This window comes from Chelon labrosus (genome assembly GCF_963514085.1).
Source record: "Chelon labrosus genome assembly, chromosome: 11".
In the NCBI taxonomy this organism is placed as follows: Eukaryota; Metazoa; Chordata; class Actinopteri; order Mugiliformes; family Mugilidae; genus Chelon; species Chelon labrosus.
Window position 1 is genome coordinate 3,955,419 of NC_140344.1, and position 244,341 is coordinate 4,199,759.

The 244,341-nt window shown below is 40.5% G+C and overlaps 6 protein-coding genes across 8 annotated transcripts; 4 read left to right on the forward strand and 2 right to left on the reverse strand.

Moving 5' to 3' along the window:
• Positions 1 to 7,098: 7,098 nt before the first annotated feature.
• On the reverse strand, positions 7,099 to 153,809 carry LOC311496164 (chemokine-like protein TAFA-5; the record flags this gene model as incomplete). The annotated part of the gene is made up of 5 exons (XM_084555928.1): positions 153,544 to 153,809; positions 138,145 to 138,294; positions 128,155 to 128,282; positions 9,023 to 9,096; positions 7,099 to 7,144 (listed from the first exon to the last, which is right to left on the reverse strand). Exons 1-5 carry the CDS (start codon positions 153,632 to 153,634, stop codon positions 7,099 to 7,101), a joined length of 489 nt encoding a protein of 162 aa, XP_084412054.1. The 5' UTR covers positions 153,635 to 153,809.
• Positions 9,509 to 15,573, reverse strand: faap24 (FA core complex associated protein 24). Its single transcript, XM_084555828.1, has 4 exons — positions 14,789 to 15,573; positions 13,255 to 13,397; positions 13,003 to 13,158; positions 9,509 to 12,652 (listed from the first exon to the last, which is right to left on the reverse strand). Exons 1-4 carry the CDS (start codon positions 14,889 to 14,891, stop codon positions 12,401 to 12,403), a joined length of 654 nt encoding a protein of 217 aa, XP_084411954.1. The 5' UTR covers positions 14,892 to 15,573; the 3' UTR covers positions 9,509 to 12,400.
• Positions 17,858 to 24,465, forward strand: ftsj1 (FtsJ RNA 2'-O-methyltransferase 1). Of its 2 annotated transcripts, XM_084554618.1 has the most exons (11): positions 17,858 to 17,955; positions 18,499 to 18,627; positions 19,233 to 19,302; positions 19,403 to 19,523; positions 20,313 to 20,391; positions 20,479 to 20,531; positions 20,604 to 20,657; positions 21,277 to 21,379; positions 21,713 to 21,796; positions 22,253 to 22,356; positions 23,713 to 24,465. In XM_084554618.1, exons 2-11 carry the CDS (start codon positions 18,507 to 18,509, stop codon positions 23,884 to 23,886), a joined length of 963 nt encoding a protein of 320 aa, XP_084410744.1. In that variant the 5' UTR covers positions 17,858 to 17,955; positions 18,499 to 18,506; the 3' UTR covers positions 23,887 to 24,465. The 2 variants fall into 2 exon arrangements, with proteins under 2 accessions (XP_084410744.1, XP_084410745.1); XM_084554619.1 differs by lacking the exon at positions 17,858 to 17,955 and having other exon boundaries at positions 18,235 to 18,627.
• LOC311495905 (bromodomain-containing protein 1-like) lies at positions 24,690 to 35,641 on the forward strand. The gene is made up of 11 exons (XM_084555554.1): positions 24,690 to 25,198; positions 26,618 to 28,005; positions 28,161 to 28,317; positions 28,411 to 28,539; positions 29,551 to 29,679; positions 30,097 to 30,409; positions 30,676 to 31,440; positions 31,605 to 31,734; positions 32,678 to 32,808; positions 34,936 to 35,090; positions 35,498 to 35,641. The coding sequence occupies exons 2-11, from the start codon at positions 26,636 to 26,638 to the stop codon at positions 35,510 to 35,512; spliced, it is 3,294 nt and encodes a 1,097-aa protein (XP_084411680.1). The 5' UTR covers positions 24,690 to 25,198; positions 26,618 to 26,635; the 3' UTR covers positions 35,513 to 35,641.
• Positions 153,810 to 207,611: 53,802 nt separating the features above from the next.
• On the forward strand, positions 207,612 to 211,008 carry LOC311495906 (zona pellucida sperm-binding protein 3-like; the record flags this gene model as incomplete). The annotated part of the gene is made up of 9 exons (XM_084555555.1): positions 207,612 to 207,867; positions 208,267 to 208,574; positions 209,060 to 209,178; positions 209,420 to 209,523; positions 209,610 to 209,787; positions 210,113 to 210,230; positions 210,323 to 210,405; positions 210,646 to 210,734; positions 210,891 to 211,008. The coding sequence occupies 9 exons, from the start codon at positions 207,612 to 207,614 to the stop codon at positions 210,953 to 210,955; spliced, it is 1,320 nt and encodes a 439-aa protein (XP_084411681.1). The 3' UTR covers positions 210,956 to 211,008.
• Positions 211,009 to 218,602: 7,594 nt separating this feature from the next.
• LOC311495573 (ceramide kinase-like) lies at positions 218,603 to 234,979 on the forward strand. Of its 2 annotated transcripts, XM_084555068.1 has the most exons (13): positions 218,603 to 218,898; positions 223,888 to 224,025; positions 225,277 to 225,399; positions 225,490 to 225,615; positions 225,702 to 225,768; positions 226,024 to 226,169; positions 227,071 to 227,145; positions 227,802 to 227,954; positions 228,057 to 228,162; positions 228,309 to 228,388; positions 228,893 to 229,098; positions 229,225 to 229,445; positions 229,548 to 234,979. In XM_084555068.1, exons 1-13 carry the CDS (start codon positions 218,763 to 218,765, stop codon positions 229,633 to 229,635), a joined length of 1,665 nt encoding a protein of 554 aa, XP_084411194.1. In that variant the 5' UTR covers positions 218,603 to 218,762; the 3' UTR covers positions 229,636 to 234,979. The 2 variants fall into 2 exon arrangements, with proteins under 2 accessions (XP_084411194.1, XP_084411193.1); XM_084555067.1 differs by having other exon boundaries at positions 225,277 to 225,615.
• Positions 234,980 to 244,341: the final 9,362 nt, after the last annotated feature.

The following is a 244,341-nucleotide window of genomic DNA, read 5'->3' on the forward strand; positions in this document are numbered from 1 at the left end:
AGAAAAATCGTGACACATCAAGGCAATGTCCATCAAGAACCACTTATTATACTTTAGAGTTTTGTTTCTCTTTTACTGATAAAAAAAATTGTTGACCATATAACGTGTTACAACAGGTCTGTTTGGCACTGCAAAGGTCACTGGGGTAAAAGCTCTGGTGAGAGGTATGGTAGTCACGGTGCCTGGGACCTGCACAGCTCTAATGACAGGCCTGTTGGGTATGGCGCTAGAGATCACAGTATGGGACCCTGCATTGGCGAAAGGTTGAGACACGTAGGTAGTGGAGTTGGGCCTATACATCATTGTGGGGGACATGATACCATTGACGGGAATAGGAGATGTGGGGCTCGACACTGGCATGGGAGAAGGCATGGGGGGGGCATGTGGGTTCGACATTGGCATGGGAAAAGGCATGGGGGGAGCTGTGGGGCACGACATTGGCATGGGAAAAGGCATGGGGGGGGCATGTGGGTTCGACATTGGCATGGGAAAAGGCATGGGGGGAGCTGTGGGGCTCGACATTGGCATGGGAGAAGGCATGAAGGTTGTGGGGCTCGACATTGGCATCTGAGAAGGCATGGAGGTTGTGGGGCTCGACATTTGCATCTGAGAAGGCATGGAGGTTGTGGGGCTCGACATTTGCACCTGAGAAGGCATGTAGGTTGTGGGGCTCGACACAGGTGCTGGAAGTGGCATTGGCATGCGAGAAGGCATAGGAGTTGTGGGGCTCCACACTGGCATGGGACGAGGCATAGGTGCTATCGGACTCGACAGTGGCACTGGATAGGGGGGCAGACCACTGCAAACCCCTACATCCACTGGCCTTCCTGAAACAATTTCGTACACTTTGTCCAATACGTTTCTATGCTCGACCTGCAGAGCCGCAGACAGGATCTGGTAGTTATAAGTAAGTTTTTCATTCATCTCCGCAAACATTCCTTCATAGGCCGAGCACTTCATGAAGCTCTTAACACTATTTGCTCTGGAATATTTCATAATCTGGCTGTTGATATAGTTCATGGTGATGAAAAGTTCCCTAAGAGCATTTTCCAGAGGGGCAGAGATTTGGCCTGGCCCCCTTTGTTTAATGGGTATGACCAGGTCCTGCAGGGCTTTGATTCTCTTGGTGACCTGTTGACATCGTTCCTTGTTGGCTTTCATATTATCAATCGTTTGGCAGATCGAGAAGAACATGCTCAAGACAGGCTCTACCATATCCATGATTACCTGTGGAGACAGGGAAGCAGACAACTTTGAGTGTTATAAATAAGACGACTGAACAAAACTGAGCTGAACTAGACTGGAATAAGCAAAACCACCAAGTTACACAAATATAACTTATCTGATGCAAAGTGACTTTGTCGTGAATGATAAATAAACCTAATCTGAACATGAAGAAAAGTTACCCATAAAAGAATTTTACTAGAGACAGCCAGTTAGCCAATATTTCTGAGACAAGTTTTCATGTGCAGAATATGGAACAGCTTAAACTTGACTGATTTTCAAACTCATCTCTAGCCACCACTCAAAGTCAGTCGTTTACTACTCAACTACTAGCAGCAAAGGAATCTTTCAGAATGAGTGCAGAGGATGTTATGGATGAAGATACTCTGGTGACTAAATAAAGAAAAAGAAAGAAAGAAAAGTCTGAATCTGAGTTCTTATTTTTGCAGTGAAAATAGCATGAAGTAATCCAAGGCTGAGCAGCTCAAGGCTGTAGCTACATTAGCCCTGCAAGGGGACGCGGCTGATGGTCCCAAAACTGAGCTTAGACTTAGATTTAGACTCTTAAGAACCACAAGTAAAAATAAAGACAAGATTAAAAAAAAAATAAGATCAAAATAAAATAAAAATAAAAATAAAATCAAGTAATATCTAGTACAATAAAATAAAAATAGTATAAGCAAAAAAACAATTACAGAATTAACATATGAACAAATGTACAAAATATAGAGACGGAAGATTTTATATATATATATATATATATATAGATAGATAGATAGATAGATAGATAGATAGATAGATAGATAGATAGATAGATAGATAGATAGATATATAGATAGATAGATAGATAGATACTTTATTAATCCCAAGGGAAATTCAAGCATCCAGTAGCAGTAACATACATTGAACATAAAATACAAAAGCTATATAAAAAATAGAAAGTGACTAGAAATAAAATGTTTATACAGCTATAAACTATGTTAAAAATATAAAGTGACCTGTTAGAAATATAAATATAAAGTGACCTGTTAGAAATATAAAGTGACCAGTAGAAGTAGAAGGTTTTTTTTTTTTTTTTTATAAATATGAGAGCTACAAATGGGAAAAAATGAATGAAAATCACAGTCACCAGATGTAGCAGAGGTAGACAGACATGGTAATGACAGAGTGTCCAGTAAGTAGGTGCAAAAAGGTATGTCCATTGTCTATTGTGCCTCCTGCCATCACTGAGAGCTGTTGTACAGCCTGATGGCCAGGGGGACGAAAGAGTTCTTCAGTCTGTTGGTGGAGCAGGATTGAGACAGCAGCCTGCCACTGAACACACTCCTCTGCCTGATGAAGGTGTTGTGCAGAGGGTGGTGGGCGTTGTCCAGTATGGAAAGCAGTTTGTCCAGGGTCCTTCTCTCTGCCACTGTCACCAGAGAGTCCAGCTCTGTGCCCACCACTGAGCCAGCCCTCCTCACCAGTCTGTACAGTCGAGCAGCGTCCCTCTTCTTGCTGCTTCCTCCCCAGCAAACCACAGCATAGAAGAGGACGCTGGCCACCACAGACTGGTAGAACATCCGCAGCAGTTTTTTGCAGACGTTGAAGGACCCCAGCCTTCTCAGGAAGTACAGACGGCTCTGTCCTTTCCTGTGGAGTGTGTCCATGTTTGTAGTCCAGTCCAGCCTGTCGTCCAGCTGCAGCCCCAGATATTTGTAAGTCCAGACCACCTCCACATCGACCCCGTTGATGGAACAGGTTGGAGATGTGATTTCTTCCTTCTGAAGTCCACCACCATCTCCTTGGTCTTGGAGGTGTTCAGCTGCAGATGGTTGGACCTGCACCACCTCATGAAGTCCGCGACCAGGCTCCTGTACTCCTCCTCCCGTCCATCCTTGATACAGCCAACTATCGCAGTGTCATCTGAGTATTTCTGCATGTGGCAGAGCTCAGAGTTGTACTGGAAGTCAGATGTGTACAAGGTGAAGAGGACGGGAGAGAGCACAGTCCCCTGTGGTGCTCCGGTGCTGCTGACCACAGTGTCCGACGTGCAGTCCTTCAGTCTGACGTACTGTGGTCTCTCTGTGAGGTAGTCTGTAATCCATCTCACCAGGTGTGAGTCCACCCTCATCTCTGTCAGCTTGTCTCTCAGCAGGAAGGGCCGGATGGTGTTGAAGGCGCTGGAAAAATCAAAAAACATGATTCTCACAGCATCGCTCTCCTTATCCAGATGAGAGTAAGCCCTGAGTAACAGATAGAGGATGGCATCCTCCACGCCCACCTTCTCCTGGTATCCAAACTGCAGTGGATCCTGTGCGTGGTGGACCTGGGGTCTGAGGAGATGGAGCAGCAGCCGTTCAAAAGTCTTCATGATATGGGATGTTAATGCAACTGGTCTGAAGTCACCCGGCTCCCTGGGGTGTTTTGTTATGGGAACCGGGATGAGACATGAAGTCTTCCAGAGCACGGGCACCCTCCCCAGCTGCAGGCTCAGGTTGAAGAAATGCTGAAGCGGCTCCCCCAATTCAGCAGAGCAGGCCTTGAGCATCCTTGGACACACTTTGTCTGGGCCCGCTGCTTTCCTTGGGCGCAGCCTCCTCAGCTCTCTGCTCACCTGATCCTTGGTGATGGTGAAGGGGAGGGGGGTTGAACTGTCCGTGGTGGTGGTGGGGAGGGGGAGGTGGGTTGAACTGTCTGTGGTGGTGGGGAGGGGGAGGTGGGTTGAACTGTCTGTGGGGGTGGTAGGTGGGAGAGTTCTGCAGTCCGAGGTGATGATGGACGTGATGGGGGTGTGGAGTGGGCAGTCACTGTCTGTGGGAGCTGGAGTATCAAACCTGTTAAAAAACAGGTTTAGCTGGTTTGCTCTCCCAGCATCCCCCTCTTCTGTGCTGCTGCCCTTCTTCTTGCAGCCTGTGATGGTTTTCATGCCATCCCAGACCTCCCTCATGTTGTTGTGCTGCAGCTTCTGTTCCACCTTCCTTCTGTACTCCTCCTTTGCCTCTCTCATCTGGACCTTGAGTTCCCCCTGTACGCGCTTCAGCTCGTCTCGGTCACCATCCTTGAATGCCCTCTTCTTCCTGTTAAGGATGTCCTTGACATCACTGGTGATCCAGGGCTTGTTGTTCGGGAAGCAGCGTACAGTCCTAATGGGGACCACAACATCCATACAGAAGTTCAGGTAGTCAGTAGTGCAGTGGGTGACCCCCTCGATGTCCTCACCATGTGCGTCCTGCAGGACGTTCCAGTCAGTAGATTCAAAGCAGTCCCTCAGAGCCTCCACTGCCTCAGGAGACCACTTCCTGAAGGAGCGTGTGGTTGTGGACTGTCTCTGGATCTTTGCCTTTTAGTGTGGTGTGAGCAGGACCAGGTTATGGTCAGACTTTCGCAGTGGGGGCAGAGGAGTGGCAGTGTAAGCTTCCTTCACGTTGGCGTACAGGAGGTCTAACGTCCTGTTCTTCCTGGTGGGGCAGCTTACAAACTGGTGAAAGTCTGGTAGTGTGGAGTCCAGTGTGACATGATTAAAATCCCCAGAGATGGCGATGAAGGCGTCTGGGTGTTGCGTTTGCAGTCCCGCTACGGTGGAGTGGATGACGTCACACGCGGTCTCGGCGTGTGCACGCGAAGGGACGTAAACACAAACAACAATGGCGTGGGAGAACTCTCTGGGCATGTAATACGGTCTGAGACCTACTGCCAGCAACTCGATGTCTCTGTTGCACACAATCTCCTTCACCGTAACATGCCCCGGGTTGCACCACCTGATGTTAATAAACAGTGCAAGTCCTCCACCTTTGCGTTTGCCGCTGCGCCTGCAGTCCCTGTCCGCTCTCACCGTCGTGAATCCAGGTACATCCACATTAGCGTCCGGTGCGTTCTGGGTGAGCCAAGTTTCAGAGAGACACAGTAAACTGCTCTCCCTGAATGTCCTGTCGGTCCTCACAAGGGCCGCCAGCTCGTCCGTCTTGTTGGTGAGACAGTTAACATTCCCCATAATGATCGAAGGAACCGAGGGCTTGTACTTCCACCGCTTAGCCTCGAGCCTAGCCTTCACCTTCGCCCCGGCTCTGCGGCCTCGTCGCCTCCTCCTCGGCTCCTCAGGTATGGGGTGAACAATGCCGGCTCGTCCCGTTGTTTGGAGTAAAAGCAGCTTCTCCCTTGAATAAACAAGTTGTCCACTGCTGTGTTGCCGGTAAAAAGACATTGTATCCATGGGATATATAAAGTTAAACAGCAAGTGTAGTTAAAAAAAGAAAAAAAAAAGTTTTAAAAAAACACACTTTAAGCACTAAAAACGACACGACACGTATATATATATATATATATATATATATATATATATATATATATATATATAGGATCTCCTGAAACAGTGTTACTCCATTTTTGTGTTTTCGAGTCTCATGGATGGTTTATGCTTCTGCGTCAATTTGACGCTGTAGCTTCAGGGGTCGGCAACCTTAACCACTCAAAGAACCATTTGGACCTGTTTCCCACAGAAAGGAAAGCTGCGGGAGCCACAAAACCCTTTGAAATTTAAAATAAAGATAACACTGTATATAACGTTTTTTTACCTTTATGCTATGTATAAACAAACTATAGTGTGTTGCATTTATGAAATCAATGAACTGCTATAGAGAAAACAAAATTACATTTCTCTGTGCAACAAAATTTTTTTGGTTGAAGCTTACTTTCAAATAAAATACTCAATGGCCTGATTGCAAAAGAAAGTGTTTCCATTACATTCACTCGAGACATAATAAAGCATAGTAAACACCTGAGTATGGATTATTACAGCTACCTGTTATTGCCATTTATCAGTGTCATCATGTAAACATGGCCACTGAAAAGCATATCAAGTAGCATACATAAGCCTAAACCTAAAGGTCAAAATTAGGCTGTGCAAAGAAATGAATAAGGACCTGCTCTCGGTTAAGCAGTTATCCACAAGCAGTGGTTATGAGTCTGTAAAGTTTGTTTCTCTGCGTATTGTGCATGAGTGAGTGGCTGAGTGCCTTACTTCGTGCTGCTTGCTAGTGGTCAAGTACAGTTTGTTTCTCTGCCGAGTGAGATGTAAGATGTTTGATTGGTGCCGTTAATTGATTATATATCAATCAAACGTAGTAGGACACAACTGAGCCGGTTACATAGACGTCTGATTCTTGATTCTTGAGTCGTCTTTGATGGCCGGTTAACTGAGCCGGATCGCAAATCTTTTTTTCCACCGCTACTCAGCGCATGGCGCCTGCACATCGGCACTGTGTAACGTCACCTTCAACGAACTAAAAAAAACATTTTAATTAAGTACTAATTATTGATTTTCAAAAGGGAGCCACAGCAGAGGGATGAAAGAGCCGCGGGTTGCTGACCCTGGGCCCAGACCGTACGCAGACCCTAGCGTGGTAGTCGTGTGTTTCCGCTTAATATTTATGTCTGCTTCTCCAACTCTGCAGTTTTCAAATTGATTGTTTTGGATCAATAAAGATGGAACACATCGAGGACGGGTTAACTGAGCAGGTTCAGAGATACAAGCCATTGTATGACAAAATTTCGACAAAAGTTTCAGTCATCATTGTTGAAAGTGAGTGTGGGAAGTAGAAAGTGAAGCAGGAAGTAGAAAGTGAAGCAGGAAGTAGAAAGTGAAGCAGGAAGCAGGAAGTAGAAAGTGAAGCAGGAAGTGAAACAGGAAGTAGAAACAAAAGTTAACCCGACTGGCAAAAAAGACACAGCGCCGACTAGCGCTTGGGTAGCGTTTTTACAGAGCGAGCCAGACTGACGAGCGCACCAATATAAATGTCTCGCACTGGCGTAGGCTACGTGCATAGGCTACATGTATCTAGTCCCGCAGAGGTATAAACTGCACTTAACAATGAGGTAATGTCATTTCAGACGCCTTTACTTTTCAAACTGGTAGCCTGCCATGGCCTGGATAACTGAGAACCTTCATAGACAACAAATGATTTCCACATTAAATTTAAAATAATTTAGCATCCAATCTGAGCTAAAACTGCACTTAACTATAGGAAAATTGGTAATTTTTAAAAAAGCACTTTGAGCCAGCACTGGTCAGGTGACCAAAATAGCTTCGTTCGCGGTCTGTTTTAGTTCTAAAAACCTACGCAATTTTGGCCTCAGGGTTTCAGCAGAGAAGGTGTTCATCTACAGTACTCAAGTTTTGAACCTAAGTTCTGAAATGTATTGATATTTGTCATCCGTGGCACAGGCAGGTTTTTTAACTCCAGTAGTCATCTGAATCCGTTATCAGTGTTTCCACCAAGCCTGTCTAGCATACCCTTAAAGCTAGAATATTGCAAAACAATGGCATGACGTCATAAGAATCATATCTGCAATTTCCCTACAGTAAACCAACATTAAAGTCATGAATGTTTTACGCATGCTTAAGTTTATGAGAAGCTGGTGGAATTCAACAGTTTTATACTTTGAGTCTGCATAGTCTTATAGACCTGCCTGTAACACTTATCTGAAAACTGTGTGTCTGAATGTCTGAAAGTGTCAACATTTTAGCCTTGGCGCAGAAATATAAATAAGTGTTTAATTATCTCTAAATTTGTACTTAAGTTTCAGACATTTCATTTCTTACATTCAGATCATTTTAATCAATCCCTGCCCATTTTAAATAAACATTTTAATATAAAAATCAAAACATAAGAATAGAACAAAACAAAAGAATCAGATTGGAAAAGCAGTTTTTTATGCCCACTAGTATTTTTTACTAATCAATAATAATATTAATTTTCTAGGTATCTGCATGTCCCATTCAGAGTTGAATTAATTAATTAATTAAAAACTGACAGATCTAATGGAATAAAGTCTGTTTGAGGGCAAATGTTCTACTCCTCTATAATTCTTACTACTGAAGCCACATAGCAGCTTAAGATAAAGTTTTAAATGTGCAGTGTTTGGAACAGAGTGAGGATGGTGGATCATGCTCCACAATACAAGGGAAACTCTTAATATCAAGTATGAATAGGAAAAGTATACACAGCAAGAAGGAACTTCGTTCTAATCTGCTGCACCTGTTCAGGAAATATTTCTACATGGTCAGTTTTTCTTGTAGCGTAGTTTTAACAGAACATTTATCTCAATATGTTATCTATATATATTATATAGATTTCAACAGTTCTTTAAAAAGAGCTTGATGATTTACCTGTCACTGGAAGTAGATGTAATGTTTGTCTGTCTCTCTGTGTTAGCCCTGCGATAGACTGGAGACGTGTCCAGGGTGTACCCTGCCTCTCGCCCGATGACAGCTGGGACAGGCCCCCCCCCCCCCCCGCCACCCTTAACAGGAACAAGTGGTTACAGAAGATGAATGGAAGTAGATGTGAAGTGTCGTGTCCAAGAGTTCCAACTGAACAAAATGAAAATGATGATGTCCTTTTCTGATGGTTGTATCTGAATCAACTGTGGCATTTGTTGCTGCGTGCCACAGACACAGACAGAAAACTATCAACAAATCTGTTTAACCTGCTTATCCAGTTTTTTTAAATTTTTTTACTGATAAAGAAATACTTACAGGACAAAGACAAAACAGGGCAGAACACTGAACATGATAGACTGTGCTAGTTGTGCTTGTTGTGTTGTGTGGGTGAGTGGAAAAGAAAAAATAAATAAATGAATAAAAAATTGCAATACCAGTAAACAAAGAGGGGAGAGGATGACAAGAAATCATTGCTACCTATTACATTATATTTTGCTTAATTACAATAACATAAATAATTTGGGCGGCACAGTGGCGAGGTGGTTAGCGCTGATGCCTCACAGCGAGAAGGTCCTGGGTTCAAATCCATGGGCAGACTGGGCCTTTCTGTGTGGAGTTTGCATGTTCTCCCTGTGTCTGCGTGGGTTCTCTCCAGGTACTCCAGCTTCCTCCCACTGTCCAAAGACATGCTCATTAGGTTAATTGGTGATTCTAAATTGGCCGTAGGTGTGAATGTGAATGTGAATGGTTGTCTGTCTCTCTGTGTTAGCCCTGTGATAGACTGGAGACCTGTCCAGGGTGTACCCCGCCTCTCGCCCGATGACAGCTGGGATAGGCTCCAGCAGACCCCGCGACCCTTCACAGGAATAAGCGGGTACAGAAGATGAATGGATGCATAAATAATATTTTCAATGATGAGAAGTTTTTTTTCCCCTTAAAGAAATAAAACATAACTGACAGAACCTTTATCTATTGTTTTTGTTTGAAGAGGGAAGAGAATATGAAAATAAATAAATAATTAAAAAAAAAAAAAAAATGTTTTTTAATGCTATTTGTTTTTCTGTTGAGATGTGGTTGGATAATAGGAGGAGCCACTGAGATATTGTGATTTTTGGTCTGTCTTTCCAGTTTAGGAGGCTGGTCTTTTTAGCGACTGTTAGAGTGATCAATATTGGTTGTTCATATTTCAGTGGTGGCTCAACCACCGAAAGGTCTCCTAGCAGACATATAGGCTGGAATACTATGACCTATAGCTAGCGAAAGTGTATCAATAAAGTTTGTCCAAAGTTTCTGAGTCGGTGGGCAGAGCCAGATGGCGTGAAAGTAATCATCTATAGTGTTTGTTGGACAGTGTGGACAGATGTTATTTTCTACCGTTACCATTTTGTATAACATGTTTTGGGTGAAGTGTACTCTGTGCAAAATTTTGTATTGAACAAGTTGTACTTTGGAGTTTTGTGACATCGAGAAGGTGTTATAATGTTGTTTTAGTATGTCATGGGGTATGAGTGTGTTGTGATCAAATATACGTTCCAAATGTGTTATTCCTGCTGTTATCCATGACTGAAAACACAAGGGCTTATTTGTAATTTGGAAATCTGGATTGTGCCACAGTGGAGTGAGTTTATTGGGGGATATGGGATGTCCTAAAATTTGGTTGGATTTCCACCAAGCTGTCAGAGTCACTGCTATATCCAGTTCTAGCTCTGAGTGACTGGCAATCCGTGTTTAATGTGGGCAGCCACAAAACTGCTTCACTGAATACAAACAAAACATAACATGAACCACACTAAGTAAAGCATACAGCAACAGCCACAAACCAAATGGATTACTTAGACAAAGTTGATGCATGAACCAAAAATAATGCCACCAAAAGTGAACTGCTGTCCTGATAGCCAAATGGTCACTCACAAATTATGAAACTGACAAATTCAGTGGAATCAATACATAAATGTTAAGTTGACGACAATTAATCATCTGGCCCATAGCCGTGAGTGACATATGTGTTTATTATACAGAAAATACCCCAATAAGCATTCAGTGAACTTTAGGCATTTTTCTAAACACATCTCAAGAATTTCTTATGAGTTATTATTTATCAAAACTTAGTGTTGGAGACAATTTATAAAACAAAAATATTAAACATTAAAAATACTGTTCGGATTCCATCTGATACTTTAGTTACTAAAAATCTTTGGTTTTGGCAGTGATATAATTTGCCTAGCACCTTCTGTTTTTCAAAAATTGTCAGGAAAAATCCGTCACTGCTAATAAAACAAGATTTACTGAGACACATTTTGCTGAGTGCTCGTAAGCCCAATTCAACACTGGACCTGTTCAAAACAGAAAATGCGAACAGTCAGATTCTACCAGCTGTTTTCTTCTGCCTCCAAAACATAGACTGTATATAAATATGGACAAAGCTCCCACTTCCTTGCATTGGCCAAACTGACTTTCCTGTACTGTACTGTACTTTCCTGGGGCATCATCTCGCGAGTCTAGAGCCGGAGTCTGCGCAGTATGGTCCAAGAGTGGTGGAGCCACACAGAGCCGCGTTTTTGATGACTCACCCACACTTCTTCCGGAGTCACTTGCACAACAACTCAAAGTATCAAAACAGGACTGACAAATTGTCGGAGTTGGCTTTCTCGAAGGATTTATTGGGAAAGTTATAAAACGTGGGCCTTTTTCTATAGATTGTCATGATATAAAGAAAATGACTACGCTACTGAGAACAGATTGAATAAAGAAAAAATTACTTTTGCTTGAAATTAGCAAACTTCATGAGTTCCTTTGGTTTAAGTCCTTTTAAACAGGAAGCTGTTTGTATGAAATAGGATGTTTTGAGAATTCATTGTTGTACAGCTAAGTACAATGGTGGTAGTAGGCCTTTTATTGTCCATAAATTGAGTGTATAGCATAATCATCTTACTCATCTTACTCAGGGAGCGCAGGAGAAACGACACATAGCATATTTAAGTTTGTTGTTGCTTGCTACCAGATGATCGAGGCCCACCTCGACAGCTACACTTTTACAGAGAAGGGCCTCTTTGAATTGTGATGATTGGGAAGCAACCCCAAAATATTGTGAGATCTGTGTGTGGAAAAGAAGAGAAAAACAGCAAAGGCCAGATTTTAGCAAATTACAATCACAATTAAACCTAGAGACAGTGTGTCAGAGTAGTTCATGCACAATACATCATGCCAAAGAACAGCACAACCAAGTGAAATGCCTAGTCATTACATGCATTGGACAATTACTCAGTGGCAAATGTAACTGCTGGCTCAATTACATGCACAGGCACTGTTTTTTTGAATTAAGCTTTTATGAACTGAACCAGAATTTACACATGTAAAAAAAACATTCAACTCTCACAGCACAGACCCTAAGGTTACAGAAAGATTGTAGTTTGGGTTAAATAAAAATAAAAATATAATGTCTCAAGTCACTGTGAACTGTTAAACCAGTCCACACTCTTTCTCTAATCTTAACCAAGAGCTCTAAGTGCCTTGAGATAAGACTTTTAATATGGCATGTGAATATATTTCTTTGTGAACACCTAACCGATATACATAAATTAACATTTTATCCCGGTCCCTTGCCAAACACCATCTGGGTAGCATTTTCAACACGGTGCCAAATCTTAAACAATGCCTCCAATATCTTGTGACAGTGATGAGAGTGATAACGGTTATATCCCTGGTTTGTTTCAGCAAATTCGTAGATTCATTATTCTCCTCCCTCTTCTAGTTTTTAAGTCAGGCATGTTTTCTTAACTTTACAAACTGACGTCATGTGAACTGCCCAAGGAGTTAACAATAAACAATAACAATCTCTTATAGTTTGCACGTTGTAAATAACACTACAAACTTGGGTTTGTAGCATTGCAAATTTCAAATAAAGCGAGTCCACGTGATCCACAGTGTTCAGCTGATGGTGCTGAACAGGAGTCTTTGAAAACTAAATTGTGACCTTCAGCTTCCAGCCGCTGTTTGTTTGTGGAAGAAGCTGTGGATCTGCTGGGCGCCAGCTGGGCCCACAATAGGCTCCAGCTCAGAAGGGACGGCGTTGCAGAGCTCCTGGATGCTGGAGAATTTCTGGAGCAGAGCCAGAGCCTTGACCTTGCCCACCCCAGGAACCCGTTGGACAAAAGCCAGGACTAGTGGGTCCAACAGCCTACATGAAGTCCTCCTTCTAAAGGGGTTCCCTTTACCATCCCCATGAACCTGGACATGATGAGAGCAAGTTGGAAAATCAGCATCAAACACAAAATGTATTGGTATGAACAAAAAACATTTCAGTCAAAGAATCTGTGTCAGTTTCTGTTATAGCAGTGGGTTTTCTTGAAGACATTTAACCAGCCGATTATTTATTAACAGGAACATCTGCCCATCTGAAACGCATGTACCAAGGATCTGTTAACAACCATAACAGCCTGTGATACAAGGAATTTGTATTCATCCATTTATACTAATGAATGACTCAAGATGTGACGTGGGCAAAACTTGTTTCCTGAATTTATAACACTGTCTCAACAGGTTAATGTTACAAGTGCTGATTACTATTAAACACTTACGAATTGAGTGATGAGCTGTGAGGCCTCAGTCTGCCCACTGACTGGCAGCAGAGACAGACCCAGGTCAAACACCACAAACTTCTGTACAGCAGGGAAGTACTGCTCACTAAGTCTGGTCTTCTCCACCAACACCAGTTGCTGGAAACTGCTGCTGGCCTTAAAAAGGAACAAGGAACACAGCTGTCAGACAGAATGGAACAGAGAAATGTTTAGCAAACCTGTTTCACTGGACCTCTCACTCATTAAACGTACATTTCTGTAACGAACCAGCTTCCTCTTGTAGCTGCTTCCTGCTATAATGTCGCACTCCGATACATACAGAATGCTGCTTTTGTTGGGCAGGTGGAAATCTGCCACACCAAGCTCATTCTCAAAGAGGATTTTAACACCACCACCTGCAGCACAATGAGGACTTGTTAATGAATACATTCAAGAAGAACTGACACAGTAAAAAGATGAATCTTTTGGTAAAGTTCTACACAAGAATATGTAACTTTTCAGTTTGTTGTGACCATAGACTGTATATAAATATGGACAACGTGTCCCCAATTCCTTGCATTGGCCAAACTGACGCTAATTAGATATTATGGCACATCCTGTTTCTATAGCTTCAAATAACCAACTAAAACAAAACTTATCTGAAAAATGTACACTTGACGATTATGTGACGTGTATTCTAGTGTTTTAGTTTGCCCCAAGTCCCATCCACTAACATGGAGGGGGTGGAGCTCTACTTGCTTTGGCTTCACTACCTGTTCTACCTTCTATCGTTATACACACTATGGTTGTGACGTGCTCTATTTTGCAAGTGACAGACTTTGTGAGCAAGATAACGGATGTCCTTTTAAGGTCATATATTATATTTCTAAATATATCTGAACTTTTTGTCATTTATTATTTTTCTTATCAAAACTTAGTGTTGGAGACAATTTATAAAACAATATACAGTATACCAGGGGTGCCACTTTTTTGGCTTCCAGGCTACTTTTACAATGACCAAGTCAAGGTGATCTACCTGTATACAATATAACACACACATATAATTGTTATATATAATTGTTGCTAAAAGTGTTAAAAGCTCTATCCATCTTTGTTTTTATTATTCCAAGAAGGAAAATGGTTGCACAGCACCTTTAGAAAAATAGTGCTGTCCCTTTAAGAAAGATGGTAGTCTTGAGCTGAGGGCATGTTGCAGTAAAAAGTAAAATAAATCAATAAAAAGAAAAGAAAAAAGATGAAAGTTAGTCTTGCTGTTCGTTCTGGATGTGCAACAGATCGACTCGGAACCCTCCAGTAAAAATTACAGTAACTTTATTTTGTCTCGAGCCATTAGTGGCTTGCTTAGTTCTGTGAATTCACACAGAAGGCACAGAACAGAACAGAACATCTACCAATCAAAGATAAAAATACAAAAATGTAGAGGTACTCTTTGGTTTCTGTCTGACACTTTGGTAAGTAAATACCTTCAGTTTTTGGAGATATAATTCGCCTAACTACTAAGAAAAATTCCCCAGTTGTAATTACAGTACATTACTGAGACACATTTTGACCACGTTAGCCGAATTCAACACTGAACCTGTTCAAAACACAAAATGCAAACAGACTCTACGAGTTTGTCTGGTTCTAAAAACTATGACAAGTTCAAACACTGATATTTTTCCAGGAACGTTTGTGGCCATGGTGAGTCCAGCTTTGATCAGTCTGTTGTCAGCTCGCTAAAAGAACACCAGAGTTTGGAGCTGGCTTTCCATGCTGTACGACTGGTACTGACGTATTTGTAATTTACCTTTTAAACTTTGAATAAGTGTCGAATTTCTCCATTTCTCGCCGCAAATAACATGTCCGTAGGGAGGAACCGCATTCATTAAAACAGGCCCTTTGTCCTCCATGATGCTGAAACTCAACGCATCTCAACAGGTAACGTAATCACGCATAATGTATCTCACTGTTAAGTATTCTACTGTGTCCAAAATACTGGCGTCTCCTAGCGCTTGTTTTCTTCATCTTCTCCCTCCAAAACGTCAAAGTCTCTTGTTCTTGTCCTGCGTTGGTCAGGAGGATAGCCACACTCCTCCACGTCGCCCCCTGGAGGACAGGAGGAAAATACGTTCCACACACCAAGTTTTTTCTTGATTGGAAACGACACAGGTGTCTCCCAGAAGATAATAAGACAATGTACAAGAGGCAACATTGTGGAAAAAATTATTTCTCAGCCTTTATTTACATTTGAACAAAAAGTGGCATGTCCAAAATGATTCATACCCTTTGCCAACTGTCACAGTCCATGGGAAAATCCAGAGTTCTATACCATTCCAAATAGTCCAAGCTGTTCTAAAGCATCCTAATTACCATGATTCATTGGGAACAGCTGTTTTAATCAACTCAACAGGTGAAAAACAGCAGCTCTCTGCAGTTGGTTGGTGGACAGTCATCGCTAAGACAAACTCTGCTTTAAACTGGAACTTTCCATTGAGGGAAACCTACACTCTTCATTCCACATGTCTTAATGGTTGACACTCTGTTTACCATAATGGATGATCTTGTATGTAATATTAGGCAAATACCACTGAGTAGGAGTATCAGGTATCTTTATTTTTTATTTTTTTGCTTTAATCTAATGTAATTATCATCAAACAGAGGATAATTAGAATTTTAGTTCTAAACTTTAGTTTACTGCATTGGAATAATAATAATAGTAACAATAATAATAATAATTAACAAATGACACTCAGAAAAGGTAGTGAAACCACACTACACACAAAGAAAAGGCAACCACCACAGTCAGCCCCAACGACACACCCAGGATTCCCAGGATTCCCAGGATTCTCTTCTAAGAAAAATCAGAACACTCTGTTTTTTCTGTGTATTCAATTCAGCATCTACAGATGGGCTCACAGGACAGACAAGCACTGAGAGTGGCAAACGAGCACATTGGTGTACATTGGTTTTAAACTTCTTATCTACTGGAGGTCACATTGTTCACTCCTTTCAACTATCTGTCTGGCTCTCGGACTCTATAGAGCTACAATACTACAGAACATATGACATATACCTCAAAACTTAGATGTTAAAGCAGCTCCTAAGTGTATTGATTATGTGAGACATTTCCATTACAACAGTGAAGCAAATTACAGAAGAGGGGGCTAGAACAAGTTTCATGGCTGCGGGTTTTAATACTTTTCTTCATTAGTTGATTCATTCATCTTCTGTAACCGCTTGTTCCTGTGAAGGGTTGACTGATTCATGTTTTAATATATTCCATAACGTGATAATAATACTATTGTTGATAAAACTGCCTGCCTTTTGGTGCTTAGGTACTGTAAAAAAATAAAAATAAAAATACTTCGCTTATCTATTTGACTTTCAGGTAGTCATAAAGGGATTTCCAAAACGACTGAACTTTGTCACAATTACAAAAAAGTAAATAAAAAAGTATATAAAAAATGTTCTGTATCTTCGAAACCGGTGTTAGGACTATTTTTTTTAATAACGAATAGGCATCTTTTTACCTACGGTGGCCCTGAAGTGCAAATCACAACGGCAAAAGCGAAAACACAACGGCAAAAGCGAAAACACAACGGCAAATCAGAAAACACAACGGCAAATCAGAAAACACAACGGCAAAAGCGAAAACACAACGGCAAAAGCGAAAACACAACGGCAAATCAGAAAACACAACGGCAAAAGCGAAAACACAACGGCAAATCAGAAAACACAACGGCAAATCAGAAAACACAACGGCAAATCAGAAAACACAACGGCAAATCAGAAAACACAACGGCAAATCAGAAAACACAACGGCAAAAGCGAAAACACAACGGCAAATCAGAAAACACAACGGCAAAAGCGAAAACACAACGGCAAAAGCGAAAACACAACGGCAAATCAGAAAACACAACGGCAAAAGAGAAAACACAACGACATTAACCAAAACGGAAAGGGTAGTGAGGTATATTGACTTCTAAAAGAAAAACATTCTTGTAGGATTCTGGCGGATGGCCAGATGGTTAAGTGTTTATATTAGTGTCAGGACCAGCAGACTTGAAGTTGGGAGTGATAGTTTGGGAGGCCTAAGAAAATATGCTATGTAGGAGAAGATGGTATGGTGTATAGTATGTGTGATATGAGCTCATGTTCAGCTGGTATGCATTAAGTTGTAGACGAAAACAACCTGACTATATAAGTTGGGTTTAGGACGGAAATCGGGAGAGCGACTTCGATTGGCACTGAATCCTCTCCAAGCAATCCTGGGTGCTTGTACTTAGATGCTGAATTTCTTTGTAATAAACCTTTTTATATACAAGAAAGACGGCGTCAGCGGAGATTCTTTTCTTCACCATCTTCACATCATCATTGTGTTTTCTGATTTGCCGTTGTGTTTTCGCTTTTGCCGTTGTGTTTTCGCTTTTGCCGTTGTGTTTTCGCTTTTGCCGTTGTGTTTTCTGATTTGCCGTTGTGTTTTCGCTTTTGCCGTTGTGTTTTCGCTTTTCGCTTTTGCCGTTGTGTTTTCGCTTTTGCCGTTGTGTTTTCGCTTTTGCCGTTGTGTTTTCTGATTTGCCGTTGTGTTTTCGCTTTTGCCGTTGTGTTTTCGCTTTTGCCGTTGTGTTTTCGCTTTTGCCGTTGTGTTTTCGCTTTTGCCGTTGTGATTTGCACTTCAGGGCCACCGTATTTTCCAGTTGAAAACAGTCTGAATGTATCTGTGCCACCCTCGTGTGGCCGCTGCTGAGAAACCCGAAAACAGTGCAATGCATTTAAGGAAAGATATATTCTGTCACTTTTATTCTATTACAAAATACAACACGTTAAAAAAAATACATGTATTAATTCGTTAAAAAGAAGAAGAAGAAGATATGGTCTTCTGCATTCTATGATCTAAAGTGCTGTCATTTTGAACAGGCGCCGTCGAGAGCTAGGGGGGTCCTTCATCGTCAACACCGGAACCGCACGTGAAGAGTGAGTACAATTTTCTGCATAATAAACTCTGATTAAATGATGTTATTTGTAATTGTTATACTTGTTCTGTCGAGCGTAAACATGTATATTTTCAGATACTAAGCTTATATCAAACAACTAGCTCAGACATCTAGGAAATAGGTAGTCTAATTTGCACTAGATGCCAAGCTGCGCATAAAAAGTGAATTAGACAAGATTGGTCAGATAACAGTGTTATTTGAAGATAAATCATACACCAGTCATTTTTGTAATATATAGTGTAAATGGAACGTGGTATCAGCGACTTGATATGATATTGGGGCAATTGATGCAGTTTTTAATTTTGGAATAGGAATTTGTTTTTGTTTTTTGTTGTTTTTCCTGCCTTTTAGGGACTTTTCATTGTTCTACATCAAATGGGTTAATTGTCATACAAGAGGTTCAAATGACAAATACTAAGCTGTGATAATGCTAAAGTAATCTAGACTGACAGCTGCTATTATCTCATGGAACTGAGATGAGTATAAATATCTTTCTGGTTGTGTTGTACGTGTGTCTTGTCAGAGGTCAGGATGGGTCGCTCCTCCAAAGACAAGCGAGACATATACTACCGCCTGGCCAAAGAGGAGGGCTGGAGAGCGAGGAGCGCCTTCAAGCTGCTGCAGCTTGACCACGAGTTCAACCTGTTCACAGGTGACACCCACTACAGGACACCTGAAAGACAATTATATTGACTAATCATTTGTTATATAAAATGTCAAAAGCACAGTGAAATTGTGCTCATCACAGCACAGAACCTGGTGGCTACTACAACTGATCATCTCAAGAGACCCACAAGTGGCTATGAGAAAAAAACCAGAGCCTGATCACCCTGTTGTCCATTAAACTGGACGTCTTCTCATAGGGTTAATTTGTGTATTGTGTCAGCTGTGCTCTCGAAGCAACAACTAACCACTTTGGTTACGAGACAGTCTGGGGTTTGAACAACTGAAAATAAATCTCAAATAACCTCTAGTGGTTAACTTTCTACCCAAAATCAGATAACTCTCTGTCAAACGGAGTGCTGATCTACAGAGGTTAATACCTAGTCTGACTAACCAATCTCTACTATTATACATGACAAAAATGAGCAGGACGTTTTGTATTTGAGAAGCTAGAACCTGAACATTTTACAAATAGTTACTAGTCAAAATAGTTGTCCATTCATTTTCTGCTGACATTCTGCGACAAACATACTGGCTGTTTTCTTCTACTGTGTGGTAATAAATGTATTTTTTTCTGGTTCTTTTCCTTCTCAGGTGTGAACAGAGCAGTGGATCTGTGTGCCGCCCCCGGCAGCTGGAGTCAGGTCCTTAGTCGCAAACTCAGGTCACCTCTGGTTTCATTTATTATTACTTTAATAATTGGTATAGGTAATAGGTAATAGGTAATAGTCTTATTATTATTATGTTTTTTTTCCCCCACTCAGAGGGCAGGAGAAGAAAGGTGAGAAGGGTGATGAGGGTGAGGAGGTGAAGATTGTGGCGGTGGACCTGCAGGCCATGGCTCCTCTTCCAGGGGTCACTCAGATCCAGGGAGACATTACCAAGGTGAGTACATGTTATACACATGTAACTGATCCACTGCAGGACCTTAATATAGCATAATACATAAGATTTGACCATTACCACTTCATTTTTTTTTTTCAACTGTTCCCAGAACGGGACCTGCACCTGATACTATGTTCAAGCTCAGATGCTGTCACTTTAGTTGTAGATCTTGTCAGTTCCAGAATAGATTGTAGTGTCCCTTGAATAGGTTGATTGAGCCACTAAGACAGTAATTACAGTACCATAAAGGTTCAGTGTCCAACTCTGTTTTAAGCTCTTTGCATTGTCCTTAAAGGATAATTATGGTTTATTTCAAACTGGCGCATCTCAAACTACTATGTACTGTGGGTGAATTGGTAATACTAATGTTGCACTCTCCAGAGAGAATCTAGAGATTCAGAATAACATGGGAAAAACTTGCAACTTGTTTTTTTAATATGTATTTTAAACATTTGAAAAAACATTTTCTACCTCTACTAGGGATCTCAAGCATCCCATCCATGTTTATTAAAAAATATCAAAAATAATCACTATGCTGAAGTGGACCCTGAAAAAAAAACTACCAACAAAGATTGTTTTGGCCCAAGCAGGAGCCGAGATTTACAGTCAACAAGAAATAGAAGTCAGTTCCTTGATTAGCCTGGCAGATCATTGCCGTAGCACAGTCACTTCCCAACGGAGCGATCCCAGACTAAATTTCCACCGCACAAATGTTGTATTGTTATTAATCTCATCTGTGCCTTAGTGTGGTTGTGTGTCACATGGCCTGCCTTGTCCTCTTCCTCTCAGGTGTCAACAGCCCAGGAGATAATCCGTCACTTTGAGGGTCAGCCAGCCGACCTGGTGGTGTGTGACGGTGCTCCAGACGGTGAGACACTCGCTGACCTCGTTTCTTGAGTCTCCACTGTTCTTCCCTGCCCTCGCCCCTATTCTCTTTTCTGATTTGTTTCCATAGTTACTGGTCTCCATGACGTGGATGAGTACATCCAGGCGCAGCTCCTGTTGGCTGTGAGTAAAGAGGTGCACTTGTGTTCAGCTGTGCGTCACATAATGTCACACTGACGGCTGTTTGTCTCTCAGGCTCTGAACATCACCACTCACGTCCTGAAACCAGGAGGAACGTTTGTGGCCAAGGTGAGTCCAGCTTTGATCAGATTTATGGATAATTAAAATCCACTCTGACATCACTAGGTCTTAAAAAGCAAGTTTAGTTTAGACAGTCTGTCTCTAACCTTTACTATAATTTGCACATGGTCTCAAGTAGTCATTCATAAAATTGCTGTTTGGCACTTCAGCATTTTCTTCATGCCCTTCAGGCCCTGCAATTTCTGCTTGACTTCTAAGAGTATCTGACCATGCTGTGACCCTGCATTAGCCTGAGTGCAGAGATGCAGCCTGAGTCGATTCATTGGAGTTTAGGTGGCAGCCACAATAAATGTAGTTTTTTGTTCAAATCAGTTGTTTTCCTTTTGTATCTTTGACAGATGTTTCAGTTGTTTGTTGTATGCTTTTTGTTTGAAATATTTTTAATTTACTCCAAATTCAAAGCAAGGGTGTCCGAAATAACTATGTATAAACAGATAAATGGAGACATCTAACAGTAAGACTCTTAGATTTAAGCCACAGTTTATTCAAACCCTAAATTACTACTTTATACTGTATACTGTATAATAACTTGCAGAGGGTTTCATTGTCTCCTGTCACAGCAGCCTATATTAACTCTGTCTTTTCTTGTCCATCCTGCATGTCTCAGATTTTCCGAGGTAAAGACGTGACACTGCTGTACTCTCAACTGAAGATCTTCTTCAGTGGTGTGACCTGCGCCAAGCCTCGCAGCAGCAGGAACTCAAGTATCGGTGAGTCACTACAGTGTTTACAGGTTACTGAAAAAAAAGTGTATGTATAATAAATGGATGCCATTTGGGCAAATGTTATTTGATATTTTGTTTAAATCTTTAAGAAAACAAAAATGTATTATTAGTATTCATGTCCAGACACAAAATGCTATCTCCAGTTTGAATGGTGAATGATAGCCAGGCTTCATAAATGTTGGATAAAAGAGATGGATCCTCTCAGAGTGAATCCAGATAGTTGTTGATTTTTTTCCACATTTATTCACTAAACAACTATTTGCATTGACTATGTTGACAAACTACATAAATGATCTGTTGTTTTTCTTCTGTTTGCAGAGGCTTTTGTAGTCTGTCAGAATTACTCTCCTCCTGAAGGTTACGTCCCCAACATGTCCAACCCTCTGTTGGATCACTCCTATGGTAACTGAGAACACATCTGCAACTAGTGGAGGATTGAAGTAGCATCGTTTAGCTCTGGTCCTGTTCTTCTTTCTAAACTTTAGAAACGTCTAAATAAGTGTTAGACTGTTCAACCTGGAATGCATCTTAATTCTTGCTTTAAAGTTTACAGAAAATGACATGGGAAAGCAAAAGACGAGCATAGCTCTGTAATGTCAGTTAGCATTAGCTAACACAAGACCCAGAGAGACTGTTACAGCAGAGCTCTTGATTGTACTGCACTAAACAATGGTGTATATCAGTGGCGCATACTCTATATTTAATTTATGATCTCATTTGTAAGACCAGGAATATGTAATTTCTTCTTTCAAAAGTTGCATAGCCTTCATTTAATTGTATCTATTTGAGCAGCATAAATCTTCATTCTTTATCTTAATCAAATTGTTCTCTGTCTGGCTTCTGGTCTGTGTCCTTTAGATGTGGATTTTAACCAGTTAGAGGGTCCCAACCGCGTCATTGTTCCTTTCCTGGCATGTGGTGACCTCAGCGCCTTCGACTCAGACAGAACCTACCCTCTGCAGGTGATTTTTTTTCTCTTTAAACTTTCATGAATTTATATGAAAGTTTTCAGTTTAAGTTGTTGGTTATGCTTTAAAAACATCCTTCTTTGTGGATAATCTGTTAAACAAACCCCTTCATGTAATATAGTCCATGAATGTTTATGACATCAGCCTTTTGAGATGCAAACTAATGAGTTCCTGTAATCTAGTGGAGTATGGTGAATTTTTGTAGAGTGTTTTCTTCACAAGCTTAAAAAGGGAAAATCTATTTAAACATTCTTAATATATTCCAGTCCATTATTACTTACTGTGTACAAATCAACATAAATGTGTTAAAAACATGACTTGAGATAAAGACTCTTGGTCCTTTTCGTGAATCTGATAACAGTTTAGCGGGTGTAGTCTGATTAAGGATCAGTGTTGCTTGTACATAACTCACAACGGCAGACAGAACTGGTAACTTTTCTGGATCAGTTGCAGTGCATCAGATAACATATTTACTGCAGCAGAAGAGGGAGGGAGAGAAATGCACAAGTTGTACCACCTTCAGTATCAGTGTAAGGGCTGTGATCCACCAAGTTGATGGTCGGTCATTTGTTGGCGTCGGGCTGTTGATAAGCACCTGCCACGAGTTACTTTTAGTCAGACGTCTGGTAGTGTTTTTTTAGCCAATTCAGCATGTTAAATCGGCCACAGATTGTGAAATATCACTTTAATTTCCTGTTCTACTTTGTGAAACAATGCGCAAGAGGACAAATGTAACTGGCGAAAGCAAGTAAACGAAAGTCATGAGGGCGCACATTTCATCTTCATCTAATCTGAACATTCAAATGCCCAAGGACATAATCACCTAGAATGAATTACTGTAGACTATTTTGTCAGCTTGTTTCACAAGAGGCCTATGGAACAAGCCAGGTCTATGGAACAGTTTGTTGCTCTTTGTAGCTAACCAGCTTTCTACCTCTTCTGGTTTCCCCTTTTAATGAGGAATACAGACTGCTTTCACCTCCTGGTTTGAAGAGTTACTTGTAGCGTGTTCAAGTGCAACTTTCTAGTCCAGACACAGTCAACTTGAGGTGATGTCACAGTCTGCCTTTTTTTTCCTTGAATTCTTTGATGTCGATTTGGTGTGTTTGGGCTTAAAGAAATGCATTTTCTCAATCAGCACAAAATCGGTTTAGCCAACTAGTAAACACTGTTAAATGGCTCATTTAAGTGAATAAATGGCAGATTACAGCTCGATTCTTCTTAAAAGTCACAGAAACCAGCCAGCTTGCTTCAGGGATTACTTGCTATAGTACCCAAAAGCTTGATTTAGATTATCAGAAGAATGTGTTTGTGTTTTCTCATGGGTCTATTTTTCTTGCCTTTCCTCAGCTTGATGCAGGTAAACAGTACCAGTACACCCCACCCACCCAGCCTCCAATATGCCCCCCCTACCAGCAGGCCTGCCACCTACGCAAAAACAATCTGCTGTCCAGAGAAGATGCTCCATCCGTCAGTCCCAACCAGAGCCAAGATGCACCAGAGCCACTGGCCAGCTCTTCCTGATTGTAACCAACTCCTGGGGAGTGGGGAAAAACCTGTCAATACAGATGATCATTAAAGGAACTGTAGATTCCTGTCGGAAAAGAAGATGGGTATCAAGTGCATTTCTGTGCATTCAGTACAGCCATAGATCCAGGGCAAGTTTAGCATAGCTCAGCAGGTTCCAGTCTTTCTCTGCTCAGCTAAGCTCAACCATAGACTTTATAGAGTCTATTCTATGGACTCAACATGCCCTAGACCTAAAGGATGAGTATGTTTTTTTTATTGGTTTGTCTGACTTCATGCTCTTTATGAAGGAATTTTTCATACATAAGGTTTCTTTTAAAGATGTTGTATTTTAAAAATTAAAGTCATTTCTTTGAGGCAAACTATTCATTATAGTTATGTTTTTATTTTAAGACTTAACTGTTTTTATTTTAAGTCAGTCTGCAAACAAAATCAAGTTGTAGGGAAGCTGACGTTTAATCATTTTAGCTACAATTGGTCTTTCCAACTAAAATTTATCTACCAGGATTAACCATTGTGAGAAAAATAATTGTTAAAACTGCATTCAAACATGCATGTGAATGGAGAATTCTGTATTCTTAGCTGCTCCTCATTTATACTTCTTTTTTCACCTGTTGCCCCAGATACCTGCAAGCTCACTGAATGTGGATTAATCCGCCGCTGGAAATAGCCCCCAGAAAGATGTACTTTTTCTTGCTGTTTGAATGTTTTTGTTTTTTTTTCTTAAAAATAGCAGTGGCAAGTTGTTCTAACCTGAATTTTTTAATATTTTTTTTTTTTAGAGATCATTGTCCAGACAGGTGTGTGCCCACATTAGGATTACGATTGCCATATACCATGTTTATGAAATGTCAGCGGATGGAGTGTCGGGATCACCCATGTCCTGTGTATCTAGCAGAGACTATGGATCACCCCATTCACATTCTATGATCACCCCTCAGGAAAAAAAAAAAACAAACCGACCAACTTCCTGGTATGTGCGCATACGTGCTGACGTCACGACGCACCGTCTCACAACCGCATTGTTGTGGGGGTAGAGAAGCTCGGGCAGCCGCTGAGCTCTGCCACTTCTAACTGCTTTCCCTCAGTCCCAACGGTCAGTATTTTTCCTGATATCTGAGTATAACACTCAAAACCGGCTCCGTCGCCCTGGATACCTGTCGGTTACTTTCAGGTTTCACTCGGTTCAGCGCGAGCTGCGGCCGCTGTTGGGTGAGCGGACTGAATGTGGATTTAACTGCCGCTCCGCTCCGCAGGCCGCACCGCCATTGCTGCTGTTTTTATAAGCTGAATTCGTGAAAATACCGAGGTAAGTTCTCCCTCACTCCTTCATTGCGTTTACAATATATATCACCTGCCGTCTGGACAGGTTAAAACTCAAAAACAATCTATATCGCTGTGAGAAGAAGCCAACTTTTTCAGTTGAGGTAGTTTCTTGTTGTATTGGTCGCCATATTTCCTCCCCCTTCAGTTAGTGTAGTGCTAGCAGGCTAACGCTAGCCTGGTTTGTGGACGGAGTGTCCTAATGCATACAACTAGCGACCGGAGAGACCGCTGCCTGTGTAGGGGGCACCACCGGGCTGTCTTTTCTTGCAACAGACCCCCGTTGGCCTGTGTTTAGTTGGCAACTTAGAAGCAGGTTTGGGAAATCACCCAGATGAAAGTTGTAATTCGTACATCAGGAGCTAAGGTTATCCGTGGCTAGCAAAAACTGTTCACCGCACAGACGGGGAGAGAATGAGCTGAAGCTGCTGCTGTTGTTAGCCGATCTTATTCATCAACAAGCAGCTCTCAACAGCTTGCCGAGGCTCCCTGCAGTCGGCGTGGAAGCACACTGCTCTCAGTGCATTTCTTTCATTTATCCAACCAGTGAGCGTTATGTTTCCGCCCCCTGTACTATTTAGCAGCCAACTGAAAACGCGTTGAGCTCACAAATTAAAGGCGTACAATCACACACCTCTGGAGCCACGAATTTAAATGTTGCTTTCAGTACAGCACATGTTTAATGATACAGATACGTACAGCCAGGGCTGAAATGTTGAGACAAAAAATCTCGGGAGGAGGCATTTGCTGGTTTCCTTTCTATGACTATCTCTTTTTTTAAATGCAGTTGTTATTATTGCAATTATTGTTCATAAAATAAAAATAAAATCATGATCATTAGTTTACATGAAATTTAAACTTTGAAATTCCACACGATACTTAACTGCGTCTCGTAATTGATAGAGACTGTATTAGTAACTGCTTTGTTTCACAATGAAAGGTGCTTAAATCCTGAAGCATACTCAGTTGCCCAGCGCTCTTGGTGGTTACCTTTTGGTAGAGGTGTGTGATATCATGTATTTTACCCTTTAGAAGTCATTTATGTGTTTAATTGTTAAAAGTAGTTTATACAAATCATCAGAACTTTTGTAAACATGGAATACGGAAGAAAAGATGCATTTCTGCAAAAGATGCATTTATTTCTGAGACTGGAATAGGTGGTGATACTCTTGTGTAAACACATCAACTGCCCAACATGGTTCATTCAAGGCAGGATTGGGGGTTAAGGCTGTTAATCATTGGTTCAGTTAATGTTATGTTTCATCCACCACTCTTCTCTGTTTGCTAGTTGTTGCTTCTTAGGGAAAGATAATGACAAGAAAACTTGCACTTGTCCAGCAATTGTTGCCACAACATCACATCAGTGAGTCAGTGACACTGTTTATTTCATTTGTTTGGGTTTCAGGGCCTTCACAGCTTCAGCATGAAGAAGAAAAGCCGAAATCACCGCACAACAGTGCTAAAGAGGGACTCTTCTCCCATCAAGCCATCACCCAACCGTGAGACACTGACGTACGCACAGGCTCAGCGAATGGTCGAGCTGGAGGTGGATGGCCGAGTGCACCGGCTCAGCATCTATGACAAGCTGGACATCATTTCTGATGATGACCCCACGGCTCAGGAGATTATGGAGTGTAACAGCAACAAGGAAAACAACGAAAAGCCCCAGCAGGTCTTGGTACGCTCTGTGCGCCTCAAAAACAACCAGAAGAAGAACGCAGCTCTCACTGCCTCGCAGAGCAGCAGTGCCTCTCACAGCAGCTCCAGTGGCCTGTTGGAGCCAAAGGTTAGGACGGTTGAATATAATCTGCCCGTGGTACCGAGGAGGCCGGCTGCTTATTACAAATACACTGAGAGGACAGCGGAGGAGCTAGATGAGGAGGTGGAATACGACATGGACGAGGAAGACTATGCATGGCTGGAGCTCATTAATGAAAAAAGAAAGAGTGAAGGCATCAGTCAGGTTTCTCACAACTTGTTTGAGTTCCTCATGGACCGTTTTGAGAAGGAATCATACTTAGCCACGCAGGGTCAGAGTGACCTGCAGTCACTGGTAGACGAAGATGCTGTCTGCTGCATCTGCATGGACGGAGATGGAGCGGACAGTAATGTCATCTTGTTCTGTGACTCCTGCAATATCGCAGTGCATCAGGAGTGCTACGGCGTGCCATACATTCCTGAGGGCCAGTGGTTGTGCCGTCACTGCCTACAGTGTCCATCGCGGCCAGCTGAGTGTGTTTTCTGCCCAAACCGAGGTGGAGCCCTGAAGAAGACAGACGACGACCGTTGGGGCCATGTAGCGTGCGCTCTGTGGGTGCCTGAAGTTGGCTTCTCAGACACAGTTTTCATCGAGCCAATCGATGGTGTGCGCAACATCCCTCCTGCTCGCTGGAAGCTGACCTGCTACTTGTGTAAGGAGAAGGGTGCTGGAGCCTGTATCCAGTGCGACAAGATCAACTGTTACACTGCTTTCCATGTCAGCTGTGCCCAGAAGGCTGGCCTCTACATGAAAATGGAGCCTGTCAAAGAGGTGACTTCATCCGGCACTGCCACTTTCTCTGTGAAAAAGACGGCTTACTGCTGCAGCCACACCCCTGAAGGCTGCGATCGTCGGCCACTCAACATCTACGAGGAGCTGCACCCCAAAAATGGAGCCTGTCACAAGAGGTCGGACAAGAGGGGGAAGGCCCGGGCCAAGGGCTGGCAGAAGAAAAAGAGTAAGAGAGGAGAGCCTGAAACAGAACGAGAACCCGAGATCCCTACCACCTCTGGTCCTAGTATCACCTCTTCAAGGTGAGCTCAGTTTTCTTTATCTAGAGAGCCATTCCTGTGTCGCTTTGTTAGTAGCCTTTTCTTCATGTCTGTCAGCATGCAGAAAACAGGCATGTTGGACAGAATGTTTTGTGTTCAGTGGTTAATATCACCTTTTTTTCTTCTTCATGGGTCAGTTTTGATACCATCCTGAACCAGGTGGCAGTTCAGAGAAAGCGGCCCTTCATTGAGCGAGTGCTGAGCTACTGGGTGCTTAAAAGACAGTCGAGGAATAATGTACCGCTGATCCGCCGACTACAGGCCAACCCCCAGCCGCCTAAAACCAAGCACACGGTCAGTCCTGCTGACACATTCCAGCTTTAGAGGCCGAAGCATTATTGTTTGATGCAGTTTTTGTTACTGAGCACAAGCTTGTGTTTACTACAGGACCGCATGGAGACGAACCAGGCGCTGAAAGAGCAGCTAAAAGAGTGGCACCGTCTCCGCCACGACCTTGAACGAGCCCGTCTGCTGCTGGAACTCATCAGGAAGAGAGAGAAAATGAAGAGGGAGGAGGTAGGAGTCCATTTTCTGTTTCTGTAGCCTAAAGCTTCATTTGATTCCTGTGCATACTGACTGCAGGTTTTTTGTCGGGACATGTGGTTTATTTCCAGGCACCTACCAAACGGACACACAAAAGTTCCATGACTATACTGGCTATGATTTTACTTAATTTACTCTCACAAACTTACTGTGTTGCTATGAAATGTCAGTTCTTGCTAAATGCTGAAGAGTTACTTTCAGAAAAAAAAAATGTTGTTATTCATAAATTGTTGTGTTCCTCAAGAAAATCATTCGTTCCCAAAGTTGCGAAATTAGTTGACTCACCTTGTATTATGGGCACAGATTGAACCACTTTACTATTTGTTTACTTTTTTATTCATGCTTTATGTTTTAGGGTTGTCAGTATGGCCATCCTATTTTTGTGAGCACAGTGTCTTAGGAATGCCATCAGAACATTTCTTTGAAATTTAGCACAAACTCAGGAATTACGTAGAGTTTAGTGTGCCATAGTCACTGTGACCTAACATAGCTTGTTTTTGGCCAAAACTAATTATTTAGAGACATATTTCTAAAAAAATTCATCCATTTCACCTCCCCCCGAATTACAACTAGGACAGGCTGTACTTCTTGATGAAAATAGTTTGTTTCTTTCTGGAAATTATTCACTTGAATCACACATATCAATTTAGTTATAACTTTCACTTGCCAAAATACAATAAATTCCCTTTATTCAGGGTCCATAATTAACATTTTGACTCACTGGCCAGGGGAACTGCTTATTTTTTAATAGCTAAAATAACAGATTGCGTTTTGTGTTGCATATACATTAATTTCAATACATTTTATTGATATAATAATGTATTGTGTACAGTCTTGAAGAAAGGGCCAGAGCATTCACACTTGCCAAACAAAGGGTGAAGCTCAGGAAAACCACACAAGATTATAAGGACTGATGTGTTACTTTTGATGGTGTCTGGTGCTGTTTATGTGTATTAAATTTATTGGGTTGTCTTCTACCATCAGATGAAACTACAGCAGTCAGTGCTGGAGGTCCAGCTGACCCCCTTCAACATACTCCTGAGAGCTGTGCTTGGTCAACTACAAGAGAAGGACCAATACAGTATCTTCGCTCAGCCTGTCAACATCAAGGAGGTCTGCAACCATTTATCTGTCTGTTCATAGACAAGTTAAAACAATTAGATACAGAGCAGAAGCCCTTTTTCCAATTCATGCAACTATCAAATTTCCACAATAAAACAACCATTAGGAACTCCTCCTATTCCTGACACAGGACTGTTATCACAGTTGTTTATTTATTATTAGTCTGTGTGTTACAACTTGTGAGATCTTGTGACAGATACAAATTTGTAGAAGTGAAGCCTTTATTGAACACACCCCGAACCACAAAACAGAAACTGCTGATAACCCTGTGTGTTTTAAATGTTTGGAACTAGAATCTGTAATCTACTGTTTACTGGCTTTCTAAAGATGTTTTTCAGTGAAAACGAAACAGGCTGTCATCCATTCTTCATGATATGCAGCCTCTGATGTGTCTCCTATCCCCTTCAGGTCCCTGACTACCTAGACCATATCAAGGACCCCATGGACTTCTCCACCATGAGGAAACGCATCGATGCTCACAACTACAGGAGCCTAGAGGAGTTTGAGGCTGACTTCAACCTCATAATTGCAAACTGTATGAAATACAATGCCAAGGACACGTTTTTCTACAAGGCAGCTCAGCGGATGCAGGACCATGGAGGAGCCATCCTCCGCAGGGCCCGCAGAGAAGCCGACAGAATCGGCTTTGACTTCCCCAGCGGGTTACTTCTACCTGAACCCCCAAAGCAGGAGGCACTTCCCCCCTTCTCCTGGGAGGACGGTAAGTGATCTTATAGAAGCAGTGAATCAATGCAAGAAATTGCAGATTAGTCATTTCTCTTCTCTGAAGCAGTTGGAAGAATAACTCCTGTAAACATGATTTGCACCTATTTCTTTATTGTATTGACCAAAAACTAATGGATCCACCAGGAGTGACTTGAAATGTTAAATGTGGTGTTTGCGCAGCAGTTTAAATCAGTTAATATGTCATGTGCTGGGGAGATGAAACGCAGATGAACTGATGTCATATGACTGTGTCTTTATCAGTGGATCGCTTGCTTAGCCCTGCCTATCGTCAGCGTACCCCTCTGGAAGATCAGCTGAAGGAACTCCTGGAGAAGCTGGATCTAAGCACGGCCATGAAGCACAGCCCGTCCCGCAGCAAGAGGCTCAAACTCCTCAAAAAGGTCATCACAGAAGTCCGCAGCGAAATAAGCCTGAAGAAGTCCCTACCACCACCACCACCACCACACTCCGCCCCAGATCCTGGTAGGACACCAACAGAGTCAGAAGAGAAACCACTACCTGAACCTCCAGCAAGCCCTGGCACACCCAGGGAGGACAAGTCTTTACCCCCACCAACATTAGAGCTGTTAACCTCACCATCCCAGCTCGACACCTCGCCCAGCAACTCGGAGCCGCCCTCTCTGAAGGCTATGGCACCCTTCTTGGACCAGACTCCCATGGAGCTTGATGATGGCATAAACAGATCTACCTCAGTGCCCCTGGAGACCCCCAACGGGCACATCCCAGACCCGCAGCTCCCCAACGGTGACCTCCACATGGAAGCATCTGGCACCTGCAACCGACGGACCAACATACTCTTCCGCAAGTCCAAGAGTGCCAGCCCACAGAAGCCACCCAAGAGTCAAGAGGCATCCGGTGTATTGTCACCGCCCCTGGGCGCCAAAACCTTCCTGTCAGTGGTGATCCCACGACTGGAGACGCTCCTCCTGCCCAAGAAAAGAACCCGTAGCACCAGCGCTGATGGTGAGGATGATGAGGAGTCACCGATCAAACGTCTCGGCACAGGTACCCTTTCAGATTTGTTATCATGCTTCAGTTCCAACAAAACTGCCATAAAAACACAATACACTTTCAAAACCATTTTTACAATCAAGTCAGTGTACAGTTGCTCCTTTTATTGTACTGTGAACTATTTCTTATGTGTGAGGTTTATTTTTTTTTATCCTCAGGAATAGCAAATGGTTTTGTGGTGGAGGAGGAGGAGGTAGTCTCAGCATCTCCCCGTCTGCTGGAGCCTCGTCGCCGCTGTGCCTCAGAGTCGAGCATCTCCTCCAGTGGAAGCATCCTCTGTGACACAACGTGAGTAAAGGAGGAAGTATGTTGCTCACAGATAACGGAAGTTTGCAGTTTGTAATGAGACTCTTTCACTTTGAGATCAAAACTCAGATTAAGTGAAAAGAAACCTCACAGTGTAGAAACTGTTCATGTGGCTTTAGTTGACGGAGGCATGCAGAGGCTGCTCCAAAGCGTCACGTTTTGCCTCATTCATTTTGCGCTACAATTTCACATATTTTACAGACATGAAGTGGCACAATATGCTTACATTCGACATCCGCACGTGCTAGGGCGAGGTATCGCTACTCATTTCCTGAATCGATTCTATTCTGATTCACAAGGTCCCGATTTGGTTTGTTTTGATTCAATATCGGTGAGAGATTTTCATAAAACTAACAGTGTTATTGGTTCTGGAGATTTGTTGTATTTCCACAATATTTTACCACAAGCTGGCTCATTTTGCATGTCCTCCTGATTACCAGTAGTTCAAATTAGTCCTCTGTGGAGGACATTTGTAAACCTGAATATCTCCCACCCACTGCATTCGACTGAATTAGATCATTTTGCTAGCTACAGAGGACATTTAGGGCTTTTCAATGAAAACAAATGTGAATGGGTGGGGCTAGTATTCTAATTATCTTACAAAGATTGTGGAATTTAAAAAAAAAAATGTGACTGAACAATAATGTTCTTCCTGATAGTCAGGAGGATATTTCTATGCTTTGATGAAGCTCTTCTGTCGTCGTACCTCCAGTCTGCTTTCAGGTCTGACGGAGCTCTTAGGGTTGTAGCTTCAGTCCCTCACATGTGGACTAGTCTTGTTGCGCGATCATGCGAGATCTGTCAAAAACCATATCAGAGGATTTTATTAATCATCATCTTTCATCTGGTTGATCTGAGCGCTGATTGATCCACCAGATTACGTTTCAATATTTTTCTTATCCAGCTTCGTTTTTGTCTCTTTCAGCCCCGTCATTGTGTCTAAAAGCAGTAAAGGGCGTCCAGTGGCGGCTCGGCGAAACACTGTGGACGACAAAAGCACTCTGATGACCTGTATTGAGAACGGAGAGTTCCCCAAAGGTGCTAAGGTCTCTTCAGGTGAACATAACTGCATCTGTCCACTTATTCAGCAACCAGTGTCATCTGATGGGTTTGCATGAAACAGCATGGCAGGCTTTGCTTTACAACTCTAACCCCTGTCTTCTGAAGACATTTACTGAACTTATTAAAAAGTCCCCGTCTCTCAGTACTAATACTGTTGCATGTATTGTTGTTTTATTATTCGTTGCTTACGTTACATCCTTTCTTTTCTACTACTCTACATCTGCAAAACGGAGAGCGTCAACGTTGAATGAGTTATTTTTTAATGTCCTGATGTTGAAGTCCTTCAGAAAGCCTAGAATGGGAATTTACGACTTGACACAGTTGTGGTGTTTAACAAACGGGCTCTCAGAGCGTGGTTCAGGGGCCCTGAAGTCCTTGGATGAAATCAGCCCAGGCTCAAACTTCCAACTGCAGGTTTAAGCTGCAAAGGAAGTGGTAAATGAGAGAAGAAAACAGAAACAGGAAGCCTGTGTTGGACGAGGCCAAAGGGAAATGGCAGCCGTTAGGATCTGTGAGTTCAGACTAAATTATAGACTCAAACCAAGGCCACAAACGATATCCAATCAGCTACTTTGTATTTTAGTGATCTGGTGATTCTCATTATTTTAACTTGTAAAACTACATTGTTCATTGTTATTACACAAGTGACTAGTCAAGTCAGTTAGCATGACACCAGCGTACATAAAGATATTACGTCAGGAAGGATTAAAAAAAAATGTCAGATAACACCCCACACGTGTTTGCTCAGCTCCTATGTGTATGGCTCAGTATTTAGACTGGTTGGGTTTGTTTATTTAGATCAGAGGTCTTCAACAGGGGGTCCGCGACCCCTAGGGGGTCCGCGGAGGTACTGCAGGGGGGTCGCGAAAATGTTTTGATTGATTAGACATTTTTTTATATTCACCTCCACAATTTTTTTTAAACACACATGAAGTTCTTTTTAAATGTTATACAGCTTGGGGATTATGGGGAAAAGAATCAAGGCTCTAACTATTATATAACATATATTTATGGGCGATTTCCTGATAGTAGTGATCATAAACGGCAACAGAGTCAACCATCTTGATGTAAATAAACGATCTATGCTGCTGTGCCATACTATAGGACCGGTTTAATATAAAACACAATTTTATACAATATATATATATAAGTAGGGGGTCCCCGCTCCATCTCTCCATCAGATTGGGGGTCCTTGGCCTGGAAAACGTTGAAGACCCCTGATTTAGATTCATTAGGTGTTGTTAGTGGAAAAGCTGTTCTGTATAAGTATAAGTTAACACTTACTGTACATAGCAAACCAATGCAGTCAGATGTCAAATTCCGTCCTTCCTACAAATACTGATCCTGGTCCTTTAATATTTGATATCTGCTGATACAGATTCTATTTGTGATTTTGATGTATATTAATTATAAAATGTGTACAACACAATGAAATAACAGTGTAGTCTACTAAGTTGGTACACCTTCTTTTTCAGAAGCTAATCAAGCCAAATACTGAAGATCCTAATTTAAAAATACTATATTTATGAGCTGAAGTTTGGTGTGTGTGTGTCTCATCTGGCGTGCTTGGCTCTGTGGTCAGACTGGTTGGTTGTGTGTGTGTGTGTGTGTGTGTTTACCTCCTTTCCAGTGAGTATGGCTGTGTGTTCAGACTGGTTGTGTTCTCTGTTGCAGTGAACCCTTCATAACTTGCTTGTCGTTGTTCCTGTAGAGGTGTGGAAGCCCACTGCTGCTTCTCCATTTGTTCTGGAGCCTCTTAAACTAGTTTGGGCTAAATGTAGTGGATATCCCTCCTTCCCCGCCCTGGTGAGTGAGTGTTAGTCCCCTCTGTATCTCATTACCCATCTGTCCCTCTGCCATTGTTCGTGCTGTAGCTTGTGATTTGTGCTCGTAGCCATGTAGGAGCTTCCAGCTGGCCGATCGTGGACTGGTTGGTGTGTGTGTGTGTGTGCAGTGGGGCCACTTCGCTCAGGTCGTTTTGGGCTTGACTCTGACTTGCATGCTCATGTCTCTAAATGCAGGTTTCTTCTCTGTGGCCAAAGCCACTAGGATGTACTCCAGACCTGTTACTGTGAGAAGGCTTCCTGACTTCGTGTCCACCCCTCTTTTTGGTCTTCATAGATCATGGACCCCAGAGTTCGGAAGACGGAGTGTCGGCACAACGGAGTGGGGCTTCCCCTGCCGCCGCCGGACGTTCTCAGAGCCGGAGAGCGGATGCAGTTCAGGTCCGCAGAGAAACTCTTCCTCGTCCACTTCTTCGACAGCAGGCGCAGCTGGTGAGGCACTCAGCACCTCCCTTCAATACTAGAAAGGCTGCAATTAGAGAAAAATAGAGATGATATAATCTACTTTAAAAGAATGCAAACTAATGCTGTCAGCCATAAATAATTTGATCCTCACTAATACACCTGCCACTGTAGTCTCTGCAGATTCTACCAGTGACTGTTTTAGTTACGTTTATTACAGTTCACAGTCATATGATTGTTTCCCTGAATCGCAAGCAGTTTTACTACCTAAAAATTACAAATTATTTATTTATATATCTCCTAAACAGTCACTAAGATTCCCTGAAAACTGTCTGTCTTAGCTCTGGGCTCTTAAGGGTCAACTCCCTAAACTCCACCTTGTTCTTATTGGTAAATGATGCTGGAGCATTTTCAGAAACCATACTTTCTTTCACCAGGCAATGGCTTCCTAGATCCAAGATGGCTCCCTTTGGAATCAACAAGACGCTCGACAGAATTAAGCTGATGGAGGGTCACTCCTCTTCCCTCCGCAAAACTGTGCAGCTCGCCTTTGACCGAGCCATGAACCACCTGAGCCGTGTTAGCAGTGAGCTTGTGCCGAGCGCCAGCGTCACGGACTGAAGCCCCTGCGTCCCATCTTCCCAAACCCTCCACCTCATAAATCCTCCCATCATTCATCTCTCCTCTTTCTCCTTTCATCTTTTGGTTTTCAGTCACGGCAGACACTGTCTGTTTCTGCCTCGTACGCACAACACACATAGACTCACTTGTCATGTTTACCATTTCCTGCGAACTGGAACCAGATCGTGTCCACGTCTCCTAACACATCAACCCCACCCGTGTGAAATACTGTAGCTTGTGATGGTCACCCTGTTTTGTCAAAGAGCTATGCAACGAAAAACGACTCGGTTAGCGGGTGCAATGAGTTGAACGAAAAAAAAATAATCCTAGGCTGTGAGGACTGATAAATCGCAGGTCTAAAGCTGTTGAATGTGTCAGAGTTTGACCTCTGACCTCCTTAAATGTGCTGCAAGACTGCTGCAACAATCCCACTGCCATGAAATTGTCCATCAGTGTGTGTGTGACAGCAGCAGCTCCTGTAAATATCCTGTACAAGGCCTGACACTAATTTATTCACTCCCTCAGTCTGTTTTGGTAAACGGCGTTCTGATATTTATACACAGATAATGATCCACGTCGTTCTGCTGGTGCTATCTCTACAGAGAAAAAACAAACATGCATACTGTATTGAACTTTTTTTTCAGCTTCTTTTGTACGGTTTTTGTAAGTTATTGAGTTCTCAAACTTCAAGTTCTCTCGTCTTTGGCATTACGTTTTTTTTGTGTGTGCATTTTTTACCTGAATGATTTTACTGGACTACTTTTTTGTTGTTGTACATATTTATATAAAATCTATATAGAATCACTCAAAGTTTAAAATGCCTAAAGTGCATCATTCACACCAAAACCAAAAAATCTGCTGCCCACAGGTTTCCCACTAATGTGTTTTGGGTTTTTCTTTTTCTCCAAGTTTTTAGCCTTTCTGTTTGTGTGCTGTGATGAGTTTGAGTCTTCTGTAAAATGTCACGGAATCCTCTTCTCCGCCTGAACTTAACTACAGTCAGCTGTAGGAGAGAAGAGAATGTGCCTGTACTAATTTATTGTAAAGCAGAAAATGTATATGCATTACTTTATAGAGAGAGTATCATAAGAAAAAAAAACTACGGGCACACTAGGAGCCACGTGTAGAGGCCCCTCCTCTTCTGTTTTGTGAGTCGTCTTTTTTTATTTTTTGGATTGATAGCATTAAATCTGAGAGGTGATAGCGTTTGTTGTTTAATTTCAACAGGGTAGCAATGGGTAGACTTCCTGTTTTCTTGGCCCCTCTGGATGTGGATGTTGTGTGTAAATAGATTTGGTACTTTAGCTGATTCTCTGGGAAAAACCACAGTTATAGCCAACGGGAGCGGAAACCAGCCGATAGAAGGCTGGTGGGATTTTTATACTAAAACACTGAAAAATTAAAATATGTTATTGAATCACTGACCGTGTGTGTCTTTACTGTTTGTCTTCTGCTCTGCCAGCTGCAGCCAGAGCCAGCCTCATGTTTTCAGGTTCCATTCTCAGGAATGTGATATCTCTTCAGATTTGGGCTCAAGTAAGAACTAATGAGTATTTAGTTTTCAAAGGTCACTGGGACCTCACAAAACCTTTTTCGGGTAGAATATCTGAAATGACAACATTTTATACCTTAAAGGCTGAATTTATTGTGCCATGATATTTTAGCTATTAAGCGGGAAGAGGTTAGTGGAGGCATACAACCATGTGGTAGGAATTCTGGTTATATCTATAATTACTCAATAACACTTTTAAAATTCTAGGTCTTTGTTTCAATTAAATTTTTATTGCTCCATTTTTCATTATTTAAATTATCTATTTAAAAAAAAAAAAAAATGGCTTGCTGTCGGGGCAAATTTTTATCAACTTATTTAATATAGTGTGAATTATTTCTTTAAATGTATTATTAACTGTATATGTGATTCTTGGTTTGGTGTGAAGGAGAATCTGGCTGATCAATTGTAAATCCAGTGAACAAAATAGAAAGGTGAACATTTTCAAAATAACTAACATAACTAATTACAAATAAATAAATAAAAATTGTTAAAACACTAAAAATAGGAAATTGATGTAGAAATTCAGCAACTTGCTTCCATGTCATTAATTGACCAGATAGCGGCGCTGTTGCTCTGTTTCTGTAACAGCTGCTGATCCAGACATGAGGAGGAATCGGCAGTTAAAACTCAGGAGCAAGACAGAACTGAAATATATGTTCTTAAATGGTATTTTTCAAGTATTGTTAAGAAATAACAGTTTCATTTTAACAAGAGATGAGGCATTATGCTTCAACAAAAATCCTCAATGGATTCCAGCTATTATTGTGTGTGAAGGTTCTCAGTCATCCAGGTCATGTATGTCCAAAAAAAGAAAAATGCGTTTAAAAAAAGCGAATGCACTTGTAGAGTTTTTTGAGAAGACGTTTCACCACTCATCTGAGTAACTTCTTCAGTTCTAAAGGACTGGTGGGAAGCCAGAGAAGACGGATGGTTTGAAAGGGGAGTAAAGGAAGCCATCTATGTCGGATTGGAAAAACCTTCTCTAAACAGAGGAGGTGGACTGAGATTTAATCTGCCATCTATTTATAATACAGTTTTAACTTCTGTCCCCAATAAGTTTAAAGGAATACTCCGGAATTTCGGACATAGGGCCTCATTTACAACTGAGCCGGTGTGATATAGGTCGGTGGAGACCGTTTTCAGCACATTTGATCCATTCCTTATATTTGCACAAATCACTGTTGCTAAACTGGTGTTGAGCTAGCGTGCGTCAACGGTAACATCCAGCCTGTCACTAAAAACAGCTATAACTGCTCCGCAGAACACCCGAGACAAATGTATTATAACGTCGGACTATCGATGTACATGTCAGTGTTGGTAGAATCATTTTAGAAATTAAACCAACCTTGCATTTTCAATGATAAAACATTTTGAGGGACTAGTTTCTCAGCAGCAGCGGAATTTTACTTTGCGTGTTAGTAGTAGTGCGTCAAAACGAAAACCAACTCTGGCTCAAACTGGTACGGCTGATTTGATAAAACAACCTCATCTTCATCGTCCTCAAACTCCGAAATCTCAGCATAGCTAGCAGTGGCCATAGTCTCCTGTTATCCCGATTCCTTCCCACTAGCCTAGGAGGACTGACAGCAGCTAAATAATCTCGCGTGATTGTCAGCGAAACCGGAACTGTCTTCCTCTGTAGCCTCACTAGCCCGGAGATAATATCAGTCCGCCGCTGCCGTAGCCTAGCCCCCCGCGACCCTTCACAGGACAAGAGGTTACAGAAGATGAATGAATGAATGATATGATGTTCCTTTTGCAAGTTGAATTTGATTGCGAGGGATAAATATAAAAATTCCCTTTTTTACTTTTTGGTTTTATCTATAGCATCCTGTCTGTGCATGGACCTGTCACAGCTTAGAGGATAGACCCGAATGCACAACTACAAAAAGACAAGTAAAAGTTTATTTGTATTTTACTTGAACGAGTTCACTTCCAAGGCAGGCAGACAAGGCCAGACATAAATCAAGTTCCAGGTTAGCAAGCAAAGGTCGAAAACAAAAATACAACAGGACTATAAATGGCTGGAAGGTTCAGGCAATGTGCACAAAGACAGTGTGGCAAGGAATGAATGGTGGAGCTGTGTTACGGTGAGAGCCCTACTGATTCCATCAGGTGATGGATCGGTGGCTAAGATCAGTGGGAGTGGTTGGTCTTAGACAGAAGCATAGAGATAAGCAACAAAAACAGGATAACTACTACGATAGAAAATGTACAGTGCCTGTGCTTTGGACTCTGAATATGTGTATATAGCTATAAAGAATTTGAAATTGGTGGAGTGAGGAAAAAAAACTGAAGCCAGCTCAGCTATCAAATGTAGCATGTCTGACGCCCATCTGACGCTATATATCGCCAGTTTCCTTTGACTATGATCAAACAACTCTGCCTTTGGGTGTCTGTCTCGAGCTTATTATTCCAATAGACCTGATATTTGTCTATATGTTCACAGTTTTTATCTAATGCTCATTTTGAACAGCAAAGTTTTTTGGGTTTTTTTGTTGGAATGGCTTGCATGCTGGTCAAAATTACAGTTACATTAACTTTGTGATTGTGGACACATACACTTGGATATCGATCCAGTGATGAACATTTTTGGTTCTTGGATACTTATTTTTGCATCAGAGGGTCTTCTCATTACATCAGTCCTGGACAAATTGGCGTTTGAAGCTGTCATGATATTGTGTTTTGGTGCCTTCTATTACCCAGTTCTGTTTCCTTTTATTTTTATTTTTTTGTAATTGGTTTTCTCTTTGCATTTAAGTATTTACTTCCCGTTTTTATCTTTTCCCACCCCTGTGATTTCACTTACCTGTCTTACCTTGTTTCTTTTATCTGCGCGCTCTATGGCGGGTGGATGGTGCCACAGCGAGGATTACCAGAGGAAGGAGAAGGTGCAGCCTATCCTGGAGTCACCGTCAGACCGTGTGAAATTTTGAATGGGACTGATTGGGTTTACAAACGAAAAAGTGGCAAAGTGGAATGTCTACCGGCGGCAGTGTATGTTCGAAACTTCTACAAAATTTGTGTGCGCCAAGTACCTCTGAACTATGCATGTCGCCTCAAAGCAGTGTGATACACGTCTTCTAAAAATATGTTGCCAGAACTTAGTGACCGCAATGATTTTTAGGAAAGCAGGTAGTACAGTATAGTGGAGTTGGTACAATATAGTAGTAAAAAGGTCACACGAAAGATAATGGGATTTTATTTTATATATATCTATATATAAGAATTGCTAGGTCTTCAAACGTGGTAAATATGTAGTACAGATTGTTTTCTATAATTTATTAATAAAATAAGAATTTATAAAGGAACCAAATATATATATATAAGGGACACTGAAAAATCTTTCATAATATTTACTATGTGCATATATTACATTATTTTACAAGTCTGCAAGTTGTGTAGCTGACTCATTTAAGTAGATTAGAAATGAAAATGTATCTAATTAACTAACAAATGAAAATAACTCACCCTATTTCTCCAGCACTATGGTGGCGATGTACTTCCCTGCGACGCTGCAGTCGAGCCGTTGCGGTAATGACGACGTACTTCTCCATGATGTGGAGAGTCAAGCTGCCCTTTAAACACGTACATTTCAGAGCCCATCTCCTTTAGTATGTAATCTGTGGCACAATTCACTTGCCATACGTGCTCCTTGCCTCATTGGTTTCACTCCTGTCTTCTTAACCCAGCAACCTGTCTTTCCCCTCGTCAAGTCATCTGTTAAGTTACCCGCTTGCTCACATACCCTCGTGTTTCCTAGTGTTTCTGTTCAGCTCCTTTGGTTCCTGGTTTCCTTAGTTTTGTCTTGCTTTCGTTTCTTTTTCTGGATTACCCTGATTACACTGCAGTGCTTTCTATTTCCTCAATTGTACGTCTTCATTAAGCTAAAAAGGACCACAGACTTTAACAGCAAAGAGAACACCAGACCCAAGAAGTTAGATTTTTAAATAAGACCTGTAAGGTTCTTTCAGTACCTAAGGAGGTTCTAATCACTGTCACCTAATGTAGAACCCCTGATTTAGACTTTAAACATTAGAAAGTGGGATAAACCTTGTGGTGTACTTACTTCATCTATGTTAGTTGTATGTGCTGTTTATTTATGTGCATACCACCTTTATCAGTAGGCATGGTTTCAGATCTGTTGAGGAACTCAACCAATCCTTTTCACACGTCTGACATTGAGAATCAGAGTTTCCATCTACATAGACAGAGGACCAACTGTTAGTCAGAGATAAGGTGTGTCATCATGAAACCAAAAGACATACAGTTCTCATCAATACATTCTCAGTGGTACTTTGGCACATCTAAGAGTATTTCCTCCAAAAGTCTGACAATTCCTTTAAAAGACTTTGGAGTGCTGACTGTAAATCCCTGACATCTTGTATCTGCTGTGACTACACCCAAAAAATAAACAGAAGCACTTTGTTGAATTAAATATGAAGTGATATAAAAATATGCCATTATAGATGTTTTTTTTTTTTTTTAAAGGAGTGTCCTTCATAGAGTGTGTGAGCTGTGCGTGCTAGACATTAAAGTGGGCCAGGCCTCTTTTTGATGTGCACAGTGTAAATATAACTCTCCGCCCTCTCCCTCTAATTGTAGCCGTGTTGTTTTCATATTGTTGAGTCCCAGAGATGTATAATTCATCACACAAATAATCTGGAACAAAACAAACTCTCCTCTGAGCTCCCGAGAGGCCCAGCGTCTAATGAGTTCACTCCATAAAATATTCATACCTCTGCAAAATATACTGTCACTTTCCCTGCAACACACACACGCGCGCAGACGATAGTCCAGCATCCCATTAGATGTAATGGCAGGTTGTACAACCTCAACAGCCCGTTGATCACTGTCACCCTAAAACACTGCAGAATCCTGCTGCGTGTCGGTGTGTGTGTGACTTGGTGTAATAAGAAGACTAGTTACCCGTGATGCTCTAGATGTCGTTCATATTCTTGTCAGGTGTTCCAGGCACAAATTTCTCCAGAGTTTTGGTAACAGTTCTGGTAAAAACAGTCACATATTCAGATATTTGCTCCTGGTGTGATAATAAAAATGACTACAGTATCAATTCTCATTCCCAACACAAATACTGCTTTTCTAGATACAATTCATGGCATCTTCCACAGCATATGGAGCCGCCGAGTTAAAATGGAACTGTGGACGTTAAAATTTCCATGTCTTGTATTCTTTACGTTTCACATTTTTGTGGTTATGTGGGTCACGCTAGCTTCGCAATTCAGGGAACCAAGGAGAGAGAGAATACAGCATGCAAACAGTGTATATCAGGGGGAGCAGTGCAAGCTTATTTTGCTTTATTTGTTTGGCTGAAAGTACATTAGCCACCTGGACCAGCATTTTGCTACATTAGGGATCTCCATTTGGGGATACTTACCTTCTGATCTAACTCAATGTACAAACAGATTACCCCGTGGTCCATTATGAGGACGTCCATCGGTTTGGTGGCTGGCTGGATTTATTGGAAGCGGAACCCACATCAAATAGAGGATGGGAGGTGAATGTCATTTCATGTGCTTGTTTGCTACAAACTCTGCAGCACCAGCACACACTCATACATATAAACAGACCAGTGTAAGGAGATGAATATACCTGCTGACCTAATGCTGGGAGATTATAACAGACAGCACCTCCAGATGGATAACCTTAACACAGTTAGCAAAACTGCCGTTCCAGGCAACTAGTTTCTGTGTGTACTTCCCGTCAGTGTGGAAATGTTTAAAAGGATGATACTGTTATGTATGGCTCCTCGTTACGACCAAATCTCTGTAACAGAAGTTGCAAGCGCAAAGTTAGCACAGCCCATAGAGCCACAATAATTGCCACTTGAACAAGGTTCAAATAAACTGGAATTATCACTTAAGAACTAGGTAATGAAACGAGTTTGTCATCTGCAGTTTCCAAGGTGTGGGGTGTACCGTGAACCTCTAACAGTTCAGGTGGTAGTTTCTTATTTTTAATACGGGCAAATTGCATGGAAAAACAATGCCGACCAAGGTTGGTGTGTGTCCTTCCTACCTAACAGTCCAGACCTTTGCAAAGCTAACTGACTTTCACCTGAGTAGTTCTGTCTCTAGGCAACAGAAGACAGGTGCATCTCGATCCAATCACATCTGATAATGATCTGGGGATCAAGCAATGAGAAGGGAAGTCCAGAAAAAAATAAAAAAATAAATAAAAAATCACAGCTTTTTAATTATGTCTGCCATCATCCACCGAGCACCTCCTCTTTTTTTCCCCCCAGAGGAGAGAATTAAGTCCAAAGGCCTCTTCAGAAAATCATCTCTCCTCTTTAATATTCTCAGACGCCACGAAGCTTCTGAGCAAACCGAGGTGACAAAAGGTTGAAGATTAGCTCGCTGATCCACGGCCATATCGCGGCGGCATTGGGAGGACGACTGATTTTCATTAAGATGGACTCCAGAGCACTTGTCTTATTAGCGGGTCATTAGGCTCTCTGTGGCCGACAGATTGGCTGAACAGGAAGCGAGGGAGCAGGCAGACGGTAATTGCACTCGGAGTGACCACACAGGTGTCGGCTGGCTCGCTGTTCCTTGATTGGTTAATTAGTGCATTGTCAATCAGCCCCCTCCAGCAGCTCCCTCTCACTGTAGTTAAAAGGTGAGAGAGTGGTTCTAATGAAGCCTGAAATTTCTTCTCTTCCAGCCTGTTACAGCTCCAATTAAAGTAACGCCTCGATTGAATAGACTGAGGAGCAACACATATAATACAACTTGCTGCGATTCTTTTTTTAAATCACTATTTTCCATAAAATACGGGAGTTCAGATAAGAGGAACCTGTGAAGCCCTAGCTCATCAGAGACTAGAATGGCTGCTTAATGTGCAGCAGCAACATTCGTTCATTTTCTGTAACCGCTTGTCCTCTGGAGGGTTGGGGGGGGGCTGGAGCCTATCCCAGCTGTCGAGTGGCGGGGTACACCCTGGACAGGTCGCCAGTCTATCACTGAGAAACAGACAACCATTCACACTCACTTGCACACCTACAGCCAATTTAGAATCAATTAACCCAGGACAGTAAGGGGAAGCTGGAATACCCGGAGAGGACCCACGCAGACACAGGGAGAACATGCAAAGTTGTAAAGTTGGCCTAAGAGGAGCTTACTAAGCTTTGTCAGCTGTATAACCTCTAATATTCCCAGCTTGTCTGTCTCACAGATGGTCGCAAAATTGATCTTCACGTAGTGTCAGAAGGTACTTCACCTTGTCTTGGTAACAGGCCACAGATGTTCCAGGTGTCCAGCTTTTACTTATGCTCTTCTATCTCGGGTCAGCTGCCCTTGTGTTGAGCTTGGAAAGGCTCATTATTGGGTGGTTGATACCCAATCTGGGATGGTGGGAATGATGATATCTCACTCAGCTCTTTGTTCTTATCTCTCTTGTCCTTTAATGTCTTGTTCCAGTGGCCCACTGCTCATCACGGTTGCCCTGGTTCCCCAGCACCTGGCATGGACCTGAGAGAGCTCGGCTCCCTGAAACTCAAGACAGCACATGCAAATAGTCACAACACCAGCAAATTCAGAAATACTCTGCATGTAGCAAAAACGACAATGGAGATGTTTCCAGGGAGCCAAAAGAAGTGGAGAACCTGGCTGGGTTGTGCTTGACTTTTGAAGTTGTTTGTTACGTTTGCTACTTGTCAGCGGTGTTGGAAATATTTTTTTGTTTTTTGTATTTTATTGTAACATCCTGATCACATCAGCCCATAAGCCTTTGCAGCGCACGTGTTGTTATATCAATGAGGATGTGTTCTTAATTGGACAGTGTTTTCTTATGTTGCAGAACATTGAGCTCTCGGCCGTCGTTTGGTGGTGTTTTTTTTTTTTATTAAATTCAATTCAATTCACTTATTTGTTTTTGATTGTTTGGTTCATTTTGAATAAGTAATATTAAAATAACCTATATGTGGAATATGGTTCAATTTCTTTATGCCCCAAAAATCCCTTTTAAAAGGAAGATTTTTCTTTCCACTCTTACCAGGTGCTGCTCAAGGGGGACTCACCGGGTTTTCTATCTGTAAAGATGTAAGAAATCACCTTTGTGAAGTCAAGTGCCTCGATATGACTCATGTTAGGATTTAGTAAATGAACAGGAAATAATTTTAATTGATTAACCCTGCTTTTTGCCTGCCTGTGGCAAAACTGAGGCTGTTCAAACTCCCTTAGATCTCTAAACAGACATCAAAACCTCCTGTTATTTTACTGTACGTACAGAGTGAGTGAGAAAAATAGAAATAGAATAAATTGTCATTGTTCCTTGCTGCGTTTTGTTAATGTCCTGTCTTTTCTACCCGGGTTAAAGAACACTCCGTCCTCCCTAAACAATACAAATACTGAACGTTCTACCTCCGCCGCAGATCCACAAGGCAGCTGACGACAGTCCTGCTACTCTGACTTGAACCTTTTTGTGTACACCAAACGATTAACAGCCATTGAATGCAGCCTGGGAACACTGGTTTTCTTTTCCGTACAAAGCCCTGATTGCTGTGTAATTACGTGCCCATTGTGGTGCTTTCAGCAGAGGGAGCAATAATGTTAATAGCAATAAAACTTCAAAGGTGACAAGGCAGGCATTAATATTCACAAGGATGGAGAGGGCACTGAAATGAGACGCAGCAACAACTAGGGCTGCAGCTATCGATTCTTTTTGTAATCGATTAATCTAGCACTTTATCGATCGATTAATCGATTAATCGGATATTTTTTTTACGTTTTTAAACAACCAAAACAAATGATGCATAACGAAAATTATGTGGCTGTAAAATGATCAAGCATTTGCCTTTTATTCCTCAAAAAAACAGAGAACTCCAACTCCAACATTTGGCTCCAAAACTAAGCCCATGTATTGCAATTTACCCATTAAAAGTGCCAGTGCCAACAATTACATAACAATACAGTTAAGCGAACTTACTGTAAAACAAAAAGCAATTTAATTTATTAATATGCACAACAAGTTTCATGCTGTAATCTAGCCCAGACATCAAAGTAAATATCCGTTTTATGTAGATTTCTACACCTGCAACATTTACCATTAGGCTACTAACAAATAATACATCATTTCTGGGGTGAGCCTATTTGCTATGGTAACCTAGCAACCTGTGTGTTTGTTTGTGAACGCGTGCTGTGCGTGAGGAAGAGTGAGAGAGATGAGGGTGCAGAGAATTTAGTAACGTCAATGATTCTGATAAGCTCAGGCCGGTCGCGTTCGCCTCGCGGCCGCTCAATTTGTGATCCGCTGCGTAAATCCTTCGGCCGGCCCGGTCGTCCCGATTGCCACTCCGCCCCTGAAGCTAAACATCATATCTAGTCAAACCGCATCATGACATCGCTACATACAGTATGCGATTAAAATCAGCGAACATTAATGTATAGGTTTAGGTTACGTTACCTTGTTTCAGCGACGCTTGGTGAAACAGCATGTGGATGTTTTCTGTTTAGATGCTGGATCATTTGAGCTTGTACTGCTGTGATACGCCAGGTCTACTTTGCAGTATTTACACTGCACTTTGTTCTCTTCCTTTTTTAGAATGATCCCAAACTTTAGACATTTTTTTGCCGTTTATGGGCATCTTTACTCTCCGCCATCGCGCCAACTAAATTCAAAATGTATCACGCGCTAGTGGTGTGCTTGCAAAACAACGGTCCGTGTGGAACAATCAGATCCCTGCGCGTATAGTGCGCGTCATAGGAATTTAACGAGGCTTCGAGGCAGAGTTTTTGCCTCGAGCAATTTTTGTAATCGAGTTAATCGAGTAACTCGACGAATCGTTTCAGCCCTAGCAACAACCCTGCGTTTTGTTTCAATGTGTGGCAGATATGTGTTTCTTAGAACCACGGATTTTGTCACATAATTTAATCATGTATGTAAAATACATGACACACACTCACTGTCATACTCGCCTCTTCTTATCTCACCTGAATGAATTTTCTGGACCTGGACCCATGTCAGAGTTTCTGGTACATTAGCTGATTCTCATCACATCACGAGTCCTTTGCATTTGGAAATGAAACTGTGAAAACCAGAGAAAGTGAAGATGAGAAACATTTTGAGGCGTCTTAAAGGGCCGCTGTGTAGAATTTACTGCCATCTAATGGTAAGGTTGCAGATTACAACCAAGTGAGTACCCCTTCCTCTACAAACAGGAAGAGGAATCTTTGGTGGCTGATGCTAACACTCAAAAAACCAAGATAATTTTTTACATAATTCAGAATCCTGGGTGATATACACCAGGAATAGTGTCAGCCAAGACTTACGGAGAAATATATATATGTGCGTGTGTATGTTTTATTTTATATTATTTTGTGTGTGTGCCTACAAAATAATAAAGTCCCCAAATCTTCTCCTTCAACACTGGAGCAGTCTCTAAGTCACTCTGAGCCAGGCTGATTCTGCTGACGCTTCCTGCTTGCAGAGACACACTTCCCTCTCCTTCGGCTACAGTGGTGGTGTGTGAGTATGTGCAAAGGAAATGCGTTTATTTATGAGATGGACACTGTTAATTACCCATCTGCATGGATAATTATCACCATCTTCAAAGACATCTTAAACTCCAGAGACCCAGAACCTGTGTGAACGGCCGAGCCGGACGACAAGCTCCCAACCCCCTAAAATAGCTGCTGCTGCTAATTAGAGAGGAATGATGAGTCATCAGCAAAATATTCACAAATATTCACAAGAGATAGGACTGTCAAAATTGAACCAGAGGGGAAACTGAGACTAAAACAGCAACCAGAATCAAAGTCAAGAAGGAAATGTCTCTGAGAGGTGGAAATAGTCTTTCTGAATGGGTAACAAAAGAGTGCACCAGAAACCTTGCCATCCAGCCATCCATGTACTGCTGCTTATCTGGGCTTTGACTTCCCATTGGATCATGTAAAGGCCAAGTGCATGGTTCCTGGTCCAGCCTCCAGGTTCCTCGAACATGGATTTTCTTGCAGTTACATTATCGTGGCCTGTCAGTTAATCCAGCACAGGCCTTTTCGAACTGTGAAACATGAGCCAGTCACAATTTAAAATTCTGATTTGAATGGAAATTCTGTGAAATGTGTCAAACATTAAACCAAAGTCTCCATTTAAAACTCCATGTCAATCTGGCCCGTGGGATGAATTAGAGAAGTACTAAATAGACTGTTCTTCAATATGAACATAGCGAGGTGTGACTTCACTCTCCTTCGCCGCAGTTAACCCTTTATAGAGCACTCAATGAAACACTTGGAAATTCAGAATTTCAGCCCTAGATGTCAACACATTATCACATTAAATACCATTAGGCCACTTCTAATAATAATAATTCCGAATTGCTCAGCATTCATGCAGAGGTGGACCACATTTGATCAAGAATGTTGTCTTGATCTTTGCTGATAGGCTGGGGGAAAACCACATGCTTCTTGACCTCTCTGAGAGGAGAGGTTGTTGTTGTTGTTGTTGTTGAGGTTGTTGTTGTTGTTATCATTGTTTGTGTAAACAACCATAACGGGTGCAGCTAATTTCCATTATTTCCATCAGATACTTACCTGTCGTTGAGGGGAGCTGTTTTGGTCCATGTCCTCTTCCCTATGAATGGTGTCCGTCACAGGCTCCAGTCTCCAGGTGTGAATGGGGCTTAAAGGAATACTCCGGAATTTTGGACATAGGGCCTCATTTACAACTGAGCCGGTGTGATATAGGTCGGTGGAGACCGTTTTCAGCACATTTGATCCATTCCTTATATTTGCACAAATCACTGTTGCTAAACTGGTGTTGAGCTAGCGTGCGTCAACGGTAACATCCAGCCTGTCACTAAAAACAGCTATAACTGCTCCGCAGAACACCCGAGACAAATGTATTATAACGTCGGACTATCGATGTACATGTCAGTGTTGGTAGAATCATTTTAGAAATTAAACCAACCTTGCATGGCATTGGAATGGGAATGGCTAGGCGCTACGTCATCATGCCCAAAAAAGCCACTTCCGTGTCCATTCGCTAATATTCTAACGGTTACGGTGCTCTGTCAAACTGGACTACAACGGCATTAAAATGGTGCAGATCTCTTATTACCGACTTCCCCTCGACGAAAAAGAGAAGAAGAGATGGCTGAAGTTACGGTAAACTGGATCTCAAATGATGAACATTAATAATAATAATAACAAACATAATAATAATAACCGGCTAGCGATTACTAGCGAGCTAACGTTACTAGCTTACTGTTATTTTGATTAGACTATACCCAATTATTTCACATTTAAACACAATATCTAAATAAATAATAATACATTTAAATACCACCAGCCATCTCATCTGCAGCAGAATTTACATGCACAAAACTATCCTGTTTTATTCTTATCTAATGTATGTTGGGAAAGTTACTAGCGAGCTAACGTTACTAGTACAGTAGTACCTAGCTAGTAACGTTAGCTCGCTAGTAATCGCTAGCCGGTTATTATTATTATTTTTGTTATTAATGTTCATAATTTGAGATCCAACTTACCGTATCAACTTCTTCTCTTTTTCGTCGAGGGGAAATCGGTAATAAGAGATCGTTTTGTTCACGTCGTTTCTGTTATTGCAACACGGGACACAGCACTGCACCATTTTAATGCCGTTTATTTTAACTATTTCGTGTATTGAATTGTGTTTTATTTTAAACAATTTGTACGGTGACCTTGAGTGTCGTGAAAGGCGCCTATAAATAAAATGTATTATTATTATTATTATTTTTATTATTATTTAGTCCAGTTTGACAGTTTGACAGAGCACCTTAACCGTTAGAATATTAGCGAATGGACACGGAAGTGGCTTTTTTGGACATGATGACGTCACACTAGCCATTCCCATAGCTTACACTTTGTTCCCTGTTGTTGCTTATGCTTGATTTATGCTCGTGCGAAAAATCGTCTGCGTCGGTACGCAGAGAGTCTGCGTCGCCGCGAACCCCCTTCGCAGAGAGTCTGCGTCACTTGACGCGCACCTCCAAAAAATCCTGACTACGCGTCGAAACGACGCCGACAGCAGGGACATGCGACGCAGACCTCAAGGGCTGTGATTGGTCCGCTTTACGTCATTTCCGGTTCTCAGCTTTTCCGGTTCGTTCTGTATACAAGGGCGCCACACGTCTTCTCTTTCGTTTAGTTTTAAGCATTTCCACGAGAAGCATTTGTTCTTCAATATCGATCAGCTCCAGCTCCAAAAGTGTCCTCTCTCGCTCAGTCGCCATTGTTCACTGTGCTGTTCACTCTGCCGCAACCATAGAAAAAAGCCGGAACCGGAAATGAAACACTCCACGCACGAATTCAGGAGATTTCGCGACTCAGCGCCCCCTAGCGTTGTGGCTGTAAATTACCACGCACTGCAAAGAAACCGACGCACAAGCATAAATGCCAAGTGACGGCGATCATGTTCGCCGAAGCTTCGCAGACAAATCGGCGCAGAACCCTAAATCAAGCTTAAGAAACATCATATGAACTTCAATACACACTGTTGGCAGCAATGAAGAATCTAAGAATCTATACTTTTTCCTAGCCTTTTCGTATTTAGACTGGACTATCCCTTTATCAGTGTGATGGTGGCGGTAGGCTCTCGTAACTGTGGGGTCGTCTCCAATCTCCTCCGGCTCTATTAGAGAACTGACAGGGCTGTGAATGGGCTGGAGGCCCCGTGGCCTCGGAGCAATCACCGCGGCCATTTCACACCCTGCTGATCCGCTCATCTGCTGCAGAGATGAGAGAGGGGCTCCGAGGCCCCCGGAGGCCCCTGATGAAGTCCTGACCTCACTCTCAAGAACCCGCGGGATTAAAAAAATACTCCCCCTGTTCAAAGTTAAGACGGCTGCTCGCATTAGTGGACAGAGAAATTGGAAAGTTTTACACAAAGATGAGAAACGTGACTACCAGACTTCACAAACTCTGTAGAAGCTTACCATGAGAGGACATTTAAATACATTTGGTGGTATTGAACCACGTAATAATGAAACGCAGTCATAAAGTCTGAGGAAGGTGACATCTTGGACTCTTTTTCCCTCGCTCTCTTTTTAAATGAGGCTCCAATGTCACTCTATTAATACACAGCCAAACTGCCAAACTCTGATTCTCTGCAGTTTATAGTTAATAAAGAGCTATAGTCAAGCCACTCCGTGCTAATGAAAAATGACCTGTTGTAAGTGATTCCTGGACAGTGGTGCACCTGAACTAGCAGCACTGCAGAGGCAGTCTCCCAGTGTAATGAATGAGTCTGCTGTCTGGGATGAACTTGGCTCTCTCGCTGGATGTCTTTCTGACGGGACAAACGATGTCTTTACCAGAATGAGAAGGTGATATAGACCGATCAGCCACAACATTATGACCGGAGACAGGAGAAGTAAATAACATTGACCATCTTGTAACAATCCAATGTTCTGCTGGGAAATTTTTTGGACCTGGTATTCATGTGGATGTTACTTAGACATGTAGCACCCACCTAGACCAGACCAGACACCCCCACCCCATAGCAATGACACTCCTTGATGGCAGCAGCCATCCCCAGCAGGATGCAGCCCGACACAGTCACACACACAAAAACAGTTTAGGAACAACTAAAAAAAAAACATGAAGAACAGCACAAGGTGTTGACCTGGCCTCCAAATTCACTAGATCCCAAACTGATCAAGTATCTGTGGGATGATCCACAGAGGCCCCTCCCCTCAACCCATAGGACCCAAAGGCCCCCACTAACAACATTCTGTTGTCAGACACCACAGGACACCCTCAGAAGGCCCATGTTCATTCTCTGATGAGTCACCACTGTCACAACACAAAGGAGACAGACACAATATTAAGGTCATAATGTAATGCCTGATCAGTATATATCTGGATTATGAGTATTACAGATGAATTTCCAAAACAACAGGGTAAAGATCTGTGTACATCACATTAAATGCTACAGATAAAATGTTAAAAATTATAAAATTATGTGGATTTGTCATTTCTGGAAACTATCAGAACAACCTCTGTGTTTTTTTTCTTGAACCTTAAACTGCATAAAGGTGTATCCAGCAGAGGAGAGTGGTGGAGGCATGTCCATGTTCTAAAGGTTCCGCTAACAGAAGCTTGTTCATGTGGATGAAGACTATAATGAAACTCTATCTGCGACGTGGACCTGTGATTACCAGCAGATCTGCTCTCTGTGTGCAGAAACAGGGAAACAGCTGCAGGAAAAACACATAATCAGGGCTGTAAATGACAATCTGCTGCTCGCCACCAGAAATAAGCTGACGGAAAAAGAAAAAAAAAAAAAAAAGAAATGCCACATCCAGTGGCCGACGCCGCCTCACTCATGTAATGATCTCGAATCAGAGGCCAATAAATGGACAATTTTCCTCCCCAGGCTTTAATATGTGATACTCATCAGCCTCGTTGCCTCAAATAGAAACTGATGTGCCCGGTTTCTGCCTGTTTCTGGGGAATGTGAGAATTTCAATTACCTCGCCTCAGTGCCGGCCAATCTTAATAACTTCTTTCTTAATTCGTGTTCACGTCAGCGTCGAGGTGTTGCATTCAGCCGCTTTCCCCCTCACAACGGGCTGGCGAATACGAGACTGGCACCACTTAGCTTGGCGCCCCCCTCCGCCCGCCACATCCAGCTAACTGCCCAGCTCTTGTGGAATAAAGGTCAAGTAATCAGGCATCTGGAAGGACAGCTCATTTGTCATCCCTTGATAAATGCGTCAGTGGCTAATCTGTGGAGCAGGACCCTGCTGCGACGCCCCGAACAGAAAGGTTAACCGATTCAAAACAGGGAAGGAGGGAGGATGATGGCACAAGGAGCAGCAGCAAGGAGGGGGAGAAAAGGAATAAAACTCCATTTTGATTCATTTGTTCGGTGGCTATTTCTGGAGCTGCAGATTATAGGAAGGCACCAACAATAACCTCCACCCTGCCGCTAAATGACAGCAGTCCGCAGTGAACATTAACTGTGACAAGACATTACCAGCAATGAGGTGATACATTTCACAGACGTCCCCACATCCCCACTCTCTTAAAAAAAAAAAAAAAAAGTAGGTTTGTTATCTTGTCAAGACGAGGAATCCGAATCCTGCAGAGGATTCGCTTATTCCAAGGAAATCAGTACATTTGCTTCTTCGTAACGAGCGCTCTGATATCTCTTAGTTTCTTCTTTAGCTGAGGAGATGAGGCAAAACATGGCGACGGTAGATTTGGTGATATCACCACGTGGGCACACTCTGAATCTGGAGCCGCAGTTGGCTTCCCAAAGTTTCTGAAGTGCTTCCAGAGGAGTGAAGAGTCAGCGAAGGTATTTTTATCTCCAAACCGAATTATCTCAAAAGCCCTTACCGCGATGATTTATGAGGCGAGATTTGCATCGTCCGTGGGACCTATTTCCCGGAGAAACCACCAGCCGTATTTATCCCCATTACAATCACCTTTCAGCTCATTTAGGATGACAAAACACTGCAACGTAATTGCATTAGTGTTTATTAAATTTTGAGTATATTATTTTCTCTGAAGTTCGGCTACACAGTGTGACATATAGTCTCCACCCAAAGGTCCACTTACTAGATTTGTTGGAGGTTGTTCACTCCTTTCAACTATGTGTCTAGCCCCCAGGCCCTGAAAATGACAACAGTACTACAGAACATATGGCATATACCTCAGTAGACTTATAGTTTAAAGCAGCATCTCAACAGTGTGTAGTGATTGTCTGAAAAATTTCTATTACATGACTTTATTGGATTATTGCAGAAAACATAGGTGTAGGAACGGGGAATGACGTACAGCCAGGGGCCAGCCAAGCTGAATCCACTTTGATGCTCACAAGTAAAACTAACCTAAGCCAAAATGAAAACATAATTGAATCCAACGACTAACATACCTCACAGCAAGAAGGTTCTGGGTTCTCTCTGGGTACTCCAGCTTCCTCCCACTGTTCAAAGACATGCTCATTAGGTTCATTGCTGATTCTAAACTGGCCGTAGGTGTGAGTGTGAATGGTTGTCTGTCTCTCTGTGTTAGCCCTGTGATAGACTGGAGACCTGTCCAGGGTGTACCCCACCTCTCGCTTCTCGGGGGGTTCTCTGGGATAGGCCTCCAGCCCCCCCCCCCCCACGACCCTTCACAGGACAAGCGGTTAACGAAAATATATGAACAAATGAGGACTAACACATATAAATTGTACTAGCCACATTAAGGTTTTAATAGACAGTGATCCCTTAACTTTTCACTGATCACATTTAAAATGCGAAATTAATCCTCTTATTCTGGGACAAACCAGCTCAGACTCTCCGGTCTCATTTATTCTAAAGTGCATATGACTCAAACTTTTCCATCTTTTTCTGGCCAGCTGATGGGGTCGATCGGTGCTGATACCGCCAAATCACCGAGCCGGCATCCCAGTGGGTCTTAATAAGCACTTGCGGTGATGGAAAGAGCTGCTTAGATGTCAATAGATGGATAAGACAATGGATCGTGAGAGCTGGAAGGTACGAAGGTCACTAGAGTAGTAGTTTGAAAATGTATAGATTCTGAATTCAAAGCACTGGGTACACGATAATAATGATAATAATAATTTTTACAGTCAGTCTACTCTGTCCAGCCTAGCACAGTCATTACCAGATGGAAGCGATGCTGAAGGACCTAAAGAAACTAATCAAGAACCACTGAACCCAGCAGCCATTCTGTCTGCTCAGTGAGAGAGGGCTGGAGCCATCTAACCAAATAGTTCTAAATGTTGTTGCGGGTTGGTGGGATGACAGACTGCAACCTCCTTATAAGCAGTCCTGGTTCTTATTAGATACAGCATATGTCTAGTTAAGTTCTGCTAACATAATGTATGGTCCTGTGTGTGACAAAGAGAACACGCCACTTGTCCACATTTCAACCAACGCTGCTGTATTACATGCCAGTATAACACGTTTGTTTTAACCATAGTTCCATCATTGACTTGTATCTTGCAGATGCATAATATCCCAGGTCTGTTTGTGTTTTACACTTTATCTGGTTACATTTCATACAGCATCATCATTTATGGTTAAAGTCATACATTGCAAAGTACTGACTTTCATTATTGCGTCTTGGTTTTATGCAGTGCCTCTTAAATTGATAATTTCCTTCGTTACTTTCATACTCACAGAGACAAAATGATGGAAATGCCCAATCATATCCTGTATTTAGATAGTGGGAAACATCAGTAGTTACATCACAGGAAAAAACACATGGGAGGGGGAATGGATGTTAGAGTGTAACTATGTTGTTTTGTAGCATGGCAGCACATTTTTTTTTTTTGTAAACAAATCACTTTGTACTAACTGAACAAAATTTCAAGAGCCTGCCTCCTACACAACACTGACCAGGCTCCCTACAACGTGCCATCAGGTGTATCCACTTACATCCCTATACACTTCGGAATTCATCCGGCTTGTGTATTCTGTCACACCATCAATTAACACTAGTGGCCCAGTGCCAATGGAAGCCCTGCATGCCCATGCCACCACACTGCCTCCACCATGTTTGACAGAAGATGTGGTCTGCTTTGAATCATGAGCCATTCCAAGCCTTCTCCATACTTTCCTCTTCCCATCATTCTGGTACAGGTTGATCTTAAATTCATCTGTCCAGAGCTTTTCCAGAACTGGACTAGCCCTCGACTTCGTCTGATGTTTTTTTTGTCAAAATCTAATCTAGCCTTTCTTCACTTTGGTGGATGTTGTGAAGGGGTTTTTCTTTTCCATGGAAAGGATTCTACATATTAAAGAGCTGTAATTCCGTAACCCTTCCTTCAGTTTGGATAAATACCCTCAAATTACAGCTGAAATGTATAATTTTATTACTATCTGGTGACTGTGGTCTCTGCGCTTTGTAAAATTCTCGCTATCACTTAAAGAAAAAACACCAATGAGTCTGAAACAACAAGATCCAATCAGGAGGAAGTCCAGGGATTTGAACATCAGGTGGTGGGCGAGGCTACCTGCTATGCTGTAGGTAGGTCAGTTTGTTTTGTTGTAAAGGCCAAAGTCTTTTAACAGAGCTGTCAGTCACACGCACATGCATCCCCAAGTCAAATGACTTATCGATCAGCCGATTCATAAACACACCAGGAAAATATTCAGCTGCGCTGCATTTGCATGATGGAATGGAGATTGAATATCTGTCAGCCGCCGCGCAGACTTATTAGCATACTTCACACCCTTAATTAGCTCTGACATGATTGGCTACTGAGCATGCAAAAACTAAATCTTTGTACAAGGTTACCGGCTGTGTGTGTGTGTGTGTTTCCAAACTGCAGTCGAAGCAGGTAACATGCAAACTGCTGATTCAAAGAGAAAATGGGTCAAACTGGGCAGAGGTTTCATGGCCTGAGTGTCTGAAAATCATTTCAAACTTTGTATGAGGGAACAGGAGTAGAGGGTGAGGGCTGCACTCACTGGGTTATAGTCTACTAAACTGGCCATTATTTTTACAAAAAAAAAAAAAGATAAATCTGGTCTTTACTACTATCACAGTAACATCCAGTCTCATCCATTACTTACGTGACAGACGCCTGTGTTGTGATTTGAGAACTGGAGCAGAGAAAATCATTCCAGCAGCAGCAAATGGAGCTGTCGACGGAGCCAAGACAGCCTGACAGTTGGGACCCTGACACCAGCCCCCTCCCACGGTCCAATAATATGACTTATGACATATGACTGCAAGGCGGACTGCTGAAAGCATCTGATAGCATCTCCACCGCTGCAACCACGCAGACGGAACTCTGAGGTGATGAAGGAAGGTGTTGGGTGTTGCCGGGGAGCCCGATAATGGCGCCGCTTTTTGCTGGCAGGTGATACTCTGACCCAACATAAACCGAGTCGTGAACATGTTGATTAGATCAGCCGACAGCCTGATGATTCCGAGTTCAAGTAAATCGTGTAAGAACTATATTTATTTACCAAGCGGTGGTAGGATCATGCTGTTTGTCCTGATATATGTTGTCTCATGTGAGTCCTCGTTTCCCTGCGGATCTGCACAAAAGCTCAGATTTGAAATAAACCCCGAAAACGTACTATTGAAGAAAAATCGCAGGTAATAAATGTAAATAAAGACACAGGTGATTATTGAGGAAACATATTTAACTCCATGCAGCTCTTTATACATCACCATGATCATATAAATAATTAACATACAGACATGCTGATATGGTATTTACACAGTGTACTCATATTAAAACCTTTCATTTGTTCACTCCGTTTAGATTTATTTATTATTCAGTTAGTTAACAGCTACAAGGGAAGACATTACTAATGAGCAAACATCACTTATGGTGATTTTTCCTTTTCAGGAAAATAGTGGTTGTGTGTTAAGTAAACTTACTTAAGAGCACAGTTGTTGAGTAGGTGGTCTTGGGTATGTTCACACTGGCACTTTATGCCACTTGCAATTGGATTACCCAGGAGGACAGGTGTTAATCCAAGCTCTGAACAGGGCCTAAGTGTTCTTATTTTCTGCTGCAGCGATTCAGCCGCTCAGAAGGTATGTGGCTGTGCATACATCAGGGAAAACTGCAGAAATGTGTGATGCATTTTTGGCAGTTACATCCCATCATGAAATCATCATTTGAATTTAGTTTGTTATACCAACAGTGGTACATGAATAGCCCAGCAATGGACCAGTGGTGATGGAGAAAGGATGAAGCACAACGACAGTCTGAGCCGAACGGATGTGAAGTGGAGCTAGACGTCTGATGAGCTCAGTGGAAGGACCCGTAGATGCTGGTTCTGATGCAAGTAGGATGGAAGAGAACTGCGCTGATCTGATACCAAAAATGAAGGTTGACAGTTGTGGAGAAAGGTTTTAAAAACTGGTTTAAACTGTCTGGTTTAGTCAGGAAAAAAAAAAGTTTAATGTCATAAATAAATAGTTTCAGAACAAATATTTTTGACTGAACTCTATTTAGTTTCATTAAACTGAGTAATAGCTGTCAGAAAGAAACCCTCACAGTGAATGTCTTCAAATGGATCCCGCTATAACACTTTTCTTCCCGTCGTTTGTCAGCTTGCTGAAGTCGTGGTGGCACACTGTTGTTGAGGAGCAGCATCATCAATCTGATTCTGAAACCACCCAGACAGAGTGCAGTGAACACACTCAACTCACAGCAGGTAATGAGTTGTCAAAATAATCTCTGCTTGCAGAGATGCAGCATTCAGTTAGCCTGGAAACCAGACCAAATTCCTCACCTAAAGATTTTTTTTTGTGGCTCTAAGTTCATCTGGTACCACTCTGTTGGGAACTGATTATACTCCAACAAAGATCTGCCAGGCCAATCAAATGTGTTGACGGACAGAAGAGTAACAGTGACAAAATAATGCACGAGTGCTGTGGAGTCGAGTTAACAATAACAATAACAATGGCTGCCATTGGAGCTTTTTATTTTATGCTTTTGCGACAGTGAAACACCTTTAAAGGATGAACAGCTAACGTTAGATTAATGCATTTGTCAGGAACTTATTTGCTCTGATTGGTCATAGGACTATCCAACTGCATGCAGAGGAATATGTTTCCTCTGTATCACACCCTATAATGAAATCCAAATGTGTGTTACCAGACTCATATTCTAATAAGAACTGAGCCTTGGCCAGAGATACTGCAATGTTGTCTATTGATGCTAGCCAAGCATTCGATAGAATAGAATGGAAATACCTTTTTGATCTGCTGCCTAGATATGGTCTAGGAGAAATGTTTATCAGATGGGTCAAATTATTGTACACAAACCCTACTGCAGAAATACTAACCAATAATACAATTTCTAAACCTTTCAGTCTACAACGCTCAACTAGGCAAGGCTGCCCTCTGTCCCCGCTGCTCTTTACTTTAGCAATAGAACCTCTCGCGATTGCAGTAAAGACAACTAGAAACATATCCGGCATCAAGATTTGGGACATAGAACATCATATAGCATTATATGCGGATGATATAATTTTTTTCCTAACAAATCTGAAAGACAGTATTTCCAACCTGACTATGCTACTCGAAAACTTTGGCGAGTTTTCTGGTTACAGAATAAATAAATCTAAGTCAGTATTGCTATTTTTAAATGAAGAAGAAAGACGCAATCCCAAAATAAATACACCATTTATGGCTACACAAGATGGATTTAAATATCTGGGTATTAAAATTACCCCAAAAATTGGCAAAATTGTCCCTGTAAACTATAACCCTCTAATAGACGAAGTAACAGAAAAACTGGACCGGTGGTCTAAATTACCGATATCAATGATTGGTCGTATAAATCTTATTAAAATGTCTATTATTCCCAAATTTATATATCTTTTTCAAGCACTTCCACTTCCATTACCAAGTGACTTCTATAAAAAAACTGATAGTATATTTAGCCAGTTCATTTGGAACAATAGGAAAGGTAGACTCCGACTAAAGTTACTATGTTTACCCTATGAAAGGGGAGGACTTAAGGTCCCAAACCTGAAATGGTATTATTGGGCATCCCAATTAAGCTCTGCAAGATATTATTTTTCTTCATCCATCCCACCCGTTTGGGTAAATATTGAACAAAAATCTGTGTCTGATCTGCCCATAAAGCAATATCTATATTCCTCGGATATCAAAACACTGAAAAAACAGACAAGGAACCCATTTGTTAAAAATACAATATCAGTGTGGTACGCTGTACATAACTTTGTTGATGAAAAAATATCTTTGTTGCAAATGTCCACACCTCCGCTATCGATTATTGAGGAAACGATAATTAATAATTTGAACAATAAAAAACACATATCCAGATTCTATACCCTACTTGCGGAACACCCAACAAAATTAACATCAGATAAATTAAATGCTTGGAGAACAGACACACAAACAGATATAAGTGAAGAAGATTGGGGAAAGGCGTGTTTAAAAGCACAAAAGAATTCGATTAACACAAGGTTAAAACTAATTCAGTATAAATGGCTAATGAGGACTTATATAACCCCAGCAAAACTTCACCACATTTCCCCTAATATCCCTGATGTTTGTGTCAAATGTCTGACTGAAAAAGGAACTCTAATTCATTGCTTATGGGAATGCCCTAAAATATTAGCATTTTGGGGAAATGTCGTTACATGTTTATCACGAATTGTTAAGTGTAACATTCCTCTGATGCCAACAATCTGTATACTTGGAATATACCCCAAGGATTTCACCAGAACAAAGAAGCAATCGAAAATGATTGACTTTGGACTTTTACATGCAAGGAGAATGATTGCATTATGCTGGAAAAATGTCAAGCCACCATTATTGGCAATATGGAAGAAGGAGTTGATAACCTGCCTTGGACTGGAGAGATTGACGTATATTGTTAAAGGTAAACAGGAGGAGTTTGCTTGTATTTGGGAATCATTCATGTCATTCATGACAAATGGAACAGATAACACTGTCTGAACAACAGGCAATGAGGTGATCCTGCCTTTTATTTTTATCTTAATCTAACCTGATTTAAATGTATTTTATTTATTTTTGTCCTATTTCATTCTTAGTTATTTATTTTGCATCGTCAGTTTGATGTCGTCTTTTTTTTTTTTTTTTGTCTGTTCGAGGGGATATGGGTGAAAATGTTTGTACATTCTATATTGAATTTGAAATACATTTGTAATTTCAATAAAACATATTGTTGAAAAAAAAGAACTGAGCCTTGGACAAATTGATCCGAAAGGCTGGTCATGTGATTGGCAGTAAGTTGGAGACGTTTGTCTCAGTGAGGGACAGGAGGACACTGGACAAACTGCTCTCCATCATGGACAATCCGTCACATCCACTACACCAGACAATAGAGGGGCAGCAGAGCTCATTCTCCAACAGACTGATCCAGCGCCGCTCCCACACTGAACGCTACAGGATGTCATTCATACCATTCTCTGTCTAGTTGTACAACAACTCACCTTTCTGTGACAGATAACTCAATGTTATTAATGTTAATGGACACTACTGCACCTTACACCTTACCCTGTGTATATAATTTATATTCTTATATATTCTATTTCTTGTACATTTGTTCAAATGCCAATATGATCATTTGTACATTTTTGCTTATACTATTCTATTTTATCTTAGTAGATTTTATTGTACTTTTTTATTTTTTTATTTCTGTTTTATTTAATTTAATTTTTTCTTTTTTCTTTTTATCTGAGGTTCTTAAGAGTGTGTTTTTTATGTACAACTAAGCTACTGTGACCAAGCAATTTCCCTTGTGGATCAATAAAGTTTATCTAAGTCTAAGTCTAAGCCTGGTCAGGCTAACATTCAGTTCTTCAGCTCAACGGTTTTTACACATCTGTTGTATACATAGATGTAAAAATGCAGGCAAAAACATGGCTAAAGCATGTTATTGTTGTCCAGTGGTCTATTTTCTAAGGGAAATACCAAAAATGATTCTGTTTTGGATCACTCTGCTTTGGATTGCAGCCATCGTTTTTTGATTTTTGACTGCTGAAGCGATAATACTTGTCTTTTTTTTCTCTCCATCTGCTTTGTAACAGATACAATTAAATATATATACAGTATATTTTATTCATACATAGATGATCCAATATCTATAAACTTATACTTTTTTGTCAGTGTAAAAGTGCTTCTTAAGTATTTGCTTCAAATATCTATACATATATATATTTTTTAATTTGAGGTTTGTTCCACTGGTTGCTCCTCAATCAACATTTCCTATTTAACTTTACTTCTTCTACTTCTAATAACCTGCAGTAATCCAAAGAGGACATTGCCCTTCACTGAATCGAGCAGCGACTGCTGTCATCTTTTCCATATTCAATCGTTGGCCTGCTCTCTTTATCGGCTTTCATTTTTTTCCCCCTCCATAATGAAATGAAGAGCCAACAGGCTCGCCGTCCTCCTTGCATCACAAAGGGCACTGACGAGAGGATAATCAAATTGTTCATTTTCAATTTTTCATTTCTTTCATCATTTAAAAAGGCGCTGTCAGCTGCTCGGCCTCAGACTGACCTTCGCTGATTATTATTTGTGCAACACTCTCACTGTCAATTCTCCATCTCTCACCTCTTCCCTCCTCCTCCAGCGCTCCGTTCATCATCTCCTCTCGGCTGCATGTCAGGCGCTCATTTGAGCTCCTTCAACTGAAGAGTAAATAATCAGCACACCATAAATCTATTCATTACTTTATATATCATATTGCAATATAAGCCGAGTTCTCAAGTCTAACTATGATTGATACTTTGCCATTGTTTAAAAGTTAGACTGTTAATCTTATTTCCTCCATCAGCTAATTTGACAGTCAGGGACACATTTTTTGGTCACATCTTTTGTTGTTGCTGCAGCTGTTGACCAAAACATTTTCAAGATAAAGTTCTATAATTAGTATGGTCTTAAAGTCCAGACTCGTCCAGAATTTGAGTGTCCTCACATTCAAATGAGAGGAAATGTGAAGGAATTACAAGCACTCTCCTTTAATTTTTAAAAACTCATTTTAATTTCTGAACTGATTTTGACTTTGCCATTATGTGTTAGCGCAAGGGGATGGTAAGAATGTTATTTTATAGTGTAGATTGTAGCGAACCTCAGTGAAGGGTTGTGAACGCAACCCAGTTAGTCTTCTCCCTTAGCTCCTCCTCCTGCCAGGTGCACTATAAAAAGCTTCAGGTAGCTCAGTCCAGCCTCTTGCTGGTCCCTGGTGGTAGTCTGAGGGGGGCTTGCCTGCTGTTCTCTCTTTTCTTCTGTGCTGCTCTTTCTGTCCCTTCCTGTGCTGTTTTTGTTTGCTTTTTGGACCAGCCTTTCTGTTTGTTTTGGCCTTATTGATCATGTTTTATTAAGTTGGTTCAGTTAAAGTGCCCTTTTGTTTGGTTCCTGATTTTGAGATATTATCAGTTGGGTTGTGGGCTTTGGTTGTGGCTTTTTGTTGTTTGACTTTTTTTTTGTTCTTTGTGTTTCAGGGAGTTTTGTTCGTTTCTTTAATTTTCAGTGCGGCCTGGGTGTCCTCAGGTGGGAGGCTAGGCACCGTGGTGAGGACCTCACTCCTGTTGCATGCTAGTAGGCGTTAGGGCACTTTTAGTGCATGTTTTGTAGTGCTTGTTTTAGTGTTGTACCCCAGGCCACTGGGAAGAGGCACGTAACCAGTAGACTGCCTCCCACTGATTTTTGCTATAGGTTATAGTTATAAGATTTTTAGCTGTCCATCTTTTTTATTTTTATCAAGAAAAACTGGTGCACTACACCTTTAGAAAAATAGCGCTGTCTCTTTAAGAGACTGTAGTCTTGAGTTGTTGTTGTTGTTGAAGTTGTGCGTGGCTATGCATGTGTGCCGCTGAACTGAGGGCATGTTGCAAATATAAAGTAAAAATAAAGATGAACGTTTGTCTTGCTGTTTGTTTTGGAGGTGCAACAGATAAATGTTTAGACTAACATCTAAAAAAATTTTTTCAATGGCACGCGATCTACCCGCAGTACCTTCGCGATCGACGTAATGGGCACCCCTGGTCTAGGTATATTGCACACCCTTGACTAATAAAGTGTGAGCAATTTTGCACAAAATAAAGAAAAGAGGCATGTTTAATATCACAAAAGGAGGAAGATCTAATAGAGAACGTCAAGTCCAACTGTTTTTACCTTAATGTATTATTTGCAGGGCTGACTTCTGAGATCAAGCATAAAGACTTGTTACATGTAAGAAATCTTTTTCTGTGATGAACTGATGTGTCATGCTTCGTTCATATTCACTTATTCTGTCTAAATTCATATGAGTTGTGGGCCTGGTAATAGTGTTTCAGGATCCTTCAGCTCTTTATATTTACTGCATGTTAAAGCAGCATTACAGGCGGTTCCTCTCTCTCCGTCTGTCTCTACAGCCCCGAACGCTGGCTGACAGATAAATGCTTTTATAACCTACACGCACCCGTCCTCTCTGCTCAAGGCTGGTCGTGATTGAGCAGGCCGGCTGCAGAGGTCAGAGGTCAGGCGATGAAGGGATACAGACTATCAGCTCCAACAGTCTGAGAAGAGAGGATGAAGCTAGAGATCAGAGTCAAACTCCCAACGGATACAATTCTATTAACAGGACAGAGATGGACTGAAGGAGGCAGTAATACTTCAGCTCTCACTAAACTCTGTGTCTGTGTGCTTTGAAAGAGTGGCAGGTGTCAAGAAGTCTATGCTAAGATGACTGTGAACACAAAATATGGAAAAAAGAAAGTGAAACTTAAAGGCAAAATGTTACCGTAAATGAATGCTTAAAATGTACACCAAACAACAAATACATGGAATAGACATGTTTGGTTTTGAAAATAATCTGTCTGTATTTGTACTGTTTGAATATACACATTTAAAAACACATCACACTTTGGCTTACTGCTATAACACTTAATATTTTCAGTCCATTGGACCTCCACCCAGTCAAGTTGACTCTTGGCATGGATAGTGGCCCTGGCCTTTCTATTAACCTCTGACCCCCTTTTTGTTGCCAGAATCTGTATGTTAGTCAAGGTCAGTGCTGTTAGTCATTTACTTTGCAAGTGGTCGGTCTAGTTTCTCAAAGCCTTTGATTGTACAATATATTAAAGCAGCAATGTTGCCAGGGGAAATAGAACCATATGTTTATTATTTAAACATTTGTCTGTGTAAGAACAGCAAATTTGTGTTTTTGCTGCGTTTAAAACTCTCCTGACCTACACTAAGAGTCTATTTGAATATGAAATACTGAAAAAGCAGCATCTGACTGTTTGTGCCTGGCATGACATATATGACAAGAAGAACACCAACAGTCAGTCAGTTGACTGTTGTCATCCTGTTGTTGGTGTGTTTTGCTACAAGAACCTGTAAACTCAGATGGAATGAACCATGGATTCTTTGAAACATCAGGAGCCTCATGTACGAAGGCTGCGTGCGCACAAAAACGTTCCGTACGTTCTTGTTCACGGAAAAGTTCAGATGTTTCAAGAGTGAAATGACCCCGAACTTGTACGTGCCTCACGGCAACGTCATGGCTGGCGCACGCTGACTTCTACAGCTGTTGATCCTTTGGCGACACTTAGGGGCCTGGTACAACATTTGCGCTCAATTCCACGTTGACTGGGATGTACAAAGGAAATGTGCTTCTGGATCGAAATTTAAACAATAAAGTATATGTCAAGTATTTTTTTTCAAGGGTGGTTTCTATTATTTTAGCTAGTTAATATAATGCTGATGCATGTTCAGGTGTCCATTTTTCTGAGAAGTTTCATTTTAGGTAGTTATTTGAAGCTATATAAACAGGATGTTCCATGCCAACCAGTCCACGAAGCGGTCTCGTAGGACCGTGAGAGTTAAAAATAAATAAGTACAGTGTATAATCCAACATTTCTTTGTAACTGGTGGAGGCAGAGCAACGCACAGTATTAATCAAAAGAAAATGCGAGTGAATCTGGCGGAAGACTGTGTGGGTCATCGATAATGCAGCTCCACGTGGCTCCACTCTTGGACCGCACTGCGCAGACTCTGGTTGCAAAGTCTGCCCATATGAGTCGGTTTAGCCAATGCAAGGAAGTAAGGATGTCTTGTCCATATTTATATACAGTCTATGGTTCAGGCAGGCCTTTGGGTAATGTTTATGCACCAAGTATGCTTTTTGTTTAATTATTGTATATTTTAAATTTCTGCTTTTGTATTGGTCCAGCATTTTTTGTTGTGCTGTTTTGAAAAATTTTGCATACACTTTTTGATTTTACTGCATTTTCCAAACGGCATGGTCCGTAGTAAAGATCCACCACAAAACTACGAAGTGTAATGGAAAGCCATGAAGGAGAGTTAATGGAGCACAATATTGGCTCTTTGAAGTGCTGCAGTAGGAAAGTCCAACTCTTCACTGAATGCTGACAGATTGTGAAGGTGGTGCATGCCTACGTGCAGCGGGCCCTTCATCCAAAAAGGTGTTACGACATAAACTGGATTTGACACAGGTACACTGAATTATTGAACTACTGTGTAAAGTTAGTGAAGGAGTGAAGGGAAAAATAACTTGTGGTGGCATCTCCCTTTTAAACTCATGTATAACACAATAATGTGTGCAAGAGATTGTGCTTTTGCAGAGAAACCTGTCCAGCACATCCTGTAGCAGACACTGAACGCTGCCTTATAATTATTATATTTCATGCTATTTATATGCTTTTGCATTTTGCATAAAATGTCTAAATGTCCACAACAGTGCAAAAGAATGAGTGAAATCTAAGGTAGAGAGTCGGACCATTAAAAATGTCAGATTAAGTGGAGTATAACCCGAACAGTGAGGCAGACCAGTTGAGCTGGCTTCATGACACAGCTCCGTGGTCTCCTCATGTCCTCCTTAGTCATTTCTCCAGTTTTAAATTCTCCTCCATGTTTCCTCCTCTTGTTCTCTGCTGCTGTAATAACTCTCTGCTGTTATAAATATATGAATCAAAGCTTATAAATTAACATCCAGCAGGCTTGCCCGAAACAGTTTGTGGAGCAATTCATCTTCTGAGCTCATGATGGGCCCATGTAAGTAAATATGGGAGCAATCCATCGTCGGCGACCTTGTTAGTCGCCCCCGAGGTTACTGCTAATTGGTGGGAACGAGCAAGTAAGCGAGTGGCAGCAGGCGATGGGCCGACAGCAGGCGTCAATAAAAAAGATTTCCTGCTCCCACACACTTCAGCGTTCGGCACAACCAAAGCAACGAAAAAGCAGGCTTCATACGAGTCAGAGGTCAAAAATTAAGAAAAACTAGATTAGATTATAGCCCGGGGGTCATCAACAAGGTGAAAGCGTGCAACAGATTTGTCCAGCATTCTTCAGTGAGGGGCCAGCATAGTTTTACAAACATGGTGGAGATGTAGGCATCTTAACTATGCAGGTTTATGCATATATTCCATTAATGACCTACAGCAGGTCAGTTAATACTCAGCTGTCAACAATAATGAAACCAAAGTGACAGTGGCTGGCCTCACTCAGAGTGGACCGAAAGCTCTGATGTTGTAGCTGACTGTATTAGATTTCCACACATTTGTGTTCAAGATGGAAATGATGTACTTAATAGGCATTATTAGACATTATAGGCTCATATTTTCTGGGATTCACATAAGCCTTGTATTTTCATTATTAGGCATGGAAAACTATAATAGGAAACCTTCACCTTACAGCTACTTCCCTGTCACTATTATTGACTAACGATATGATCCCACGGATCACATTATCATACACAGTGCTCTGTGTACAGTGTACAGTTTGTGTTTGCCAAAAAGTACTCGTGTGTTGATTGCCATCCCAAATTCATTATTTGGAGGTCCTCTTCATTACTTTAACTTATGAAAAAATATAATGTTAATATTTCTTTTTGCCAATTGTTGAACATAACATGTAAGAAATAACTTCACCAAAAAGAAATTAAATATGTTTTATTGCATTTTCTTGACATTTTCCAGCTGATACATATGAAGGCCTATTCTATAAAGAAAGACACACTGGCTGAGAAGGTTTGGAAACAACATTAAGAATGTTGTAATTTTTTAATAGTGCAATCTCTAGTAACCTTATAGCTTAAATATTGTAAAGATACAGGTTTGTGTAGAGTGGAAACTTATGTCGCAGAATGATGCCTTTCTTATCTTTGCTTCAGCTCCCTTCTCAGCGCATAAATACTATACGCACAGTAGCATCAAAACTGCCAAGAAGAAGAACTCTCCAGGGATTGTTTTCTTGTACACCTATCAGCCATAACATTAAAACCACTGACAGAAGAAGTAAATACCGACCATCTTGTGACAATTCAGCGTTGTGCTGGGAAACTTTTAGACCTGGCATTCATGTGGATGTTACTTAGACATGTACCACCCACCTAGACCAGACCAGGCACCCCCACCCCATAGCAATGACACTCCTTGATGGCAGAAGCCATCCCCAGCAGGATGCAGCCTGACACTGGCTTTTCAAAGGTTTAGGAACAACTCAAAAAACATCACTAGATCCCAAACTGATCAAGTATCTCTGGGATGATCCACCGAGGCCCCTCCCTTCAACCCATAGGACCCAAAGGCCCCCACTAACAACATTGTGTTACCAGACACCACAGGACACCCTCAGAAGGCCCATGTCCATTCTCTGATGAGTCACAACTGTATTGGAGGCACAAGAGAGACCTACACAATATTAGGAAGGTGGTCATAATGTTATGCCTGATGATATGTCTCGTGACCTTTTTGTGATGGATCATCATTGGTGAATTACACCGAACCTCAAGTCTCCTGCTTAATACAGCCACTACTGGGCCATTCTAACCAGGATCCATGGAGGACAATCAGTGGAAAAATAAAATAAAATGTCCTCTGTCACTTTTGGAGGAAGCTTACGGTAGAATGGAGCCACCATTGCTCAGCCAGCTACGTAGTTACTGGCAGATACATTACCACAGCAGCCCATGCAGGGTGTATGTATTATATCTTGTTTATTTGTCTGATCAGGGACAAAATGCTGCTGGCAGAAGAAGCTGGGAAATTATTTGTAGACCTTGCTTTATTTCTATAGCACAATTAATATATAACTGTAAGACTCCAAGTGGTTTACTTAACTGTAAAGAATATCTGCATTTGCAATAAAACATGGGTCAATAAAAGAGAATAAGGTGACATAAAAATAAACACAATTAAAAACTTTTTTTTAAAAATAATATGTTTGGTGTTTTGCACTTTAATGTACAAGCTTGAGATTAATAAGCTTAAATACTGAAAGGTAGAGGCTGGCAGTATCTTTTTATAGGCACGGTGATAAGTATTTGTAACTCCCAGAGTCTAACAAATAGCCTAAAGTTCAACTGACTGAGGGATGGAGCTGAATTTAAAGTACGAGGACAATGAACAGTATGTCTTTTACTTTCAAATTCAGGGAATTAAGCTTAACATATTCACACTGGTGACAGCTTATTTTCTTTGCTCATGTGACAAGATGTTCCATTCAAAGATACACTTTATATTCATAAGTCCGCCACCATCCAGTCCCCCCACCCTAACTACCTCTACAGGAGGGGAGCTAATGGTTTATTCAATCACTCTCACAGACCGTCTGCCGTGTTATGACAACCTATTAAACACTAAATGAAATGCGCTGTTTGCCCCAGAGGACGCCAGTCGCTTTGCTGAATGCATTTCCATTCTGAAAAAAAGCTGTTTGTTCACCTTCGTTTCCTGCCGTCAGAGCGCCGAAGGGGCCGCCGCCACCGTCACTGCTGCCGCCATTTCAAACAGAGATAAATGGGCCGTCAGCGTGACTGTAGACAGTATGACTTGGACAGGCCTGTTTGCTGCAGTGTGGACATGCGAAGGGCAGGTTGACTGGCTGGTAAATGCCTCTGAATGGAACTGACTGGAGTGTTGGATGGTGATGACGTCACTGAATAAATATTACTATCTATACAGCACTGTGCTGAAGTCTTAGACACTTCACTTTTTTTAAATCAACTGTGAGGTGTCTGATCTTTATCCTCAGTCGTGATACCACGTTGAAGAACAACAGGACTGAACCTGCATTATGGGATTTATCACTTTATCAGTGTGACAGTTCTTTGTACTGTTGATGGTAAGTGGTATCGCCTGGTTCCATAGGCTTTAGGTTTCCAGTTAAAAACCTCCAGACAAGACAAGGACAAAGCTGATGAGCATGGTGATACCATAGACTGTAGAAAAATGGATGCCATGACTACAGCTCCTCAAAACTGAAGCCAAAGCATGGTCACCTCCTCCACGTTAGGGGATGGGGCTTGGGCCAAACAAAAACACTAAAGTACACATTAAATACATATCATTTGTTGTTTTCTGTCATTTTAGGTAGTTAATATAATGCTGATGTAAGTTCAAGTGTTCATTTTTCTAATAAGTTTCATTTTAGCTAATTACGTTAGGCACTAAAAACAGGATGTGACATCATGATAATTGACAGTTGCCATTGACAACCGCTCCGAGTAGCGAGTAGAGAGAGTAGGAAAACAAGAGCAGAGCACGGTATTAAGCAAACACAAACAGCAGTGAGTTTAGCGGGAGTATAAGCAGGCTCCGAACTAGCAAAATGGCAACGTCCGTATCCCTGGGATTTTTTCAATAGTCTATGGGTGATACAGTTACAGGCTGTTAAGTGAGGACTCTTTTGGTATGTGAAAACAATTAAGAAAGGAGAACGAGTCTAGGCATGTCCTTGGAAGTATAGTGATCAGTTTCTGAGAGATGGGCACTCTGAAAAGTTTGTATTGTTTGGGGGAGGGGTGGATCAGGTGGGGGTGGGGTGATAAAAGACTGTCTACGAGTGTCCTCAGAAGTACGGTGTACAGTTTGTGTTTGTCAGTTCGGTGTGTCCTCAGCAGGCACCCGTTACTCTTTCTTATTAATCACTGATTACTGACCTTTTCCTCTGATAAGCCGCGCGCCCTCTGGACCGTCCCAGGAGAAAGGAGGATGTGTTGTCAGCGCACATGGACAGAGCACCAGCCAGTGTCCACCGTGACCCGCACCTCCCCTCTTCACTCCCGGGCTGATGCTTGCCGTGACACTAACATCCATCACCTCTGGATGCAGGTCGACATCCATCAGCAACGCAGCGTGAGGACATGGCAGCCCCCGCCCCCTAGGGTATCGGGTGTCTGTGTGCCATATTGACCTGTCATCTGAATATCTAATGATGACAGTGAAAGCCTGTTTAACATTACAGATTCAGGCGCAATGTAACACATAAACCAGACGAGGAAATTACAATGAAGGAAGGACATTTTGGAATGTGAAAACCTTTTTTGGGGGATATGGAACAGCACAGAGAGCAACAGATGAAAACCTGCACTAAGGCCCAACAATCAATTTTTGAGAAATTGAGGACATGAGGTGTCCTTTATCGTTTATTACAGATCACTCAGTAGATTAGAAATGGACTTTTATACGTTACAATAACTCAGGTTTATTTGGGTTAGGGTTAGAGAGAGAGAAAGCATCTTGTTAACTTTGTCTGTTAGCTCCACTTATGCATTGTCTGCTGGTCTGTGCAGAGCCTCACTACTAACAACAAAGTCAGATCAGTATGAGTAAACTGGTTACCACTTCACTAAAACACAACAGTAAGACGATAAAAGATGTGTCCCAGCTTATTTACACAGCAGTGTTGGCTATAATACCGGCCAGATTTTGAGTAATATGTCATTTTGAACAAAAAGCTGTCATCCATTAAGAAGCTAAAGGGGTGAAGGAAGAGTTTTATGACCAAATGAAAGCGCCGTCGTTAGCAGAAAGTGATTTCTGGTCATAATTCAGAGTTTTAAGATTAGAACAAATTGTGGCACTTTTATTTTAAGGGTACTCACAGAAGTCCTTGGCTGACATTGCTTCACTGGACCTCCATATTTTAGAAACCTCAGACAGTCGCCCCTCCCTGTGCTCCAGAACAAGTTTCCTATGTTAAATCAAAGTGGAGAATTAATAACAGGCGACAGCGTACCTGAGCTCCCTGTCTGCTACCTGCTGCATGTTTTTTTTTTTTTTTTTTTTCTCAAAGAGAAGCTTCATTTAGGTCAGAGCGTCCCCTCTGGTAACAGAGGATCTTCTGGCTGCTGTTTCTGGAACAGATTGTGTGGGGATTTCAACGGGTTGCCTCCAATGCAATAGAGATTAGGCAATTAACCTCAATGTCACTGTAATTATTAAGACACTTTAGCAAAAAATGAATTAATTTCCCAAAAGGTGCCAGAAGAAAAGGATGTACTGATGCTCGGCCACAGTGAAACAGAGAGCAGTACCATGCCAATGGGTAATTAGAAGAAAATGAAGAGTGACAGACAGGGCAGAGGATTCATCTTTTTAACACACACTGTTGTGTAAAGTGGCTTCCCTCAGAGGCTGAATGTGTTTTTGAGCCGTTACAGTGTCACTTTAATGTTGACGAAGGTTGAAGTGGAGATTTAAAGGTGAGGAAGAGTCCCCCCAATGTCTCCATGTAGCCTTTAAACACAACAATCCTTCACAGTCCTGTTGATCAGCACCACAGTGAAACAAGTCAGTGCAAGAGTGGGTACATTCTGAGCTGTACAACTTCTGCATTCAGGATCAGGATTTTCACTTATCTTCTTGAATACTCTTATTGACACAATCTACACCACCACAACACGATGAAATCTTTTTCTTATGTCTAGCTAGGGATAGGACTGGGACAGCACAAATTCATACTGGGATTATTGTGGAGAATTATGTGATTACAAAACCAAGTAAACATACAAATATATAGGGTTAGGGTTAGTATATATACTCAGCCTGCCAGCCACGCCCCCCTCGTCAGTCTACTCTACTCACCTGTGCACACAGCTGTCTCTCATCTCATGCAATCAGCCCAGCATATAGACACCAGACTCCACACTCACTCCTTCGCCAGGTTGTTATTTGCCATGCAAGACTTTCCAGCATTCTCCTACCTGCCTCTCCTCCCGCTACCGACCTCGCCCGTCCCTGATTCTTCTGCTTTGTCTGCCTCCTGGTAATCGTCTCAGCCTTCTGTCTCTGACCACAGTTCAGCCTCCGCTCTCCTGATTCCTGTTTGCCTGTTTCTGACTCATTGCCTGGTTACATTGTTCCTGCTGCCTGCTCCTCATTGGATTGTCTGCCTGTGATATCGTCTCTCTGGTAGTGAACCCCTGTCTGCTTTGACCTAGCCGCCTGCTACTGTGTTTGTTGAACTGTTTGCCAGAGCTTCAGTAAACCTTTTGTGCCGCGATTGGGTTCATACACCACCCGTTACAGACTGCAAACTTTATTAAAGAAATCACAGCAGAAGATATTGAATGCTTTCATTCAGTTTTCATGTAAACTATGACATAAAGAGAAAGTTGGAAACAAATGTGAAGTAAATGAATATCTCTGGTTGTCTGTCTGTCTCAGTGAGTATATTAACTCCTTTAGAGTTAATGGTCATGTTTTCAAATGTTTGGTTGTATTTACAAGTTTCTCATCTAACTGTTGCCTGTGTTGTCAGATTTAAAAAAAAAAAAAAAAAAAAAACATAATTTCCTTGTTGCTGTTCATTTTTATTGAGCTTCCAGAGTCACAGACATATTTGCTCTCTTTCTTCTAGTGCTCTGCCTCAGATGGGTAAGGATTTTCCAGGTGTGATACACAAGACCCAAGAAGGAGATAAAGGGCTGCTGCCTTATTCACGTTCCAGTATCCTCATTGCCAGGTTACCACTTGTAAATATTCATCTCTAAAGCGAAGATGTAATTGCAACGGCAAAGTCATGACACAAGAAGAATCAACAATCTGCCATTTGACTGGACAATTTTTCTGGATTTCTGGCATGTCCATAATTTGTGTAAGCTGTTTCTCTGTCTGATTTCCTATGAGACAGCTGATGGTGTGTTTTTAGTGTAGCACCATTTAAATGGACATTTCTACTGTATCATCCAACCATATAATTATTTATTATTCTTAGTTTCTATTTTTAGCAGGCTTGTATAAAGTACTTCTGCCATTCTGCACTTGTCACCAAATCAAACAGGAACCATAAATGTGCAAAACACACTACACTGTATGTTTTGAGATGCAATGTGAACTGATGTGAATCCCAACCTGTCAGCTTCCACTACCATATTCACTATTTTCTCTGCATGTCTGATGGATTATACTCTCATCTCTGCCTGGAAACAGTGGAGATAAAACTCATGTTGACATTTTTACACACCACTGATCACTCCAGGAAAGGGTAAGTTTCTTACAAAAACTCAAATAAGCTCACTTTCTCCTCTTCTGACATCATGAAGCGGACAGTGGCCACTCTGAAATGCTTTACTCATGATTAATTCACATCATAAAATAAGCTCAGGGTCTGTGTTGATGTTAATATTAAACATCCTTCTACTGCTCTGCTTTTGACAGACAGGTCTGATCATGTGGGCAGACGGAGGAGCTGCCGCCCACCTCGTCGACACTTCACTGATTGATATTCACCTCCAGCCACTCCGCTGGCTCCTTGATTACATCTAAGGGCACCAAGGATTAATGAAATCAGTGTCATCATCGCAGCGCCGAGGGGTTAAAGGTCAAAAGAAGACCAGAGGGAGATGTGTTAGCGAGTGGGAGGATGTGAGCGCAGTGGGATTTGATGGTATTTTAATTAGTATGCAAATGTGCGTCAGTGTAAATGTTTCCAGTTCATTCGGTTCCCATTAATTCTGCTCCGTTATTATGACGATAATGGTGATGATGACAGAGTCCGAGGTGAATGTGGACTTGTTTTCCATTTGAGTCCAAACAAAAGCAGAACGCCTTTTTAAAAATGTTGCGTGAGAAAGTCTTAAGCTCTTTGCACAATTAGAACAGAATGATCTGTTGTATAATAAAGCTGAATACTGTATATGTGTCGTGATATTGACTCGGATTTGTTCTTGCCCCACCTGCTTTATCGAGGATGCACCCGGAGGTAACTTGTGTGGACTTGGTGCAGCCAGGTATCCCAGAATGCATTTTGGGGGCGTAATCTTCACTTCCAGAAAGACTGTCCCCTGTCCTCCAGAGTCCATACGTCAGAAACAACATCTCCAGGGTAAGTACAAAGGGTAAATTTTGTAAACGAAGATGACAGCTAAGACAAGACGTTGATGAGCTAAAATGAATACTACAAAATTTTTGCCTTTTTCTATTAATGAGACAAGACAGGACAAGAATGTTATTTGAATATCAGACATTTAAAATACATATCTTTCAAAATGCATGTTGGATACTGATCTCAGTTGGCGGTAGCCTACCAGAACTAGCTAACCCGGCTACCAGTGACTGTATATCAAGATTAGGTGGAAAGAATACAGCCTTTTCGGATCACCCTGCTATTTATGCAGCCTCTATCATCAAATAAGTCTCATCTTAGTTCTTTAGAAGTTGCTGTCTTGCACTACCTAAAGTTATTTCCCTCTGCTGACTTTTTCCTGACACAGTGTACAGTAGAGTGTATAATGGATCAGCATTTAGCAAACTAAAATTGTTCATAAATGTAGTTCCTGGAATGAATCCTTCTTGTGTATAAGTCCAAATACAAATTAATGCAGTATACCATTCAAGTTACAATCCTGCAACTTATTGTTTAAGACACACGGATTGAAATACACATTTGCAGATAGTTTTGCTACAATAATGGCTCCGTACTTAATGGTTTTACATCATTATGTTTGTACTTGAATTACCATAACAATAGTTGTGAGTACCGTCCTCGCAAATGCATTGGCATCCAAGTTATCTCAGGAATATGTGTTCAGCCATTCTACTACTTCTAAACATTAGTGTTTATTGCACATGAATTTGAAATTTCAGGAAAGAAATGCGACCAAAGAAAAAGGTTTTGTATTTTTACTTGAGCTCTGCTACCTCTTTTACCTTCTACCTCGCTAGATATCGATCACTCTACCTAAACGCTACCCAACTGTTTGACTAGGCAGTAGTGTAATTTACTGAAGGCAGTGAATGTAGCATGAAAAGTTAATATGAAAGGTATTTTTTACACATGGGATGTGTTAAAACCTACCTGCTGGTTTTATTTTCACATCCTATGTTTGTTCAGTTTTCATTCTTATCAGTCAGTCATGAGGCAACATGAAGCTCCTCAGATGACTAGATGGTTAGCAGGAGAACAACAGAAGGTGATGCCAGTGTGTGTGACGGCAGTTTGCACATGAATCACCTTTGTCTCCATTAAGAGAGGCTAAAACTAACAGAGAGGAACAATACTGCAGTCCCTATCACTGAAGTTGTGTCAGATCTGAAAATATTGACCTTTTTTTTCCTCCACACCATTATTTTTTTTCATAATGTTCATGAAACATGCAGATGGTTGCTCTGAGCACAATAAATATCAGATGAAGTGAGTCCTACTGTTTTTTTTTTTTAACAACTTTTAACTTTAATATTTCATATGTCCAACTTTTGCAACGATTACAGCAGCACATCTCTCTGGCAGAGTGTCAGTATATTTCCTGAGAACTTCAACACTAATGTTATCCCATGCCTTCTGTTACTCAAGCTAAAGGCTTTCCTCCGAAAGTGATCTGTCCAGATTTTTTTCCAACTCCCCCCGAATTTGCTTGATGGGGTTGAGGTTTGGACTTTGAAAGGGGCCGACCAGTAAGATGACTCCCAGGTGGAACTCTGTGCTTCACCAGAATGTTGTGTGCTTTCTTATCCATGATGCTGTCAATTTTCACTAAGTCACCTGTTCCTGAGGCTGAAATGTCACCCCACACCATAATACTACCCACTCCGTGTTCAACTGTTGGCATGACACACTCATTTGTATATATCTTTACACTCTCATATATGCTTATTGCTAAACGGTTCAAACTTTATGCCAATCTTCCTTTGTCCATTTCTTGTGTTCTTTTGCAAATTCCAGGCATTTCACTCTATTTTCGCTTTCAGTAATGGTTTCTTTGCTGCTTTTCTGCCAACAAGTCCTTCTTCTCCCAGTTTCTTCTACTGTGAAGAAGCATGATTGTGTGACATTGACAGTGAAATAGGCATAGCTTGTTTTTAGTAACAAAAAGGACCTAAATCTCCCTATGATGACTCTATTCTATGGTTTATTGAGCATAATGATGATTTTGTAGACATTTCATTCATTTTATGGGTGTTTTAATAATCGACAAAAACCTGAGACCTCTTAATTATGGCTGGTGTTCTAATAATTTTGGCCACCACTCTAAGTAACTGAATTTTAATGCTGTGTGTAGGTGTATCTGATGGAACTTATTTGACTCAAGATGTGAAGATCAGTTCTTCATCCTTGTCTTTGTGTTTGTTCATTTCTGTGTTCTTGCTTGTGGAGTTTGCATGTTCTCCCTGTGTCTGCGTGGGTTCTCTCCGGGTACTTCGGCTTCCTCCCACCGTCCAAAGACATGCTGGTTAGCTTCATTGGTGATTCTAAATTGGCAGTAGGTGTGCATGTGTTTGTGAATGGTTGTCTGTCTCTCTGTTTTAGTCCTGCGATAGACTGGAGACCTGTCCAGGGTGTACCCCACCTCTCGCCCGATGACAGCTGGGATAGGCTCCAGCAGACCCTGCGACCCCTCACAGGACAAGCGGTTACAGGAAATGAATGGATGTTCTTGCTTAAGCTACTCTTTTAAATATGCCACATAAATAAACTGACATTGAGACATTTTTTGTCCTATAAAGACATATCGGAAAAAGAAAATTATTTTCTCTGCGATAAATTCAGTCTTCCTAAAAAAATCTTTATCATTTGGTGTTTGCTTTCACTATTTTTGTCATTTACGAGGCTGCGTTAGATAACATGAAGGAAGAGGAAAGAACAGAGGAGATAACAATAGTGAATTTACACTATATGTATTGTGATTTTTCATTCATTCATCTTCTGTAACCGCTTATTCCTGTTAAGGGTTGCGGGGTCTGCTGGAGCCTATCCCAGCTGTCATCGGGCGAGAGGCGGGGGTACACCCTGGACAGGTCTCCAGTCTATCGCAGGGCTATGGTGGGAGGAAGCTGGAGTACCTGGAGAGAACTCACGCAGACACAGGGAGAACATGCAAACTCCACACAGAAGGGCCCATGGATTCGAACCCGGGACCTTCTCATTGTGAGGCATCAGTGCTAACCACCTCGCCACTGTGCCGCCCTATTGTGATTTTATTGAGATTTTTATTCCAAGCCCATATTCTCGCGCTCGTGTATGTGTCAGGCTGTAAATCATCACGATCCGAATACATGAGACAAGTTTTCACTGAGCAGGTACGGTACTAATTTTTCCTTCTCTCATTTGTTTATCATGGTGATTAGGGTTCTGTGATGGTGCTGGTCATTAAATGTTGCCACAATAATGAGGACACATAATGCATTCGTCTTAACAAGCGCTAACGAAAGCCTCTTGTTAAGCTTAGTTGAGGCTCTCAGTGACATTAAAATTCACAAAGTCCTTTTGAAGCTCAGACCCTCGCCTTCATTCAACTCACATGTCACAAGAAGCATGTCCTTGCAAACCAGATGTTTTTAAAAAATCCTTGAACACCAGCTGTCCTCACAATGTTCATGCGTACTAATGTTTTTCTCAAGTCCTTATGAGAAATGTTATACTCACAGTGTCCTCAACCCAGCATGTGGCATGATTTCCTCTCAACCAAAATACTAGCGCAACGAACAATGTCCACTCAACCAACTTGTTCTCACAACCAACATAACACGCATGTACTTGCAGCTGAAGTGTTATCCGAAGCATAGTCACAAGTGAAATGCCTTCAGAAGCATATATAGAAGCGGTATATCCTCATTATGACAGTGGGCTAGTTCTTCCAATCAAAATCTAAATATTCACCAAAAAGTTGTTACATGTGACATTGCTTCAAATACAACATTGATATGCCCTTGGAAACAACAAGTTTTCAGGAATGGAAACAGTGATTGGCTGTGAAGTGTAGACACCGTAGAGTCGATAGAATCGACAGAAGACAGACTGCAGTTGACATTAACTGTGAGTCTTAGAAAAGAAAGTGCTACTTGAGAGTGTTCGAGAAGGTAGAAGTTTCAGCCATAGTTAGATGTCCTCCAGTAATCAGATACTTTGACTTAAGTCCCATCTGGATCATTTCCTTCCAGATGGGACCTAAGTCAAAGACACTGTAACACAGATAAACATGAGTGTTGAGTCCCTTTTCCTCTGCCTGCTGTCATACGAGAAACAAACATTTTAATTAATTTGTCTTTAAGAGCAGTCTGCCTCCTAGGTAGATCTGTAAACAGGAGCCTGACCATGGCCTTTGATGCTTTAAGTGGTCTGGATTGGGACAACTGCTAGAAATGAATCTCTGGCAGTGAAAAACAGCCTCAATTAGTCTCATCATTACTTAACACAGAGAATCCATTTAATTAGTCTGATAACTGACAGAGCAGTACAGCTGTGTGTGTGTGTGTGTGTGTGTGTGTGTGTGTGTGTGTGTGTGTGTGTGTGTGTGTGTGTGTGTGCGCACTTGTACAGCCATCTTTCTGAGGACCAGTTTGAGGTTTACAACACTGGAATGAGGACATTGGTGCAAAGTGAGGACATTTTGGCCAGTCCTCACTTCTTTACAAGGATGTTTGAGGTTTAAGACTTAGTTAAGGTTACAATCAGGTTATGATTAGGGTTGGGCACTTAGTTGAGATGGTTCGGGTTAGGGTAAGGGGTTAGGGAATGTGTTATGTCAATAAATGTCCTCACTAATAGGCTGTTTAGGCTTCTGCGTTGATCTGACGCTGTAGCTATGGTGACAGTCCAGACCCTATGCAGGCCCTAACGCCGTAGCCTGATATGCACCGCAAGAGATGTGACTGGTCTGCGTCATAGTAGCGTGTTTCTGCTTCAGTATTTCTAGTTGCTTCTCCATCTACGCAATTTTCAAATTGATTGTTTTGGATCGATAACACATCGAGGAAAGGTTAACTGAGGAGGGTCGGAGATACAAACATTTGAATGGCTCGTCTTTGGCGAAATTTCAGCGAAACTTTCAGTCGCCATTGTTGAAAGTGAAGCAGGAAGTAGAAACAAAAATTAAACTGGCAAAAAAGACACAGCACTGACTAGCATTTGGGTGGTGTTTTTACAGAGTGAGCCAGACTGACGAGCGCACAAGTATTAATGGCTTGTACGGCGTAGGCTAAGTGCGTAGCAATAGTCCCACAGAGGCATAAACCACACTTAAGATAGCTGTACAAATGTGTGTGTGTGAAAAAGGGATAAGGGGATAAGACACACATATGTATGCTTCTGTGATCCTTACCAAAAGTCCACGTGTTTACATGCACACAGCTCGTACATCATGTTCTGTATGACAGCTCAACCTCACAGATGCATGTACCTCCTGTAAATCACATTCATATGCTCATCCTGTGACTGAGGCGCATTAAAATGCAACGTTTAATGTAGATAACAGGTTAGAGGCTGAGTACTATGAGTGCTGTCATCCACTCGTCAATGTGTCTGTTCCTGAGAGAACTGGAAGACATCCTGTCACAATCTTTCTGTTTTATTGCTTTTTATTTTGAACCTGGACTAAGGGTATGCACACATGGAAATGCTGCTGTAAGAATTGAGCAGTTGAGCAATTACTCAGAGTGAAGCCTAGAAGAGGCAGTAGGGGGTTACTTTAGGTTGTATATTGAATGCATGCAGTTCTAAAGAATAAATATAATCCATACACGTGGAATGTTTTATCTAGAGCCTCCATTCTGAGAGAAGTCACGATATTTGTGACAAAACAGGAACAAGAAAATGTATTTTTCAAACAGTTAATACACTCGGAGTGTCACTGCTATCCTGAGAGTTTTTTAGTAGCACAAGTCCAGACTTCATTGTTTCTGGGCAACCAGTTATTATTTTTCCATTCTACAGTTTGATGTTACTGAAATATCAAGTTTCATGTGTCTTTATGTATCTTTAAATGAGCACATTCAGTGTACTTCAAGTAGAAATGAACTGTGTCCTCGCCCCAACACTGCCAGACAGCTTCCTACAGAAGCACTTACCTCTTATTTATGAAGTTATTTTATTATACGTTGTCATTACATGTAGGCTGATTGTGAACAGATTAATATTTACCCGTCAGGAAAATGTTTTACTTCATTTATTCCCGTTAGGAGACTCGCAGTTTTGCTTCCAGCCACTCATTTATACATTCGTTTTTCTTTTTTCAGTGAGTTATTGTCAGAGATGGGTATTTCTTTTTTTTAATAACAGGTGGAGCTCATGCTTCCTGGAAACCATGTCTAGGAGAGTACCTAGTTCCTGTTGATGAATGTTAGCTAATCGCAGGTGTCAGACACAGTGTTCTCTACCATTTATCACATGTTTAAAGGACGTCCCTGTGGGAACATTAACCACACTGCTGCCACCACTCCAGCCTTTAAGAAAGTCTTTAGTTACATTAGAGCAGCCCAGTCATGGTGTCCTATCAGGTGATGGAGAGAGAAGACTGCAGGTTAGAGGTGGTTTAAAGCAGCACATTTACAGACAACATTTGATCTTTTTGTTTGCTTTAGACACTGGTTTAACCGACAGTACTATCTCTGAGACTAACTGACCTATGAGATGAGACATAGATGTGCATTAGTAGTCTTCTGTCAACTCCTTAAAAATATCAGCGATGAGAGGTTTTTTGATTAAATAGAAACAATCATTTCTATTATCACACTCAGAAATAATAATATTATGGCCAATTCCTAACAACTGAGGGAGAAGTGGTTAGATAAGCAGCTTTGGGACAGAAGGGTTATTGGTTCACATCCCTCTGTTTCCGTGCCTGAGGTACCTTGAGTAGGCATCCAAAATGCTCCCTGGGCATTGCACGGGTGATCGCCCACTGCTCCAAGCATACAGAGTACAAATGGATATTTTCTCCATATGGGATAAATACAAAACAACAGCTACATAAGATTTTCCGTTTATTGGTTGAAACACACTTCATAATGACATCCAAATGGTGTGTTATCAGGCACATATTCTGATAAGGATTGAGTCTGCCTTCGCCAGGCTAGAGCTGCTGCAATTAACAGACCAGAAAAACAATCAAGGTGGACCTGTGGCAAACAGGACAGCCACCTGGGAAAAAACAGCATGTCGTGTTTCCTTTGTGCTGTGCTTTGTCCTATTAAGTGGAGAGATTCTGTTGAGTAACTTTACAATTCCTCTTCATTTGATTTGCATCTCTCTTTCTATTTCTCTTCCTCACTCACTGTTTCTGTCCCTTCTGTACTCCCAGATGTTAAATCTCGAGCACAGTTTCATTCACTGCAGTGGCCATTCAGAGGTGGTAAATGAAGCACAGCTGTTGTTTGTATTAGTTTCCATTCCATCTACTCAGATGAAAGTAAACATGCCATTTTGACAATGGGGTTAAGAAAGTATAGTTTTATAGTAGTGGAGTGGGGAGTGCTTTCACACCTCCAAACACCTGGTCACTGACTGTTTGAAATGATTGACAGTTTTGTCATCTGAAACCATACACCCTTCTCCAGTAACTAGAGCTATGTGTAAAACCAGCAAAAGTAGCACTGTGAACAAGGTGGTTGTTGTTTGCATATAAAAGAAGAAAAATAACACATGGATTGTGGATCTGTTCAATTAAAAAATACGTATTTTAAATAAAGCACTCCTGGTGGGCAATGCATACAAAGACATTCAAAATCATAAGTAATATTTCAACAAACCGTATGCATTTTGCTTTGTTGTTGAGTAAAAAAGGTCTGCCGAAACTGGAAATTAGGTCTTGTAAAGAGTCTCGCATTATGTGTTGTTTCTAACCTTAATGTTGCTAGGTGAGCAAATTCTTTTCTTTATATAGTGTGCCTCATATAGCCATGTGTTGCTGCACAGAGTAAATAAATTCATGATGACTTTGTTATTACAGAATGTCGCTGAATGTCCTTATGACAAAATGGCAACAGAAAAGGGTGGTGCTGTGACACGAGAGAATTATTTCTCACTGTTTGCGCTCATTTGAAAGATAGCACATACTTCAGTGTTGCAGTTTATCAGCTTTCCACATTGTGCAAGATTTTTTCTTTTTACCGAACACTGGACCTAGAAGGAGACTGAGAAATTGAGAAAATTGGGAAAGAAGACAAAGTGAAATGAATATACTTGGAAATGATTCAGACACGCTGGACCAGCAGCACCAGCAGCAGCTTCATCAATCTCTGATCTCTGAGGAGAAACAATTCAGTTTTTTGGCTTACACTCAGAATCTCTCTGTTCTCCAGCTGTCCTCAGGACTCACTAACTCCCAGAAGTTTCCAACCTCGTTGCATCACCAGCGCTATCGTCACTATTGTTCTGCCGACATCTGCACGGCATTGGATTCACGCTGAGTTTGGCACTAAAGTTTTATTGCGAGTTCAGTTTTAAGGGTTTGAAGGTAAATGTTGCAGTAATGATACAAGAGACATGGAAATTTTCTCTTCATTTGTCACAAAGTACCTTTTTTTTTCCTGAACCATAAAAAGTCACCTAATAAGAAGATGGCGAATTGGATGAACTTCCTTAATTAAACCACTATTAGCAAGCTGGTGATGGCATTTAAAAGGCACATTTCTGAACAAACTTCTTTTTCAAGCAGACAGAACAGAGGATTCTCTCCTCTCTAAACCCGTGAGCTCCCTGTCCCGGCCCGACTCCTCGTCAGCTCATGATTTGTGGGTCTCACAGGAGAGGAATAGAAAGAACTCCTCTAGGTTAAAATCTGCAAACAATGAGTCTTCTGTGGGTGTGATGGATGGCGCACATCCTGGCCCATTTGTCTGTGCTTTACGCTCGCCCTTATCAATTGTTAAAGAAACTTTGTTTAACATGCAGTCCTGAGTGTTGGCCGGTCACTGCAGAGCAGAGAGGAAGAAGAGACCGAGAAAGAATGGAGACAAGATGGATGTCTCTAAACTTGAGTAGAACTATTTCTACTCAAGTACAGTGAAAGGCCCATTCTTTTCAGACGGTAGGTTTATTTAGTTCAAAATATTTTTAGAAATTATTTTACTAAAGGTGATAATCATTCAGCATCAGGTCTCACCATAAAGTCAGGAAAATAAAAATGTGGCTTATAAGAGTTCACAATAAAGCTAGAATTTCTCCTGATTATTCACACTCTCACTTGTAGGCAAAGACATCTGTCTAGTTATATTAAACTGAGTTTTTTAGCTGAAAAGCCTCCAGTTATGTCGTTTATTTACAGACATAATTCTTATTGGAATATGGGTCTGGTACCAATCCATTTTTATTCGTTATGGAACTTGCAATGAATGCAGTTTCATAGTCCTACAACCAATCAGAGACATTTTTGCTGTCAAACATTTCAACACTGCGGCGCTCAGATGTGCTTGACTGCATTGCTGTTACTCTTTTGTCCATCAGCACATAAAGGCTTGGCAGACAATGTATATGTGCACCTATAATTGATATTTTAATAATCATGTTGTTTTTTCTTCAAAACACTGTATTTTACCTGCTCAGCTCCAAACAGAAGATACACACAGTTTCATACTAGTTGTTAAACACAGTGGAACATTTATTCAAGAGTTGGTGGAGACCAAAAGCTAAACTGAAAGAGAATATTGGACGGCTATGACATGCACATCCAAATGAATGATAATGTTGCTCCCTAATAGCAAGACGTGTCAATAAGATGTTTGTACAGGTCTGCTATCTCAGCTTAAAAGGTCCTTTTTGTTGGGTTCGCAAATAACAACTGGTTATCCTCTAGTGAAAAAGTACAAATGCCACTTCTTGGATTTACAGTACCTACAGATGAAGGTAATACTGAAACAAAATGTATATAAAATGTACATTGTGTTATTTCCTTAAATTCTGCATTAATCATATGCATAAAATCTGGGTTCCAGGTGAGATGCCAATCATGTGAATCTGCTTGTTACTGTAGGTGGAACCTGTCTTTTTAAACCACTGACATTTAGAGTGTCTTTGGTATTGAAGTTTGTGGTGTCACTGAGTCAAGATCTGAGGAGATCTCTAAGGTCTTCAGAAAAAATAAAAGTAATCCTCATGGATGCTTCTTGGAGTCTTACAAGAGATATAAAAACATAGACAAATTATGTCCCACCACATTCAGACAAAGACAACTGATGAGTTGTTCGGCCACTGAACCATTAGAAATGTTTGGTGTAGACCAAAGACAGCCTTTCAGGACGAAAACAACTAATACCAACTGTGAACCATTGTAATAGAAATGTTATTGTTTGGGGTTGCTCTGCTTCTTCTAGGACTGAGCTGGGTGCTGTCATGAATTCAACCATAAGTTCTGGAGAAGAAAACACAAGGCCATTTGTCTGAAAGTTGATGTGTTGATGACCAAATTTGAAACTTTTAACAGGATAATGATCCTAACCATCCAAGTAAAACAATCAAAGAATCCTTCTAAAAGAAGAACTGGAGGGTCGTGAATGGAATAGTCAAAGCCCAGCATTGGAGTCCATGTCACTGGGGGCTTTGAAACAGGCAGCAAGTACAAGAAAACCATCAAACACCTTGCTGCTGAGTAGATTTTGCAAAAAAAAGTGGATTTTCTTTGCCTTCATAAACCATAATATACAGTGGCAGCACTGGTGGTTAGCACTGATGCCTCACAGCGAGTTGGGTACTCCTCCCACCGTCCAAAGACATGCTTGTTAGTTCTCCAAAAAGGTTCAAAAAAGGCAACTGGACTTGTAGAGTTTTTTGAGAAGACGTTTCACCCCTCACTCATCACCAGGTGTGTATCTGTATCACAGGTCTCTGTGTTAGCCCTGCGATAGACTGGCGACCTGTCCAGGGTGTACCCCGCCTCTCGCCTGATGACAGCTGGGATAGGGTCCAGCAGACTCTGCGACCCTTAACAGGAATAAGCGGTTACAGAAGATGAATGAATGAATGAAGGATTACTATCACAATATTATCTTAAGAGAAACAACTGTCCTCTAAGACATCAGGCAGTCCAGAGTAACTCAAGAACGTGAATATTTCTTTAAGGGCATCTGCAATAACGACCCATCACTGTGAAAAGTCTCTTGTGGGGACAACTCTGTGAGTTCTCTCTGATGGAGAAAAGAAATTCATTGGGGCTACCATCCTTAGAAGTCAACAATTAATGTCATCTCAAATTAGAACCCATACCTATGCACACCAGGGACACAACTCTACGTCAACTGGTTGAAGAAGATTTTGTGAACCAGACCTTCGTGTTGTAGTGCTGCCAAGAAAGTGCTATTAGGAAGACCAATAAAATTGAAAGTACCTTGACCCTTAAAGACAAGGAATGGACATAAAACCAGAGGAAATCTGGACTGAAGACTGTGTCTGTCATTTGTTTTGTTTTACCCCATTTTGACACGCTACACCGCAATAATTGCTACCATCTCCAATCAGTCATTTTAGCTACATCCCTTTACTCTGTTTTTTCTTTTTTAGTGAAACTTGGCTAACAAGAACAACTAAAGGTTTGCCTCGTACATTACACAACCATAGCTATATTCAGAATGTTCTGGGATCAACACAAGTTAACTGCTTGGCCGTCTGTCTGAAACGACAGAACGCCGTTCAGTCATTTGCTAAAGCAAGAGATGCTGTGTTGTCTGTAACATGTTGTTCCAGTTTTTTATCCCTCAAAAGAGTCGTCACATCCATGTGCCACCGTGGTAACAATTAAAAGTTTATCGAGAAAAAGTGCAAACTTTCACTTAAACTGTCCATGATAAATCGCTGTATTTTTAGCATCTTTTGAACCCAGCGCACAGACATCCAATCCATCGGCTCCTTGCTGGTTAAGCGATTTGCTTCATGTCGAGCCATCGTCAGGCTAATTGGACCTCTAGAGGAATAATTAGGTGACTTGATGAAAGCGACAGGGCATTTTGGCTTCACCAACAAATGTCACATTTTCCTTTTTGTCCTGCAGATCATGGCGTGTTGCCGGCGCCGCAGGAGATGCCGTCTGTACAAGAAAGTCTGGCAAAACTTTATCCACTCTTTGGTAATACCAAAAAGCTCTTGTTGTTATTTTAAGGCTGACCGTACTGTTCTTCAGGAGTCCAAAGTACTGTTGTCCTTCTAGATTTACTTTATGCTTCATACTTTCCACTCCCTTCCATCAAACAACTGCTACACTTTGCCAAAAGAATTCGAAGAACGTGGATTTGTTTCTCGTCCATGCATCAAGTATAGAATCTGTTCAACTTAACCTGGATGCATACAAAAATAGATATTCGCACACTGGTGATAACCAAAGAGACATCAACTGTGTATTTGATGCAGTTTTAATGTGCAACAACAAGCCAAGTCTCTTAACCAAATTAAAACTTGCTAAACTGTTCACATTACACCAAGAAAAGCAGTTATAGCCTTTAGTTGTCGGTAAATATATAGCGGTTACCCAATGAGTCTACTACAAAGTGGACAAAGAGGCTACTCGTCATCATAACCCCCCCCCCCCCCACTAATGTTAAAGCAGCAACTCCAGTATCACATTTACTCTGAGAAAGCACTACTGCATCCAAGTCTGCACAGCAATGTCAGTACAATGTCAGTATATTTCACTATTAGCTAAGCCAAGACAGTAAATCAACCATAGCTTGAGATTAGGTTAAACTGCCTATTTGTTTTAAAGTTTAAGGACCAAACGTCAGGAGGAATTCACGAGTCAAGTTCAATGAGCCATGACCGACTTTAAGCACAGAACATTATTCCATTTTCCAGATTTTGGATATTTATTATATTTTCTACATGTAGTGTGTAAAATTTCTTGGTGCAAAATAACTATGGTAATTTTAAAAAATTATACCCACAATAGCTAATGGTTAAGCATGAAAAATTAAAAAAACATTATGTGACTGCCCAAAGCTGCAGTTTCCCAAATGGCCACAAGAGGCAGGCAACAAAAGCGAGGTAATCCCCATAGGCCTTTATGTTAAAATGCACAACTTTTCAACAGTAATAAACACATTTACATTCTGGTAAAAATAAAAAATAAATAATCTTTGCATATACCTGCACTACCTGATAAGAGTTCAGTGAGAGTTTGTCCAAAAATGCTCCCTCCAAAAAGGGGTGGACATGTATCCAGTGATACACCATCTGTAACCTCACAACTAAATGTTGTTAGTAGAGATTTGCCAACAGGTTGATACTGTAGGCATGCTAACATTAGCAGCTTGAAGTAGACAAACCTTCAACACAAGAGCCCATGCACAGCTCACATACACCCTTACTATTTTTTTCTTTTGAGGTGCACTTTGATAACATCTTTAAAAGCAGACTTAAACCATAATGTAGCGAGGACTGCCTGCGGTGATGATACAGTATATCTGTGTGTGTGTGTCAGCCTGCTGATGATCTACTAATGACAAATGGACAGAGTCAGCCTGAGGAGCCCTCGATGGGAAGCCAGCCGTGTGAAGTCAAGTGCAAAATTGATATTTGAGGACAGCTGATGCATTGTGGGAGTCAGGTCTTCTCAGTGTCATTGCTCCAGTGTCACCGTGATGCTACACTGACTCTGTTTCTATCACAGCTTCATCCAGAGAGATTTTTTCCCCTTTTTAAACGAGCATGGAAGGTGAGGGAGTAGTCATTAGAAAATACTCCCACAGCCACAGGGAGAATGTTCACAGCAAATTTAACTTCTGTTAAATTACTCTCAATTACTGAAGCGACTCAAATTAATGTTAGCCTGTGCATGACCTGGGCAGTTCTGGTACTGGTGTACAGAAGAAATTCAGAGTTCACATTTGCTCATATCAATAGATAAAAGTTTTACTACAAGAAGAATAAAGACACACTTTTGTGTTTTTATTATTTAAGGCAGCTCCAGGCTATCCATCTGTAACAAGGAATGGAGGACACAACTATAGAAACAAGAGGAGCCGGGAACAGGAAACAAAAGAACGCTAATAGAACTTAATTTCTGTGTAACAAAAGGCACTGCCATAATAAGACAGGGTCACACAAACAGTCTAACTGAAAAGGTAATCCAACAGAAGTGCCAGACAAATACAAAAATATAAAATTCCACAGAAAGGAAAAAGGAGGAAGCATAGGTGAGGGCAATGACACGGGAGGGGAAAGTAAAAGACAGGGAGTAAAACTAACTACAAGGATCAGATATTAAATCTCAAAGTCTGTTGACTTTGTGTCTTTGGAAACTTTGACTTCTGTAATTTTACAAATAATTCTAATGATTTCATATTCCCTATTCCCTGTTGAGTCCAGAGTTACCTGTTATCATCAACCAGGGTCTGTACATTGACCTACTAACCTCTGACCTGGATGATGTCATCTCTGAGCGCCACGAGCGGCTCGTTTACCTGTAATTTACTACTGCTAGTTTTTTGCAACATGACTGAATATTTTTCTGATTCTGAGGTTGTGGACGATGACTTTGTTCATGATGGATGTCCTTACCGTTTTGAGCCAGAGTATACGGATGAGGAGCTCGTTGAAAAGAGGATGCGGAGGCAGCGAGAGGAACAGCTGGCCAAAGAACAACAAACCGCTGCACGTCCGCGAATGGATGACAGGTAACTCTAGACTCAACGGGGAATAGAACTAGCGTATGATGACAAAATTTTGGTGAAATGAACGAGTTTCGCAGCAGATAATGCGTTATTTAGAGGCTGTGTTTCGGTGCCTCAGTCACTCCCACTATATGGATATAGACAGATATTATATTGTCCGAACGACTCCTAATGACACCAAAGTTGTATGGCTGAGTAAACGATCGTATTTTATGCCAGAAATAAGGTCCAGGTTGTAAAAAAACGGTAATCCCCTTTAATTTCAATTTATTAATTAAATATCGGTGTGCTTTATATTATTCTGAATAGTAACCTGCTAAATATACCTCAAAAGTAGAGCAGGGTGTTTAATTTAACCCCAGAAAAACACAAAACTAGGACATTATTCATAATTAGCCCGATAAATGACTTATTGTGAATAAATAAATTAATGGATTGTAAATGTTATTTACTTTAACCAAGCAACAAAATACTGATAACTATAAATTGAACTATAAAGCAGTAACTTTAAAAATCATCAGCATTGTTAAATATTGAAGGGGAACCAATCAGCTACCTTGAATTCATTTTTGTGAAGTTAAAATCTCTGTAAACCACACATATGATGATAAGGGATGTTCAAATCTTTAGTTGTTTTGTAAAAGTTCTGCCCATGTCCCTAGAGGGAAATGTGTTTTCTTATTCAAATACACATGTATAAATAAAAATAAATACGAACAAAGTAAAAGTGAACAGTTCCTCGCCTGAAATGATCGATGACGCTAAATTAAACCTGGTTTTGGTGTTTTTCCAGTTGATAGAATAAGAACAAGTTCACCGCTGGATGCTGTGCGTTCCTGCGACACTGAATGATGAAACTTGCTCCGCTGATTTATTTCACACAAAACGTTTATTTATCGCAAGGAGCTCACGTCCTTCTGCTCTGTGTGGATTTAAAACCGAACCCTGCAGAGCTGCATACTTTCCTCACGGGACCGGGCGGCCCGCCGCCTCTCCTTGGCGGCCATGATGGATGGTGTGGGAAAGGAACGGGACATGTTTCCCAGGAGGACGAGCATCTCACTGCAGGTTAAACAGCACTCAATACAGAGCTGCTTCACACCCACATCTGACAGTTAAGAGAAAAATCTGAGCCCCAAACCGTGTGCACAGTATCAATAACAACAACAACTTTTAAAACTTATTCCATACATGTGAAGTGAATGTATAAAGTATTTCTATAGTGTGAGTCATGCATAAAATGTGCCTCACAGGAAAGAAAAATGATGACAGCCAGACATGGATTGCACTTCAATGACCTCATATTGTTGTGGGTGGATGTAAGAAGTGCCTGAAAAGGTCACATTGAGGAATTTAATCTCAACTCTTTCTGCATTACCTTACAATAACATTTGCATTTCCTCTGACCCACAGAGGAAGTTTGAGCTATATTATGATTCTCTTTGCATTAAACATTTCATAGTAGAGCTTTCCCGGCTGTGACACACTACAACAAGTCAGTGCAATCCTCCTCTGTGGCTGACAAGTCTGCATCACTGCAGTTAGAAAGACAACTCCAGTAGTTGGTTCACAAGCTCTCTTAGTGATCGTTCCCTATGCTGACTGTAGCTCTGATTATGACTGCGGCCCTGGAATGACGCAGCTGTCACTGTGGCTGCAGCCACGGCTGTGCTTCGGTTGTAATTATTCATTTTTAATGGCTGTAGCGCTGACTACATGTCAGCAGCTGATGTTCGCGCTGGCTCTGCGTTGCATCGAGGCCACTGCATTCATGAACACCTGTGGTGTGTTGGTAACACGCCTGTGACAGAGGCCGCACATGTTTAAAAAGCCGGACACATTCATAGGACGGTAGACTGAACAACATCAAGAGGCACAGACTGAACAACAGAGAGATGCAAACACAGCTTCAGCCTTCACATCCAGACAGAACACAGATATGATAGCCTTTATCGTTGTACAGTCACCTATACTGTGTGATGCAGCAGCTACAACTGAAGTTGCATTGCACTAATAAACAAGAATAACAGTTAAAAAGTTAAAAAACTGATTTAAAAAACAGTTATATATATTGCTCATGCTGGATACTGCAGGTGAAACTGCACATATCTTTTAAACTGAATATATTGTTTAGAGGCTGAGGGAAGTTCTTGGCTCATACTGCAGTTAAGTGTCTCGACAGCCCATAGATAAAAGCTGTGTTTTAGTCAGTTTGATCTGGTTTTGAAGCTTCTGTATCTCCTTTCTGAGGGCATCAGGCTGATGGAGGTGGTCATCTCTGATTTCCTGGTCCCGGAGAGGCAATTAGAGGTGGCGATGTCATCCAGGGAGGGTAGAGGGCAGCCAGTGGAAACACACACAGCAGACTGCTCAGACCTGCTCAAAGGGAGCAGCAGGCCTTTTAAAGCAAATAATGAGCACTAAATGTATCAAGGTTGGCAACCCATGCAATCAGTATTTCCCTTATTTGGCAGCGTGTTATAATTTGACTGGACCGTAACATCAGCTGTACATGGAGCAGAAAGAATGTCAATCTTATGAGTTTGTAACGCAAAAGTAATCCAGAGAGAAAACTCCTACCTATTACCTGGAGGGGCTCCTCTAACCATCTTGTCAAAGCCACTGAGATTAACTAACAAGGGGTTTACTGCAGTTCATTGCCACATTGCCAAATCCACAGCTTAACAAATGTGTCTTCTAATGAACACATTTATATGTGCAAAACCAAGATTTACCAAGATTTTCACTTTATGTAGATTTAAAGAGAAACACTAAATCACAAAATAAAAGGCTCTGAATAGATACATGTTTAACTATGTTCTTTGGATAACAGTACATGAAAATTTAAACTTAAACTTTGGCTTTACTATCATACTTGCTCTATTAAAACTGGGCTTTCCACAGACAGCATTATTTTTCCCTCCTTCCTCTCTTTAGTTTGTCCATTTTTCTTCCTTCTTTGCAGTCTTTACAGTCCTTTCTCTGTCCTCTCATTGTCCATCCCCGTTCTTTTCTTCCTCTATTTCTTCATTTCACTTCATTTTCAAGTCCCTCGTTCTTTTCATTATGTTCCTCTGCCTTTCCTCTCCTCTCTTTAATGTTTGTCCCCTTTCTGCTGTTGCCATATTTCCTTTAATAAATACATTTCTTTCTTCTTTTCTTTCTTTATTCATTTTATTTTCTTGATTCTTGAAATGTACTATGGATTTTTTTTCTTTTATTCATTTTGCTGCTTCCTACTCTCCTTTTGTGTGGCTCTTCTGTCTTCCCTTCTCTTCTGCATTAAATTCCTTAAATATCTTCCTCCCATCTATTATTTTTTTAATTAATTTTCTTCCTTCTCTCCTCTCTCTCTAGCTCTCTCTTCAATACCTCTTGAATTTTCAGTTCTCTGCATTTAATTTTCTACCTTCAAACCTTACTTGCCTACACTCTGTCCTCATGTTTCCCTTTCCTTCCTTTTTTTCCACTTTATTTCATTTCTTCTTTGCATTCATTTTTGATTTTCCATTCTTTGTATACCTTTAATCTTACTTTTCTTCATATAGTTTTCTTTCTTTTCCCCTTTATGTTTATTTGTTTAGTTTACTTTTTTAAATTTTCTTATATTTTCTTTAGGTCCTCAACCATATTTGGAAGCTTTCATTTGCAGATATACCACCTCTAAGTTTATACCCAGGTCAGAAATGAATACTGGTCCCAGAGCAGCTCCGATGGAAAAACAACTCTGGTTGATGGTTTGGTTTATTTATCTTGATTGGGTGACCGGCAGCTCCTGGACCCTCACACACACGTACTTTATTTATTGATGCGAATTATCTCCATATGTGCTGTGACATGACATGACATCAGCTCACATTAACATATGGTCCAATGAAAGAAACATATTTTCCCTTTTAAAGTGGTTAGTTCCAGCTCCATCTGTACATTAGCACGGAGAGAAGAAGAAGAGAGGAGGGAGGAAAAACTGTTACTGAAGACTGGAAACATTAAAGACCTGCTCATATACTGTTTCTTTTTGTCGCAAAACACTGTATGACCTTTCAATGCATTTGTGTGTCATAAACTCTAAACATTAGCTTAAAAATGAAAAATCTCTTGAATAGAAAGCAGAGTCTCTTCACAAATGTCTTGAGGCAACTGACTCTACTTGTAGCTTTCTAAATGAAGCAAAACTGCTAAGCTAACCTGCTAGGAAATGAGAAGCTGGAGGCCTGTCGTCTAGGTGGTCATCCTGAGGCTAACTCTCTTCTTTTCCCCAATTTCTGATGGAGGCATGTGTCTGCATGTACAGATACCATACTCTGGTTCTTCAGCTGCAAGCAGAGTACAAGAAGCTGATGAACAAACTGTACAATAAGGACCTGAGACCGCTCCTCCTCTACCCAGCAAGACTGATAGGCGGTTTATGGTTCTGCGGCAGTTTGACGCTACTCTAGACCCTATCACTGTAACCTGATGTGCACCTCCCCAGAAATGTAGCCACGCATTGCGGTGACGCAGTCCGCAAGAGCTGTGTTTAGTCCGCGTGTGTTTCCCCTTTAGTATTTCTAGCTGCTTCTCCATTTGTCACATGCACAGTTATACATAGTACAATGCACAGTGAAATGTATTCTTGTACCTGCAGCCAGTAGTAAAAAAAAATAAGTACTACAGTAAAACAGTAGTAATTGCAAATTCCTTAACACACAAGGTAAACAATATAAGTGTAAATGTACACCGAGAAGAATAGAATAAAATATAGACAGAAATGTTTATATGTTTGGTTTGTTGCGGGATCTTCACTAAAATTAGGTTGGGACAACCAACATGAGTTTTTTTTATTCAGACACCAGAGTTTTCAGATTTTTATTTCAGATTTTCAGTCTATGTTTTACCATGCAAAGAGTGCTACGGTATCAGTACAATGTTTGTCTCATTTACTGTACTTCATATGTGAAGTTGCTAGGCCCCTGTTTCTCATACTCCTTCAGGACAAAAATCTACAATGATGACTTGAGCTCATCCAGCAGCATTAAAATGAATCTCAGCCTGTTTATCTCTCAGTTGTCAGACAGTTTCCAGCTGTTTGATGATGTTAAGTTTTTATATTTCAGTAATGGTTATGACTGCACATCCTCACATCGTAAATCACCCTTTTTTAAAATGCACTGATGCCAAAGAGGGTTCCATTTAAAAAATTAGACATTTTAAAATTCACTGCTGAATTCTAGATGATGAATGTCTAAGGGGTGTAACTGAGCATGTAAAGTAGAGGGAAAAGGGAGGTAGAAGAGGCTCAGGGGAGTCGAGTAAAGCTCCATCTGAGGCCTGCTGGGAGAGGGGCGAACAAATCGCAGCTCGGTCCCCTGTCCACAGATGTCATGGTGGCGAGCTGGGACCGCTGACTCAGTCCTCACCTGCCTCAGTCCTCATCTAACCTTCAACAAACCGCTCTGACCTGGACATTAATCATCTGTAGGCAACACGGTCTCTCTGCTCTCCCCGATATGCCTCAGAGGGAGCCACTGCAGCCGTCGCACCATCCTCAGAGACTTAGACCAGCAGTGTTGTACCTGTCGTACCCGCCCTCCTCCTCTTCCTCTTTCCAGAAGAGTGGCTTATTTGCCTATTAACTCCAGCTCCTCCCCCAGCATCCTTGTCCTTGAGCACTCCCTGATGTCTCTCTGTCCTAGTGACCCAACCTGTCCTGTCTCTTAAATGTTGTCAACAGTTTGTACCAACCTCACGCATATTCAGGTTCTGTGTTTGGAAATGTGTGTATGAGGAACAAGAAAATGCTGCTGTTGTTTATTTATGGATGCCTTTCATGCACAGTTGATAGTATTTCAGGCCTACTACACAGCTGGAGCAGTTTAAATCACTGATGCTGATGGGGATGATCTTAATTGGCCTCTGAAAACTAGGACTGTAGTTGGTTGGTCACCATTCACATGCTCACAGATGGCCATATGTGCATTGTATGAGACGCACAATCACTCTTGTTGAAAATGCGGATAAATACTAAGCGGCATGTATTTTAGATGTGTTTATTAGCAGTGATGCAATGAGCACAGAACCATATTTGAGCATATTTTTAAGCATGCATGGCAAGCATGTGTGCTGGGACTCGAAGAGGACGCATGGTTACCAGAGTTTGGGCCATTTTTTAGATGCTGAGAAAGATTTGGGAGGGTTGATGTAATTTGATTACAGTTTTTAAACTATATTTAAAAAAAAAGATAAGTTGGTCTATATTTTGGCAAGGAATAACCAGATCAGTTCAGGTGCATACTGGAGTCATTGTTTAGTCAAATCTGAATCTGAAGACATATTTCTAGACTGTGTGACTAAAACATTTTAAGCCTAGCATTGTCTCTGATAAACATTTTTTAAATGATCTAAATAATTGAATTTATATTTAAACACTGTCTCAAACCAAATAAGGAATAAAATAGCAGCATAAAAATAAAAAACAAAACACAAACATTTGTGCCTCCTCAACCCAAGTACACATGGAGACACATGAACAAAAATCTTCTCAGACAGATATAGAAAAAGAGAGAAAGGAAAAAAATTATTTGTTATCGTTTACTTAACCCAATGCGTGATACTTGGTCTGTTCGTCTTCTTAACAATGCAATCGATCTTTTAACGTGCACGAGACATACATCATTATTCATTCACATCTGGCATACTTGTGGTGTTCTGGGTACAACCCTAAAATAAAAAACCCAGGATCTAATGGAATATCTTTTGCGAGAATCTTTTCCATCACTTTTTTAACCTCCTCAGTGTATTTTGTGCATAAATCTGGAATATTACTATTATATTTGTTTAGCTTAACAGGAGTAATATATGTTCTCATCAGCCACCAGTATTGTAACACTCTTAATCGAGTATTGATTGTTTGAGAATGGACTTTCATACATACTAATTGCCAGTCCTCTTGTTACACTATATTGCCAAAAGTATTCACTCACCCATCCAAATAATTGAATTCAGGTGTTCCAATCACTTCCATGGCCACAGGTGTATAAAATCAAGCACCTAGGCATGCAGACTGTTTCTACAAACATTTGTGAAAGCATGGGTCGCTCTCATTAGCTCAGTGAATTCCAGCGTGGTACTGTGATAGGATGCCACCTGTGCAACAAGTCCAGTCGTGAAATTTCCTCGCTACTAAATGTTCCACTGTCACCTGTCAGTGTTATTATAACAAAGTGGAAGTGATTGGGAACAACAGCAACTCAGCCACGTAAAATGACAGAGTGGGGTCAGCACCAACTTTCTGCAGAGTCACTACTGTGCCACTACAATCGCTACAGACCTCCAAACTTAATGTGGCCTTCAGATTAGCTCAAGAACAGTGCGTAGAGAGCTTCAGGGCTGCATCCAAGCCATACATCACCACGTGCAATGCAAAGCGTCGGGTGCAGTGGTGTAAGGCACACTTCTCTATCTGGCAATCTGATGGATGAATCTGGGTTTGGCGGTCGTCAGGAGAACGGTACTTGTCTGACTGCATTGTGCCAAGTGTGAAGTTTGGTGGTGGTGGTGGTGGGGAGGTTATGGTTTGGGGAAGACCCCTTCCTGTTCTCCTGTTCCTGTCCTCTTCCTGCACAGAGTCCTAACCACAACCTGAATTAGAGCGAAGACTGCGAGCCAGGCCTTCTCGGCCAACATCAGTGTCTGACCTCACAGATGCGCTTCTGGAAGAATGGTCAAAAATTCCTATAAACACACTCCTAAACCTTGTAGAAAGGCTTTCCAGAAGAGCTGAAGCTCTTATAGCTGCAAATGGGCAGGCGTCATATTAAACCCTATGGATTAAGAATGGGATGCCACTTAAGTTCATATGTGTGTAAAGGCAGATGAGTGAATACTACTGGCAATATAGTGCATCTCTTTCAAGGTCTTCTATCCATGCATTCTGTTTATAATTAGAATTCCCAGTTGAATTGGACAGTAATAAATTATATATCTCTGAAATTATAATTTTTTCCAAGTCAGATTTCGAAATACTGATTTCCCCATATAGGGCTGTACTGTGATAGTGAGCCAGGTTCTTTAATAAATTTTCTCCCTTTAAACCACACCTTAAGCACGTTTTTAACAATTGGGTTAGTGGTTTGTCTAATCAAGTTTCGCAAGTTTCCGAATATAAGTATGAGTGTAGCCTTAAACCTTTTGATCCCACTTCTTTCCACTGAGGAATATCTCTGGTTACAAAAAAAACAAAAACTTCATAGGGCTAAGTTGTGCCACCCAGTAATACCAACGTATGTTTGGACATTTCAGACCTCTTTTGCTATATGATAAGTGCAATAAGGACATTTGAATCGTAGCACGGTTATTGTTCCATATAAATTTAAGAAATAACGTAAGTTTCGCACTGGACACTTTTACGTCAAAATCACGACAGCTTGTGTCTTATCAAGGCACGTGCCTGAGTCAAGCCAGATTAACATAAATACATTATGCAGCAGCTCAAGCTGGAACGTTCACAGTGAGATAAAAGACACGTCTTTTTTTGTCTGATTAAGGACCTTGTAATCTGTGTACCTGTGTCCAATCTTTCCATGCTGCACTTATTTGAACAATATTCTCAAATTAAATGAGGTCTCAGTAAGCCAACAGAACATCCTGCTCTGTTGTCAGAGGGAGATGAAGCTGGAGTCATAACCTCCTCCTCTGCGTTGACACTGTGTCGACAGGCGGTCACTGTTGGTCAGCACAGGCGCCTCCCTTCCCGTCCGATAACACAAGCCGAGGTTTCTCTGTGACCTTCCATCCTGCGTGTTGGATGGTAAGCCTCCCCTCAGGGTGATGGAGGGACGATGCGGCGGAGGTACAGTAACAGGATTACAGCAGCAGGAAGGACGCAGCAAGCAGTGGTCTTTTGTTGGGAACCCTCAGGACGTTCCGAAGTGAAGGAGACCAAAGCTGATTGATTCTCGGTCGAGGGAAGACTCCTGAATGTCACCTTCGTCTCTGCTGCACTCAAAGTCAGAGAGACATTTACAGTTACACTCTTCATGTAAATAGCAGCAACATGTATGTGCCCCAAGCTCATCCTGTTGTGAATCTTAAATGATATCTTTTACCGTATCTGACCCTTCTGGTTATGTCTTCATGCTTCTCTTTGAATATATATAGAACAGTAAGGTGACAGAAACATATTATTTTGAAGTTTGGAAGTTTGAAGTTCTGTTGGTCCAGTCAATCAATCAGTGTTATAAATAATTTGAAGATTTGTCATGCTTGTGCCTCCACTTCCTCCCAGCCTACAGCCACTCTTCCTTTATTGTCTTGTGTGTGCATAATTACAAAAGTGTGGCATGGAGCCCCACCAGCTCTACAGCATTGTAATCTTCTGGACAACTTCAACTAGTCTTCTCTGACATGGACTCTGTGCAAGCATTTCTACATTTTTACTGTTACACAGTATTCCAAACATTTAATTCCCTTGGGTGCCTCTGCACTACATCCGCAGACCATCATCAGATTCCTTAAACAGCCCAGCTGCAAGCTTCCTGGAACCTACTCTGCCTGGATCTCCTCAGCATATTCCCTCTGTGACCACAAGCTCAGACTTCTGCATTAGATTCCCAGCTACCAGCATCAACCTTAGCCTTGGACACTCAGCTAACACTCCCTGCCTCAACCCCAAAGATCCTCTGTAAAGTAAATCAACTTTTTTTATCCAGCTCTCTCCCTGCAGCCTGTTATCTGCGCTTGGGTTCCTCAGTCCTTAAACCATGACAAGATCAATCCATAATGAAAATGATCGTGGGTCGCAGCCTTATGCAAAATAGCAAAACAACGCATGCACATAAGATGTGTGCTGCATTCACTTACGTGACATCATTCAGGTCAATGGGAAATGGTCTGCATATGTTTGATAAAGAGTACATGCATGTTTTCTCATCATACTAATGTTACATGTAGGATGAGTTTTAAAATAGGCTGCTGCATTTTTCATGCCTCTTGCACCCATTACAGCTCTCCCCTCTGGGGCCCATACACTGGCTTTATATGATCAGTGGCAGTGAGCTGAGAGCTGAGATGTGACCAGCGAATGCAGCTTTGAGTGCAGAACTATTAAACAAAAACAAGAGTTAGTGTCCTGTATCAGTTCAGACACTTTTATTCAGGGACATTTGTTACTATACCAGGAGTTTCAAACTTCCATATGATGCTCCCAGCTTGCCAGCTATATTTTCAAAACCATTTACTTTTTGGCGTATTGAAGCAATTTCTTCTTTCAGCTACTTTATTAAGCTACTATATATGCAGCACATGGTCTGCTTAGGTTAATTATGCTGTATATCTGCATCAAAATCACAGTTAAAATAGTGTTCCCAAACTCTTTTAATTTTACAACAATTTCCCAGCCTTTCATACCAAAACCATTTCAAGACAGCTGCCTTAAATAGGGGTTGAATAAATTTAACACAGCTGTAACTCAACTGGTACTGAAAAAAATATTGTGCAAATACTTACAAAGCATGCTTGAATAATACTGATGCAATGAAAATCAGGAATAGGCACTTAAAATATTAAAAGCACTGTGTTATATATATAATTAGATCGCAATTGCTAATACCTTCACGTATTAGTGACATTTAAAGGGGAACTACCGTGTTTTACAACCTGGACCTTATTTCTGGCATAAAATACGATTGTTTACTCACCAATATAACTTTAGTGTTATGCTTCGGGAAGATATTTAGCTCCAGTAGAGCGCCGTGTATATCCATATAGTGGGAGTGACTGGGGCACCGAAACGCAGCCTCTAAATAACGCATTATCTGCCATGAAACTTGTTCATTTCACCAATATTTTGTTATGATACACTAGTGCTATTCCCCGTTGAGTCCAGAGTTACCTGTTATCATCAACCAGGGTCTGTAGATTGACCTACTAACTTCTGACCTGGATGATGTCATCTCGGAGCGCCCCACGCACCCACGACGGTTGGCTTGATTACCTGTAATTTGCTACTGCTAGTTTGTGCAACATGGCTGAATATTTTTCCGATTCTGAGGTTGTGGATGACGACTTTGTTTATGATGGACGTCCTTACCACTTTGAGCCAGAGTATACGGATGAGGAGCTCGTTGAAAGGAAGATGAAGAGGCAGAGAGAGGAACAGCTGGCCAAAGAACAACAAACCACTGCACGTCTGCGAATGGATAACAGGTAACTCCGGACTTAACGGGGAATAGCACTAGCGTATCTTAACAAAATACTGGTGAAATTAACGAGTTTCGCGGCAGATAGTGCATTATTTAGAGGCTGCGTTTCAGTGCCCTAGTCACTTCCACTATATGGATATATTTTCCGAAGGACTCCAAACACCAAAGTTATGTAGGTGAGTAAAGGATCGTATTTTATGTCAGAAATAAGGTCCAGGTTGTAAAAAACAGTAGTTCCCCTATAACTGTTGGTTTAGGTGGAGCTAGTTTGTCAGTCACTTCAACATTTTCTTTCTTTTTTTTTTGTCAAAGTTTCACACTGACTGAGGTTCAGCTTCTGTCCTAAAACAACTTTCTGCAACTCTCTGCGATTTCTGTGTGATGGTGGAAGATTTCCAAGGATGCACAGTTATTATTATACTACATGTAATCGTCAGTGTTCATGCAGATGGTATGTCCTTGTACATGAATATGTATATATCCTCTCATTTACATTTGAGAAGCTGAACCTTTCAAGGTAAAATTCATCAGGACAGAGTTGTACGTCACCCGCTGATCAACAATAAAGAGATGTTCCTGAACACTCTGCCGAGCTCAGAGAAAGACAACGTAAACACTGTCTTCATTTGCTTCCTCGCACTGAAGAGAAGTTTGAAAGTCACACTGACCTTCAGGATCTGTCAGGCAGCAGATTCTTTCTGTTGGTCCTGTTTCCCTATTTCCTTCAGTGATAGGAAACTGTTCAGGTGTAGGATTATTTTCTGGCAGATGCTGCAATAATTCTTTTTTTTCTTTTGATGCAGGTATTGATAAAAAGGGACATAATGTTTACAGGTGCAAACACAAAGAAACAGGATACTTAAAAAAACAGAGGTACCCAAGCCCATGTAAACACGCTCTATGAGAAGCTGGCTGTGTACTTGATAAGATATAAAATAGATGTGAAACGTAAATATGTGGAAAAGCACATTTTTAGATTTTTATTTACAACAAAAACTCTATCGTTGAAAACATGGCTAATAATAGATAGATAGATAGATAGATAGATAAATAGATAAATAGATAGATACTTTATTAATCCCGAAGGAAATTCAAGCATCCAGTAGCAGTAACATACACTGAACATACATTAGAGTTAACTTATAACACAGTAACCATACGCTGAAACTGACCTGAGATAAAAGTGAATTTAAATGTGTACAGAGAAATCAAAGAAATTAAACATATGTAGTAAAATTAAACATTTGCATAGAATTTAAATATGTACAGAGAAATTAAATATGTGGAGGAGTTAAAACTCTGAAAGTTAAAAAATGTGCAGAGGAATTAAACATTTGCATAGAAAATAAATATATAACTGTGTTAAGCTAACCCGTGCTAATCGTCTATACAAAAACTTTATAAAAAATAGAAAGTAACTAGAAATAAAAATGTTTTATACAACTGTAAACTATATTAAAAATATAAAGTGACCGTAGAGGTAGAAGTGTTTTTTACAAAAATGAGAAAAAAAGAAACTACAAATGGGGAGGACTGTGTGCAATTACATTAGGCTGTAAACAGATGAATGAAATGAATAAATGAATGAAAGTCACAGTCACCACATGAAGCAGAGGTAGACAGACATGGTAATGACAGAGTGTCCAGGAAGTAGTGCAAAAAGATTTGTCCATTGTCTGTTGTGCCTCCTGCCATCACTGAGAGCTGTTGTACAGTCTGATGGCCAGGGGGACGAAAGAGTTCTTCAGTCTGTTGGTGGAGCAGGATTGAGACAGCAGCCTGCCACTGAACACCCTCCTCTGCCTGATGAAGGTGTTGTGCAGAGGGTGGTGGGCGTTGTCCAGTATGGACAGCAGTTTGTCCAGGGTCCTTCTCTCTGCCACTGTCACCAGAGAGTCCAGCTCTGTGCCCACCACTGAGCCAGCCCTCCTCACCAGTCTGTCCAGTCGAGCAGCGTCCCTCTTCTTTTGCTGCTTCCTCCCCAGCAAACCACAGCATAGAAGAGGACGCTGGCCACCACAGACTGGTAAAACATCTGCAGCAGTTTTTTGCAGATGTTGAAGGACCCCGGCCTTCTCAGGAAGTACAGACGGCTCTGTCCTTTCCTGTGGAGTGTGTCCATGTTTGTTGTCCAGTCCAGCCTGTCGTCCAGCTGCAGCCCCAGATATTTGTAAGATAATATACTTTAATATACTTTAAAAATACAATGATTTTAAACTATACCTACTGTTCTATGTGGTGTAATACCTGATGAGAATACTATCACATATTAGTTGCATCTTCGTTAATCTGCTGTTACAGATAGCAGGGACAGCAGGATCCCCCGGCAACCCTAGTGCTAAAACTTCTAGGTGGGTTAAAAAGTGGGAAACAGTGGTAAATGTTGCCACTTGCTTCGGCATGAAGAAAGTGCCCAATGAATGAGTTTTTGATCCATTCAATAATAGCCAGTTAGCTCGTACTGTGGTAAGACAGTTGGCACAAGAGAAAAGGAATAGATCTTTTGCTTGTATCAAGAAGAGGTTTTTATATGACTGGTAGCAAGGTGTCCAGCCCATTTATTGTGCGATGGTCTTCATTCTCTATGACACTGACGTGGCAGAATGTGCGGAGCTTGAGGAGTGAGGAGCTTCTGGTAAGGTCACACTGTAGGTGTCCCCGATCTACTCTGAGAGCCAGAGTTAAGGAAGTAACCTAAAGTTACTGGAACTAGTTAGTATTTTATGCATTGTATTTTATGAGTTTCCAAATGTTGTCAAGTATCTGCAAAAAACGAAACTATGACACTGATTCCAGGCAAGACCAAAACACTGCCGGATTACAGTATTTACTGAAATAAAAACGATAACACAATTAGAAGGAGAACATTCCATTTCTTTCATCCACTCTATCACCATCATGGACGGTACAGAAACACTGTGACATTTTTCTTCTCGTGAGGTCAGAGTCAGTGGGCGGGGCCAAGTGGTCTGGCTTTACCATTCTGTTTTAATGAGAGCTGACAGGATGAAAATAGGCTTTTAAAGGAGCTGGCAGAGGAGGTGATTCTTCTCATTTAGGTGTCAGATGAGCAGCCAGAGGCTGCAGCTGTTTGGCTTCATGAAGAGGTTGAGGAGGAAAACGCATCACAGTGATGTCATACTGCACCAGTGGCGAAACGATAAGACTCCAGCTCAGCCTTTCTCTGAAACACTTTAACTTTATTCATTCATTCATTCATTCATCTTCTGTAACCACTTGTACTGTGAAGGGTCGTGGGAGGGCTGGAGCCTGTCCCAGCTGTCATTTGGCGAGAGGTGGGGTACACCAAGTCTCCAGTCTATCGATCGCAGGGCTAACACTGAGAGACAGACAACCATTCACACTCACATGCACACCTATGGTGAATTTAGAATCACCAATGAATCTAACCAGCATGTCTTTGGACAGTGGGAGGAAGCCGGAGTGCCCTGTGAGATTTTCACAATAAGAGTCTTGATTTTTTTTAATTTTTTTTTGTTTTTAGCTGGGCACCTTAGACCTGTTCCAGATTGCCACACTGGTCTTTATTTTAGACACCGGTGGAATATCAATTTCGAGGTCCTGGATGAGAGAATTCCCTCACACACACAAACACACACAGGTCACATTTTAATGGCATCATGTCAGAGTGGCTGGCAGGGTTTAATAGAGCTCTGTGGAGCTTTGCCAAGTCTGTTTTAACATTCACAGACTGACAGGGAGAGTTTACATCAGGACTACGGGGCTTCAGATGAAAACACCTGTGATGTGTTTGTGGTTAGAATATTTTAAAAAGCTGTTCAGGTTTATTTTAACTTTTCCTATCCTATCCTGTCATTTTGTGTAACCATCCTCAAAAAGATGCTTCTGTTCCACTGACGTTAGAAGGAACACAGAGCCAAAAGCAGTTTATTATCTGTCACCAACCAGGATCACACAACCTCTTGTGTGAACCTGTGTGAATCTTGTGTGAATATATTTTTGCTCATGCTCTCTGACCCTGCATGCACACAGGAAGCTGAACCACTATCCACTTTCTTTTGGCTATTATGCGTATTATTCAAACAGGGTGCGATGCCCCACGGCCTGCTCACATTCTGTAGTGATAGTTAAGTCGTCTGGTCTTTTTTCTCTGGTTGCCAAGGGTGAATCTGGCAAGAAAACACACTGACAGAAATGATTCTAATGTGAATAATCATTTTGATTCTGGTTTTTGTCTTTTATAGACATGACAAACATTTTGTATGCAAGATTCTTTGTCCCATTTTTTGTCATGTTCTCTGCATGGATTGGACCTGCCTGCTCCTGTCCTCTTCACCTGTCCACAACCATGTCCCAGCTCAGTGTTGGTTTTGGGTCATTTAATGTCATTGTTACACATTTTCAGAGTCTAATATGTAACATAACAAATGTTAGATACCTTCTAGACTTGTGTGATGCTGTGGCTGTTGACTGTTTTGGACAAATCTATAGGCTATAAAGTATATAACTAATCTCCCGTTTTAAGACCAATGGCATGCACCTGTCCCCCTGTCAACCCCTCTGAGAGACCCTTATGTTTGGAGGGTTTTGAAGCCAAACAACCTCAGTATTAGGAATATTATGCTCTGTCCAACATAAACAGCTCCATGGTCACCATGTTGCTTACATATTAAGGGCACATTAAAAAAAGCTGTAAGGTACTGGTAGGTATATGGTACTGAGCCCTATGTTCCGTATTTTCCCATTCAGACCTGCATTAACATTTGACCTGGGCAGTCCTATTGCAAGTGGCCAGCTTTAAGTATCTGTGACCACACTGGCCTTTAAGATCTGTTCACATGCATCCCCAGCCAGGACTTCAGATCTGATCTCCATTTTGTATTCTGAATGCAAATAATATATTATAATATATTATAACAATACACACACGCTATGTCATGGCTTGGTGGTTAGGTTTTCTTGGGGTTCTGTTTCTTGTTTTTTTTTTTTGTTTTACTGTCCTGGTTCTGTGTTAAGTTTTCCTGTATTCAGTATCCTGTTTTATTTTGTTAAGTTCTTGGTTTCCTGTCTTATGCTACTCCCTGTGTTTTCCCTTTTGATTGATTCATTGGTTTCTCCTTGTGTGCTCCACCCTGATTGGTTTCACCTGTGTCTCGTCACCCCTCTGTCCCCTGTGTGTATAACCCTGCCTTCCCCTTTGTTCTGTCACGTCGTACTTGTCACTTGTCCGTATCCTTGTCTCCTCAACATGTTCATGTCTCCTAGAATTTTTTGTCTTGTCACATTTGGAATACCTGCTATCTCTGCAGCGCTTTCTTTTTTTTTTTTTCTGTTATTAAATCCTTTTTGTGCCAACTCCTGCCTCTGCCCTTCCTGTCCTGCATTTGGGTCCTACCCCCATTATCCCGCAAACCTTCTTGACACACTATCATGTACCCATCGACAGACATATTGATACTCCCACTCAAACCACATTTTGTGGTTTGGTTTTTGACTTTATTTAAATAAATTTGTTAGCCTTCATGTTTAGCCTGTGTCTCTTTGTCTCATTTTTTGTCATGGCTTACGAGCCAGGTCATGACAACTTCCATATGTTCTTTATCTCCTGAATGATGTCAGTCATTTTAGAACAAAGCTTAGATTATACCTGAACCTGACTACGTAACTTCACCACTGTGCTGTCTGAAGCAGTGAGAGAAAAATATCCAGTAATAAAGGCCAATAAAGATACTGGTCAGTACTGAAGAAATAGCCTTAATAATTTAACTCCATGCTGCCCCTTATATATCAACATGATCTCATCAATAATTAACCACTGGCCGATACATTATTTAACGATGGAATCACACACAGTGTACTCATATTATCATTTAATTGGATTAAAGCTACAAAGACAGAATATTTTCAAAGGCTCTCATTACTAGTGAACAAACATCCCTTATGGGATTTTTTCCTTTTCAGGTGATCATTTATAATAGTGGTTGTGTGTGTTTTTTTAATGAATGAGACAAAACTCTGCTCATGCAAGAGCAATAGTAGGTGGTCTTTAATTTGATCCACTGTGTGTTCACATCACCAAATGAATGTGGTCAAATGCGACCCAGACCACCTCCAAATGTGTCGTCAATGTGTCCTGGGTGTGTTCACAACTGTACTTTAAGGTGTTCACGTGAGATCGGATTGCACAGGAGGGATGTTAATACAATGTCCGAACAGAGCCTGAATAACCTGTGACATACACTGCCTGGCCAAAACAAAAAGTCGCTACCTGGATTTAAGTAAGCAAATAGGTGTGAGCCTCCTATTGGATAATTACTGCATGGGTGATTATCTTTCAGCTGGCAATAAGTTATTTAACCCCAACTGATGCAATGAGTAGCTTCTCATTTCTTAAACAACCATGTCTAAAGACACATCCTGTGGTCATGGAAAAAATGTTAGTGTGTTTGAGAAGGGTCAAATCATTGGCATGCATCAAGCAGAGAAAACATCTAAGGAGATTGTAGAAACTAATAAAACTGGGTTAAGAACTGTCCAACGCATTAATAAAAACTGGAAGGATAGTGGGGAACAATCGTCTTCCAGGAAGAAATGTGGTCAGAAAAAAATCCTGATTGGTCGTGATCAGCGATCACTTAAACATTTAGTGAAATCAAAATGAAGAAAAACAACAGTAGAACTCGGGGCTATGTTTAATGGTGAAAGTAAGAGCGTTTCTACACTTACAATGTGGAGGGAACTCAAGGGATTGGGACTGAACAGCTGTGTAGCCTTAAGAAAACCACTAATAACTGAGGGTAACCAGGGGCAGTGCTATGATCTGGGGTTGCTGCAGTTGCTCAGGTCTAGGTTCAGCAACATTATGTGCCCAAAGAATGAGGTCAGCTGACTACCTGAATATACTGAATGACCAGGTTATTCCATCAATGGATTTTTTCTTCCCTGATGGTACGGGCATATTCCAAGATGACAATGCCAGGATTCATGGGGCTCAAATTGTGAAAGAGTGGTTCAGGGAGCATGAGACATCATTTTCACACATGGATTGGCCACCACAGAGTCCAGACCTTTACTCCATTGAGAATCTTTGGGATGTGCTGGAGAAGGCTTTGTGCAGTGGTCAGACTCTCCCATCATCAATGCAAGATCTCGGTGGAAAATGAATGCAACAGTGGATGGAAATGAATCTGGTAACACTGCAGAAGCTTATCGAAACAATGCCAGAGAGAATGTGTGTCGTAATCAAAGCCTGTCCAATGAAATATTAGAGTGTGTGACGTTTTTTTTTTTTTTTTTTGGTGGTGACTATTTGTTTTTGGCCTGGCAGTGTATTAGACTTATTTTCAAGATGACCAGTCTTAATTTCAAACCCCATATCATCGTAATCACCCATTTAAAATGTCCCAATCACGTAGCATAAATGATGTTATTAGTGAGGTGAAGTCTGCACCTGAAGCACAGGTGTGGATTTGAATTAGAGATTAGGACAGCCATCAACTACAGCAGCGCAAACACTGGAGTTCTGTTTTAGCCACAGGCATCTAAGAGGCATTCACCGGGTCTTTGCAACTGACATTGATGTTAGCCTATCCAAGGCAATAATACTATATATACAATAATGTTGACTGCATCTATGAAGTCACAGAACTTCATCTCATCCAGGAGACTGACTTCAAGTCTCATGTGGGGAGCTTTAGTTATAATTTTAGTTTGTTGGTTAGTTGTTAGTTTTTCGACACCAAAATTAAGAAATGGTCACTGTTTTAAGGTCAAATGTATGGGGTTAAACAGATAGATGGTAGATAGTAAACTACTCATTGCCACAGAAGGAGTAACAGTGATGACAGCAGCACAGACATTTAGCTACAGTCTCATGGTGTATGATATCCCCCCTGTGGGTGAGTTAACACTGAAGTCAACTGCAAACCCTAGGAATAAGAGTGGGCTCTGCAATGAGAGACTTCCCAGAATGTGCCTGTGAATTGGCAGGGGCAGACTTGTGAACCGGACATTAGCATTCAGCTCATGTGTGACATAAAAGACTAAAATGTGACAGTATCTTTCATCTGCGGCTCCAAATAAAACCAACGAGCAGCGACATCCTGACGGCTCTCACTGATCTTGATGTTAATAAACAGGTAATGCATGGAAGCAGGTTTCTGATCATTTCCTGTGTATAAAAGTGGGCTAATACTGTTGAGGAGGAGAAGTAGGCCAGAATATAAAGTTAATAAATAAAATAGGATAATGTAAGAGCAGAGAAGCCTCAGAGAGCTCAGCCTACATTCTGCTCAGTATTTTTAGTTCATCTGAAGCTGATAATATATGCATTTACTCACCTGTCAATCAGAGGTCTGGAGAAGTGTGCTAAGGCTTTAAATCAAACATACATACATGTTTCCATCTACAGCGTAACTCCTGTACATCGCCTATTTGTGCTTTCTGTGTTATCTGAAGGTCAGGGCTTCATTACATGGCTTAGATACCAAATCATTAGGTTGTGATTAATCATCTCATTATCTAAAGACATCAAACTAACGCTTGGATCACAACTTCATTACACATTATCTCAAAACATCATCTAAGGATTAAATCTTAATTATCTTATTTGTAGACACCTCTGTTTACCTTGTCTTAGATTAGCTTTTCAGTGGTCATACAGTAGTTGTTTTAGTTTTTTTCATACCCTTTTCAGAGCTTATAAACAGAGTGTGAAAGTAATGTCAAACACTTTTCAGAACTTCACGTAGTCCGTGGTCACAACATTGACATCAATCTCTTTCACAGATACACAACTATAGTAGGATGAAGTGCTAAAAAGTACAAATTTTCCATTTATTATGACTGTTTCAGATATGAATTCATTTGTGTGAATCAGTTTGTATCAACGGTTTTCAAAGGCACTATCCAAATAAACTTGTCAATAGATTAGAATATTTAATCGCGATTAATCGCATGATTACCATGGTTAATAAATAAAAATTAGTTTTAAATCTAATCACAAGGGATGTTGAGTTTTTATTACTCTTATCAACATGCCATGCGGCTCAGAAAGCTCTAGGCACTCAGTTTTGTGCTTGATCAAGTGGTCACTCTGTTCACATGACGGTAAATGCAGCAGTGACAGATGGTTCTCTTTTGTCGAGAGGACCATCTGTCAGGACTATGAAGCTGAACTTGCCGTCTTCATTAATTTCCGCTTGTTTATTTGTGGTTGCTTTCCTCCTCTTCTTCGTTTAGGATTTGTTGCAGTTTTGGCGCTACAGGGCGTATTACTGCCCTCTGCAGGGTAAAACTGTTTTCTTCACTTCAAGATCTGCTTGCTTTTCACAGTGTCATTGCTGCTTTGCTCACTTCATGGTTTCTCAAATGATGGTTTAGGCCGAGAAGATTGTGGCGTTTAAAGGAAATTCAATTCAATTCAATTTTATTTATATAGCGTCAATAACAATACAAATTGTCTCAAGACGCTTTACAAAACCCGGAATCAGATATGTAATGACAACCCTAAAATAATTACCTTTCAATGCCAACTCATTTTCTTTGAAAACACACAATTTTAGTTACTTGGTAGTAAACTATAGCTGAAATCTAAGACCCCTTAATACCACTTCAATTTCTACACTTAGCTGTCAGTGTTTCCAGCCAACACTTCAACTCCTCCTGCAAATTGTACACTTCAACTGACATCTGACAGTGTCACTTAAAGCCATGTTGTGGTCTCTCAGAACTAGTTCTCAAGAGGTGCTGCCAGTCTACGTTGGAAATCAAATGTGTTTATAGTTGTTCCAAACAGGCATGGTAAAAAAAAAAATTTAAAAAAAACTTGCTGCCAAAGAGAGTGATATAATTTAAAGACGAGAATAACAAGGATTTTTCAGGCAATCTCTCAGCCAAGACAATGGTTGGGTTGCATTGGGTTGTATGTATGAAAAAACATAGAAAACCCCTTTATTGAATGGCAGAAAGGACTGGGTAGAAGGGGGTTACTGATGTTATCCAGCATCCAGTTTGTACAGACCCTAAAGCATGCTTTAATTTATTTCCAGCTCCTGGTGTCACTTAGACTTTAACTGACTCTTAAACTCCTTTCAGTACCTACACTTAATCTAAGACATTTTGACTTCTCCAACCACATGAATTTTGTCACTTGAACAATATGTGCAACAACTGTTATTTATATTAATATTTGTATTTTCACTTTGAGAAGTCAAGTGTGCAGTGTTGACAACTCTTCTTTTATCCTGGTATATTTCCCATTAATGTGCTTTTACTGGTCATGGTCATCTTTGTAAGGACTCAAACAAGACAGCGTGTGAATAGTGTCTGTGCAAAAGGCAGTTTGCCTTTGAGTCTGACTAAAGGTAAACACAGATACCACCTGCCTGGACAGGTCGGTTTGGTAAGATCTCCATCCTTGGATGCTCAACTGCCGACGCAATCAACTAATCGCATGTCCGATCAGAAAATGGACATTGCCATATTTCATTTTCTAAAACAGTGAGTGACAATGTGAAATTGTAACCTTAGAGCTATCAAATTAAAATGTTGGTACTATAAATTTCTGTGTTGTTCTCACCCTATGCCATGATGTCAAGGCAAAAGATATTGCTGCCTTATAATTTGCAGATGTTTTCCCTTGTATAAAACCACTTAATCTCTCATCAGATGAAAAAGTTTGAAATGAAAGACAGTTAGAAACTCAGGTTTTTTTGTTTAATGAAAAAACATGGTTCCATAATGGTGGAGCATCAAAACCGAACTGGTGAGTTAATCTTCCCCAGCAGACGGAGAATGAGACGGGATGAAAATGCAGTGCATTCTGGGATTTGGTGTACATTGATCTACCGTAAATGAAGGAAAACTCACTGCCACTTCCTCATAAAAAGAGGTTTTTAAGTTGTAATGGAAACGTCCTCATTCTTGTCAATAAACCATTTGCCAATACTAAATAGGTCAGTTATCAGCCATTAATAAGGACAACTTTCAGCTTGACAGATTGTGAAAAATCTCTTTGAACAGCTTCTGCCCTCCAACATGACACTTTTGTCTTTACAGTGCTATCATTCTTGACAACTTGACATTTTCAGCTTTCAGATTTGATGACTTAATGTGCGAAAACATTACAAATGGCTAATATTAATAACTGCTGACATAACCAGTCAAACTGATTTTTCACTACCTAGCAAAAAGGTATTAACCACTGATAACTGATGTAGATGAGCTTTTAATTATTGCTTTTAAGACTGGTTACTATTTAGAAATGTTTTAGAGAGGACTTATCAGAAAGTGGTATCAAAAACTCCTCCTCCTCCTCCTTGTCTGTTATGAAACTGTCAGAAACCAACAACAGCAGTGTTCAAAGCCGATGAGCAACATGGGTTAAATCGGGATTTCTACAAAGATACAACATATAAAATTATTATATATAGAACTTTAGACTTGAAAATACATGTCATGTATTTCCTCTCCTCCCAAACAGAAACTGCAAGTTGGCGTCTGTTGTGAAATTTTTGTAGCATTAAAATTTGCCATGCTGACTGCATGTTGTCTAAACCACAAACTATCAAATCAGATGTAGTGCATAATGAAGTCTGGTGAAGAATACATTCATTAAGAAAAGAAATCATTGAGAATTCTGCACTTTTTTTATGATAAAATAATGGAAACTGTGCGCACTGATGCGAAACGTTGTGAAGAATCTTTTAATGTTGGATGCGGTATGATAGGAAGCATTGCCTGCCCTCTGGGAGGCGCTGTACTGCGGCATCTTGTTGTTATTTGTATAGATTCATCAGAGGAGACAGATATGGCTTTGTGACATCTGATGTCTTCACCAAATCTGATTCCTATTTCAGCTGTTTCATAAATATCAGTGTCTCCTAGTCACATGCATAACTATATAAATAAAACTCAATTTCCACGTTTAAAATAACATAAACAATGGGCCCAAAGATGTTTAAATTGAGCTTTATGATACACTGTATGTTGTCTGAGGTTCCTTTTGGTGCATGTGTAACTGTATAAACAGTTTAGTTTCATAGTTTTCTATAAAGGTTCATTCAGCTCTTACCGCATTTTAAGTTATTCCAGCCCTCGTTAAAATATATCATCAATTGACTACTAAAAGTGCACAAAGTTTTGTGTTTTATCATAAAAATGCATGATTTCATTTTTCCACCAGGGTGATGTTCAGCACACAGCCAGCAGGACTGTCCCAACAGAAAGCCTCTCTCCTATTTCAGATACACGTTTTATCATTGTCTCAGATGCAAATTCACTTTGCTCAGCAAATTCTCTCGCTGTATAATATCACAATGTGTTTGTTTCTTTACAAGGATATGGTGATGTGTGGGGGAGGGCGTCTTCACCCCTCGAAAAACGTCTCATCGTTGGCTCTGTTCATCTTTGGTCTGTAAAAACGAAACAGAGTTGTTTTTTTCCAAACAAAATAAATCCATCCAGCGATGCACCACGATCTGCTTTCAATTTCTGCCCAGGATGAGGAACTTTGGGCTGCAATTTCCACAGTACAACCAGGGAGCGCCTTGCCCCGCGGCTCTGATGGCAGCTGATGATTGGTCTTCAGCAGCTGCAGCGGCACCATATGGTCTGCTTGGCGATGATGGCCGATGGACGATGGGAACCAGGCTTTTTACCTGGGGAGCGTCTGTCCTGGCGCTGCCGCTGTCAGGAGACCTAGAGGACACATATAAGGCACATTAAGAGAAGAAGTAGTCTCACAGCTAATCGGAGCATCTGCAGTCTGGGCACAGTGGGGCCGCTATTGGGAAGACATTTAGCTTTAGTTGCTCCAGAAAGTAAGAAAAGACTCCTTTAATTTTAAATGAATAAAATTGGCATTTCCCCATTGATATATTTACTCTTAATAATCCATACAGACCAAGTGAAAACATGTTTAGACAAGGGCTGTGAATTAATCAAAAACCTAATCCAATGAATGATTATTAATCACGTGAATGTCCACAGTTAATGTGCAATTCACCGCAAATTGTGGTGGCAGTGTTTGGGACTTGGCATGGCTCGGTTCACGTGAACAATAAATGCAGGTGGCTTTATGCTTGACGGGGGAGCCATGTGTGGGGGCTTTGGGGCTGAGCTTACCATTAGGAGGAATTGCCCCTTTGACTGTTTCTGCTCGGTAAAGTTTGTTTCTGCTTGACTTCCATAACAATGCTTCTGCATTTCTGCCTGAATTCCAAACTACAGGGCGGACCGAGGGTCAAATCACAGAACACGCATGCCTTAATCGTATATCAAAAGGCGTTAAAAGGAATATTTCAGATATTTGCCTTGATTATCAGTGAGATGAGAATTTGACTGGAATCTACCTCTGGTGAAATGAACTGACTGGACGTAGTAGATGCCACACTTCACACTCTACGTATAAAAGAGCAAGCCTACTCTCTGTGATAACATTGTGGCGAGGCATAGATCAGCATCATAAAGTCATCTCTAAAGGCTTGAGGGTTCCCAGGAGCACAGCGGTCATAATTGTTGTGAAATGGAAGAGGTTGGAAAACACCGGCAGTGCAGTTTGTAGCCGCCTTTGTGCCTCCGATTAGTACGAGATGGCTGCAGAGAAGGAGCACACCGACCAGCTCCTTCTAAGCTCAATTGTGCAGGTAGATACTGAGGTATGCATCCAGGAGATAACGGTCCTGGATGATGGACAGAGGCAGGAGGTGAGTCAGCTTCAAGAAGGCCAAAAACACCAGCTCCTCAAAGGGGTCGTAAGTAAACAAAGGGCTCATATTAAAACCCACGTGGAGACCCTCAGAAACACCTGGCTTGGACAGTTTCAAAATATAAAACAAACTTTCTAAATTTTGTTCGCACTGAAAACAAAGAAGCAGGAGCAGATGGAGAGGGAAAAGGAAAAATGAGAGACCAAGAAAGGAAGAAAATTAACAGATGGAACACAAAGGGAGAGAAAGGGGAAAGAAAGTTCCGTTTCTTCACAAAGTGGAGAGAAAGTAATGGCTGGGATGAAAGGCAGAACACACGAGGAGAACAAAGACTCCAGCAGAGCAACCTTCCTCGTGAAGCCCCTGCCCATTTCCTCCTTTCCTCTCTTACCAACTCCCTTTTCCCCTTTCCTGCTTTACCCCTCTTCCCCCAACCACATATGATTCGGTTCTGATGAAGTGAATTACATCTGCCTGCTTTTTTTTTATTTATTTATTTTCAAATTAAGACACCAAATGGAATTAAATGGTGCTGGCACTGCTTGTATAAAGCATCGCAATATCGCGCTGGAGCAATTAGAGCAATTTTGTCATAATAATCTCAACTACAGGACCCGAACTAAAAGGATGTTTACACAAATTATTAAAAAATGTTAAAATAGTACAGTATTAAATGATTCTTTTTTTTATTAATGAAGTGAAATCCTCATACAACAATGTACTCTGTAAGAGAGTACAGTTTGTTATCCTTAAATGGATCCAATAAGAAATACAGTGAATGTAGTTTTTCGATACAAGATCCGGTCTTTGGCATGTAATATAAATAAATAAAAATACAAAATAAAGTAAAAACATCTATCCACGGTTATTTACCTTATTTGGACCTATCTGTACATTAAATCTATTCACAGAAACCCTCGTCTGAAGTATTTGCAACGTAGAACGCAGAGGAGAATTATCTGCGATTTACCACAGATAACAGTAAAGTGGTCAGAGATTCTGATCTCAAAAAATTAACAAAGCTGCAGGGTTTTGTCCACACACTGCACATGACAGCTACAGCTGAGAAAACTACTCACTGTAATATCTCACAAATCACACCACAATTCAAGAAAAAAAAAGAAAAAAAGATGATTTGAGTAACTCTGCAGATAGTTACAACAATAAATAGAACAGCGCACTCTTCCATACGACAAACTGCATCAGAGCCACACCCAGACTGGCTACTATAAATAAAGTAAAACACATAAAGAGATTCTGAGTCAGCTGAGTTAGGGATCGTCCGTAGCCTCTCGGTTTGACTTTGACTCCTTAGCTTCGTGTTTGTCTTCCAGCTGGTATCGGCGAGCAAACCTCGATTCGAACGGCTCCGCTGGGCTTTATTAGAGAACACAAGCCTCACACAGATCGGAGAATTAGGACCCACTCTGTCCTCCTTCCAATTAAAACTGAACACTGAAACGATGTCACAGACTGCATGGGAAATTTCTACAACATGTGTTGGAGACACAGAAGGATGAGGTAACAAGGAGCTGAAAGATTAACTCTGAAACTGCAGTAACGTTCAAGGACAAATGATCGTAAAGTCTAAAAGGTACTCCTCAGTCACTTTTAACACAAGATTTCCTAAATAATGCCTGTACTATTCTTTATTAAACCCTGTCTAGTTCGTTCCTGTCGAGGGACGTGACGACTTAGTGGCCGTAGCAACTTTGAACGTGGTGCTAAAAACACACAAGTAGCACAAGTAGTTGTATGCAGTTCAAATATCCAAGTTGGGAATCCAAAAGATCTCAGATTAAAAGCATAGACAAAATTAAAAGATATCCACATCTGTCCGTCTTTGTTACAATGACCACAAGCACATGCCTGCGTTTAGTGCTTACTGTGCTGACTAATGGATTACAAGATAAGACAGAATATTCATGAATAAAATCAGCCTACACTGTGAATTATTCATTCACAAAAAACACATTTCAAGACAACCCATCCATTTAAGGGGTAAAAATGGCTCAGTAATTTCCCCTAAAAGCTGAGCTCTGAAGGTTTTATGGAATGTTAATCAAACTAGACAAAAACACGGTCTTTGTTGTGGTCTATTTTCAGTGGTGTATTAATCCACAGTTGTAACTCTAGAGTCGTATTAGTGGCTGCAGGGCGACGTATGTGGGTTTGACTGGAATCAATTAGGAAACGTATATTCATGGGAGTGAATGTGTCACTGTGTTTGGACAAGCATGGGACACTGGTTCATTGTCAGTTCTGGTCCTTACATGGGATTTGTCAACAGACTTATAGAGTGAGTTACAGTACAGTTATGAGTTGCTTGTGTTAACTTGACACCTTAGCTGCATTACACATCAACAGAAAATGTGGACAGGTGGATGTGTCTGAGGTCTCTGGGATTAAAAACACAAAACCCAGTGGGGACAAAAGAAGCTTTCCTGTAATTGTTTCCAGGTGAAGACAAGAAAAAGACGAAGAAGCAGCAGTGCCTATGAGCTGCTCGCCCCTGAATTATTCATGTCCATCCTATTTGACTGCAGCTGGAATCTAAAAGGGCTGAAGGAGTCTGACAAGGACGAGTTGGATTACACTGAGAACCATACATCACTGTGAAAAAGCATCAACATTCAGACGGTCCCTAAACGCCCCGCACACAGATGATTAAGCATGGAGGTGAAAGTGTGTTTGAAACATTTCGGACCTGCTACATTTTAAGCAGAAGGAGGATCAAACTGTGGTCCCTTTCAGTTTCAGACTGGTTGGAGGACCAAACCTGTACAAACCCATGCAATCAGGTGATACTGCAACTGGATAATCTTCTACAAATTGCAAAATACATCACACACATACACACTGTTACCATTACAACTCTTTCCAGTAAAAGCCCATGGCTGTAGAACTTTAAAAGAGTTTTGCATTATTTTGCATTTTTTTTGAAAGAATAAATTAAAAATTTACTATTAAATTGTAAATATTGAGAACACTGAGGATACTAATAACCCAACTTATCTTATTAAAAAATAATAATATTCAATGGTATGAACATATATTTACGTAGTCTATTTTTCAGAATATAAATACAGTCCTAAACCCAGAGTAATGTCCTAATGTGACCGCTTCTTCACTTCTTTCCTTCAAACTACCTCTGGAAGTTTACAGGAGGTTTCTGTGGAAACTGACCCCTGAGAGTTTGTACTTGCAGAAGAGAAGGTGAAAACAAGCAGCTGCATTCTTTCATGTCCTAAAAAAAACACAACAACATTTACAGGTTATTTATTTTTTGCATTTGCACATTGAAATTTAACAACTGCCCTTCTCACCAAGGAGAATTGAATTGCGGTCTGATTGAGCAGACTGTGATTTGCTCCCCTGTGTTTTTCTTCCCTGTGTGACGAAAAATAGGTGCAAAGTACGTCTGAATGTTTCAACCACGACAAGAGACTTCAACACAATAACCAGACAGGTAATGTCTGACTCCGCTGATGTAGCAGACAGCAAATGACTTCTGCTTTCTGCTGCGACGCCCGATCACACCTTTGCTATGGAAAACAACAGTCCTCTGCATGCTGTAATCATCGTGTATGAATGGTAGAAAAGAACTACTGAACACTTTCAGCTCCAGCTGTTCTTTTTTTAAGACGTGATCAGCATCTTTAATCTCCTAAACCCCACCCCGAAACACATCTGACACACGTGATCTTTATGGACTTGACCCTAACCCACTTTACACCTTATTGTACATCAAAATTCCCCAAAGTGTGTCTTAAAGATCCACAAAATTAACCTAAAAGAAATCATTAATAATAATCACTTTACAAAGCTGACTGAAAAACTCTTTTGTGAATGCAAATTTGAAGGATGACGTGACTTTACTCTCAAGCCTGATTATCTCTTTAAAATCCTCCCAGATCAGATAATAAAAACAACAGGACCACGTAAGGTCATTTCAGCTTCAGCAGGACCACACTCTGTGATCTGAGCTTTGATCAGAGCGGCTGTGGTGAGCCTGGTCATATTCAAATACTTGCTGTCTCCCATACAGTTTAAACTCTGACAAGTTCCTGCTGAAACGGGATCAATTACAGGAAGAGAATCAGAATCCAGCACCTGTCATGCTTCGCTTTCTCCTTTCCCCCGGAGGAAGAGAGGTTTTAATTCACAGCCAGGTGTTTAGACAGATAACAGAGCTGAGAAGGACCACTGAAAAAACAAACTAAACACACAGTGTACTGGGCAGTGGAAAAAATGGAAGCACAAAATGAGATGGAATACATGGGCAGCGGTATACACATACAGTACTTTAGTAAGTTGGCTGACCAGGCTCCTTAGATTCACATAAAGGCAAACTTTATGTAATAGCATACAATCATATTTTAGACAATAATGTTCCTATTGTTCCTGTTTCACCATGACAGCGCTATCATGGATATTGCATTCCTCTAAATAAGACCCCATATGCCAGTATGATCATAGAAGAGTTGGTTATTCTTTTTCAACAGTTAAATCTATTCAGTATCTTGGGGGTGAACTAAAATTGAAAAGACTGTCTTATTCATAATAAATCAAACAGGAAACTATAGGTCAGCTACCATCTGTAGAAATAAATAAATAAATACCTCCATTTCACCTCTTCATTAAGTATATTAAATTCAGGTGACAACAAAATAGCACAATAATGTCATCATGCACTTAAATAAATAAAATATTAAAACACCTGTATAAAATAAATACAATGGGAATAAGATATAGGAACAGAAGAAAAATAAAGGTCAGTATTGCTTTGGACTAAACATATTTATTTATTTATTTTTTTAACTTTTTTTAAATTCTGTATTTAATGGAATAAAGCACAGGCAGAAAAAAAAAAAGCCAGACAACAATGTCGAGGACAGATTAACCCTGGGAAATGTTTCCTTCACTGCCCCCCTTAAGGTACCAGCAGACATCTGAAACAATACTCTTGTCTTACTTTGTGCTAATGTCATTAAACACAGAGTATTTAGTAATACTCTCCTTGTAAGAAGAAAATAAACTAAAACAATACATGTTTTACTTGCGTCTCCGCGACACGGGGTTAGATAATTAACTATTACTGCAGGCCAGGGCTCCCTTAAGCTGATATTCTGCTTCAGTGGGGCAAATAACTTAGTAAATGATCTAACTGCCAAAACCAGTGGAGATGAATATACTGCGGATGTTCGGGGGCCCTTGAGCCATTGGCCTCAGGTCTTAAGTTAAAGAAAAGCCGCTGCAAAAAATCAAGCCACATTGACCTGAATCCATTCATTCATTTTTTAAATTAATATTTTTCTGCTCATTCAGTAGAGAGATGTTTAGATGGTCTAAAGTTAGCACTCTGACACTTCAAAGATGACTTAATGATTTAAAGATGTGGAACACTAGTCAAACTTTATCCTGTAGTTACAGTTATCAGCTACTGAAAACATGTGGATGTGTCCTGTTGGGGGCATATCTGGCATACTAATGTATTTATTTCCATTGATCCACACTACATACATGAGCCCTGAGCCTCTTGTTTTGCTTCAACTTCCCAGTCCCCTGGTTCCCACACCCTCCTCATCTGTTTCCAGCCGTCCAGTAGGCCTAAACATTTTTAGAATTTCAATCGTGCCATTCTGCGTTGAATGTCTCACATTGGTCTTTGGCTGAAATTGCTGAGAGAATCCTGACAATTCAAGGAGCACTTGGCATAGAGTTGTGTTGTGTATGCCAAATGTCTTTTTCATTTCCCATTTACACAAATATGGCAGAGAATTCTTGATTGAGAGATAGCAAATGAAAATCAATGCTTTATTAATAAGGTAATGCCAAGCATGCAAATATGTCAAATATCAAAAGTAACCAGGTTTCTTCAGCACATGTAAACATATTGAGTATGTATCTATCCTGCTGAATCCTCTATTTATATATATATACTGTATATATATATATATATATATATATATATATATATTTTTTTTTTTTGTATATTTCCTTATTGTTAGATTTTCCAGATTTATGTCCGCTTTCGTCTCTCTCTTTTCTCTCTCTACCCGACTGGCCTCAAGCCGATGGTTCCCCCTATATGAGCTGGTTTCTACTCAAGGTACCTTCCTGTTAAAAGCTTTCAGGCTTGCTCTGGGGGTTTCAGGCCAGGTTTGTAAAGTGTCTTGATACGATTTGTACTGTTATTGACGCTATATAAATAAAACTGAATTGAATTTAATGTGTGTGTATTGTACTAGCCACCACAACAAATTCCTCATATGCGTGAGTATATGCGGCAATAAAGAGAAATCTGATTCTTCTTCTGAACAGTAACAAGAAAAAACAGACAAAGAGAGTCACACTAAGTAATACTGAAGCTGCTTGGTAATGATGATACAACCACTCATGGAAATTGTAAGTTCTTACTAAAGTTACAAGATGCAGTGGGGGGAAAAATAACAACAGATAACCAGCCAGTGTTCCATCTGCAGCTTATTAACACAAACATGACTGACTTCAAATCCACAAAGAAACAGCAGGACAATGACATAAGAACCAGATGTCATCAGAGACTCTGATGAGAAGAGACGATATCTTAGAGAACCAGTTGATGAGAAAAAAAAAAATATTAAAAAGAAGTTAAATCAGGGACAGACACAACACAAATGAGCTTCGCCGTGCTGTTAGTTACACATCTGTTTAAATGATGTTATTGCTCTACAATGGCAAATACATCCTTCAGTTATCAGTGTAGCAGTGCAAGTGTGTGTGATCGTGTGTGATTGTGTGTGTGTGTGCATGCGTGTGTGCTATCTCCTATTTCCATGATAAACACCACAGCTGGGAGTAAACTGGAAAGCAGGCGGCCTTGTTTCCGACATAATTGCTTTATGATGAATTGCGCTCGGTGATGAGAAACAATGAGCTCTGTTTCTATTTATTTCACTTCCAAAGCAAAAACAAGCCAGAAATTGTCTCATTAATATTGCAAAGCTGCAGCTTCTTAAAATATTAAAGAGGGCTATAAACCCATTTTTAATATTATCAGAGCCTATAGACGGTTAAAACTCCCCTGAGAATTGAGTGTCCGGCTAGGAAATATACAGGTGAGTGTGTAGGTTAAGAAACTTAGGATGCTCTTAATTTGATAGGAAACTGCAATTTGTTACCTCCAGATGCTCCTCTTGGTCTTGAGGTGGGTTAAAATCTGGGGACTTTACCTCCGTAGGTCACAGGGGTCTGTTTGTCTTCTTAGGAAACCCTCCTGCATTTGGCAGGAATTTGTTCCTTCTATTCTTTCCTTACCCTTTAGTCGTCCATTTAATTTAAACTTATATTGTTGATTTAAATTACCCTTGGAAGAATATATTTCTAGTATGTTATGAAAACTGTATGAAAACTGTTATATAAATAGATGTTATCATTTTTCAATGAAGATAATAATAGGCAGCCCACTGCCATGCTAGCAGCTCTGTTAGGCTGTGCTCAGCGACAAGTGGCATGCCTGCTCACAATGAGTACTACCATACTGCAGGTGGACTGTTCCACATGCTCACCCATAGACTGTATAAACATGGACAGCTCCTCAAAAGTGAAGCCAAAGCAAGGAGAGCCCCCCCTGGTGACTGGCTGCAGTATAGGTCATAAGCTCCACCTCCCTCCATGTTAGTGGATGGGACTTGGGCCAAATTAAAATATGATGGTTTATGTCATTTTAGGTAGTTTATATTCAAGTGTCCATTTTTTTGAGAAGTTTCATTTTGGTTAGTTATTTCATGCTATAGAAATAGGATGTGACATCATGATTATTACAAGTTGCTATGCCAACCACTCCATAAAGCGGTCCCGTAGGACCGTGAGAGTAGGAAAAAATAAATAAATAAGCACAGTGTGTAATCCAACATTTATTTGTAACTGGTGGAGGTAGTGCAGAGCACAGAGTTCAAAAACACGAGTGAGTCTGGTGGATAATGCAGCTCCAAATGGCTCCACTCTCGGACTATACTGCGCAGACTCTGTCTCCAAAGTTGCAAGATGGTGCCACTCGTCTTGCGAGTGGCACCAATGCAAGGAAGTGGGGACGCATTGTCCATATTTATATACAGGCTATGTGTTCACCACATCAGCGTGCCAGCATGCACACGTTTTCTCTTTCATACTAAACACAAAGCACAGCTGCAGAGTAGATGGAACTAGTAGTTTTAAAAGCATTTGGTCATAAACTAAAATACTGAAAATACATTTGTTCAAATCAATGTACAACAAATATGTTGACCTTAATATGGTGCAAATTTTAAAATCCTTCATTAATCCTTAAGGTTTCATGAATATTGTAACATTGTTCTTGTTTTGGTGGCATTTACATATTGTAACAAAAAAAAAAACAAAAAAAAAAACATCAAAAGCCTGATATAGTACCACCTCATGTGACTGTGCGTTGAGGTCTGGTCAGATTAATCTAAAAAATAAAAATAAGCTGGATCTCTCACACCTTACTTTGGGGCATGTATATGTGTAAGTTACTAACACTAATTTGTCATGGCTCCACTGATCTGTTTTCAATTTTGTCACGAAAACACTGGGAAATTGTATTCATGAGGTGCTTTAAAGCTTAGAGCAAAAGATTACAGCACATCTCGTTTACGGTGTTCATGTTGTTTCCACATGCTGACCTAAAATCACCACATTAAAACATAAAATTTGGGAATCGACTTCCCAACTTGGCTTAGACCATCCAAGGAGCATGCTAATTCACTACATCGGTGCTCCGCATTTGTTATTAACAGTTGTCTCATAGAAATTTGATTTATATATTGCTTTATTGTATTGTGCTGACAAAAGTAATCACTGGCCAAGTACAAAGGTAATGCTGATCTGACTGAATAAAATAGGAGGATGGTCAAGGTAAAAAAACAAAAAACAAAAAAAAAACGCAAGACCAGATGTTAGATTTAGGCAACAGGAGCACTTTGGTAAAGGTTACAGGAAAGTCACAGTTGACTTAATATTAGTGTTAAAAAACATAATTCATGTCACATCAGATCGCTTTCTACACCCCCGGTCTGGTGTTGTCTGCCTAACAAACGCATGTTTTTCAGTTTGAATAACTGCTTGTTTGCAGTTTTGATTTAACATGTCAATGACACTCTAAGGTTGTAACAAAAATAGCAATGCAAAAGCCTCGAATTACCAAAAGGGTTAGCTGATTAGCATACTAACTTATAGAAATATCTCTGCAAAAAGATACATAGACATCTCAATTTCAGCTGTACTTTTAAATTTTTTTTTTTTAAAGCCTCTTCATCAGTCTATAGAGACATCAGACTATATGAAGGAGCACTGTGATTCTTTTGTCAAGTCCCCATCTAGAACCCTTATATAACACCATTTAAATCCTCTACACATTCTGTATGTCCCTATAAGCCTATCAACCTCCTCTGGGCTAATTACACGGCATTTGTTCCTCTGATCCTGCTTTTTGAGTTTTAATGAACGCTGACTCTTCCCTTTGTGTAAACACAGAAGAGTTTGGCGGTGGCCCGCCCACTCAGAGCTGCGTCTGTAATTTAATTTGCCTTCCAGCGAGGCAATCAGATCTGCCGTCCTTCATTAGCGGATGAGCTTGTTTGTGTGAAACTCTTTTAAAAAATTCGATTTTTTTTCCCCCTCTGTGTATTCAGAGCTGAGCCAGAGGCGGCAGACACAAAGACATGCTGCCGCCTTTAAACCAAGTGAAGACAAGAGGAGAGATTTTTGTTGTTTTGTGCCGGAGCTCGAGGAGATGTTCATCAGTTGGGGATGAGCGTCTCGAAAACATCTTCAGCTTCCTGTTAGATCATGGTCCAGGTTGTAAAGAATTCCAAAATAGTAATTAATTAATGATATTATGTTGTCAAACAGGTTTTAGGGCTATTTATGCTTTAAATGTTCTGAATATCTTCATTAAATCAAGATTAATAATTCATTTAAAAATAAGGGTTACATAACAGATATCTGCATAGTTTACAGAGATATTAAAACGTGCACTCTAAAGTTATTTTTTATGACCTAGGACTGATTAAGTTGAGCTCTGGATCAATATCTGCCCCCCAAACTTTTTATCATCATAAGCCTTCCTCAAAATACAAAAGATAATGAAGGGGGAGTCCCATGAGATGGATAATTTACTAATGTAGATGAGAAAATATTTAGAGCAACTACTTGTGATAATCTTCACAGGTCCACTCAATGCTGAGAAACCTGACATGATACCAGGGACCCATCAGGTGCAGACTGTTAAATCAATCCACACCATATCTCATTTTAAGGTTTCATTTTACTGCCACGGGCCTCAAGTGAGTTTGTCAATATGTCTAATACTACAATGAATCTTCTTTCACTTGCTGTATCACAATTATAGAGGAAAAATATACACTTTGAAGTGTAAGGAAAAATAAGTCCTCTCTAACAACATGAACAGATACAAAAAGTATGAAAAAGGAAAAATATGTTGTTTTTTCCTCTTTCAGATCAAATATAATGTAATGTAATGTCAAATGTAAACAGAGTGGAGTGAAAGACATACTGTATGGATAGTAATGGATTTATAACTGATGCAGGAGAAAGTAGGGGTGGGTCGCATTTTGGATCAGGTCACGTGCTCATCTGGCATGGGCAAGTTGGGTGTGACTTTGCTTGGGTAAAATTAATGCATCCACACTGGACTTTTCTTGTGGTTGGTTTCAGCAGTGGTGGTCCGTCAGGGCTAGTAAAGCCTTCTCTGCTGGCCTAAACTTGATAAAAATCACAGATTTGCATTTTAATATTTTCCCATTAATCATATTAAATTATTCCCCATAGCCTATGCCATTCATTTTACGGCTTGTCTGTCTCTCAGCTGTGGTGCTTCTGGCAGTGTAACTTTGCATTAAAGCTTTCATTTCGTATCCTCTGATTGGAGGGGCAGGGAGCCGCTCCGTTTAAGCCAAGCTAGCGGTTCATGTTCATCTGTTGCGAGCTGCACAAGCTAATTGTCACCGTTAATGTTTTGATAGCTATTTTTTGGACCCACGGTGGCGGAAGGAAGGTTACAGCCTCCCTTCTCCCTGAGAAAGATATTTTCATGGTAGACTTTGAAGGAAAAGCTGGATATTGTGAGGAAAGGCCGCCCAATCCCAGAGCTAGCTAGCTTGACCCAGCCAGGGAAAGGGTGTAACTATGAGCACTGTGGGGATAACGCTAAATTGTTTCTTAAGTTCTGGTGAGTAAAATAAATTATATTTACATCTCATATGTATATTTTTGCCATTTTATTTGGTCAACATAAATATAGCGCCTATGCTGGATTTGATATATGTGGTGCAGGTGGCTGCAGTGAGTGAGAGGAGACTTTTCAAATTGTTCTAAGTAAGTTTCTTGCTTTAGTAATGACATTCATCTCGATATATGAGATATATATCTATGATGCAACGTCCTGTTTTATTGCATGTGCGTATGATGTTCTGTAGGTTTCTATAGCAGTGGCATCATAACGAACTGATTAAGAGGTGTTTCGAATAAGGTTGGAGGTCACTGAAGGCCTAGGTGGAAAATGCACGGCCCACCACTGGGTTTCAGATTGGGTCCAAACCTTTGGACCTGTGAAAACCTCTTGCTAATACAACCCAGCACAGAAATTTGTACTGACTTAGGTAAACACCATGTGGCTTACTGCTTTTCACGGAAAAGGGAAGCCCACACCTAATGGCCTCGTCTCCAAGGACAACACAGCAGTGCCAAATAAGTTTGAGAGATACAGTATGTTGAGATTTTGTCAGTACGTTGAGTATGTCAGATTGTTGTCAGACCAATATGACAGCAATCCGACAGAACTGCATGACGTAGGGCATGACTGGCTGCACTGCTGTCTATTTTTAAAATGACAAGTTCCCCATAGAGGAAAAGCACTTAAACCGGACATGTCAAATTCAGTTTGACTCAGACAGCAGAGTGATTCATCTCAAAATAGAACCAGAACACAGGGAAGAATAAAGAAGCAGGGTTTGATGATGTTTATCATAGGGACATTGATTTCTTGGCTATCTGTTTACATAATGGGATGTCTAACCACTTTTTTTTATATGTAAGCTAATCATGTACATGACACAGAGAATGAGAAGACTGTAACCTTCATAAACATGAAAGCGTCATCACATCATGTTTCATTTGAAGTTTGACATGCATTTTTTTTGTGTGTGTGTTGAACTCTGGAATTAGTCACCAAGTAGCCAGCCATCTAGTATGTACATACAGTCAGTAACAGTTGTGGAGTGAAAAGCATATTAATATGAATTTTCATTTAATGATTTATTTTTTGTTTGGCGAAAATTTACACCACATTTAAAACCTTCCTAGTATACGTATTTATCTTACAGCAAATTATAACACTGGATAATGTTTTTTTTTTTTTTTTCCAAATCACATTTACGTCATTTCTAATCATCACATTCAGAGGCAGTTTTGCTTGCTGTTGAACTACTCTCAAGTTGGTGTGAACAGACTCTTCAGAACCTTCTTGCTGTGAGGCTGAATACATTACAGATACATTTAAACAGTTTTCTGCAAAATACATTTGCTGTTGTGGTACCACAATACGTTCTGTTGCTTTAGATGTACAATACCAGAACATAAGGAGGAGGAGTATTTGCTACATAAATGACTTTTAATGCAATATTTTTTAAAAGGTCCCCTGATATGACCAAACCTCTCTTAATAGGTAATATAAGAAAAAATAAATAAAGCCAATGAGTGGAGTTCTGTTTAAAATACTTCACTGTTAAGGATACGAATGACAAATTCAAGGGAAGCAAAGGCAGCGTGTCTGGATGCACTTAAAGAGGTTTAAGTCAAAGTACAACTAGATCTGAAACAGACACAAAGTAGAATCAATAAAAAGTTTAAATAAATTGGATGAAAAGACCTAAAAGTGCAGGCAAAAGTGTTTGATCAAGAAAAGGCTAAAAATTTGGTGTGCTGATATAAGTTGTGTGAAACTGTTAAAAGCTTAAACAAAACGCTTGTTTTAAAAATAATTCTGACTAGAAAAAGTAACAAACTCAAAAAGATTTGGTGAGTCAGACATATAGACGCATGTATACAACCAGAAACTGGAATTGGTTAGCACCTGGAGCTGCCTCAGTATCTTCAGGCAGACATGCAAGAAACTGGGCAGAAAGATAATCAGCATGATAGAAAAATTAAATCGAGATGAAGGCATGTGTGTAAAAATCTTCAGCGTACTTTGGTGGATGATGTCTGCTAAATGCTGTTGATCAGGTGCCATGAAGAGTGACAGACAGAGGACAGATGGGTAGCAATTATTCAACGCGCACACACACAAACACACACACGCGCACACTGTTATTTTAATAAAGATCAGCAGCAGCAGCTTCGCTTGAAGATATTATTATGTTAATATTACAATGATGTCAAGCCGGCAAAGGAAAGAACGAAGTGTCCGAACTGTTGAGAACATTTTCATTAATATTATTTCTGACTGTTCCTACCTGCAGAACCATTCTTGTCATTCTTAAATGATTATTTTTTTCCAAAACGGCACAGAAAACAGAGACACGCTTCTTTAGTTTGATTTTTTTTAGTCTAGTTTTAGTTTGTAGTATGAGTGTACTATATACAGTATACTACAAATGTATACTGTATATAGACATGGGGCAGTGACGGCCAGACTTGGAAATGTGGCTCCTGCAGGTTCCTGGTACTACATCTGAGATTTCTGTCCAGAAGAGTGCAGACCTAGGAACAGCTAAGCTAAAAAAATGTCACCAGTTTCTTTAATTCCTATACTGTAGTCTGAACGAAGAATATGCAGTGTGCAGTGACTTAATGCATTTATAATCTGTCTTAAAACAACAGATGCCCATGTAAACACCATGAAAATCGTTTTAGTGTAACCATTCTCCTGAGAGACAGGTGGAGCGTGTGTCCTGCTACGCATATTTAAGCAGCAAAAATTAAATTTTTTCAAATGTCTGTCTGTGGGTTCTGTTCTCACCGTGGTGGTCTTGACTCGGCCTCCTGGTTGCGTGCAGGTCCAGCCCGACTGATTGACCAGGAGATCACAGCCTTCATCGTCCAGACACGGAGTCATCTCACACCACTGTCGACTCCTGACGATACGAACTGGGGGGGGGGCAGGAGAAGATGTGTGAGTATATGTTTTTCATCTTTATTTTTATATTCGTGCTTGACGTCAGGTGTCTCTTGGCCTGCTGAGAGACCCAGTTACCCAGAGCATCCTCAAAGTTTATCAGTTTGGTTGTCTTTAATGTGTCTGTTTTTAGATTGTAAACAAGATAGAAATAGTCCACGTAATCTCACTGCAGATGAATGACTTTAATTAAACCTACGCTCTACGTCCTGTGATGGGATTCTGTGTTCCACACACACTCCTCCACTCCCACATCTTTTTACTAATTACCACCATGCAACATTTTGATTAATAAGATTACAAATGAATAAAAATATCCCTAACCCTTACACACTATACTGTATATTCAGACAATAATCAGACACTCCTATGATACTATGAGAACTAACAGCAGCTTTGAACAAATAAAGCTTATCAAAGACTACAGATACAGAAAGCTTTTTTCTCCAGCTGTACAACGGCTCACCTTTCTGTAACAGACAACTCCACGTTATTCATGTTAATGCTCCTCCATCCACATTGTTGCAACTTATCTATCCTTCCTGTGTCTATAAGATATATTTACTTCAGTCTGGTTATTGTACATTGTACATGTGCAAAGCTTGTACATGTTGTTAACTAATTTATTTTATTTTATTTTTCATATTTTACATATATTTTTCTTTCTACTTGTTATTCTCAAGAGTGTTAGGGTTAGGGATCATATTTTAGTGTGATCATCTTTAAACATCCTCCTAATATTCTTATTGTAAGACCAGATGGTATACTGTGTTGAAAAATGTTGCTGGCTTAGAATGCATAGATTTTTCAAAACACAATAAAATACTGCATTTAGGACATATGATATATTGTCTTTGTACTATTTTCAATTACGTGTACTGTATGGTAATTTGGAAATAATTGCATTTTGCTTTTATTTACATTTCATACACGTATTTTAACACAAACTTTTTTGGATAATATATATTATAACTTTATTACAAAGCTATTCTATCTTTAATTTCTAAAATCTTAAAGAAAATGGAAATGAACAAAAGCAAATGAAATGCAGTCCGACACCAGAGAACTGATTCAATTTACTCCACAGACCTCATCCTCATCACACGCCCAGCTATTTTTAAACAAATAGGACATTCTCAAAAAACACATTAGCATATTGCGGCTCACCAATTGGCCAACAGGGACAAAGCAGGGGGTGATGATGGGGAGGAACCTGTTGCAGTTTAATTTAGCAGGAAGCAACGTACGAGTGGAGTCCCAGGATAGTATCACAACTGTTCAAGCTCCAAAAGCGGAGACTCCTACATTTGCCTTAGTGTAGCTGGAGAGTGCTGTTCGTGTGCACACTTCCAACTTTTATATACCACACTACTGTCTGTAAAGCACACACAGAGACATGCAAGTCAGTTTATATGTATATCTCTCTCTCTCGCTCTCTCTCTCTCTCTATATATATATATATATATATATATATATATGTGTGTGTGTGTGTATATACACACAAACATTTTCTAGTCACATGTAAGAATTTGCACAAAATGTTTCATGGCATCAGTTGGACAACACCTGGGTTATTTTTTCCTTCAGAGGCACCAAAACCCTTATTACAACCGTCTGAGTAGGAATACACTTCATGTAAATATTGGCTGGCTATAATAATAAATAGTAAAAGAATAGGGTAACAAGGATGTCAGCTGTTCACGTTATCAACCCAGCAAACAGCTCGATGTTACTGTGGATCATCATGTAACTACACAATACAGTGCACTGTTAATGTGAGCAGAAGAACAAGGAGCAAACATCTGCCTCTAATTAACACTGTTGTATGTGCATCTCATTAAAAATGTCTGCCAGTCCCAGAGGGAAATCACAGAGACAATAGAAAGTCATGTTCCTCATTCCAGACAGGGAAGATATGAGGAAGAAGTATCAAACTAATTTTCTCATGGCATGTGATGAGTTTGGGTTTTGCGATGCTGGTCGGCAGAATTGTTTTGTTCATCTTATCAGATTAGATCAGAAAGACTATGAAAACACATCAGGACACACAATACATTATTCGTATTAATACTTAAATGCAGTATATACCGTCACTCACATAACTGTACATGACAAATAAAATTATGCAGAGCCATGTTATGCAACCGTGTGCAATGCAGCACAAAATTAATTAATTAAACATATAACGTAACTAGAATGTAGCATGATAGTATGACAAGGATGACACATTGTAACCTGAAATGGCCTGAGATAATATCAGTGAACATGATGACTAACATAATGGTGTATTATCCATGTCCACAAAGTAGTAGTCCACTGTGGGAATTACACTGACAGACAGTTGAACCCACACAGCGAGAGCCTGTCTATCAGCTGATCATCTCATTTGAAAATGAATTCTTTCTGCCTCAGAGGAATTTCCTGCTGTTTGGGGCTATACCTTACTGACCCAATCATTCCCAATCTTTCCAGCTTTGCTCTTATCCCAGGGACTAAATTACACTCTGTGAGCCCAGCCCCAGGAAAGACGAAGAAAATGAAAGTCTGTACAGACCTGTAATACATAACCTGGTAATCAGTTCTCCCTTTGGAGCGGCAGCCCAGTGGTGTGATTGTGATAGCCTGTTAGCCCCCAATTATCAAACCAATTTCCTATTGAGCAACAGCAGCTCCGCTCACCCATGATACTTAATTAAATTCTCACATCGCCTCACACCTCTATCAAGAGGGAGAGAGAGACACTCCAGAGTGAGGAAATACTTCAGCTTCCCCTTGTTTTATTAAAAATGTTATTTTTAGAATTTGGGCTAATACTATACTATAAAATGACCATTTTCTGTAAGTTGTATTTAAATGAATATCCTGACATTTATACTCTGTACATCCTCTTGATGATTCAATAAATATCAGCTTCAGCACTGTGAGTGACAGGTACAGGATGGTGATCTACAATAAAATGTTGGCAGTGAGAATATTAACATGCTCACATTAGTCTTTAGCTCAAAGCTACATTAGGCCTAAGTGCTGCTTAAAGTGTAATGTGGTTTTTTTTAACATTTGGTATAAATGATAAATGACAATATTAAGACAGACACTGATGTGCTTTATTACAGGCCAACCACATCCTTCAGTTTACAGTTCAGACAACTCGTTGAAGTGTGCAGCACCTAAATGAGGCGCTCACGCAGCATAGTATGATGTGATGCAAGGCAGTGCAGCATGCCACGATATAATTAAGCCAAACACAACATAAAGTAATACAAGCTAAAGCAATGCAACTAAATTTTACATTAAACAGTATTACATATCAAATGAATGCACTGTAATGTCATGTTAACACTACACAGGATATTGTAGTGGAATGCAACGCACGGTGTCTGACCTGTAACTGATCATTTTTGGACCTTGCTGTAAGTGTTATTATGTATGCATATGTGAAAAAACAAACATGTTTTTACTAGTGCTGTTAATAGAATAAGTAATTCATGTAGATTAATAGAATAATTACAGTGGTCAATGCACAATTGAGTGGGCAAATATTCTTGTTTCAAGCAAATGTATGTAATTATTATCGCAACAAGCCAAAACAATAACAAATGCTCTCTTGAATAGTGTTATTCAGGTGTCTCTGTTGCAATTTATCCATCTGCTTGATTTGACGGTAGCTCAGATCACATCGACAGTGAATGCAGATAACTTTGCCATTGTCTAGAGAAGCACCTGGCTGTGTTTTTGAGCTGAACTTGACATTGAAGTTCATTTCTATTCATTGGTTTGTTATTCCTTTCTTCTTCTGCTGTGTCAGTTTAGACTCTAACATGCGTATTACTGCCCTGTAAAATTATTTAGCATGACTGCACTTTAGGTTCTGCCTGCTTTCCACAGCAGCTTTGGTCACTTAATCCAATCAATATTTGTGTTAATTGCAGGTTGATTAATGATGTTTAAATAATTTGCAGTAATGGGTTATTAACATGTTCATTTTCACAGCCCTAATTTTTGACAAACAGTACCAGTCAAAACTCAGGACACAGCTACTCAGGATTTTTTTTGGTAATAGTGACATGGTAACTATAAGTTAATGATAATAACTAATTATTTTTCACAGTGTAATGATTAGTTAATGATTACAAAACACGTGAGGAACAAATCATCAACAACTTTATTAGTAATTAAGTGTTTATAAGTGCTTCCCTAATGGGGGGGACGATATAGTGGAGAAAGATGTTCTCAATAAAGTCCCACAGATTCTTCTATGCTGTTTTCAGAAAGGAAGCACAAAAGTTTAACTGTATTTATCTTAATGTTTCCATCATCCGTATAGGATATGGCAGTGAAACTTTGACCTGCATTGACCTGAAGGTCTCTTACCCTCTGACCAATAAAAAGACAGAATGGATGAAAGCACAAACACAAAAGTAGAAAACACACTTTTGAACAAATGGTGTATAATGGAGACGCAGTGGATTAATTTCAGGTATCAGTAAACACCTGAACACCTGCGAGGGCTGCATCGCTGCGTTGATAAATTAACAGCCGCAATGCAGATCCATCCACCAGCGCTCAGCATAGTTCATTTATCCAGAAAGAGTGGAGGCCATTTTGTAATGGCTTCATTCATCAAAGACGGCGTCCAGAAGGAGGGTCGCTGCTTTGTCCCCAGAGGACGGGACGATCGGATGGGAATGAGCGAGGAAGGGGAAAAAAAAGTAGAAAACAAACTAACGAAAAACAAAGCAGGGGGAAAAAAAAGTGCTAAAGTCTTAACATGAAGTGGACACAAAACCATTTATTCCACAATGCTTTTGACAGTCTGCCTCGGAAATTAAATTAGCTTCTTTTCTTATTTTTGTCAACTTTCTCTTTATTGGTTTCTTCATTTTTACCTCACTCTCCTTTTGACAAAGTCAGATTTATTCACAAAGCACATTTAAAACCAACCATATCTCACCAACGTGCTATACTATAGTCTTTTAATCAACTTTTCTTAATATGTACTTCCATGATTATAAATGGCACATAAACTGAAAGAAAATGTCCATAATTTGCTTTTGCAATTTTTCTTCTAATTTTCCTTCCTTAAATCCTTTCCTTTTGATTGATTCCATTTGACTCTTTCCTCCTCATATGTCTTAAGTTGTAAGGTCAGTGCAGAACTTGATACACTATATTACCAAAAGTATTCGCTCACCTGCCTTTACTCATTCTATGAACTGAAGTGCCATCCCATTCCTAACTCATAGAATTCAATATGATGTCGGTCCACCTTTTGCAGCTATTACAGCTTCAACTCTTCTGGGAAGACTGTCCACAAGGTTGAGGAGAGTGTTTATAGGAATTTTTGACCATTCTTCCAAAAGCGCATTGGTGAGGTCACACACTGATGTTGGTCGAGAAGGCCTGGCTCTCAGTCTCCGCTCTAATTCATCCCAAAGGTGTTCTATCGGGTTCAGGTCAGGACTCTGTGCAGGCCAGTCAAGTTCATCCACACCAGACTCTGTCATCCACGTCTTTATGGACCTTGCTTTGTGCACTGGTGCACAGTCATGTTGGAAGAGGAAGGGGCCCGCTCCAAACTGTTCCCACAAGGTTGGGAGCATGGAATTGTCCAAAATGTTTTGGTATCCTGAAGCATTCAATGTTCCTTTCACTGGAACTAAGGGGCCAAGCCCAGCTCCTGAAAAACAACCCCATACCATAATTCCTCCTCCACCAAATTTCACAGTTGGCACAATGCAATCTGAAATGTACCGTTCTCCTGGCAACCTCCAAACCCAGACTCGTCCATCAGATTGCCAGATGGAAAAGCGTGATTCATCACTCCAGAGAACGCGTCTCCACTGCTCTAGAGGCCAGTGGCGGCGTGCTTTACACCATTGCATCCGACGCCTTGCATTGCACTTGGTGATGTGTGGCTTGGCTGCAGCTGCTCGGCCATGGAAACCCATTCCATGAAGCTCTCTGCGTACTGTACTTGGGCTAATCTGAAGGTCACATGAAGTTTGTAGCTCTGTAGCAATTGACTGTGCAGGAAGTCGGCGACCTCTTTGCACTATGCGCTTCAGCATCCGCTGACCCCTCTCCGTCACTTTACGTGGCCTACCACTTCGTGGCTGAGTTGCTGTTTTTCCCAAACGCTTCCATTTTGTTATAATAGAGCTGACAGTTGACTGTGGAATATTTAGGAGCGAGGAAATTTCACGACTGGATTTGTTGCACAAGTGGCATCCTATGACAGTTCCACGCTGGAATTCACTGAGCTCCTGAGAGCGGCCCATTCTTTCACAAATGTCTTGTTTCACAGTCTGCATGCCTGAGTGCTTGAATTTATACACCTGGGGCCAGGCCAAGTGATTAGAACACCTGATTCTGATCATTTGAATGGGTGAGCGAATACTTTTGGTAATATAGTGTATCTCCCTGTGTCCCTGAACATGCTGCTTCCCTGCCCTTTTCAGCTTGTCTCCCTTTGGCGAGACCCAAAAAGTTCAGTTCTTGCCTCTCATCTGATCATCTGTTGTTGCTGCTCAGTCTCAGAGCCCTGTGGCCATGATTAATTGCCGTCCGTCTGATTTCGTTACAACAAGACAGCAGCAGCAGGCGGTATTCTGTAACTTTAGCATGTCTTTATTTTAGTGTTGAGGTCATTTTAGTGTTGACACCTACCAAAAAAATGAACGGCAGAGGAGGCAGAAAAACAAACTGTCGGATTACAATTTTATAATTTGGTTTGATGTAATCTGAAGAGGAGCGGCATTAATACGACATTTCCGTGCTACTCTAGTTTCTGTATCAGTAAATATGTTAGCTGAACACCGCTTTATGACTGAACCAGAGCAGGACGCGCTGCACGGTACCCAAGAGGCTGATGTTAGGTATTCAAGCCTGAGCTCTGAAATGTGAGAGGACAGATAAGAACTGACTGCAGTCTGATTCCTCCCCTGAGCTTGGTGCTAGTGGATTTCAGAAGGAACAACAAAAGAAAAAAATGAGTGGCTGCCTCAGATACGAACTGACACATAATTGAAGATGCAGCCGCAGAGTAAAGGTCACTGAGATTCATAAAGGGACCCTATTTACATTTAAATATTTCTGAACAAGCTTTAAAAAATATATAAAAAATGAGATAAGATAAAGAATAACACATTTGTAGTATCGACAGTATTATCCTTCCTTCAGTTCTGACCAGTCCTCCTGTCCCTGCTGCTGAGAACTTGTGTATCATGATACTGCCACCACCATGCTTCACTCAACTCTAATCTTTAATGTCAGTTTGTGAAGCAGACACAAAATTGAATCCATTGTTCATTTGTGTCCATGAACAATGTTCCATATTATTAATGACTCAAAGCAAGGCAATATTTTTTTTTGTCTCTCTGTGGAGTAGGCTATATTTCAGCATATTCTTTCTCCCTTCTGCTTACATAATGTTTTTAAAAATATATTTTGTTTACCTAAAATAAGGACTAACCCAGTTTTTCTCGCTGAAGCACTGCAAGCGCTGGTTTTTACCTTAGATTGTAACTGAAAACACAGACATAAATACCAACATACAGCTCTGTAAAGGTCATAGAGAGACTCAGAGGAAGGCTGTGTAATTTGAACTGAGAAGATATTTTTTCGCAGCGTATTTACAATTAATTGTCACTCACGTCAAACATTGTGGGTATTTGCTCTCTCTAGTAAATTAACTATTCTTTATTTCCAAGAGTGTGTCAACTCTCCTTATGTGGGTAGACTTGCGAGTAGAATGCTTGGGTGCCTACGCACTTCTGCCGTAAAGAAAGAAGCTTTATTTTACTCCAGTGAGTTAAACAGCTCCAGTTTTTGTCTGACACGTCTCTAATGACAAGCAGCTTCTCCGGTGTATTACCGAGCATTGAAGAAGGCTTGGTTGAAGTTTTTTCTGGGAGTCAAAAACAGGAAGCTGATGAGTTTCTGAGCTCAGAAAACAGGTCACAGTGATCAGCGGCGTTCTCATCGAGTCTGCTGCTGAAAATATCCTCCCAGAGCAGCAGAGCACATTCACACCGGCTCTGATCAGTCGACAGCACGCGTTTTAACCTGTTCAGCTCCCGCAACACAAACTAAAAGCGGTTCAGCTCCTCAAGTCACATACGTTTGTTGCTAGAGTGTCAAAAGCCCCCCCAAAAAAGTGAGAAAACGTCCCCAAATTTTGGTGTGACTGCCGAGGATGTTACATGACATAATGTTGCTGGCATCAGATAGCAAGCTAAACTGTTTGTGAGCTACACATGTGAGCAGGAAAATAAATCAACCTACACTGCTACAACCTTGTAATTGGTAAATATAATTGTTTTGTGATATGCCACAGATTTATTGAGTGCATCTTAAACAAATCCTGGAATTCCTGGAAGAGGGAAACTCTATGACAAGAAAAGCGGCGATGAAGAGCATCTCACAGCTGTTTAGTAAACAAGGTAAAGGCTCAAGTTTGCTTACATCTTGTAGGATATGATGTTTTTGAATAGTTTGTCCTAACTGTCCTTACTGTAGGACAGCAGTGCAAAAGTCAGCAAAACCTAATCTGAAGCCCCATTGAAATGAGAAAACATTTGAAGCTCTATTCAGCTCAAGACTCTGCACAAGTTCTTTAACTCTACAAAACAACTGTTGTGAAAATCACCAGGAGAGCTTGTGGATCCCTGCAGAGCAGACCTACTCCCTCCAGCTGTTGTCATCGTTTCCAGATGGTACAAACAGAAAGAGAATGAGGAGACAGCCGGTGATGAAATGCAATGCAACTCTGGTGAGTTCCCATCTGGGCTGTGACTTTCTGGACTTCACAGCGCAGATGAACAGACACGGAGGCTGTAGAGGAGAGCTGCAGGTTATCTGTTTGTTTCCTTCGTTTGCCACAAGTGTCGGGCCGTGACAATTCTGCGTACTCCGTGATACTACTGATAAACAATTAAACAACCCTCCTATGACACCCTTAATCTGTTGTTAATATACCTTTAAAGCACAGAAAGAAGAAACCCAAGGAAGATGTTATGGGAGAGAAGAGCTGCAGAGATGAGTGCTATCATAATCTGAATGGTGGAAGCAGTGACGCAATCTGTAAATCTGTACTCAGTAGTTTTCTCACCTACCGTCATACTTTCATATTGTAAAATGCCAAATGTTTCTAAATTATAAAAAAGACAAATCTAACATCATCTTATGGTCAAAGTCTGATACTGTTCTGCCATACAAAGACAAAATGCAGAAACCACACTGGCTCAAAATTGACCTGCATCCGAATTTCAGACATTTGTTTAGGTGTATATTTATGATAAGATAAGAAAGCCATCGGCTGTGATACCTGCCGCTAGCCTTTACTAAAACAGAATCTCAACGGTTATTGATTTTTCATCAGTAGATTAACATTTACTGTGGTTATTTAGGTTGTTAGGTCATTTAATCAAATAATACATGATGGAGAAAATGAAGATAAAAAGGCTAAACTTAGCAGATCTCATTTTTGACTCTCTTTTGAATGTCATGAACACACAGATACTTGAATTCCTTCATTTTGATTATGTAATGCAGTGAGTTCAGTGCTTTTGTCAAAAAACGCAAACACCTGATTCCTACATGCCATAGACTGTGACTAATCATCTAACTATATCAAGATCATTTTCTCAAACAAAGGGGTTAAAATCAGAGAACATATTTGTCGTTAGATGCTGCAGTAAAACATTCAGCCTAAAAATATTTAAGACAGAGAGCACAACGTCTGTTCTACAGTTTGCAATCTACACTGTAAACATCCTCCTCCTCTACCTGTGTACGAGTGTCTCTCCACCAATCACCCCCGGATCGCTTTCTTACCGTCAACACAGGCCGGTCTTGCTCGTGTCGTCCCAGCGATCTGCCCCTTCCTGCAAGCACAGCGGGCCGTCTGTCGGGCGATGGTCCTCTTCGGCTGGCTGCTGTCCCGGTCCAGAGTCACAATCTCACAGGTCCCTGCCACCAGCTGACCTGAGAGAGGCAAACATGGAAATCTGTTAGGGGTACGGAAATGCATTTTGACGTTTCCTAACTCATTCAAATCCCTTCTGCATATGTACAACTCTTTATATATCTATATATTCATGGACAGGAAAACTATGAGAAGTAACACTTTAAGTATAATTTCCTCATAGTAAATGAAATTGTTCCAAGCTCTCACGTAACATATTTTATTTAGTTTTTTTACCATTTCCTTATTCAAATGGGCCTTCCTTTGGAAAAAACAAGGAGACCGCAGAGTCAGTCATCCTGCTGTCATCTCGTTGGTGTTCTTGTTAATGTTTCTGAAACTTCATTGATTAATGGAAGAAATAATAATTCCATTAATTCACTGGGTGCAGCTGAGGCAGAGACTGATGGAGAGATGACAGTTGGGTGAATCACATCAGGGCCAGATTAAAAAGCCTTGGGAGCTTGTGGGGGGGTAGGTGGCTGTGTTCGGTTGCTGCGGTGATGGCAGAAGCCCCCCCTGCATGCTGATGAACTGTCATCAATAGGGCCATGGAGTGTCCACTCTCCAGAGAGGACCCAGCTCACAACAGCCGGGATCTCGGAGAAGAAAAAAGTATCAGTTCAGAGAGATGGAGGCCAGCGCGGTCAGAGTGGGAAAAAACAACAACAATGACGACACCAGCAGCAGGAGCTCATTAGTGACAAGGCTCTCTATGAAGCACGCATTTCTCTGAAGATTCAGCCGCTCCCTGGCCGGGCAGCTGGTCATTTCTGGCAACAGACGCGTCTGAAAAATCCTTTTGTGGGCAGAAACATTTCCCAGCAGGACAAACAAGTAGAGGGAGGAGAAACTGTCTTGTCTTACAAGATCTTAACAAATGTGGAGACAGATATCCATAAAGCAGTGAAGTGGACAGAAAGGGCTTTGGGACCACCTGCAAGATAATGACTGAACCATGTGTAATGTGTATGCCTCTCATGAATTACCTTACATTAAAGCTTGTTTTAGGGTTATTTCCTAACAGTTGATTTGCTCACTATTATTATCACATTCACGTCACATGCCAAAACATCCCATTCACTTATTTCATCGGGTGCTTTTCAGCTGTGAATTACGAGTCAAACACTGGAACCCCTTCATTCTGTATTCATATTTGCTGCTGTTGCCATCTTCGCCACTCAAGATCTGGATTTAAAATCTTATTGTATATCTGTAAATATTTCACAGTAAAAACACTGAGTTTCAGTCCATTGAAAGGCAGGATGGCCTTGATTTTGAAACAGTTACAGGAAGTGTCATGAGGTAAATAAAATCTATACATAGGTCCTTGTTGCTATTTGAGGAAATACAGTATTTCATTAAACCCCTTGTTTCTGTATGATACACATATTTTTAAAATCAGTGTGGCTTTCACACCTATATTTCATTCTGGCTCAGGGTGTAATTGATAACTGATTGTGTTGTTACAGTATAGCATTTAACCTTGGTCACTGGCATTTAATGATGATAAGGATTCTGGAGGCACATGACAACATATTATACATCAGATTAACTGTTTGGTTTTAAAATTATAAGTTTATAAATAGTAGTCGTAACGGTCCGTGGATAACATGTGTTTATACCCTGACTGTGCGTCCCCACTTACTTTCATTGGACAAACTGACGCTTCCCGGTGATGGTTTGGAGCCAGAGTCTGGGCAGTACGGTCCGAGAGTGGGGCCACATGGAGCCACGTTATTGATGACCTGCCCACACTTCTGTCACACTCATGTTTGCGTTTGATTAATACTGAGCTCTGCTCTACCTCCACTAGTTACAAAGAAATGTTGGATTATACAGTGTACTTATTTCTTTTTTTGTCAAACTTTTATGGTCCTACAGGACCACTTCACTGAGCAGTTGGCATGGCAACTGGTAGTGGTCAAGATGTCACATCCTGTTTCTATAGCGTCAAATAACAATACAAAATACAAAACTTATCTGAAGATCTGACACTTGAGTATGTGTCAGCATTATATGAACTACCTAAAATGACTGAAATCATCCTTGAATAAAATGTATTTGACGTGTACTTTAGTGTTTTAGTTTGGCCCAAGTCCCATCCACTAACATGGAGGAGATGGAGCTTATGACCTATACTGCAGCCAGTCACCAGGGGGAGCTCTACTTACTTTGGCTTCACTTTTGAGAAGCAGTTCGGTCGCCCATCTTTATGCAGTCTATGTTTCAAACTGCAAACCAGTCACTTCATTTTGTGGCCCCATTTATGTCATTTACAGACAGCTGTCTGTACATCCATGAGTATATGCACACACACACACCACCAGCAGTGAGAGAAAGAAAAAGAATAAAATAAAATAATAAGCTTCCCCCACACACAGAAACTGTTCTTACAAAAAGACAAAGAAAAGCATTTCTCTATACACACCGAGTATAAATAGTTATTGTACAGTTGTACAGCTATGCCTGTTTTTAGTTCATTCAATCACTACTGTAGACGTGGCTGTTTGAAAGTGTTGGGGTGAAACGCCTCAGATGTGGTCAGCAGTAGTCAGGAGCTGAGAGATTCTGAAGATGTGAGCAGCGTTCACTTTCAGCAGAGTCTTCGTGAAACATGAATGAAGATTATATCGGCTCAGAAAACAAATGCTAGAATGATGAGCAATATCTTCCTCTTGAAATCACATACACTCTTCTACTCCTACGACAAAATGAAACAATAAAGTTAAATATTTGAAATATAAAAAATGGATTTTAAAAAAAAGAAAAGAAAAAACTTGACAAAAACAGAACAAACATAAAGAATAGATACATAAATATACCGTACATAAAATAACCACAAGTCAAGATAGTTCACCTAAAAGCGAAAGACACAGTATTGAGACAATGCAATTTTAACGGAGCTCATAATTACACCTGACAGCCAGCGTTAACACCACTGCTGATCTCTGTCTGAGGTTCCTTCCCCCTCCTGATAACCTCAGGGCTACATGGAAGCTAATAAATGATCTAATCTCCGCCTGAGAGCTGCTGTGATGAAGGTTATCAACTCCTCCTCCTCCTCTTCTCTATGAATGCAGATAGCCAGACATCTGTTAGCATTGTGAAGTATGCAGTTTACTTTTATGTTTAAAGTCATACAGGGTAGAGGACACATTAACCAGCATCTCTTTGAGGGCAGTCATATCTGATAAAAAGGTCAAAGGTCACCAGTCTGCTGTACGGGATTTAGTGAAAAAGAGACAGCCGATATGGCCAAAACTAAAATCTCGATTTTTTATCTTTTACACCGTTCATTTATTTCTGTCTACATGAACTCAAGACATAATTCAAAAGTGTTTTTCTTTATTACAACTACGTTTTAATCTATATATTCAAATGTAATATTCGATATCAACAAACAAGAACAAAAGGGCAGCACTAAAATAAAGTGCCACCACCAGGCAATGAGTGGAGACACATTAATGAAAACATCTCAGCAAACAGGCCGACTTCTGAGTTTTTCTTCAACATTAAGGCCAGGTTAGGGTCGAGTAAAACAACACGTTCAGCTGCACCACAGTCTTCTCTAATGTTTCGTTACAGTACAAACCGGGTAGCATTACCTCGGCGGTTCATAACGGACACAGATTGTTTTCAACATCTTTACGAACACAGGCTTCTTTGATCGCGTTAATGAGTACCATGTACCTCCTGTTGCAAAACGTCAGCCCTTCTGAAATTTCCCTCCATCAGAACCCTGTCTTGTCGTACGAGGAGAATGTGGCAGCTATAGTTTGGCAAGTTATTGAATTAACTATTAACTATTTATCACCATCTCCCAAACACAAAAGCACAAATTGTGGCTGATGTTGTTTTTACCTGTTCCTCTTCCTCCAGACAATCTTGATCAGAGCCAAAAAAGAACTTGTTTCCCTACAGTTCTTTTGTGAGGGCTCTATTCCCTAAAAGATAACGGGGTGGTCTGCTTCATCTGAGGGGAGTCGGATGATTGAACAGAAATTTCTGATATCTACTAATCAGATTTTTATTTTTAAATTTTAACTAACAACTGAACCCACATCACCCAGTAATTAGCCAGGTATTTGGAAGTGTGAAAGTGAGCAGGATTTAATGAACGTCTTTGGTGGAATGCACCCTGTAACTTCCAGGCGCCATGCTAAAAAGCAACTATTTCCCGCTAATGTGTTCCTTGAACACCGTGTGTCAGCTGTTTTATTTCAATAACCCTGTGCCCTCTGAGAGGCTGGGAGCAGACCTACTGCAGCAGCTACAGGAGAAGCCGAGTAATTGGGATTCACTGCATGCACGGTAGCTGATGTAAGAGAAGTTGCTCGCTAACAAGTATCCCACGGTAACCTCAGAGAGTGGCGGAGCAGCGGCATGTCTCTGTTTGCTCGTTATCTGAAGCTCATTGCTGGCCTTCTTTAATTCACCATCTGCTGCAGCACACCAGGATGAAAACGTTAGTGCTCCTCATCTCCGTCGGTCTGAGCAGAGGAAGCTAGGAGAAGATGACTGAAACCAAAAAGAAAAGAAAAAATGTCTAGGGAGATCCACAGATGACTAACTCTGCTTGTTCTAAAGCTCGATATTTAAAACTGCTGGATGTCTTTTAAATGAGCTGTGAGCAAAAACTGCAACATGAACAGCTTCCCATATCTGGTTACAAAGTAAAAGGTGCAACATGTGTTACACTTATTAACTAAGCATCAGTACAGCTCCCCAGACTGCCGTGCTGCTGTTGAACACTGTATCTAACAATTATCTGCACTGCAGCACATACTTATATTGTGGAAAAACATGGCAGCTTTTAGACAGCGTTGCCAGATACAGCTAATGGTTTCCAATTCAAAAGCGGTTCAAAAGCCACCAACACACAGACAACACCCACCAAAATATTAGATAGATATTTTCTTCCACTGCCACTGCTAGGTCTACAGAGCACGACATTTCTTCTCATTTATTTTTTTCATTATTTAATGTGATGTTGTGAATTGTTATGTCTGATTTGTTTGTAAATTATGTTCTTAATAAAGTTACAAAAAAGGAGCGTTTCTCTAGGTGACACTTAATGCTCCCTGATTAATGAAGTTGAAGTGCCATAAAGATCCGACAGGAGAGGGTGTGGACTGCTTGTGAGTTCAGATTAAAACTGAAAAGTAGTGGTACTGGGTACCAGAGAGTACTGGCCCACTTAAAGCACTGATAATAGGCTCTTTCCACAAACAGAGCACATTCAGTGCCCTCACACACATACACTAATCAGCCACAACATTAAAACCACTGACAGGAGAAGTATATAACATTGACCATCTTGTGACAATCCAGTGTTCTGCTGGGAAACTTTTGGACCTGGCATTCATGTGGATGTTACTTAGACATGTAGCACCCACCTAGACCAGACCAGGCACCCCCACCCCATAGCAATGACACTCCTTGATGGCAGCAGCCTTCCCCAGCAGGATGCAGCCTGACACAGACACACACAAAAATGCTTTAGGAACAACTAAAAAAAAACAACATGAAGAACAGCACAAGGTGTTGACCTTGCCTCCATATTCACTAGATCTCAAACTGATCAAGTATCTGTGGGATGATCCACAGAGGCCCCTCCCCTCAACCCATAGGACCCAAAGGCCCCCACTAACAATGCTCTGTTACCAGACACCACAGGACACCCTCAGAAGGCCCATGTCCATTCTCTGATGAGTTACGACTGTTTTGGAGGCACAAGGGAGACCTACACAATGTTAGGAAGGTGGTCACAATGTTATGACTGATCAGTGTACATTTGTTAGGAGTAAATGCACTTTGGTTTCAAATCAGCATTAAAGTGTAATCATGAAAAATGCCAAAACTAAGCCGAAACCGGGCCAACTCTATTTTTGATAAATAATTTAATTTTTAGAATAATAATTTCAAACCACTAACTTGTGAAACCTCCTGGTACTACAATCATACAGCACCTCAAACAGACGCATTAAAATGTGTTTGTACGATAAGATGGCCCCCGTGTCAAATATATGGTATTTATATTGCAGTTAACGGGTGGTTTCCTTCACTTCTATGCAATAACACAGAGTAATGTAGGAAGGAAAAAAAAATGCAAGCAAAGCACATTTTATTTTTAACGGTTTCCCTCAGTAGTGGCCACTTTGCAGGTGTTCAATCATAAAGAGCTTAGTGACACAGTCCAGTTGAACTACTAGAAGTGAGCACTCATAAGATAAGATAAGATAAGATAAGATAAGATAAGATAGACATCTCTGGAGGTCCTCATGAGAACCAGTTTCATCAGAACATTTCAGACTGCAAATTTTGCAAACTTAATGGGCCTAATGATAATGATGGGCTTTGTTTCTTTTCAATTCAGTGAAATAATTATTATTAATATATTATTTATTTATTATTTATTTTTGCTCACTATATCTTTCCATATGTGTTATTTGATGTCCTCAGTTTTGCTCTATATGGTAGAAAATAGTAAAAATAAAGAGAAACCTTTAAATTAGTGAATGTGTCCAAATCTTACTTAGTACTTTTGATTCCAAACCAATCAGAGCTGGTTGTTGATCACCACCCAACCTCTACAACGATACAGTACAGTAACAGTGTTGTTAGAAGCAGTGGAAAAGCCTTCAATGAAACGAAAATAAAAATAAAAATATACATCATCGTAGGCACATCTGTGGGTCACAGCTTGGCTTGTCTGGGACCTTAGAAGAGCTCTCCATGCTCTTATTAGTCAGCACAATGAAAGCCGTTGTACGAGAAAAGTGAGGCATCCAAGATGTGGTCCACTATGATAACGGAAAACGCAATCAGCTGTTACGCCTGACACCATATGTCTTTCTTGTCAAGCTATTATAAGTACTGTACTCTGTAGTCTGATTCAGGGATAAGAGCTTCAATGAAGGCTCTTAGGTGTTTCCCTAAGCAGCACTTCAGAGCAAGTGTACATGCATTCTTTGAAGAACATCTTCACTTAAGCTCTCTGTGGAGCTGAAGACGCTGCTGAACATACAACCATACCGAGGTGTATTTAAGTGCCTGTAAACTGAACTATATGAAAAATGCATAAAAACCCAAAGCATAAATGTTGTAGATGACAGAAACCAACTTCATATGTTATATTTAGAATCTTTCCATTTGAAAAGAAGTATAAATTTTAGCGGTAGTCGCTCTCAGAAACTTTAGCTCAAATCTGGATTGTTAAAGGTGTTAAAGATCTTTTTAAACATGCTATCACTGAACATATTGTCCAACATCTAAACCACAAGCCTATTTATTAGGGAATGAACATATTTTATTTTATATCAGAAGACAGAGTTGGATAGTTGGACATAAGAAACAACCCTCATCACACAGGACCCAGCCTTCATATCTTATTCCTGCTCACTCTAAAAGTCTTGTGTTGTAAAATGCGTTTTTTCTACTGACAGGAAAAGCTTTATTTCCTTCATCAAGAAATGTTATACACATATAATTTGTCATTTGAGGATTTATGTCCTGTATAATTAATTTGTTTTTACAGCAGTAAGCTTTCTGTGCTGACTGTCTGCCTATGGGACTTGATGTCCTTCCTCTGATCTCTGTGGTTTGTCTCCACAGTGAAACTCTTGCATGTTTTTTAGTTTGTCCAAAGGACTCACATAAACTCCATGTCGTGACTGCAGCAGCACAGAGCCTCGGCTCACTGAGATTACAAGAGAATAATAACAATTACAGCGTATTGTTTTCTGTGCTTGTATTGCTGTTTGCTGTCCAATCAGTACTGACATATAATCTACTCATGAATGAGAGGAAGAAAGATGAACTGACATTTGGTTGATATGAGCTTTTATTATTGACAACCTTTTTTTTTTCTCTGTAAATTGAAAATCACAGTGTTTACACTGGGGGTGAGGACAGAGGAATAATAATGAGGCTGAAATTGGTTCTGACGTGATGCAGAGGCTGTTTTTCTGCTGATTGTCAGATGACTGTTAATGAGTCTTTTATTGCGGAGCATGAGACAAATTCAGAAACCACCATCAGGTCAGCCGTTTGTTATCAGACAGAAAACAACTAGCAACTAGCAAGGATCATATTGGACTGTTTGACAGCTTTCAGCAACTGGCTGGATTCCTGTAGAGGCAACATTTAGTTTCAGTAAATGGACCAACTGAGCATTAGAGTGAGCAGGAGGAGGCTGGGGTGGATGGTGGGCCAACAAATACATGAATTTAAGGCTTCACATCTATCATCCATGGTTCATCCATCTGTTATTAAGTTGAGGCTACAAAAATACACTGTTAGGTCAGGAAAAAATAAAATGACCTGTGCGTTCGATAATGGTCTCTACGAATAAGACACAATTGAGAGCATTTTGAAAAATGAAATTTCCTTGTCACCATCACCAGGCCAGAGAAAAACTCTAACCCCAACTGTAAAACTTGTTAGATACTTCGTGAGAAGCGAGAAATTTGTTCTCACTCCTAGGGCTGCAAGAACAAATTTGTTCTGGCCAGGTAATTTATACTTCACGAGAAACTCAAGTGCTGAACACTGGGGAAATCCTCATAGGGCCCTCTCATCGCAGCAAAAGTCACACGTGCTAAGCATTGTTGGAGATGTGGGATATAGACAACGAGAGGCACTTTTCTTACTATTTTGGGATGTCGGCCAGTCGTTTTGACAACCGTGTTCATCGGATCATGCTGTTCGTTCAGCATGCACCTATACACAGTTTGCCGATCTCTACCCAGGAGAGATTAGCGGTAACACTGTGAATATTAGCATCGGGGAGCTCACAGAGTAGCATTCCCGCATTACCGAATCAACTACACCCACTCCAATTTCTGACCAATCACAGAATAGTCGCCAGACACGACATGAGAAAAAAGTTCAGCCTGGTTGATGTGTCGAGAACAAGCTGCGAGAACAAACATCTGGCTTCTGGCGGCGTATGTAACAGTCCTAGCAAAACTAAGAAAAAAGCATAACAACAAATCAATGAATGTGCCATGCTCTGCAATATTTTAAAAGTGACGACGGCTTGTGTTTTACTGCACATATTAAAAGAAACATGTTTTGTATATATGAACATTAGGGTCTTCAGTAGATTCATTGAGATTTATTTTATTTTATTTTTATTTTTATTTTCTTTCACTTATTTAAGTTCGTGTGGTTATGTACAAGAGAGTAAAGTTACCGGAGTCAAATTCCTTGTATGTGCAGTACTTGGTCATTAAAGCTGATTCTGATTCAGATTCTGGAATATTTAATCGCGATTAATTGCAGGATAAAGTGTTGACACAAATTATTTGCACATTTTTAAAATCTGTTAAAATCTGTAAGAGGAGATATTTCTGAAGCTTTACCCTCATCATGATCTCAGCTCCTTGCTCAGTTCATTAGTCCGTTCACATCAGCGGTAAACACAAATAACTATGTTCTTGTTGAGAGAACCATCTGGCAGGGCTTTGAAGATGGACTTATTATTTTAAAAATGATTTACTACAACTTCTAATTCTGCTCGCTTTACACGACGTTACTGCAGCTTTGATCTGTTCCAGATTCCCCAATGCTACGAGGTGGACCAAGTTCAAGATAACAGATGGGTGTTAAAAAAAAATGACGGAGTTAAAAGAAATTGAAGCTTACTTGTTATTATTATACACTTTTGTCCATAAAGTTGGAATAAAATATTGTTTACCTCTGCTCATGAAATGATTGTGAAAATGTGATTTATTCTATAAAGATAGATGAAGTGTATCCGGCGCTGAGCACGGTATGAAACTACCTACAGGCCTACTTTTTTTACATGACAGCCGTATATATTTCCGTGGACCATTAAGTCGGTGGATAGTGGTAATCATCGGCTAGACAAACTGAGACAGACTTTGATAGGACATGCAGCAGCAACACATCAATTGCCGGCAGCAGACAAGAGACATACTGTAAGCTGCGGGGGGAGCAATAAATGACAAAATAAAGTGTGGAATGACAGAGTGATTCATGTGCAAAATGGAGGTCGAACAGCTGCAACACGAGGCTAGTCACAGCGGCACACCACAAAGGCTAGACGTATGACACTAGAAGAACGGACTACTGGCATGTCGGACATGGGTATTTGCTGGTGAAATTGTCACAGTCACTCCCCAAACTGTCCGTCTTTAAGGTGAGATAAAAATAGATGAATAAAAATGAAATCAATCATGTTTGGTGCTTTTTTGCGGCCAAAACACCACATTTCTCTACAGATTTTATTCATTCATTATACCAATGTTAAGTCCCACAGTTTGATTGCTTCATGTTTTCCCCTGACAAGTTTTGTTTAGAACTTTTCGGAATGAAATATCACCGTGTTTGCCGCTGCAGGGACTCTTATCCCAAAGATTAAAGCGTGTCAGCGTGTGTGTGCGCACGGCGACAGATCTCGTCTCTGTTGCTGTCTCAAACTCACCACTGACGATGTTCCTCCTCCAGATGCATTTATTCAAATCCAATTACACCCTCTGCGGCTTTTTGCTCCCTTAATTTCTGTTTGTGTGTCTTTGTTCTCAGCTGATGATTTTCTCTTTCATTCAGAGGCGGTGCGTTCATAATTCCCATGAATATACGCTCGCCTTAATGGAGCATTGAGAATTAATTTGGACTATGAAGGCTCCTTAGGTAAGCTTTCTACACCGCAGGCACAACAGTGTGTCTGCTGCATAATAGGCTTGTTTCCAGGATCAAAATGAGCTTCATGAGCAGACAGGGGAAAGAAAAGAGAAACTCCTTAAACAGAGAGCGTGAGGGAATTAAAGTTGGCCTGCAGTTTGTCTTCATTAAAGCTTTTCACACTGAGATGATCAATGAAGAGGCTAACCACAGAAACAACCTGTAAAAAAGCTGATTCTTTGTGTTCTCCTATTGCGAAAAAAGCTGACCTCTTTAGTCTGATGTTTTGATGTAACATAAACAGACAGCCCTCATCTCTTTCCAAAATAAGAGCCTCTGCAACATCATTGGAAACCGGCACCTGCTCAGCTGAGTCTCTTTGAGCTCTGACCGATGAATTTCAATGAGCAGCTGCTGGAGTTTATGATTTTCCTCTTTCTGCAGCCGCACCGATTATCTGAAACATCTGCATACGACGAGGAGGGGTGTCAGAAGCATCTGCCAAACAAAAGCCACAGAAGGCAATTTTGTGTTTGTGTTGTATATCAGAAACTGGGGGGAGCTTTAAACGTGTCTTTGTTATGTGTCGTCCGGCACACAAGCACCACATTCTACACAGTCTTGTAACGTCTTGTAATGTGTACTGAAGTGTGATATCGCTCATTTAATTTCCAGTCCAATAGCAAGTAAAACCTTCAGTACTGCTTAATGCAGTACATGCAATGTGGTATTGGTATAGTGTCAAATTGAATTGGCATAAAAAAATAAGAGTTCCCCCTTTATCTGGATAATCTAACAAACAGCTCCACGATAAACATCACCACCTACTTCTTTTGGGAATAAAAACAACAACCACCGAAAGGTCAAACTGAAATATAACCAGGAAAAATGATAATGTTCGATGTTTGACTCTTTGCTTTCGCATGCGTAGGTCTTTTTAGATGAGTATTGCTCCAAACCGTCCTATTAGCTTTAAATGTCATATTTTGGAGCTTATTAATGCAGCTACTCTCCTGCAGGGCATCCCACTGAGGTATAAATTCAACATTGCAGAAACCTCTGACAACAAGCTGTGCATAAACTGGGCCTGACACCATCTCACAGGATAATTAGTGCTGCTGAGGAGAACAGTATGCATGGTTTGATTTGACTTTATCGCTGGCCTCTTTTAGCTAAAAGCTGTGTGGATCTTCAGCTTGGAACACAGTTTCATGTTGATTTTGTTGATGCAGCTCAAAGCTCAAATTAGTCTTCTGAGCTTTAGGAGAAAACTCTGTTATAAAGTGGCAGGTAAATATACATTTAGATACATATCGTAAATGTACAAGCTGCCATCTGCCGAAAAAATTCTCCACTCTTCCGTTATTATTTTCCAGTCAAACGTTTGGACACAAATGCTAATTCACAGATTTTATTTTATTTTTATTTTTTTTGTTATTCTTACTATTTTCTACATCGAGTCTTTGAAATAACGCATGGCATTATGTAGAGGCATAAAAAGAAATATTACACATTTTAGATTCTTCAAAGTAACCACTTCACTTGATAAGAGCTTTGCACACTATTGGAAATATCTCAACCAGTTTCATGAGGTTGTTCTCTGAAATGGTTTTAAGTTAACAGGTGAACCTTATTGTGTCGATATTCAATGTGAATATGCAGCAAATTACATGTTTCATCTACTATGGGAAGACACACTCAACTAAGTAAAGAGAAAATAACAGACATTAATCAGAGACATGAAGCTCAGTAAATCTGGAAAATCTCACGATTTATGTTCATAATATTGTGTCTACCGCAACGTTATGATTGGTTTAGGGTTAACAGGATAGTTGTTTCAAAGTGAGAATGAGATTCACTGGACAATGAGCCAAAACACACATCTGTAGGGCACAGTTTGACCAGGAAACAAAGTGACAGAGAGCCAGAAATCTAAATCAATCAACCTAAACCCAACTGAGATGGTTTGGGATGAATAAGACTGCTATGTCAAGGCAATAGGTGCTCCTGATATGTGGGAAACCTTCAAGACTGTTAGAAAAGCTCAACCTTGTGAAAGTGGTTGAGAGACTGACGAGTTATTAGGCTATTATAGTAAAACATGGCTACGTTGAAGGATGTATGAAACATATGCTCATTTTTGCAAACAACACAGCTCCGCATTTAGTTGTTTCCATTTTTTTTATATCTTCTACCACTTGGAGAACAGGAAAAATAACTAAAAAGAGCAAAGAATCTTTTTAGACTGTGGATGCAAAGCTAGCTTACCAATCTATGGGAACCAATCTAGTACGTTATTCCATCATAGAGGTAAACTACTGAAGATAGCAACCAACTCATCAGTTACTTTGTTTAATAATCAATGTTCAATGTTTAAAATGTCAGATAGAGGGTAAACTGTCATCATTACAGAATCTGAGCCGACCTACAACCAATTAAAACCCTGACTGTGACGAAAAAGACACAGCTGAGGCAGAATGCCAAGCCACGGTGGCTGAGCAGATCTGGGTATATCATGAGAGAGTCAGGCTGAGGTTGGCCTCCTTTGTCTTAGTGAAGGAGATAACTAGGCAGCTTTCAGCAGCACATGAAAAGGAGCAGCAGCAGAAACCTGACAAGGTGAAGGAACGTCAGCGGCTGCTAGAGTCACTGCAGTCGGAGAGAACTCGACAAGGAGAGGGAGTGTTCCCTCGCCTGCTGCGGGGTGCTGTGAGAAAGTGAGCGACCTGAAGCTGCTGATCCAGAGCAGCAGCGTCTACTGCTGACTTTATTGACTCCACATTAGAGAGTCTCTGTCATTTCTGTACTGAGGTGCAGATGCGTTCATTATCAGACTTTAATTTATGGTTATTGTGAACATATATGTTCATCTATTATTTGAATTCATACCCATGTCACTAAACGTTACTGACACGGAAGAGTTATAGCCCGTCACATCCAGTTCCCAGTTCTCCCTCCATGAAGTGGGAGAACCTGCTATTAAATGGCAAAAAATGCAATGCTGAAAAAGGAATGGAAACACAGTGTAAAGGAATATATGGCCTATAATTTATTTTTGTCCTTGTGTAATACAACATACCAGTAGTACCACTAGTTTGGGATTTTTTTTTTCTCCTGTGTGAATCTAATCTACTCTGATTTTGGACACATTTGTTTGGAGGTTTACACATGTCTACATCCTGTCTACCAGTGGGACCATATTTGAATATATTTTATTGGGTTAAAGTGCTAAAAAAACAAATCAAACAAAAAAAGCGTGCTTTATCATTTGTGCAATGTGATATAAACAAAAATCCAAATCCAAGACAAAACCTCAGTACAGAAACCATGCAAGGACAAAATATTTTTTTCTTTTCATATTCAGAATATGATTCAAATCTGGAGAGAACGGAGGGCGTTGTGCACAAAAACTGTGATAAAGGCCCTTTTTGAATAACACGATAGGGCTTTTTTTTTTAATGCTAAATGGAATGCACTTTCTGAATATAGGGTTTTTTGCATACTCACACTCTGAAAAGCAGCAGCCATGCTTGGTGCTTTTATGAGCACGACGAGTGACTTGGCATTTAAAATCTTGCCTAAAGACGAGCCTGAACTCTTAACCCAGCCGGAAAAATCGTCACCAGTTGGTCACTGGTGAATGTGTCACCAGGGGCATCAAAAAAAGCTGCACAAGACAGACTTCAAGATGACACAGTTGTTGTGTGCCACAAACTTTGTATGTGCGCAGGCCAGTACACCTGTGACTTTTAATCATAGGAGATGTGCAGTGTGTTTAGTATGGGTCATTTACATTTTACTACGGTTTTATGCTATATTTGCTCCCGATTATTTCATGTCCATTCACTTTGAGAGGCAATGCAAATGAAGTTTACTCTTAAGGTTCCTCTTGAAGCCACTAGCATTTTGGTTTTATTTTTACTGTATTTCATTTATTTGCTGTATGCGCTGAATATAAACTATGTGTGTCTGACATTTTACAGGATAAATGAACAGTTCAGCTGTTGCATAAATAATCTAGAAATGAATCAATAATGAAAATGGAAAATTTCAGTGTTTGATACCTCTGCAGTACAGTTAATATGTGTGTGTGCATGTATCTGTGTAGCACAGAGAGAGAGAGAGAGCGAGAGAAAGAGAGATGGAGAGAGGGTCAGACAGAGAGAGTTTCCCCTCTATCATCGTGTCTCAAAAGATGTGTTGTGCTTCTACTGCTACCCAGGGCACTAAAAGTTACTGACACAGAAGAGTTAGAGCCAGTCACAATAGAAACGCAGCACCGTAGGCAGACTGGAGACCTAATTCCTCCACTAAAAAGCATGGGTCTGCGTTTATACTGCTTTTGCTTCATCTGTTCTCCATCTCCCGCCTTTTATCATCGTACCGTCCACTGCTACACACGCTCGGGGCGACAGGTGCGCACGACAACGTGCCCGATTGCGCGCACAGATTGCATCCCTAATCATGGATCGGCCTACTAAAAATGACGCAAATAAAATGATTACCATTACTCTGTGACCTGTTCAGACTTTTGGACATTTAGTTGAAGAATACTGACACACACACACACACACACACACACTCCCGCAAGCTGTGAGCAGACGACAGAGTCATACCTTCTCTTAAGACCTCGTTGTGGATGAACAGGAGCAGCAGGAAGCAGACCGCAGCGGCAGTCAGAGCCCAGGCCAGCCGTAGGAGCTGCATGGGGGAGAGACGCGAGCCGCGCGGTGATCCACAAAGTCCAAACTGATTATCCGCAGGACGGTGCCCCCCTTCACGACGCCACTTCCATGCCTATCCGACCCAGAGGAGGACGGAGGCGGGAGACAGGTGTCATCTCCTGGATATGTAACCACACGCGAGCCAGAAGTGACAACTCCAGACTGGAGGAGATTTTTACTCAGCAAAGAGGTATTTATTATTATTATTATTTTTTTTATTTCTCTCTCTTTACACTCTGAACCTCTCGGGGTGCTCACAGGGCTCCCCGGCGCAGCGGCCAGCAGCAGGTGCAGATGCAGGTGCAGGTGGTCCCCTCCACTGAACTACGTTCATCAAAACACTAGACCAGGTCCAAACTAGCCTAGAAGTTTCCCATCTGTACGCCTCCAACTTAATGTTCACTGCGTTCCTGATGCATCAGAAGTGTCGCACGTGGAAATCCCTCCAGGGACGGAAGAACCAGCACTGGAGCCGGCTGGAGCTACAGCTGGCATATTGAACGTCTCCCCGCTGGATCGGATCGGGCGTCCTGAGCGGAGCCCGGTTGGCTGGTGGAGAGAAGAGTGAAAGAGGATGTGCAGCTGTGCAGTTGTGAAGTCCCCCCCGCCCCCGTCTCCCTCTCTCTCTCTCTCTCTCTCTCTGTCGTCATAGAGTGACGTCACGCCGGTTACACTAACGTGTCTCGGTGCGGAACCATCCACAGGCTTAGGATACCGGGGCTGAACCTGATGCTGTACAGCAGGGGCGGAAACCAGGATCTGAGGACGCTGACAGGGGCACCCATGTGTTGCCAGGTTGTGGAAATAACTTCAGTGGGTTTAAACAATGCCTCATCTCACTGCGTCATTAACATGTATAATTATTGCATGTTTTTTTATTTATTTATTTATTTTCAAGCTCTTTTTTTTCACTTGCAGTTTTTTTCAATCACTGTATCAACCACCACTTTAAGGATGCACGCCCCTACACACTCAGACCCCTAACCCAGGACTTAATAGGTTTTAAAAGGAACATGGTGGCACTTTTCAGGTGGGGAGCAACGTGCACTGAAGTGTCTAGACTGTCAATACAGTGTTTACCACGAGATTTCATGAGACCCTGTGAATTATATAATAAAAAAGTTTTAAAAAACGAATTATGATGCTATCAAAGACTTTATGCAGTATATGAAATGACTGCACGTAGAATAAGATCATGTGTTTTGTATCAGTCTGTTTAAATTACCGCAATAACACAGATATTGGGGTTTAGCGACAAATTGCAGCAGCCTATGCAGTTTACCAGTTCATGTACAGGAATACTGAACATAAACTGCTGAGACGTGACATTCTATGGAATAATGTATGTAATATTAAATAAAGTATCAGCGAATAAATCAAACAGTTGACCGGCGGAGTAAGGTTGCTGTGTGACATCGGCACCAGGACTGGTGCCACTTCACCTCATTCAACTTACTCTCACAGCCATTCCTTGCAGGTGGCTTTGAAGAGGGACGATCTCCTCTTACATGAGGGAAAATCACAAAAACTGTGATAAATGAACCTACCACAGTTGTTCCTCTTCACACTCAACTCAGAGTCCGCTGTGGTTAGCCCCTGAGTTGGACCTTGGCCGTCCACTCTGTTAAGGAAGAAACAGAGCAAAGATGAAAAGATCCAGAAACAGTAAAATCCAGGTAAAATCCACACTCCCATCTCCTGGCACAGCACCCTTCCACTCTTTAAATCCAGGTGTTTGGGTGGTGGTAAAGGAGTTTAGTATGTCTAGATGGTGGTAAGAACCCTTCCAAGTTCTTCTAACCACCAGCGTTAGAAGAAGTTGCCCTTTCTGCCACCTTGACCACTGGTGGTCACACCAGACACTGTAAGTACGGTGTGAGTAGAGTTGAGTACTCTACGGGGCGGCTGTGGCTCAGTAGGTAGAGCTCAGTAGGTAGAGCGGGTTGTCCAAGAACCAAAGGGTTAGCGGTTCGATCCCCGGAACGTGCCACATGCCGAAGTGTCCTTGAGCAAGACACTGAACCCCCAGTTGCTCCCAGTGCGTGGCACTGGTGTGTGAATGTGTGTATGCTTGTGTGAACGAATGGGTAGATGTGTCTGAGACTGTAAAGCGCTTTGAGTGCCAATAGGTAGAAAAGCGCTATATAAAAGCAAGGCCATTTACCATTTACTCTACTCCCACTAACACTCAGTGAAGGAAGTAGAATCACTTATAAAGACTCCACTTCTGCACTGAGGGATGAGGGCTGATTGAGCATACTCCCCCTCCGATCTCCAACCGCTGTCCATCTCTATGGTGGTGACCTGTGTTTTGATCTTCCTAGCTGATGTACAACAGCATGGAAGATTCACTGACTAGGAGGAGACCATGATGCTTTCCTATGTCTGGACAATGGATTGTGATTTTGTCTTTTTTAACTTTAGACAGTATAAAGTTGGATGGCCGAACTGCTCCCCTAAAGTGAAACCACAGCAAGTAAAGCTCCCCCTGGTGTCTGACTGCAGTATAGGTCATAAACTCCACGTCCTCCATGTTAGTGGATGGGACTAAAACATTAAAATACACGTCAATTTTATTTTTTTTCTCAGTGATAGTTTCTGTCATATTAGGTACCAGTTGCCATGCCAACCACTCCGCAAAGCATTCCCATGAGACCGTGAGAGTTGTAAAATAAATTTTTAAAAACAAGTACAGTATATAATTCAACATTTCCTTGTAACTGGTGGAGGTGGAGAAGAGCGTAGTATTAATTAAACAAAAACGCGAGTGAGACTGGCAGAAGCGGGGGCAGGTCATCGATAATGTGACTCCACGTGGCTCCACTCTTGGACCTTACTGCTCCAAAGTCGCAAGATGCCGCTGGACGTATCCCTGGGAAAATAGCATACCATACCATACCATATTTATACAGTCTATGGTTTTAACAGGCCTCATTTTTTTAAACCATGGAATGAGATGGAGACAGTCATCAACAAGTGGAGAATACATGGCACAACAAAAGCAGAACCTCCCTCTAAAGGTGATGACAAGACATCGAGAAAACCGGTCAGGGTTGGTCAACGGGTAGGCCTGTCAAGAGGCATGCAGCAACATTAATGGAGGCAGCTATGTTAAGTAATCATAGACATCTACGCTCTATATGCATATGATACATAATGTATTTTTCATTATTGGTCTGATACATTGTAAATTAGTTTTGACTTGGATGAGACTGGTAGCTTTTCAGTCGGAAAATTGAATTAGTTGCTCGTTTTCATTACTCCGCTGATTGTTTCCTGCTTTGGGAGACAACGCGTTCAGACTCAGCCCTCTCTGTGTGTTCTTTAGAGATTTCGCTCTCTTCTCTCTGTCATGGAGTGTTTACTTGCACTCTGACTTGTGACAACGCTGCTATCTCTCACACAAACAAAGGTCAGGCTTCAAGGAAACACCTGCCCGCCTCATATTACCTGTCAGTCAGCCTACCTCTGTGTGTGTGTGTGTAAATATATTTCTTTCTTTCTGTGGACCAGTGTGTGTTCAGAAAGTGAGGACATTTGTTTTAATTTCTTTAAGGGGTAGTCTTTTGGTTACATTCTGGGTCGTGCTTACACACTGAACACACCGGAGTCCATATAATATTTGTCAGACTGTTCTCCAACGCAATACAACCACCTAGTTTATTTGTACAATAACCTTATGACCATCGGCTAGTCACCAGATACAGTATATATAAAGGATTGATCTTTTAACAAAAAATCTGTAGAAATACCAGAATAATTTAGTTCCCCTGTTGGTGTAAAACCTGTTACTGGATCCAAACGTTAACAACTTTCTGTGGTGACTGACTCTCTTGTATGGTGGCCAAGAGAGCTCAGCGCACTGCAACTTGAGAAAACACATGCAAAACGGACTCACAACACAACTGAAAACAAAAATGCATTTCTACATTTGCAGCGTGTTTTTGTGTTCACTGGTGTTGCGGGTTTTTGCAGCAAGTTTCTGTGTTTGCAGATGTGAGTTTTTGCAGCGTGTTTGTGTGTTTGCTGGTGTTGTGACTTTTGCAGCACGTTTCTGGTTTACATTATATTGTGAGTCTTAACTACAAATTTGTCAAAGCAAAAAAAAAACTAAAAACTTTATTGACAAAAATTGAAGACATTTAAAATAATACATTACTATTTAAATTCTTTCATATATTGTGTGTCTGTTGGGCTCCGAAGACGTATGATCTGTATGAACATAAGAATCACCTGGTGACAGTAATTTATCAAATCATTTTTCATTTGTTGAGCAATCTTTATTATTGTTTTTCAAACTCAACAGAAAATTCTTCAGACAGCAACATTTGTCCTCCATGTTCAGTGTTTATAAATGAATGATGGCAGACAGCAACTGTTGGCTGGTGTTGGAGACGTTTGATGATAGCAGCAACAGCAGCAGCAGCAGCAACAACATGGTATCAGCTCTGCAGCCTCTCTGAATGAATCCATCCAGCTGATTGATCGTTCAGCTTCAGAGGCTCCAGGTTATGTTCACAGACTCTTATCAAAGCTCTCGGTAGCCTGTCAGACAGACTCCATCAATGCTGCCCTCCTGCTCTGACGGGGATCTGTCTCCATCAGGTCATGCTCTCTGAGCCTCTGCCGACGGTGATTATTGCTGATGTTTTCCTGCCATCGATTAGCTTTCCACGGAGCCGTCAGTCAGCGGCCGGGGGAACCGTACGGGACGAGTTTGGAGAGAGAGATCAACACGAGCACTGTCAGGAATCATCTGGTGTCTGTAACAGCACAGGAAATGAAACCTGTCCATTTGACAGGAAAGGAGAGTAAGGAGGAGATGAAGACAGTTCAGCCAAAACAAAGATTGTGTGAAATCAACACCTGACAAACAGCAGCGAGTCTGTTAACAGATTAAAGATTCTGGACAATCTCTTTATTTGTGCAAAGTTGATCCTGTTGGTTCAGCATTAGGGACCAGTTTTAGAGTGCTTAGACTTACAAAGGATGGTTTCAGGCAGGGTATTGGTGACCTGTGCTTTGGCAGCAGTCAGAAGACATGCAGAATCACTTTTAAAGTGTAAATTAAATGAAATAGACTTGAAAAAAGTAAGAATCGGTTCAGATTACAGCATCTGTGTAGACAGCTTGATTGACACCCAAATATATACTTTTATTAAATAATTTATACACTACTATATGGCACCATGTGTAACTTATTCACTTTGGGACTTCTCAACAATGGTGTCAGAATATGAAAAAGATAGACAGTGATAAAAAATTGTAGTTTCTGAGTCCAACACTCACCAAGAAAGGTGATGAGGTCCTTGTAAGTAAACTCTAATCCACAAGTCAACAATTGCGTGTCTCGCTGAGAATTCTCTCTCCACCACAGAGAACGTGTGTTGACTTTCCTCCGTGAAGAATTAAATGAAAGCACGATGAAAAAGCCTCCAGGTGTCTATCCGCTGCGTGTGTCTTTCTCCATTAAAACTTCTCCAGACTGTGTTACAAGGATTTTCAGCAAGTGTGACGGAGCTAGCAGAGGTAGTAATTTAACCAGCATGAAACAAATTCAAATACACTCACGCAAAACCGCACACAGTCATCAGGAGCAACGCCGCTGGCTTCAAAATGAGGAGAGATTCTCACAATTCCTTTGATGGAGAATCATCTCCACCTCAGAGCTGAGGATCAGTGTCTCTGTTTGTTCCTTCAGATTTGGGGTTTTGTTTTCATCTTTCATCAGCAGGGACGTATTCACTTTTTGTTTGGTGATGAGTAGAAACTGTGGGAAACTGGTAGAGACTGTATCTGCAAGTATTTTGTGAGACAGCCCTCTGTACAATGTCTGACTCAGAAGCCTGAGACTACTGTTCACATTCCACCGCATACCAGCTGTCTACGTTTGCTTCTTTTAAACATCATTTCTCTTTAAAATAAGTAGTATTATCAAATGTTTTTGTGGATTCATGTAGTCTTAATTATGGCCATGGCAAAGTCAAGCCCTCCAAAAATGTTTTTGTTGGCAGCAAGAATTCATAGGCTGGATTAGAATCTGCAGAAATGTCAAAGACAAATACAGAGGTAGAGACAAGACTATATACAGTATACTTAAATACTGTATAACTAATCATGACCAGTGCACTGTAATCATGCTGCAAAGGTATATACAGTAAGATATAAGAACAAAAGTAAAGTACTAAAGTCCTGTGTACAAATCCATTTTCTCATAAGTTGTTTATGCAGAAACAAGCTGTCTTAACTTTCTCCATCCTAGCAGTAACTATACCATCAGGTTCACATATTAGTAATAACAGTACAGCCTTCTGTGTTCTCATGTCAACAGATAACAGGCCGAATAGTTACCTGTCCAACTCAGCAATCAAAAGTGATGAATTCCTGGTATATTTGTTTTTCTTTATTATTCAAAAAAAGGATCCACTTATTTCAGGTGAAGTATCTAACTTAATTATCACACATGGGTTTTTTTTGTTTGTTTGTTTTGTTTTATTTTTACTAGCACAGTTAAACTGCCACCTGAACGTGGTGGGACTTATTTTCTCTCGCTAATAGGTTGTCTGATTTGATATGAACCAAGTCTCCAGGGCCCATTTCTCCTAATTACATATCATTTTTAGATTAAAATAAAGAAAACAAAAATACTGGTTGAGCCGTCTGTTCATTTTCACTTTTCATTCTCATGATTAGAAGTATTGTATTGGAGTGGTGTGACTGTATTTGTGCGCAGCTCTGAAATATGTTTCTCTGACCGCAGCAGCCTGATGACACACAGCAGCAGTGAAACCTTAAGTGTCAGTGATTAAACATGATGGCAGAGTGGTACACTTCATCACGGTGTGTGTTGGTGAATCATAGCAGACTGAAACGTGCACGCTGATCAGCAGAGCACGGAGAGGAGATGATATGTACATCACATATTTAAACTTTCACTGGATTCAGCTGCTAAGAAACACATGTGCGAGCTCAACCAGAAGTTGATGAAATGAAGAGCCATTTGGGGGCCGAGCCCAAAGACACGTCCACTCATTCTTTAGATAAGAGGAACCCTAACAATGAGATGACTACATGAAACAAACAAAAAGCCTGGAGTTCTAGCAGCATCTCTGTATTATTTTGTTTAATGAAATCCAACTGGATAATTAGCACCACCAACTGGAAACACACTCCTTTGGGTCTTCTTGTGCCACTTCTCTTAAAATTTGAAGCAAATTTGTATTCATTTAAAAGTAAACCTGCCTAAGCGCCAGCAGACACTGTGCATATAAAAATATAATCTTTCTCTGTATCATGAAGATGTAAAAACCAGTAAAGCTCAGAAATAGTCTCTGACACTTAAAGATTTTTATTCCCTTTCGGTGATCACTGCTCCAGTGTTGGCAGACAAACTTAACAGTGCCTTAAATGATGCAATTCTTCTCGTGCCGGAAGTCAAAATGAAAGATTGACATTTTAACAAACCGTCCTAAAAACGGGATATTAAAGCTGTAAAAACTTTTTGTCAGCTGGTACAGTTTATTGACAGAGAGAGAGAAAGAAATAACTTTTAACGTCCCCATAAAAAAGGGGAGGATGCACTGAATGAAACCGGCCTCGGGTCAGCGCTGAGCATCATCCAAATCCAATCTGAAATTTATATTCTGTTCCATGTCATTATTATGCAGGGCGCAGTTTCTCAAGGCAACACATAAAGAATCAGAAAGAAGTGAAGTGTAACCGAACGCATTTTTTCTTTCATCTCACACAAAGTGTACGCCTGCAGATGTCCATCAGAAAATATGCAGAAACAGGGAATCTGTTGAAAAAATACAAAACATGAGGCATTTTAAGAGTGTGTGGGTGAATAACTTCTGATACACTGGTTACTAAACTTCTTCCACAGTTAAGATGTGTGGGAATGAACCAACCCTTTATTTTATCTGTAGTGTGTGCCTAAATTTATTGTGGCTCAATAAAACCTAACTGGTCAGATTTTATCACACACATTCCTTCATATTACCTCATTATATTCATACATTACCAGCTAGCTCACTTGTAACACTGCTATTATTATCACAAACAGTTTTATGGCCCTCTTGTTTATCCCTATTGCAGTTACTGTATGAGCACTCTGTATACCTACTGAGCAACTCTACAAACAGTATTTGTAATGCCAGCTATATCCATTCCTTTTATCCATTATCAATATCTCGTACAATGAATAATATATTTAAATGTATGTATGAATTATCTGAAAATGTTGGAGAGTCTCTTGAAGACGTTTAGCCACTCATCCAAGTAGCTTCTTCAGTTCTAAAGGACTGGTGGAGAGTTGAGGTTTAAATAGGAACAAATGTGGGTGGATTCATCTCAATCCTTCTGCTGCTCTCTTCTCCTCCTCTCCTTTCTTCTCTTCTCTTCTCTTCTGTCTTCGTCGCCCTCATTTTCTGTCTCTTCCTGGCTGGCCTCGAGCAGATGGGTCCCCTCATATGAGCTGGCTTTTTCCTCACCATAGTTGTCTCAGTTCTTGGGGTTTCAGACTCTGGGTTCTGAAACTGGGTTCAGGCATTCAATTCAATTCAATCAAAGTAAAGTATCTTGAGACATTATATAAATAAAATTGAATTGAATATTAAATGTATATCTGTATGTCTTATTATTGCAAACATTTCTCCAGGGGCGGCACAGTGGCGAGGTGGTTAGCACCGATGCCTCACAGCGACTGGGCCTTTCTGTGTGGAGTTTGCATGTTCTCCCTGTGTCTGTGTGGGTTCTCTCCAGGTACTCTCCAGGTATAAATTTAGTAATCCTAATCAGTACATTGGTGATTTCAAATATGTAGGGATACTGATGGCATTTCTTTAAAATATAACATAATTGAGAATGTATACTGTTGAACGTCAGTGTTAGCATGCTAACGTTTGCTAACACATTGTTGTGTTAGGATTTGAAATTGTAATTCTGACTTCATAGTGGTGATAGAGCATGAGTGCAAAAGTGATTACGATTTATCATTTGGAAACCATGAATGTCTGCAAAAGATAATCCGTTAAATAGTTATCAAGATTTCACCTAAACCAAAATTCTAGACCTAGAGTTGGAAAAGTTGCTTGCCAGCCTACCAGACTTAAGTATGACATTTCTCTTGCAGTGTGTGGTTCAACCTAAAATCCCTAGAGCAATGGGCCCAGCTTTGGACATTTAGTTAGATTCTTCCCCTGGGAACCATGAATGTCTCTTAACATTTTCATACAAGCCAACAGGTTAATATTTCCACCCCTAAAGCGATGCAGATTGTATCAGTAGGACCTGTTTGAATGTCAACCTGAGCAGTCTGCTGTAATGCATTTGTGTAGATTTCAGAATGACATTTGATGACTGTTTTTCAGGTGAGTTCTCTGACGCGTTAACCTCGCTAAGAGGAAGCTCCCACCGCACCACACCTCCGATCCCGTCCCTCCTTATCATCTAATCGCCACATTATTCAGCCGGCGTCTCCAAAGGTTCTTCTTCTACGGGATTTATGGGCTGGCTTTAAAGTCAGAGGTAGAGCAGAACATTAGGCAGATCAGAGCGGCCTGTGTGGAATTATTATGCTCGCTTTAGTGCGGGAAGAGGATTAATTAAAGGAAACATGAGGGTGATACATCACAGAGCCGTCAATTCATTTCCCATAGCAGACCCACAGACGGTGGTTACAAAACCCAGTTTGAGGCTGCAGCACTAAGAGAACATCACCAGTACATTCATTACCAGATAGAGTATTCTCTACTGTAGTAGGCTTTAAGCATCAGACTTCATATTCTAAGTGTACAGTTGATTTGAGCGCAGTTCTTTGAACAGTTTATCACATCTGTTGTTTATGAAACACATGACACAAAGCAGATTTACTCTGAGCTGGAAATGGAGTAATGAAACAAGTTACTCAAGGGAATGAAACATCCTAGTGTTTACTTATTTTCTGGTGATGTGATCAGATTTCTTCACATGTCATACTGTATGTGGTAATGAAAGTAAACTGTATTTCTTCAGCTTAATTCTTGCTTAAAATACAATACACGGTAAAAAACAAATAGATAGAACTGTGAATAGAATACAACTGAACATATTCAGTTGTGAAGTGGAACCAAACGCATATAACTTCTCTCTTTTCTACTTTTAAGATTAGACTTTCTGTTGTCGTAAAGCTTACAGTGAAGGCTGGCACAGGTGGCCCTGAACCATCACTCAGTTAAGCTGCTATAGACCTAGACTAATGAGGGTGCACTGCTCTCCTGTACTCTTCTCACTCTCTTCACTCTCTCTGCTTTCATATGCCTTTATTGTATGTCATTACCTCTGTGTCAGCAAGTGTCTCTGGTTGGCAGGTTTAATGTTTTGACCTGACCTCACCCACCTACACGGTGCGTTACTTACAGTTGTCCTCCCTCAGTGTTGTTCACCTGTTATATAAATGACTGTCATCACACAGACAGTTTTCTGCCTCTACGCTCTTGTCTATTCTTATAACAGTAATTTTATGAGCACACTGTGTACTAAGCTTTTCTAGAATTAATACTCTGAATGCAGGCTAAATTATTACTCAAACTTCTAATGTATCTTGCTGTCCTGCCTCACTTTTTCAGTGTCTCTTGACCTGGCCGGCCTCAAGCAGATGGATCACCCTTGTCCAGCTGAGGAGGGTTCTGCTCACACCTTTTTTTTCTTTACGTTTAAAGTGTCTGCAATCTCCTTAGATGTTTTCTCTGCTTGATGCATGCCAATGATTTGACCCTTCTCAAACAGACTAACATCTTTGCCACGACCACAGGATGTGTCTTTAGACGTGTTTGTTTTAAAAATGAGAAACTACTATCTATTAGTGACTACTATCATGTCTACTATCTACTAGTGACTTGTTGACTGTGTGACTGTAAATGTCTATGGTGTGTGAGAAAAAAAAGTAGTCTTGATCTTTATTAAACTGCTGAATAAAGCTAGTGAAACAGACACATTTTCAACAATAGCATTGTTGAATCCGTGCATTAACTGAAGAATGACGTCCGTGTGGTTGCAACTCATCACTTTAATTAAATTAGCCTCAGCTTCATATTTATTCAGCAAAGAGTGGTAGCAGCAACTCATTACACTAATTCATTCACAGGTTGAGGACAAATAAGCTTGATTTGTTATTTCTAAATTGAGGTACCCATTTTAAAGAAAAACACACCAAGGATGTGCTCTTAAAAATAAACCCAGACACTATATTAAAGCAGATGTGATTCAGTTCCAGTCCCTGAGTCTAATTTTGACCCTCTTTGAGTATTTCTATCAAAATATATATGCCGACCCAACAGATGGGTTTTTTGGGAATATATGAGGGCCAGTTGGGCACAGACAGAATTTCAAGAGCCATTTAGGCTGAATTTCCTAGGTCAGCCAGTCTTGGACAAATTGATGATTTTGCTTTCAATGTAATGACTTATGTTAGCCCTGCGATAGACTGGCAACCTGTCCAGGGTGTACCCTGCCTCTCACCCAATGACAGCTGGGATAGGCTCCAGCAGACCCCGAGACCCTTCACAGGAAAGCAGTTACAGAAGATGAGCGAATGAATGAGTGTAATGACTTATCTCGAATAATTTGGCAATATTTCTGAATCCACAACCCTTTTCTGGAGGCCTCAGAACCTTTTCCTAATTTCATGATTACACCACGCAGTTCAAATTAAAGGTAAGCTAAACCGAACATACTGGTGAAAAAGGCCAGTTTTGTTCTGGGCTGCCCTCTTGAGCCTATAGAGGTGGTGGGTGATTGAAGGATGGAAGCAAAGCTGTCCTCCCTGATGGAAAACCAATCCACCCTCTCAATGGCGCTATAACAGCACTGTGAAGGAGTGTTACCACAGGTCCTTCCTTCCTGGTGCTGTGAGGCTGTACAGTGAAGCCTGCTCCCAGTAGACCACACACACACACTGGACTATCTCAACAAAAAACATGAGACATCTTTAAGATCTGTGCAATAACTTACTCATGCATATCCTTAATTCTCTTCTAACTTCTATTCTAACTTCTACTGCATTTTCAATTTTTTGTATTTATTTAGTCTTTTTATCTTGTGTGCACTGTCCCTTAAAATGTATGCTGCTACAACACTGCAGATTTTCCCATTGTGGGATAAATAAAGGATTATCTTATCTTATCTTATAAGCACCAGATATATTACATAAGAGACGTTCTACCTGTCACTAAGTTTTGTTCACTGGAACCTAATCATAACCCTAATTCTATCCCCCTGGTTCTAGTTTTAAGCATTTGGAGTACTTTTTCCCTCTAACTCATCCGTTGTCTGTCAAATATCAAATATGTGTCTCATTTTACCATAACACCTATACTAATAGTCTTATAGTGGATCTAATATTTCCCTTTTCAGGTTAGATGCCAACAATTTCCAGACGTACTTGTACTAAAAAATTGACCATTGTCATTGAATTACTTCTTACTCACTAATGTCAGGTATAAGAGACAAACTTGTGTCACTCGATTATATACAGTATGCTGCCTTCAACAGAACCACTAAGCTTGTGGTTACAACATGTAAAGTTGTTTGTACATAAAATGCTTGCCATTCGAGTGGTAAAACAAGCCCCAATATGAATAACTTCCTTAGACATATTATGAAATGAACACCTGTATCCAAATGTTTTAAGCTGCATACTTATAGCACAGACACTTGCTGCAGATACAAATTATCTATCTATCTATCTATCTATCTATCTATCTATCTATCCTGATGTGAACCAACCTGTAAGCAAAACCAGACAGTGAGCATGCTATTCTGTTACAGGAAGAGCCTGGTCTGTGTGTCTCTGATTCAGAAAGCTCTCTGTGTGCTGAAATGGATTAGCTAAATATGAGAAAGTTTAACTTTCATCCTAAACTCTTCAGATTTCCACTGCAGTAAGATATGAGGATAAATGTCAGCATGGATTATCTGTCAGAACTTAAAAAAAAAAAAAAAAAAAGATTGTCCTTGTTTTCTGCTCTGTCCTGCTTTAACTAATAATAATAATAATACATTTTATTTATAGGGGCCTTTCAGGACACTCAAGGTCACTGTACAAAATTGTTAAAATAAAACACAATTAAAATTACACACATACACATACATAGTCTGAATTTTCAGTGTGTTCCGGGAGGGTATTCCAGAAGCAGAGGGCTGAGCAGCTGACGGCTCTGGAGCCCACGGTTATCAAGCAAGCAGGTGGGAGGGTGAGTTGGATGGATGAGGATGACCTAAGAGTGCGGGCAGGAACTATAACCTCAGTCCAGGTTGAATCGCCTCCAGCAGCACGAGCAGCACTGATCAACTCCAAGCATGAAAATGTAAAGGCAAATGCTGTAAACTGGTTCATCCTGGCTGGTTTCCAGGCAGTGCCAGTCAGTGTTGCTCCACATTTGCATAGGTCAGCATAGTGGCAACTACCAGAGCGTGAGGCTGAAGCTTCAGAAGAACTTCAATATCACTGACTACTGCTGGCGCACAAAACATCTCTCGCTTCAACTGACTCCCATGAAAGAACACCTTCTCATTACAATATGAATAAGTCTTTCACAAAATAAAGTAAACAAACTGATGGCACAATGATTTGACACGTGGGGTTAGACAATCAGAAGGAAAATTGTGTGAAAGATAAATGTAGAGGAATTTTTCATTTGTTATTTTCTGACTGAATCAGATTACAAATGATCTATGGAAGGAGTAACAAATGTTGCATATCAAAAATAGAGGGATAGGATTGTAACGAGCAGATATTATGATCAGTGCACATCTGCTCCACAAGACTTAAATAGCTCCAGTGTTTAATAACTCCACCACGAACTTCCATTAAGTAAAACTGCTGCACAGGAAGGCTCATGGAAAGTCTCTAAACTGAGTTATCAAGAAGCATGTAGGTCTACTGTGCTTTGGAGGCTGAAAGGAAGAAATATAAAATACCATTTGAATATACTGTCTGTACGTTTTTTTACTTTATCTTCTTTTAAAACAGAAGACATTGAGACTGTGATAAAGCATATACACATGGAATTATATGGTTGACAATTTTTTTTCCTTCGTTTCCACTTGCAGCTTTTCCCTCACTCTGCAGACCAGCTCATCTCAGTTTAGGTTTGGGTTGGATGACTGTGGAGACCAGGGGCCTGTACTACACAGAAACATACCAAGGATATCTTTTCATTAATTGGTTCCACTAAGCCCAAAGACCAGATTCCCGTGTCACAGTGGTGGTTACCAAGGTTTCCTAATCTAGATAAGGAAACATAGATAAACAAATATAATTAATTTTACCATATAATCCAGGCTAAAAGCAGCATAAGTGATGTGGCCAATGGCACGAAGGAAAGCTTGGAGTACATTATACGCTGTGTGAATGCATAAGTTAATAAGCTTACAGTATCACTCCATCATTATTAGGGACTAAGTAGAACTGGCAGTGATAACAGCTGTGTATTCAATTCAGTGTGTTGCTTACAAGTACTCTTGTGGCATGAAAGGACAATTTCTCCTCCTTGAAGAAACAAGATAAAAACTTACTCAAATGCTTACTTCCATATTTTTGTCATAATTAGGGGTTGAACCGATTAGTCAACTAGTCAACTTTACTGCTGTGCCGTGACGCTTTAAGCAGGAAGTCGACTAGTCGCCGATCACGTGACAATAACAACACGGAAGCCTCAGAGAAGACAGGTGAGGAGCCCAGTGGGTCATTACAGCAAACTAGCAGCGGTTCATCAAGTGCGTGGAAATACTTTACTAAAGATGAAGCCCATTCTACCGTGACATGCAGAATGTGTAAGTCAGTCCTGAAATACGACAACTGTACTGCATTATATTATCTTACAACACGCTGTGAAGTACTATTAAACGCTATTGATGGTGCCGATTTATATAGGCTTTATCTGCAGCACACAGTATTGATAAGCTCATGTGTTTATGTTCAGTGTTGTGTTCTATTAGTTGACATTGTTACTGTGGTGATAGGGTGTGTTGATATTTTTTTGGCTGGTTGTGTTTTGTTTTGGTTTTTTTCCCCGGGAAGAGCTGCGTATTAGAAGTGTCAGACTGACGGAGATGATGTGGGCTACGGCCAACAGTAGTTTGTGTTCAAGCTTCAGTTACCTTGCAGAAAAGTCTCCGTAGCTTCTTTTTACAGTATGTATTCAGGTCAAGAATAAAGATTTCATTGTTGCAAAGCATTACTGTCTACTGTGTTTTTATGTGTGATATCAGCAACTAGTCAACGATTCAACTTTCACCACATAGTTTCACCACACCTCTTTTCACCACAACACTGAAATCCCACAGTTACACCTTTGGTGTGATCGACTTGTTTTGCTTCTTAGTTTATTCCTAGTGACTTTCCAACAAAAATATTAAGTCACCTCATACAGAATCTATGACCTAGACTCTAGGTCCTAGGGGCTGTCTAGCTTGGTGCCTTGGCCAGTATGTTTTAATTTTCTGAGCGCCATGAATATCTGTATAAGCAACACACCCAGTAGTAGTTGGAACACGAAGACTGAAGTGGCACACTAACCCACTGACAAGGAAGGTTCCAAGGTAAACAGTAAAAATGGAGAAAAATCGTATCTGCATTGGTCCGAGAAGATAATACTGATGACTTGGACAACAAAGGGAAGTGGACAGGTCATTTTCAGTGAGAGCCAGCAATAAGAAGCTACCACGCCTAAAACTTGATGGGTGTAACACACTGTAAATCCAAGCTGAGCTGGCTTCAGCTGGTTTTCTACAATCATGCAGTGAAACAAAATAACAATGTCTCAAAGTCAACAATCTCTTGAGCAACATTAGCGATGCACTGACATTGCATCTTGACACGCTTGGCTGTTTTGTTACTTTGTAGCCCGCTGCACAAACATAGTAGCCTGGCATAGCACTCTATTTATCCACCAATACAGAGAGAAAAATACCTCTGGATGCATTTGGACACTCTTCCAACCAATCGGAGCCATTTTGTTGTAAACAAATTCAACTCCACGGTGCTCAGATGACCTGTACTACATCGCTGTTACACTCTTCTGTTCGTCACGGCATACTGCCCGCCAAAGCGATCTGATTGGCCTGGCAGATCTTTGCACAAGCATAATCAGTTCCCAATGGAGGGGTTCCAGATCAATTTTACAGCAAAATAAATAAATAAATGGTTTCCCCATGATTCATACAGTAGTTTTTGTTTTTATGACTCTGCCTCTATGCTGCCTCTAAATTCAGGAGTCTTGACTCTAAAAGCTCTTAGATGTGTCATGGGAATTCTTGAATGAAACTAAATATTTATGCAGAGGAGAAGACAAAACATCGGAAATAAAGATATATCACAGTGGGAAGCACAAACACTTTGCTCACTCTGGACATTAGTCTTTTTTAAATTTAAACTTTAATACATTTAAACATAAGTTATTGAAGTTGAACATGTTCATGACTTTATCTCTTTTCTTATTAACACATCTGATGTAAGTTGGACAGATGTTCGTGTGTGGCATCAGTCTGACAGTATGACTGCAGCTGAACCAACACTAATGTAAACTCTCCATAAATCCAACACCGATACGGACTGATTGGTGTGCTGCATCGCCTCCTGGAGCTCTAAACAGCAGCTTCCAGCAGTCAGATAACAACCACCATCTCCTCAGCAGCAGCAGCAGCAGCAGAAATAGCAAAGCCATTATCCTGCTGTGTGTTATCAGGGACAGATGAGGAGGAAGGACATCAGTTCCTAATCTCCCCGCGCCACTGTCTGTCGCTCACACCACCAACGCACCAGGCTGAGGAAAATGGATTCTTCGTTCTCGCTGCCAAAACATTCCTTCTCCCTTTCTGCTTCTGGCCAAGATTTTAGAGACAAATGGAACTTGGGCAGGAAAGAAAAAAAATGGAGCCCTTGGACCGCAAACAAACAATCAGTCTGACTTTTAATGAAAACAGAGACAAACGTGTTTGTTTCAAGAAGACGAAGGGGCTCACAATGATGTACAGGACTGTCAAAAACACACTTCAGCAAAACTTTAACATGGGAGACCACAGTAATTCTTCAGCAGCCGTATCCTCCAGGAACCATGGACCATTTCTGGCAGAAAAAAAACTGAGTAGAAAAATTGACGGCAAAGATTAAAACAAATAGGACAGATTAGACAGATAAAAAATGCCCATGGGATTCTAAGGTTATTACTTTTCAAATGATAAAATATGACATTGTCTTTAGTAGAGATTATCGTGTTAGATCAAAAATATATATATGTATGTACAACTAGTTATTTTATGACAAAACTACGATGAGCTACAACTAAAAAATGAGAGTTAATATGAAATGAAACATGTCCGCAGCAAATCAAACATTTAAGACTGATGAATGGACAAAGGAATGAATACACTCATTATGACTGAGTGTGTGACAGTGAATGATTGTGGACGTTACTTACTGTAATTCATAGTTTTGATTGAGTGAAATTAAAAATGTCTTGCTGGGAATTTTCATAACGTATGTCTTCCTGGTGTAGCTATTTCAAAATTCTCATCCTTGTTCATTTAGGCAAAAGGTGTCAAATAAACAGCCTGCAGGCCAAACCCGACCTGCCAGAGGGTCCAGTCTGGACCGCAAAATTAATTTGCAAAGTGTGAAAATTACATAGAAGACATTAAATGCAAAATAAAAATAAAACTGGCACCTGTTCCTAGTTTGTCCACTAGACATCACATTGTCTTAGTAAAAGTTTTGGACATAACAACAACACTGAGACCAACAGTAGATGACAGCTATATTCTCAAATTGCACTGATTTTACGTAAGAAATTTCAGATTGTTCATACAATGTTTTGTATTGTAAGGATGGATCGTTAAATGTAAACATTTTCATAATGCACTTGTTCTTCTTTGCTCTACAACAAAGTGATACATTTGGAGTTGTCGTTATTTATAGATTATTGTGCAGTTATGTTACTGGAACGGCCCCCTTGAGATCAAATTGGGCTGTATGTTCCCCCTGAACTAAAATGAGTTTGACACCCTGGGATTTAGGCCTTACAGTTGTAGTAACTGACTGACTAATAGTGAACTGAACAAGTGAGTGAACCAACTTTTGGATGAGTTATTGCTCACTAATCTACATGATCGATATGTAGACATATAGACATCTAAGCCTTTGTGTCCTCTCTCTCTATGTTGTGGCATTCTAAAAAAAAGTAAACAGGAAAATTAATCAAGCTATGGAAACTGGACTCTTGTATGGAATCTTATAAATAAGCCATTGGGTGCCACCTTTGGTGGTCCTTACACCAAGGTATGACGTGAAAATTATGCTCACTGATAAAGGACAAATACACGCAGAATGCATATCAAAAGCTATATCCCATGTTTTCGGCTGACTCAGTGATATGCTGTTTTTGTAGGACACTCCATGAGAATGGATGAATCATGTTCTGATATTTCTCAGGGATGTTTAGGATAGCACTGGACATATGCAAAAACATGATGAAATTGGCTCTGTTCACATCTAGTTCAAACATGCATCCTAATTAGTACTTGTGCAATCAGATTACATAACCAGCTCTGAACAGGGCCATTGTGATGACTTCTATATAGCAAGAGAAAAAGTGCGTCTTACAACCATAATGTAATTACATTTAGGGTGACCCTCTTCCAAATGGAAAACTAGAAGTAGTGTAATTTAGAAAATCCAGATTGATATGTCATTTATGCTTCTGCATCAATTTGACATGCCGACAGCCCAGAGCCTACACATTAAGGTCTGCTGTAGTGTTAGGGTCTGTGTGCACCTCCCACCACAGCTCTTGCGGTGCTGTGATTGGTCCGGTTGGTTTCAGTGAAACTTTCAGTCGCCATTTTTGAAAGTGAAGAAGGAAGTAGAAACTAAAATGAACCTGACTGGCAAAAAACACACGCCAACTAGTGTTTGGATGACGTTTTTATAGAGCGTTGGTTACATGCATCTATAAACCGCTCTTAAGACTAAAGATTGTTTTAGTTTTGTTGACTAAAACTAGCAAAATTCAAAAGATTAAAATATGACAAAGACTAATACACATTTTCTTCACAATGTTTAAACAAAATTGAAGAATTACTGTATTACTGAATATGCTCAAATAATGACTAGGTCTTTACTTAGTTTTAAGATACTATGTTCAGTTAACAATTAGTGTTTATCTGATTTTCCTGGCAGAAACACTTCCATGGCTGCCAACAATAAACTAGATAGAAGTGAATCAACTGTCTGTGCTCCAGTTTAGACCTCTGAATGTTGAAAACTGGAGAAAGGAGAACAAAAACCCAAAGAAGGGACACCATGCAGGAGAGCAGAAATAACTCCGGCGAGGTTAATAAAAATGTCAAAGACAAGGAGACAATAACCAACAATGACACGGATGGAGACACATTTCTGACCTTTGAACGCTTCAGAGATCTTAACAATGAAGACGTGTGAAATTCTGCAGGAAGGTTGATGTCTCCCCTGCACACACACTGCTGTTAAGTGTGGGAAGCCTGAGAGGAGGTGGCAAAAACACAACTTGTTTTCAGGTTTGAGGAAAGACAATGTGGCTATTTAGTGAAGGTTGTATATGGGACATGAATGTCCATCTCACATGTTAAAGTCCTTTTGTGGGACATGAACAAGCATACGCAGATTCTTAAAAGTCCTAAAGCAGCTTGAATTAATTTCCCTAGAATTCCCTACATTGTGTCATAAAAACATAATGTTCTGACATTTGTTGTTGGTCGTGGCACATTCAATGATGTCCCAGTTCTATATGAGCAAAATGGGTGTATCAGTTAGTTTCATGTCTGTTGCATTGCATTGGAGTTCTGCTAGTAACGTTTAGAAAAGGCTGAATAACATCCCGGTCACCTCCTCACTCTAAAAAGGTTATTTACTCTCTAATTTCCATATATGGTTAGAGCATAAACATGTCAGATATTTGAGATATATAGATTGCTAACTTCAGTAGATATCGGTGAACAAATACAAATGATTGGTTAGGCTTTGACACTTTAACAAGTGGAGTTGTGTTCACTCCCATTTTAGGACCAGTATTACATTTTAAAGGACCAGTTAATGAAACAGTGAGAGACAAACACTGATCTTCATCAGTGACTCAGGCAGAACATGGCAGTGAAAGAAATGCTCCTCGTTCAATCCTTTAAAAAACTGACAACAAATGAAGTAAATACAGTTGATGTGATGCAATTGTTTCTATAATCTGCAGCATTTGACTCTGAATAAAACCAGACTGCATGAATAAATCAGTGAGAGCAGAGCTCAGCTACTGTGCATTAAACTGTTGGTTTCGGAGCACAGCGTGTGCTTGGTAGCATTAAGCTGAACTGTGCTTTCATTCACTTAGTAAACAGAATCACTGCTTTAAGTGTTGATTGCAGCGATTGAATCAGTTCATGTTCATTCAGACATAAGCTTCTGACCATTTATACAAGTAAATGGTAAAATAATCAGTTGATTAAATAATAGTGAAATAGAAGGACCAACATTCATTCATTCATTCATTCATCTTCTGTAACCGCTTGTTCCTGTGAAGGGTCTGCTGGAGCCTATCCCAGCTGTCATCGGGTGAGAGGCGGGGTACACCCTGGACAGGTCTCCAGTCTATCGCAGGGCTAACACAGAGAGACAGACCATAGAAGGACCAACATTAACAATGGAATCATTGTAGCACGCTTTACCACATCAGCTAGAGGTTTAATCTTAATTGGAACTACATTTAAATCAAGGAAAAACAACAGTAGTGTTTCTGGTGCCCTACCTGGACTAGAGCTCTAAATGGAAACAGATTTAACTTCTGGTTGTTACGGCTGGGTAAAGTCTAAGTAGAGGTAACAGTAGTTGAATCACTGATAAACAAGACTTCATCCCCTTGCAGATGTACTGTTTATATGAACTATTGTCTTTTTTGCTGTTCTTTCACAGCTATTACACAATTTACCAGAGATACTGTGAATTTCCATATGTACTGTACACAGATAGCACGTGGTCATAATTATTCTGTGCAACTAATTTATTTTCATACATACATATAGACCTATGCATGAATATGCCAGGTGGACAAATCCATTATTTTATCATTACTGTTAATTTCTTTGCAGGTGAATAGTAAGAGTACATCTTAAGCTTGTGTGTGATGTGGGGGTAGCCAGATGTGTTCACAAAACATTGGAATGGAACACAGGAGGCAACTGTTTCAAAGAAGAACATAACCTTCACTGGTGGTAATTCCATAACCTGAACCAAAGTATTTACTTTTACCCAAACTGTAGTTCCAATAATCCATTTTCATGGCTTTTCTTGCCCCAGTAGGAAAAACACAAGCATGACCCAGGTCCAGTCATTGTCAGTGATGCTCTGTTTTGTGGAGCTTCTTATGTACTGTTCGGACATGGACTGCTGGCAGAAGTAAAACACGTGTGTGTCTGATGACTGCTGGACAAAAATTCCTATAACATGATCCCCACTTCATTTTCCACTCTGTATGTTTCGATTTTTGCAGGTTTTCCCGAGTACTAATGGTACCAGCAAGCATTCCCCTAGCCCTATTCAGTGTATTATCCTCTAGACCAGGGGTCATCAACTACATTTGTCCAAGGGCCAGAATTGTTCTCGGCAGGCACTGTGAGGGCCAGGTGCTCTCGTAAAATAAGATAAATATTGTATCCCAAGTAATATATTATTATTTGATATATTAATGTTCCTTCTATTTATTATTTTTTAGCCTTTGTCGGTGTTACCAGACTCATATCACCTGTACTACCACTAGGGGGCGATTGTGATATTTTAGGCTTCAAGTCTGAGGCTATCATTCTGTCCATCACATGCAGCTTTGTATTTTTTGGCTTGTCCCCAAGAGTATGACATACTGAAGACACTTGCCATGTATGTTCTCACCATATACACCTGTAAAGTTGTGCTCTCAAAATTTAACTCTATAAAAATGCGTTAGAGGAACCATGTCAAACCATGTCTGATTTTCTTACTTTGATTTGATGTAAAGAGAGCAACATTTCTAATAACTAAGGCCTGTCACTTTTACTTGTCATTTGTATCTATTTGCTGATGTGCCACGCCTGCACTTGCCATGCTCTTCTCTGTTATGTTGACGGCTGTTGTTGAGGCGCCGCAATTGTGCACTATAGTGTGGGGAAAAATCCCAAGCAAGATTTGTGAAAAACGACTATAGATAAAATGAGCATGTGAAACTACAAAAGAAATGTTAATTGAGAGCAACGAGTTTATCCTCGTCTTCAATTGAAGGCGCAAGATACTTTTCAGAGGGCGTTTGTTTCATTTGATTTAAAAAATAAACAACTAAAGGAACATATTTTTGAATTCAGTAATATTCCGGGGGCCGGATGGAAAGCTCTAGCGGGCCGGATATGGTCCGTGGCCCGCCAGTTGATGTTCACTGCTCTAGACAGATAGAAACAACTCTGTGTGTATCTGAGGTCTTTGATGATTTTATTCATAACGCTTTCAGTCAAGGTCGGTGCATGAGGATCAATAGGTCAAAGGTGAGTGCTTAGATCTGAAAAGAGTCTCTGAGAGTATGAATTATAAAAGGCTGCCGCACACACACTCATAACACTCCTCAACCCACTCTATTGATCTCAGTGTGATGCAGTCCTCAGTTCTTCCCTTTTCGTTCTTCACTCTCCTTTCCTTCCTCCAGCAAATCAGGTGGTTTAAAGACATATTTTATCCTGTACTTGATTTTGAAATGTAATGTTTTAGTGAAATCAGCCTCATTGACAAAAGGCACAAAGCATCAGGTGCATGATGGTGCTCTAAAACCAGCTGAGATCACTGGCTGTGACACAAAGCTCATGGAGACGATTAAACAGGACCCTGAACATTGCATCAAAAGTGATATTCTTACAGAAGTCATGTATTACACCTGAACACACAACCATGATGCATATTTTTCAGTTTTGTTTACAATTTTCCATAAATCAGTTCTGAAATCATAGAAAAATCTGCTTATAAGACCATTAATCTTCATCATTCTTTAATACTCTTTATGTAAAATACAATATAAATAAAGTGCTAAAATAAGTATTTTTCCGTATTTCCACCATGCCTTGGGGTGAATTGCCCCTTTAAACCTGCATGTTCCTCCTCTGGTCTAACATGAGGTTTTCATTCTCTGTGTTTTTTAAAAATAATCAAAGAGAGTGTTTTGGGAAGTGGTTTGCTGTAGCCACTGGAAGATCCCATTTCCTGAGAACTCAGTGTTAAAAATTAAGCACTCATCAAAAATGGAAGATCTGTGTCTGTGTGTGTCTGAAGCTCTGCTAAAGGTACAGTCTAGTTACTGCTGCCTGCTCACATTGATCTGGATAATAGGTTCAGAGATTCAGGTCGAACTTGCTGTCAGAAAAATAAGATTCTTTGCACTTGACGCATCAGCAAGCACATCATCTCCATAACTGGGGGTGTCTTTAAAGGAATAGCTTGCCATTTCTGAAAGAATGTTTGTTGGCATTCTTGTCCAGAATTAAATGAGGAAATTTTAACACCATTTGAAGTTTCTTTATAATTTTTATATTAAAAAAATAATAATTCTAATGAGATTATATCTCTTCAGTGGGATGATTTACTCTGCAGAGCCCTCAGACAAACAGAAATTTTTCAATAACTAATCAGTCAAGTCCATAACATTGCTTTGTTGTGTCTACATTACAGTTTTCTGAGCAAGTTGGTAAGGAAGTACACCACAGCTGTGCAATCATAAACCAAGCTTTACTAGTTACAAACACCCAACTGATTTTTGTGATAAAGGAAATGTGTGAATAAAAACTAATTTCAAGAAGGGTAACATGATGCCCGAGAGGACCAGACATAAGAATTTGACCCCTACATTGGAATGTTGTAGATGTGACTTTTTAACACTCTGTGATGCCTGTGACTAATTTTCCACGCCGAACAAAGACAAATATAGAGATAATAAGGGAGGATGGACAACACCACCCGTGCCAAGACAATGAGCTTGGTGTAAACAGATGTGCCTTCTATTCCCTAAAGCTGTAGTGCCATTTACAAGGTGAAACAACAGCTTCCATAACATCTTTGGGTCTCAGTGTTATTAGTGATGGATTCCAAGATGGATTCTGCAGTTAACTGCATGATCTCCATAGTTAATGTGCTTTAAAGGCGCTTCCTGATTCCCCAGACTACAGTTTGGTCCGAAGCATTAACAACACATTTAAAACAATTTTGACGTAAAAAAAAAAAAAAAATGCATTAATGTGTTATTAACACATTGATTTTGACTAGTTTAGACGCGTTCTGAGCACTTAAATGCCTGGTAATGGCAAAAATTACCATGGACATTATGTTCCTCAGCTGTCAGTCAGAAATGGTACGCATGGGCAACATACACACAATTAACAAAACTAGGGGTCAAGAGACTGTCTCTTATCCAGTGGGTGAACGGTGTATCTATTTCTGTTTCTCAGCCACTGAGCTGTCCAGACAGAAACCTGTCCTCAAAATCTCTCTGGAACTGTGTGATTTCTTCCACTTCACACTGGAGGAACACCAACTTTTTCTCCTCTCTCCTCAGACTGGCTCTTAAGTAGCAGCTGCATATACTGGTCATGTCCTCGGTGTGGACCAGCGCTATCAGTGTCCCTCAGTCTACATGCCTTTAACACACAAGCACAGTTTCAAGTACTATATGGGCCTAACCAGAAAACATGTCCTACCCCTCAGTGTACGTTAGTGGGAGACACTGGATTAGAGCTACTGGTGGTCACAGGGGTAAACACATTAATTTCTCACTTCTATGCCACCATATGCCGTATGCTACAGCTTCATGTGCACCTCCCCAGAGATGCAACTATGTGTGGCTGCAACGCAGACCGTAACAGCGTCCCGAAATGCATTTCCTTGTTCATGTGTCTCTGTGGCCGGGTGAGAACAGAAAATTCTCTCTTGTTCAGCCTCCTACACACCATCTACTCAGATGTCTTATCTACAGTATATTCTGTGCAGCAGTGACTACACATTGATTACCTTCAGCACCAACATGAGACATTCAATTCCACTTGCCACTGTGTGAAGTACACGGAGAGACTCAACACAGGTGACAAGTCTCTGCCTTTTGGTTTTAGTGGTGTAATTACAGAGCGATGCAGACACAGCAGCGCACGGGTATAAATGCTTTCACCAGTGTAGCCCCCCTCTTTGGGTAGCTATAGGAGTATAAACCAAGCTTTTAATGTCTGCAGCCTGCAGTAGCCTCACTGTGGCCCAGTTCATCTGAGAAACACAAAGACAAGAAAAAGAAAAAGCACTGATGTGACTAAAGCCACCTCTGTGAGATTCACATTGGAGAAATCCAGTTGTTAGGGGAAGTTTGACCTTTTAAATTTCTGATGATGCCACACGATGAAAAAGTCAGGGATCAGCAAATTACTTCGGGAGGAAATGTGAAAATGTAATGCTGATCCAGGAACAACAGAAATGTTGCACTGTAAACCTAGTTACGTTATAGAGTGTCATCACTTTTGAGATATTTCCATCAGGACCAAAGCGGATTTAAAAGCCTTTAAAGCTAAAAGTAACTTTTATTGACAGTTCAGTTTAAAATATGATATGCTATAGTAGAAAGGTAAAAGCACAAAAATAATATCACTTTCCAACTGCAGTAAAAATGTGAAATTTGTATTTAAACGGCTGAAACATGCCTACTAAATTGTGTCAAATCAGTTGGACAGGGTGTCCTTGTTGGGCAGGAGAACTGGACTGTTTTCACCTTTTCACTTGGTGTTTCAGTATCTAATGGTCTCAGCCCTGAAACTACTGTCCAGCTCCATGTGTGCAGATACAACTCGTCCTGTATGTTAGGAGCCGAGGTGTGTTCAAAGCTGTGCAGCAAGCCATTACTGTGAATAATGGCTTGCTGAAGGCGCTAATGGCCTTCGCCTTATTAGAGCGCTGATGATGACACCTCCAGCAGAGAGAGGACAGAGAGGAGCGGGCGGTAGGGAAAGAATCGCGGAGGAGGGGGCACAGGAAAACCAGGATCCAATTACCACCAGGGCTGAACCCTCTCTGCGGGCGAGAGGCGGCCTTTTCTCCAGGCGGTAGCGGCGGTGGTGGAAGGTTTTTGCCGTCAAGGGCAGGCAGGCGGTGGCGGAAAGGTCTGAGAGAGTTTTTTCAGGTCAGAGAGCTAAAAAAAAAAAGTATGTACCTCTCTGCTGGAGGTCAGAAGCGACATCCTGCTACTGGATACATGCATGTAATCCTTTTAAAAGCACTCCAACAGTTGTGACCTTTGACGTTGTCTGTCTGTGTGACAAAGGCACCTTCATGTGTGGACTGCAGTCTTTTTAGTCACAGTACCGGATGTTTCTGATGCTTACCTTGCACTGGTTGACCAAGTGGACATTCTGCAGCTCATGGTTCCAGACCTGGACTGCTCAGTTGTAATCCCTGACCATCCAAATAGGCCAGAGTGACAGAGCACTGTTAAATATGCAGAATGCAATGGGTAGATAAAAAAACAAACATTATTAACGCTGGATTTTATGTAAATGTAATCCATTTTATCTTTCAGTGGGTGCATGGGATTACTATTTGTTTGTGTCTGGTTTAATTGCTAGATAGCTGGTTGCAGGTTTGTGGATGTTCATAATCCATGATATATGATTGATTTTCAACAAATGCATGTCAGTGATAAACATGTTTGCATTTGCTCTAATCTGTGGTGTTTTTGACAGTGTCACATAACAGTCATATTTGCTAAACTTGGGTTAGGGTGACAAAATCCTGCCATGTTTCTGCATATGGACAGGACATCAACAACTTAACAAGTCTTGGATTAAAATGTTTGCTTTATTTTTGGATTTTCTATCAATATTTTTGATTATTCTGACATTGTGAACGCATAATTGTACCATCCGTCAGTGGTTGCTGTCCATAAGTAAAATGAAAATATCATTGACATATTGCTTATTAAGTGGTGAAAGGGTGGGATTTTTCTACAGACTCAATTTTGAAATACAGTTATTCTAGCAGAGAAATTTGAATTTAAAAATTCAGTTTCTAGTATCTCATATTTCTGCACCATCTCTGGTGGTACCAAATGATAAGTCAGTAATCTCCACAGTTTCCCATCATCCTCTTGGAACCACGACTCCCTGTACGAAATGAGTGCAATAAGTCGGTACAATAAATAGAATTAAATGAATGACAATAAATCATATAAGAGAGCGGTAATCCACATCACTTAATCACTTGAATTTAAAGTAATTCTAAATCACAATATTAGTGAAATATATTAGTAGTATACGCAGAGTCTTACGTCTTATGTCCATAAACTGAGTCTAGGTTTGATGGTAGGAGCAGGATCTCTCCTCCATCTACACCACTGCACTCAAGCAGCTTCAGGCAAACCGCTGGTGAAATGCTGTCTTCAGAAACAAACTGTTCTCCACTGTGTTCACTCAAGTCTGCTGAGTGTTTCCAACCACACAGCAAACGCAACCCAGTGTGCATACTGAGTGATGAAGAAGACTCTCTGATGTCTTAAAGAGAGTTTCTTCTGTCAGAGAGGAAAACGCCGTGGTTTGAGAGGAGATGCTCAGCGGGAGGAAGATGACTCTTCAGAGACTTAGAAATACCTTCACTTCAGAAACAAAGAGAAAGGAAGTCGGCGTGTTTAACATGCTGAGACGGCGGACGTCTGATGTAGAGAGATGTATGAATGGAGAAATCTGAGCTTCTAAAACGTATACAGAGAAGTCAGAACAGAAAATAAAGTGCATCCAGTAGTCGTGTGTATTTTGTCCATATCTGTATGTGCATTTACTTCGAATTCAGAAAACTGTGAATGAAGAAACCAGCAAAATGCAAATATTTAACTGGTGGTTATTGCATGGATAGGTTTGAAATCACAGGAAAATACGACATATTTCAAACATAAAAAAATATGTAATCATTCCTGACACATGTTTGACCTTATATTTTGTGTTTATTTTTTTTCTGGAAAACCTCAAGAAAAGATTGCCAAAGATTCAGTGTGTCATGATGGGCAGACCCCTGTATTCAAAGGGGACAATGCAGTGAGTAAGGAGGTTGTGTCGCTCACAGCCTTTACTCAGTATCTGAAACCTCACCTGCCTTTTCCCCAGGTATCTCCCACATGCCAGACTCCTCTAATTTTATTGTTTCTCCTAAAACAAATGTAAAAGTCCCTCAAACATTATTATGAATATCGTCCATACACTGATTGATACTTACCAAGTTTGCCAGATAGTCTATGAAACACATACAATTCATCACTGCATTTAAATTCATCCCGTATGTCACTACAAGCCGGGGACCCTGGCAAACTTGGCGGCCGGGTGGTCCAAAAGTCTTGGGAAGAGGACTTTCTAAAACCCCCAAAACCCAAATATACCTGTACATTTAAGCCATGTTGCTGTGAACAGTTTCCATGCCAGTCAGAGCTAGGAGACAGAGAAAACTCATGACCAATATTACCCCACCCCATACCTGCCTCAGTGTTGGGTGATATACAGAGTAACTTAAGAGATCCCCCTCCCTTTCCTTTTTGCGGTGATGCCCTTGCTGGTCCACATTTGCTGTCAAGAGAATGTATGTGTTTTAAAGGAGGGGTGACCACTCGTTATCTCTGCCTATCCTCTCTAATTGGTTGTCTGCCTCGCTTTTCCTCAACACCTGCTGACTGATTCTGTCTAACCCTCAACATGCCCACACATTTGCAAACACACACATACACACACAAACGCTTCAATTTGTGTAAGGCTGTGGTCAGTTGAGCTGAGTAGTGACAGTATATTGGATGAATAAATAGGTATATACTGTATATACCCGTATGGTCCCCCTTTGGGAACAGTCTGTTTAGCTGAAAGAAACCATTTACAATTGAAGAAATTATAGTTTAATGTTATCTAATACATTTCCATTTAGACTTTTAATCACAAATAGTCCAATAGTCCAATATTCTAGGGTGTTTCAGGCCTCTATATTTGCCATATTATTTCATGTTTTTGCCCATTTGTGTGATATTCTCTGTTGTTTTACCCTGGTGCCGTATGGTATCGTGTTTTGTGTTGTCCATTATTCCCTCTTTTATTATCACAGGTCCAATATTCACACACTGTGTTCAATATCCCTCGGCTCTCTAGGACCAGATACCCTTGGGTGTTTTATGTCCAGTTCTGCCTTATAGACATCCAGTTGCTTCTCCAAGCTCACATGAACACTCCTTTTGTCAACAGATTGATCAGTCTTTCACACCCCCTCCTCCTTACTCCTCCATTGTGCTCTTCTTTCTAAGCCTCATTCATTAGCAGCATTTGACCTTTGACCTTTTTATGGAGTCAGAACTCTTCTGCTCATTTTGTCCCTGTGCGACTCTGATACCAGTGGGCATCCATTCCACTAAGGATTCAGGATCAGTAGTATCTATTTTTTCAGATGAACTGCAGGGACATTGATCATTGGCTGCAAAATTTCACACAGAAACATACATTTTTTGTCCCTGGAGACAAATTAACCCAAAAACGTTGACAGATGCTCAGTTTGTCCTGTCTTATTTTTCCTGGTCAATGATCAGTGTTTCATTGAACCATATTTATCCCTGGAGACACTATGGCTCTAAAATGAGGATTGACATCCTCCACCTGGATGATATACAGTGTTAAATGCAACAACGTCAGTAACTTGTAGAAGAAAATCTTCATAATACAAGTGGCAGCCCTTAACTATAAGTACACAGTCTTCTTTTCAGCAGTTGTTCTATAAGTTTTCTGTTCGACACAGCCTCCCCTAGAACTTACCATGGGCAACTGAAAACGTATTAAGGGGCATACATAGAGGAAGAGACTAGCAGAGATGTGGCAATAAGAGAGCATGGAGTTTGAATTAGTGATGTGTAATGCACAAACGAGTCAGCTCAAAGAGTCGATGCTTGATTTTTCTCAGTACCAATATGCACTAACGACATTCATACCGTTTGTTTACTGAGTTTGGTTGGTCATAAAAACACTGAATGCAAAAAGGTTTATCAACACACAAATCATATGTGCTGTCTTGGGCTAAAATATTAGGCCATAAACGATAGTAAATAAAGAGCCTTTCAGGAGCCGAAAGAATCTGCTCTTCTTTGGGACACGTGACAAAAGAACCAGCTCTCAGAAAAAAAGCCCAACGTCCCATCACGAGTTTGGATGAAATTCAGTGAGTGGTAGTAATAGCAACCTGCAAGTCCGACTGCGCTTGTTTCAACTTGTTTTGTTTTGGATATCTCTTCATTTATTCACCTGTAAATCTCATCTAGAGGATTTCATCGGATATACCTAATTCATGCCATGTCTTGTTCAAGTATCTGTGCAACATCCTGATAAAGGATTATCTTATCTTATCTTATTTTATGACATGTATTAAAAGCTTTTCGTCAGTACACTTCAGGATTGCCTTGGCTTTTTTCCTTCTATTTGCCCTTGATTACAAATAGCATCTGTCTGTAAAGTGGGTCTTAAAAATCATTGCATCATTTTTCTTGACTACTGTCAATGAAGTTTCCAGTTGAAATCCTGCAGATTTGTCAATAACCAACCAATACAGTGATTCAAGTGTAAAACACGTATCGTTGCCTTTTAACTTTTTTTCCAGCCCATGATGAATGCATGATGCGCTGCAGTGTGATCAAGCGTCTCATCGTCTCACCTTCTTGTTCCTGAGCTGAGACTGGTCGTCAGCACACGACGTTGTGTCTCCAGCATCCGGTGTGTGTTCAGTCATGCAGAGGGCTTTCTCCGCTCCGCAGCACATTTTTCTAACAGCACAGAACAACACAGAGGAGGTCCGACATTGGATATGCCGAATGCACTGCTGTAGCGTCCATTTATAATACATCACAGCTGTCTGTTTAAGAATTCATGCGGGCTCGTATCTAGTTTAACATCTGGCCTGATGTCACAGCTTTCATTTAACTGCCAGGGGCCAAAGTGAGACAGTTAACAGAGGTCAGTCCAAGTTTGACCGATCAGCCTCCATTATTCACACGTTTGTAAGGAGAAAAACATGTTCATCTGTCCGCTGCCGTCATGTTGGATTTCACTTTTGGTTCATCTCCACAGTGGTTGCTTCTCATCTCATCATTTTTACTGTGAGAAGGAAACAGAGAGTACAAGCCAATTCCTACAGTGTTTGAAGACGTATCCACTGAAAGAGTGAATCTGTGTCCAGGACTGTGTGCTTTCATAGCAGCATATTCACAGCAAAGATGTGTGTCTTTTCTGTCAGGATTGCCAGGAACATTTCTCAAGCCCAGGGAATGTTCAAAGGGGTAAATGTACTTCCATTACCCTGGGAAATCTCAAAAACGTGACAATATCTGACTCTCTCTGAATGTCGTCCTCAGCAAAAACGGATATCAAAATCAGTCCAGGAGGAGGGGAAGCAGATAGAGTTCCTCAGATGGTTCTTGCTCTCAGTGTGATGTTTCACCAATGGGAACATGCCTTCTTATAGATAGGTTTACTTCACCTGTTAATGTGTGAAGAGCTGTTTGCGACTTAAATTTTTAACAATCTTCTGACTGGTGTTTCTTTTATTGAAGTGTCATTTTACAGCCAGGTTATTTCAAGACTAATGATGAGAACATGGAATATACCATTAAGAGAAACTTTAAGGCTTCTCGCTGCAAGAACATAAAATCTGAAAATGCAGTTTATACAAGTGTCATTTTAAAGAGGTGGAGCTTCATCAGTACACATCTGTAAACCTGCTTCTCAAACCTTAACAACTGCTATTTAGTGCACTGCAACAGTCAATATGGCAGCCAATAAGCAACATGCTTCTTAAGAATCGGTTTGTTATAATAATAATAAGCAGAAAACCAACTAAGCAAACATCAACAACTCCAAATTCAGTAAAGCTCTACAAACTAGTGGGTCTAGTCCCAGACAGTTTATCATTTCATAGGGTCCTGGCAACAATTCCATCGTCATTTGTGTTTTTGGCATGGCAAAAATATGCAGTGCATATTCATGAAAACATTTCTTAATTTGCATCCTGTTGAATTACCACTTTTCTGAAGCTGTTTCAACACAAACTAAACAGTCTTGACCAGAGATTTAGTGTTAGACTAAAACATATTGGTGGCATTTAAGTTCATTCAAACCATCAGTAGTAGTGTTGTTTAATTCTGTTCACTTTTATTTACATGGCATGGCATACATCTTCACATCTGTTGATGTGTTTGTTTGTCTCCCATTCTTCCCCTCACATCCTTCCTCATGGATCTTTCCAAGGCCTTGTCCTTCCCCACCTGTCCATCAGAGGCCCTCAGTGAGTTTCCTGTCTTTGAGAATCCCCTTCACACTGGGATCACAAGTTTGTGTGTGTTTAAGAATCATGTCTGTACAAAACGGCAAAAACAGGTTACATGAAATGTCTTCTGGATAGAGTGTTGTATAGTGCTTCCAAATGTCACCACACTATAAAGCAGCTAAATAGGATGGTACATAGAATTGCTTTTTACTGTCGTAACTTCCTCCTACCATCAATGCACTCGATGTACATCTCTGCGCTCTGCACACTGATGGGGTCAAAGTTCAGTTTGGTTAAATTTTGGACCAGAGCAACGCACATTGCTATGATTTGTGCAGCAGCCCTTAAGGAGATAATCAACTGGAAATAATTGCCCTGCTCTGCATATTCATGCACCTGCACTTTATTTGTGAAAATGTAATCACCTCACCTGTCCGTCCTGGGTAGTTGGAGGTTTAGATTTATCACTCAGCCTCACTGTAAACCTGTTATTTCCAATGGGCACTGGTGAGACTGTATGTTAGATCAAATCACTATTATCGGGTACATGAACACCTGTACCTGCTGCACGATTAAAAGTAGAATTAAAGTTCATCCAGAATATAGGAGATGACAGGTTAGTGAAGGTGTTGATATTAGGATGTTTCAGTGAATCTGATCTGACTCTGTCTTATAATAATCCATCTCTGCTTTTGTCTCTCAGAGCGAGCACCTTCATATTCGCTCTGACAAACATCCTCATTAGTGCTTTATACATGAGTCTCGTTGGCAAGGTCACTGTTGTCCCAGCAACACTTCGCTGGTAGGATGATGGCAGGAATAATGAGGCCTGTCAGAGCAATGTCAGCAGCATCGAAGAAGATTGGAAGAAGAAACAATCCAACCTGTGAAAGAAACTTTTTCTGGAGTAAAGCATGAGGGGGCACGCTTGGAAACAGCAGTTTGAGTTTGAACCACTGTATGTCACACAGTGTTTCTCTCTCGTCTCTCTGCAGTCTCCTTTTATGGAGGAGAACTGTATTATTTTTTTGAATATTGTACTTTCACAACTAGACAATGAAAACCTCACTTTTTCCTTCACAGTTTGAGTCGGCTTCAGGTTTCCTCTGATTCTGTTGTTATTTCTTTGAGTTCCCTTTTGTCTTTGAGATGCATTATTGACCAGTTGCGTCCAGGTAGGTAGGTTCTCTGGAAAGCAATATTTTTTTTCTGTACTTTTACAACTAGAGTAGAGAATCTCTCTGCCAACACCTGCCCTATCTTGTGAATTATGACTCAGAGATGGGCGGCACAGTGGTGTAATGGTTAGCACTGACGGCTCACTGCAAGAAAGTTCTGCTAGCTGGAGCCTTTCTACGTGTAGTTTGTTCTCCCAGTGCCTGCGTGGGTTTTCTCCAGGTCCCACTGTCCAAAGACATGCTTGTTAAATTAATTGGTGATTCTAATTTGACTGTAGGTGTGCATGTGAGTGTGAATGGTTTCTGTGTTAACCCTGTGGTAGTCTGGTGACCTGTCCAGGGTATACCCAGCTGTCGAAACTTAAATGTTCAGCTTCTTTCAGTACAGATATAGCTTCTAGTGAGAAAACACAGACTGAATATTTTATGGTTTTATTGCAGGAAGAGAGATGGTAAGAGACTCAGAGTCTGCTGTGTTTCTGGCTGGTACACAACATCAGCAGTAGTTATAGGTTCATCTCAACAAGAGGAAGGACAAGGTTCAACAGTGCCATATAAGGGCTTGTTTTTCACTAGAGATAGTCACTTACAGTTAATCAAATCCTCTTATCTAGTATATCCTGACAGTTATGGCATGTGCAAGGAAACCATTGCACAATTTCAGGTGTACCCTGTCGCTGTAGGTTCCCACAGAGCGATACTCATCTAAAAGGGAATACTAATGACGTACAGAATTTTATAGATTATTAGTAAATTCTCTTCACGGTCCTGCCTCTTGCCCAGTGATAGCTGGGGTAGGCTGCAACCCCCGGCAACTCTCTAGAGCAACTGTGAACAACTGCTCACACTTTTTTGGCTTGTGAGCAACATCATTCAGGCATAACATTAAGAACACATTCCTAATATTGTGTAGGTCTCCCTTGTGACTCATCAGAGTATGGACATGGGTCTTCTGAGGGTGTCCTGAGGTGTCTGGCAAAAGAATGTTGTCAGTGGGGGCCTTTCATCCCTTGCCATCAAGGAGTGTCATTGCTATGGGGTGGGGGTGCCTGGTCTGGTCTAGGTGGGTGCTACATGTCTAAGTAACATCCACATGAATGCCAGGTCCAAAGGTTTCCCAGCAGAACACTGAATTGTTACAAGATAGTCTGTGTTATTTACTTCTTACTTCTTGAAATGAAATTCCTACAAGATGTCAGAGCCCATGCAATAAAACCATAGATGTCCATAAACGTTAATAAGGTAGCTTATTAACTTGTCTGTTAATAATGTGTGAAATGTGAAATGATACAGGGAAGAAGTATTGAACACATAAAGAAAGGTACAAAAAGGAATGGAAAGCTAAGCCATCAGCTGAAACCTAGGAGTAATTAAAAGGCAATCCTGCCCCTTGTCAGTGCAAATTACTATCACCTAGTTCATTCCCAGCTGATGGCCTATTAAAAGGTGTTGCATTACCAAGATGTAACACAAGATAACGTCTCATCAGTAAAAGCAAGGAACTTTTACAAGAACTTCGTAGCCCTATTTTTGCAAAACATATTGATGGCACTGGTTACAGAAGGATTTCTAAACTTTTTGAATGTTCCAGTCAGCACTTTCTGGGCCATAATCCAGAAGTGGAAAGAATCTCATTTTACCATAAACCAGCCATGACCAGGTGCTCCTTGCAAGATTTCCGACAGGAGTGAAAATAATCATCAGAAGAATTGTCCAAGAGCCAAGGACGACATGTGGAGAGTTTCAGAAAGACCTGGAATTAGCTGATACAAATGTTTCAAAGAAAATAAATAATGCTCTCAATACTGTGGCCTGTATGCACGCTCAATAATACTGTTTCCCCCTGTGTCATCAGTGGATGACATCAGCAGGCTCAGTAGGCTGTGTTATGTCCCTAGGTGGATCTAGTGGAATTTAGGGACGGACTCAGGACAGCCATGGAAGTTGAGTCATTCATTGGCTCCCTTTAAAATCTAGAATAGAATTTAAAATCCACCTCCTTACATACAAGGCCCTTAAAGGCCTAGCTCCATCTTATCTTAAAGACCTCACTGTACCATATCATCCCAACTTCACTGTGTCAAAGTCCAGACCTACTCGTGGTTCACAGAATTTCAAAAAGTAGAATGGGAGTTAGAGCCTTCAGCTTTCAGGCTCCTCTCCTCTGGAACCGGCTCCCAGTTTGGACTTGGGAGGTAGACACCCTCTCTACTTAAGGTCAGGCTTAAGATTTTCCTTTCTGATAAAGCTTATAATTAGGGCTGGACTGAACCATCACTTAGTTATGCTGCAACAGGCCTAGACTGCTGGGGGACGATGCAATGAGCATATGTCCTCTACTTTCTTCTCTCTTGCACCAAGCTCCTATCCTCTAATGTCTTCTCTACTACTAGTCATGCAATTCTGTACTACAACTGTATAGCATGATAACTGCTATCTTGAGATAGCATTGTTCTATTTTGTGGCTGCTTTGTGCCTTTTTGTAATCATTTTGTGTCTTTTTGTGATGGATTTCTGTCACGTTAAGCTTGTTTCAGTCACTCTGTTTTATATGTGTACAAACATTGATGATGACGGTTAATATTCTGCTCACTCTGGCTCATAGGATCAGCTTTTCGCTCTGTGAGGTTTTCTACGTTTAATAAAGCACACTGTCATTCATCATTTATCACATGCTGACGATAGAGTGGCTCCTGGCTGATGCATAAATTCAGACTCTTCCTCTGTAATCTGCCGATCTGCTTGAGTCAACTCTGCTAACAGGCTGTAAAAACTCCAACAGACCTCTGAATTATTGATCAGGACCCAGTGTTTCCTCCTGTCAGCTGTGCTTTCCTCTGATATCCAATCAATGTGTTTCAGACTGCACAGTCACTCGGCAACTGCAGAGGGTTCAAACACAGGAGCTCTGTCTTTTGTCGCAGGTCTTCACCGGTGAAGGTTACAGCCGGTAGTTTTATATTTTAGATGTTTGTTCAGTGGATGATTCACAGCTCCTTTGGTTGAGGAGGAAGTGAGTTTCTGCAAGCCAGATTTGATGGAACACCTACATAAGGGTTTCACAAAACATTTCCATATTCAGGCAAACCTGGCTGATATAAGTTAAAAAAAAGTCTGAAGTCTACATTTACAGCCCTCCTATGTCTGTGCTGCATGTGGCACATTTGCATGGGTTTAGTGAACTCATATCTATTGACATTATCTGAATACTGTATGATGTCAAGGCTCTACTACCTTCTGCTTCCACTCCAAAGGAAATATTGTAACTTTCCACAACTACACTTTTTGGCAACTTTATTCACTTTGCGGATTCAGATCATTAATAAAAAAAGATATATAAAAAAACAACATAAAACATGATGTGATGAGATGATCCTGGAGGAGAATTCACAAACTACCTGGCAGCATACAAATCAGCTCCACCTTTACTGATGTGATGAACACATGAATGCGTCACTATATAAAATCAGATATATAAAAAATGCTGCCGTGCGCGTGATCCACCTCATCTTCCTTTGAGATTTAGCTTTTCTGATGGTTTCTACTTGCTGTTGTGTGAATGGGTCCCTATACAGAGTAGTTGCATCTTCCCAAATTTGCTCCCAAACTGATTTCCAAACTTCTGTTTATGATTGCAGGCACAGTCTCCATAATTCACCAGCAAGAGAGAGATGGAACAAAGGTGCAGAGGAAACAAAACTCACTGAAAAAGAAAAAAGAAACACACCACAAACCAGAGAGGCCAATTTAGATGGGGCTGCCATCATCACAAGACCTCTGTTTGGATAAATATTGCAGGTAAGTTGCTGTGAAATGTTTCTTAATTAATTACATACTAATTACATACTAAAACATGCAATAATCATAATCATAATCTATTTTTTGGAAAGCTACAGGGAGTTTGTGATTTTGTGCGACTCTGCATTTCCTGGAATCTCTACAACAGACAATGACTAATGGCTAACGACTACTAGCATGACTCATAGAAGCACAACAGCCAAACTGAAAGTTGAAGTAAATGAGAATTACGCCCCGCAGCACGGGCTCATAAGACTGGGAGTATATATTGCCACTAGGGATGGGCGATATGGACTAAAAATTTTATCCCGATAATTTCTGGTATTTATCACGGTAACGATAAAAATGACAATAAATAAACACCAAATCAGCCTAATCTTTTTGACTATAATGCATCGGCAAGTTTTATCTGAGTTTCTGTTTTTTTACCGGACTCTTTGGATGAAGTCGACGCTGCTTCTGCATCCTTGCGCATTTTCTGGCTTTCTTCATATTCTGGTTTGTGCTTGTGTTTGAGGTGGTGGAACAAATTAGTGGTGTTACTGTTCTTTTTATGCACTATTTGTTTGCAACCCTTGTAAGTTGTAATTTGCTGCTCTGCATCAGACTTTTAAACCCCTTCATACCTAGTGTCGCGAATTCGCGACGCACTGTTTCCGTTCAGACTGCAGCCGAAATAACGCATGTAATACTCCAATGTCGGTTTGTGCACATTCAGAAAATTCCTAGGAACCTAGCACTAGTTTCTCGTAAGACCAGCCGGAGTGGTATACAAGTATTTCATTTCTTTATATAATTGAAAAAATCAATTCAGGCAAGGGTTAGGGTTAAAACCAAACTAGATAATGGAGGTGGAGCCTCGTTTAGGAACGAGCTCCTCGCTGCCCGGCGTATCTGCTCCGCCTTCCATCATTGTCAGTTTGTCAATATTCCATACATGTTGGGCTCATACAGTCAATGGTTGGGCTGCGAGTGTGTCGCGCACATATATATGTCTTCTATGGGAATTTATCGTTTTTATCGCGGGATGACATATTCTTACCGTGGGGAATGTTTTTGACGATATATCGTAAACGATGAAATATCGCACATCCCTAATTGCCGCACAGTAAAGCTACGCAAACAAGCAGACAAACCAAACACATGAATTAATAAGAATCTAATCAAATACCTTCTTGCTTCTGTTCTGAGTAGATGGCAGATTCCCCCCTAAATAATGCACTGTTTGCAATCTGTTTGCACTGTTTACATGTGTACAATGTTTTTTAACTGCTTGACCCAAGGATAAGGTGATAGACACATTGTCCTCCAGTTTTCAGTTCTTTCTCCAAAACAAAATTCTTCAAAGGTCCAGACCTTACATTAATATCCAAGCGGAGCGATCCGATCACGTAAAAGACTCGTGTGAACACCCCCAGGACCCGCTGAGATTGCATTCGAGAGATCCAATCTCTGACTACATTTGGAGGTGGTCTGGGTTGTGTGTCCGCATTCCCGAGCTAGTGTGAACGCAATGAGTCACATTAAAGACCATCTATACTCAGCAGTGTAACTAATGTCAGGGATGAGATCAAAAAATAATAACTTAGCGTGTATCATAATGCACGCACCTAAAACAGCACTGTTCTCGGTTCTGGAGCAGCAGTAGAGATCCATTAGAGACAGCAGCTATTATAATATTGTACTGCGCCCCAGATGAAATCAAGGTTTAGTACCATACAGAGTGTGAAATTAAGATCGGATCTGGAGACACATGGAGATGCATGTTTAATGCCATGTCTGAACACACTTACCTAAAGGTGGTCGCTTGCGATCTGATAGACTAGTTTGGATCTCAATGCAAGGTCTGAACAGGCCCTCAAATTCTATTCTAATTTTGTTTACTCAACACATTTCTAAGTGGCTGATGAAACGTATATTGGTCTATGCAGGCATGGTGCTGTAAAAAGAGGGAGAGACAAAAAGGGAATTTGAGCTAGCTACTTTGAGTAGTAGCTTATTAACCCGTTACACCCTGGAGCTCATATCAGTTACTGAAACACCAGCTGGTTTGGTCTACCTGTCTCCACTATCTTGTTCTTTCAGTCACATTACAGAGGAACCGGAACACAGATCAACATCTGAACTGAAATTTACACCTAGGCTCAGCTTCCACCTCTTCTCCACTACAGATCAGCACAGCTTCTCTGCATCTGCATCTGCAGTCCATCTATAGGTCTCCTGCTCCTGCCTATGCCGACTCATAAATAGCTCCCTAGAATACTCTTTCACTTAGGGGAGCGACTCACCCTCATCTGAATGAGCCAATCTATTATTTATTGACCGAGCTTCATAGATTTGTAGGTTCTAATCCTCCAAACTACAATCATTCAAAATTGAGTTGTAACCAGAATTTTCCTTTATGACAATCTGAGGGCAAACAGTGCAATGAAAACCAAACTGCAGTGATTGCACTTGAAGTAGTTCCCAGTCTAAAGCTAATTTAGCCCCTTTTTTCCCCTTTCCTTAAATATTTCCCCTTAACTGAGATTCTCTGGCAGGATTATACTAAACTGTACCACATAAAAAAACAATATTTAATTAAATGTAATAACTAGATTCTACTAGCCTTGAACACAGAAAAACTTTCATGCCAACACGTTTTATGGTGGAAAGTTAGAACCGCTCCTTTGGCAGTTGTTTATGCTCCAGCAAAGATCTGGCCAGTAAACTCATTTGGCCGGGTTTTGTGCATTGATCGACAGAAGAGTAACAGCGAGTCATACGTGTCATCTGAGCTCTGTGGAGTTGAATTTCTTTACAACTGCAGAGTTCTTATGAGGCTGAGATTCTACTACACAAAGTATTTTTATTTATTTTTTTACTACTTTATTGCAATATTTTGTCTACATATACAGCAACTTCACTTACTTCCCCTTTTACATTGCATTTTTTTTTGTTTTTTAAACATAAGGCAACAGAAAAGAGACAAATAGATAAATAAATACAAAGTATTCATGTCAAAAACATATTAGTGCAAATGGACAAGAGAGCTGAAGAATAAATGAAGACATGTTTGGTTGTAGTGAAAAATTAGATTTATAAAAGGAATGAATCAACAGGATAGATGCAGAACAGATTTTACATAATAATATTATATTTAAGAGAGAAATGTATTGTTTGCTCCTAAAGTCTTCCTTGTGTCTGAGCCTGTATCCCATCACCAGCCGTTTTAAACATGCTCCACAAACAGACAGGAAATGAAGTACGTTGCTGGCGGAGGCGGATCAGTTTGCGGGGAAACCAGACACCCTCTCAGGAGTGGTTTGCCGTGTCGCAGTCTTTGTTTACGCCTGTTGATGTCTCATTAAACATCCATGAGACACAAAGGGAGATATCAAGGGAAACAGCAGGGAAACAGAGCGCTGGCTCTCAGGGATCAACAGGAGGCGATAGGGACCGTGACCATATCGCCACCGGCCAGGAGTCAGTCAGATGTTTGATTCACACGTGTTTGTTAAGGTTCCCGGTCATCCGGGTCATGGTATATCCAAAAAACAAAGCTGACATAAAGGGAGCTGGACTTGTTGGGCCTCTTGAAGATGCTTTGACACTCATCTAACTTACATAGAGAGAAGAATGTCGAGAATTCCATGCCACTGCCTCCTGCCACTATGACTCCACCTCAGATAACAGCATGAAAATGGATGGATGGATGGATAAAGGGCAGTAATGTGCTGCAGAACTTGCATAATACAGTGACTATTTTTCCTGATTATAATGAGAAAATGTTTTCGCTATGATAGCAAAATTTCTGTTAAAGGCATTACAACTGTGATCAGTGTTAAACCCGGACCTTGGTTTTAGTGTCATAAATAATATATGAAAATGTTATTAGCAACAATGCAGGTTACAGTTTTGAATCGTTTTTAATCAACACCAACGCAGCAGGACAGTACACACACAACTTTATTCCTCCGTTACACACACACAGGGAACTGCTGAAATGATAAACATGTAAATAAACTGCAAAAGCTGATAAAGAAATAAGTCGTAAAATAATTGAATACAACTTAATACACATCATACATTATTATGACAAAACTATATCCTTAAAATAATCCAAAATGTGTGCAATAACTAAGGTTACATGACACAACAATACAAATACTGGAAGTAAAAACTTTATTATAAAAAGATTTCTGGAACTACGAAAATGCTGCAATATTATTACCCCAAACTTGTCACATACTTATTGATTATTCATTATAATGAATAAACACTTTAAAATATGCATGCCAAGGTTGCACTGAATGAAGCCACTTGATGAACAAATCGTGAAGTTTGTTTCAGCGGCAACAGATATGTATGACGTTCGTCAACCAGTCAGCAGCAGGAATCACTTTTATGAACGGGGTATTAATGCGACTGTTAGTCAAGGATTTATGGGCCCATCCTGCAGCTACCGTTTGTCCCAGCAGATAGTAAAGTTCATGACAGATTAATAACCCACATAAGATGTTCAACAGCAGACTGTAAAGCCTTGAATGTGATTTATTTATTTTTTTAAAATGTCCATCTCAGAGTGTCTGATAAGCTAGATTTAATTCTATGCAGAGCACATTTCAAGTTTATATTCTTCCAAAATATATTCAAAAATATTTTAAAAATACATTGTTTTATGAGAGGTCAGGACATTTTTTTTCCATGAAAAGCATATGTGACTCATCGCAGTAGCCTAGAGTTGTATCGTTTTAATCAATAAATGACATGAATGTGCTGCAGAGACCTTCATCAAATTTATTCCGCAAATGTCTTCAGGGTCTGATCAATAAGTCACAGTGTAAAGACGATGACTGACGGGTTTAGCAGACGATTCACAGAGCCACCTTTCTCATCATCTTGTCTCTGTGCATGGGTTTAGGACAGGTAAGACATGTTTTCAACCAGGTTAAACTGAATTTCAACTACATTAACTTAGCTCTGGCCAAATTAGTCCAGGCTAGATACTCTCCAGTTTGGACTAGGTTTCGACCAAGTAAGGTATAACTTAGATCAAATTAGATCATACATGGACTTAGATTTATCCTAGATTTCACCAGCCTGGCTGTATGGTCTGGGTTTCAATGTGAGAAACCCTGTTTTCAAACAGGACTCTTCATAAAGTTTCCTCAAAAGTCGTAAATTCTACACTGACTGTTGTTTACTGCAGACTGCAGAATGCTTAATAGTCTTATCGAAGAGGTTAAAAGAAGTTGGAAGGAGACGCAGAATAAGATTCCTACAGCACTGACTACATACACTGAAAAACAGTTGCCACCAAAAGAAAAGGTCACACACTCTAATATTTCATTGGACAGTCTTTAGCTTTGATTACAGCATGCATTCTCTGTGGTATTGTTTCAATAAGCTTCTCCAATGTCACCAAATTTATTTCCATCCAGTGTTGCATTCATTTTTCACCAATATCTTGTGCTGATGATGGGAGAGTCTGACCACTGCACAAAGCCTTCTCCAGCACATCCCAAAGATTCTCAATGGGGTTAAGGTCTGGACTCTGTGGTGGCCAATCCATGTGTGAAAATGATGTCTGCCCCTGAGTTCTACTGTTGTTTTTCTTTGATTTGATTTCACCAAACGCTAAAGTGATCGCCGATCATGACCAATCAGGATTTTTTTCTGACCACATTTCTTCCTTGAAGACGATGGTTCCCCACCATCCTTCCAGTTTTTAATGATACGTTGGACAGTTCTTAACCCAGTTTTAGTAGTTTCTACAATCTCCTTAGATGTTTTCTCTGCTTGATGCATGCCAATGATTTGACCCTTATCAAATAGACTAACATCTTTTCCACGACCACAGGATGTGTCTTTAGACATGGTTGTTGTTCATTTCTAAAACCAAACTCTGCATGTCCTAAGATGTTTAACAGAAAACATGACTCCTATAAGGTTGCTCCCCTCAGCTGTCACACTTTGAGTTCTGACAATAAATCCTAAAGCAAAAAAAGAAGCCTCTCTAGTCCAATAACTCACTGTGTGAACCTGAAGTTTCTTGTGACAGTATTTTCAACAAGCACCACCACGCTGCAATTACAGCCAAGGCCATGAAGGAACGTTTGTTTTATTGCAGGTGGGGAGTGTAGCCCCCCCCCCCCCCCCCCCCCCCAGGCGTCACTGTGAACTGATTTCTGATGGAAACGTCTACGTTTGTCTCCACTCCACCTTCAATCTGTGTCCTGACACCGCACCGCTGCCACAGCCTCACCTCAGCTGTCCATCACGCCTGTCAGCGATATTGTTGTTCTGGTGCAGGTGGAGGCGAGTCGTTCTGATGACAGATGAGGCTCTCTGATGGGAGAGGACTGTGAGAAAAGAAGAAAAAACAGCCTGGGAGTATGTGCAGATGTAAGAGATGAATAGCTGTCTGCTGTTTGTCTGTTGTCAGCCACTTTTCAACACCTGAGAGGAAGGTCTGTCTTGTATATGCAACAGCAGTATAGTGTGAGAGTGGTCACTGTTCTCCTATGGAGACAAGACCTCCATGTACGACTGCTTTGTGCTCACAAATCAGTTCACTATCATAAATACTAACATCTAATCAAGATTGTCTCATTGGACCTGGTCCCAATGTTTCTGCTGGAATATCCTAAATCAAATGAGGATAAGGGGAACATCCACGTTAGGTGAGAGTGGGACAAAGTTATTATATCTCGCCCTCTTGCAAAACTCTACAAAAACAACAACATAAGATTGATGTAGTTTTAGCTACGGGCGTGGTGGTTAGCACTGATGCCTCACAGCAAGAAGGTTCTGGGTTTGAATCCATGGGCCTTCTGTGTGGAGTTTGCATGTTCACCCAGTGTCTGTGCGGGTTCTCTCCAGGTACTCCAGCTTCCTCCCACTATCCAAAGACATGCGGGTTAGGTTCATCAGTGATTCTAAATTGTCCGTAGGTGTGTATGTGAGTGTGAATGGTTGTCTGTCTCTCTGTGTTAGCCCTGAGATAGACTGGAGACCTGTCCAGGATGTACCCCACCTCTCACACGATGACAGCTGGGATAGGCTCCAGCAGACCCCATGACCCTTCACAGGACATGATATTGTGTTACAAGTGTACAACAAGTGAATCCATGTAAATGATGGTAAATCTGAAAGTATACAGAGTTGTACACTTAAATTTACTTTAAGTGTTGGTCTGTTAAACAGTATTTATATAGCGCTTTTCTGCTAGTTGTTCAGTGTCTTGTTCAAAGCATGGGGAATCTTCCGGGGACTGAACAGCTAACCCTCTGGTTTGTGGACAAAACACTCTACGCACTGAGCCACGGCATCCCCTATGTTGTAGATTTAATTTTAAATCAAGTAAGATTAATATTTGCTCATCGGTCTACTGTACAATACACTTAAGTCCATCAAGCGAACATTTTCAAAATGTATGATTTCTGATTTACAGTAGCTTTGCGGTCACTGTTAGATTCCAGACTGTGATTCGGTGCAGCTCATTACTTTAATATTCCTTTTTCTAAACCTTGATTAAAGTCCAACTTACTTGCAATTTGGAAAGGTACTTTGTGAGCTCCTATGATTTACACCGCATGTCAAAAGATAAATACCAAACCATAAAATTCATGGACAGCTGGTATAAATGTGTTAGCAGGTGTATTTTACAATAAAGACAACAACAACAAAAATAAATAAATAAAACTGGACCATACTGTTTTAAATTGAGGTGGAGCTGTAAACAGGAACTGCACAAAATATTCACAAAAGACATGATGTATGCATAGTGTGTATTTGGGCTTCTTAGGCCATTAATGTTTGACCAATGACAGTAGGTGTACAGATGCTATGTACAGTGAGGTGGAAGTGAGCAAACACAGCTGCGGTAAAAACACAGCGGATTATGTATTTTTCATCCATTCTTCAGTGAAATTGTGTTAGCCTGTTTGCAAGAAAGGTCGTTAACATGAGCTTCTCTCAAAACAATTTGGGCCAAGCAGAATGTAGATCTGTTGTTTTGCTGTAACTACAAATAATAATTTATGCAGTGGCTAAGAAATAATTTCATTCAGGATATACTCAAAATGCTGCAAAACAGTGTGATAAAAAAAAAATAAATAAAAAATAGTTGGAAAAAGCAGTGACTGTAGTTGTATTACGTTTTGTTGTGCCTGTTTGCTAACTACATGGGAGAGTATACGGTTTCTATCATTCTGTCATTCTTGCATATTTTGTTTGTGTCATTGTATTTATTAATGTATTCAGAGAAAAAAAAATGCTATCCCAAAATCAGTTTGGATCTTAAAAGCAGTTTAAGCCGAGCTAAGTCCTTTTCTGCCCCGTGGGAGAACCTGCTGCAGCATCACTTCACTAACCTGTCAACCTCTTAAAAAACAAAAAAACATTACAGTCTCCTCATCAAACAGCATTGAAATGAGTGGGAACACAAGGAAATAGATTCTCTGACCTGATGAAACAAAAGCTACAAGCACTACATTACAGTATGTCTGTAGAGGATCAAGCACAGGTCACAATATGCTTGATACCATCCATACAGTGAAGCATGGTGGTGTCAGCATCACCCTATAATGGTGGTTCTCAGCAGCTGCAATAGAGACTAGTCAGAGATGAATTTACACAACATTCAGCAACAATGACCTGAAGCAAACAGTCAAGACAATGCTGACATTGTTTTTAGACAAGTCTCTGACCCCCCTTAAACAATCTATATAAATTTACGGTATGCTTATTTTATAGAGACTCTGTAGTTGCTGCCGGTTAAATGTAAAACAGCCAACATTATTAAGAACATGTTTACACAGACCAATTGACCATTTACATTTAAATTTACACAGTTAAATGTGCTTCAAGTAAATGGGTATAAATCCTTCTGAATCTAATGAGCCTCACATGAAAAATGTGTTTACAGTATTAATCAGAACTTCCAACAAACAAGTGACTCAGTCAGAATTTTAGACTGAGAGTTTCTCATTGGCTCTAAGACTGATGAATCACAGCAGATCATGTGGCCTCAAGCTCTTTAATAAGAGGCAACTTTCTAATAAATTAGCTCTAATAGCTCACTATTTATATCAGGCTAATGGGGCATAATGAGCTACGCCCTCGATTACGGCATGTTTCATTATACAATTGAATGTTCATCCTCACAGGGAGGAGAGCTCAGCCTGCAGGATGAAAAATGTTGAAAAGTTTGAAGAATGGCCTGCAGATAACAAAGTTTCACGGTGAGAGACCACTGGCTCTCCTCAGGTTACTGTATCACCAACACAAGCATGGACCCAGTTTTTCTAATTCGTCTCGGATTTAATATGAGTGACCACACAATTTATCTGTAAACCAGAAACCATCGTATCAAAATCACTTCCTAAAAAGGAGGTTAAAAGACAAAAAAAAATCTACTTATATCAATACACAACCTTCATACACATATATATATAACAATATATTCTCTGTCATCCAGGTTATGCTATATCCAAGTAACAAGCTGAAACAAGGGCAAGATATTTTGTCACTGATCCAAAAAGCTCCTTCAGTTCTTTAAACCCTAGACTTCAAAACCCAACTCCCCACCTGCTAGGGGTGATACCATCCATAAAAACTAGTCAGTTTGTTGACTTTACTGCTGTGCCATGGCGCTTTAAGCATCATGTCGACTAGTCACTAATCACGTGACAATAACATAATGGACGCCTCCTAGAAGACAGGTGAGGAGCTCAGTGGGTCGTTGCAGCAAACTGGCAGCGGTTCATCTAGTCTGTGGAAATACTTCACTAAAGATGAAGCCCGTTCTACCTTGACGTGCAAAATATATAAGTCAGTCCTGAAATACAACAAAAGTACTACTGCAATGCATGCTCGCTCAAAAGCAGAGGAATGTCTGTAGAACACAGAATCCTCTCGACAGCAGTCTAACAACCTAACAACTTCACCAAATGCCCTGCGGTAACAGGGAGAAGGCAAATCAACAATTTAATGGTTAATTTCACAGAGAAGGCTTCAGAGAAATAGTGCATCCCGCATCCCATCTTACAGCACACAACACCCTGTGGAGTACAGTTAAATGCTATTTTTGATGGTGCTGAGGTACAGCCTGTTCTTATACAGACTATACATATCTGCAGCACACATTATGTAGCACATGAGATGTCTGTTACTTTCTACTATGTCTGTATTAGTGACGTCATCAGCAACTAACCAGTGTCGACTTGACTCTCACATAACAGTCAACTTTACAAAACCCCTACCACCAGTCTTTTAGAACTGAAGAGGCTACTTGGATGAGTGGTTAAACATTTTCAAGAAACTCTGCTAGTCTAGTTGCCCTTGTTTCAGCTTTTTTTCAATTTATTTTGGATAACTACAGGCAGGTCTGACAGCCGCTGTTATCTCCAAAATACAGAATGCAGGAAAGCACTCAGCCTCTTCTGAATATCTTTCTACTCACAGTTCCACAGAAACCTTTCCAAACAGACCAGGTACAGCGAACCAAGATTAGCTCCATCAAATCATCTTCCAGCTCACAGCTAAAACACTAAGAAAATCTGAGACAAATAGAGAAACAGGTCCAGTTTAAAACTACAAATCTGTCTGCAGGCTCACAGACCAGAACCGTGAAATCATCAAGGACCTCAAAATGCCTCAGCAGACACAAACCAGGCAGCTGATCTGAATACAGAAATGCTTCTGCAAGCTGCATTTGACTAAGACTGCATCACTGACAAACATGAGTAGTTTGAAAAATACAGGTTTTGTCCAAGGAATTTTTAAATTCAAGCAAAATGCCTCAGGTATTGACATTGAATATTGATTTAAAATGTTTTTTGTATTTTCATAGTAACATCAAAGGATCGCAGGAAAAGAAATGTTCTAAAACCCAGTGACTGTTTATGTTAATAATAAAATATAATCCGTTTGGTTCAAAACATTTGGAAAGTCTTGCAGAGCTTTATTGATTCATTCACACCGCTTGTTCCTGTGAAGGGTCGCAGGGGTGCCGGAGCCTGTCCCAGCTGTCATCGGGTGAGAGGCGGGGTACACCCTGGACAGGTCTCCAGTCTATCACAGGGTTAACACAGAGAGACAGACAACCATTCACACTCACATGCACACCTATGGCCAATTTAGAATCACCAATGAACCTAACCAGCATGTCTTTGGACAGAAAGGCCCCAGTCGGCCTGGATTCGGACCCAGAACCTTAGGCATCAGTGCTAACCACCACGCCACTGTGCCGTCCTGCTGTGTTCACAGCAAGAAGGTTTTATTTGCCAGCTAGGATTTCTGCTTTTGTTGAGACATCAAGATGTTGACAATGATGGGAGTCATGGAGAAGCTCAGAATTCTCCATCTAAGAATTGAACTATTCAGAAATTGTGTGGAAAAAGTAACTAGAGTCCATGAAACCTTTTGACCTTAATGAACAATTTGGACAAGCCCATTAATAAAGGCGGTGTACTCTTGACACCAAGAGTATTTTACTTTTCGATCATTACCTCAATATTCAACCAACAATATTGACAGTATCAGACATTTTCTTGCAAAATTCCTCCAGTTGCAAGATGTTTTTCTTGCACATACTACCCGTTTCCTGAAATACTGTCTTCAGTCTGCACAAACATGCCTACTGCTACTGTGACCACACAAATGTATCTTTGTTTCACTGAATTACTTGCAGATCGTTTTGATTTTTTGCCACTCTCGGACTGAATGTGCTGGGGCAGACAGGCCTGGATGGCAGGCGTTTGAAAAGCAGCATTCATAAATGACATTCTTGAAAATGGAGAAATTTATTTCAAAGGATCTGAAGATGTTTTTAAATCCCCTTTAAACCCCTTTTAAGCCTTTCAAAGGCATCCACATCATTTTTTATGAAAGCCATGAATAGCACTCTAGTCATGATAACATCACACACTTGGTGAAAAAGTGGCACCAAACATCAGGACCAGACGTCTTCTTGACACTCTGCAATTTGCATGTAGAACCAGGAGGTGGGTTCAGGATGACTTAGACTTAGATAAACTTTATTGATCTACAAGGGAAATTGTTTGGTCACAGTAGTTTAGTTGCACATTAAAAAAACACTCTAAAGAAACACAAGTAAAAGAAAGATTAAATAAAATAAAAATAGTATAAGCAAAAATGTACAAATTAGCATATGAACAAATGTACAAGAAATACCAACCATTCCAGGTGGCTCTCTCATGAAGCTGATAGAGAGGATACGAAACTGTGTGAAAGTGTCATCAAAGCAAAAGATGGCTACTTTGAAGAAAGTAAAATATAAGACATATTCTGCTTTATTTAACACTTTCTTGTTTATTACATTATTCCATGTGTCCCTTCATAGTTTGCATTCATCTACAATGTTGAAAATAATTTAAATATGCCTTATATATTAGGATATGCATTATATATTAGGATGTGCTGTTGACCATAGGAAGGAATGTACTTACATTTAACAAGTGATTGTTTTGTTCTGAAGCACTTTAGTTTATTTTCTACTAGGACCTCTCTGTTTTAAATGGTTCTTTATTCTTAGAAGCAGCAGTGGCTGGTGTATTTCTGTATTTTCAGTGTGACTGTAGGAGTACGACAGCAAAGAGGGAGGACAGAGGGAGCAGCATAGTGATTATGTGGAAGTTTGAGGTCAAAGGTCAAACAGGAAGTGCGCCTCTCTGCAGATTCTACAACAGCACTCACTTGTCTTCTGATGACCTCTAACCCCATCTGTCCAAGCAAGTTCACTCACCACGCGTGTCCCATCACACACAAGTTGATCACACACAAATACGCAGCACAAAGAGACAAAGTTAAAATATATATGTACATTTTAAAAGAGCCTGTGTGTGTCCTCTAGATATTCCTGGAGAGGCTTTCATGTCTGAACGTCAGTTCTACAATTAGTAAGTTTAAATATTTAAAGCAAGATAAATAAAGCAAAATATCAATCGACAACAAATTTTATTATCTCAGTCTAAAATTCACACTTACAAACTCAATGTAATAAACTATAAAATAAGAAGGAAATAAGGATTTTTTTTTTTAGCATTGTTATCATAACAATATCATGGTCAGAGATTTCCTGAATTCAATTGTATTCCATGTATAGTATCAGTCAGGTGGTCTCATTAAAGATGTTTTTCTTATATTTAATGTTTTCACATGCTAGAAGAAAGCTGAGTTCACACATGAGGAGGTCTGCAAAAAGTGTATAAAAATCTAAATAGTTTTTAAGCATTCATATTCCTCAAATGTGCGCACAAACATCTACACACTGTCCTCTTAGCTGAGGGCTGTGCAAAACTGTTAAAATATTGTGGTTTAAATAGTTTTTTCTGTTTATTACATGCACTGTTTCATAGTTTAGATGTCTTTAGTTTTGTTGTACAGTGTAGGAAAAAACTTGAATGACTTGGAGGCACTGGAATTGTATACTGTTTTAAACTCATCTTCCACATATTTATACTCTGTTTAGGATCACGTCATATATATTTAGCGTTGCTATTAATACATACATTTGTCCCTTTAACTGTGACTGGCCCTTATCACAGCGTTTTTTTTTTACCTTCTTTCCGAAAAAACCTTCCTCTATCAAGGTCATCCCCAAAACCCGCTGCCATCATCATCATTAACAAACTGCTTCGTTTTCGAGAAACAAGAAAAAAAAAAAACAGCCACGTCTGCTAAAAAATAACACAACATTAAACTTAAACGACTGAACCCTTACACACACACACGCCTCGTTCCGTTGGCTGTTAGTAGTTAATAAATAAAGGAAATGAGCAGAGAGAGCTCATTAATATCAGTGAAGGTGAGCATCTAACAGCCCCAGGAGGCTGCTGCTGTTTACACAGGGAATGGATGGCTAGAGACGACCAGCGCTAACACTAACGCTAACACTAACGCTAACACAAAGGCTTTGGGTTTACTGATGGCCACACTCTGTTCTGTTCCTACACACTGTATATAAGTTAAATAATGTCTACTTAATGGATCAATGAGACACGACCAATTTATAAATGATGCGGTTGTTCAAAGACTACTATGAAAAGTCAAGAGGTAATTAAACAAACCATCACATTGTCAAACCCCTTAAAAGGTCATAAATCACTGATATAAAATTCAAAAAGCAACTGGAGATGTAAGATAATACTAGAAACAACCCATCTCACGTTTGATAATGTCAGAGTCATCAAACGTGTGTTATATAAAAGAATGTTTCATCATGTGTATCTGGCAGTACCAGTGAAAAATACAGACAAGCCCTCTCATTCAAAGTGTGTGTGAACCCAACAGCATGCAAAGCTGTCACCAAGTCAAACCATGAACAATCTAAATGATAAAACTTTGGTTTAACCAGTACCGCCACCTATCATGTCATACAAGGTCATAGCAGGGGTTTGCAGCAGTTCGCTCTCCTGTCAATGCATAATGCCATTTAATCACCCATGGGGCATAAAGTTTTGCTCGCCTCTTCCTCTTCTATCTGGTATTACACAGTGCTCACTTTTGTCGTCACTCACGACACAACAACTTTGTATAAACAGGGAAATGCAGAAGAATAAAAACACATCAGCGATATTGGTCTGGCTTCAAAGAGACACCAAGAGAACATAGACTGGGCGTCCGAGTTGGATGATGACCCAGGACCCTTCCAAGGTGATATAGTCATTATTCCTCATGTGGTTACTTACTGGAACGGCTCTGGAAAAGAGCTCAACTGGAAGTTCCTGAACAACCATTTTCTCTAATTTTACTCTCTCTATTCTCTCAGGACTCTCCATCATGCAGTATGTGTGTGTGTGTGTGTGTGTGTGTGTGTGTGTGTGTGCGCGTATGTGTGTGGGTGGGTGGGAGTGTGGGTGGGTGTGTGTGTGTGTGTGTGTGTTAGCATCAGTGTTAGTCTTAGTGTTAGTGTGACCTTGGCCGGACTAATTATTTCCATGGAGAACACAGGAGGAGAGCACTTTTCTCTGCCTCTAATGATTCATAAACAATTTTAACAGGATGAACTCCATCAGGACCTTAATTAGTCTGTGCAAACACACACCCACGCACCCAGTGCGTACAGTACACACACACAGAAGTTGCAACAAACTTACAAAGGATATATTATACGGCCTTGCATGTCCGTTGCATGTTAGTTAAACTTTCTTTGACGAAACAGTCACTGTCTGTGTTTACATGGACAATATTTCTTTGTTAAATTGATATTTATAATCCATAGTTTCAGTCTAAACTACTGTGACACTTATATTTGTGGCTCTCGCTCTTCAAAAAAAAAAAAAAAAAGAAAAAAGAAAAAAAGGGTCTACAACAATGTCAACTAATACAGCACAAGAGAATTGAACATAAACACATGAGCTTATCAATAGTGAAGTTAATTGACTGTGGTTGAGAGGGGGCGGCACAGTGAAGTGGTGGTTAGCAGTAATGCCTCACAGCAAGAAGGTTCTTGGTTCGAATCCATCGGCATGTTCTCCCCGTGTCTGTGTGAGTGATTTAGTGATTTAGTTTAAGTTAGTGATTCTAAATTGGCTGTAGGTGTGCAAGTGAATGTGAATGGTAGTCTGTGTTGTGTCTCTGTGTTAGCCCTGTGATAGACTGGATACCTGTCCAGGGTGTAACCCACCTCTTGCCCGATGACAGCTAGGATAGGCTCCAGCAGGTTTTGTCAGGTCTTTTTATTCCCTTCAGAAGGTGCCTGCAGTGAAGAGATACACCTGGATGATATCCCAGCATGATATCCAATCCACTCTGGTGGATTCGAATCAACATGCATCTATATCTTACATCAACACTTTTTTCCATACTAACCTTGATTGTGCTATCAGATCGAAATTCCGCAGGTGAAATTAACTTGTGTATTGTTGGACAAAAGCAAGGGGGGGTTGGAAATGGCGGCGGTTGGGATGTGAAGAGACGGAGGCTAACATGGCTCTAAAGGCAATCTGCAAAGTTGTACACATAATATGGCATTTTATAACATTTTACTGCTATCGACCTCTGCCACTGTCACACATTATAGGCATACACTATTCTTTCTAATCTACTGAATTATTTACAATACATGAAACAAGAATATTACCTAACAATATTTCCCACATGCATCAGTCCCACAATATGTAAAAGCATACAGTGAGCATACCTGACATTTCAACAAAGTGGCTGGGCTACATGAACTTCAAGGGCCGTGAGCTCACATTGTGGTGTAAACACCAGCCAATCACTGCCGCGCAGACTCTATAAAAGGCGTCTGTAGCACAACATAGTGGCCCCCATTCCCACCATATGTTGACTTCAGTGTTATACAATGAAGGAAAGTGATAATGAGTGATCCATGTTTATATGTGGTATAATTTATCAGCCTTAGTGTTTGCAGCGTTCAGATTCAGTCAGGCTGAATTCGTTATAATTAGGTTGGATTTGTGTTCCCAAGATAACAAATTTGCATGCACACCAATTTCTCCGAAATTCAGCTGGACAGATCTTAGTTGTTGTTCAGATTTGAGAACAAGGCTTTAAAATGAAGTTCAGCGTGTTTAAATGAAGCTCTGGTGAGTCTGCAGCGAGAGCAGGTGAACGAGGCACGTCCAGAGAACCATCAAGTCAATCAGATGGTGGGTGGGGCCATGGTTCAGCTCTACAAAGCCATCTGGTGCAGAAGTGAGCGTGTTTCAAACAAGGAAACAAAGACTAAACTGATAACTGATATGATGCAATCCGTCAGAATCATTTTCTGCCTGCTCTGTGGGTCATTAGCAGCAGCAGCAGCAGCAGCAGCAGCTCAGGAATTTAACCAGAACATCCATCCTGCAGCTGGCAGGTTTAGGGATCAGCGACCAGATCAGATTGAAGTCCAGGAGCCAGCAGGTATACTTGGTCCACCAAGAAGTTAAAATGAATCCTCTAAACTCTTAAAATGTGACACTGAAGCTCAGTTGATAGTTGATATTTGTGCTTCACTGATAAATATTAAGAGTGACATGAGTCAGCATTCACATTTCAACAATGAAAACTCAGAACACTCACTGATAAACACTTTAAACAGTTGATATTTGTCTATCAAACAAGTAATATAGAGGATACTTGTAAATTACAGTGTTGCCTGCTATTGCTACATGCTAATTTAGGTTAGTTCTAAATTGGATTTAATGTCACGAAGGCGCCCATCATCATCATCTGTTCTGCTCCTTCAGTACTGTTCATGAATTGGCTGCACTGGTTTGATATCTGTCTTGCATACTGAGATTAAACATCCCTACATCCCAGTTACCCAACAGGAGAAACAGTCTTTCCACGAACCGTTGTCTTGGAGTTTTCCGGGTCCACTGGCTGAAGAGGAACCTCGCTACCCTCCAAACTTTGAGCTGAAGGCTCCTGCAGCAGCCAACAGCGTCAGTGCCGTCTGCCAGGAGAACTCTGTCCGGGTAGAGGCCAAGAGAGATCTGCTGGGGATAGGTCAACTGGTCCAGGCTTCAGACGTCACACTGGGAGGATGTGCTGCCACGGGCCAAGATCCGGATGCTCAAGTCCTGATCTTTGAGTCGGAGCTGCACGGCTGTGGCAGCCAGCTTCTGGTGAGGGCATGTCATAGCGTTTAGAATTCTGACTTTAATATAACCAAAGTGAGCAAGTCCTGTTCAGTCACCGTATCATGTTTTTATCTTTTATAATACTATATTGCAGTTTATTGGCCTGTTGGATGGATTAAAATGAATAATACAGTTTGGATAGTAATTTTTGATGCAAGTGCTCGTTTATTTCAGAAAGCCGTAGGCAAAAGCATTTCATCATATCAGGAGAGCAATTTTAGTTTTACTGAAATTAGCTGATGATTTATGTATGTGGATAGTCAAGAACACCTCAGGCATACTGATGGTTTTTGTTTGGCCATTGGAGTTCATGTGGGTCTGCTTGACATATAATAGGTTTGTCCATCAGAAAGAGTCTACAGATGCAGACGTCTGCATGCAGCCTACATTTTGACTGGATGTTTGTTTCTTTGACGTTTTTAATGTCCAGTATAACCACACACTAAAATGTATTTTGCTAAACTCTTTAGATGTATGAGGACTCCTTCGTCTACGTCTTCACATTGCTCTACACTCCTAGTCCTCTCGGAAACAGTCCCATTGTCCGTACTCGAGATGTCTCCATCAGCATCGAGTGCCATTATCAGAGGTAAAGTTTTATTTATTTAACCTTATTTTAATTAAACCCCATGTGTCTTTTTGATAAAGGACAGTTCTATTTTTGTTAGAAACGCCGTATCGACTTCATTTCTTTAAGTAGCCCATGGAGGAGTGTCTTGGTAATTAAAGATGCTGACATGAGAGCTGAACAATCACTGTGGTGTGCTTAACTCTCCTATTCATGGCTGGGATATTGGCAGTTAATTTGTTTCAAATGTTTTATTCTTTAGAAACCATGATGTGAGCACTGGGCTGTTGAAACCAACCTGGACTCCATTCAGTGACAGCAAAGCTTCAGAGGAAAGTCTCTACTTCTCGCTCACACTAATGACTAGTGGGTCTTTAATCTTATCCGTTCGTTACAGAAGTTTTCTTAAAGCCACATAATTTTGTTTATTTATTCTCGTCATGCGTCTCCAGAGGACTGGCAGTTCCCCCGTCCATCCGCTCAGTTCCTGCTGGGAGACGTGATGAAGTTTGAAGCTTCAGTCAAACAGTTTCATCATGTCCCTCTCAGAGTGACTGTAGACAGCTGCGTGGCAACTGTCATCCCAAATGTTGACACTGTCCCCCGATATGTCTTCCTGGGAAACAACGGGTGAGTATATTGTACTAAACTATTGGCTATTAATTATATAGACAAGGAGACCATGGTAGCTCACTTGGATGTCTGAGCTTCAATGTGCGGATGCCGAGACATTTTGCCATAAATGTCAGAATTAAATTTTGAATTTACTCAGCAGAATGTTTTCTGTTTTTAACTGCTTAAGATCCTCATGTTTTCTGATGATTTCCAGGTTTGAATAAAAGTGATAAATTTTCCACATGCTCTCAGACTCTTGGACCACACTGTACATGTTGATGCATGTCTTTGGATTTAAAAAAAAAAATGTTACTTTGCTTTACCTCTGTTTTGCATCCAGGTGTCTATTTGACAGTCAGCTCACAGGCTCCAGCTCTCGGTTCCTGCCCCGGGCACAGGACGACAAACTGCAGTTTGAGCTGGAGGCTTTCAGGTTCCAGCAGGACAACAGTGGCATGGTGAGACGTGTCTAACTGATGTCCCACCAGCTAGCTGCAGGTTTCAGCTCAATGCTCGGAAAGTCAAATTTTGCTTCTGTGTGTCTCTTTAGTTCTACATTACCTGCAATCTGAGAGCCACAGTGGCTACTGCGGCTGTAGATGTCACCAACAAGGCCTGTTCATACTCCAACGGGTGAGACACCACCAGCACTACAAATACCATCATCCTCTCTGCTGCAGACACTAAATGGTTTCAACAATTTGGCTTTTTAATTGGCATTGTGTTCTGATGAAATACTTCAATGACTTTGTCAATGACAGCGCAGCTTTGTTATCTCAATAAGGCTTTGTTTGGGGTTATAGGACAGAAGTACAGTTATGTAAATGTGTGTATTGAGCTTTTACAGAACTATAAGAGTATTTTGATTGACAGGTGGAGCGAGGCTAGTGGCAACCATCACGCTTGTTCCTGCTGTGATACGGACTGTGGGACTGGTAGCAAGAGAGACCTGACTGAAACAGGTAGATGACTGCACTATGAAACATGACCTGTCTGTTTCCTTTGTGTCGTATTACAAGCAAGAACTGAGTTACAGCTCTGGGCATGCATCTTGCAAAGGGGGTGGTCCTTTTTTATATGAATGTAAACATGTTTGAAATGATGCTTCTGTGTTGCAGGTACTCGGTGGGAACGGGAAACGGCTGTTGGGCCAATTATAGTTAAGGAGAGACCTCTAAGCTGAAAGAATGAGATCTCTAAAATCCATGAATCACAATAAAGCTCTTATACATTGATCAGCTGGGTGTGGGGAACCTTTATTTGTCCCACAATGGGGAACATTATTTTTTTATATATATATACTATTTTACACACAAAGCAGAAATGACAAAACTTGAGGTAGGGGCTAAGAAAAGAAACCATAGAATTACTATTCAAAAGTGAAATAGTTGTTTTTATAGATTAAAAGTTTAAGGAGTGCAGTGCTCTCAGATGAAAGGCTACCGACCTCAATGACTAGGCAGGGACCTAAAGGAGCAGGCTACTGAATCTGAACGAACTCCTGAAGCGCCAGCGGTCTGGTTATTAAATGTTTAAATGCAGGTGAAAGAAGAACTGCAGTTTTATCTAAATGTGGGAACCTCAAACACAACTCGCATCCACTTCAGCTCATTGTGGCATATGTTTAAAACCCGTTACACTAGTTTGGATGACAGTCTGTCAGTGAGCAGCCATGATATTTCTCATATTTCCAGTTCTACCTCATTAACCTCAACCATTCTTGTTGCACAGAAAACACTCATCTCCTTATGTTTACAAAGGAAACACAATTTTATTTGTCTTTAAAACGGTCTGATTTTGGGGTCAATTCATTGTAGAGCTGTTGAAATTTAATTATACTGCCACTGTACCCCTAGCTGGTTGTGTGCCTCCATTGACCATTTGAGCTGCTGTCTGCATATGTCTGTCAAACACATAATATGTGAATACTTAAAGAATTTTTCAAATCACGATTCACAGTTTCGACTCAAGTAGAAGTTATCACAATATTGACATGTATGATTTCAGTGAATAATTCAACTGAGGAACATGCTGTCCTCTTTATATCATACAACAACAATCTCCGCAAAACTAATGTGCTTGTGGCATCCCACTACATTCATTGATGCAAGAATGTTCTTCAGTTTAAGCATTAAAATAATGGACAGTTGTTGGTCTTCACTTGGTCTAATTCAACAGAAGTCATGTTCTGTATATGTCTGTGACGGTTTTCAGTCATCCAGGTCAAGGTATATCAAAAAAAAAAAAAAAAAAAGCTGAAACGAGGGCAACTGAACTTTTAGGATTTCTTGAAGATGTTTCTCCGGCAAGTGAAACTGAAGAAGCTACTCGGATGTGTGGCAAAGTGTCTGGAAGAAATCCAACAAGTCCAGTTGCCCTTGTTTTAGTTTGTTGTTGGATATACCATGACCTGGATGACAGAAAACCTTCACAGATATACAGCGGATAGCTCTTTTCATTTACAAGTATATCCAATTATCTTTGGATATTCGCTCACCACCTCAGTACAATGCAGCCGACGGTCTCCGCTGTAATCAGAATAAAAACTATAAAAGTAAATATGTTAAAGGTACAAAAAAATATTTACATATTGTATCAAGTTTAAAGTAGCTAACCAGCTGTTAATACCAATAACTACAGTTGGCGAAAAAACAACTGTTGTTAATGAAAGGTATATGGTGGAAGCTGACTATACACAATGACATTCATGAATATCATGAATAAAGACTCCAATGGGATTTACTTATTTACCTGTTACTCGTATAGGCCAACAGTGGCTTGTGGAATCTTGAATCCCAACCATCTCTTAATTGTACACTTTTTCTTTCTACATAAATCCTTTATTTCACAGTTTCCATGTCTTCAATATTTTTCCTCAATGTAGAAGTTTGTAAAAAAAATAAAATAAAAAAATAAATAAATTGCATTGGTATTGAGTAGGTGTCACATCTTTGACTCATCATTGTGCATTTGTCACTTTGTCCGTGGTTTGAGAAACCAATTATACAGATCTTTTATGCATTAGCAAGCTAGCAGTTATGTGATACAATCTAAGAGGTAAACTTTTCACCAAGTAACTGAAAAGTAAATATATGACCAAAATGGAATATGGTTTAAAAATATGATATGGGGGTTTCTATATTGTACAAGCAGTAATGACATGAAACAGCCGTCATGCGATTTCTTGTATTAAGATTTTTCAGAGAGTTAGAAAAGATATCAAAATAAAAAACAGATTTTCTTTTGTCCTACCATTTGTCAAAAATTAATAGACATAAAATGTATCCAAAACAATTCAACTAGATACTTCTTTGTCTAAAAGCTGTGTTACTCAGTCATCATTATTCAGGACAGAAGTTTCTGAGAAGTCTTTAAGAAATTAGAAGAGCTACAAAGCTTTTCCCCCACACTCTTTTCGACTTTACTGTCAAATTTTCACAAGTACAAATGGGTTGATTAATGTGGGAAAGCTGCAGCAATGAATTAGTGCTGGGGTCTACATCATCTTATGTTGTTAGTATATTGGACTTTCAGTGGGCACCAGAAATAAGAATTGAAGGTAATCCCAATTAAAGAAGGCTTAACTTTAAAAAAAAAAAAAAAAACACAGTGTATTTGGCCGTTTGATTAAATATAAATTCCAAATAAATATTCTGTGTTAAAAGGTTTGCCGTTAGTTTTCTTAGTTGTGTTTTTGAGTTTGTAAAGACAGACATTCATCACATTGACACAAGCCTCAGATCATCACTGTGTGTTCATTAAAGAGGGTTGAAGACTCTGATTTTGAAGACTGTCGTTAAGCTTGACCCTGTGACCTTGGTTTGAGGTCGCCCAACCAGCAGTTGTACTTTCCTCCCCTGAGAGGTGGAGAGCAGAGAGGGATGAGTCCGACAGGAAGTACCTCTCTGGCTTCTGATGGATGTTAAAGCTTCCAAAGCTCAGGTCATAGCAAGGTAACGAGGTGGCTCAATGGTGAGGAGGAAGAGGAAAGTGTAGGTCAAGATTATATATAGAAAATGGCCCTCTCTGCAACATGGCCTCCCCAGCTGTGTGCAGTCAGGTGATGTCATTTAAAATGGACGATAGTGGAGGAGCAGAGCAGCTGTCCCAGCACAGCATAGAGCAATGATGACCGACTGAGCCCAGATACAGTGAGCCTGAATCTCAATGCCATTCAGATTAACTGTTCATTTGTCCCAAGACAGATTGGAGGCCAAATGACCATTAGAGGTCAGCCAGCAAGGCTCTGGGCAGTTCACAGTACAATTTCCAAATGTATATACAAACAATCTGAAAACATAAAAAGACACAAGTGTCATCTTTGTTTAATAGGCAGGTCACCCAAGTTACTTAGATAAGATTTACCTTCATGGATCCTGGTATGGGAAGTGTAAAGTGACAGTAGAGGTACAATATAATAAGTTATAGAATAAAAAGGCAGCAAGACAAAATTCGAGGCAAAACTGATTAAATTTCAACTTACCATCACCATCATCTAAAGTGAACCCTCATTGTTTTTGAGGTTCACATATTAACAGAAAACTGCATTTTTTTTTTTGCCTGCATTGAAACCTTTAATAGCCAGGCTGTGGGTGCTTAAGAAGCAGTTCATTCAAATTCACAGTCTATGTTATTATACTGCTCTTCTGAATGAATAGAAATAACAATAATAATAGCTGTCCAAGAACATAATACGCTTCAAATTCTTAGTGCAGTGCCTGCTGTCACAGCTATGTTAACATGTGTCAATGGAGAAACTCTGACATTTGTTATCTGTGAGTTTCTCCACTGACTAATGCTACCATTAAATACATAAACATACATACTAGGGCTAGTGTGACTCAAATCCCTTTCCTTCCACTCCTTTTTAATGCAGGATTAATGCACACACATTATTACTTATTATACTTATTATACTATGACTTGAAGTGGCAGTAATGCTGTGGAAAGCAAGCAGAATCTGAAGTATTACTGTAGTACATCATTTATCCTGTGGAGGGCAGTAATGCACCCTGTAGTGTCAACGAAGAAGGACAGCAAGGAGAAAATATCAACCAAAAATAAATAAAGAAATGGTTCTCTTGACAGCAGCTTCAGCTTCAAAGTCCTGCCAGGTTGTTATCTTGACAAGAACAAAGTTACCTGCATTTACTGTTGAAGTGAAATGAGTTACCACTGATTCAAGCAGCTAAAAATCTAAATAAAAACTGCAATGGAGTCACCTGCTGGACAGCAATATTCTGGACAATATTTGTCATTGTGTTGGATTGTTGCAATAACAATACAATGCATTTGCTTAAAACAATGGGAGTAATAAAATTTGAAAAATATCCAATATCAAAATACAGTTAAAACATATTTTTTTAAAAGTGCGTTAACATGCATTGGATCACAATTATATATTTCGTTCCACATACATAAATGTATAACAGCTAAATCTGTTGCAGCTGCATGCTATTATTTAATTGCAAATGTAAAAATATGATTGGTGATGATGGGGTGGAGATGCGAGGATGATTGAGAGGAATGGTTCAGAGAAGGTGGCGAGAGGGAAGCTGGAGAAAGGTTGGAGAAAAAGGAGTGGAAAAAAAATTATAAAAATGATATATAAATAAAAATCTAATATAATAACTAATGTTTCTATTGATATGATTAGAACATTTTTAACCTGAAGATCGAATTCTATTTTAATTCTTATTTATTTTATCTTGAATGAGTTCTGTTCAATAACACAAGGATCATCCAGTGGTCTATGTGAACATATGCATTTTACCCACAAATTTAAAAAAATGGGATCATTTAAAACTCAAACAGACTCATCAGTAAAATCATGGTGAATTATTTGCCTGTTTGTTATTTTCCTTTGTCATCCCTTGCGTATTTTCTTGTTGGGTTTTATGTAATGAAATCAGTCTTGCCTCCTCAACACAGGTCCGTCTCACGTGTTCCTTTTCAGGGCTTAAAATAGTAAAAACTTGACCAGCTTCAGCCTCTAACAGACTGAGCTCCACTTTAATCAGCACATTGAAAGGCAGGCAAGAGTTTCATTTGAGAGTCTAAGGTTGAATTATTGTCATCCAAAGAAAATGCAGTCTTGATCCCATTTTGACTGGTATAAAATAAAAACTGCCTGCATGGATTGTAGAGCATTCAGTGCTGTCTGGGCTTGTGAGTACACTTGTTGGATTGACAAAAAAAAAAAAAATAGTTCGACTGCTCCAAAGAGAGTGTTGTTCCGATATGTATAAGTAATAGGGTTGTACACTTCAGGGTAAAGCTGTTTGGTCTCAGATTAACAACTGTTTGAGATGTATTAGGTCTACATTAATAATATTAAAAAAAGAACCAAAACAGGGGAACAGCTCCTCCGCATCCAGAGCAGAATGTGTAGCAGCAGCTCCCCCTGCTGACTGTGAATAAAGTTTCCTAGTTTGAAATAAAGCTGGAGGAAGGTAAACCAGAAACCTACAACCTCTTTGAAAACTCTTTTATTGTCCAACATGTATTACTGTAATAATAGTAATACTGTAAGCATTCTTCCTGTCCTGACCACAGAGTTCCATTTTAAGGTTATTTTGATGTAAACCACATAGACCTTGTCTGAAATTCAGAAATGGGAAATGAATGACTGCAGTTGATAAAGTACTGCATTTAAATTTAACTGCAAGGAATTTATAATATGAGGAGTTTGGACCAGTCAGATTATGGTTCGAATTACGGGGGGTATTGGGGGGGGTCTGACTCCCCTAGATGAGATTTAGACCCCCCCCCCCCCCCCCCCCCCCAAAGTAGATGAAAATAATAGTTTGGGGGGGTACTGAAATTTTTTTAATAAAATATAATGTTAGCCATTCCAAAATTGTATGTATTTAAATGCAGTATTACCATCACATCAATTCAGGAAATAATCTAATGAAATACGATTTTCAAACCCTCACCCCCATTGGGATGTACCATTTCTCAGTACCTTCAGTTGTTTGCTATGGTTCTTCACTAGCTGTCAAACGTACGTAGCGTACTGGGTGCGTGCGCAGGCGCTGTTGTGTGCGAAATTAAGAGTAAGTGGCTGAATCAACTTTAAACTCTGCCTATGGTTTTGACTACCATGTATATCATCATGCGTTGTATTTTGTGGTAAATGAATACTGACGAACTAAAACAAATGCAAATGCACAGTGTGCAGGCCTTGTATTAGGCTAGGTGAACTTGGCTATTAAACGGGAATTTTTCTGTAGCCCATCTGTTAATAATTCTGGATTTTACATTTAAGTCGGGTGTTTGACATCTCGGTAATCTGTGCTATTGGTCTGTATGCATTTCCATGTTTGCATTGCACTGCTATACCGAAAAATATTTTTTGACTGTGGCGCGCAATTTTACCACGGGGCGCACCGTGAAACAGTGTTTATCCGTGCCCGAATTCAACCCTTCCTATAACGTGTAGGGTGCATTGTGCTTGCTAGTATGATTAGTTTTTTTTTACCTTGTCGGCCAGCCAGCCACGGTCATATGACCTATATTTCGAAGGAAAATTGACTGTGAACCACAAGTGTGAAATCGTGTGTGGAAGCCTATATAAAATGGAGAGTGACGTCACCAGTCAAAATAGCGGTACCCCCCGAAGCTCATGGTATAATTCGAACACTGAGTCAGATTATACCAAAGCCCAAGTCGGCTATAATGTGTCAGACTACTCTGTGTTTTACATGTGTTGCCATATTCCTCCCAAAACTTTCTCCAGCGGACCGGTGAGTTACAGCTGGTCAGAGCTATAAACAGAACCCAGCTGCTGCCTTTAACACTTCACGCAAATACACAGAGAAACAAAGAAGAAGAGACATATAGCATTCATAGATGATGGTGAACAGCTGACCAAACTATCTCCACTCACATCCCCCTTACTCACCTTCAACCACACATCACACAACCCTCCTCTGCTGAGAAGCAGGTAGATGATCAGACAAATCGATTTTATTTCATTATGTCCTGTGCACATGGAAAGTTCTATACTGTGTGTACATTTTTTTTTTTTTTTTATATAAATTCGATATGGAATGATTGTATTGCTACTCAAGTGAAAATTGCACATTATTCTATTATTCATTGTGGGAGAAACTTCTGAGGAAATATGTCAGAGCTGAAATAAACAGATACAAACAATGATTCAGAGCTAGGAAATTCCATTGAGCCTTTAATTAGAAGGTGTGAGATACAAAAAGAGGAACAAGCCAAAAACATGTCCTGCTAAGCATATCCTTGGGGCTTAGCAAACTCTTTGTTGAGCTGCGTTCCTCCTTCATCACAGATTCCGTAAGAAGACGTGATGACGTTAGACGCCACGGATTTCTGATGCTTTCAAGGATCTGTTTAAAGTTGTCTTTGTGAGTATGGTGTATAATTCCTCACTAAGCGAAGGAATAGACATTGACAGTTTACATGATATTTAATTATTTCAGTGTATTTGTCTATGTGATGTTTGAGAAAATGTGAGCATATACAACTTAATAATGTCATTACCTGGTGATGGTGTTTATGTAGTTGTAGATCGAATGATTAGAAAGAATCATTTATGTTTCAGCGACAGATGTTCATCAGAAAATCCTCAGTAAATTTCGTGCTGACAATTTTCTTGCTAATTAATCTACTGATGATAAAGTTGCCGCATTTTGCCGTGACACTCTCGGCCAAAAGTATACCAAGGCAAAAGCTCAGGTACGAAATTTAGTACGGATTTTCTGCAAGCACTTGAATGCAGCACAAGCACCTCCTACATCCAGTGGAAAACCGCTATCTGTCAGGAAAAAAAAAAAAAAAACCCCGAGCTGAAATCCGCTACATGGCCAAATATTTGCCGACACAGTTTCGCTTTAATGAGTGTTTATTTTCGGGGTTTGTAACCTCCGGAAGCATGCCCGGACAGAGGTAACCGCACTTACACCGCTGCTGCCTCCTCAGCCGGCTGAAGGTCGGAGCAGGACGGACGGAGCCAGATGGAGAGGCCCGGCAGGCTGCTGCTGCTGTCCGAGCTCCGAGTCAGAAACGCTGCGTACGATGTGAGCCTGAGCCGGTCCCTGCTCACCTGGAAGAGACGGGTCTCCAGCCCGGTGTACCACCCGTTCAGACCCAGTAAGAGCCGGATAATACGTCTGTCTGCCCGTGTCTGTGTACATTTAATGGTGTTTAACACACCGCGTGTGATAAACAAAGGAAGGCAGAGGGGACATGTTGCGGGGACGGAGACATAGATGGACCTGTAGATAACTAACAGTTAACACACGGAACAAAACACGACGCATCCTGCAATGTACAAATAAATGAGACATGATATACCCGGTTACATAATTCATAATATGTGGAGGTCACACTGAGGCTGCAGCAGGCAGGGGGGAGGAACAATACAAACCAAAGCTCATATATTCTCTACAGTATTCTGGATACATAGACAAATATGTGTTTGAGGGACTAAACTAAATATCTTTGGTGCATTTGTTGATTTTACTACTTATTTCCATTGATTTGGTGGCCATCTGGAGCATGAAAGTCCAACATCTACTTAGCGCTACCGACTCCTTCGGGAAATTTCTGGCTCTTTAAATGCTGTTGCTTCACCATAACCACTAGATGAAGAGCTTTGAAAGACAATGAGCTGCACAGAGCTGTTATTGAGCTGCGCAATCAGCTGTCTGTGCCTGTACTACCATCACTATCCAATAGTTTGCTTTGGTTTTTCCTCTGTGATGTAAAGTAACCCAGTATAATATTGGTACCCCTCAAAGTGGCTGTAGCTTATCAGCATGTTTCAGCTCATTGGTTCCAACAATCACAGCAAAAGATAAAGAAATAAAATAAGTGTATTTCAGTTGTAATGATAAACTGTTATGTGTTAATGCACACAACATTATACTGTGATCGATCAGCAACCAGTTAATGAGCTATCGTCACAGCCTAGTTCAACAGAGAGACATAAGACACAGAGAGAGACACAGTTCTTCTTGGAGTCAAAACCTTGACAGATCATAACACAAATACATGTTACACACCGATGAAGATTCAGTCTGACTAATACTTTACAATGAAATCATTATATCTGAGTATACATCCATAAATAGGCTTAGAGAGCAGGAAGAAACAGCAACTCCCTACAGCAGAATTTGCAGAAGAACCATAATCCAGTGATAGTTGTCAAAAGCAACCGCTGGGAGGGAATTCGGCTCACTTTGAAATATACTAATTAGCCCAAATATTTACTAAGATAAGGAAAAGACTAAATCAGACTAGCCCACAGTTAACTCACTGACTCCGTGCCAGTGTCTTGCTGCTGAAGGTCCAGAATATCAGCATTTTAAAACCCTGATTTATGTAGATCAGTGTGTCATCGTTTGTTGAAGGATATTCCCTATTTGGATCAACTAGTTTGTGACAAATTAAGAGTGCAAAGATTTCTTAGATTTCTCATTCAGTGTGCAGATACATGACTTAAAGCAGCACTAAAGAAGTTTTCCTCTTCGGTCCCCCTACTGGTTGGAAGTGGAATTGTCCATTACTTCCGTCGTAAATAAGTATGCCTACTGCATCCTACTGTCGCAAGCACGTTATTTGTTTATGCAGAACCGGCTTTGGAACACCTTAGCTAGGTTTAGCTAACATGAGCATAGCGATAGTTACATACAACGGCGAACACCTTAGCTAGGTTTAGCTAACATGAGCATAGCGATAGTTACATACAACGGCGAACACCTTAGCTAGGTTTAGCTAACATGAGCCATAGCGATAGTTACATATATATTAGCACAATAGCTAACACCTTAGCTAAGATGAGCTGATAAAATAATTGACAATGTATTGTACACCGATGCACACTGTTTAAAAAAAAAGATTACCGGTATTACTTACAAGTCCAGCAGCAGCAAAGCCAAGTCACCATCCGTCTTGCATTTTGTTGCCTCCTTCAGCTCTCGCCAACGAGTATGAGCCGGTCCGATATTCACTCTCGTTTTAGCTCTTTCTTTATCATGCTCTCGTTTTCTTTTCTTCGCCTCATCGGACACTACACTCCTCCTTTTCTTTGCAGGCTCTGTCATGGTGAAAATTTAAAAACTATCTAGCTGGTATCTTCCACACACCTGCTGAGTGTTCTCTCGCTGATCTGATTCACTCTCTCACTGATTTGAGCCTCAACCTACCGGCTTTTGTAGCCGCGTTGCCGTAAAGCAGGTCAAATTTGTAGTCTTTTTAGAACTACAAAAACGCTACCCGACGAAGCAAAGTTACATAGTGCGGTTACAGCCAATAGAGGGCCGCAAAGCGAATACAGAATTGGCTTTCACCCGGTTTTGAGGTGATAAATCACTGAAACTATTTTTGAAACATTATTTTAAGGTACTAAAAACTCTTTAGTGTTGCTTTAACTTTGACAGCAAGTGAGTTTATTTCACAGTTGCAGGTCTGGTGATGGAACAGTTCATCAGTCTGTAGGTGTGTCTTCAGTAATCACTCGGAATCAGCTGTGTTGCAAACCGACTCATTTAATATTCAAAGTGCCAGCAAGGTTGAGGCAACCTCAGGGTTTTCTGTGACCTACTGACCCACTGCAGCCTCAGAATATGACCTTATTTACACCACTGACTCATTGTGTCCACAGGCCTATCATCTGCAGCACAGCTGATTCACAGTCTGTGTGAACACGATCCAGAACAGTGATGCAGGAGACCCAGAGACCTAAAATAACTGCATTTGTTGTCAGCACGTTAACACTCCCTTCTGCCTCATCAAAGTCACTGTCCCAGCTGGATGTCTAAACCTGAAACAAGACAGCAGTGTTTGTGTTGTATCTTGTAAGATTGTGTGAATCTTTAATGTCTGACCTCCTGACGTTGAATGTCAAATAACTCTGCTTTAACGGCATGTTGGTGTTCTCAAATTGGAAATATATAACTATACTGTCATTGTCACAGCTGGCAGTTGGTGGGGGCATAGGAAGCATTTTACTCTTTATATGCAAAACAAAAAATAGTCAGATATAATCACTTGTTGCTACCCCAGTCAACATTGTGTTGGAATTGGGACCTTTATAGATGGTTGGGTGTTAAGTAACTGTGTGGTTTTCCTGCAGGGTTTTGTGTTCCTTCATTCACTCGTCAGTCAGACTCAGGTATGAGATTTAGTCCCCACAGTCTAGTGGGCCACCTCCACCTGCCAAATGGAGGTTTAGTGATTGTGGTGCTGCTGTTAGGACATGTTTCTTTGTCTGATGGCTGAATTATGGACACGCTGCTGTGCTCTCTATTTCCACTGGCAGTTTTTTTCCAAAATAAAGCTAATTAGTTTTCACCAAGAATCTAAACTGCCAAACTACTCCAAACATATCTGATCTCATGAATCAGTCCCAATTTGAGTAAAGATTTTGTAATGTTAAAGATCACATTTTGGAATAAATGGCATTTGTTCAGAGGATTAAAAAGTACCCATTTTGATGCTGTGTCCATCAACATCAGATCTAGCAGAAACATGCTGTCGTCCCTGTAGCGCCTGGTCCAGTGTTGGATCTGTTTGGTGTAAATAGATGTAGTCAATCTGCTGACCTGCTGTAGTTTGCTCAGCTTGTAGCTCTTAAGAAAAACTGCTTTATTAAAACTTCTTTGAAGGAACAGTGTTGAAAATGTCATTGCCATTTTGGAAAATTCTGTTGCTCTCCTTCCTTCTAAAAGTGAGATGTATATTATCAAATATGTAGTATGGAAACGCCTTGGGTTGACCCGGTTTTCCGCATTTTATTTATCATAAAATGTGATCTGCTCTTCACACGTATAGAGGTAAGACAACGTGCTTCAGCGAAAAACACACAAACAGTTGTAATTGTTTGTGTCTTTACTGAACATACTCATCATTACACAGGCCCATAAGCAGCAAAGCAGTCATGACGCTGCCTCCTCTGTGTTTCCAGTTTGGTTTGATGTTTTCATTTTGGTTTGCTGTGCTCTTTTCACATGTGTAGTGCTGTGTATCTTATGAAACGATTCAGTTTGGCTTCATCAGTTAACAAAACATTTTCCCAGTGTTGTTGTTAAGTATACAGATAGCTCTCTGACAAATTCAAATTGATGTTTTTGGAAACACTGGCTTCCTCTGTGGTGTTCTGCCATGGACGTCATGCCATGCCTAAATGATAGATTCATAAATGTATATGCTGCTCCAAAGATGGTTTTTTGAAAACTGATCTGATTTTATAAACTGATTGAGTTTAGACTAACGAATGTCTAAACTCTTTGAGGTGACTTTGTAACCCTTTCCTGCTTCTTGAAAATCGGTCTTAATGGTTCGTAATGGTATGTTAGAATATGGCATTGGCACTTTTCTTTACCTCAATATTAATGTAAATTGAATATATCTTAGCTTTGGACTATTGGTTGGATAATCAACCTAATAATCAGTCATGAAACAAAACAGTCAGTCAGTAACCAAGAGAAAAAAAAGAAATGTTTGTTTTGTCACAGCGGAGGCACCATAGTCACAGGAGATATGGCTGTACATTAACTTGAATTAATTTAGATTTGTGAATGACAAAATACCGCTGTTAGCGCTACAAATGATTCCTTCTGTTCAGTTACTGTGTTGCTTTCAGGAACAGAATAGCAGAAAAGTGATGATACTCGGTGATGGCCCATTACGTCTCATGTTTCTCAGTTCTCCATGGTCGTCCATGTGAGAACGGCAGCATGATTTTACTCTTGAAAGCTGATCTCTGTGCCATAGTTCCCTCCCCGTCCCCAGGGTTAAAATTATGTAACGTGTACGTGCACATACCTGTCAATGTATGAGATAGATATGAACCTGAGATCAACTCTCAAGCAAAAGTGATGAGATCTCTTGGACGTCACTGTCACTCTAGAATCATATTACCATTTGATGATACACGTATGTGTCAGCTGCTGGTTTCACTTCATTTATTTAAATACCGTGAAACCACTGCATCACAGTGAATATGCGGGTTTATTTCTCTTCACAGTGACCTCATTCTGGAAAGTGAAAGTGAAAGGTTGTCTGATGGTGCCTTCAGGTGTTTAAAATCAGAGAGGCCTCTACTGGAGAAGCTAACAAACTGTGTTTTATCATCAGGTGTGTGCCACAGCGTGTCAGTGTCAGAGATCATCTCCGTCAGAGAGGAAGAGGAGAACGGCAGCAGACCTGGAGACGATGGCAGCTGGAAAAAAATCAAAGAAAGAGAAGGAAAGGACTGCGGGCAGTCTTTTACAGGTACAAACGTAGAGTGATGTGGACAGCAACTCAGTGTGCAGGTCAACATTTGAGAATGCAGGTTGGAAAGAATGGAATCAGATTTCCCCATGCAATCTGATCATGTCTGCACTTGTTGAGTTTGCCTTCTTCTGTCTATGAATCTATCTAATCAGTAAGGGAACAGCTGGTGACAATGTGACTGGGAAATCGTGTGATTTACACTTTAGTACTTGCCTTAGTTTATTATTATAAGTTTGGACTACTATTTTCGCACATGGAATCAGGTCAGATTCCTGTAAACCCAAACAACTCATTTCTGGCTGATCACAATCTGAATAACAGACTGTGTACATGAAGAAAGACGACATGAAGTGAAGCCAAAACTTCACCAGTTTAAGTGCCCGTGTCCACTTGAGAGTAAGTGGTGATCACCTCTATCTTCATATACATTCAGAGGTTTGGGTCCATGTTCAGCAGATTCATATTACCAAAGGTTAGTTGCTTCTAATCATTACAAGTGTAGAAGTTACTGATTTGCAGGCTGACTAGCGCTTGACATTTAGCATGTGCTAAAGTGTTTGTCCTTGGCTAATTTCCCCAAATCAAAAAGGCAACTAGAAAGCACTGTAACCACACCTAGAAACATTTGTGCAAATCCAGTTATCATACTTGAAACACAGCTGTATGTCCACTTTGTTGATATATGCATCTTATATCTACCCTGGTGTAGTCAGACTGAAACTGGTTACACAACTTTGGGATTTCATTATGGGCTGTGTTTCCTTATACAGAGAAAAACATCTCTGCATGCAACTGAATAGTCCTACAACCAATCTGAGCCATTTTGTTGTAAACAATATCTGCGCCACAGATAATGTGTATGACCAACTATCAGTTCCCAACAGAGCAACTCAGACTAACTTTCCACCACAATAAAACAGTGGCAGGGTGACGTTGGACTGACCTCCTAGCTAGAATACATCTGCATTTCTCTAGTTCTTCACTAGCTAAGAGTTTGTACAATTGAAAGACAACTCTTTGAGGGGACTTTGTAACCCTTTCAACCTTTATGAAGAATCAGTCATTCTCAAATGTAAGAATTTGCACTTTCTCAAGTTTTTCACAATTAAATCATTCATTATTGCACAGGCAGAATGTTTTCATGTGAAGCAGCACGTCAGAATCATTCACAATCTGGAGATATGTTACCGTGTGAAACAATAAATGGTAAATTATCAAATGACAAGTTCTGACATCTGTTTGTTTCAGTAATGTACGTGGATAGGTGTCGGCAGCACCGCTGGCGTTGTGCTGAGGTCACCTTCACATGTTCAGACGAGGCACTGTGTCAACGTTGGGTCAGCAGCATCAGAGACCAGCTCTCTACTATCAGTAAGACGTTACACCAGCTATTACTGAATAACACACACAAAAGTTGCCAGAAACTGTCTGTGATGTGGTTGTTGTTGTTTGTGTTGACAGCCAGCAGACCCAAACACCTACTGGTCTACATCAACCCGTACGGTGGGAAGCGGCAAGGCAAACGCATCTACGAGCAGAAGGTCGCCCCCTTGTTTGCCCAGGCAGGCATCTCCACACACGTTATTGGTAAGGCCTTCATCACTTACATCTGTTCTTCAACTTCCTGTGCATCTAAAACCCACTGTCCCTGTATGTATTGTATGTTGTCATAGTGACGGAGTATGCAAATCATGCCAGGGATCACCTGAGGACGCAGGCAGAGCTCAAGAGGTTTGATGGGTGAGGTTTTTTTTTGTTTTTTTTGTTCATTCCCGACAGAAGCTCCTTCACAAAACAAATGCAAATCAGGTATATCATACTGTAAATACACTGAAGTCCAAGAGAACTAGATAGGTTGTACCAAAATAAAAGCACCGCGCTGAGCACATCTGCCAGACTGCTTATGATTGCCTTGTGATTTACATATTTGATGATACATTTCTGATTAGTCACTCAGTTTACATGAGCTCATATTTCTGACTTTGACCGGCTCAGTGTGGTGTGTGTCGGAGGGGACGGCATGTTCAGTGAGATCATCCATGGGCTAATCTGGAGGACACAGATTGATAGCGGCGTGGATCTAAACTGTCCAGATGAAACGCTGTCTGCCTGCTCGCTCCGCATCGGAATCATTCCTGCAGGTAACAAACACATACGCACCATTCTTGAAAGAATGTGTAGAGGTCAAGTCCTTGAGCCAGTTAAAGATATCTTTGAAATTATCTATTAAGTTGCACAGAGGGTTGTAGAGGTCCTTGAGAAGGCTAAAGGTATTGTGTGGTGAAGTTACATAGCCTGTAGCTTCAGCTGCATTGCTATGAAATCTGAAGTCAAACTCTGGAGCCTAGAGTTAGGCACTAAGTTGCTTAGTTTAACTGTCCTTGCGTTTTCTTCAGGACAAACTTTGCTATAAATCACACTTCTCATTTTTTTTAGTTTATCAGAGTGTAATGGTGCTATAAATGAAGGAAACGGGCATAGAAAGATTTATTAATATTAACTGAACGTCATACAATAGAACACTTCCTTGTATAAAAGTGTTGAAAAATGCATCCAAAACCTCTAAATGTCATACGTTAACAAAGCATGCTTAGGGATAAATAGACGGACACACTCTGTTATAACAGAGTGAAACGCTGAAATGATTTTGACAGTTGACATTCACTCAAAGAACAGGAGTGTTAGTTAGGTACTAACAGTGACCTCGTTTCTCAGTTCTGCTTGTTTGTGTCCTTGGTGTTTTCTGGTGCTCTGCTTAAGTGCTCTATAAATACACACACAGTCATCAGGGAGACATTATTTCCCTCTGCAGAAGCAAAGCAGAACACCTGGTCAATTAATGACTGCTGTGATCGCTGCAGGTGTTGGCGTTGGAAAATGTGCACCTTCAAAATTGAGTGTGAAGATTTGATGTTGTCTGTACTTTCAGTCGTGCTCCTCCTCACCTCGCTTAAATACTTAACGCTGCTAAACATTAGGCAGTCGCTGATTGTGTACTTTTCTGGTTATTGTTTCTTCTGACAGATAATGTGTTTGTTTCAGGTTCAACAGACTGTATTTGCTTTGCCACTGTGGGCACCAATGACCCCGTGACCTCTGCACTGCACATCATAGTAGGTTAGTTACATGCTCTCCTTATACATCAACTGTAACTATTCCAGAGGGTTTCATACAGGATGTGCTGACTTGAAATCCAAGGGTGATTCATGTGCAATAGTTAGCAGTGGCAGCTATAAGAATACAAATACTGTTTTGCCAGTATCACTCTACATGTTGATTATTGAATAATAGTTAATGTAACAGTGAATAATAGATTTCCTAAGTAGCACTTAGGAAATCACATTAGTGGATGTCACTTGGGAGTCTGTAATATAGTTTTTTTACTGTTGTCCAATGTTTTATAGGCCCAACAATTCAATATATATATATATTTTAGGTTTTCAATACAGATCATATATACTCGCAGGCCGAAACCTAAGGTACACTAGTAAAAAACACAGTCCTGCCCCTAATCTTAGCTTTCTTAAAGAGCTGTTCATTCAGCTGTGTTTATTCGGTCCAGCACAACAAACTACAGCTTCCAGAATGATCCTTCAGTTGGATTACCACCTTTCTAACGCTGCTTTAACATAAACTGAACATTAGAACAGTCATGATCAGTCATTAGTTCAGTGTAGCATTAGAATACATTTCTAGTTTTTAATTGTTTCTTTGAAAGCAAAGATTTGAGTCTAACACATAATAATATGGGTCGCGCACATGTTTGCCTTCAGGAGACTCCCAGCCGATGGACGTGTGTTCGGTTCACCACAACAACACGTTCTTGAAATACTCTGTCTCCCTGCTGGGATATGGTTTCTATGGCGACGTGCTAACTGACAGCGAGAGGAAGAGATGGATGGGACCAGCCAGATACGATTTATCAGGTAGAAATGCAACATGTATTAAGATGGTGAGACCTTGCGTAATCTCAGATAATTCATCTGAATGTGTGAGCTTGATTTGTGTTGATGTGCTTAATACTGCAGGTCTGAAAATGTTCCTGACTCATCATTACTATGAAGGAACGGTGTCCTACCTGCCAGCTAGAGGTATCATAGGAACACCACGAGATGCTGCCAGGTGTCGCTCTGGGTGAGAGATCTATTTTTTATTTTTGTAATTTACAGATGCACCTTATCAGCTTGTGACTGATTTCTGCCTGGTGACTGCAAAACAACATTCTGTTGATGTTAAATAACTGCTTAATTGATAACACTGGTGTTTCTGTTAATCTCCAGCTGTGTGGTGTGTCAGCACAACGGGCAGCTACTTTCAGAGAGAGCTGAGAAATACGAGCTGGATAAAGTGTCAGATTGTGGTGAGTCAACAAATAGATTCTAAACATGCTGAGAAGATTAATGAAATGTATGCGCAAACACGAGAACTAGGAATAAAGTGCTAGTGTGGTTTCATCATGTTGTATCCTCTTGTATATCAAAGTGTGCCATGGATAGAGCCCTGAGACACTCCAAAGGATACTCCTGTACACAAGAAACAAAACTTAGCATGTAATACCTTCTAAAAGTTGACACAACGTTTCATCCATGCTCGTTCATTTAGTTCACACATTTCTTGGCCGTCGACACTTAAATGTTCTCCAAATTTATTCCTCATATCAGAAGCAGCAGTTGACAGAACAGCCTCCCTGCTACATCAGTTTAGTAGCTTTTCAGGAGTTCTGTTTGATCAGATTTCCCAAGTCACCATGTTTCTCATTGCAGCTGGGTTTATTATTGATGTGATTCAATAATTAAACATTTTTCATTTGAAAAACTATTGAGAGCTTTCACACAACTTGTATTTCTGGTGGCTTTTATTTCAGAGAGAGATGATGAGTGGAGGACTGTCCGAGGGAAGTTCCTTGCTATAAACGCTGCCAGTATGAGCTGTGCTTGTCCTCGCAGCCCTAAAGGCCTGTCACCTGCTGCCCACCTTGCGGACGGCACAACTGACCTCATCTTAGTCCGGAAATGTTCCCGCTTCGACTTCCTCAGACACCTCCTCCGACACACCAGCAAAGATGACCAGGTATGATGTTAGATTATAAACACATATTCTGATTTATGATCATTTCACAGAATAGTGAGGTGTCACAGTCCACAAAAGACTTAACTGTCATGTGTGGTCTCCTTCTCTTATTCTCTCTTCTATCAGTTCGACCTGACTTTCGTTGAAGTCCACCGGGTACGGCGTTTCCGCTTCACGCCACGTCACTGCCAGAGTGACTCAGACCTGGAGTTGGACCTGCAGGAGAATAACAAACGTCAGATCTTCAGCCAGATCTGCCGAGACCACCCGGCCTGTGGCTGTGCACCCGTCTACAGCAGCTGGAACTGCGATGGCGAGATCTTGACCCACACAGCCATCGACGTCAGGTACCACAACCTTCTAGAGAGTTTCTGAGTTTGAATTCATCTTAAAATATTAGTTTTGTTATATCTTTTCTCTAATAAAACAACTTTTCCATCGTTTCTCAGAGTGCACTGCCAGCTGATCAAGCTGTTTGCACGAGGGATTGAGGAACCACCTGTGTTTGAGGATCTCTCCAACCCCTGTGCAATATAGACCTATGACAACCATTATTCCCTTTCAGACACTGGAGACATTTCCCTCTTTCTGTCCCTGCTGTCTCTGCCATCATGTGACACTCATCATGTCTTATACCATGTGACTCAAGGGGATTTGCTGACTCAGCAGTGAATTATTTACTTTCCGGGTCTGAAAGCTCAAAATGATTTTGTCATAGACAGGAAGTGTTGTGTAGTTTCCCAGTTTAAATAATTCACTGGGAAGTAGCAGTGTGTTGCAGAAGAGGATATAGACCTGGACAGTAAAGCTTCACTCTTAGATTGGATTTGTTCCGGCTGACTCTGGTGTTTGGTTGTGGGTGTTTGGTTTTTTGTTCTTGGCCACTTGTTACTCTAAATGTATCACAATCCATATTTGCACTCTAAACTGAACGGGCTTTGACTTGTAATGATCTTGCACTGTTGACTATTAATGCCTAGATTCGGTCTTGAGTTTGATCTCACTACTTCTTTTCTGGTATGCCAGACTTGCCTCTGTCTCATGGAGGTATTGACTTTGTTCTGTCTCTGACTGTATTTCAGCAGTGTCCACCACAACCTTGTAAGCATGTTGAGGTTATTTATCATATTAGTAGATTAGAAACACTTTGTATATAGGTTAAATTATTATTTTGGAATTATCTGTTACGTGTTTGAAGGACTCCAGACACCTGCCAGTCATTCCCAGAGTCAGGAGGGTTTGGGATTGATTCACTTTCAAGTAGAAAGCAAATCCCCTGCACATGGACAGTATTTATGGGGAAGAATAACGCTGACAGGACACTGACTTTTCCTCTGAGCCTTCTGCTTCTCAAACTGCTCTGTTAGAGTTGTCTCCAGGAAGTCCTGAGCTCAATCATGACTTTGAAATTGTATTTTTATATATTTTAATTCCCGGAAATTCAAGATGAAAATATGAAAAATAATAATTTTAATTTTGGTCCAAAAAAAGCTGTGTTTCATTTGCTGGTTGTGGCTGAGTAAGCTGAACAGCGCACAAGTGAATGTGAATCTTCCATTTCTGCTCAATATGCAAATGAACTCAGTCTGAGCAAAGACAAAACACAAAGAAAAAATGCCTGAAGAATTACTGCTTTAACACACTCTTCATGTTCAGATACATGTCTTCAATATGACTTCAGTTTATTGTTAGTATGACGTGATGTTCTGAATTCGTCTGTCTGGTTAATATTACCTCAAGATACTCATCTGAACCTTCCACGAATCAAATAAGATTTATAGGCAACACAAATATATTTTTGCAGACAAAGCTTTTTTAATTTATTTTATTCCACTGTTCAATGTTATTAATCAGTGAGATACACTCCAAGGCCAAAAGTATGTGGACAGCTGAACATTGCTGTTGTCATAGTTGAACAGCTTATTCCAAAGTTTTGGGAGTTAATCTGCTGTTACAATAGCCACATCTGACTGCAGGGGTTTTGTCCCGTTCTGTCACAAGTGCATTGGTAAGTTCCATCATTGTTATTTTGTTACAAGTCCGTTCATCCCAAAGATTTGAGATCTTAGCAAGGCACCCAAGTAACCCCACACCCAATGGGAATACTATTTTCTATGCATCTAGCATATTGCACAGGATGGTGTTGCTAAAAAAGAAAAGGTCAATACACCACTATTTTTCTACCTGCTTTAACGCAAAGTAGTCAAGACCAAAGCTGGAAAATCAACCCAGAGCAAAAGCACACAAAATGTAATGGTTACAAAATCACAATTGCAAAAGTGTAAAAAATAAATCACTCTGTTTAGTAATCACAACCACAAACGGAGGGCTTGAACCCTAAGGCATGGCAAAATGTTTGGGAACCACCTTAGCAAGGAATGTGGACTGAGCTGTCTACAAACTTTTGGCTGGAAGTGTTTGTTTATTGTCTTAGTCCCACAAAATGTTTGTGTCTCAATGAATTCGCCTCACTGTGAGAAATACAGATGTATTAATTGTGGAATTGTTGAAGAAAACATCTCTGTGAAGTCCAGTGTTGATATTTAACCATCATGTTCAAGGTAACACATCCACAGCACAGTCTTTTCCATTTTTGAAAACCATCACAGTGCACTGCTGTGAGCAGTAGCCTGACGTTAACTGTCTCTGTAGCCGCTGCTCACTGTGCACACCGGCTTCATTTTCTTCATAAATGCAATCTACATGTAGCAGCACCACCTGTAATGTTAATTTACCATGGTCCTCAATATTTAGAGTATTCACTAAGCCTATGGTTGGTGATCTTTTGTTTGTTTCTTTGATTCACATATACTCTATATGTTCCTATTGTCTTATTCCCTCTCCACAGAGAGTGAACTCACTGTGGGAAATCATTTTAACTTTGGACAGGAGGTTGAGCATCAGCACTGGACTGTTTGTTTGTCTGTTGTTTTTTCTTTGACCAGCAGTCCTGTTTCCTTTCTGCTAATGTCGAGCTGGACTCACACCGATGGAGAAGGGAACCAGTAGCAGCTCCCGGTGTTCCAGACACCAACCAATCAGCCGTCAGCTTTACCCTGATCTTAATCTGACCAAATACCAGCCGGGGTTTACTGATGTAGCCGTCGGTCTGTCTGTCTGATTCAGTTGTAGCTAAGCCACGTGGTCTTCACAGGTTCAAACGTTCAGCCCAAATCAAAACTGATCCATGAAAAATTGGCATTCATTTCTGAAGTACACTTCTGATGTTTAAATATCCCAAATGTTGATTACAGTGACTCACAGATTGAGCTTTTGTAGGAACCAGGCGGACCTGTGAAACCCCTTAGCTATGTTGATTTATCTAATAAAGTTGTATACAATATGTACAATCAAACTCTGCTGTAAAACCCCCACACTACAAACCAAACTTTAACTTGTGCACACAGAGGTCGACTGACGACAGATGACTGAAGTTGATTTTTAATTGGGAGAGGATGACTAATATCTATTCACATTTAGCCATCTCTAATCGTTAGTGAAATGTATTAGTGTTTTAGCATGATCATAACATTTATTGCCTGGTCAAAGCTACAAATAGTCCTTTGCATGATTACATGAAGTAGTTGGTAACGAATGATGTTGTAAATGCTACCGCTGTAACTGGTGTGCTAATTGTGATCACAAAATGTATGTATGCCAGCTGTAGTGCGCCACATTGTAAGGTCAGATACTAAAGAGTAGTTTTGCTAAACTGTCTAGCTAGCTGCCAATCTTGCTTCTAAGCAATGTTGCAATTGTACCTGCTGAAAAGGACAAGTCCCTCCAGAAAGTGGTATTGCTTGAAGCTAGATGAGCTAGTGACCAGTCTGTCTGGCAAGCCCACAGCTGGCAAACTGGAGGCATGCAATTCCATTCAGTCTGATTTTCTTTGTACGTGGCATTCTATCCTTGTTCCTAGCAAACTTTACTATGCACTCAGTCATCATTTATTTTAAACTAGGAGGGGGGCAAGCTAAGACAAACATGCTAGGTTAGTAGTTGGAATAAGGAAGTCAAGGTTCACCAGAGCTGAGGTAGTCACGGAATTTTTGCTGATTTCCTTCATCCCATTGTGAACTGATCACATCCGACATTCCAGTTTCGAATCCAGATGTGATCAGGCCTTATTTTACTGCAGATGACTGGGTTGTGTCAGCCGATCTCTATTAATAGTGATTCGTAAATATAGGAATTATGACAAGACATTACAATATCACCCACTCGATGACATGAACAACCTAAGGTGTCTGGAAATTGGTGGCAAAAGCATGAGGTCTTGTGATTCATGGCGTTGTAGTAACCAATGAGCTAGCTATACTAGACAATAATGCTCAGTTAATGAAGGAAAGGGAGCTTCAGAGCTGAGAGCAGCTCTTACAATGTCCTGGTTTTTTTTTTGAGTCTACCAGAGTACACATGCAGTATAACAGTGACACACATCTAATATAATAGCTTCTTCAACTTTGTAATCTACAACTCTTCTCTCTCCTCTAAGGTCAACACTGTCAAGATAGTTTGAATGAGATCATGCTTTCAAGAATGTTGCTGATATATAAAAACCCAGATTTTCTTCACAAACCATCTCTAACACTGTGTTGAACATGTAGAATAAACTGCAGTTAGTTATTATGCGTAGCATCATTTAGTCGTATTTATTTTTCTGATTAATCATGAAGCGTGTCAGTCCCAACAAACTTACTGGTTCGTCTTTTAGTTTTTGAGTTGATTATTCTTTCTTCAGATTTTACTGAAGAAATGATGTGTCAGCTCTGTGGAGCAAGCATGTTCATTTGAAGCCTCCCCTGCTTACAGGGAAGAAGTATAGTCTCAAACATGGTAGTTTAACCTGACAGTAAAAACTAGTGACCAGCGAATCAGTCGACCTCTTGCTGTAATCTGAGCTGTAACCTCTATCTTCTGCTGTAGCTGTTGCATTATCAGGAATTAAATCATTTTTAACACCTATTCTGTGTTCTTCTTCTGTGGCCACTGTGAGGAGAATGTTTCTAAGTGAACAGACCATCACTACTAAGCTAATGGTCTTGGGAAATTGTCCACGGGCCCCTCAGTCTACTCCATGTCATGATAGATTTGAATTGAATTTGAATTGGAGCAGTACTTGGTCAATGGCTGTTGATGTTTCAAAAGAACAGACATGAACATTTATCGATAAACGTCCTCAGATGTACAGTACAGTACAGTACAGTACAGTACACTGTTATTCTGAATTACAGCAGAAAACTAAATTGCAGTACAGTTAAATGTGCCTCGCAAACTCAGACCAAAGTATGATCCAAGTTCAGTTCAGTCTCTACAGGCTTTGCTCACCTGGATTTTGGTGCTGTATGCTGTTCCTCCTGTCACATCCTCTCAAATGGATGAGAAGCATCTGTGAGGTTGCCTTGCAAAGCAGCTGGATTCTCGCGAGATCGCAGAATCACAAAATGACACACACTCCATCTTGCCTGGCCTCAAGATATGTGCTTGAGGCCGAACCACAGGGGTTTGATCAATGCTTGTTCTATGAAAAACTAAGGGGTTGTGTTTAGGTTTGGTGACAATAGTGAGAAGCAAGTCTTTAAAAACTACAATGATGCATAAGGTCTTTAGATGCTAACTACATACCTAGCTACACTGATAGCTTTCATAGATCCTTAGACATTGGCTTGTTTTCCTCTACAGCTGACCTAACTGTGTGACGGTCCACTGATCTGAGTGGTGAAGTTAGGTAATAGATGGTTTGTCCAATCATTTGTCAACTATTTTATTGAAAGTACTTACACTTTTCCAAACTGTTTCCAAGGTCAACTTCTCTGACCATCTGGCGCTTCATGTTCTGTTAACTGGGATCTCTAGGTCTTACCAGAGATGTTCTATAGAGTGGAACCTTGGGCTTTGGCTGAGCTACTCAAGGTCACTAAAAGAAGAAAGTTGTCATTCAGATGAAGTAGTCTATAAAAGAAAGCAGTTGATGATGAGGACACTCATGAATTACCATGAGTTTGTGTTTTTCCCACATATATAATTTATATATAATCACTCTCACTGCCAGAAGCAGAGAAAAAGGTCCAAGCTGTAACTTTAAGGTCATTGTTCTCATGTAAGTTACTGTGGTAAATGGCGGACACAACAACTTTTTGCCCAGACCTAAACACTGAACAGGGTGATGTATGATTGCGGTTTACTGCCACAACCAGTTGGCCAAGAAAAGAGTAACGTGACAAAGTCTTGAGCCCGACGCCTTGATTGTGAACCTGCATTAAAATACCCAACAGTGTACCGATACCTCAGTGTTACCAAACTGATCAAGTCAGATAATAACAAATCTATCACAGAAGAGGGATTGCAACATGGTTAATGGTAGAAGGAAACAAAAAAAGTGACAAATAGGTTTCGAAATTTCTGCTGTACAACAATGAATACGTTAAGCTCTTTGCACCTTGAGCAACATATAATTTAGAGAAAACCATGTGAGAAATTTGAGAGGGAAACAACTCATGGACACATAAACACTGCTTTTTGTGAGGGCTTTTAAAGAGCGGCGTATATGTGAATCACTAGACAAAGTTCTGCGAACAGGTATTTGTCAGAAAGATATTAGTTGATCTTGGAGTGAAGGAGATGACCCTTGTCTCCCTTGAGCAGGAGACTGGCAGAGGTCAAGGCACTCTTACTGACTTTCTGAATATATCTTCTGGCTTTGATTACAGCATGCATTCGCTGTGGCATTGTTTCGACAAGCTTCTGCAATGTCACCAGATTTATTTCCATCCAGTGTTGCATTCATTTTTCACCAAGATCTTGTATTGATGATGGGAGAGTCTGACCACTGCACATAGCCTTCTCCAGCACATCCCAAAGATTCTCAATGGGGTTAAGGTCTGGACTCTGTGGTGGCCAATCCATGTGTGAAAATGATGTCAACCCCTGAGTTCTACTGTTGTTTTTCTTTGATTTGATTTCACCAAACGCTTAAGTGATCGCCGATCATGATCAATCAGGATTTTTTTCCGACCACATTTCTTCCTTGAAGACGATGGTTCCCCACCATCCTTCCAGTTTTTAATAATGTATCTTAACCCAATTCTTAACCCAGTTCTTAAACCAATTTTAGTAGTTTCTACAATCACCTTAGATGTTTTCTCTGCTTGATGCATGCCAATGATTTGACCCTTCTCAAACAGACTAACGTCTTTTCCATGACCAGAGAAGCTACTCATTGCATCAGTTGGGGTTAAATAACTTGTTGCCAGCTGAAAGATAATCACCCATGCAGTAATTATCCAATAGGAAGCTCATACCTATTTGCTTAGGTGAAGACATTTTTTTGGCCAGGCAGTGTATATGAACTTCTTTTTCCCCCATGGGCTCTCATTCCATCATTCTTTAGGCTGCTCTGTCATCTAGTGGTTCTCTCTCTGTACTGCACCTTTATTATCATGATGGTTTCTACAGATTAAAATGTGGACACTATAGAATTTTTCGATTCCCAGTTGGGCAAAGTCCACTCTGGTTAGGGAAAGTTGGCATGGGTCGTCAGCATAAAAATCAGTTTATGTAAGAGTGAATTTTTTGCGCCAAGAGTGAACTGATTACCATACCTACTGCAAACACGTGTTGCCAACAGCCGATGAAGAGCAGGTGGGACACAGGAAATAGTGTCTAAACCACGATGGTGAACAGCAAGAGCGGGAGAGTGGTGACAAAGCGAACCTGGACCACAGAAATGGAGGAGAGATTAATGGAGTTGTGGCAGGAGTGTAATGTTGGTTTCAGTACATACCACAACTGTTGCCCTCCCGAGAGTTTGCACAAGAGTTTGATGCGTTCAGTTGGCTTTATATGGTTTGACAAATCATGTGGTCTATGATCCCTCATCAGGCCCAGTTAAGTGTATTTGCATGATGCCTTTCAGTCGTCATGTAAATATCTGCTGAAGCCAGTCTGTTAATGTGTACTCTAGTCTTTTCAAAGTCTGTAAAGAGTGTGAAAGTTGTGTCCCCAACTTTAGACATGAAATACAGGTTGTGAATGTTTGCAGAGTTCTAAAGTGTAAACACTTATCAGTGATCAGATATGATCCATAATACATGAAAACACAAAAGCAACTAGTATGTAACATAGCTGCTTAGAACGTGCACACTCTCGAGCTTGAGACAGTAATACCAGCCTTAGAACAGAAAGCAGTGCTGCCCTATCTGGGGAAGAGCCTGAGTGTTACATCACAGATGTTGTAGACGTCGTAGACCGAGATGAGGGACAGTGGATCTGGATACACATTCATTTGGGAGGGCTGTAGCTAGAGTCTGGAAATGAGGGGCAGGTCTGTTTTGCCATAAAGTCTTTAGGTGTTATCCTCAGCTAGGGAGTCTGCCAAAAGCTGTGAATAATTGACTTTTAACCATAAAACAACTCTGTAAAAACCCAAAATCAACCAAACTACCACTTACACAATTTTATGTGAACCACAAACAAGATTGCTCTGCTTGGGGAGGACACTGGTTCTGATATCAAAACACAACCTCTCTTTCACAAATGAGATGCTAGTCTCATCGGCTCGTAATTTAGACTACCAAAAGACTTGTTTGGATGCAAAATTGTTCAGCTTAACAAAGTATTTTTCCTGGTTTGAGGACCAGAGGGTTAACAATATAGTCTCTGGTACATGGACCACATGCTAAAGTGTCCTTGAGCAAGACACCTGAGTTGCAGCCATTGCTTAGCACTAGTGTGTGAACGTGTGTGCTTGTGTGAGCAATTAGGTACATGTGTCATTGTGATTGTGAACGCTATAAAAAAATACAAGATCATTACAAGATCGTTATTGTGCATGTGTTGCAAAAGTTGGAAGATGAAGTTTGATTTGATTGTCTCTTTGGGTGGAGCAGATCACTGGATGTGAACTTGGCTCCAGGGAAGAGAATACACATGATCTTAGTGTCATGCCACTATGAAAGTGGTACAGTCATGCATATTCTAGCTAGGAGTAGAGCACTGAAGTGAGACCAGAATTTATAGGTTCCGCAAATAAGTAAGAAATCTCATTCAAATGCATGTATATTAGCAGTGACAGCCAAAAGCACAGCGTTGAAGAGTTCCTCAGCGGTGTGTCATCTAAGCAGCATGTCTCAAGCACAGAGACGAGCCCGTGAGTACACTGAGGGGTCCTGGTTATTATCTTTGACAGCAGAGTGGAGCAGAGAGGACTGAGGCTTGTCAGCAGCAGAAATCAAACCAAATAGAAGATTCTCCACTGACTCAGTCGTGACTGAGCAAACACGGGCACGGATCCCTGTAATAAAAGGATATTAAACTGTGTTTTTGAAATCAATACTCTGTGCTGATGTGTGGATGATTTCATGTGAACAAACAGCACAGGTAATTAGATCTCATTAAGGAAGTCGTGTCATTAAGATTTCAGGAAGTCAACAAACCAACGCTGCGGCTGGAAAATCTGACTCCAAACTCAAGATGTTGACATGGTAAATAACCAGACCGATAAAGACAGAGTGATGATGTCCCAGGGGTCGATACGCGAGCAGTTACAAAAGGAGGCGACGCACACCCCGACACCCAGTCTGCAGGTCTGATCTGGTCTCTGAGCAGCACTGATCCAGGTGAGTCTCTTAATGCATGGACTGTAGTTCATAGTTTGTTCGTTTTATTAAATGTGGAGTGGAAGAAAACAGGAGTATGGGGACCAGTGAAGTAATACGTGGGTATTTTAGTGGTTTTAGCTAAAGAATAAGTGAATTCTAGGCGACTTATCGGATAGAGTCCTGGATAAAAACAGTGACATTTTAGTATCGCTTTATTATTGCGTGATTCAAGAGGAGAACAAGACAAAGAGCCACACACTGTACACTATAATAAAAGAAAAAATGAAATGAAATTATTTTACATTATCACAAGTTTAGAGTTTAAAATTAATTGACACTTACTCAGCTTTATATTCTTGGGCTACTAAAGAAAAAAACAACACTTCTTTGCGATGCTTGCTGGGAAGTATATTCATATTTAAATACATTGTTTCATATTTTCTCCAACATAGCACAAAATTTTGTTGGGATTTGGAATTCTGAAATAAACTACAATTTGTGTATTACATTATACACGATGAGACGTGAAAGAGTAGTAAATCCATTGTTTTTTATCAAACTTCTGTTTTGTTAAGTATTTATAAAACTATGTACAAAAATACTGTATATATACAGTACATAGTTTTGCATTCAGACACAGTTAATACACTACATAAGATATAGATACAGATAGTATTTTGTGTGTGTGTCTCTGTGTGGATGTGTGTGTGTTCTCTTGTTCCACCACGGTCTTAACTTCTTCCACTCTACATTTAAACATCAGCAGGAACTAGCAAGTATTAACTGGTTCTCCGCGGCTCCTTGTGTCATATAGGATGGGCAAGTTTCCTGTAATGACTTTTTATGGTGGTAAGAACATTGCTCCTTATCATGGTTAATTTGTGTTTCATTGCGTTTGGTAAGTGCCAAGGGGGATTTATTGTAGCTTTCCTGCCATAATTACCGATCCACTGTTGGCATGCAAAGTCTGAAATTTGCAACTAGAAAGCAGAGCTGTTGCACTGAAAACAGCAGCTCCAGGAATGGTAAATAGCTGAACCTTCAGCATCCTGCACAAGCTTGGACATATAAGATTAAAAAACCTAACCTGTAAATGTTCATTAAACTTTGTACTCCATAAAAGTAAGCCATAAAAAAACACACTGATAGATTTGAAAACCATCGTCTCCTCAGGAAACTTTCATCTTCATCATCGTCATCATGCCATCTGTCAGTGTCACTCAGGCGTTCCTGCTGTTGGCCCTCCTGCATTTCACCACGTCGCTTCCTGTCAGGTACAATCCCACAAGGGAATCTCCTGATAAGTCCAAAAACTGAAATGATAAACTATGAGAAGGACCTTGATTAGTGATGATACTCCGTTACCTTACATTCACCATTATTCTGTTTTTCTTCTTGGTGTTTCTTGAAATGTGCGTCTTCCTGTCATGTGACCTCAGGGATGAGGATGAAGTGGAGAGCTTCCTGGCTCAGATCAGACAGCTGAACGTTCCTTGGTCTCTGTCAGAAAACTCTGCAGATGCTCTGTTTGAGGCCAGACTCAGGTGAGTGTACACCAAAAATGATAAATGATCTTTATTTCCAGTTAGTGCAGAGCTTGCAGAGAACTGACACTTTAACTTTCTGTTGCTCTCTGCTTTACAACTGTGTGACTGTATTACAGTCTGCGTCTTGCTCCATCACAATGTTGAAGCTCTGTGATGAATAAATCAAGTAAAACAAGACTTCACACCCTGTTATTTTCTTCATGAGAACAAACTTTTTCAGTGCGGGCTCACCCCAACATGAGCAAAGCGTCCTCTGATAATGTCAACACAAATTACATGACAGTATGCAACATACATATGAACGGACAGTTAGTATGTATGTGTACTTAAAGCTCTGCACAGTGCATTACATATTTTGATCGTTAAACAATAAAAACTCATTGAATGAACTCTCTTTTCTATAAAAACTACATAAAGGTTCTAATCCGAAATCGTGAAAACTTGTAAATCTGTGAATTTGCATCAGAAACATGATGCTGACCCATACGAGCCAATAACGCGATCCACACTGATGTGACTGTTGATTGTGTTTCAGGCAGCTGCTGTCTGGGGGTCTGGACCGCAGGAGGCAGCTGGGAGATATCGAGTTCTCAAACAGATACTCAGAGTTCCTGCGATCCAAAGCCAAACACAGCTCCATCTGCGCCTTCCTGCGCCGCATGCAGGGAGTCAAGAGGAGGTGTGAGACGCAACAGGCCCATTCTAAAAAATGGGATAAATTAAAGGATTATCTTATAACAGTAGTGATATTAATTACAGTACACACACATGCACAACAACTGATTAATATTTAATTAGAGTAAATCAAAAAGCTCAAATTAGCAGTAAAGCACTTGCTATACTAATGCATATACGCATATATAAATGCAGGAAGGAGCATTCACATATTTATTTTCCATTCATGATTTTCTTTCTAATTATTTAGAGTATAAAATATTATAATTATTCACTATGACAGCTGGGATAATAATAATATATATATTTTTTTTGTAAAAGCTAATTTTATATTTTAATTACTTACTTCGGAGAGGGTTAGGACAAACTGCCATATCTGATTTTAAGGAACTTCCCAAGATGAGTCTAAAATAATAGGAAGTGATGAACTCAACTCAATTCAACTTTATTTATAAAGCACTTTAAAAGCAACCACAGCTGAAGCAAAGTGCTGTCCATAGGTGAGACAAACTATTAAAAACAATAAAACAATAAAAAATAATAAAAAACAAACACTAAAAACAATAAAAACAATAAAAGCACTAAACAAAAGCAGAAAAAACAGAGTCTCATGCTGGGTTAAAGGCCAAGGAATAAAAATGGGTTTTAAGACAAGTTTTAAAAATGGACAGTGAGGGGTCTTGTCTGATGTGGAGTGGTAGGTCATTCCACAATTTGAGAGCAGCGACAGAGAAAGCTCTGTCCCCTCTGAGCTTCCGTTTAGACCTTGGTACTTCTGGGAGCAAGGTCTAAACAAATAAAGACACAGGCAGTCACCAGCTATTATTAGTTGAGCATAATCATAGTGTACAATTAGGACTTACAGTACAACAACAGAATCATTCAACAGCGAACTTCTGAAAACATATCTGACTTCCACCCTAAGATCTTCCTCTGGCATAAAAGTCTTTTCAGTCTGTTGAGTCTTTTCATTGACTCAACAGACTGAAAAATCAAAAATGATTAGGAATTAGAGAATTAGTCGACGTGTTAAACTGCTGTCCAAGAAAGTCAATATTTCCTCATAATAAATGCCGGAACTGGAGAGATTCTGCCCCTGAGATGATCTCTTTTTAATTAATTTATCCAAACAGGGATTTAAAAACAAATTTTAAAAAAACTATACAAATGAAAATATAATGACATTTACACAGGTAATCATAGAAGAAGTGTAAAGTTGGCAGAAATACCACATTAAATAAATATGATCCAAAGTTTTTTAGTCTTGAACACTGACTATTTGTCTTTAGCACTACATTTGAGACTTTCTTGTTACAACAACATTTCTCTCCGCAGTGGCATGGGAGGAGATATGGAAAGAGTGAACCTGCTGCTGAAACAGTACATGTGTCCAGCTGTCTTCACCTGGCCGAATGACCTGTAGAAGACACTCGGTGGAAACAGAGACTCGGTGTGGACAATGTTCTGATGTTCTGAATAAATGTCTCTACATGCAGCTGTTTTCATATTTGATATTGAAACATTGATATCTTTGTTATTAAAATAAAAATGTATGAAATCTTAAAGGTTCATCCTCTGGGGAACAGAAAAAAGATAAGGATCGGGATATTTATAGCCAATCTTAGCAGTCATTTTTATGTCCATGATTCTTCTGTCTATCCCAGTCATCCAAGTCATTTCTCAAATAACATATCTTCATTACTACACATGTTGTAGACTGTGTGCGTGATCCATTTATTGGCATAGTGCTTGAATTTACACAAGCACAACGTAGTGGTTTGCAAATCAAACATGGTGAGTAGGGCACTCACCAGGAATGATGAAAGCAACTTCTGACTGGCTGTTACACTGAAGTAAGGCCAGCGGCTGCATTTTGTGGTGCAAAATCATAAGTATACTTAATAAAATTGCAAAATAGCCGCTTTGAGGAACAGGTGGGTGGCCTCAAAAGTTGCTGGTTGTCTGCCTGGGTGTCAGTTTCCCTCCTCAACTCCACTCCCTGTCCACCCTGTTGCCCATTTTTGAATTGGGCAGAATTACGCACAGCTAAGGTGGCGGTCATTTTTATAAGCAGTCAGTGGATTTGAGTCATAATGATGGTATACAGCCACAACATTAAAACCACTGACAGGAGAAGTAAATAACATTGACCATCTTGAGACAATCCAATGTTCTGCTGGGAAACTTTTGGACCTGGCATTCATGTGGATGTTACTTAGACATGTACCGCCCACCTAGACCAACTGTATCCTTGTGAGTCTTGAAAGGCGCTTATAAATAAATGTATTAACTGGGGGTGTGCTGACAGCCATCTACTGTAGGTGTTATTTTGACTATGGATTAGTACCTCATGCATCCCCACTTAAAAGAAACCAAACAATCCCTTTAAAGTAACTTGAAGGTCTCAGATAACACAGAACAAATATGAGCTAGCCATGACATAGGCTGTACAGTAACTCATCATAAGTCTCTCTAACTCATGCTGACCTGGAGTCCTGGATCAATGTCCTCAATGATCAATCAGTATCCACTGGACTAGCTCTCAGAGTAGTAGTCTGAAGTACGCAGCTGCTTCTGTGGTTTCAGTGCTCTCATCACTAAGCTCTGGGTTAAATGAAAAGACAAGTTTTGTCAGATCAAACATACCTTTATTAGTGACAGCACTTTTGGCCTGTGGTTGGTATAGAGGATAGAAGTAATAAAGTGATAATTATAGACTGGAGAGGCTATACACAAGGGAGGCAGTGTATGGGTATGGCTAAGTAGGAATAGTGGTGTGTACAGTAGCAGCAGATGTTAGCAGCATTTTATCAGTGTCAACATACAGTATAGTAGCAGTATTGATACTAATTAGAAAACCTGCTTGTCTTGGTTATCAGGGTCCCACTTAGAGGGTAGCTGAAAAGTGTTAATGACGATGTGTAGAGCAACTGTCAATCAATAGGGACGGTGAATCCACATGAATGTCATTCTCAACATGTCTGATCAAGGCCGGTGCTATTCCGCCTTTACTGCTTTTTTAAAGTTTTTTTATTACCTTTAACAACCCTTTGGAATGCGTCAGTGTTGTCCATATCCAAGCATCTGTTGGTATCAAAGCCTTTCATCATATGTTAGGCGTGTGTGTTAAGGTGTGTTACGCCTTCTGATCGGAACTATGGGCTGTTCTTTTAGTTAGCATCCATTTGTTTCCCCAGCCTTGCATTTACAGTTGGCTAGGTGGTTTGTGTACAACACAGAGAGTTGACTGCAAACAGGAATGTTCTTCCAAAGCCAAAATAATATCGCCATATCAGAGAGTGCTTACTTAAGAAAGTGATTAATTTGGAAACTTGTGAAAAATACAAGATAAGATCATTGTACCATGATATACACAGTCAGTAAGTATGACCATAGTACGTATGTGAATAAATGAATACATA

Bases quoted from the DNA above. Each gene is read 5' to 3' on its own strand.
- LOC311495905 (XM_084555554.1), top strand. From the start codon at position 26,636: ATGAAGAAGAAAAGCCGAAATCACCGCACAACAGTGCTAAAGAGGGAC. The intron at 31,441-31,604 runs GTACCCTTTCAG...TTTTATCCTCAG, and splicing joins GATCAAACGTCTCGGCACAG to GAATAGCAAATGGTTTTGTG. The intron at 32,809-34,935 runs GTGAACATAACT...TGGTCTTCATAG, and splicing joins AGGTGCTAAGGTCTCTTCAG to ATCATGGACCCCAGAGTTCG.
- ftsj1 (XM_084554618.1), top strand. From the start codon at position 18,507: ATGGGTCGCTCCTCCAAAGACAAGCGAGACATATACTACCGCCTGGCC. The intron at 19,524-20,312 runs GTGAGTACATGT...TCTTCCTCTCAG, and splicing joins TCCAGGGAGACATTACCAAG to GTGTCAACAGCCCAGGAGAT. The intron at 20,392-20,478 runs GTGAGACACTCG...TTGTTTCCATAG, and splicing joins GTGTGACGGTGCTCCAGACG to TTACTGGTCTCCATGACGTG.
- LOC311495573 (XM_084555067.1), top strand. From the start codon at position 218,763: ATGGAGAGGCCCGGCAGGCTGCTGCTGCTGTCCGAGCTCCGAGTCAGA. The intron at 225,616-225,701 runs GTAAGGCCTTCA...ATGTTGTCATAG, and splicing joins CATCTCCACACACGTTATTG to TGACGGAGTATGCAAATCAT. The intron at 229,099-229,224 runs GTATGATGTTAG...CTCTTCTATCAG, and splicing joins ACACCAGCAAAGATGACCAG to TTCGACCTGACTTTCGTTGA.
- faap24 (XM_084555828.1), bottom strand. From the start codon at position 14,891: ATGGAGGACAAAGGGCCTGTTTTAATGAATGCGGTTCCTCCCTACGGA. The intron at 13,398-14,788 runs GTAAATTACAAA...ATTGTGCTGCAG, and splicing joins ACTTATTCAAAGTTTAAAAG to GTGGTGGTGTTAAAATCCTC. The intron at 13,159-13,254 runs GTACGTTTAATG...TTCCTTTTTAAG, and splicing joins AGCTGGTTCGTTACAGAAAT to GCCAGCAGCAGTTTCCAGCA.